At 40.7% G+C, this 257,992-nt stretch overlaps 6 protein-coding genes across 11 annotated transcripts; 3 read left to right on the top strand and 3 right to left on the bottom strand.

The window, feature by feature from the left end:
- The first annotated feature begins 14,821 nt into the window (after positions 1–14,821).
- Positions 14,822–51,157, top strand: CMTM8 (CKLF like MARVEL transmembrane domain containing 8). The gene is made up of 4 exons (XM_050327800.1): positions 14,822–15,066; positions 43,082–43,255; positions 47,218–47,334; positions 50,129–51,157. Exons 1-4 carry the CDS (start codon positions 14,899–14,901, stop codon positions 50,210–50,212), a joined length of 543 nt encoding a protein of 180 aa, XP_050183757.1. The 5' UTR covers positions 14,822–14,898; the 3' UTR covers positions 50,213–51,157.
- A 3,414-nt stretch (positions 51,158–54,571) lies between these two features.
- Positions 54,572–81,013, top strand: CMTM7 (CKLF like MARVEL transmembrane domain containing 7). Of its 2 annotated transcripts, none has more exons than XM_050327398.1 (5): positions 54,572–54,801; positions 73,851–74,024; positions 76,414–76,512; positions 77,538–77,619; positions 80,130–81,013. In XM_050327398.1, the coding sequence occupies exons 1-5, from the start codon at positions 54,640–54,642 to the stop codon at positions 80,165–80,167; spliced, it is 555 nt and encodes a 184-aa protein (XP_050183355.1). In that variant the 5' UTR covers positions 54,572–54,639; the 3' UTR covers positions 80,168–81,013. The 2 variants fall into 2 exon arrangements, with proteins under 2 accessions (XP_050183355.1, XP_050183429.1); XM_050327472.1 differs by having other exon boundaries at positions 77,956–81,013.
- A 7,761-nt stretch (positions 81,014–88,774) lies between these two features.
- On the bottom strand, positions 88,775–100,410 carry CMTM6 (CKLF like MARVEL transmembrane domain containing 6). 2 transcript variants are annotated; one of them, XM_050327684.1, is made up of 4 exons: positions 100,148–100,410; positions 95,275–95,451; positions 94,235–94,373; positions 88,775–92,830 (listed from the first exon to the last, which is right to left on the bottom strand). In XM_050327684.1, the coding sequence occupies exons 1-4, from the start codon at positions 100,271–100,273 to the stop codon at positions 92,739–92,741; spliced, it is 534 nt and encodes a 177-aa protein (XP_050183641.1). In that variant the 5' UTR covers positions 100,274–100,410; the 3' UTR covers positions 88,775–92,738. The 2 variants fall into 2 exon arrangements, with proteins under 2 accessions (XP_050183641.1, XP_050183549.1); XM_050327592.1 differs by having other exon boundaries at positions 94,275–94,373; positions 100,148–100,342.
- A 6,762-nt stretch (positions 100,411–107,172) lies between these two features.
- On the bottom strand, positions 107,173–133,498 carry DYNC1LI1 (dynein cytoplasmic 1 light intermediate chain 1). The gene is made up of 13 exons (XM_050326512.1): positions 133,292–133,498; positions 132,918–132,991; positions 121,765–121,881; positions 120,055–120,285; positions 116,613–116,782; positions 115,359–115,452; positions 113,619–113,754; positions 113,384–113,495; positions 111,909–111,968; positions 111,738–111,782; positions 110,704–110,824; positions 110,380–110,538; positions 107,173–108,116 (listed from the first exon to the last, which is right to left on the bottom strand). The coding sequence occupies exons 1-13, from the start codon at positions 133,459–133,461 to the stop codon at positions 108,004–108,006; spliced, it is 1,602 nt and encodes a 533-aa protein (XP_050182469.1). The 5' UTR covers positions 133,462–133,498; the 3' UTR covers positions 107,173–108,003.
- A 25,435-nt stretch (positions 133,499–158,933) lies between these two features.
- On the top strand, positions 158,934–192,120 carry CNOT10 (CCR4-NOT transcription complex subunit 10). Of its 4 annotated transcripts, XM_050324947.1 has the most exons (21): positions 158,934–159,157; positions 160,884–160,937; positions 163,083–163,136; positions 164,731–164,822; positions 167,484–167,645; positions 168,153–168,303; positions 169,286–169,431; positions 170,317–170,403; positions 171,073–171,156; positions 171,986–172,103; positions 173,644–173,793; positions 175,510–175,712; positions 177,958–178,079; positions 178,693–178,869; positions 181,536–181,616; positions 186,465–186,578; positions 187,955–188,085; positions 188,853–188,888; positions 188,982–189,109; positions 190,379–190,454; positions 191,829–192,120. In XM_050324947.1, exons 1-21 carry the CDS (start codon positions 159,136–159,138, stop codon positions 191,981–191,983), a joined length of 2,343 nt encoding a protein of 780 aa, XP_050180904.1. In that variant the 5' UTR covers positions 158,934–159,135; the 3' UTR covers positions 191,984–192,120. The 4 variants fall into 4 exon arrangements, with proteins under 4 accessions (XP_050180904.1, XP_050181069.1, XP_050180986.1 ...); XM_050325112.1 differs by lacking the exon at positions 160,884–160,937 and having other exon boundaries at positions 158,935–159,157; XM_050325029.1 differs by lacking the exon at positions 163,083–163,136 and having other exon boundaries at positions 158,935–159,157.
- An 8,917-nt stretch (positions 192,121–201,037) lies between these two features.
- Positions 201,038–256,020, bottom strand: TRIM71 (tripartite motif containing 71). The gene is given in 5 exon segments (XM_050324834.1): positions 201,038–202,825; positions 205,537–205,671; positions 214,956–215,123; positions 255,032–255,484; positions 255,487–256,020. Coding segments are annotated over 5 exon segments (2,643 nt in total). The 5' UTR covers positions 255,922–256,020; the 3' UTR covers positions 201,038–201,373.
- Positions 256,021–257,992: the final 1,972 nt, after the last annotated feature.

Raw genomic sequence — 257,992 nt, 5'->3', positions numbered from 1 at the left:
GGAAATAAGGAGAGCATATTGTGCTCAGTTTTGTCAGTTTGTATGTCGGTGAAAGGGGTGAGAGGTGTCACAAGTGTTTAACGAGAGATAGGAAGGTCTGCTACTTAGTGTGAGGCACCATACTGTAAAAGAAGTGTGGATTTTTTGGGGAACAGAATAATGCACTGTCTACTGAAAGCCTCAGAGCATTTCATAAAATGAGAGCAGTGTCCTAATTCCTCATTTATGCATACGGATACTGAGACAAGTGGTTGCCCATCAAATCTGTGAATGCATTTTATTCCTAATTTTAAGACAGAGTTTCAGCCATTAGGTCATTTCATGAAATCAACTATTAGAATAAATATGTAGGTATCTCAAACATACCATCCAAAAGGGATTTAATTTTAATTAGTCTCAGTCAACAGGAAAGTAAAAACCATCACAAGAGAATTAGGATGGATAACTTTGTTTCATATTATCTTCTGATGGGATGGTGTTTTCTCACTAAATCAGTGTGTACAGACTGGGTGCCTTTCATCCTCTGACTGTAAATAGCAGCCAGGCTCTACAAGAAGAATGACAGACAAGAAGTCCATTTCCAATGGCCTGTGCTGATGATTCGTCATGATGTTCCCAACCTGGACTTCGCTGTAAGGCTGAAGTCGTATGAATGAAGTACACAGATTTCACAGCGGCTGGTTGAGGCTGAAATAAAATGCTGTCCTGGGACACGTGGAACTTCATAGTATTGGAAAGTGTAAAACTATTTATCTTCTGCCTCTCTCCTGGCCACGTGGAGTTTTCTGCTGTGATTTACCATGAGCTGCTAGAAATCTGAGCACTAAAAGGTAACACTTCTATTTTGAATAATGGATGAGAAGATTATCTGCCTTCAATCCCAGCACGTGCAAAGGAGAGGTGTTTGGCATTCAGGCTGAATGAAACCTGGTTCTCTTCTCAGTCTCTTCTAACTTGACTTTAGATCCCTGCCAATATGCTTTGGGTAGGGAATTTCAGATACTCTTGATCTGTCAGTCTAGTTCTGCTCTTACTGAAAGCAATTGCAGAACTGGATTTTAAGAGAACAGTAGGGTGATGCCCAGCAGAATGGTATCGCTGTCTCAATTGGATTTACCTATTTGTTGTGTTTACCTGTTACCTACAGTATCTGTTTCAGAGAGATTTAGTGAAGGGCAGTTGTATGGACATTGGGAACAGTATGTTGATAATTTCTCTAAGTTACTAGAAACAGCATGAATTACTGATTTTAAATGTATGTTCTTCCTGTAACTTGTGCTGAAGGAATTAATGAATGATAAATAAAATAGTCCTCTGACTTGTGAGCAGTCTTGATTGTTTAGGTGGGGGTAGCTGCCAAAGCCTTCTCAGTGTAATTCACATTGCTCTCTTGTGATGTTAGTGCTGCTGCCTGTCGTTGCTACACTGTGTGTTTCCTTTTCTCAGGGTGTGTGTACATGCACACACATGCTTACCTATACAGGTAAGCCCCTACCTGCCTTTTCTGTTTTGAATGATTGTGTGCACGAATAAGCCTTGTAAGGGGCTGGGAATTTTGCACAGGATTTTAGCGAGGCCACCAAGAGGATTGATGTTCAGCTGCTTTTGTGCAAGCTGATGCCTGTCTGTCCATTTAAAGCTGTTTGGTCGTGAAGCTAGTGCATAGATTTCTTCCAGACCCTCTTCAGTGTGTGGGAAGGCAGTAAGTCAGCTTTGGATAATTGAAAACATTGCTACTATTTTAGGGGAACAGTATTATATTCATGCTGCCAGTTATTGAAACTCTGTAATGTCACATTTGTAAAAAGTAGTGCTTATTTCATGTTCAGTTAAGGTTAATGGTGACATTAATTGAACTAGTTTGCCATTTCTTTCTCCAAATTTAGATTCATTATAATCTCCATTCTTGTCATAGGAACACACTTCAGCTCTCAGTATGGTTTGTGTTTTTGAGGACTTAGTGAATACCTTTCAGTTTGATGATTATTGAGCACAGGCATGTGGTAGGCTCAGAAAGTACAGCGTTAAAGATTTTTAGCTTGCTTTTTAGCTTTTTGAAGGCTGGAGAGAACTGGAAAGCAAGCCAAATCTGTTAGCAAGCACTGGCTGGGTTCCCGATCTATGTCATTTTTAAATACTAGTATTTAAAATGCAAACGTCAAACACAAGCACTTGTGTCTCAGCTGCTCAGTAACTGAGCCTTTCTTATTTTTTTAACATGCTATTCTTTTTTTTTTTTTTGTGGTACCTACTCCCTGTATTGTTGGATCAAGAGATAAACCGACATGTATTGCGATACAAGATTTTGAAGTCTCTAAATACTTAAAAACAAAGTGCTTAAAAGCAAAGCAAGCTGCTCTGTACTGTGATAGCTGAGCAGAGCCAGCTGTGGCTGCTCTTGTGCTTTGGATCAAAGCCCAGGTTTTGTACAAGTGTTTTTAGTGGTGTATTTAAACCCAATTTAGAGATTTTTCTACTTTCCACTTACTGTGCAGATTTGCAATGGAATGTGACAGAGATGCTTTGGGTGTTTTTTTGTTACTGGTTTTGTTTTTTTTTTTTAATTTAATACAGACATAATTGTCATCGTTTTCTCCAAACTTCAAGTTAGGTGGTAATTGCAGTACCACTTAGTCAGGCCAGTCTTCCCTTGTCTGTGTTTAGTCTTTATCTGCATTTTTTTCAGGCTGTAGGCTACTGTAGATAAGGAATACCTTTCATTACTCCCAGAGCTTTAACCAGCATGGAAGAAAAGGCTCAGCACACTGCCATGTGCATTTAGCCTTGTCTTAGTTATGTTGGCCACTAGAGAGGTTAAGTGGAATAAAATCTTCCAAACTTTCATACTGTTGGGTTTAATCCTTATGCTACTCACATCTTTATTTCTATATTGACCGTTTTATAAAAGGAAAAGCTCAAGGTTTTTCTCAGTGGTGTTCCCTGGTGCAGTTGCTCAGGCTGCCTTAAGTCTCTAGAATACATGATCACACCAAGATCTCGGTAGTTAGCAATGATGTTCATTAAACTTTGTAACAAAAGCTGCTTATGTTGATTCTAATGTATTCCCGCTCTAGAGCTGTAGTATCCTACACTTAGGTGTAGTGTACTTAGTTCCTGCGCTCACTGAAATAATATTTTCTCCCTGAGAAATTTTGTCTCCATCTTATCCATGACTATACATTATTCCAAGATATATTCTAAAACTCATAATCCCGCTGCTTGCAACCATTTGGCAGAGGAATGTGCAGTTACCAGGTATCACAATTCCTAGGTGTGGCTTTTCTTCCAAAATACAGCGTAGTTTCCTTGACAATGCTGGGCAGCAGAGGTGCTCCCTAGCAGGCACAATTAGCTTTTTGAAAGCAATCAGATTGGAAATGAGAGAAGAGAGTGGAATGGGGTTGGACTGCAAACCATGCAGGTAAATTGTTTTAAGTGTAACTTGTATGTCCACTTTGTGTGGAGAAGAGAGGGAACAGAATGAAAAGTATTGCACTTGTTGGAATTTAAGGAGCGAGCCCAAGTCAGTTTTAACCAGTGCAAGAGCTGGTAATACAAGAACATGCACTAAAACACAGGAGGAGTGAAGACAAAGCTGTTGAGAGTTGATTGTAGCCCCTTTTGGCCTGTCATTCTCGAAGAACTTAGCAGTTACTCAAGTAGAGGAGAGATTTCACAAGCCCACTTGGTATTATCAAAATGCATCAAGATACAACAATTGCTGTTAAAATTCCCGTTCCATTCCATGTATTGCTTCTCCAAGCAAGAGATGGAAAACTCCCAAGATGAGAAAAATATGCTGTTCATGCATTCTAGACAGTTTATACAGAGGAAATATGCACTTTTACTCACTTTGCTGTGGGACCATGAGAGTTCAGAAAAATGCGATGATCATGAGAAAGGCTGGCCAGAGAAATTGCTGCAACGTCCTTGGGGTTGCATATACTGCACTTAACAAGTGAGAAATAGTCAGAAGTGTTGGTTACCTCTTCATCAGTTTGTCATTTTTCTCAGGGCTAAGATAAACAGGATCAGGTCTAAGTAACAAAAGAAGCACATCTCCTCAAAAAGTTCTTCCTGAAATTCCAAGGGAATTATCTTCCTTCTCTCTTGCAATTGCAGTTTCAGATCCAGAAGTGGGAACCCTGGGTAATAGCATGGTAGCCATAACTTTGACTATTAGGCTTTTTATGTGATCTTAAAACCAAATAATTATAATGCTGCCAGCAGCTGTGCCCTGGTGTTACCAAAGGTTGAGATTAAATGAAAGCAATTGAGCAAGAACACTCCAGAGACATCCCTGACTCCAGATGTGTTTTTATTTATCTAAAATAGGTCCTGACCAACAAGTGGGCTGAAAATCTTGCTGGTTGCTTCCATCCGAGAACTTGTGTTGTACACAAGATCTCCCCTAGCACAAAGCCAGCAACACTGTTTTTTTCATTGCTACTGTAATCAATCCTAAATTGAAGGTAGGGGACTTGGGAGCACAGGGAGCACTTGTGTGAAATGATTGTATTTAGGTAGAACCTGTCATGTCAGCGTTATGAGCTGAGTCAGGGGAGCATCCATGGAGAGTAAACAAGTATTGAGAGGTATGAACACCTCCGTTTGTCTAATGCTGGGACAGTAATTAGGCCCAGACTGGATGGCCAGAGAGATTTTAGGAAACAGAGTGGAAAGACATGACATGGGGAAATTTGAGAAGCCCAGCTCCAGGTACCTTGTGTTAATTACTGAATTGGACTAGACTGATTTAAAACTGTTTATAAATGTTAATAATGGCTGGGAACTCTGTACCAGGTAATCAGGCCTCAGACGAGTCCCCCTTGAATGCATCACTAAAAATGACAGTGTGGTTCATTGTCACAGAAGTTACATGGTGAATAAACAGGGAACCTGAACTATTCACAGCAACCTGCTTGAGTCAGGATGGAAGCATTTAAGCTGGACTGTTAGAAGGCAGTTCCTGAGATTGCTGACTGTACCTTAAGGAACCAGTGATGTCATTCCCTGGGACTGCTTGCTGTCTACTTGCCTTTGCGTGTTAAATTCACATTTTTAAAAAGGAATTGCACGTGCATACACAGATAACACAGGGAAAATGTTTAATTTTCAAGTCTGCTTTCAGTTCTGAAGTATTAGTCTATTCAATGCAGTTTTCTTGGGCTTATGTAGTCACAAGGCTTTGTGTAGCTAGACAGAGTTTTGGAAAGATTATTTTGCTTTCAAAAGCATTATCTGGTTTGAGACAATTAGCAAAATATATTGAAATCCAGTAGGCAGATCTCAAGAAGTAGCTGATCTTCATTTTAATGTACTTGTGCTATACGTATATCTGCCTTGAAGAAGAAAACATTATTTCACAGTATTTCATTAATGTGCTCAAAAATAACTTTTATAAATGAAAACAACTTTTATAAGATGGGTGACAAACAGAGGCATAGTCTCTCCATGAGCACTGCACAGAGAAACTTCCTTTACACTGTGTGTGTGGTAATGAATCCCCTGACATAAGTATAGAGCAAGTACATGGTGGATGTATTCCTTCATGTCCTGCCTCTTCTCCACTTAGCCAGATTTGGAGGTGAACTTGAACTGTATCACTTGCCCTGAGCTGAGGGACACTGGATCTGAAACCCCTCCATTCCCCTCTCCCAGAGAGGCAGTTTTCATGCCTCCTCACAGCTCCCTTTCTGTTCTCTTATAAAAACACGTGGCTGAATACTTGTCTTTGTCAGAGAGGTGCCTTCACCAGCATTTTTTTTCCTTTTCTGTGTACGTATGTTTTTTTCTTATTGCGGATTGCCTTACATGCAGTTGCTTTACAGATGTGAGTATTTTTGCAGGCTGGAGGATGTCACCTGTAACTCACCTTCTGGTCAGGTAGACACCTTGAAATAACCCTTGAGGGCATTTCCAACACTGGGATCAATGTTGTTCATTGCTGTTTATGAAGATAATTTATTAAAACCTACATTTCAGCACTGATGGACTCAAGTAATCCACTTACTCATGTTTTTCTTACTTGTGAATTACATCAAGAAAACCATCACTGGTAATTTCTGACAGCCCGTTAAAGTAGGATTCTAGCACAAGAAGGATGATTGTATGCAAGAAATCATAGAACCATTTGGGTTGGAAAAGACCTCTAAGATCATTGAGTCCAACTGTTAACCCAATACTGCCATATTGACCACTAAACCATGTCCCCAAGTGTCATATCCACATGTGTTTTGAACACTTCCAGGGGTAGTGATTCTGTCACTTCCCTGGGCAGCCAGTTCCAATGCCTGACCACCCTTTCAGTGAAAAAAATTTTCCTGATATGTAAACCTTCCTTGGAGCAATTGAGATTTCATCAAAATTATACCTGGTTTAAATATATCGGTTAGCAGCCTTGCTAACTTCGATATTTTTCCTTGTACTGCCTGCTGGAACAATGAATCATGAAAATATGTCCTCCCTGATTAGTCCTTCACTTTAATAGCAATCAGAGCGTCACTTAAAAAGAAAGCACAGCAATTTGGTGCATGGCCTTCATTTGCATACACTGAAACAGCTTGTTTCCTGGGCCTCTGATTGAATCCTTGTGAGGAGGGCAAGTGAGTAATTATTTGATTGGCATATTCAGAGAATCACACTGCTTTTGTAAGATCATATATTTGATATATTTAGAGACCTCTTTTTTTTTCTAATAATTGTCTGAATCTGTGAGATATTCTTTTAATTATATAGATATATCTGTCTCTGTGTGTGCATGTATATTTTTATATATATATAAAATTGAAATTGCTGATGTGCCGAGGAGATGAAAGTTAAGCTATCACTATCTGTCCTCATCTCCCTTCATAGTCTTTTAATTTATTGGTCAATACCAGGTGAGCATGACGAAGTGAAAGATTACCAGAAGAGACCACATTTTTCATAAATTCCAAGAAAATGTGCTGACTGAGGATACCATCTTAGTAGAAAAATCTACATGGAGTAAATTGGTCTTACAGATACCCCCACTGCAGCCAGCACATCCAATGGAGTGTGAACTGTCTTGAAGTGAAGGTGAGCCAACCTCGAAGTTCATAGGAAACAAAGCTTTTTCATTGTGGGGCATATGGGGTCATCTGTATAATTACAAATCTCATGTCATAATTGTGTCATAGTTAGCATTAAGCCAGACATTTGAAAACATATGATGCACTTCATTCACCTCAGTAATTAGAGCCACATCCATCACAGAGCATCCTCTACTTACTACGAATTTAATACTGCAAACCACAGGGCTGTGCCAATTCACATAATTTAAATACCTAGGTAATGAGGTTGCCCTCAGTGGAAAGACTGTATTTTAGCTGCACTATGAGCTGTTAGTAAAATCCTCCTTGGTATGTTTTTCTCATTGTTCAAAGAGCTTAGATAGTCTAGCTCCTATCAGCTCTTCTCCCAATCTCCTAAAATCCCCCAATGAAAACCTTCCTTTCTTCTGAAATTCTCTTTTCCCTCACTGATCTAGGAAAGAAGCATTATCCATGCTCAGTAGCTAGTTAGCAGGGTGATAAATGACTTGACAGGATAAGCTTTCTCAAGACATGGCATAAATGGAATAAGCCTTTGTTCTTAGGAAATCCCAATCCCTCCAAAAGGCAGCCCATCATCCACCTCCTGACTGTTCTGTAGTCTCATACCATGCATCATTCTCACATAGCCCAAAGCCTGTAATTTTCATAGCAGACTAAGTAAATTAAATTTATGAGAAATTTAAATAAGTGAGAAATTTAACAAAATTTGGCTTTCTGATTAATTTAAAAATCTGACCAGGTTCTACTAGACCAGGCAACACACTCTGTTCCCCATAAATACATGCAGCCCTAACAGAAACATCGTTCTCTCTCTCCTGATACTTCAAACTCCTGCTTCTCTTGCAGTAGATGTTTTTGGGAACTTAGAACTGGAGAATGCACTAATGCCTTGCATCACTGCAGCTGTTTTTTGATGCACTGACACAAGAGCTACCAGGTGTCAGCAGCTTTGCATAATGGTTCTTTGCATATCTGCAACACTAATGCTGTGAAAGCATACAGTGATTTATAGCCATGATTGGTATTCTGTATGTTCTAAAACAGTGGTGTCTGCACCTATGTGTCCTGCTTTGAGTTGAACTTGACTGTGTCTTGTGCTAGGGAGATTTGTTTCTTTGCTTTTGTTTTGTTTCAGGTCTAACGCTGCTCTATGAATACAAACATTGGGGTCATGTTGTTCTTTGTTTCACAGAAGACTTCTGGCACTTCTCTACCTGCCAAGAAAAGCTGCTGATTTGAAAATACCAATTCCAGACCATTACATGGTATACTGTAGTCCTAGGTTAACATTTTCCTTTCCTTCTGTTAGTGGATAGCTGTCCATATTCACACTAACAGAATGGCTGTGGCCAGCCAGTATGAAGAGCAGTAGAACATCTGCTTGCATTTCTCTGCCTTCTCCTTCCACTTCTGAATCCCCAAAGAAGTCAGTGCCCTTCCAGGCTTCCAGTTCTCTTCTCCTGCACTGTAGCCCCCTATGGCAGAGCACATACACTGTGACACCTCATCCGAGTCAGCTTCTACCTTTCTCAGCAGATCCTGCAGTCAGCCCACCGGCTTCTTTTCCTTTCTCTGCATGAGGATTTTTCCACCCTTAAACCTTGCAGCCCACCTGCACATAAAATTGATTGTCCCTATACCGCACTTTCGTTACCCAATCATTGGCCAGGCATAGTAAGATTCATGAGAACCTTTATTCTGCTGCTGCTTCAGGACAAGGAGGCGACGTGTTGGGCATTGGCACTGCATGTATACTGTACAGCTGGGTGACTAGAGTGTTAACAAGATTGTCACTTTATGGAATTAATTGGAATTAATTGGTATTCATTTCTGTGGTTTCTGAAATCACTCAGGTCACAAGGTCATTTGGTCTGTTCAGCCTGGAGAAGAGGAGACTGATGGGAGATCTCATTGCAGTTACAACTTCCTCGTGAGGGGAAGAACAGGGGCAGGCAATGATCTCTTCTCTGTGGTGACTAGTGACAGGACCCAAGAGAATGGTCTGAAGCTGTGTCAGGGGAGGTTTAGGTTGGATACTGAAAAGAGGTTCTTCACCCAGGGGGTGGTTGGGCACTGGAACTGGCTCCCCGGGGAAGTGGTCACAGCACCAAGCCTGACAGAGTTCAAGAAGCATTTGCGTGATACTCTCAGCCACATGGTGTGACTCTTGTGGATGGTCCTGTGCAGCATCAGGAGTTGGACTCAATGATCCTTGTGGGTCCCTTCCAACTCAGTATATTCTGTGATTCTGTATAATAACGACCACAAAATTTGTCAATGGAAGCTTGGTAAAGAGCATATTTAAAGTAAACCTATAGCTTTGAATTATAGATTTAAAAGGATGGAAAGTCTACTGTTTTGCTTAATAAATCATTCAAATAGCTAATTATGCTATTATTTTATTTTAAAAAAAATTTAAAAAATAAAAAAGATGGTTTGTTTTCAGTCTGAAATTGTCCAACTTCAGCTTCCAGCCGTAGTATCTGGTTAGGTTTTTGCCTACCAGGCACTGGATGTGTATATATGCACACAGCAAGCTCAAGTCACCTGCTCATAATTTAGCATATATAAGGTGCACTTTTTAAGTTGTACCAGCCACAGCAGAGCAAGATAGCTCTCTATTATTTTATTCAAGCCTGCAAGCAAGTTGAGGTGGCTGTAAACTGTCTCCTTCAACATGGATGGGGTTGTGATGAAACCACGGTGGAATTGTACAGTCTTTCATTAACTATTTAAAAACAAATACGGCACTGACAATTGTTGAAGGTGATATTTGCCTCCAGCTGTTTTGCACTGGGCTTGGGTGCTGTATAAACATTACCCGCTGTGATTTACATAAACACTTAGGCAAGCACCACCCTTAACGAGTAGAAAATATACACGTCTTCAGTGGAAATGTTTATATTCTCAAGTGTGTAATCACTAGTCTGTGTTTGTACCACAGGGATATTTAAATGTCTGTGGTGGACTGCTGACCCTAATAAAAGTATTTATGAGTGTGCCTCAGGGACAGCCCGCCTGGACACGCTCAGGGCAGAATAAGCTCCTTCCTCACGTAACATGATACTGGACACCCCTGAGTATGCAGGTGGCTCCTGATTTGCAGATGAGAGAAGGCACGGCCACCAGCTGTGCTTGGAGCTGTGCTTGCAGGCTCTCTGGAGAGCAGGACAGCCCAGGGCAGCTGAGAAGCAGCCACTGAAATACAATATGGGCAGGCTCCACAGGTGCATTACAGACCTCAGGTCCCTGGCCCCAAAATATGAAAATCAAAATTCTCATTCTGAGAAGATTTGTACATCAACTTCACACTTCTCATTATGAACTCTTTTTAATTTGAGTAGATGTGCTCTCTGCCCTGAAGTTAAGCGTATGTGTTCAGCGTGCAGGGACAATGTTCTAAGTACAGATCTACTCTGGAAGAAGCAAGCAATTTTTCCTCAGCACGGTATCTAAGACACAGTTGAGTTTCAGGGCTGGGAGGGATCTTTAGATTCCCAGAGCAGATAAAACAGCTGGTGAAAGGCTAATGCACAGAAAATACATGGCTTATGTACTCTGGGATTTCTTTTCTTAGCACAGTTTCTATCAACAAACAATTTACTTAGTGTCATGATAATGGGTTTCATAACTGAAAAAAAAATAAAAATCATAAAGTCAGTATATTACTGTTCACAGCATGAGGTTAATTATTTGTATGGCAGCATATGTTCTAAGACAGATTTTTTGGCAGGTAAAGTGACTGGTGTGTCTACACTCAGGACTTTTTCCATATAATTCAACTAAAGCTTCATGTAAAGAAAGAAACATTTGTGAGGAAATGAGTACAGAACATAAACAGCTAAATCCTACATTTTCCAGCATTAGGGTAGTAACATGCATCTGGTAATCAAATCCCATGCACTGTCGTTACTTCGACTGTAGTTTCAACTGGTATTGGTTTTATGTTCACTAATTTTGAGGTGCCCAAGCTGCAAAACCAAACAAACCTTGTGTTCAGTAGCCCCAAGAACAAACACGGCTCCTCCACAGATTTGCCAAATAATAGCCATTGTGGAAATACAGGCATCTCATCTATTCCCTCTCTGTGGCAGCAACGTTAGAAGATCCAAGTATCTCAATCATGAAAATCACCTTTACTTTGCAAAATACCAGTTCATACACAGAGACATTTGCCTTGATTGATCATTAGGCATACCTGTGGCACATGTCCCTACCAAAGTACAAATCAAGTATTTCTGGTTTGGGTTAGTATAAATCAGCTTTTCCATATGGTCCTAAGCTGCCAAAGAGTAATATATGTTATTAATTATTTACTTAAATACATTTGTAGCTCAAAGCCTACACTCTGCAGATTCTAAAAAGACATTAGGAAATATTCCAAATATGTCTTGATTTAATACTAACTAAAAATATCTTATCCTCAGATTACGCAGTGGGATGTCAAAGGTGAGAATATTTGTCCTGGACATCCGACATGAATCCCTGTTCCGTACATATGACCTGGGTTCCATGGAAAGTACAATTCCTTTCTTGCCCTCTTCAGAATAAATTCCCTTAGCTTTCTTAGATCACTTCTAGGTGGTCTAAATACCGTAAGTTTTTGGTTTTGACTAAAATCTGCTGATAACCAGTGAAAAACCTCAATCATCTTTTATATGTAATGTGCTTTACTTATCTAAAAAATAGTCTGAATAACTTTGACATTTGAAAATTCTAGGATTTGGAAGGGAGGAAGGGAAGCTGTATTTCAAAACCAGAAAAACAGTTCAGGAAATTCCAGTCAGCTCCACTCCTTGGGCCCGTGAGTCTACTTTAATTAGCACTTCCAGTTGGCCAGATTGTTGCTACGAAGGTAGTTCGAGAGAACTCGATGAGTAATGTCAAAAATGTTGATACCTCTGGATTTGAGAACAAAACCAGCTTAAATTGAAGAATATGTTAATTAGATATTGAGACATTCAAGAGTAATCCCTTTACTGAGAAACCTGATAATACTTGAACCAGCTATTTTGCTTTTACTAAAACATTTACATTGAAAGGCTTCACCAAATTACCTATTTTTTACTGATCACAGTTTACTTCATTATAATAGTTGACAAACAAGATGTTACAATCTTGACTGGTGTTTAAAACCTCACCAACCTTCCCTTGAAAGGTTAACTTAAAATACAGAAAATGGGCCACTTTATTCTCTCTTGGTAGTTCTGTAATAAAAGGTTGATTGTTCAAGCAGCAGCATTCAATTATTTTGTTTCTGATAGTATCTACATGTAAAAAAACCTAGCTAGGCTCAGCTGGTCCCTGTAGGCTTTCCAGTTCTAGCCTTCAGTACAAGGATGCAAAGTGAAAAAAAATCAGAGCCTCACAATTAACATTCAAAATGTCAAGTATTATGTTGTCAAGTTAAAGAATGAAATTTGCTTTCAGGAATATCAGATATAGAAAAGCTTCTGGAGTGTTTACCTGGTTTTTTTAGTGAAACTCATTCTTCAGATATGTTTACTGGAAAAAAATATGCTAACTGGGGGAAGTTAGAGCTGCAGCCAGTGTTCAGAGAAGTTGCCCACAAATGTAGCCCTCTGGTTCTTGTTGAATTAGTCATGATACTAGACCTCTATAACAGACACTGGAAACTTATACAATATTAACAGAGTTGAAGCAGAAAATAAATGGTTCCCTATCTGTGTTTTTGTTTTACTTTGTTTTTTTCCCCCACAGGACCTGGGATGCTTAAACAATAGATGTGTAGACCAAAAGCAAATAAATATATTGCTCTGACTGTGATGGTTGAAAGAAAAACAACACTGACCTTCAAAAGTTCAGGGAGCAAAATAAATACAGAGTTTTAGAATTAGGCATCAAAATGAGACCACTGAATAACATCCTGAAAACATGGTGAGAATATACATCCAGTGTAAAATAAATCAACTCTCAAAGGGAAAGTGATGTTAATGACTCAAACCATTTTGAAATCAGTGTTAGTTTTGGCAGTTGGCATGAATTTTAGCCCCACATTTACTCACTTTTGCTTAATGATCTTATAGGTGGGAAACTGAATGGACAGGAGTGTTTCAGAGGAGAAAATCAATGCTGTTACAATGGATCCTCAGAAACAGCAACAGGGGCATGACAAAGCAGCTCTGGCATTGGAAGGAAGCTTGGCAGCGCTGAACAATCAGATAAAGCACTTTTTACTTACAAGCCAGTTGAAGCAGGCCCCTAAACAGACCAGTACACAGATGTGTTCTGTTCCTTTAAAATCTCAGCTCTTATTTAAGAGAAAGGCATGAAATAGGAACACAACCAACACAGAAACGCTGGTAACTTTACAAAACACGATGGGTTTACGAGAAAGTGTAAAATTCTTTGTCCATCATTGAGAAGTTTGTTAAATGGTTTGTGTGTGTAGTTTGCTAAGGGTAATTTTTTTTCTTACAAAAAAATTATGCAATCTATATATCCTATCGTACTGAGTGTCTGTCATCTTGTACTGATGACCTGCAGTTCATATTTGCAAAACCCTGCCACATTTCTTCTGCCAAGACACACGTTCCAAGAAACCCATGGAGCCTGTGTTGTGACACACTTACACTGGGAGCAGAGGTACAATCATTGCACAAGAACCAGTTCCTTTGGGTAATTCACGTTTCCTGTCATTCTGAGAGAAGCTCTGCCATCCTCCTTCTCCGTCCCCATCTGATTCAATCCCTTGCTGAAAGGTAATACCGCAAAATCCATCCTTTGTTATCCAGTAGGAGAGCAGCAGTAAACAATTCAAGGACAATGGCCACCAGACATATGGAAAACATCTCATTTTTACTGAGCTGCCACATGCAGATCCTTTGCTAATGAGAATTCCTGAAGTTTGAAAACTACTCTAACCTGCTTGCTTGTTGTTGTTGAAAACCCCATACTTTTTGTGGAATGGAAGATCCCTCTAGAAGCTCTTAAATGACACAGAAAAGTTTGGGTTTGGTTTTTTAAAGATGACACTTTAGACTGGAGAAGTACTAAAAAATACAGGTTAAGGAACAGCTCAACAGTGACATGTAGTAGGCCAATAGCGACCTCGTACTTCACATTTCCAATGACTATCATGGCTTTTAAAAAGTCTTTTGTGCTGTGCAGCCTCTTGGTTATTTGGCAGAACCCAGTAAAATCCCCATTTCCAGATCTCAGAGGGCTGTGTTATCTCCTGGACTCTTGTTACATGCCCGCGGCACTTAGCGGGGGTTCCTCCCCCAAGGATGAGTGATAGCAGCCAGTGGGGACAACAACCCTCACGTCTCCACTGCACGTTTGCTGCCCGTGGAGCCAAGGGTGACAGTCTGAAGGGACGATGACGGCAGGCACACGGGGCTGGACCCCCCAAACCGTGCTCACCCGAGAGTCTTGTGGCACAGAGGGCGTCTGGTTCAGCTTGGCTTCTCGGCTGCACTGGAGGCAGACGGGATCCCAAGCAAGTCTGTAAAAGTCCTGGAGGTCAGGACACGGTTTCTTAGAGGGAACCTCGCTGAGCCTCCTTCCCTAGCGCTGGGGATCCCCCGCACCGCCAGACCCCAGCCGGGTCCCCACTCCGGGGGCAGCGGCGGGAGGGCTGGGCGGGCTCCTGGGCGGGCGGCACCGCACTGGACCCGCCTCTCCGCCCGGGGCCGGCCGCCGAGCACCCTCCTCCTCCTCCCCCGCGCCGAGGCGAGGGGCTGCCCGCGGCTCCGGGGCCACACAAAGCGGCGAGTGGCGGTGCTTTCCCCGCCGCCCGTCCGGCGGCAGCCGCGCCCGAGGCCGGCCGGAGGCGCGGGGCAGCCTCGCTGCGCCCACCATGGAGCCGCCCGTGCCTCCTCAGGAGCAGCCGCCGCGCCCTCGCTCGCACACGGTCACCACCACCAGCAGCTCCTTCACCGCCAACCTGTCGGCCAGCTCCAGCACCCTGGCCTACGACAGGGAGTTCCTGCGGACCGTGCCCGGGCTCCTCATGGTGACCGAGATCGTGAGTGACCCCGGGCAGGAGGCGGGAGTCGGGCCGGGGTGGGGGGCGCGGAGGGGCGGGGGAGCCTCGGCCCGGCATTGCTGTGGTGTGGAATTGGGGTGTTTCCCCCTCAGTGCATCACCCGGTGCGGGTGAGGTGAGTCCGTGCCCGCAGGTGAAGCGCCGGGAAAGGACGAGCCCATGGAAGCAAGAGCGGATCTGCGGCGGGGGCACAAACCTCCCGCCTGGAAACTATCGACAAATGGAAAAGTAACACAGGGCACACGCGGTCTGTTCAGCCTCCCGCAGCGTCTGCGGTATCATCACCTCCCGTAGCGGAAAGATGAGTTTTGACTGATTTTTGGAGACTTTTCTGTAACCACATTGGCTGTGTATGCTTCGTACTTCATAGCGCACAGATAGTCATGATGTGAGAGTTAAGTAGGCAACTTATTTGTCTTCTAGGTCAATAAAAACAATTTCCTTATACTCTTAGTGGTTAATTACACCTAAGCAGAGCAGGATATGAACTAACAGCTTTTGCGTTTGGTAGTGATTTTATTTTTTGCAGGTACTCCCACAGAAGGTGGAAACGAATGTACAGAGGGCCAGGCAGTGCAGGGTTCAGTCACTTGCCTTAGTGGTAGGTGGTGAACAGCACAATGCTGGGATCCCTCTGCAGGCCTGTGTGCCCTCAGTGTGTTAAGCAACAGATGCTCAGCATCTCCTCCTAAAAATAATGTGTTTAATGCTAGTCATCTACACTATTAATAATTAAGGAACTTACAGACCTGGTTGCCCCAAATAACTTTCTGAGTTTACTGTGTGATGTTTCTGGTGTGTTGATGTTGGAAGGATTAACTTATCTGACCACATTCGTTTTCAAGGCTTGAAAACATTGTGCTTTACCAGAGCAGTGGAATGGCTGTTGGTTTTGCTAACTTCAGAGTTAAAATAACCAAGCAGAGCTTCATGCTGATGTGTGGCATAAGACCTCCGGCAGGAACAATGCCATCGGTGAGGGGATGCACATTGAGATGCCAGCTTGCTGTGTGGGCAAGTATTGGTAAGGCTGTGAAGTCAGAACCTGCTACCAGCTGGTACCTTTTATGCTGGTGTCGTTGGGAATTTTATCAGTCTTCAGCAGATACATGATTGTTTTGGTTGTTAAATAGAGGAGATGCTTCACTGCCAAAGTTGTGGTAGATCTGTGAATAATGAAGTCTTAGTTTTTGAAAGAACAGCTGCTTTCTTTTCCACTCCTTTTCAGTTAGTAATTACAACACTTATGAACCTTTCTTGTACTTTATCTGAAGAGTGATCCCACTGTAGATTGTTAGAGAGGTGCCCAAGGCTTTTCCCAAGCCCTGATGGAATGTCATGTATTTATCCTGAATCAGCTACACCGACATTGAGCTACATGGCCACAGGGCATGGGCAGGTTCTTGCTTACTCTTTGCTGGAAGTGTGCTTTCTAGTTTGTGTTGACAGGTGTTGTTGTGCAGGTTACCTTTCTAAACAGTGATGATGGTTTTTAGGGGGATTTTGTTTCCTGTCAACCATTCCTAATTCCTGGAACAATTATAAAATTATTCTTTCTGCCACCATTTTGAGATACTTGAGTCCGTTGACATTTAGAGACAGATTTGATTTAAGTTTCATAAGTACTTGAGAACACATTTACCAACTTCGAAAGAATCAATGCTACCTGATTTGTAGGCTAGTGTAGAGTTTTGTCAGCCCTACAGGGTTACATGTATGTATTTTTGTTGATCAGCAGTGTGAAGGTCAGCAGTTCCTGGCCTCAGAGAGGGTGACAGGAGTCTCTAGATGTAGATTAACTTTTACTGGTTTGTGATGGTGTATTTGAGAGAATGGAGGACAATTCTAATATGAAGTTGAAAGCAGTAAGGCAGGTCCTACAGAAGTAGGGTATTAATAGATAGTGCCTTTGAGACAATATTTCTGGTTCTTAAATCTTAACTACTTATTTTAAAGCAGCTGGAGTATCTGTTCCGTGAAATTAAAGGAAAAGAGAAGCATTAGTGAATTTTCTGATACAGAACTAAGTGAAAAAATCCCACAGTTATTAAAATCAAACAGTGAGAATTTTCTGATACAGAACTAAGTGAAAAAATCCCACAGTTATTAAAATTAAACAGTGAGTTTATGTGTGTGTGTGTATATATATATATATTTGGCATTGATTTATGGTCAAATGTTTTCCACCAGTTCTGTGTACTCTTTTCTTTTTCTAACAGCAAATGTGTTCTAAAAGATCATTACACTAGTTCTCTATTTCAAAATTGGCTGTGCATATTCAGCAGTAATGGAATTTTGTACCCTGAGTCTACCTGTTCTGATGTTGCGCCGTGCCTACAGAGATTGGCCCTTCAGGGTGTTCCTGACCCTCAGTACTGATCCCTCAGCTCACAGCATGATCTTTCGGCTAAGGATTTACAAGGCTGCAAAAGACACCAACTCATATGTTGGAAAGAGGACTGGTTTTAGTAATATCTGTTATCACTGCAGCTACTCATCTGCGAGACCCCATGTTCACTGATACCGTGTTAAGCTAAGCTCAGGGTTTTAGACAACAGTGCTGAGTGTTCCGAGTATGTGCTGTGGGGCTGCGTAAGTACTTGATTATTGCCACTGTCAGTCAGCAACGTGCATGCAGCAAGAGAAGTGCAGTCTTTTGGTCTCCTGGCTCTGAGACTGGAACTCTTCTTCTCTGTGTAGGCAAAGGGCAAATCTGTGTTATTCTTTGACCAAAGAAAATGGAAAAGCAGAAAGTTACCACATAAATTAAATCTTCCAGTCCCTTACATGAAGGATCTTGATCAGGTTTTGTTTCCACATCCCTAATTTGGGTGCTGCGAAGATGAATTAACTGCTGCGTGGATTTCCACATGTGCTAGTAACCAGCCTACATCTGCACTGAGACTGTGGTTTAATGGTACAGTAAATTCAGCTTAACAGCTCCTACTCAGAGATTCTTTGTAGTGCTGCAAAGCTCTGGTCTGCTATTAACTCAGTCTGCTGTTTCCAATTTGTTCAAAACGAGTTAGCTTTATAAAGACAGGTTTTGTGACGGATCAGGTGTCATCTGTCCTTTATGTAGCTGCTTTAGAGCCGGCATAAATCTGGGATGAGGTTGACTGTGCATACTGAGCAGTAATAGAGTCGTGTAGCCAAACCTGGTTCAGCTTAATTCTGTAACGCCGTTTGGTCTAGCACTGCACACATCCAGTATGAATGCACACAGAAGCACAGCCTGAAGTGTAGGCTAAATTAGCTGGTGCTGACAGATTTCCATTGCCTTCTACATCTGCCTCCATGAGCAGGGTGGGTGCAAGGTTTCCTGCCACTCACTGGGAAAGGACCGGGGTTAGTTTATTTCAGTGCAAGGACAGAAATAGAAAATGCCATTGATTTCTGAGGGCGGCCTTTGGGAAGTGGCATAAAACGTAACTTGGTGCATGGAATCTTATCCAAAGTACTTACATACAGGAGCAGTGAAGCTTGCTGGACAAGGCAGGGGCTTCTGACTCTGGAGACTTGGATTCACTGGCCTTAGCTGACCAGTGACTACTGAAAATTTAGATCTATAACTTATCTGAATGCCTTATCCATTAATGGAATATGGATACAAGTCTTTGTAAGGCACGCTTTGATCTGTTGGTGGAAAGTAATACATAAGACATAAGCGATGTTACAGGAAGTCTTTAAATGAGATGTCAATCACCTGGGTTGACACTGCAGTAAAAACATATCATATAGAAGAATGGATACTTATTCCTGCAGTGTAGCACCACCACCACTTGCTTCCTTTCAAGAGAAGCAAGTGTAGCAATTTGCAGAGATGCCTTTTGAATGTCTCCTTTCTGTACAATGATGGCCCAGAGAAACTATGTTTATCTTCCTGAGGCTTTTATGGCCAAGATAAATGATGGCTAGTGATACTTTCTCAGAGCTTTGAATCAGTTTCTCAGGTCAAGCATTATGGATCACTTTGGGGAGGTGGAGAGTTTTGTGGTTGCTATGGATGTAGTTATAAAAATATTTACTTTCTAGCATGATGACACTGATTCCTTCAGATTGTTGCTTCACACCAGTGTTTTGCTAGATGCAGTCTCTCGTAAAACTTGCACTACTAATTTTAAGGCTTGTGATGGCTATTTGACCTTGACAATAACAAGTACTTATTTTGTGTGAAGGTTGTGTGAGTGAGGTCTTGTGACGGTGTAAATTTCAGTAAATTGTAATTACAGTTGCATTTCTTTATGCTGTTCTGCAGGTTATTCTTTGAGTGAAACGCCCAGAATAAGATAGGGACTTGAAATAGAAGCCTGATAGGATATTTACTTTATTAGCACCACATAAAATTGTGATTCAGATTTGTTTCTGGACAATAAAAATAATTTTGATCACTGTTTAATTATTCTTCAAACGCAAGACCTTTGAATGTTTAATTCATAAAGGAAGTCTTGTTGAATTTATTTCTTCTAATAGAGTGGTGAGCCTCAGAATATTAAAGACATATTGAAAGTTATGTCAGATTTAAGATATTGAGGTTACCAAAACCAGAACAACTGAACATTTCCAAGTGTTGTTCAGCAGGCTTTTCTTCCTTTTTTTTTTTCCTCTGAGAGATGCATCAGAATCACCTACAGATAATCAAGTTTTGAATTAAGTTAGCAATACAATTACATATATGTTAAGAAAAACAGAACTGATACAGGGGACCATCTACTGTAAAAAAAGCTAAAAGAAAAAAAATTATGCTTAAAGTTCACCTTATATTTAATCTCAGGTCCTCTCTGACTGCAGTTCAAAGTTTTGTGTATAGATCCCATCCTCCACCCTCACACCCAGTTCTTGAAATAGCCCTCAGAAACACAGAGGTTGTTCCATAAAGCCCCTTTCCTCACCTGAGTAGCAGCAAGGCTTTCCCTTCTTTCAGGAACAGTAGAGATTTTTTTTCTTCTTATAATGCAGTTTTTACTCCAGTTTTAGTGTGTCTGCTTGCAGGTTGTTGACAATACCAAGGCACCTTCTGACATGTTGAACAAGTGCATTGCCTAGAGGAGACACACACAAGCACGATCTTAGAATGATTCACTTTGAATTACTGAGTGGAAAAAAACCAAATCTTATACTACTCAGTCACTTCATCCAGTAGTTTCATCTTCCTGTGCATGAATAAGAAAACATACAATATAAAGTCTCAGCTTTCTCCTTTGCTCTTAATCAGAAAAAACTGTCACTAAATTCAGGTTTCGGTTCTACCTTGTTTAGGTGCTATTGTTCCACTGCTAATCCATAGTGTAACTGCCCTTAATATAGTGAATACGTGAATATGTGATTTCCGTCTTCCTCTAGGATCATATAGTTATTTAAAGTTCTGTTACCTTAAAGGTCTTTGGTTTCCTGGACAAGATCGGGGTGTTTCCTCGGGAAGAGAGAACTATCTAGAGTACACAAGAAAGTAGAACCTTTAGAATGTACTCCAAGTGATAATAAAAGCAGTGTTAGGTCTGGCATGGTAGGAGGGTGAAAATGGCTCTTAAGCTGAATGCAGAGATTTTACAAAAGGTAAAAAATGCAAAATATTCTATAAACGTCAAGGTTAAGGACAATATGTATGAAATGTCATTATCTCTTCATGAAAAGAATGCTTTAACATCATACTTAAACATCAACTTTGTTGTTGGGTGGATAGTGAATATAATATAAATTCTTCTCTCTCACCCCTCCCAAATTCTAGAAAACTTTTTGTGTGTGTGTGTGTGTACCTACAAAAATTCTTATGCACACAAAGCTGATTTAAAATAATTTTTCTGGGCTTCTGTAGCCTGTGTCTGTGTGATGGTGAAACATGCAGTCCTCCTATTATCCCTCATGGAATAGGCAGAGCTTCCTAGGTGGTTACTTTAGCATAATGCTGGGGCTAGGTGTGTGAGTCATGAGAGTAAATGCTGAGGCTAAAACCATCATGTTCTGAGAACAAAGTTCAATGATGTAGTTGCAAAGAAACTGTGACTGCATCCCTGGAAACTGCCTTTTTCCAGATATGCCCCAGGACTTCCACATGCCTGGGTAAATGTACTATGGGAACTGAATTGCTTGTGAATGCAGTGATATTGCCAGATATGCAAATGATGGAGATACCTGATGCTGTGTTTTGTCCTAAAATGAATTTAAATCCTGGACTTGTCTGTGTCCCTTTTCTTTGTGGTTGCAGGTTTGTTGTTTGGTTTGTTTGTTTTTTCTCCTATTGTGTTATATACTTTTTTTTTTCTTTCTGCACTGGTATTCCTGCTTTCTGTTTGGAGTGATTTATTACACGCTATTAAAACTTTGAATTAGAAGATCTTAAAGTAGTGTATCTCTATCTAAAAAAGCCCTGATTTCCATGCAATGCATGATGAAGAGGTATATTTGCTGGCAATGACAGAATGTGAACAGGGAAAGGATGCAGACAAAAATTGGCTATGGTCACACAGGATTCTTGCAAAATCATCAACAGCCCCAGGTTCCTGAGTCCATTAACAAAATGCTGCTTCTACAGCAGAAGCAGATGCTTTTCACTCCCTACCCTAGGATGCTGTGAACACTCCTGTGTACCTGGGGAGCCTGCTGATGTGTCTGCTCTGTGCTCTGTTCTGAACTAACTGTGTAGCAGCAAGAGGCAAGGTTAGAGCAGTGGTGGTTCAAGGGTTCTTCTTAAAAATTGAATCCTCAAAACCACAGAAAAATTCTCTTGAGGACTGTCCTAAACCCTTCAGAATGGAAAGTATAGAGTGTGTTGTTCTTGTTTGTTGAATGTCTTCTCATTCTTTCCTGTTCTTTTCTGTTCTCTGCTGGGAATAGTAGTTGCCATATATTTAGTTTCCAATGTTCATGTGCATATATATATGTAGATGTATGTATGTGTGAGTATATATATATGCACATACATTTTTATACATATATATATATTTATGGGGTTTTAGCTTAATTTTTATTTTGGATAAAGTACATATAGTAACAGGGTGATATTTCTGCACTTGTTCCTCTTTCAGTTCCAGGAAAAGAATACAAAGTGTATCCTAGCCCTCTTTTCTAGGGTCAAATAGCGAATAGATTTTAGCATCCATCAGACCTTCGGCAAGGTAGTTCTCTCCTTGTGACCTGAGCCAGTTCCCAGGGAAGCTGCTAGCACTGATTCACCTGCCTCTGAAAGGACTGGATCATGTATAAGACTGGTAAGACTTCAGTGAAGGAGGGACTGAGCAAGGAAAGAATCAAGTCACTGCTTCCAGTGGGAACTGGATTTGGACTAAGGAAAGCTTATGTTAATTAACTTAAAGGGACCAAGCTTTTGGTTCTACATGCATTAGTACTATATCCAGGCTTTACCAGATCTCTTCACTACACAGACTTGGATCAGTCCTGGCTGTGACTGCACTTTTGCCAGGTTAGAGCATAATACTGAGTGTTTACACTGACCCTTTTTGCAAGGTATGGGTGTGCAGATGATGCTGATGCAACAACTGGTTTGCTGAGACAAAGATCTTCGAAGCAAACTGAAAAAAGTTTCAACAAATTGGCATCATTAGAGGCATGCTGCCCTAGCAGTTTGTTCTGGACAACCACAATGTTTCTGGTCTGATATAAGATGCACTAAAATCAGATTTTTATAGAACCGAGACTAAGTAAGTAAGCAAGCATGGTAATCGTCAGTAAGATGTCAGTCTTTGGGTAGATCATAATCCAGTTACAAATATATTAAAAAAATCCTAGAAAGAGGCCATGTGGGGAAAGCAACATCTCTGATCATACTCTGGTAATTGCTTCTTGTATTTAGTTGGTAGCCTAATGTGCACAAATTGAAAAGAAATCTGTCAGGAACCTCTGCTTCATACCCAAAACCAAGACTGGTTTGAATCATCATCTTTAAATGTGACAGCTATGTCCGGGCCTAGATTTTTAAATATATTCAAGGTGACACTGTTCTGCACAGATCCATTTATTTAGCCTGGAAAGTCACTAACAGGCTTCCTTTTTTTTTTTTTTTTTCCTTTTTTTTTTTTTTTTCCCTTTTTCTTTATGTGTGTATAGCAATTACATGAAAGAGTCCTTTTCTATGTATTTTAGGATATGTTCTCTACATTCAACAGTAATGCTATTCCCAAGGCTACAACTCCTATGGCAGGCAGTATCTGAATGTGGCACTGCAGTTTGTGTAGATCTATGAGGAACAGTAGGTGAAACTTAAAAATAGAAACAGAGTGTTACAGGCAGGAATTAAGCACTGGGGGACAGGGAAACAGGCAAAAAAACCCTACCACAAAAAGAAAACCTCTATAACGTGTCTTTAAAATGACACTTCACCTGTTAATGTCGGCTTTGGCTGTGTCCAACTGGAGACAGCCATTGCAGGGCAGACTGACAAGGATCAGGTGAGGAGAGGGTAAATCCATGGTGGATGTCTGTACTACTGCTGCAGATTGGAAAGAATAAACAAATGCACAATTGTCCTTTACTGGCTCAGGGCCCAACTGTGATACCTGCTGGAGAGGGTTGTGTTATTATTCAACCCTTAGTGGGGAAAAAAAAAACCACCCAAAAAAGGCAGCATTTGCATTGATTTGGTTGTAGTTTAATTTTTAAAGCTTGATGTACCTTGCCACAGCAACCTTATGTGATGTTTCAAAGAGCTTGCGTGTGTACAGACACATCCAAAACCATTACAAAACATTGTTATGGCTGAAGGTCTTGAAAATAGAAAAGCATCAGAATTATGTTCACCCTGTCAGTGCTGGTTTGGTATTGAATTGTGTGCAGACAATGGAATGCAGTCAAAACCTGCGTGATCATGTTATTTTTATCAAGGAACTTCTGTCATGGTCATTGCACAGAAGAGTTCTTCTGGGAGTGACTGGGATATTGTGCATACAGCATTGGAGGAAGTCATGTTGTGAGTAAGGAAAGGGATTATTCAAAGAGAAAGGATGGTCTCCTGGCTAATTGCTTCCTTGGAAAATTTGATTTTTATCTTCTACTTGCACAACATTATTCCTGTGGGATCCTAAACAAGGCAAGTAAGCCTTTCATTTAATTGTTTTTGCTTTTACTCCTTGTTTTCTGAGTCCCCAGCTTCAGGTCTGAGATGCAGAAGAAACTATTATTTTGAGCTGTGTCTGAAAGTCAGTAGGAGCTATTTCACAAGAGGCAAAATGCAGTACCATATGAAGTGCTGTGGAAAGAAAGAGTTTTCTGATGAAATTTGACAAGAATTTACTTTTGACCTTGATTTTAGTGTACTATCTGTAAAATTGGGATACCATACTACTTTATCTCACAGAGATGTGTTTAGTACTTTATTAATTGACCTGTGAAATAATTCAGATAACACAATGCTTTTAAAGAGGCCAAGCAGATACAAAACTCTTAGCTGCACGTCTGCAGGCTGCATGAATAAACAAGGAGACAGCAAAACAGGGGAAGGCATTAGTTGTGAAGAAGGCTTTCCCTTCTGTTGCTGCATTCAGGTGGTGGTGTGGAGAAGGAGAAAGCGTGTGGAGGAGAAAGTATGTGGTCATGTAATTACAGACTATATCCTAATGTATACTTAACTAATGATAAAATTAAGATATGTGAAGAACTCATTTCCAGCAGTGTTGCATATTTAACTGCAAGTATTTCAACATATGTTTGTGTCTGTCTCTCTCTTGTCCACTCTTCTGCCTCTTTATCGCAAGTCCTAATTTTCCAGCTCTTTTCTGGGGTGTTTTTTTTTTTTTTTCCCCTGTCATTCCTCACCCATCCCCTCACCCCCATTCCTTCAAGCCTTCTTGCCCAGCAGCTCAGGGCAACTTGCCGAAGGCTTGCTTTGCATGACTTTCATCAAGTCTGCTCTTCTTTAGACTTGACAGAGAAAATCCACAATAGAAGATGCAACTCTGGCGATAAGATTTTGGCAAAACAGAGTCTGAAGAGAGGAGGTGTGAGGCAACTGAAAGAACAGGCTCTGCTCAGTATGAAACATCCATCTTTAATGATTTTGTAGAACTGTAGGTGCACAAAACTATAAATTGCTTTTTAGAAAAATATTAGAAATATTGATAGTGATGCAGTGATTTAGGTGAATATTGTGACAAGTTTCGTTCCTGCATTTCTGCAATAAGCTTCCTTAAAACGAAAGGCTGAGCCACAGGCATAAAGTAGGTTGGGCAGAGCTGGATATTGTGAGAGCTACAACAATCTTGTGATGACCTCAACGAAAGATTTTTAGAAAACGGCTGAAAAGCTCTTCAATATAAGAGATTCAGGATGCATGGAAAAGCAGGATCTCTGGTGGGGTTTCTGACGTGCTTTGAACCCTCACTGTATGCATAAGCCATGTACATTGGACTGGGCAATACAGTTACAACTGTTATTGTGGATTGCCAGTTGGCCTCCAAATGAAAATATTTCTCCTTCCCTGTGCTGCTACTAAGATATAGCACAGTACAAATGAATATATTGTTAGGGTTCTTTTTATTTCTCTTAATGCGTGGGAATGAGCTTGGGTGCCATATAAAATTTGTACTGGAGAGAAAGACAGTTGCCACTGGGGAAACTTCTGTATTTAGTTTTGGAAAATCACACTCCTTATTTTACTCTTTTGAGTACATTCTTAAGTTACTGGAACTTAACTTCAAAAGGCAGTGTGCAGAGGAAAGTAATGACCTACTTGAAGAGATGGCTTCTCTTGTGCTGCGTTTTCTGTTTGAAATATGAACATCCATCTGAAGATGCATAAAACTAATCCTGAACATAAGACACAGGCCTGTGGAACTATAATAGAACAATGAAACTTACCATGATACGATAAACAGCTTTTTTATGTTACAAGGTACAATTTCATTATTTCATTTGGTATATTTAAAGAATTTTCCCTGTTTAACTTCTCAGCAGAAATGGTAGGAATCTTAGCCAGGAGAATAAGGTTTCCAGTCATTTTTTTCAAACTGGGGATTTCTTTCTAGACTTTGGCAATCATGAAACGTGACCAGACACTTGTACAAAGAACTTGACGTTCTCTTTACGCAGTAACAGAGAACTATCTAGCAAATGTTTGTCTGAAGTCAAGATAATGTGTTAAAGGTGAGATGGGGTCTCTTGTAAAGTGTTTTACCAGCTCAAGTTAAAATTAAACTGAGTACACAGAAATAAATGAGAAGGAATTCTCTAAGCTTGGTTACATCTAATTTTCACTTTCTTATTAAGCTAAACAGTGGAATGTTAGTCTCGGAGGAGGGTGGGGGGGCAGGGTGGGGGAATTAAAAAAACAACCAACCAACCAAAAAATCCACCAAAAAAACCCACCCAGACCAATCCACCCCAAACTATGCCTGAAGTAATTTTCACTCTAAAAACTGAGCTTCATTTCAAAATCTGTCTTAAATTTAGGTCTCAGTTTAAATAAAAAAAAAATAAAATGATAGAGAAGTGCATTTAAAATGAACATTTAATCTTGACTTGTGTTGGTTGCTGCTTCTATGAGATTACACAGACAGTATACACACACAAGAAGATGACCCTGAGAACTGGTACAAATAAGAGTCCGGATGAGTTGACGGGAACAAAACCAGATTAAGATCTAATGTACACAAACAATATTGTTATGAAGAGAAGGTTATAATGAATCAGTTCTTGATGCTATTAAAACTTGTCGCGAATTTCCCATTGACTTCAGTCATCCCGACGTATCCGCACACGAAATGAGAGGAACATGAAAGCCTACTTACCGTGAAGGCCGTGTGCGCTAATCAGCGCTGATATTGTTTCACAGACTCCTAAAGATCGGCAGCTCCTTTCCGATGGTCGTTTCCTATCCACTTGTTAGTGTTTGGTAAAGGGCGGCTCTGCTGTTCCTTCCGCTCAGCGCTGAAGAGCAGTGTATGCCCAGAAACTTTCCCCACTTGTTTCTTTTGCCAACACCATGGATTAGTCTAATAAAAGATATCACCCTCCTTTAAGATCTTTCTTTTCCATTTCCCCTGTGTGGAGTGCTCGCAGTCAAATTAGATTCAGATTAGGAGGAACCTAATTAACGCTTTTTACCTTTTTTTTTTTTTTTTTTTTTTTTGGGTTGACCTGTAGTGCTAAAATTGACTTTGGGAAAATAAAAGGCACAGTTAACCCACTTGGTAACAAGATTCCCCCCAAAATTCCTATGAGCACTGTCATGCTATCAGGTTGTTTACCTGTTTCATGTGTACAGTTTCTTTGCCTTGAACAGAGTAGCTGATAGATGATGAAAGGGGAAGCATCAGACATGCCCTGTTATCACCCACATGTCTAATTTACATATTTCTTTAAAACTCCCTATAGTCTTGTACCTCACAGTACAGGACTGTCAAAACACAAGTCAAAACAGCTTAACATCAGAAATGTCAATCTAAATGACTGTGTCCCATAGCTGTCCTGCCTCATCACTGGATTATCAGACAGTATATACCTTCTCCTGTACTGAAGACAAATCCCTATGCATATTGTGTTCTTCCTTTTCTCTTTGTGTGAACTAGCAAAGCTCCCAGCTTGTGATGTCTTTCAGTGCCCTGATTCCTTTCTGGTTTCTTGGTTTCATGTGTTAAGACCTATAATATTGTTGGCAGTAGGAGATTACATTACGTGCCTTGGTGTTGGAGCACAGTTCATCACAGTGGGCTGAGTTTTCAATGTGTGTGGAGGAGGGTATTTTGATGTAGCAATACAGCTCGAAGAAAAGGGTACCTTCAAAGTACTTCTTTTTTAGTCATATTATATTGGGGGGGGTAGTTATTTAAAAAAATTTCACTTTTTGACTTGAAAGTAGTAATATCAGTCTTTGCAGGGCAAACATACTGAGTATCTCTGACTGCACACAGACATTGTGAACAAAAAGCTGCCATGTCATTACCCAGGCTGTACCTCCCCCCCTCAGTGGGAAAACAGGAACTTCTGAGGGGGCAGTAAATAGCTGAAATACTCAACAAAGAGTATTTGAACAAAAGGCTGGTAACACCTCCTCATTGTATCTGCACTATTGTTGTTTTAGGGAAGAAAATACTGGGCAGAAGAAAGCTGCGAGCTAAATCTGAGGAAATAGAAAGGGGAAAAGGTGTGGAAGTTAGCTAAGTAAATATAATTTAGTTGGTTGTACATATCGGGATGGTATAATATAAACAGAACTCCAGGAAGAGGCTTGGGTTTTTCATAAGAACCACTTGGGTGGGAAGGGAAAGCTGTAAGCTTGCACAGTGATATGGAGACTTGTTATTCAAAAAGTCTGTGTGCAGTCACAGATACTTAGTATGTTTTCCCCCAAAGCAAGTGCAGAGCATACCCTCACTCAGCCTGTAACCCCTCAGCAACTTGGCTTTTGTTACCTTAGCTATAGCCCTCCTCCTTATAGCTTTGGCGTATGTGCTGCATCACTTGCTGCTAATAAATTGCAGGTCAGATGCAGACAGCCTTCAACAAAGCCAGCTGCTGCATTTTTGGGTGTTAGTACTGCCAGCTGCCTGCCAGGTCAGGTCGTGGCCACCAGCACTGAACCGGCAGGTGCCCCAGTCACAGTTCTGTCACCTCAACCTGTGGTGAGCTGTGACCTGAGCGCTGCAGAGGCTGTTGACTGGTAAACAGTTGCAAATCTGGTGATGAAGTCTGATGAGGTGACTGCCCTCTATTTATCTGCCTTTCTCATCTGCTAGTGGCTGATGGTGTAGTAGCCTTGTCCTCCCTTCTCACGGCTCAGTTTATGCCTATGCATGAGACCATGCCCTGAGACAGGGCTGGTGTCCTAGTCTGCTGACTCAGTCTCTGTAACACAGGGATGGGCAGAGGTTGGATGGGATGGAGAAGAAGCAGTGCTATTTTAGTCCAGTATTTATACCTTGTGCTGAGGAGATTTGCCTGAATTTTAGGGTAAAATTCTAGCCTATGCTGGGACTGTGTATACCAGCTTTCAGTCTAACAGTATGCTTGTCTCCCAGAGGAAAGTGCTATTCCAGTAGAGGAGCTAGAAGTATGGGAAATACCTTTCCACTAAGAGGTGCAATTGCTCTAAACACTTTCTGGCATGCGAGATTCACTAATCCATAGTAATCCCTGCAGTTTGTAGCCATTCTGCCATCTGTGAACTGTTTTGGAAAATCAGATTTAGAGAGAGAAATGGAACCGAGTATGCTTGAAAACCCAAAATATATTAGCTGCATTGTGGGGACAGTGAAGCACGAGTGCATGCAGTGAGAGCAGCAGCTCTTAGGAATTCTGTGCTTATGTATTACAGGAGGCAAATACAGAAGTTCAGATTTCAGGCTGATAGCACATAAATGCAGACAGCTGAAGAAGTCTCCATGCCTTGCTGTTCACTGCAACTCACAGTCTAGCCTGTGGTGATACCCCAAACCAGTGATTTGTTTACCTCAAATACACTGGGCATCAGAGTGCAGTAACTGAGGAGCAGCTTTGTCTGCAGTCACCCTTGCAGGACAGCAACCTCTGGCAGAAAAGTAGAGCAAACATCTGAGGCACATTAAATTGTTTCTACTTGCTTATTTAAATCTGGATAAGCCAATGAGGTTTGTTGTGGTTTTGGGTTTTTTTTCCCCTTGATTGGAGACTTTTTTTTTTTTCTTGCATAAGTAAGCTGACATTAGTAGCCAGTTGTTCTGTTCTTTGTTTACACAAGGCCTATTGAAGCAGTTGGAGAACATTATACCCTGCCTCACACACAGGCATATATACTTAATTTATGACTTTGGTAGTTTGAATTTCAAGTGTCAGGTATCCCACAGAGCTTTTTACTTTGTTCTTTTATGCTGTGTGCACTGCTTGAGTATTTATTATGGAGAGCGGACAGGCTGTGGGAAGTCCTTCAGACTTGTGGACTTTTTTCTTCAGAATCTTAAAAATAAAGTTATGGAGAAGAGGAACAAGGAGTTCTGTAAAAGCATGACTGATCTGTAGAGTCATTTTACACGTTTGGCCAATTAATTTTTTAATTTGGCATTAATATTTTCACTTTCATATAATTCTTCATCTTAAAGTTGCTTTAGTACCCTAAACACCTCTGCAAACCATTAAGTGTGGAACAGTGATAACAAGTGTTAAATAGGCCTCTATTGAAAACTTAATTCTAGATTTTCCCTATTCTTGAGTCTTTCAAAGTAAACTCTTTCTACTACTATAATAAAAAGAAAAAAGAGGGAGATATAAACAAGTTAAAAACCCCAAGGTCAGAAACAATGTTAGTATTTGTGCTTGTTCAGTTGTGTCTTGTCAACAATTTTGAATATGGCTCTTAGTTCAAAGTTATCTTTGATATATTGGTGACAGATGGAGATTTTGGAAAAGGACATGAGTCAAAACTGACTTCAGAAAGATTCAGATGAGAAGTGAGGCTGAGGTTTTTCAGCAATGAGAGCAGTAGGCATTATGGCAGCTTATTTAGAGACAAGATGAATCTTATCATTGCAATGTCTATGCCAAGATGTCATCTCTTTCCAAAAAGCATGTTGTAGGTTGAAATCCTTATACTATTGGCCACATGGTCAAAATGGTCCTTTTTGACTGGGGAGTTTGTGAACACAAATGCCTCCAGAACAGCATATGCAAGTGTTGAATATTTATAGGCATGCTGTTCTTCTGTGTTTTTAATGCAAAATGTATTCAGAAAAGAAAACAAATTTGCTAGAAAAGGAAGATTTTTTCATTGAGGTACTTGTGGTTCAGTCTTTGAAAAATCCCTAATCTTTACCTAAAAATGGATAAGGTTTCTAGGGTTGGACTTTTTTAACTTTGAACTTAATATAGAAATAGGTACAATTAGCTTCTAAATAGACAGACACCAACAGATCTGAATGCAAATTATTTTCTTATGTCTTCTGTTGGTCAGGCAAGGAGACCTGTTTCAATTTTTGGTGACTGGAGGATTCTGGAGAAAATTTTGTACTGTTCAAAATCAATTTGTGGTTTTCAACTGGAAATTAAAAGATGCTTTCATTCTAATTTTTTTTGAATGAGTAGTTAACACTTTTCTTCACTGTAAATGGATGTGGAGTGCAGCAACAGGTTTTCATAGCAGATACTCTCTGTGAATTTTCCATTGCATCATATCTGGCTTTACAGCTGTGCATTTTAACTTTAGGGGAAAATAAAAGTTATTCCCAAAGAAGTAGTAAGCTTTCTATTTTAATGTAACAACTAAGATGTGTAAAACAATGCTGTGCGTCCGTTAATTATAGGCATCTCTATTTACATGGCCCAACAGGAAGATGGAGATGTAAAAATAGCAGCAAAGAGCCAGTGACATTATTAATAAAGCAGCTGTATGCAGCATTGTTCTCTTGAAGAACGCAGAAACCATTTAAACAAAGTGGACTACATAAATAATCAGTCATAATTCATAAGTAACCATTGTTAGAAATTCTCTTTGGAAAATGGTTCACCTTATTAGTATAGAAACTATGGCAAGAATTACTTTCTTTGCAGGTGTGTGTATTTCACAAGTGTATTCGTACATGCACCAAATGTTAAAGGTAACTTACACAAATCACTGCCATTTATTGAGAAGCTGGTATTTTTCTACCAGCAGGAACTATATCTTTTCAGGGAAGATGAAAGAAGATTGAGTACTACAAAACTTCTTTCAAAGGAAAAGTTTGTATGTAAATAGTAGAGGCAATATCAAGGTTGAAAAAGACTTTTCATGTATATGAGTTTATTAAAACGAAAGAACAAATCCTTCCTGCCTTCATGCTCCGTTAAGAAACAGTGGTAGTTGTAGTATAATAATAATAATAATAGTAATAATAATAATAGTAATAATAATAATAATAATGGGGAAGACACATTCGGATGGACACGAATGGCCCAGTGTCCTTTGAACTTGGAATCTACTTTTGACCTTTTCCAGTTTAAATAATAAAAGAAAAAGTGAAATGAGATTACTGACAGTTAGAAGTCACTATATTTTTTCTAAATTTTTCTGCATAAGGACAATGATTTCCTCACTATGCACCTCTCAGAAGCATGAAAACAAACATATATTCAGTGTACGCAGCAGGTTAAGCCTGTACATTCAACTGGTGTGTGTGCTTTATGAAGGAGAAATCTTATTCAGGGCTCAAGGGCTGTACCATGGTCTCCACCTCCAGAAATATGTCTCTACTACTGGACTTGAAAGCCTATGGTCCTTCTCAGAAAACCTCCCGTGTGTTTAAGAACCAGTTGCCACATTTGAGTAAATTAAAGGTCGTGTGTTAAGCTTGTCATCTGGGCCATCCAAGAAATGTCCCCCTCAAACCCCTAAACTGGAAGGGGGCAGACACTATCCCCCAGTTAAGCTGCAGCTCACTCCTGAATTCCTTTCTGTCTTGAGAAGAGAGACAAAATTCATCATCCGCTGACATTCTTGTTGAATGTGTGGAAAATTCTTCCTTTATCCCAGTCTCGGCTTCAGGTCTCAAAACAATAATTTCCAAAAGCCTGCCAATGTGTTTTTTCTTTATTATGTCCATTTAAATTGCCACAAAGAAGCACTGCAAGCTCTTTTAAGTCCTTTCACCAAGTAGCTGATGTTCCCTACTAATGTGACCTCTCAAATCTGTACATAATTTTATAGTATGAAGATCTTCTAAAATTGGAATCTATTAAATCATATGGCATCTGTTAAATCATATGGCATTGTATGACTTTGATGATAGGACTCCTTGAAAATCAACTCGGTAAATTGCTCCTGCGTCCCGTGAGCTTCTCTCTACTGCCCGTACAGTGACAGAACTGTTTAGAGTACAAACTTGTGAATGTTCATTCTCAAAGAAATCAGTTACAATTTTTAGTCAGAGCTCCAAAATACATTAACATTTGAACTTTAAATACCAAACCATTTATCCTTTTAGTTTCACCGATCTTGATTTATAGATAGGCTTTTGAAAATAAAAAATTATCAGAGGGTGGAATTTATTTGCTAGCTTTAAATCTGAAGGTATTTTTACTGAATCTCTACGTTTTTCCTTACAAAAGCCATGACCTCTAGAGGCTGCACAAAAACAACCCCTAGGAAACAAAGAAATATGTATCCTGTGCTGTGTATGTCTCTATGTGACTATTTTGCTTTGTAATTATCTGCTTCAAAAATTCACGCTTGAAAGCAGCATAAAGTGAAAATATCCTCAGAAAGCAACTGAAAAGGCAGATTATTTTGTGTTTGGTTTTAATACACTATTAAGTTTTCCTTTCTCTGCTGCTGAAGGGCAAAATGTAGCAGGAATTTGTGAGCAATTCCCAGCTCCGTGACACTGTGGTGTTTGATATAGCAGTACCGCCTCACGGTTTCCTGAGCAGGCTGGGAGGAGGCAGTGAATTTGAAATCAACAGCACTGGTGTACAATGTCAAGGTGTTTTCTCTTCTGGGAAATGCTGCGTGGTGGGAGTAATCTCTGCCGCAGCCAGGCCTTGCTGAAGTGGAAGGAAAAGGGAGCAGCAGCATTCCTTTTATTCGCATCCCTTATGATTGTTAGATAAGAGGCCAGGCTGTCTCCTCTCCTTGACGTTTAGATCCTCTCATTGACGTTCAGAGATTAAGCACTGTGGAGGTCAGTGCCTTCCAACTGTGTCACTCGGTGCCCTTCCGGAGAGGTGAGCAAGTACTTTTTAGGACAGGCTGTTTGTCTTCAGTAGCGTTTCGTACCACACCTCTTTATTTTTACATTACACTGTGGCCCTGATGGAGCTGCTGATAGTGTATTCCCAATAAGCTGCAGCGACTCTGAAGTTGTAGGTCTTTCTCCTGAGTGCCCATTGCATTGAATTCTGCGTGAAGGTACTTTTGTCAGACTGTGGAACATTATGGGCAAAGATGAAGCTGTGTCTTCTGCTGCCTCTGTGTAGATAAAATGATGGGCAGCACTGTGTTAGCAAGGGTGCATAAGTTAATGTATTATTCATGGTGTACAGTAACTTATATAAATGACTCTATGTATGCAGATCCCCAGGCAAAACACAAGCGTTGAGTTAGAATTTACGGGCATGGGTAAACAGTACTGGGCTCCTGAATGCAGCCCTCAAACTTTAAAGCATTTAATGTGGAAAGTGCCCTGGGACAAGGACCAATCTTTATGCTTTGTACACATTTTAATGACCTGTTAATGATCAACCACTAGTCTGCTGAGAAGATAGATTTTATGATGATATAATTCAAGCCAGTTTCTTCACCATTGCTTGACATTATTCCTTGTAATTCTACTTTAGAAACAAATGATATATTGATGTGGCATTTAATCATCTTATCCTAATCTATAAACACTTTTGCAGCTTCCAGTCCTTGGTTGCCACGGTCTTCTGCAGGAAAGTAAGGCAAGTTAAAACCAGAAGTTAGTAATGGTGGTTCTAGTGGCTCTGTTCAGTGGTCTGTTTAGTCTGGTATTCAGTCTCTAACAGTGACTGATACTGAAAACATAGGGAGGAGTGTAAGAAGGAGCAAACAGTGCGAGTTTCTCCTCTGCTATAGTTTTCTAGCAAACTGCACATTGGGGAATTTCCAGTGCTTGAAGCTTGCATCTTGACTATTGTATATGTACGTAATATATACAGATAGGGCTGACCTGGAGTGTGTCCGATATTTCCTATGGCATTGTGTAATTTCGTTATGTATTGTTTTTTACTTCTTCTTCTTGATTTTTTTTTGTTTTGTTTTAAAAGATAATTTCATTCTGTTTGTTTTTCAATTTTTTGTGTGATAATTTAGCAGGATACGTCTTGTGCTGCAAGTCCTAATCCAGTCTTTGTTCCCTTCTTTATGCCACCTGCCATTCTGCAGGCTTCTGTCATATCCTCTTTCAGTCCTCAACAGAAAATGGGACTCATCCTTTTTTCTAGCTTTAACTTTCTTTTCTTGTAGGAGCCATGCTCTGTGTTTTGCATAATGCAACTGAATCTTTTTGGAAATGGGAGAGAGGAATGGGCAGAACATACTTGATGTGAGGGTACACCACTGATTTATAAAGCACTGTTATATGTTCTGTTTGGTAGAGGTTTTTATTACTTTATTCCCTTCCTAAGAGTTTCTAATTTTCCATTGTGTCATTTTTCATCACATGGAACAAAATTTACAGCCCAAGCACAGTCTTATTCCTTGTTTACCTTCTGAATATCTACTATCCCACCTCTAGTTATTAATAGAACTTCCTGAGAAACTCTTAAGTGATTTCACATATTTGCTGTGAGATGTCTGTGTTAGTGATGTTAGCTCTGGTCTCACACATTCCACGCATATTTCTCAGGTGAAGCAACCTGGGGGTGCTGTAATGCACTGCTGGGATGGACAGTACGATTTCCTTACTGACTCTCACTCCTGAGTTATTTTTCTCGGCTTCCAGCTGCACCAGATCTCAGAAGACTCCTCATGCATGAGCTGCAGTGCATTCAGTGGAGTAAACAGTGGAGGTTAGAGAAGGAGTACCTTTGTGATTTATTAATTTTAATAGGAGGTAGACTTACTAAGATAACATGAAATCGGGTGAGCTACTGCATTTTGCTCAGGTGCTATTGTCTTTATGCCTAGACAGTGCTGCAGTGTTGCAGTGCCCATTCTGATCAGAAAAATAAGTTTCCTGATTGCCAGCCACTAACTGCCTCTGTCTCTCTGCTCTTCCAAATGAGAATTTATAGCACTTGGGCACTCCTGCAGGCTTGCTGTGCCTCTCAGTGTGAATCCTTTTGTAAGCGCAAGGCGATGCCGTGGCCAGTTCAGTACACCCTCACTGCATGGCTGACCCGGATAATGAACGTCACCATCTGAACATCAGGACTGGCCCTTCTTTGCTGGCTCACATGTCAGGAGGTCTGGTCCCCAGTTCTTTAGGGAAAGGTGCTCTGGGATCTTTTCCTATGGATTTGGGGTAGGTGTGGGAAGACTTTCCTGCTTTGTGGAGCTGTGGGAAAAGCACTAGAAGTCTGTCAGCTCTTAAAATTCACATTCCGGAATAGGTGTGTTCCCTATTGAATGAAATGTCTGCCAGCGGGCTTTGACCCATCTCAAGCCTGGGTCAGGAGGTTTTCTGGCATGTCATAGGATTAGGACTAGACTCTTGAGTGAGAGAGTTCAGTCTTTAGTGAAGCCATACTTCTGGAACATATTCTGGCACTTGTTGCTTCCAGTAGTTTTCTTTCTCAGGAAATCTATCCTAAAATACAATTCTGTGAGGGGAGTTCTCTGAAGTTATGGTCAGTATTGCCAGTCTTTTGAGGCCATTTAACCTGTAGTGAGGGGTATGTGCTGGTGCTGTCACAGAGCCAAGAGCATGACAGGCATTTTGAAGACTTGTGGGAAGATTTGACACTGAAACTGCTTGCTTGAAAGTAATTTAAAAGGTATTCAGACAACTTTTAGAAATTCTGAGAAAGTAGAAGAAACTGAATTTTGCAGTTTTATTAGAAACAGAAGTGTTTTCAAAGGTTGGAGAGACTTGAGACCTGTAGCTGCCACTTAAGTTTGGTGCTAAGAGTTGTACTGTATAAATGATAAAATTGCTATGTTCACTATGACCACTGGCGTGTTTCTGCGAGCACCGTGGGTTTTTAAAAATTATTCCTAGGAAGGCAAAGCCCTGAAAAGTCTCAACAAAAGCACAAGCCTTTTCCTTTATTTGGTGTACAACCTGCAAAACTCTGCAAAGGATTTTTTTTTCCTGCATGTATGCAAAGCCCGAGTTCTCTTCTGAGGAATTGTCTCATTAGAAGACATTCCGGCTGAATCACAAAGCTTTCCTCTGCTGTGGAGCTCTTGGCAAAATAAATGCTTCCAACTGGCGATGCCACAGAGTGCTTACAGAGGAAAAGTGGTGTGCAGTGTGGTTGATAGTGAGGAGGATTGGCTGAGGTCAGCTCGTTTTAAGGTTTTGTGTTAGAAAAAAAAAAAAAATATCTGAGACTGGCAGTAGGCTGAGTATTGATTAGATTATTGTGGAGTACATGAACACGGTCCTTGAAATTTCAAAGACACTTAAGCGAGGTTCTCGTATCTCAGAAAAAATGTAGCTGAAAAATGTTTTTGAATTTCCTCGTCTTCGCATCGTTACTCTTAATAGAAATATTTTAAGTTTCAACCTTTCTAGCTTTAAAATATGTTTATCACCTTGTCTCTGCAGCACGAATCAGATTTTTTATTTTACTCTGGATTGATATTTGATTTATCCAGTACTTGTAGACTTTCATGTTATATTTTTCTTATACCATTTTCTCTCTCTCTCTTTTTTTTTTAAAAAAAACCAAAATACATTAATTATTCTTATTTTGGCTACTTTGTGGGTAAACCTACATTTGATAGTGCTGTTGTACCTGGAATGGAAGTGAACCTGTTAAAATTGCTTTGTGCAGACACTTGAACTCAGAATTACCCTTGTGAAAGATTTCTATGTATGTATTGTTTATTTTGAGAATTTCCTTTTAATTTGCAGGGGATCAGCATTGCACGAAAATTGCCATGATGTTACTGCTGGGCATCTGAAGCCTGTGCAAGTGCCCTCTTCCAAAGTGGTGGTTTTTGTTGTTGTTATTGGTTTTTTTTAAAAAGGCAATGATTGTGCTCGCTCTAGTGGCAGAAGGCGGAATTGTTGCATGTCACTTCACAGACGGTGTACGAGAGCACAAAAATTCTGATTTTAAAGACAATATTTAAGTGCAGTACAAACAATGAGTCCATTTAACCATAGCTGAGAATAAATAAATTTTAAAAAGTGATTCTTTATTTGTAAAATACAATACAATTATATCTGCCTGTTCTTATGACTGACTGGCTGTCCTGGATATGTCTTACAGGAACAATAGATGGAGAATGCTCTTTTTCTCCCTCTTTTTTTCTCCTTAAAAACCAAACCACCACCACTCTGATATGTAGCCAAGGGGAGAAAAGGATGGAGGTTTAGACATTCATAGGCTGCTTGTGCTGCTGCTACGGTAGTTCCTAACTCGTGATTTAGTAGTGAAATAATGATGTGCAATAATTTAGAATGGTGTCTCTTTTTTCTACTCATAAATCTCCTTTCTTGGGAAGGAAAGGCAAGATGTCTTGCTTTCTACTTGCTGGATTCTGTCCGTGTGTTGGTGGCTTTGCATACAGGAGACAATCCATGCTGCAAGTGCTCAACTCGTCTGGTATCCTTCTGCCATCATTTCCATCTGTGCCAGTAGCAACTCCGTATGAATCCTACAGTGCTTATGGTTGCAGGAAGCATCTCTTGGATAAAGGATAGGAAAGGCTTCAGGCAAACATGCCAATTTATATTTTTTTATTATTTCATGAGCCTGTTTTTATAGATGAGCCCTGGGTTATTCTTCCTGGCAGTTCTGCTACAAGGAAACTTCTTTTTCCTCTGAAAAGGATGTATACACATTTTTAACCATATTGCTGAGTTAACCACTCAAGATAAATGCTGGAGGGTTCCTAACACTGGCATCACTGTGGAGGAGTTGTTACATTGTAGCCTTTTAAAATGCAGTTTGCAAGTACAAATTCTGTTCTGCAGTTTTTAAGCCTCTTCAAAAAGCCAAAATGGATACACAGATTAAAGCTCACACCTGCTTTTCATACCTGCTGACTTGTGCCAGTGACAAGAGACAAGATGCGTCTCATGTACCAGGCGACAAAGCCTTTTTATTTTTTTTAAAGTGACTAAATAATCTGATACTTTTGAAGTTCTCGACACTGAAGAAGAATTATGGCGCTTATTTAAGGGTTTGAATATGCAATTAAGCATCTAATTTTAAACCTGCACACTCAATAATATTGGACTTTGCTACAAAGTTACTTCCTTTTAATGGTATCTGCCAACTGCTGAAGTATGCATTAGTGCATTTGACATATTAATGCACTTTAGTAATGGAGGTACCTGATCAAGCAGCAGCCAAATGACCGCAAAATAGATGTCTGAGTTGAAATCAGAGACTGCCATAAACAAGGGAAAACTGCTTCTCTCTATCATGTACTGAAATCCCTGTCTCTCATCTGACTTGAAAAATTGGACCCAGTTGGTGGAGCCCTCACGGTCGTAGGACCCAGCATCCTCTCTCATCGATTACCACATGCATTATTTTCTTGGGTCATCTTCCTCCCCTTTCTCAGGCTCATTTTTTACAGGTTTGTAGTACATTCCTGTAATTCTAATTAAGGATATTCTGACTTGCTCATAAATTAAAACCAAATACTTAGCTATTACTAATACACTCTAGCCTACCTGGTTATGATGAGATTTAGGCCTTTTCTGGCTACAGAGTGGAGCTTTCTCCCTTGTTTTTGAGCTGATCTGAAGCAGTGAAGGTAGCTGTGTACTGTCTGTGCACACTGAATTACAGTGGGCACTCCCCAGGTAGTGCAGTTGCTGATCTTTGCTTTACGGCGTTGCGTACCTATCACTCACTCGCCAGATTCTGTACACTGGATGCTCACTGAGATGACATTTGAATATAGTCCATTTTTTCCCAGTGGGGAGGCTTGATATCAGATCACTAGGAAAAGCAGCATTCTCAGCTCCAACAGATACACAAGTGTCATCCAGTTTGTACTGATCTGTTGAACAGCAAAAGTGTAATGTAAGGGACAGTCAGAGTATTACGAGACAGGCTTTTAACACGGCAGAAGCAATCTTGGTATTTAACATGCTGAGAAGACAAGCTAATCATGAAAGGCTTGTCTAGATGTCTGTATTCCTTTGACTCCTTAGGTATTTTGCAGATGCTGACAGCCAGTGTGAACTTTAAATCAATTTATTGCGTGTGTTTACATATGCAGCGAAACCATTTGCCATATCATTTAACTACACACAGTGAATTGTTGACCATGAGCTGATCTGACCTTTTCAGGTCTAATCAAGAAATCTGAAATATTATTTTAGCCTGTCAGCTCCAGTAATATGCTGTAAGAGTATCTGGATCTAACTGAAAATGTCAAATGCACTCTAATATGCAACCCATCAAAGTTACGATGCAAGAACTGGTTAAGAATATCAATCTGGAACATCTGTGGTGCATCTCAATTGCCTGGGTGAATTGTTCTGCCATTGATACAAGCAAGCTAAAAGCATGCATTAAAAGCAATTCTTTGTTAAACATGTGAGATGTACAGCCATTTAAAAATATTTAAATGGTCTTGAAAGAGGGCTGATAACACCAGGTTAGAATATTACTGGAAAAAACAGTGACCAGTGTGAATACCAGTGCTCTAGTGAATGTCTTGCTTGCTTTGTTGTGTGGTAATGTAAGATTAGTGGTCTCACGTAACCTCAGAATCTTTCTTTTTAATTTTAATAATTTGCTGCTTGTGAAGACTTCACTCTTTTGAGAAATAATTCATTATACAAGCTGAGGTGTCCTTATCAATCTTATTTGTGTTGAATTTAGTATTAAAGATTTTTCATAGTCTTGGGATTTTTTTGAAAAAATCTACTTCTATTTTTAAAAGTGTTTTAAAATCCAACACTGTTGTCAGCAGAGTGTTTAATGATATTTAATTTCTTTGTTTGTCTCATCTGCCGAGTTTCTGTTCTTGAGGTATTTTACTGGATACTCAGATTTAGAATAAATGTGCTTTTAATAATTATTTATCAAGCAGAGACCAATTATTTATTGGTATCATTTCTGGATTATGAGTTTAAATCTAGATTAAAGTGGATGGGCATTATGAAAAACAACTTTGTATTCCAATAAAATGGTATTTTGTTAGCTAAACAGTCTATCGAAGTTGTTTACTCTTAAAACAGTTGTTACACTAAAATTAACTTGTTTTTTATCTGCTTGTGGGTAGTTCGTGCAATTTGAGGTCCTATTAACTGAATTGCTACTGTTAGTAAAATGTCGGAAGTAGAATTAAAATGAACTATTGGGAGCACTGCTGAACCGATAACTTCGCATGGAAAATAGTGTATATTTTAAAGAACCCAATAACGCTATTTGAACTGCTCTGATGAGGCAATGCTGCCCTCCCCTGGTATGCTGCGAAAAGTAGACATTTTTATCGCAGTCTGAGCAAGTTCTAGAGCTTCCTATTAAAGAGAAATTGCTGAATTGGTGAAAATGGTGGCAATAAAATAGGCTTTTAAACAGACCACTATATGCCTGCTCTATTAAAAGACAAAAAAAGTCTCAAACAAACCATGAAACAGACATTTGTGCAGTGCTTTTATGTATGCATGGTGCAGATGTGGATGAATACAAAAAATATATATGAATGTACTGTGAGCACTCAAGAAAACAAATTGAGGGCTGAGTTAAGTTTGGGTAGCAGTTTGGAGGATGAATTGAAGACAAAATAAACAGATGGAAGGTAGTAACTGGAGCAATTACAATATTTTTTTTTTACAGTATAGTTTTGTCTTGTAAGCATTAATGATAAACCTCTAAACATTATATACACGTTCAGTTCTGCAATAGAAAAACAAATGGGACCAGGGCCAGCAGCTTGCATGGGAATAGGGTTAGATCTTGTGTAAATGGAGCTGTAGCAAAACCATCCTCTTCTGTCAGGGGGCTGTTGATTACAAAGATATCACCATAGGATCAGGAAGTTCCTTCACTGCACATTCCTGAGAGCTGAGGAAGGTAGTCCTAAGAAAATATTAGTATTGCATGGTCTATTCTTTCCTATATATTTCCTCAGATATCTGTTACTAACCACTGCTAGAGATAGAATATTGGGGTAGAAGGTTCTTTAGATTGTCCAGCTAAGGCTGTTGTCTGTTAAATGTGTTGCTATTTGCTTTAATTTTGTAATCCTTGTATTTCTCATTGCTAGGCAATTTTGCCATAGTCCAGATAGCAGAAAGATATAAGCCTTGTTTCAAATACAGACATTCTAGTTTCCTCATCTGACTCCATTAAAGTGTGTGGAGTAGGGTTCATTTTTTGTGTTTGCCTGTTTTTAAGGTCTAAAATATTCCTTACTTTTTATAATTGAGATTTTTCTAATTGCTGGACAACTTGCAAAACACACACCTTTTTTTTCCTGAGACATACGGCTTGACTTTTGTTTGCTCCTTATTTCTCTTAATGCATTGGAGATCACCTAACAATAGAGAGAACTGGACAGAGCATGTTAAAACCCCTGGTTCATGCATTTCTTTATGTCTTAGGTGTGAACAGATTGCCAGGTTGGGGATCAGGAGGGAGGTTTTTTTCCCCAGACTGGTTTGCTAGAGGACTTTGCCTGAATCTGAGTTCTTGTCTACTACTTAGGGTCAGGTTGCCTGGGAGATGTTTTAAGAACTGTGGGATACAATGACATTCCCGACCTGACTTGTTCTGCCAGAGTTTCGGTTACATGTTACAGTGGTGTTGATATCTTACTTCTACCTTGTATAGTAATGTCCTAGGAGCTGGTTTGTGTGTGTGGCGCCTGCCACTCAACACTGCAGGTGTGGACCCTTTTGGAACTGGACTCCAACTAAGGAGTTACCTGTGTCTGTGGCAGATAGAACCTGAAGATCCCAGTGGACTTTAACAGGGTTTCTTTTGTTTCTACAGAGACTTTGCTGACAGTGAAATAATAGTGTTTACCTTCATGCACATCAGCTAGTAGGCTATAATAAGCAATTCTTTGGAGAGCTAGCTGTAAAACCACTGCAGATATGGTTCCATAATAGAGGGAGCTAAATCCCTGAGATTAGCTCAGTGGGTTAGAGCACGGTGCTAATAACACCAAGGTCATGGGTTTGATTCCCACATGGGCTGTTCACTTAAGAGCTGGATGCGATGATCCTTGTGGGTCTGTTCCAACTCAGAATACTATGTGATTTTTTTTCTGTAGATAAATAGATTAGATGTCTTTTCCTTTGTGACACCCTGCCACAATAAAGAAGTTTTATATGTTCTTCTTTGTTAGATTAGTATTCAGTCAGTGTAGCATCCCAACCCAGCTCATCAAACTGGGTGAAGGCAGTGAATTGCAGTGGTGTCGCTCCTTGACCTAGAACAAATGTATGATGTCTAAGATGCGTAACGGTTTTCTTTCTTCTCCATAACTTTTGCAGGTATTGGGGCTGCTGGTGTGGACCCTGATTGCTGGAACAGAATACTTTCTATATCCAGCCTTTGGCTGGGTGATGTTTGTAGCTGTGTTTTACTGGGTTCTCACTGTCTTCTTTCTGATCATCTACATGACAATGACCTACACCAGGATCCCCCAGGTGCCATGGACCATGGTGGTAAATATACTCATTCTTTGTTGTTTCAGATTTGCTGGGTTATGAATAGAATAAAATATTGGTGCATTCTATGGGTATAGTTAACCAACTGTACTTGTGCTCTTTGCAGATTTTTCCCTGATTACTGGGTGGCTGTTTACCTGAGATGTTTAACCTTCATTGTACCCAGATACTTTTAAAACCCTTTTTCTATGATGTTTCACCCTTTTGTTCAGTGGTTGATATAGTGACTTGATTTTTAATAATATGCATGTGGCTGATACTTATGCACAGTGACCTCTTTTTCTCTTTGTAGTGGTTACATCCCATGAAGAATAAGTCTGTTGCTGCCTCTGAGCTAACAGACCTAGCCATATGGCTTAAACAGCAGAAATCCCTACTGGAATCAACACTGTGAATTAGAGCTGGGACCTGAGCTCTCAAAACATGAGTCTTCCTCTGCTAAAGTAAAAGCAAAGGTGGTTCAGAGGTAGCAACACTCTGACAATCCATACGTAGTTGACTGTGAAAAGGGTACTGAAAATTAGAATTATATATATGTAAAATATGTAGCACATAATCCTTTGCTTTTAGCTCAAGACTTAAAGCAAATCAGATAAACAGCTAATGTAATTACAGAAAAATTTCACAGGCACTTAAAATTCAGATCCAGTTTTTATGGTTTGAACAAACCTGGCTAGCTCTAACTCTCAACAGTATATTTTTACATCATTTGCATAACAGGCTGATCTTCAGGATAATAGATCCTAAAAGTCATTGTCATCTCAGCCAGCTGGCCACTTGTTACCCATCCAAGAAATGCTATAAATCTTAGCTTTACAGTTGTCAGATATAGTGAGATACTGTTCTGTTTTTATTTATTTGTTTGTTTGTTTGTTTTTTGCTAGCTAGAGATTATTGACTACAATTCTGTTATTTTTATGATGAAATGTATTTGACTTCTGTGTTGCTAACAGCTTGTTATCAGCTATATTGTGTACGTGACTAAAATTGAATACTAGAATACTCTTAGTCTTCCCATTTGCTGCTGTAATAAATAGCCAGCTATAGCAATTACTAATAAGAACAACCAGGATTATGTTCAGATAGCTTTTCTGTTTTCAAGTTTCATGGCCAGCAATTACCATTAAGGCTGTAACACTGCTATAGAAATGTTGGATTATTTCAATTACAGCAGTAATGTGTCTGGGTACATTTAAAGGTGTGTGCGTGGGGGGGGGAGTTTCCCATTGCATTCGATGTAAGTAACATTCAAAGGGAAAACATCTTTGTATCCATTTGAATAAAGCTTTGGTCATTACCCCTCTTTCATCAGTTGGACCCTATTATTAGACAACTGCACATAAATGAGTTGACCCTGATCTGTGTGGAAGACAAGCTGGATTATTTGATTTGTTTCTGCTTCATATTGAGTGTATTTCTTGCTCCGAGTTATAAACATATTGTAGATAAGATCACATAACATCTGATACACACATAAAATGTAGGTGCAAAAGGTAGGCTCCTTTTATATTAAAGGGTAAAATAAAGAGGAAGTAAATGCAAAATAAATAAAAGATGCTTGCATTCCAACTTTTTTTACCTTAAGGTATTAAAAGAGTTGTTTGGAACAGCCTTTGAGTTGGTCCTCTGTTGTTCCTGCCTGACCAAGAGGAATGTTGAGTTTCTTTTCAGAGAGGTGTTGTTAATGCCTTCATTCAAAAAAGTATGACACACATCTTCTTGAGTGAGTGAGTTTACATCCATCTTCACTCTATTCTCTGAAGTATCCCGAATTTCAGTATCAGCTAGTTATTGCTGTGCCTCCTTAGGCGACCGTTAGCTCAAACTGTTCCTATTGTATGCAGTATCCAAAATTACATCTGGACTTCTCTGTCATAAATTCACTTTTTGCAGGTTAAGCACATTACCAAATTGCTTAAGATGCAGTTACTTTTACTGCAAATTAACCCAAAGGATGTACTTTAAGACTGACTCTCCTTAATAGTGCAACTTCTTTGCTAAAACAATCAATGGAAGCTTTTAAAATCTGGTAAATTTGAATTTAAGAAGCAGATGGTAATTTTGCATGAACCATTTGGTTTGAGTAATATATTGGCAGTAAAGGCCCAATCAGCTTGCATTGCATTCCATCTTCCCCAACCGTGTTATTTCCCAGAGCAGCACTTCTCAGAAATTATGTTCTTTTTTCTTTTCTACATGACAAGATATTGCAGGGATTTGTAGCTTTCCAGGGTAATTGAATCTTTTTGGAATGGGAAATCTGAAAATAACAACAACAAATACTCTAGGTAGTCAAATTGAGAGTTTCTAAATCAGTACTTTACAGAAGTTCACCTGAATCTGCCAGTTGCTGGCACCTTCTCCTAAAATTGACAGTTTGATATTTTATTGCTGTAATGCCCAGATAATACATGGGGTGAGATCTGTGGATAGAGATAATACCTTTTATTAGACTATCTGATATAGGTGAGATAAACCCCACCCATTTTTAAGTGCGTGAATCAAACCTCAGGTGCCAGCCCTTGGACTCCATCTGAGTTCTGAGGCACTGCCCACAGTTTCCTGCAGAAGGGTGTGTAAGGAGCTCTTTACCACTGTTCCTTCTCATCATGAGCTGCAGCTCTTTTTTAGGTTCTGCCAGAGTTGGTGACTAGTGAATTAAATGGAGAATAATTGGCGTATATTCCTAGCATCACCCCATGAAAATTAGTAAGTTGGAGATGACCAGTATGGCAACATTTAGACAACTGGAGTGACAAGAGTTAAGGGTTATATTTGTGTGACACTCTGGAGCGCAAACATGGGGCCAGAAGCTGAAGGGAGCTGATTATATACAAAATTAGGATTGGGTCTGTATTGAGCTTCCAGTTCCTGCAGCTGTAATTAGATGCAAAACATATCACAGGTATTTCACTTACACATGGCAACAGTGAAGTAAAAGTTTATTTTATGGTCAAATTCATATACCTTAGACAAAGTAACAGGGTGGGTTTTGGGGGGATTTTTTTTTAAATAAGAATGAACTTCCTATAACCATGACCAAGTAGGGAGTAAGTAAAGGACAAAGTATTAAAAATTATGTACTTTAAAAAAAACCCTCATACATTTTTCTCTTTCATCTTTTTAGACTTCTGTTCTCTCTTCCTTTCCTGTTCTCTCTCACATGTAAAAACCAAACAAACTTGTTGTTTGTTCTCTGAAGTGTTATGTGAGATGAATGTTATCTGCTTTATTTCTTTCTCAGTAATGAACATAAGTGCCTTGCGACATTAACTTTGCTCCTTGGGAGAGAAAATCCAACATCTGCCATGGAGGGGTCTCGATGATCCATGTAGTCCATTCAGACTGTTCTCCTCCTCAGTTTTACCTTTCTTTCTCCTCTCAAAAACAGGTAGAAGGGAAAGGTGAAAGAATACAACTAAGACAAAAAAATTTTTTTCACCTTCTTTATTGCTTTCAGAAGGGGAGAAAACAAAGCTTTGGAAGCTTAATAAATAGTCTTCATATGCCACCCCTTATTGATTCCTACAATATATCTTTGTGTAGATTAGAATTGTAAATAAAGTGCAGTTTTATTTTTGCTTGGGGTTTTTGTTTGTTTGGTTTTTGGTTTTTTTCATGTAATGTCATATTCTTACTGCCTAACCCTTAGTTTGTGATAGCCAAACTGTGTTCTTATTTTCACTTTTGGAAAATCACAGCACATCAGCTTTAAGGCTTTTCTGGATTTAGCGCGATGGAGATAACACTTTGTCCAAAATGTACTCTAATGTTTATGGTTCTTCAAAGCGGCTAAATTTTAATCTTTACAGATAGAAGCTTGGAAGAAGGTAAAAATAGCTAAGAATCACTTTTTTATTGTACATTGCGTATGTTCAGTGTATTTCAGAAGAGAGTTTTGTAATGTTGGAAGACAAATGCATGTGCATATTAATGACTTATGTTTGGTTTTTCCACAGGGTCTGTGTTTTAATGGAAGTGCCTTTGTTTTGTACCTCATTGCTGCCATTGTAGATGCATCTTCAGTTACCAAAGATCTGGACAGTCACAATTACAACAGCTGGGCAGCTTCTTCTGTGAGTTTGTTTTTTGTTTAAATCAGTTCTGTGTCCAATAAAGTTATATCAAATAAAGGCTCACTGGAAGTGTGGGTAGAAGTTGCATGTGTTCTGGATTTTGAGAAGCTGCAGAGTGATGTAGAAGGTCACAAATAAAACCTATAGGTAGCTGGAATTTAGTTCATGGTTTTTGAAGGTGACTAGAAATTCCGTCAGGAGATGACAGTCACATCAGAAAAGGTAGGAATGTTTTTAAGATCACACTGATTTTCCCCTCCCTGTCCCCATTTATTACTAACTCTCTGGCAGAGGTTAGAGCCTGCACGTCAGAGCAGACAAAGTTTGTGTGAGCACCAAGTCACCTCAATGCATTTGGACAACTTCAGAAGCAGTTTAAACTAATTCAGCTAACTTTGCACACATGTGGATAAGATGCATTCAGCTTTCCATGGGCTGAGCAATATACACAGCACCTTTGGGAAGGCCCTGAAGTGCCATTGCTGTTTCTGGAGTGATCTTCCTGTTACAGCCTCAGCTTTTGATTAGTCTTTCTTTTGAGTTGCATGGGCAATGCCTCAAAAGTCAGGCAACTTCCCAGTGTTTTAAAGTGGATGCAAATCATTACTTAGTCTGGCATTACTATATTACTACAGAGATTTAGAAATCCAAAACAGAGAGGCAAAATGGATGAAAAACAACTTAAAAAAACCCAAAAAAACAAAACCAAAAAAACCCACCAAAAAACCAACAAACAAACAAACAAAAAAAGAGCCTTGTCAGTTCTGAGCAGGTGAATGTATTAAGGGAATTGTAAAAGAACTTCCTGCATGTTGTGGCAACAGTAGTCAAATTCCGTTGTATACAGTAATTCCAAATTTTGGCTACTTTGCTGAGTGTTCATGCTTCTGTAGTTTTCCTCCAGACTATTCACAAATCCTGTCTGAAGATTATTGTATATGGTCATGAACACAGGAACTTGAACACCTGCTCTGTTTTTGTCTTGGGAATTGGGTGACTGTGTCCCTGTCATTTCAGTGGTGTTCAGGGCCTTCTCCCCTTGGCAGTTTGTAACTATTGATCTGTTACTCAGCCACTGCAGTTGACAGGAGCTTGCTTGCTGCTAGATAGGCTTCCATGCTGATTCAGGTTTTATGCAAAGTGCATGAATGCTCAGTGTCTCCTGGGATGTTTGGATTCTCTTCTAATACCTCCTAATAATGTTTATCTAATGCAGTGTCTAAATAAACTATTAAAAGTAGATTCTTCCTTTCCAAACCCATTAAGGATTTCATGGATAAAAAATTTAGCAAATCATCTATCCCCAACAGTCATTCTGTTAGGAAGATTTTAGACGGAGCTTTTATTTAATAAGAAACAAAATAACTGGAAAAGAAGAATGCTAAAGTTTTCTATTGTAATAAAATTTCACATCATCATTACCATTTTTCGTGCCACAGAATAAATTTCCATTAGACAAGACTCACCAAGAGCCCTGTGTTGAAAGGCCTAGATTTATTGCCTGGGTGCATGCTTAGTAGTGCCCTTCTCTTAGAGCTGCAGTGCCTACCCATGCCAATAATGGCATATAAGCAAGGAAAAATTATAGAATCATAAAATATTTTTAGTCTGGAAGGGAGTTCTGGATGTCATCTGCTCCAGTTCTTTCCCCTCCTAAAGAAGGAGGGTATCAGGCTACCAGGGCCCTGTCCAATCAAGCTTTGAGCATTTCCAAGGATGGCTATTCCACAGTGCCTCTGGGCCTCAGTTACCATGCTTGATTATTCACACTGTGATTTCTGTGAGGTTTTTTTCCCAGTTTCTAATTTAGATTTCCCGTCTTGGAACTTGCGTTTGTTCCTTCTTATCATGCCATTGCTCACCTCTCAGAAAAGTGGTGTTAATCCTATTTGCAGTGACAGCTTTATTTGGTTCAGTTACCAGCACAAAACATTCTGGTATTATCATTAGGACCATATTGAACATTGTCTATTTTGAACAACGTGCAGTGATTAACAGGAACTTAAGCACTGGCGCTGAATTGGACTTTTATCAGTACAACTGAAATAGTTCACAGCTGCGCTCTTTGGTTCCTGTGTGTCTGTGCTGGAAGGGCTGTAGAAGCAACACCACTGATAGTTTGTAGTTTTAATCTAGAAACACAAATCTAGCCTGCTATAGAAGGCTTATTCTGTTTCCAGTTTCCGACAAAGTAGTAATATGACAATGTGGTTGCTGTCACTGTTACTTGCACTGAGGAATACCTTTATTCATCAGTGGAGGACCTCTGGAATTGGCAACCTAAGCAGTAGTACTCTTTGAGAACACATCAGGGCCTGAACTTGAATCCAAGTGCCCTCTGCAAACAAACCTGTTCTGATGCATAGTGTGCCATACTGAGGTACAGGTGGTTGTAAGGAATTCCTGGAACATAGCAGCAGGACAGGAGTGTTAGCTTGAGCTTGCACTGTCCCATGAACTATCCCTCAGGTTTTAAAAGCAGCAAGTATAGGAGTGGTGGCAGTCCGGTCTATAAGTTCCATACTGAGGCAGTGTAATGTGGAGTTTATAGAAAAAGTTGAAATGTGCCATGTTTTATCTGCTTGTAGGCCCAAATTTCTATGCATAATATAAGCTTATTTACACAGTGCTGACTGTGATGGCCACACAAGTACAAGGAGGTGAGCATGTGCCATTTTAGTCAGCCTGCTATTTTCCTTGTTCCAAATGCCATAACTATTTTTTTTCCTTAGAAATGACAGTGCTCTCAATTTTATTTTTTTTTCCTGACATATTTTTCCTCCTTTCTCTACAGTTCTTTGCCTTCGTGGTTACCTCCTGCTATGCTGGAAATACGTACTTTAGCCTTATATCCTGGCGATCACGGACTTTGCAGTAAATATTTTGTGAGAATGAATTCTGTAATATAAAATACCTTGAGGATTATTCACTTTTGATAAAAGCTTGGAAGAGGGGTGAGGCATTTTTGAACATTTCTCTTAGAATTGACATAATAGAAACTGAGATCAAATGATTATTTATAATAATGCCATCTTTAGAGACATCTAACACTGACTTTGTACTGTATAACAAAATTTCGTACTGCTTCTTTTAAAATTAACATGGTATTTTTCTAGACATTGTATAGTTGTTATTACTAAACCTTTAATAAACCTTATTCAATGTGCCAAGTTCGTAAATGTAACTTTTTAAATGTTACAGGTATACTTTTGATACTGAGTGCTACAAATCAAAGCTTAAGACTGATATTGTCTCATTATTATGTATAAAAAGTGTAATTGTGCAGAAGAAACTCATTTGAAACTTTAAAAATAAATAAAAAAATGACCCAGCTGTGCATGTTTTGTAAACTGCGAGCAGAAGGTTGCTTTTTTTAATTTCTTTTTCAGAGTACAATACATACTACTAAGAAACTCAGGTGATCCTGTCAGTTTGCATATTCTAACAGCTGATAATCTAACATTATGAGGTTGCTTTTGGAACCTGCTACTGTAGGTCTGAAGCTCGCTGAATGAATATTGTGCCTGAAACACATTATCCTAATGGGTTTCTCAGATCCAACAGTCCCTTAGTGCTCAGTCCTTAAACAACTGAGAGTATCACAAACCACTGGTTAAATGCAGTACTTTTTGTTTTTTCTCCTCAGATTAGGCCATTAATCTGTCCTAATTTAAATCTGGGCTTCTAAATCATATTAAATGATATGAAGATTAAATCCTTAGAAGAATTGTCAAGACACCAGTGCCAGAAACAAAGAAATTCCTCCCTCTGTTGCTGTCTACTGGCATCATCTGCGACCTGTTAGTTTAACAAATGAAGTTGAGGCTCGTGTTTAAATATCTTTGAATCAAGCAGAAGTATGACAGGGGATTATGACTTTCAAAACAGATACCTTTGAAAATTACTTTCAAATACAAATTACCTAAGGGTTTTTTTCCCTGGAATTATGTGGAGAGTGTAAGGTTGTGTTTTTTTGTGATATTATTTAAAGTTATCCTCATTTAGAACTACTGGTGAATCTTTTATTCTTGGATTAAGAAGATTTGGGCTGTCTTCCAGTTTTCAAAAACTTACTTGGATGATTATATATGGTAGTAGAGAAACCTTACTGCCAAAAAAAATCTTCTCTATTTCCCTTGTAACTAAATGGGGTGTGGTTACTTGCATATGTGCCTTGCAGAAGATTTATCAGCAGCCAGCTAATGCTGTTCTCGATCACATGGTTTTGTTGTTGATTGTCTGTTGGAGTCATAGGATTTCAGTGTAAGGTAAGCCAAAATATTATTTAAAAATCTAGATTTGTCAGCAAATTGCATTTGGCCTGCACAACATAGGTCAGGCTGTCTGCTGCTTGCTAAAATTAACCAGTTGTGAGAAGGAAGAATGGCTACCGACTATGCATTTTATCTAGACAGATTAAATACGTCATTAAAATCCCATATTTTTTTTCCATTGCTGGAAAGAAGAAAATCAGAGGCATTGAATGTCAGCTGATAAAATGTGACTAGAAATATAGCCAGAATTAAAATCTCATCAGTGACTTCTCCTCAATAAAAATGCTTTAGTAGTAATAGAAATACTTTCTTAAATGATATTGGATGTACTTGTTTTAAGTTCAAAGGATGTGATTATGTTTGCACAAGCATTTCACGATTTTGTGGTATCTGTAATATTCTGGCCTGAAGTCGGAACCCAGACATCATTTGTGGACAGAATTAGCAAGAGAGCGTAGAGCTAAGAGGAAGATCTAAGTTTCATCCAGTTTATCTGAACCTGTCATGGAAACTGTGTGTTACATGTCAGAATAAACCCGTTAATGAAGGACAAAACCAGATAAGGAATGATTCTGGCAAAATACCTACCTGCTCTCTGAGTCTTCAGCAATGAACCTCAAGGGGAGATATGTGGAATGACTTCCAAAGACAAATCTGTGAGTTGAATCCTTAATTCTGCATTTAAAAAATACATACTAGACAAAAATTTGCTTTGTGCTTGGCCTTGCTTTTTTTTTTTCCCCCAAACCATAACTTACCTGCCTTTCTCTTTCCTTTTAGAAAGATAATTATCTCACTTGCCATGCTCTTTCTCGTCTGTCTCATTTCTCATCTGTTGCCCAGATACCAACCTGTTTTTCAAGTGTTTTGAATATCTAGTTAAAATTGAAGGAATCAATCAAACAAACTGAGCATTCCTTCTGAAGTTTGCTCCTCCTATTTCAGGCCTGAAGAAAGGCATAAGCATCCAAAAGGTTATCTTCCAGTGCATTAGTCCTAAGTATTGATTTGCAAACTATGACTTAATGCATTTGTATGTTCTAATATTGATAAAGAAGACAAGCTAGCTGTGGTTTATCATATAACAATTAAAACAACACTTGTATCTACGAGTATACGTTAGTACTCATAAGATTGAAAGAAACCTTAAAAGAACAACTGGTAAGTGATGAAGTGGTTAGTGAAATTCTTAACACAGATATTTAGAAGAATAAACAAAATGCTAATCAACTTGCAAAATGAAGGTATTTGACATTATAAATAACTTGTTTCAGACAGTCTCTCTGGAAACTCCTAAGTCACCTACATACATAAGGATACTCAATGTCAACTTACAGCCATTAATTTTCATTTGTTAAGGAGTTGTCAGTACCTTTTTTTCATCATCATGCACAATGCACTTAACAATACAAAGTAAATAGCATGAGAACTATAATAAAAACTTCAAATGTAATAGTGTTGTAGATTGATCTCATCCCAGTGGTTCACAGAAGATGCCTGTATTGCTGAGTAGAAACTATGACTGTTATTCTACTTGTATTAATTTAAAGGTATTTCTGTTTCACTGGGCTGAACTTGAATTATCAGGGCCCCAGTCACATACACGGTTTCAAAAGAAATAAAGAACTAAAGAAGCTGAAGAGCCTTTAAAAAACCCCTATTTCTTAATAGGAAGTGCAGAAGTTAAGAGAACCTTCCTCCACAGGGCTTATAGAAACCTATAACCATGCACACTTCTGAACAGGAACTGTAAAGGGGTGGGGGGGAGGGGAAAAGGCAGCTGTTTAAAAACAGAAAAAAATCTTTTTTTCTTGGCAGCTAGAATTTTACTCTTGTGGAGGTAGCCAGTTGTAGATTTGATATCTCATGACATGAGAGAAATTGTAGTGGGACAAGTAATATCTTTTATTGCAACTACTAGCTGGTTTAATAGAAGTCCAAATTTATGAACTACTTAGTCTACTCTGGACTATTGCCCTGGCAAACCCCTCCTGGTCATGGAAATTGCTTACACTAGCCCCTTATTTGCAGTGGGGATCATCTGAACTTGCCTGTCTTCCCTCCTAGAACAATTTTAGTTGCTGAAGGAGCTATTAAATACTAAATACGAACAGAATGTGCATCCTAACTCCAAAACAGAGCAGCAGAAAATGGCCTTACTACTCCAGTGAGTATAAAAGTGGCATATACCCAGCTCAGAGGCCCACTATTACCTCACTTGTCAGAAAGGAGAAGAAGTTATTTTTAAACTTGAGGAAATATTTAGCTTCCTTTTTTTCGTTTTGTTAGTATCTCTGCATGATTTAATTCAAACAGTGGGGTTGAGACACTTGGGCAGCAACAGGCAAAACTCTAATGACTGTCCATTTAACGCAAGTAGCTTTTATCTTCTATAAGATCGGGAATCAGGAGGTTTGGGTTGTTCGTTTGAAAGAATAAACGCTGTTTGCAGCTGCACCTCCACAGCGAAGAACCGGAGTAGCTCCCCTCCATCGCTGACAAACTTTAACATGCCGGAGGGGGGTCCTTTAGGTTCTCAGGCCGGTTCTTGGCGGAACCTCCCCCGGGACCCCGCGCTGTGCCGCGAGGCGTCCCCTTTCCTGCCTGGAAACCTTCCCTTGTTTCCATGTAACCCTCCTGCGCTGGGGGCCCGCCGGCAACCCCGCCGCGGCCGCCGCTCCGGAGCGGCGCGGGGGCAGCGTCCCTTCGTCTGCTCCCAGTCGTCGGGCTTCGTCCCGGACCCCGCTTCCCCTCGGGGAGGGATGCGGCAGCGTCTCCCCCGCGGCAAAGAAACCGCCGTGGGCACAAAGCCCCCGCGGCTCCCCCTCGCCCTCCCCCGCCCCGCGGCCGCCCCGGGCGGGGAGCGCGGGCAGGCGGGGACGCGCCGCCTCCGCCCGGCCCTGGCAGCAGCCCCGGGGGCGCCGCCGTCCCGCCCCGCCCTGCCCCGCCCCGCCCTGCCCTGTCCTGTCCCATCCCGTCCCGTTCCCCTGTCCCGGGACGGGCAGCGGCGAGAGGAGCAGGGGACGCAGCCATGTCTCACGGGGCACGGGTGATCCGCACCGGGGTGAGCAGCGGCGGCCCCGCGGCCCCGCCGGCCGCCACCGTCGCCTCCTCCTCGGCGGGCTCGGACGCGGAGCTCATGGACGGCGCCTATTTCCGCTCCTGCGCCGGCATGCTGAAGGTGGCCCAGATGGTAAGGGGCGAGCGGGGCGGGAGCGGCCCCCGGGGGCTGTCGGGGCTCCTGTGGGGGCCCTCGGAGCCCTCCGCGGGTACCGCGCTCTTCCCTGCGGGACAGTTCTTGTGGCGGCGAGTCTGGAGAGCGTCGTCAGGGGGTGCTGGGACCGCAGCTCGCTGCGGGTTTCATCTCTGCTGTGTTGCCCCTCAGCTCTCGCAGTTCGCAGCATGACGGAAAGTTCTTGTTCCTCGGTCTGTCAGAAGCTGCCTTTGCGTCTTCCTAAAGCAGCGACGAGCACTTCTGTTCGTTCAGACGAACGTGCAGGAGCCCAGAGTAGCCAGTATTAACTTTTTGCCACTAATAACCGTAACACCGTGATGCGACAGCACATCGTGCTGCAGTGCAACACCTCATTCCTTAGCATGGGTAAGTTTTTGGAAGGAAGCTGGGCCAAGTGCTTGTGCCCACAGGGATCTGGTAAGGGTGAGCACCACAGCTGGGACTGCTGGTCCAGCTGGCTCCGTGCCCTGTCTGTCAGAGATCTCCAGGCGGTGACCTAGTGACACGGGGAGGGATGTGGGAGATGTATGGCTGAAATTCAAAAGAAATCAAAGCAGAGTGCTGCCAGAATTTGAGCTGATGCCTTGACTTGACTTAGTACAGAAAATTTAGCTCCATGCAGATGTGGAGAGGATTAACAGATGGATAAGCTCTTTCTCGTTTCTATAGCTCACAATTATCTGTGGAGAGATTTGTCTGCTTAATTGCAGTAGTGGCAGTCAATAATGCCTAGGAAAGAGCATGGAAGACATCATGTGGCAATACCTCCACACATACATTTTCATCCTGCAAAAACTTGTACCTTGACAACATTTTGTGATGGAGTTGTTGCCTTCATCTTTTATAAGCCCCCAGCACCATTTTCCCCCCTGCCTTTATTTGTCCAGTCATTTTTTTAAAGTCGTGTAGGTTACTAGCATCCAGGTTCCTAAATTGACATTAGAAGGTACGAATCATTTTGTTCTAGGTTACCATGGAATAATATCAAATCCTGAAGTTTCTCTTTAAAAGCTGCCCAGTTTCTTCCAGTTCATTATTAGCCATCAGCTGCCCTTAGAAATGAGCCTTGGAAGCAAGAGGCAAGACTGGATGTGACTGGTCATGGCTACCTGCACCTGCTGAGCGCTTGTCCTGTGCTTGTGAGACCTCAGACTTGTCCCTCACTATGAGTTCTGCTTGGTAGGAACACAAACAGTTGCCTGCTGCCTTCTTGTCACTTGAGTTGTTCCCAAACCACTGAGAGCATCTGGAGAGTCTTTTCAGAAGTAACATCCTTTTGAGCATGTGTCTACATTGCAACTGAACCTGTAGCCATAAACCAATAAACTTGTGCTTTGCTGATGAGCTAAAATTCTTTTTGCTTTTACCGCTGTGGAGAGAACAGCTCCTTTTATGGACTAGAAGTAACTAGTCCTCTCTGCTCTCCGTCCTGCTGTGGTGTCACTACAGCTATGACAAGAGACTCTTGAAGCTAGCATGGCATGCTTATTTGTGCTGTAATGTCAGTTTTTGGTGCACATATTAAGTGTGTGCATACTTTACATGCTTTACATATTTTCGTGTACTGGATGTAAATCTATGTAATTTTATGTAATACTTCGTGTACTTTACATGAAGTCATATTTTATCAACGCCGTTCAATATAAAATTTATCAGAATTTAAGCAAGTGGCTTTCTGTGGTGAATTTAACAAAGGTTAAAATAATGTAAATTATTTTTCCTTTGCACTCTTTCAGCTTCACATTCTTATGTTCTTTCCGTTTTCCAGTTTGCCTGTAAATAGGAGTAACCTCAGGTATTCAAGGAACTTTTGGCAAATGAATTCTTTTAATATCACACATCACAATAGTGTCTCCTTCTCAAATAATTTCATAAGAAAAATAAATGTTTGTGCTGTAACATGTTGAAATAATCAGGATAGGTTAGTTCTAAATTAACTCCTGCACATGTGTATGTGCATTAAATAATTCTAATAGATGACAACAATATGCTATGACAACAATATGCTATGGAAATTATACGAAAGAAATAAAGGATAATTTTATGGCTGTTCTTCTGTGAAACAGAAGGACTAAAACTCAGGAATATTGAAGGGATGTGCAATGTGAATTGCTGCTGATTTCTGAATGTTACCAGTGCTTTCTCTTGAAATTCTGGGTGCTGTCGTGTCTAGCATAGAATGAAATTAGGAAGACAAAAAAGTGATTCTTGCTTGTAAACCTACACAAATTCCTTTACTTTTTTTGATAGAGAATTTCTTTAACCTTGCAGAATGATTATAGCTTTGAAAAGACAGTGTATTTTATGCATTGATTTCAGAGCTTAGGGAATAGTCTGTAAATATTTTGAAAATAAAATGGAAGAGAAAACATAGTTATGGGACTTGTGCATTTTGTGTGGTTTGACAGTTTGAAACCTACTTTTTCATGTGTGACTATTACTGATGTTAGCTGGGGCTCCATTTTCAAAATCCAGGCTGAATTGAAGCTCTGATTTTGACAGGAAGTTACAAAGCATCTGCAACATCTAACTTACTTCAGCTAGTTTAACTTGATGTTGTTAATATAGCTTTCACTTTTTCTTTCCTTTTTTTATTCTCTTTTTTCCTCCTCTTTTTTCCCCTCTGTTTTTGGTGTTCTTTTGGGTTTTTTGGGTTTTTTTGTTTGTTGATTTGGTTTGGGGTTTTTTTGGTATTTACCGTTGTGCCGAGATCTCTTAGATTCACAGGGATACATGCAGGATCCCGGATCCCAGTGTGGCCACCTTGGTTCTTTACCAGCAGTGTACCAAGAAAGTGTGTGTGTGTGAATGTGTATCAGTGTGCAGAGTACACTTAGACCAGAGAAACTAAATGACTTGAATTTTAGCCAGCCTGACACGTGGCAATCTTCAGCGTGTGCTGATTTGTTTGAGGCATGTTTGCTCTGTGTCCGTGCTACTGCTGGCCTGTTTTATTGTGAGACTTTCTAGGAACCTGTGTTGTTTAGCTTGGCACGTTCTCAGTAGACGGGTTCTTGGAAACTTCTTGAGGCATCCTGTGCCACTACAGACAGCAGTATGAGTGTGCATCTGTATTGTCACCAGAGTGGCTCAAGTGCCGGTGTTGATAGATATAAACAAGTCTGATTCAGCTGAATTTCTTGTAGACCCCTCATGTGCTTTTTATATTTTTACTGCTGAAGCCTGGAGGATGCCACTGATGCTGTATTGGACTAGGTCCTGCTTTCAGCACAGCCCGTGTTTGACACTGGAGCCTATATAGGTATCTCACCATCTGAGGCACTTGGCTGGTAGGAACAGCTGTGGTTGTATCACCTGAACAAAGTGTCTGATGCAGAGATTTGCAGGAGCGTGACCACTATAGGCTGAAGAGAGAAAAGGAGTGTTGAGAGCTCTCAGGTAGAAGAGCTAGCACAGCACAGCACGTGCTTGTGCAGTTCTTTCAGGCTTTTCAAACAGTTCTTGGACTGCTCCTTTTTTCTGGACTCTGAGAGGTGTGGAGTGGCCCGTGGCCTTCTTTGCCTCTCTTTCACCTCCTTCAGGATGGGCCAAGCTAACTTGGGTCACAGTTCAGACTGAAGGCGATTGTTCCCACAATAACACTGTTGTTACTGTTACAATAGTTCTGCCACAGTAAGCAGAGGCTCAAAATACAGGGTGTTTTAAGCTAAAAACAGTGCTTATTCTGTAAGCCCAACATAAGCCAGGAAAGAGCAGTTTCACCAGACAGAAGAAAATCAAAATTATCTTCTCAAGGCAGAAGAAAAGATTTACAAGCAATTGCAATGTAAAAAAAAAAAAAAGATAAACTCAATAAAAGTTGACTTAACAACATCATTTTAACTTGTTAAAAATGGTAAGGCAATTGTTAAAACTTTTCTAATGAGTATCTGTTTCATTTCCAAAGCATGTCTTGACAAAAGCAATGACATACTTGATAAGTGAATGGCCAACAAGACAGTCTGTAATTCTGAGTAACTTTGAAGTGTCCTGAAACCTCTCTGGGCTATTTGTATACTAACATATAGTTGAATAATAGTATTCAAGAGAATATTCATTCATCTAACACTGAAAACTAGTAAATACTGGTAGTTAGGTTGCTAGAGCCAAGTTCTGTTTCTCAATGTGCTGTATCATATCAGACAAATTTACTGGGGAGCTATATTCAGAAAAAGTTGAAATATAAAAAGAAAGCAAAATCTGCTTGTGAAAGAAAACGATTCCTAATCAAAACCATTGATACAAGAAAAGGAAATTCACAAACGCAAATGATGCTTGGAATGCTATAAGAGCTACTCAGTCTTCTGACTTGATCTTGAGACTGAAATATCTTTCTGTCCATGAAGGTGATTGATGTAAAACATCTAATTCTTTTCAGCAGTGTGTCAGTGACATGTGATTTTGCCTCTATGGTAATAAAGCTGCTCAGAAGAGAGGAATTCTGGTGATATGCAGAGATGCTGAAACTGTAAGCCTGTCTGTGAGTCCTGTGTAGACTATGCTTTCTGGTGGATTAAGGAAAACCACCCAAGAATGTGCAAGTGTCTTCAGTCTGCAACTATGTGATAAACTACTGGCTAAGAAATAAGACATGTTTTTAGAAGCACAGTTATTTTGAGACCAAGGTCAGAGCTATGTGTTGGAGCTGCTAATTATTTTTGATGTTCTGCTAGAAGCTGCAGTAAAACTGACCTTGCTGGGCATACAGAGCAAAGAGAGAGAAAAAAAAAACTATTTTAAGTCTTAGATAGCTCCAAAGAAACAGGAGCAGTAAGGAATGTCTAAGCCTAGTAATTAAACCCCATAGGACTGGGAAGTCCTGTTATTTCCACTCTAAGAACACCAAAACAGGCTGGCTTGGCCAGTTGTACTTTTTCCGTGCCTCTGCTCTGGATGGCCATTTTACAGTTTCTGTCCAGGTGTTTGCATAAGAGCTGGGAACACACAGTGTGTTCTCTGCATGTTAACCAAGGAGTGCTTGGTGGCAGGCTGACAGAGTTTTATTTGGTGAGGCAAGACTTCACAAGCAACACCAGTTTAAGGAATTTTCCCTTTTTTTTTTTTTTGTCTCCATGCAGCTGTTCTCAGCTGCAATGATGCAGATGTTCTCCAGGTTACACAGTACCAGGGAACTAACGGAGCTTTGCTTCAGCTCTCTGGTCGTCTTTTTTCCATGTGAGTTTTTAGGGAACAGTGCAGCCATAGAGGCTACTGTCAGCAGGAGCAAGTGTCTGGCACAGAAGGGCAGGAAATACATAAGCTTGAAGTGGTTCCATGTGTTTCAAACCACAAGCTGAGAATGTAGTCCCTTTTCTTTTTCTCTTGGGCAGGAGAAGGTTTTGTACCATCTGTTTTAAGTTCTATCTATTTCAGCAAAAAAGAAACTAGTAATTTTTCTGATGTAGAAACCTCTCTAGAAGGCTAAAAAAATCAGCTCCAGAACGTTTTGTAAAAATACAATTGTAGTCATTATTAAACACTAGTGTATCTTTGTTCTGAATGTGTCAGTGAATGTTTTATTTGTATCCTAAAAGAGGCTTCCTAAAAGCACAAAGTTGGAGCTATCTTTCATTGCTCATCTGAGTCATCCATTGGGATTTGTTTCAATACATTCATTAGCAACCTGTGTGCATGTAGTACTCTTTCTGTAGAGGTAGTTGAACAGGGCTTAACAAACATTTTCTGAAACAACAAAATAAAAAGGAAATGAAGCCCAGAAATTTACCACATCACCTGAGACATGTTTAATATGCCTGAAAGAAGAGCAGAGGGAATCATTGCCAATGGTTTCCTGGCGCATTTGTTTTATGGGAAGTTAAATTTGCAAATGCCATTTAAAAATCTTAATCAGATGCACATTATGTCCTTGGATAATAGGATGTGGTGAAAAGCATGAGTTCTTATATCTTCTAAGATGTGCAAGAGCAGTGTATTCCCTGTCTTCACCTTGTTTGGAGATGGTGTCTCTTTGAACATCCTCCTCTCCAGCCAGAGAGTAAAAGAAAACAGTGAATCACTTATTTACAAGTTCAGTCTCCACGTGCTCAGAACCTATAAATGATAAAGAGCATCTTGCCAAGTGTCCTTCACTGGATTCCAGGGCTGTATATGCTGGAACAATTTGTTGTTTCATCTTGATCCAGTAGAAACCGTGGCTGTACCTCAGTGAGAGGAACGTACCTGACCCTGAGGCTCTGGTGCCTGCTGTGCATTACTGGGGTATTATTCCCCAAAGCCAGCCTCTGTGAGTAAGTGTTTCCTCCTCTCCCCTCCCTGGGGAGTCCTTGTGAGGTATTCTCTCGGTCCTGGGGCTGAGTCGTCTCCTTTGTCACGTCGTGTGGGCTGTGGCCTTGTCCTGCTATTTTGTGGTGATATGTAAAGCATGCAGCAGACAGAAATTGCTACTTTCTGTACTCAGAGATCAAACCCTGAAACTGCTGTGATTTCCTTTCATCCACCTGCAAGCTTCCTCTTCTTTGCATAACTCAGATTCTTAAGGGTCATTTGATGAATGTGATGGCCGGGACAGATGTGCCTGGCTGGTCAAGGCTAGGTGTCTGCAGCTTTCAAAGCCAAAACAAACTTGGCTACCATTCTTGCAACAATAGCAGCAGCTGCGCTGCTTAGGGCTTCCTCTTCTGCTCACAGCTTCCCATAAGAGAAATGGAAGTGTGATGATGACAAGATTGAGAGACTGCCTTCGGGGGAATTTTCTTATAATGTTTTTGGTCGTTTGTTTTTTTGTGTTTGTTTTTTTTTTATGTACCACTAGTGCGTTCAAGAAACAAGTGCTGACTCCCGGGAAAGAAGTATGCTGTTAACATGAGATGACCAGCAGCAGCTGCAGAAGAGCAGAATGACTTAGCCTATTTTCCTCAAGTCTGTAATCATGCTCTGCAAGAGCTCTTTTCTCTGTTTGGGAAAAGCACAGTCCCCAGTTGCTGCTTCTCACCTGCTGGCTAGTTGAACCTTTTGGCAATTGCTTGAGTATACAAGGTCCTAGTAGACATAGGAGTGCTGTCCCAGTGTGTTTGAGAGGCCTGCCAGTCTCCAGGCAGTCACTGAAAGCTGTCAGCTGCGACAGTGCCACAGGGGAATCTCATCTATTCTCATTTTTCACCCCTCATTCACTGCTCTTTGCTTCCCTGGCGTCTTGCCAAGCATCAAGTGTCTGCGCTTAGAAAAGGTCATTCTTTTGTGTGCTAAAAGGCCCAGCCTGATCCAGCAGCCAGGTTGTGATGATGCCAGTTGATCAGGAAATTATTCCGATGTTTTCAGGAACTTACACCTGTTTCTTCCTGATAAAAATTACGTTATGCCAGCACGGCTAACAACGTGGACTTTGGTGATGTAAACAAGTCCTCCTCCTATTCGAGGAGACCTTGCTCAAGGCCCCATTGACATGGCTAGCAAAGCCTTTGCTGGAGATGATAGATGTGAGCTTTTTAACTGGTGCCTGTGCGACTGCCAGATGTCCGTGTGGTGTTCTCTGAGGCAGGGAGAGCTACAGCAGGTGTCAACTGACAATTTGAGTCAGTCAAGCACTAAATGCCTCAGATAGTGAGAGTGGGTTGTGCTGTGAGCAGCATCTGTAAGGGTGAGTGATGAACAGATTGCTTGCTGAGGGTTTCTGGGTGGAGGCACTGAGACTTCACTGTGTGGTTCACAAGTTATCCTTGATCTCAGTAAGAACTTCCTGGAAGATGGGATTGTTTTTTATTTTATTTGTGTGTGCGTGTGTGCATCTAGTTTGATAGGTTAACCAGAATGATTGTTGCCGTGAGGTACAGGTTTTATGTTATATGTTCCTATCTGAGTTTTAAGTAGGTGTTTGTTGCTAGATATGTATTGGATATCCAGGTCAAGGTGAAAACTTTGCAGCTTGCTCTGCAGAGTTTGTGGATGTTTATTAATAATAAATATTCTCTACCCTGGGCTTCAAGCAGCCAGTCAGTCTGAGCCAGGCTTGGCTGGTCAGCCAACGTGGGCACCTTCTCTGTAGGTGGTATTGCCATGCATGGTTGGTGAAACCATTTTTAAGACAGCCACGAAATTTTTTCTACAAGAGCTCTGTGGGTCACAAGGTGTGGCTTTATGTGGTTTATAAGCTCTTTCTGTATGGTTCATCACTGGCAATATGGGACTAGATTGACTTTTTAAAGGGGAAACAATACGAACAACCCAAACAATATACCTGAGAATGGGTCAGAGCCATGGACTCAGGGGTGCCTTGCTCCTGCAAGGAGCTCATCTTTCCAGCTGACTAAAGAATGGCAGGTGAGTCTCCTGCCCACGAGGAGGGCTTCCTCTCCAGACCCAGTGCTGGTGAGCTCTGTGCCGCTTTTGCAGCACCAGCCTCAAAGTACAAAGTTCTCCAGCAATGTCTACATACCCTAGGTGTGTTTGAACCTCCATGAGTATGTGTATTCCTGTACATCATTGTTGGATTCCGTTCTGCCATTGAGAGCCACTCTTCTACCATACCTTAAGACAGCTCAAAGCTCTTAATTTTTAAGTTCTACAAAACCCACTTATGCTGGCCTACAGTTCTCCTCCCAATTCTTTTCTTTCTGTTGCCTCAGAAACCCCTTCTATGCTTGAGGCGTTCTTTCTCTGTCCTCAGTGTGGACTGTCTTCTCCTGTCATTCTGTCTGAATCTTGTGTTTACCAGATCAAGAGAACAGTTAATATGGCTCTCCAGGAAGATCTAGATGTTGGAAGTGCTTGCCTTGCAGGAGAGAGAAGTAACAATCACAACTTGCTGTGCAATCTTTGAATCTGGAGAGATTTGGTAATGTTAACCCCTTCATTTTCGGTTGCTATCAGCAGATACTCCACTTTTTATTACTAGAGAACTCTGGAGATTCAAGTCACTTGCAATGTTTTTTTTTACTTCCTGTAATCCTCTGAGTTATGATATAGGGATTCTCCCTACCATGAAAGGTAGATGGTCTTTTACAGTGGAGTGAACTACAGCAGGAGCCATGTGCATGCATGCTTTTTGCAGCAGTCAGGTTGTCTTTTCTAAATGGGCTTGTAGGGCACAAATTCCCAACAAGCACCACAACGGAAGGAGGGCAAAGAGCACAGACTGAGCCAGGGATTGCGTTTTTGCATCTGCAGAAAAAAAAACCCCAGTTATATAGAGGATGTGTCTTTGCTCTTACCTGAAACAGCAAGTTCATCTATGATTTGGGCATTATGACTCGATGGGAGAGACCACTGGAGTGGGTGGCAGGCTGGCTGTTTCATGGGGGCTGTTTCCTGCATAGAGAATTAATTCCTTATTCATAGAGGAACAAACTACGTGCTCCCGAAGTATAGGGTTCTTCTGGCTTTGTCCAGAGTAGTCCTTGTAGTCTGGTAGCAGCAGGTGGCACCTCTTTGAAAGTCAGAGGGAAAGCATCTGTGATTCGCAGAATTAGAACCCTTCTGGGGCACTGTTAGTATTTAAAATTCTCTTCCTATCCTTTGCAGACATGCTAACAGTCAACTGTGCTATTAATACTGTTTTGCAATGAGTTTTATGTGTTTTGGGAATTGTTTGTAACTTGCATATGGCCCTTGTGCAATGTTACTTAGTTGCTGCATTATTTTGAGTGTAGTGTGTGCATCTTTTTTATAGATTGAAAAAGCTTACTGATAACGCTTCTAAAGTTGAAATGTTTTAAATTTAAGTTGATTTTTGAAACAGATCTGTTAAAATTGAATTGGCAAGAAGAAGATATTAAATTATGAGGTTGTTGTTGGTAACTAACTTTTTTTAATTAATTCACTACCTGACGAGAATATAGCCTATTATTTGCCATATAACTATGAAATCCTCAGCTTTTAGTTAATCATGTGTAGGATTATGTGATGCCTTTTGGCATGGTGCAGGCGGCTGCGGGGATTGAGGTAGGGAACTAGTTCAGCTGGAAGGGGTGGGATTGAAGTCCTGTGATCAGTGGTAGGCAGGACTTAATTGCAGCTAGTCATTACAAAGAATTGCCTTTTTAATGATCATAGCTAACACCCTGCAACAAGGGCTCTTTAATAATGTCCTTCATATGCTGGTTCTGGGATTACCCCTCACACTTTTCTACCACTGAGGCCTGTGCCTGAGCAGATAGATAACTTCTTATTAATAGATATAGAATTCTGCTTGCTTGTACTTAGGATTGTCCTCTTATCAGAGTTGTAGAGGGTCTAAGTAAGATTATTTTGTCTTTTTTCACCCTCCCAACCTTTTTTATCTTCAATAAATAGCCTGTGGATGGTGATGTACAAGAGAAGTCACTTATCAGAGGCCAGGCAGCCTCCTTATTTTAGCAAAGCAGCCAGACAAGAAGGAAATCTACCCAGACGCAGGGGCTGAAAGATTATTGTGCAACCAAAGACTGACTGCTTCACAGAACCATGCACTTGAAGGCAGCCGATTTCATCTGCCATTAATGAAGTTTCAAATGGACTGTGTTCTTTATCTTCTTTTTCTAGTAGGGGTTTGTCTGTTACAGCTCACATTTCCAACACTGCCCTGGAAGAAGGAAATCCTGATTACAGCAGCAGTCAACATTGCTGCTTAAATTAGCTGAGCCAGTCTTGCATGATCTACAACTGTAACCTTGGCCTACGCTTTGCTCATCTTTCTGTTTTGGGAAGCTGTTAAAAAAAATTATTTTACTCCACCAGAAGTATGTACTTAATAATATGTGGGTGTTGCTTCATTGTGTTGAGGTGTAACATTTGGAAATGTACAGCTGCAGTCAGTGACATTTCTCCGGGGCATGGTTATCCTGATTGGCTCGCATAGGGATGGAAAATTCCATGAACCATCTTGGCTGGTGCCATCAGCTGGAAACTTTTTTGTCATTCAAATAATAAAAAATTAGCTCTTGTTATATTGAGGTTTTTTTAAATGGCTGTGATGAAACAGGATGACAATCAGTGCTGTCCCTTGCCCCAGTTTTGTAGACACAGTTTCTGTACAACTGCTTGCGCTAGAACTTGGGTAAGAGAGTGGAAATCAAACAGGTTTTATCAATTTCATGGGTACTTCTCAGGGCCCTTTTTTTCAGATTCGGGAGGACTGACATTTAAAGCGGTACAAAGGTTCATCAGTCCTCCAGCAAGTACCATGGATGGGGAAAAAAAGCACTTTCAGGTATTGCCAACTACCATCTGAAGACTGGTAAAGCAGAGCTGCTGCCTACAGTCTTTGTGCAGATGTAGCACTGCTGAATCCTGTCCCCTGACATTTTTCCCCTGAATGGTGCTAATTTTTAGTTAGCTAATTGCAATACATGTCCTGATGCAAGAGACTGGGGAAGAGAGCTAGGAAACATTAAAAGAGGGAATTGTGGTGCATTGGCATGTATAGAGGGAAGTTTGAGTGGGAGAGAATGAGAGATACAAAGGAGAAGAAATACAGAGTGTAATGTAGGAAAGAATAGGGAAGGGGAATAAGCAGAAAAAAAGGAAAGGAAACAGTGGAGACAAAAAGTTATAGCATGACTTCTCATGTGGTTGTACATTTCCTGGCAAACTAATTAAATGAAGAGATAACACAGTGCTGGGTGGATTATATATGATGCTCTGTGTGTCATGGTATTATGATAAAACTTTGAGATAAGAGTTATAGTGTTTTTCTAGAACTAGGCACCTTGAGGCAGTTTTGCTTCTTGTTAACATTATCTTTCCTCTCTGCAATTTAGTTGGCATTTCACATCTTATTTCTATATAGAAAAAGAAAATTATTATCCATAGTTTAAAATTACATGGCAAGACAGCAGTCTATCAGTTCAGTGCATGATCTTGGGAATTGCAAAAACCGTATTCAGTGTCTTTCTGCAATGAAGATTTTAAATATCATTCTTTGTCCTACTGCAGCAGCTAGAAATCCAGACCAGGGGTAGGCCACATACAATGGGTTAATCCCAAGCAGCAGCCAAACACCAGCCTCTCACTCACTCCCCTCCCCTGTTGGATGGGGAGAAAATAGAAGGAAGGCAAAAAGACCTGTGGATCAAGATAGTGACAGTTTTGTAAGGAAAGCAAAAGCTGCACACACAAGCAAAGCAATAAATTCATTCACTACTCCCCATTGACAAATGTGTCCAAGGCCAGAAGCAACCTGGTCTACTGGAAGGAGTCCCTGTCTGTGATTGAGGAGTTGTAAATAGATGGTCTTTAAGATCCTTTCCAACCCAAACCATTCAGTGAGCCTGTGATTCTACGTGCAATGCTTGCTTCAGAAGAGAAACACCATCATCTAAAACGTCTTAAATCTCCTTTTCCTGAGTTTTTATCACTGAACACAACATCATGGTCTGAAAAATCCCATTGCTCAGTAGAGTCATCTGTGACTTGCCTACTTGTGAGCCTGCTCTGGGGTAAGGGAAGGGAGGAGAAAGCAAGCATTGCTGCTGTGCCAGCAGTGTTCAGCAGCAGCCGAAAGACTGATGCGTTATCAACACGTGTTAACCACAGAAAGCCCAGCTCCACACGAGCTGCTGTGAAGGCAGCTTATATCACACCCACACCCAGTACACCACCACTGTACGCAGGCACAGTGGGAAAGGGTAACCTCTACTTCACAGTCATTAACAGAATTGAGAAAGAACAGCTGGACACGGGTGAGTGATAATGTGCGGTGCAGAACACTCAGGGATGGTCAAGAGGATGAGTAGTGAAGTAGTCCAAGCTTTAAAGATTACACTTCCAGTTAGAAAACAATTCCTTTGCAATGTTTTGTTTGTGGTGGGGTTTTTTGCAAAGCTTGATCACAGTCTATTGTAAGTAAATAAATGAGAGTCAGGAAGAAAATACTAATTTCCATTTTACAGTGAGCTAGGACTCTCATTTTTGTTTATCTTTTGTGCTGTAGTAGCTACAGATTGACCACAAAGCAATTCTCAGAAGACCAACCTTTTCCTACTGTTTGCCTCTTCTGTGGCTTTCTCCTCAGATAACTTTCTCACATGCTTGTCTTTTACATCTGTGATTTGTTGATTGCTGGTTTGGGCTTTTGGAGGGGAGGACAGGGGAAAGAAGGGTGGGGGGTTTATTGTTTGGTTTTTCTTTTTGGTGGGCATCTGTTCTCATTCATACTGTAAAGGAAAACAGTCATCTTGCCCTAGATGTTTATTAGTCATGCTCAAAATTTTTGCCTTACTTTACATGTAAAAGTGTTTTGAGGGCAAAAACCTTTAGCAAATGCATATAAAGTCTTTATTAGTCCTAATTTGGAAAATGGGGGAACTGAAGCAGTGAAATACGTGATTTACTGAAATTCAGACTGGTTACAAAACAGGTCAGGATTCAAGAGCCAGTGACTTTTAATTCCTGCCTTGTTGTGTCAGTGTTTGCCTGTGGAAATGGGCCTCTCATGCTCAGAACATTAGGCTTTCCTTTAGAGTAGGTTCCTGTCAGTACTGGAGATCATGCTGGATTTATGTTTGTGCAGTTAGCTGCATCTGAGGAAAATTTAGTTCTCTCCAAACGTTACAAAAGAATTAAGTATTGGTAGTAAAGCCAGAGCTTTATTTATGACACCCATTAGAGCAGGACAGTAGAAAAAGATCATACAAAGCACTTGCACAGATTGATTCCCGGGTTATAAAATTATTCTGTGTTCAGATAAACTGCAGACTTCTACCACATGAGCAGAAAATTCTTAGTGGTGCCAGCTGGCCTGAAGGTAACATGGAGAGCAAAACAAATCCTTTTCTTTGTTACCCTCTGGGCACTAGCAAGGAAAATTGCAACCTGTAATCTCTTGACTGGTGGGCATGCACCTCTGCCCCTTCCTTGCAGCAGGTGATTCTCTGTTAAGCTTCTTTGAACTTGCAGGTTTGGCCCACCCAAACTTTTCCATCTTTGCTGTGCATTCCAGCAGGATCCAATGTTAGTGAAGGGGAGCACAGCCCGTTAGTCTGGAGATGAAGGCAGCTCTTGGGCACTTTCACTGTGGCCTCTGTGACTGATGACAGGCTTGGAAACTGCAGGAGGATCTAGCCACCAGAGAGGCTGAGGGTCATGTTTCTGGCTTGCTCTGAGTCCCAGCATTGTGCCCAGCCCACTCCTGGGAAGCCAGGATGTTTGGAGCCGAGCTTTCTCTGTAATCTAATAGCATGTGCAGGATGCCAGCAAAGAGTGAACACAGGGAGTTAGGTGGAATTCAAATCATCTGAAATCAGAAGTACAACTGCATCTGGGCCTAATACTATGGGTCTTCTTTCCAGTATGCATTTGCCTTAGGAGTCATTGGAAGTTGGATCTTCTTCCTATGTAGAATCTCTTGTTAATACAAAGGCATGATTCCTGTCTGTTGAATTTTCCTGAAGTGGAAGATTTACTTCCTTGAAGTCTTGATACACATTTTCCTGTAGACTTCCTGTAAATACACATTTCCTGTAAATTGTGTGTAATAGTGATCCTGTTACATTTTGAGTGTAATAGTGATCAGTGGACTTCAGATTGCTCATTCTTTGTCAGAACAAGAAGAAACAATCTGATTTTTTAAAAAGAAACAGCATTTCCAGGGAACACTTCAAGTAGTATTTTATGGCATAGGGAAAGAGAATTTATCACTCTTGTCCAGTCCTTCCCTATCCTCTCTAGCCTGAGAAGTGCAGAAGGAAAGCATACCATTCTGAACAAACTGATGTAATGTCTATGAAAAGGAAGGAAGATCCAGGGAATTACAGATTGGTCATCTTCACCTCAGCCCCTGGGAGATGATGAAGAAAATCCTCCTGGAAAGCATTTCTGAGCACATTGAAGGACAAGAAGGTGATCAGGAGTAGTCAGCATGGATTTACAAAGGGGAAATCATGCTTGACGAGCCTTACTGCCTTCTGTAGTGAGGCAACTAGCCTGGTGGACAAGGGAAGAGTGATGTTTACCTCAATCTTAATAATGGTATGGTCCCCCATAACATCCTCACAGACAAGCTGACAGGGTGTGGATTAGATGAGAGGGCAGTGAGATGTATTAAAAAGTGTCTCAACGGCAGAGTGTTGCAGAGGGTCATGGTACAAAGTCCTTTGAGGCCAGTCACTAGTGGTGCACCCCAGGGGTCAATACTGGAGCTGGTACTGCTTCACATCTTCCTTAATGACCTGGATGATGGGGCAGAGTGCACCCTTGGCAAGTTAGTAGGTGATAATATACCTGTGAGGAGTGGCTGATGAGCCAGAGGGTTGGGCTGCCATAAGAGGGACCCTGACAATCTGGACAGATAGGAATCTTGTCAAGTTCAGCACAGAGAAATGCCAAGTCCTGTATCTGGGGATATCTGAGGGTAAGCCCTCTGCACCAGTACAGAGTGCAGGTCATCTGACTGGAAAGCAGTTCTGCAGGGAGGAAGACCTTGGAATCTGGAAGACTAGAAGCTGACCATGAGCCAACAATGTGCTTTGGTGGCAAAGGCAGCCAGCAGCATCTTGGGCAGCTTTAGGAAGAAGACCATATCAAGAAAGAACAAATTATGTTTCATTCTTTGGTAGAGCTGAGTTAACTTCAAGTGTAGGCTTGGGAACATATGTCAGTACCATTCAAGAGGCAACATTTTCTACAGGCACGTTGCAGAGGATGTGGTTACCTCATCTCCAGCTCAAAATAGAGAAGAGAATGCAGATTTACTCTGTAAGAGTCTTGCAGATTTACTCTGTAAGTCTTGCAGATTTTCTTATGTCTTTTCTATCTGGTAAGGCATTGAGTGCCTCCTGGCAATTGCCTGACTGCCTTTAGCTGTGAGATAGTTCCTGATATATACCAGTGTCTCTAAACACACTTCATGACTTTTACTTCAAAAATCTGGTCCAAAGTAAAGTCAGGAAGTGGATTAATTTAAGCCAGTCAGCTCCTAGGAAACAGAGTAAATACAGAACTTTATTTAAATCCAAAAATCCCTCCTTGGAGTTGATTGATGTGTGTATTCTTTGTTTTGCTTCTCAGAAACCAGAAAGCACTGAAATAGTAGTGTCCTGCAATGTGTCCCTCACTCCTTTTGCAATGCAGGTCTGGAGCCTGGATATATATTGTGGAGCAGGTTGAAACCTTCTAATGAGACTGACCATAATTTGAGCTGTACTTCTGGTCACACTGGCTTACTGGCTGTTTGTTATAGGTGTGTTGCTCTCACGATCTGTGAAATGCTGTATTGAAATGGAAATAGCAGTGCCCTGGATTTTTTTTGTGCCCCCAGTTTTTATTTTCAGAGTGTATTAACCTGCTCCCCTGAGCACAGATGCATAAAGAGCAGTCACAACATTTGATCACTTTAGTGCTTTGCCATTTATTTCTCTCTCTCTCTCTCTGTGCCACAAACTGACTTCTAAGATCTATGTTGAACTGTATCCCAGGCAGTTACATATTAATCATTTTAGCACTCTAATCTCTGGAAACAGGAATCCCAGAGGAGGAAAAAAATACAGTCATCACCCGATATATATCACGGTGAACCAATATCTGGTGGAGGAACTTCGGTGTTTGTCACTCTTAAAGGACAAATGATATTATGTGGCTCTGTTTGCTACATTTGTTAGCATTCTTTTTCAACGTGTGAGTTTTAAACTCTGACTGTACCTGCCTGCCATGCAGGCAATATAGTGTGGCCGACAACTTTTATAAAGTTGTTTATAGGGTCCCCTTTGCATCTGTCCTGTGAAACAGAATTATGTGCCTCTGATCAGATGACTCTCTTTAGAAATTGCAGATAAATCTCATTGTTGCAAAAATTTATGCTGAGAAAGTAAATCTTTGAAAGAAATACCTGTTGCCATGCAGTGATTTCTTCCTACCTGTGTGCTGAGGCACATCTAAAATTAAAGAAGGGAGAATCTTTGCTAATTGGTTTTGGAGTTGTTTTAATAGTGAAGTAGTCTTGGAATCCACGGTTCTACTCCATCTTTAGGAGCTGAGCAGATTCTTCAGTGAGTGGTTGGTACCTTGTATTTTCCTTGTATTTCTGAGGAATATAACACCTCAGATGAACTTTCTGTTCTTGGATGGCTCACATTCTTCTTTATGCTTCTTCTCAGTTTTTTATACCCTTTAACTGAAAAGAAAAATATTTTTATGCTTCCATGAGATAGAGAGAACTGGGATAGTTTAAACTATGTGGGGTTTTTTTTCCAGTCGTTTTAATTATTTGGATGGTGGTTGTACTTCAGGGATCCAGCCCTCCTTATCCTTTGTGCACCATAAAAAAAGTTGCTAAAGTTGATTGTTCATGCATGAAATGAGCCACTAGGCAGATTTAATATTTCTGTGAATTAACGCTTCTTTCTTGATTTGTACAGTGTAATTGAAACTGGGAACTGAAGACGCCTCGATAGGGGAAACCCCTTCTAGCCTTTGGTGATTAGGGAATTATTGTCCTCAACTTACCTTTATCCAAGTGCAAGACTCAGTGCTTGCTGGGACTTCTTGTTGAGTCTTCCTGTAGAATGAAATTTCATTAAATTCAGTTTTAAATTATGAAAATAATAGCTGTGTCTTGCATCACTTCCAGTGTTCTCCTACATTATAGGGCAAATTATCTCCTTCTGATTGTTCAAGTTATTCAATGGCTAAGTCAGACAGCTCTTAACTAACATTAAGATTCAAAGGACTGGGATGGGTGGTCTGTGGCAGCCTGAGCCAGCACGGTACTGCCTGCTGCCATCCTGCCTGTTCAGTCCTTCCTGTCTTTTCTGATGGAGTTCTAACTTCTCCCTCACACTCCTGGTGTGATGGCTTTTCTCTCTGAAGCCAACTTTTGGAGGTGGTTCACTGTCAAGACATTGATGTGGCTGTTTGGATGGAGTTTGGTCAAAGTTCTTGTGAAGTTCTTTTGTGTGTATATAGCTTTTGGTTGCCCTCATGCATGCATATATTTAGCCTGTCCACTTAGAACTGAGCAGGTGAAACTTGGTTAACACTACAGCAGGGATAATCTAAGCTATGTTGTTTGGGCATTGGTTTATTGTTTTTGGTTTTTTTCTCTTTTAATCTTAAGAAAATTATTCTGATTATGAATGCAGTTGGTTAGGAGTTTGGAAGATGAGTGTGCAGGAAAGGATGGTGTAGTCTTAAGGTTCTGTCTTCCTCAGATAGTTTTTTAATGTCTAGGAGAAACACTTAAAATGTGTATTATTACTGCTTCTGATTGACTTTATGTTAAAAATGACAGTAGCTGAAAGAATACATTGACAAAGTCTGTAATAAGAAAATATTTTAGTATATTTATTTTTAGTAGATTTATTTTTATCCCCCAGGTTGGCCAGGCTGGTGGAAGCAGCAAGATTAGTAAACTAAACAAGTAGTTTCATATTTAAAAAAAAATGAGATAGCTTTTGTCCTTTGCAAGCCTACAGCTGACAGAAGTTGTACAATAATGCTTTTTTACTTTTATGTGGCAATGTTAACATATTAAAACTTTGGGGGTGGGGTGAATTAATGAATTCCCCCAGATGTTTTTATTATTTGCTATGATGCTGCCTTACAATACTCTAATACTCCTGCTCTGTGGGTGGTAGAAAAGGAAAACTGTTAGCTCAGTTGCAGCCAGGTCATCCGATTTGGCATGTGAGAAGTGTCACTAAATGAAAGTAAAGGTGCATCTGCTCATGGACACCTCAATTTTTACAGCTTTCAATTATTTCCTTCTGAAAGTCTGTGGGGTTTAGGTGCTTCAGTCGCTGGTGCATCTTTAGGCATTCAGTTCTTTTTCTCTGTTTGAGACCTCTTCTTTTGTACATAGAATACTTTCTTCAGATCAGGTTCTTCAGGCTGAAACTGTGGCATTCCTTCTGGCAGTTGGCCCTTTCCCCACTCTTAATGGTTGCTTCAGCTTACTTATCAGCAAATTATAAAACATTGTTATCATGCTTATTACTTAGTCCTCCATTTTGTTGGGACCATCCAATTTACATTAGATATTTGTCTTCTGTTTCTAAGTGCCATTTTATCCTGCTTAAAATCATCTCCACAACCCTCTGAGCACCACTGTAAAAACCTTTAATGCACATTTTGTCTTCCAGATCTCACTGCTGATCGGATTCATCAGTGTCAATAATTCTCCGTGGACAGATTACAGTGCATACAGCTTCTTTCAGATTGTCACCATGTGCGATTTGGTTATGATTTTGTTCTTCTACATTATCCACATCTTCAGGATCTACAGGAAGCTCACTTGTGTGAGCTGGCCACTTGCGGTAAGCCTGTTTACATGGCCTGGCTTCCTTGCCTCTCTTGGGGGTCCATGCCTCAATCTCTGAATCCATTTTCTTGTGCTGTCTCACAGTGATAGGCTGTCTTTCACTTAATTCTTTTTTTGCCTTGTATGCAAATCCTTCTGTTGTTAGCATTCAGTTCAGCAGATGCTGTAATTGTAAGGATTTTTAGCTGATTTGGATCTGATCCTGCCCTCCTTCAGACAGGTATGAATCCAGATTTACTCAGGGAAGTCAGTAGTGTTATTCTGAGACAACTGAAAAGAAGCTACTGATTATCAAGCCTTCAGCAGATGAGTCGTAGCTCAGGTCATTTAGAGCAGCTAAGGGATCACTGACGTACCAAATCATAGCATTAGAATTCATGTACTACATCCTGTCCCAAAATAAAGTCTGTGAGTGCTATTTAAGTCAAATGTGTCTCTTTTTGGTATGGTTTTAGGTAACTTAAACAATAGCAAGAAATAGGAGCCTCAGCCTGATTGCCATAGCATGGCCTTTTCTGGGATATCCTGCAGGATGTTCTGCCTCATTCCCACATTTCCTGTACACATCCATCTCTCATATCCTAGTGGAGAACTAACAAGCAGCACAGAAAATGTGGGACCTGAACTTTTTCAGTAGTTCTTGGTCAGGTCAACTAATAAAGAGTTCTGCATCCTAGTATGGAATTTTAATCCTAGAATGGATTTTAATAACCTCTTAGAACATGGCTTCCTTACACATTAGTGACATGTTAGTTACACAGAGGAAGGAAGAAAGAAATGGGGAAAGCAAACTGGAGAGATACAGAGGGATTTTGAAATCCAAGATTGGTTGGATGGCATTTAATGGAAAGTTATGTAAGTAGTGTACAGATCTAAGATAACAGTCTGTCCATCCATCCAATTCTAACCAGAGAGAAAAATATAACTTTCTTTTTCTTTTTAGCTGAAGAACAAGGTTAGACTTTTTTTTTTTTTTAATGTATGCTACCATTGTCTGTCTCTAAAGGTACTTATGTATCTAGAAATAATGCAGATGCAAGTATTAAAATAATGGAGTGAAGTAAGTCAATAAATGACGCTTTGTAAAGCAGTATTTAATGTGTGCATTGCTGTAACAGGACTATGCCATTTTGGGCTCTGCATAGGCTGCTTTTGTTGGGTTTTTTTTTGTTTGTTTTGTGTTTAATCATTCCTCAGTGTTCCAGAGCCACAGGTGAGTTTAAGGCACTGAAGTTTGCGGCCGCTCAGCTTCAGATGTCTTTATGGGATGTGCTGCTTGAACACTGCTGCTCTTTTACAAAACAAACAACCTCCTTATCAGTCACACATTTGGAACAGAACAGGAAGACACGTAAGAGTCTTTGGGAAACTACAGGTAGCACTCAGATGAGTTTCTTGGCAGTATTTCTACATTGCAATCAGGGGTGTGATTTGTAGTCAGTAAAGTTGCAGTGGTTCAAGAAGTGGTTCAGCGCTGACACCTTTTAAAGCTTGGAAGTATTTCTCCAGAGGGGCACTCTCCCAGCCCTGCCAGCTGTTGTTCTCCACCTAATTTAGCCTTTGATGATTCCATTGAACCACTGCCCATCCCTTGAATTCCTCTAAAGTAGTAGCCTGTGTACACTGCTTTATTTGCTGTCTCTAAGGAGGCAATGGCGTGTCTAATTTGCCTGCTGCAGCATGGACTAGCCAGAGAAATTCTCCTTATGGAAATAATTTATTCTAGAAAATGCAGGGGTTGGGATCTTGATTAACTGAAACAAGGTTAGGAATGAGGAAAACAAGTTGTGGTCTCAGAGCCTACTTTACGGCAAAAATCCTTCTCAGCTCTTTATAAAGTGTTGGTTGATCTAAGTCATTATTAAATCCAGTAGATCCACTGCTTACTTTTTAAGATTATCAAAAGTAGGAGCATTTGGTTTTCCAATTATGCCATCTCATGTAGGCTAGAGAAATATGTCTTTAGGCTTCTTCCTTCCTCCAGAACCATCTCTTTAAGTAAGGTACAATACCTGATGCAATAAAGAGACACGTTTCATCCTCAGTAATGTACCATGTTGAATTGAAAGGATTGCATCCATACCCAGTAAATAAACCTTATTCCAGTGACATTGGTAGAGATTGTCCCTCTCCCCCTTTTTGAACAGAAACTGAGGTTTGGCACAAAATCCACTCAAAAGGTGGGTTGTTCCTTTTTTCTTGGTTTTGTTGTTGTTGTTGTTTTTTAATATTGTTTGGCCTTTTTTTTTTCTTTTTCCTTTTTTTACTAGTATTTTGTCCTCTGGATTTGGGTCACTTTTGCCAACTTAATTTCTTTCTGAGGCATATTAAAATGCATTCCTGCTAAGTTCCCCTTCTGATGCAGGCTGTGCTTGTCTTTACAGGAGTTCCTTCATTACTTAATTGGTACAATTCTGCTTCTCATTGGATCGATTGTAGCAGCAGCCAAGAGTTACAATCTGACTGGACTTGTGGCTGGAGCGGTAAGACTGAGTTTATTAGTCTTGACATTTTTAAAATTGCAATATATATATATATATATAGTAGGGCCTTGGAAATCTGTTACTTGCACTTTTATTTTCTTACAGACTTGCCTTGCTTGTGTCTTGGTTGGGTGAACTACCTTCTAGCTCATTTCAGTGAATGTTCTGTAACACAGTGCCAACAAAAATATTTTGTTGTGAGACTCCAGACTCACCACTCAAGCGGGTATTTGTCCTGTCAGAGTGTTGAAACCAAAGGCTTCTGCTGTAACTCATAGGAACTAGTGTGTTTAGGGGAAGAATTCAGACAATTAAGTTTTGACAATAGGCTGTTGTAGCACCTGGAACTTACCTACAGAATTTCATCTCAGTCTTTGGGTTTTGATTGCCTCCTGTTTCTGAACAGAGCCCTCTTCAAGGTAATTTCTCCAGAGCTAAAACCCACTGAGGCTCTGCACTGACACTGGAAGATGCTTTCTGCCTCTGTTGGCTGGAGGGCTTTGTAGAGAGGCATGACTTATGAGTGTGGGTGACAGTATTTTCACAGCAGCAGGACCAGAAATGCAACTCCTCCAGAATAATGAATTGCTTTCAGAAACTTAGTCTGGATGATGCAAACAGCCTAGAAGACTTACCTGACTTGTTTATTTGGCAGGCAGCAGGGAAAGACTTGTTTGAATGGGGCAGTAAAAGAACAGTACTCAGAGGTGCTAGAAACAGTCTTTTCTTTGTTGCAGAATCCTAGTGAGAAGTTTAGAAGGTCTCCCTCCTTGTATATGCCTCTTAGTCTGTCTGTCAGTTGTTGTTTTCACAAGACATAACTCACTATTATACTACAGGAAATTCTATTTTTTTAGTATTTTGGCAGAACGGAGGAAAGAAATCACTTTTTGGGGTCTGTTAATCTCATAAAATGCTGTTAATCTCATAAAATAGCTGAATCTACAAAAGTGTCCATACATGCATGGAATATGTGTCATCTAATGCTCTGTAAATATTTGTGGTTTATTTGTTTTCCCATCCAGACTTTCGGGTTCCTAGCTACAATACTTTGTGTTTTAAGCATGTGGTCATCCTACAAGGTTTCATGCATCACACAGTCAACAAGTAAGTATCATGCTTAGTAACTGCCAGAATGCTTTCCAAAATGAATATTTATATTTTCTGCCACAGGGCTGTGTCTACCTGAAAGGATTTATTAATGTCTTGGTTGTTGTTACTCAAAATTACTCACAAAGCAGTAACTCCATATTTCCTGTCAACACAGACGTATCACAGCTACTGACAGCTGTAAACAAATAACTGCAAGAGCAAAATAACTTGCTTTTAGCAAATCCTGCATCTATCAACACTTTCCTTTCTCCCTCCCCTACTCCCTACCAAAAGAAGGTTTCCTGTGTGTTCCTTAATAAATTAGATGAATTTGTTTGTTCCTTTTCAAAGATGCATCTGTGTGACTCCACCATCTGTGCAAGATGTCTGCCTTACAAAATAGGATACCAAAGAGGAACGTCCACTACCGAGGAGGGGGCATGGGTGTTATGTTACTTGCCTGGACAGCTGGTAGCTTTGGAAGATCTATTTGAATGCCTACGCAAAACAATGTTGTGAACCAAAGTATTTTTGTTCCCCCCCTACACTTCTCCCCACCCAAAGAAGTTTATAATGGAGAACCTACTTGTTTTGGAGAAAGACAACTTGTGTCTCACAAGCTGGGCTGTGCTCATGTCCAGCTATTTGCAGTAAGTGCATTTAAAACTCACTTGGACAGTCATTTGGTTCTCCTTTCAGAGGGATGGAAAAATTGCTTCTGATTTCTTCCATCTGTTTACACGAGGGGAATCCTGCAAATTCCTACCTGATTCTTAGCTTCCAAGGATGATTTGTTTAACAAAGAAACTGTTACAAACTAATTTGTGCCTGGATACGCTGACCCAAGTCTTTGTTACCTCTTTCTATCAGAACTATGGACTTTTTCTAATATCAGCTCATCCAGCATAAAAAATTATGAACTGCAACTTGAATCCATCACTGCAAACACTCCCTCCTAGCCCCAACAGTACATAGTAAAATCAAGGATTTCCTCCATGAATTTTTATAGGATATTAGCAATCAAAGATTATTCTTAAAAATGTCCTCTTGCCAAATACAGGAAAACATGTCCCCAAGAATATATGTTTAATGTTTTGTGAGATATTTTTTTTTTCTTTTCACAGTAAGACCTGTTCTGTAGAAAAATTCTGTGCGTTTCCCTTAAATTATTCTCTTTGGAACCTAACAGTGTTTATGGAAAGCCCATTGTGCTTCTTTCTCTTCCATGTGGTGTGTCCCTTCCTCTGCCTCAGCTGGAATCCATGCTCCTGGAGACTCTGCCCAGAGCCTGGACAGACAGAACAGTTCAGTTTTGTCCAACCTGGTATGATCAGGAAGTTCTGTGTAGCTTCAGCGCTGAGACAATTCCTTCTTGGTACCTTGGTACCTCTGCCTCTCCTTTGGCAGCCCCATCTCGGGAGAGCTGGAAATTCTTTGCAGGAAAAAAGGAAGCACAGGCCCTTCCTCCTCCTTGGTGGTTCTCCTTTCATGTCTAGCTGTGAAGTAGAGCTTGTACTTATAAATTGCCTTCTGTAAAGACAACTGCATGATGGTGCAGCAGAAATAGTATTTATATAGTTTACCAGGGACAATCTGGAGGAAAAGGCATTTTCTGTCCTGCTTTGTATTTTTCTATTTATCTGAAATTCTGCATCAATACTGCTAAGTAATTTAGTGGTCCTCTTGGAAAATTCTTTTTGTGCCTTGTAGCAGGTCAACACACATTGCTATTTGTTGCCACCTTATTTTTTTCTCCTATCGTAACATATGTATCTTTACTTAGAATTTTTTTTTTTAGCTCTTAGGCAAGAGAAATTGGCCAACTGCTAAAGTGTCGAAAATTTTGAGTAAGTAAATGAAAATAACTGAGCAGATAAACTGGAGAGGTAAAAATCCCCCGTCTAAAGATACACAGTTTCTGTGATTCTTCTTGCTATTCCTTTTCATAAGTGCACTATTTACAGCAATACAGAGCAGCAAACAATTTGAAACTGCTTTAACATTAATATAGAGGATTATTCAAATAAAACTATATAGCAGGCAGTTATAATGTTACTGATTTCATATTGACTATTTTTTATTTCTTTACAATGTCCAACTCTGGCCTGCTTTTCTACCCCTCAGATGATATGTTTTGTATTTGGTCAGAAATGGGCTATTTTTTAATTTTAACAACCTGAATTGACTGTGCTTTCTCGCTTAAGAGAACAAACATTCTTCTGAGCTAGAAATCCCTGTTAGCAGTGTTCAGGCTTCCTTGCCTCCCAGCACAGGACCCATCAAATGGCCATATGGGACAAGGGACTTCCTTCTGGGCACTTTGAGTGAACATATCTGCAGAAGAAGGTACACACACACATATATATGTATGTGTAATTTTTTGCAACAGGGATACCTGTTGCAACAGGATACCAGTTGTCCTGCTGAGACTGACTTAACTACAGTTTTTGGAAACCAGCACTCTGACTGTAATTTGAACTGATGTGGTAGATATTTAAGGATACTCCCATCTTCTGTTTCCCCAGAGGAACGATATGCGCACTATTTCTCCTTCACCTCCTGAGATATCACCTCAGACAGACAGTAGAAACATTCCTAAAAGCTTTAACCCCACCTGGCAATCCTGTGGGAAACCAGTGTTCTGCTGCAGATGGTGTGGATGCAGCTGAGGCCTCAGTGCTGCAGTGGTAGTAGGGAGAAGCACCTGCTACAGATTGGGGCTGGCACCTGAGCTTGCTCTGAAGAAAAGGGTGTTTCCACTTTCTGCTGGAACGATGCTCCCTCTCCTGGCACTACACCAACATTTCTTTTCAGCCTCTCACATCACTCTGTCACTTGTCACCATACGGAGTCAAAAAAAAAAAATCCTAGCATTTCATGCAATCTAACAACCAAAGAATTTCGGAACTATGCTCTGTGATCATCCAAAGAGTATGTTTTGCTGCAAGTGCACTTGTTTATACTGCATCAAGAGAAATAAGCATGCCCTTTTGGTTTTTGTGCCTATCAACAGGGCTAAGGTATGCTTGCAGCTTTTGCTGCTATGACAGTGCTGGGTCTATAGACCCACCAGATGCTCTTAATGCTGGGTGCTTTCAGGCTGGAAAACTGACATCTCTGCTGCCAAAGTTTCCTTGCTTTCCCCAAATCCTCCTTGTGAAGCATGTCTACCAAGACAAGCACAGATTTTCTGGTATCACCAGCTCTACCGGGGGTCTTTGAATGACAGCTATGTCTGGCAGGGAATTCGGCACCGCTCTCCTATAGCTCTGCCAGCAAAAGTGTTTCAAGTTTCCTTCAGTGTCAACCTGGTTCTGAAAGCTCCATCTGTCTGCAACTTTGTCAAATATGGGATTCCAGCTGTTTTAGAAATAAACTCTGTTAGCTATTTGGGTGATGTAGAGAATCAGACTGTTGTCCTGTTCATTTTTTTCCATCCTCTACTACAGCAGTGACTTTCTCTATGGGGAGTGTCAGAACACATCCTGTAAATGGAGGACAATATGCAGGAGCCACAAAAAACCTCATCCTCTGCTGTTTTGTTTGGGTGTGCTGGTCTCCAACTCTTCCACACACAAGTTATCCATCCCCTTCAGCTCCAAGATGAGTGGAGTATATCCTTTGAGCTAACACAGGTAGATTTTGGTGTTCGGATTTTACTGGAAAATTGAAATGTAGATGTTGGGAGAAAAAAAAATTTGTTGTACAAACTGTTTCATACTCTGAAAGGAAAAACCTTCCTGTTTGAGCTCTGGGGGCTTGAGATAAGTTAGAAAGTGAATAGTGGTTTTGTCAGGGAGAAACTGGGAAAATGAAAAGGGGAAATGAAACTTTTTTAAAAAGAGGAAGGGTGGCTTTGAAAAGCTTGAGGACCATGGTGCTGGATGAAGACACTGCAGGTTATGTGGCAGCCTGCACACTTTTTCTGTTGCTGAGAAATGGTTGTGGTTTGCACTGTTTGGAAACAAATCCCTGTGAGGGGCTTGGAGGGGGTAGCAGGACACTAGGATAGTAACTTTTAATCAGTTATGTGTGTGTGTGTGTGGTGGGGAGCGTTAAATGATGCTCAGGGAAGAGGACTAGGAATTTAGGACAAAAAGGAGCAGGCAAGAAGGAAGATCAGGTGCAAACATTAGTAGAGAGCCCATGAGGGGAGGAACTAATGTGAGTGCATTATGCACTAATAGAAATGGTGTCAGATATCAACAGTTTCTGGCTGTTTCAGTAATTAAAGGGCAAACCTGCCTGGAGTGATAGAAAAGTTTCTTTACTGCTTGCCTGCACTGCATAGCCTGTGTCTGGGATTTTTGTGTTCTGCTAAAGCTGCAGGGGGATGCATAAGATCTGACACAGCGGCTGTGGAACATGGCATCGAGTTCCATGTGCTCTGCCTTGTTAACTTAAAATTGCTCGGGACTCCACTGTTCCTAGGGACAGCATGGAGCAAAATGCTGCTGCTGAGGCTGTGTGCTGGCCAGTGGTCTTGGCCATCCCTCCAGCCTGGGGCCAAGTACAGACCTGCTTTCAGACTGAGTGCCATCTGAAAGCTGAAGAAAGCTGCAGTTGCGTATGGCTGGGCCCTACTGATGCGCTTTGACTCTGAGGTGGCATCCTGAAGGTGCTGGTTGTGTGGGATGTGGGGAGGTGCATACCAGAGAAAGGGGCTGTGGGAGGCCCACATCCTGTTCTTTCTGCCTGCAGGGATCTACACCCGGGTGGCAAGAGAGAAGAACCCTCACCACAAACCCCTGTGGTATTCTTATGCAACCCTTCTGTTGGGGCTGTTTCAGGTTTCAGACTGGAGCACAAGTGCAAGTGCCGTGCCCTCGGCTTACCTTTTGCTCCTCTGCAGATGCACAGGGCTGCACACTTGTGAGGTCATCCTGTTGGGAACAGGTGGCCCTTGCTTTCAGTCCCTGGTCCCAGGGCTTGGTCAACCCCGCTACATGGAAGCAGGTCAGAAAGTCACTCTGGTGCTTGTCATCTTTCTCTCCTGGAGAAGGACGATTACTTTTTTCCAGCCCAACAGCAGCTGGAAAACAGGAAGAGCAGCAAGTGCTGTTGGCTGCTCCTGTCTGTCCCTTCTAGAGGTCACTGATTACCCACAGCTGGCTACTCCAGAGTTTATTTCTGTTCTGCCTGTCCCTGAGCCCAGAGTCCATGAGCCCCAGCTAGTCCCCTGGGTCAGCACTCTGGTTTCTCACGGCCAGTATGGCAAGTACACGCTGGACTTCATTACTAGGGACTGACCAGTATACTCTGGGTTCCCACCATCCTGGGGCTTGCATAAAAGTTTTTAAAAAGGCCATATTTCTAAATAACTGATGATTTATCCTCTTATTATCTCATATCTGCCCTGTTTTACTGTGTAAATGACTTGGTGATTTATTAAGTATCAAACAAGCTTGAACCACTTTATTAAGTATCACCTGCTTGAACCACTCCCTCTGCCTTGGGGCAGTTGGCAAAAAAAAAACTCTGCTTTTTTGCCCTCTACCTCTGTGTGAGCTGCTTTGACAGTAAAAGTGAAACTGGCCATGCCCAGAAGCAGCACTTGACACAAGTAGGAAGATTGACAGCTAGGAAAAATAAAGAAAAAAAAATTAAAGCAAGATTGCAGCACCACAGGAGTTTCCTGCCTCGAGGGTGGAGTGGCTGCCAACACGTGCTTTCAGTTTTACATGGAGGCAGAATTTAGATACCAAAATCTTTGCCATTTTTCTGGCTTAATGCTGTGAAAGCTTGGCTTTAAAATGGAGACTGAGGAGAACCCTGCCTTTTGGGGTGATGAGGAATGAGGGAAGAACTAGAAAAGAAAGTGCAGATGAAGAAGCTAAAAATCAAGGGGGCACTGCAGAGTAGCAGCACTACTGGACCTTTCCTGAGGGAGCAGCTCAGAATAATGCTGTTCCTTGGGTTAATATTTTTGTATCAATTCCTGAACATGACACCACCTCCAGCAGCACCAGGGCTTTGCATGTTGCTGAATACAACTTTACAGAAATGCACACAAGATAAATATTTTCAAAAGCAGTTTTGTCACTGCGTAAATGCTAACTGACTCTCAGGTGTGTTTGAGCAGAGTATGTCCTTCAGAGCATTAGCCAGCCATGAAGGCCAGAGCTTTTGAAGCAAAAGAAAGGATTAGGATATAGATAAATTTACTTCAATTAAAATGTGTTTTTGTTAATCCTGGCTTGGACTGAGTTGGATTCACAGTTCCCAAGATAATATAATATCACTTATTACTCTTTAGATGTTTACAGACCTAGAACAACAGCAATCCACAAAGCAACCATTTGAAAGGAATAAAATGCAACCTCTAAAGCATTAGCAAAAGAGCATCAGTCCTGCCCTCTTAACTGTGACAAGAAATTCTGCCAGCAGTGTCAAGTGACACAGGAATGCACAGGTGCCAACACTCGGTGCTACAAAGCCCCCAGGTTACTCTGACTGGCCCTGAAATGATTTCGGGCCTGCCAGGTATGCAGAGGCACTGCCACGTACATCACCTTCAGAGCCATTCTCGTGGGTGACTCCAGAGAGATGTGCCCACAGGCTGGGACCGTGCAAAGGTAGACAGACAAATGTGCAGCAAGCCAAGCACCTGGGGAAAACAGGGAACAGCACAGACCAAAAAAGAACAGGCCGAGTGCTCTGTGCTTTGTGTGTGGGGGTATGTGCAGAAAAAAGTAATCTGTGGTGGTGAAAGAAACACCTGCATGTTTTTGTGGCTGATGAAGTGGCTACCAAAAGGCCAAGAAGACTACATCAACTTTTGAAGTAGAGTTGGTATCTATGTCAATGATGTGGTAGGCCAAGCAGGGTGGTGGGGCATTCCTCCCCGCAGGGGTGGATATCCTCAACCCACTAATGCAGAGTCTTTGCTAAATTAAGTGTTTGAACCACTTGTTCTTTTCTTACATGTTTGCACTCGTGCAGAAAGAGCAACCGCAGACAGGCAGCCCTCTTGGCATAGGAGGAATTGCAGCAAGACTTGAGACACTTGGGGAAGAAAACTCCCCAGGCGAGGACTTGGAGGCACCTAATCCTTCAGCAATACAAGGTTAGATTAGGAAGTTGAAGGCAGCACTCATTCTGCACCTATTTTTACAGCTCAAACAGAGTAAACACCATTCTCCCAGGAAAAAGCAGTGTGTCTTGGGCCTATTTGCATGGGACTAGGCTTAATACCCAGCCACTCTCCCCTGCAAATTCCATGAAGAAAGAGACAGGCACGAGTGAACCACAGAAGCAGTGACTCAGAGTGCAGAAGTTACCCTTCGCCTCTGAATCATTCTCTAGGTGTGCCTCTTCCTCCATCATCTACCAGGAGTGCTTGGCTGCTCAGCTGGAACATCTCGGGGTATAGCTGAGGAGAGACCCCTTTCACTTTTCCGTGTGGAGCTGCAGCAACACCCACCTTTTAATTCCAGCACTTGTATTTCACTGTTGCTGGGTGGATGGGAAGGGACCAGGCTAGGAGTTTGTTGTCACCTCACAGCCTGTAGCTACCCCAAAGCATCCATTTGCAGCTTCCTTCTATTACATCTGCAGGCCAGCTGCGATGGTAGGGTATGATTCCCCCTCCTCCCCCAGTACAGCCCTGTCAGCACACACAATTACACTAATACAACTTTCTTTTACTAGGATTACTGGAGGTTATATGAGGTGGACTAGTGCTGGTGGCTTTGTCCCACCATGAGTATGAATCACAGTTCTGCTGGTACAATAGCTCCTTTTAAATCAGAAGTGCTTTGTCCATCTAGCACAGTCTACTGTTATTTCTACATCTGTAAATCACTTTTAACATAAAACTTAATGATCTGCATCCCCCTTTTTCATGAACCCCTGCCAAACAAGAGCACAATGCTGCAGCTGTAGCTGTTAAGCTATGTGGCAGCAAAGCACTCCATTAATACCTCATGCTCAGCAGTTTGTGATGCATGAGAGCTGAATAATTATGCCCTTGTTACCCTCCAGTGAGAGGCACAATTGCCAGAAACAAGTGTTTACAATTAGAAAAAAAACTGTATCAAGTCAAGGACAACATAGGTTCATTCATAAAATGAGCCTTTCTGAGCAAAGGACTGTGAGGCACAAAACAGGCTTACGTTAACGAGGCACTTGTTTCTAGAGCTGTATTGTACCCCCTCAGAGAGACCTCCATAGCCGCTTTATCCCAGCTGTTTTGAGAAACTAGCAGGCAGAGCTTGAGCCAAAGCTCTTGTTGTTACGGAATTGCACTGATAGGGAGGTTTAGTTCAGATTTGAGGTAGAGGAATGGGAAGCATCAAAGAGGATGTGAGCATCAAAACCCATTGATCTGAAGCACTTGAAACAGAGCAGACAGGCAAAAGAGACTGAAAACGGTTGTTAACAGTGACATTAGGAGTGGTGAGTCTGTTCTCCTTGCTGAGGATGCCTTGCTGCTCATACCAGGATAGCAGGTCCACACCTTTGGTTAGTGGAGTGCAGAGACGTGGTACAATTAAGTAACTCTCCCTTCCTTACCTACAGCTCAACATGAATAGGGATTGCAGAATTGTATCTGCACTGATATTTCTGGAAGAGCGACAGCTGGTGCAAAGGAAGTAGTTAAAAGGAGGGCTGCAGTGCAGACAGACTTGCATTATTTTGAGCAACATTGCATCATTCTCTAAGCAAGGGCAGAGCATATGGTAACAAAAAAGCTTGTCATGCTTTTTGTCTTACAACATTATGCTTTCAGTAAGTCCAAATGAGCACTAGAAAGAGAGCTCTGAAGTACACCCCAAGCTTAGCACTGCAGAATAGTACACGCTTTCCTGCGGCACATCTAGAGACACACACCTGACTGGGTATTTGCTGTCCTCCTCTGGCTGCACATGAGTCATGCTACTGAAGCATGTGCTTGTGCTGTCACCTCCTGTGAAGCCCTGATTCTCACCTCAGGACTTGCCAACTTCAAAACAGCCAAGTCTGGTTTGTTTTCCCAGCAATAATTGAGCCAAGAGATAATAGGTCATAAGAAACAAACTGAGTAAGTGATCAGGACACATGGGCTGGTCAAAGCAAGTTTCACTGGGATGCCTGAAGAGGACTGGAACTGCAAGAACTCCTGTCTGGCACGCTTTACAGCTACGTTTGCCAACACTTCTGGTTGTGGCCCTCATTTTTTTTTTTCAGCATGCATAATTCCCATTTTTGGATAATAAGCTTCTCTCATTTAACTTCCCAAGAGTCCAGGAAATGCTCAGGTACCCCCCACTCCTTTCTTCTCCTACAAATGATCCACAGGCCCTGCACTGAAAACCACAGCATAGTATGGACCACAAAAGTCTCCGATGCCACAGTGCTGTAGGTGGCAGGCATCATCACGCAGCTGAAGCATGAATTTTTAAAAACATCTATTGACTGCTTAAAAAACAAAAGCAATACAAGTAAAATCCTTTCACACTGCTCAGGTAAAGTATCCGTTTGAGACAATATTGACCTGATTGTATTACCAAAAACCTTCGAGCTACATTTTGAGAAATAAGGATATGACTGGAAACAGTATCCCTATAATGAACAGTTAATTTATAACCACGCTGACAAGAGAGGGCATGATGGGGGTTCAACTCCACTGAAAATATAATTGGAAGAGGGTGAAGTTCTCCAGGCCAAATAATTTCAATCAAGGATCATCTTTGCCCTCTTGTGGGCAAACCTCCCTCCTGCAGCTTCTCAGCAGGTTCCCGTGCAGACAGCGTGAACAATTCAGAATACATTGCTGGCCTTCCCTGTGCTTCCTTCCGCAGGCAAAGAATAGCTATACCGAATCCAGAGAGCAGTCACACCCAAAAACCAGCCAAGCAGTGAACCTTGCTTGGTTCCTGCATTACAGCAGCTCTGGGATAGAGCAGGTGGCCAGTTGTGCTCCTCACTGTAAGGAGAAGCCCATCCCAAAGCAAGGAAACACATGCCTCGAACAATGGATGGACAGACGGCAGCGACCAGGTGGTGCCTGTGCACTCACAAAGAAAAGGCACTGACTACCAGCCCATGTTCTGCCTTGCTGCACTATTCTGATAATTTACAGTAAACTAGTTTGGATTGCACGCCTGAGAAAGGAGTTGCCACGACTTAAACTGCGTGGTCACTATTGGAATTATTAAATCTAGGACTTCTGAGTTACTTTCTCACGGTGTGTAAATCCACCACTGACGTACCCTTTTAATACAACATTTTGCCTCAGTTGTTTTCTTGCATCTGGTTTTCAAATGTAATTAAGAAGCATAAGGGACCTTTTTCTCCTTATGAATCCTTACAGTTACACCCATCTCTGGCAATTTCATCGGAGGCAATGTCACCTTTAACATTACAATATAAAGGAAAATAGACTGTGGCATTCCAATTTCAGTGCCGACAATGAAGGAAATGTCATTCCACTCCTGTGTACCAGATGACCACCAGGTAATAAACAATCTGTAAGATTATGAGACAAAAAAAGTACTACCTTGCCAGAAAGCATACAGGTTTATTTCCTTTTCTTCACCTCCTATAACTGATAATCAGCCAAACAATATTTAAAGGATCCAGCAGCTCTCCCTCAACCAAGTCACTTGGTCACCTGCGTTTTTCTACACTAGAATAAATTGCACTCATCACCTCTTGCTAGGTCATGCTCCTTCCTTTAGTAAGTCTGCCACTTTTTTCAGATCCATGTAATCAATAGGAGAGAGCAGCACTTGGATTGTACTCATCACAGTAACCTCAAGAGCAGGATATGTAAAAGCTACTGCAAACTAGTTTGGCTGGACCCTGTGGTCAGAGGCAATACTGACCTTATCAGACCTTTTCTCCTGGGAACTTTCCATGAGAACATCCAGCTTTGCAAGTTAGACCCTCTTCCCCAGTTAACTGGCAAACACAATGCAAGGTCTTTCCTCTGAACCAGGAACAAAGAATGATGTTATTTCCTGTGGTTGGCTCCAGGAGAACTACATAGCAACACCAAATCATAGAAGCCAAAACAAGAAATGCTTAAGTTATTTACTAATATTTTATTTTAAAAATTATTACAAAATATTTTATAAAGTTCTTTAGAACAAGAAAGCATAATACATTAAAGATCACAGGTTTAAAAGGGAAAAAAAATTAAGCATTTCAAAATTATTTAGATAGAAATTCAAGGCAACACTGGGAACAAAACTGTATAAAATTTTTATTATACATAAAATCATTGCATCATCATTCTGATTTAATAAACATTAAAAATCACTTAAGTTCTGACCAGCATAAAATTTAATATCAAGCAAACTGCTTATGTTTACAGCAATAGACTAAAACAGAGATGAATTTCCATCTTAAAGGCACCACCAGCATCTTGATTCATTAGAATTTTACAGAACCATTCAAAAATTTCATAAAATATTTCCTTCAGTGTAGAAAGCTTGGTATTTTTATTGCACAAATTTGAATGAGGATTACCATGACAGCCATTATGCAAAAACATCTTGTGCTGAGCTCTGAGACTTGCGTGAGATCCCTCACTGCTCTTCCAGGTTGGAAGGTGCAAAGGTAGAACTCAGCTGTAACACACCACAACCCTTCCCTGCTGTTGTGAAGCACAGAGTGCAGGCAGTAAGGCACAATTCCTTCCTGTACTCAGAACCACAAGGCACTGGTAGCACTGTGATTTTAATGCAGGCTAAATGCCAAACACAAAAATTAACGTTCACAATCTATACAATGCCCGATGGACATTTTCAGAGCAGTAACTCACAGTCCAGTCACTGAACAAGTCCTCATGCGTCCTGGAGAATCCTCTCCACTGATTCTCAAGGCACTGTAAACAAAGCCTGAAAGTGGGTGCAGAACCTTTAAATATTTTTGGATGGGCTCAGCTGGAAAACACTGAAGCTTTTATGTGTCTGAGCAGGCTTGCAACACCACTGCCAAGCAGTGTGGTGAAGAATGGAGAAGACAATCCCCAGACAGATGTACTGGGCCAGTTGCTTCTTTCCACAGGTTTTACTACCAGTTATGATGTACAGAGATGGTTACTTTGCAGAATGAAGAAGAAATTTGAGACAGTTGCCTCTAACAGCACTTCTGCCAGCGTTCCCACCACTCTCCTTAAGAATCCCTAAACCACTTAAGTCAAAATCAGCCACCTTAATGGAGACAATTTAAATAGCTGGTTTAAATAAGGTAGACAGATTTCATCAGAAGCAGGCTGGGAAACAAGCAAACCACTTTGCTGACAGAGCATGGGAGGGGTAAGAGACATCCAGCCACATGCAGAGCTCCTGCAGAACCAGACATTTAATGTGGCTCCAACAGCATTCTCTAGATCAGTCTAATTAAAAGGCAGACGTATAAAGCCAGCATCTGACACCAGCAGCATCAATGGGGGCATGTCCAGACTGCAGAAGACCAGGCTGCTCAGCCACTGCAGCAAGAAAGCCTGGAAGGGCAAAGGAGCAAGGAGCAATAAGGAAAGCTAAGAAGATATAGGAATCTGATAAAGCATTTAAGAAAATGACTTAACAGAAGCAGGGAACAGCATACACACTAGCAAACCTGCTTCTCAACTACTTAAAAAAAAAAAAAAAAAAACCAAAACCAAAAAGAGCCCTTTATGAGGTGTTAGGATTAAGAAAAGAACACCTGATGAGGAGCCTAGGATTAACAGTACCAGCATGCATGTTAGCCAACAACTGGTTTGAAAGCAACAGTTTAGCAACTGCCTTATACCTATAACCAGTATGTGACTTGCTTGTAGTATTTAACTACTATGTGACAGATTACTGCCAGGTAAACTGCCAAGGCAGAGAGATTACTATACAGATCGCTTTTGGTAACAGTATCTCCAGGTCAGGAGTAACACAGCACTTTAGGTGGGGAAAAGTCTATAGAAAAAGCAAGCAAATCTCACACAGCTACTAACGTATTTTCGAGCTGAGAAAAATTACAGAAAAAATTAACTCAGGATAAAAGTCATGCCATAGTGCTGCATTGCTTAATAAATATCAGCAGCACAGTGTTGCTCTTACACTATATTTACAGCTATTAATTACAGATGAAGATTTAGAGACTATAATTTTGATGTGAAAGCAAATTCAGTAGAATCCTAGGCAATAACAAAGCAAACCAGACACACTCCCCTTCAAATGTTAATCACACAGGCATGATCCCCAAAGACAGACATTGCAGATCATAGCAGAGATATTCCTCACTATGGATGTTTTGTATCATCTGTAACACCACTTGTAAACAGACCAGACCTAAGCTACACAGTTATCAGAGATAGCTACAGTTCTGTACACCTATGCTGAGATCAGGTTTTAGTGCAAATGAAGACTAATAAATACAAGGGGACAAAAGCCAGTCTGAAGAGCATTTCTTCTTTACAATACAGGAAATTCTATGAAGGAAATGTCTCTTTCATCCATAGGTCTGAAACCAAACTACAGGTTTAACTTGGTGCTTCACACCACCCATCAAAATTTTACATCTTCCAAGCAAAGAGTAGTGTCAGGCTTAAGTCTCAGGCCATAGAGGGAGAACATCACAAACTCACATTCATCAGAAAGTGTCAGCAATGGAAAAAATCTTTGACCTGCTATTACAGTCCTTTGTCTTACAACGGCTTCTTCTTCGTTTCCCAAATACAGCTTGCTCAACCAATTTCTGGGGGGCTTAGTTTCAGTGCTGCCACAAGAGGTTACAGGACTATGAACATGTCAGACTAGGGTAGTGATGAAATGGACTTAATGCCTGGAAGACATGGCAAATGTCATGAGCACTCAAACAAGAATTGTTTTTGCATAATCAGCTTTTTCTCATTTGCTTTGGTATTTGGGAACATCTCCTGGCTTACAGCAGTTTGCTCTGCTTTTGAAGGCTTTCCTCTTAGGAGAGGTGTAGCAACTTGCTTCTACCTCAGACATCTGAAAAATGCTTTTGCACCACTTAATTTCTTTTAGAGCCATCGACATCTGGTCTGACACATCCATCACTTGTCTGATACTTGTCACATCAGTAGTGTTTCTTGCAGACCTACAGACTGTCACTTCCAAAACAAATCGAGGATAAAAGTGCTTATTTACCTGTTTACCAACTGAGCTAGTCAGTAGCAAGAACTCTCAAGGTACTGCCACATATTTATAAACACAGAAAATAGTGAGGTACATAACCATTCTGGCAGAAGTCAGCATTATCTGTGCATAGACAAGCTGCATATGTATTAACCTTGCAAGCAACATTCACCAGGATAGTACCAATGGGCTGTAAAGTTTTTCCCACTGATATTCTAACTTCTACTTTTGGGGTTGATTCATGAAAATATTTAATTTTTTATCTTATTCTTCTCCCAGCTGGCTTTTCAAGTTTCTTCCTGCAACTTTTATAGCTTTTCAAACCATCTCAAAGAAGATTCTGGCATACAAGTCCAAACTTTGACAATCATGGGGTGCAAAACTGTCTCCTTAATATACCATTTACATTACCCTCCCCATAAAACCCCTACAGTCACTATTCCATTAAACTGATCTCCACAGACAGAACTGAGACACAGGAATAGTAAAAAAACCCAACCCCCCCTTAAGTAAGGATAAGCATTTCTGTAAGGTTCCAACTAGGTATCCCTTTCACATTCAGTTTGACTAAGTACAGAAGTGAATTTTGCTGTTCTAATTTATAACTCACACCAGAGGCATCTGGTCCATTTATACAGAAAATATCTTTAGGCTATATCTCAGAATTTATGCCTCAGGCATTAACCTTTTTTAGTTACCTCTGCCAAAATCAAATCAGCACATTGACTGGGTGTTGTCCTTAAGTTATTTTAGTTAGACCCAAGGTTGTTTAGTGCATGTCACCTGGGCAGGTGACAAGACTAGTCATTGAGCAGGACCAGTTACCTCAGAACATCATGCTCAAGATGCCATTACTTGACCTAAGGATCTATCAAAATTTGTGATGAGCGACGTGTACAAAATCGACTAGAATTAAGAGACAGAAGTTGTTACCTACAGTGCACTGAAAGTTCATTTAAGTTTGCTCCATTTGAAAAAAAAAAAAAAAAAAAAAAACCAGTTTCTTGAAGTTAGGTTTTTTTATTCAGTGGCTGGTTTTCTGTGGCACTCGGAGTGTTACGAGGATTTTCAGACTGTCCAGCGACGTTTTGTTTTCGCCTGTGAATGTACTGTATAACAAATTCTACTACAAATGCAATACTTGCAAGAAATCCAAATATCTGTGAAAGTAAAAGAAATATGGGATTTTAAAATGCATAAAATCAGTAACAGTATCCTAACACTATCTGGAGAGATTTGCTGGACCACTTGCATACATTAATAACACTTACATATTAAGATTACAGTCCTCCTTAAATTGATAGTTCCATTTAAATTAGAAACAGATCAGCATTCATAATTCTAGTACACTTAATGCAGAAGTTTTTCCAGTTTTCATTCTTTTAATCATATTTTTAATAATAAAATATATTAATTTTATTGCCAAAAATCAGTTATTAAAGCACCACAGCATTGATGATATAGCAGAGTATTTATCCAAGAGATGGCTGCTGATTGAAGAAAGTAAATAAAGACGAGCAACACATGGAAGGTGAAGGGAGATGAGGTCTGTAGACCCTAAGCAAGTCCTTACTGGGTCAGCAAGGGAGAACAAAAAGACATTTTGTGAATGACATTTTGTTCCTAGTCTTGGCAAGATAGTGGTAAGGAGAAAGCTGTTATTAGTTGCTTCTTTCAAACAAGGAAACAAACATATGCACTATTCTAACTCTACCTAAATTTTACACAACTAGTTTGGCCCAAAGCAATTTGATGCCAGTAAGTATTAAATCACAATAGTTTTTAATTTTTCGTGCACAAGGAAAAAAAAAAAGCAAACCTGAAAGACTTTACTCTGAAACTATGACATCTAAATATATGAACATCACAGAAGAGAACTATACAAAAATGTGCATCTCTAGTAGCTCATCCTGCCTGTGGAACAGGATTATCATACTTTCTTTTCTAACTCCTTTTTTCTCGTTCAAGAATAAAATCAAAATGTGATGTTTTAAACTAAAATATTCACAATTCCAAGATTATTCAAAAGAAGTGCCAAATGACTAAGGAATTATGACATCCACAGCATCCCAAAGCCTCTTCAATACCTTGCATGCCCTAACTATTTCTGTCACTGAAGAAAATGCTGCTTTTATTGCAGCCTTTGCAAGTCAGCATTGTCCACATATGCTTTGTAACACCTGGCAAAAGACAGGGTTTCTTGCTGACTTCATGAGCAGCATTACGACGGGGCAACTGAGGGGGGAAAAAAGGAGTTTCAGAAGCAGGGTATCAGAAAATTGAGGAAGCTGCAAAAGATAACAACACTGAAACAGCAACAGATGACAGAAAATAAAATAAGTCCAAGAGAGCTTCCCAGCAGGAAAATACTGGGGAGCTGCAAGTACACACAGACCTTTCCAGCAATCCTTAGGAATGCCTGCTCTTAGGATTTCCTATGTTAAGTTTCTGGAAGTTCTGAAATAGTTAATTCCCCCTGAAACATAATGCACTGAGTTCTATTCCTTGCCTGGTTTCTTCCCTGCAAATCAAGTGAAGTTTAGAGGGCAGAGAAATTAACATACCAGATAAATACAAAGTAAATCCTGCTATTTTAAGACTTACACATGCAGCATGTTCAATAGCAGAGCCAGAGCTGGTCACAGCAAACACTATTGATGCTATCAAAAACCAGGCAGCTATGACTGGCATGGCCCAAAAATTCTGCAAATACAAAAAAAAAAATGTTATTGAATTGTAGACAGGTTACCTGAAGAGAACAAACATCATAACAGCAGCTGAGTTAATCTGCCAGTGAATTTATGTTTTGAAACTTCATGCTAATGGAATCTTCAGAAAATATATTTTACAACTACATTCCAAACCACATTCAACATTATCAGCTATTTAGACAACATTTTCAGATATTTAAGTCTCGCCCGTTTTTTTCTTTTTTAAGTATTTAATTAATCTAACCTAACTTTTTTCACAATCAAATTCAACCTCGGGACAACCATACTAGCATTATTCCCTATGTGAAACATTTGGGAATTTAGAAACCTCTAAGTAAATGTGCTCATTCAAATCTTTTACTACACTCCCTTAACTTTACCTTCACATAAAAACCCTACTGTTCTCTCTGAAGGCAAGGAGGAAGGGGCACTTGTAAGATAGTATAATGTTCTTACTGACTTTACAGAGCAACATTCTCCCACTGCTGGATCTTCTGACATATAAAACCATAAACCGTAACAAATATGATCATTACCAAAAAGGAGATAGGCTACACCCAGTAGGAAAACAGATAGGGTAAACTGATAAATTACAAGCATCATGCTGGCAGTGAACTTTATTCTGTATACATACATATATGTGATGGCTAGACAGCAGTATTAGTCTGTGTGAAAGACTTTCACACAAATCCTAAAATCCTGCAGGTAGCCAACATGACAGTTTTGGAAAAGTTGTCAATATAAGAGGGAGTCTCAAAGTTTGGTCATTTTTTAAACTACTTTAATCTACCCTTTAAATGGAGAAGAAAAGGAGATTCATTCTGCATAGCCTTTTTACTCCACAGCAGTCTTTATGCACTTTGTTTTAAAAAAAAACCAACAAATTTCCTTACCAGTTTCTCTACTTTATCTTCCCCCAGTGTTTCATATACATCAGTGCAATACACACACAGAACCAGGAGGCTTAAAAGAAAGGCACTGCAGCTAGTGAATTCAAAGAAGTAAAGTCCACCACAGTTGCTGCAATCCTCCACAATTTCTTCACAAATAACAGCCGCAAAGGAGAAAAGCTGCAAACAAATAACATGCTTGAGTTGGGGCAAGTCTCTAATATGTTCAGCAAACAGACATCTCTGATATGAACATCAATAAAGACAGCCATGAGGAAAATCGTCAATCTACAAAAAGTCTGGTAAAATGCTGCACTATTTTCTTACAGGCAGAAATAATTATATAATGACACAGCTTACACTTGCCGCTAAAGGTGGTTGATAAACTGCACTCAGGTAAGCTGAGCACACTGCCAAACACAAGTTTCTGGATTAGACAGTCAAGATTCCCGTTTTGTGGTTTTGTGCAACTGCCAGTTGGAAGCAGACAAGGAAGGCAGCCACGGGGAGCACACATCCTGCTCAGAACAAGTAAAAATGCTATTGCTTACTACTTACAGCTGCACTCAGTTTTAAATGCACTTGGGTTCAGGGAAGTGGGGGAAACTGGGCAGCACTAACACACTCAGCTACCTCCCTAATAGTTTACAGCTGATGTTCCCTTGCTCGATAAAACTTCAGTGAAGGTACATGGAGCCAACATGTTTATGACCCACTAACAGCAGAAGTTCAACTATTCCTGTATGAACCAAAACTTCAAACTATGTTTAAGCTACACTGGACAATGTTTAATCTATGCAGAAGCTTATCTTCACCTTCCTGCCACAGTAGGTTTTGAGGAAAGAATATGAGTTAATTACTAACTGCTGGATTTTCTACTATGTTATTGTACAAGAAAGAATATTGCTTTATTTAACTGTGCTCTTATTTTGGCCACTTCTTGCTAATTCCCTTCATCCCATAAAGTTGATGCAGCTTTATAGATCCTTTTAGTAAGGAGTTCACCAAATTGTAACAAAACCATTAACAGGAATCAGACTTGGTCATAAAACTGAGACTGATATAAGGATGATGATCATACTTTTAATATAAGTACATGAACAATAATGAAGTTGACAGTTCTTTAAAACAAAAAATCAAATTCTAAAATTCAGAATTCTTGGAAAATAATCATTGGTCTTAGGTTTCAGTTTTCTAACAGTAAAAACAAGAACAACCATTCAGCAGCAGGATCTGTAAATTCCCCCTGCTAAGCCAGACCTCAGAAGGGCACTTCAAAGAATGATGTTTTGAAAATGCTACAATCATATAATGTAAACAGGAGCTCTGAAAGGGAAATAAGCTGAGCTGGGAAACTGCAGAATTACTATTGGGCCGCTACTTTCTTCCCTTTTCTCCTGCAGTGGCTGGCAACACAAACTTCTCAGCAGCCCTCACACCTAAAACAGTGACTACAATGGCTGTCCCAGGAATGTTTTGAATTCTGAATTTCCAATTTTTATGAGGTTTTTTTTTGCATTTAAAAAGATCTGCGTCCAATGACTTTCAATTGCACATTTTTCACAAGGTCAGTTATGAGAAATGTTTTCATGTGCAGTGCTATCTCTTTTTAGGAGCACTGAAAACTGAATGCCATTGCTTTCACCTGGGCTGAAACAGAACAGACAGCAAATAAACCCATCCTTAAATGGAAGTGTAAGTCCAGATAACCATAATATGACTTAAATAACTGAAAAAAGCCTCACCACTGAGTGTACAAACAAGCTGAAAAAAATCCCACTCAAAGAACAGTTTTAATGTTAAATACATGAGATTTATCAAGTGGAATCCTGTGTGGGGTTTGTCCAAGTCAATGTTCAATTTTTTATTAATAAGCTGAATAATAAAATAGAGCATATCAATAAAAAAAAACTTTGACTGGAAGAACTTTAATTAAGTTCTTTGATTAAGTTGGTGTACCAATAGCACATTTATAAGATGCCAGAGAGTTCTGCTTGGGTTTCTTAATTTCCTTCTTGATACCACTATCAGAAACAAAAGGAATTATTCTGTTGTCCTACTTAAAAAAAAAAAAAAAAAAAAAAAAAGCTTTAAATACCAAAAGCATTGTTAGAGAAGCAGTTGTTTTGTTTTGTTGTTGTTTTTTTAAATTTTATTATTAGTCCTATCTGTCTGTAGGTACACCAGAAATTAAACAGCTTTATCTGTCCCTTACCAGCAAGAAGTTATTCATAGATACTGACATTAATGTTGGAGTTTTCTAAACAAGTGTCAGGTTTGTAAAGGAGATTTAATAAGTGAAAAGCTACAAAAGAATACTACAAAAATAGAGCAGATCAATGCATGTGCTATCAGGCCTGTGAAGATGCTCAGCAGTGGTGTTCCCAGCACAAAATCTTCTAGTTCAGATGGGTGGACATGCTAATACCCCATAGTCGGGGCTACTATAGCAAGTGAACAGCTCAGAAAAAGAGCAGATATTTAGGGCTGAATTACAATTTTCCTTTCCAGTTAGGGTATTTTGGTTAAAGTCAACCAATAGCTGATAACAACTATTTCTCTTTTAGATAAGAATTTGTTTCTACCTCAGTCTTGGCACAATACACAATGTGCCATTTACCTTTGTGCAGAATTTGAACCAGCCAGGGACTAACAAAAACATTCCACCTATTTAAAAACAAAACAACAACAATCTAGAAACCCATGCAATAATGTGCCTCTCAGCATCCTTTTGGCATTCACATTTTCCTTATTTCATCTGCCCAAAAGAACAGGCTAAGGTTACAACATATGCCATTTTTAATCTGAAAAAAAGTATTTCTTAGGTCTAGAAACCAGTTTTCTGCAGGTGATTTCACAGTATTTCATCAAACACTTGATGACTATAAGGAGGAGAGCTCATTTTCTGATTGCAATACCCAGTTTGGCAGAGTGATTACCCCAGTAAAACCACTATTGCAACATAGAGCTAATAGATGTTAAAGACCATCACTGGGATTTCCAAAAATCAACGCTTTCCCAAAACTGGAACCTTTTTCTTACCACAGAGACTGAGGCTTCCTTCTACCTTCTGGAATTTCTGGGGTTTGTTTAAAGTGTTTTAACCAAGAACATCAAGATCTGTGCATTTTGATAAAGGGTTACAAAAAGGGAGTGGAAAATTGTTGGAAATTATGAGGGTGAACAACTATAACACCATCTTCTTTTTCCTCTCACTGACAGATGGGTGCAGGCCATAAACTGCTAATTATTTAGGAGCATATCGAACACCTATTCCTCCTGTTTAGAATGATAATTTTTCTTCTTCCTATCTAGAAAGTTTTATAAATAATTAAACAGTTTAAGACTTTGGTACACTAGTAAATTTGCATATGTAATCACTTATTTTATTTTAGTCAATGAACCCACCTATTTAAATGATCTGTTTATCAGGGAGCAACAGCCAGCAGATCTTACTTTATTAATCTCCAGTAGATGAAGTAAAAGTTTATGTCCTGTTACGTTTATTGAAAGCATTCTTAGGTGTGATTTTTTTTACACACTCTTAGAAAACTTCATTTTTGGCAGCATTACCATTACCTTTACCGGCATTGAAGCATATTATGCCTTTGGTTGAGGGTTTTGACTGTGCATGAGAAGTTTAAAAACCAAATGTCCTCTTTTCTGCAACGGTAAAATAACAAGAAAGGGTTGGAAATCACCTACAATTCCCGTGAGCATGACACATCTGACTGAAAAGCCACTGTGCTGGCTGCAAAATGTACAGTGACACACATTTACAGTCAGCTGCCCTTTTCCACTACTGGTTTCACTACCTCCCTGCCAGTACTTGAGAATGATGCTCCTCACGTCCTTATCAGCAGCCACACTGGAACATTCTGGAAGAGCCCGTCGTCAGGTACAGAACAAACAGGAGTTTGAACCGCGAGCCCAACTTCTTAATGTGTTCAGGAAAAACATTACATGAACCAAAACAAGCAGAACATAAGCCTTTTATTTCCTGTTGGGCCCCGGACTGCCTGACATGAAGTGATGCCACCATCTACACTAGACTTTTCTGGTGGAATTTTCTATCACAAATTATGGGAGAAATGAGCACCCTGGTTTTAGCACAGACAGCGCAGAGTAACAGGCTTATAAATGGGCTGCAGGAGCAGCAGGAGAGGGAGGTGCGGATATCATGATCCAGTAAACCCTTCCCGCTTATACTGCCCTATGGTGAGGTTCAACCAAAGGCTTCTACCTCCTGTTTTCATCCAACGTGACCGTCAGAAGAAAATACTAAGTTTCCTGTGAGATTTTCCTCAGATTTTAAGCCAGAGGAGGTGGTTTTTAAAGCCAACAGGCAGCTGAACCAGCACCGCGCCTCGGCCGCACGACGCCGAGGGCCATCAGACGTCAGCACCTACTCCTGTAGCTCGGACATGGAAAAGGAACACTCCCGCCATTTCCCCACCATGAAAGACTCTGAGCCTGCATTACAGGGCATCACGCCGGCTTTTCACCTGAGTTACAAGTCTGCACAGCTTCAGTGACGGCATGCCACGTCCCAAGCCAGGACATCTTCCCGGCGGAGCCCGTGCTTTCCTAACCGACAGGAGCCCTTCCCACGAAGGCTGTGCACGGCCACCTCCCCAGCCTGCGCTCGGCCACTGACTTTAATTTTTAAGCGGCGGGGGACTACCCTAAAGCCGAAGGTCATCCCAACACGTTCGTTTCCATCCCAGCGCGGGGCACCACGGTGGTCCCCGCCCGCTGCTCGCCCCCGCCCCGCCGCCCGCGGGGCTCAGCCCGCAGCCCCGGGCAGCCATTCTGCCAAGGGGATGCTGCCTCCCCGCCAGCCCGGCACGCCCCGCAGGACGAGGAGGGCACTCACCGCCTGGACCGCCTTGGCCGGCAGCCGCCACCCCGGCAGGTGCCGCAGGGTGCAGCCGAAGGAGCGCCGGCGGGACGGCTTCGCCTCCGGCTCAGTGGTCTCGTTGTAAACGGCACCGTTCTCCATGGCCGGGACGGGCTGCCGGCTGTCAGCTGGGAAAAAGCGAAAGCAAAAGGGCGGTGTTGGCGGCGGCGGGGGCGGTGGGAGGGACAGGGAGGGAGAAGGGGAAGGCGGCGGGAGGGGCTCCCGGCGAGGCGGCGGTTGGAGCCGGCCGTTGGTCCCGGCGGGACAAAGGCGCTTCCTGCGGCGCGCGCCATGGCTCCCCCTGGCGGCGGCGGCCGCGGCCGGCGTGTGAGGGGCGGGCGGCGGCGAGGGCCGGGACCGCGGGGCATCCCTCAGGCCCAGGTCTGTGCACAGTTCTGTAAAGTTTACGATATTGTCCACTCTTCAGTTGTTACACGAAATTACAATATCAGAGGGGCTTTTTAAACCAAAGCTTTCCCATGTCAACTAGACCATGGCACTAAGTCCCATGTCTCCAAGTCTTCCCTCAAACACATCCAGGGATGTGATTCCACCACCTCGCTGGGCAGCCCATTCCAATGGCTGATCAATCTTTCTGTGAAGAAATTCCTACTAATGTCCAACCTAAACCTCCCTTGGTGCAGTTTAAGACTACAACCTCTTGTCCTATTGCTGATTGCCTGGGGGAAGAGGCCGATCACCACTTGGCTACAACCTCCTTTCAGATAGTTGCAGGGAGCAATAAGGTCCTCCCTGAGCTCCCTCTTCTCCAGGCTAAACAGCCCTGGCTCCCTCAGCTGCTCTTCATAGGCCCTGTGCTCCAGACCCTTCACCAGCTCTATTGTCCTTCTCTGGACTCGCTCCAGCTCCTCAATGTTCTTCCTGAATTGAGAGGCCCAGAGCTGGTCTCAGTAATCGAGGTGTGGCCTCACCAGTGCTGAGTGCAGGGGAAGAATCATTCTCATTGAAGGCATTTTTTGTTGTCAATGAGAGAAAACACACACATCCCCAAGCCTATCCTAATATACTCCCTTACCTTTGCCCAAATCAACTTTTAAAAGAAGCTGAAGCTCTTGGTGCCTACTAAGAGTAGATTAGGCCTGTTGCGTGTAAGTGCAAGTGTGTTACATTCACTTGTATATTATTATCCACATAATCTATTATGGTCCTTCATAGTCAAGTTTAGTTATACTTCACTTACCTAAATTCAGTAAAATTTAATCTACTAATTAGATCTACTGGTAAGAAATCTGAGAGAAATCTACTCATAGAAAATATGGTTTACTTTCTTAACATTAGCTGTGTAGGAACAGATTCCCCCCCTTAGGGAGATCAGGCTGCTCAGACGGTTCTTTTGGAACCACGCGGTGCAGTGGGAGTGTGTGTGCTACACGAGGTAGGGGTCTCTGTAACTCTGTCAAAGCCCCCATTAACTGGACAGATGCAGTAGAATGGGCCAGATGAAAACAGCTGGGCCACGCTCCATGCTGAGTGCATACCAGCAGTCTGTTTGCCTGACTTCTCACGGTAAGACAACACAAGCCCGGGGAACATATGGTGTCCCCAGGCAGATGGTACAGACTTGTCTGTGCCATAAACAATGCTTGGCTGCGGGAATTGGCTTGAGAGGCAAATGACTAGGGCAAGTCCTGTAATTCCCAAGGCATGGGAGTTTCCGCTAAAGTAAGTGAGGTATCACCATGGGTGTGCCCTAGCTTCTGCCTGGAGTTGGAATGAATCTAACATAGCTCTGCTGGCAGCATCCCAGGCTACAGGACTGAGCAAGTAGGTGTAGTCAGACACATTTACTGTTACTGCTTATAAGTCCTCAGTGCCTTCATTACCTTTTTTTTACACTATATAAGTGTACACATTATAAGTAAGATTATGTGACAGAGGCCGGCATCTCTCTTCTGAGGGAAATTCCCATTTAGTTTTGTTTTATTCCTTGATAATATTTCAAAACTGGTTGAATAACTCCAAAGCCACAAAGCACATGTCAAGGCTACGCTGTGGTCTGAGTGGGACAGGACTTAACCAAGATAGAAGCAATTGTCAGCTCTCTTAAGATGTTTGGTAGCATTAAAGGCTATTTTGTAATTGTTCCCTTTTGAATCTTTATGAATGCTTTCATGCAGCATTGCTAGGTTACTGTCAGAGATGTTAGTACTGAAGACAACTGTCTTGAGGACAACCTGCTTTCCAGGAGCCACAGAAACACGAGACAAGCCTACAAAAGATAATATAGATGACAACCTCTTTCAAGTTACTTCTGTCTTTAGAAAGAGTTGGTTTCCTGTTTAGGCCTTCTGCAGGAAATTTGTATCAATGATGCATGAATGATAAAGGTTAGCGTGCCATTTAAAGACTAACTTATTGAGGCCACTTTATTTATTTATGTATAAGGAGACACGGGAAAAGCAAAATAACAGCAAGGCCACGGGAACTGTATGTTCTTATGACAGAGAAGAAATGAAAACTGGACAACAGCATAGGATCTGACAGCTTAAAAATACTTAAAGCATGATGTTAAATCATACCAATGCTGCTCTTCACAGAGGTGCAGCAGGTGTTCCTCACCCTTTTCATCAGCACTATCTTTCAAGTGCAGTTTCTTTCCCTTAAATAGGGAATCAAAATAACGGTTACAATACATAACAATTATGTTTAATGCAAATAATAGTAACTGGCTGGCTGTGATGTGGTGGAAATCCCATTCCAGATATGCATCCATTAGTTTCATTTATGTGCTACATCTGACAGTTTTCCACATAGAGAAGTCTTTCTTACCCCACCACAGCCTCTGCTGGAATGGCAGGACCAGAGCTAAAGGCAGGATTTGGTGGCAGAGAAGCAGCCTTGCAGTTATATGCTGAACTGTGGTAACATCTCCAGTCAGCCAGGCAAAGTGGGAGATCGGTGGAAGCAGATTAGTGATGAGTGACCTAGTTTTCTCCCTCATTACATCTTCTCCAAGATACCCTCCATAGTGACCAAAAAGCAATAGCAATTAAGTTGAGAAAGCCACCTCATTAGGAGAGACTGCAGTGTATACAGTATAGCTGCATGACAGTTGCTACTTCTTGCCCCCAGTGTTGAAATAATTTACAAAAAAGTGTGAGAGAAGCACCTTTAAACAGTTGCGTAAATGCCAGACACCACACTAAGGTGGATTCAGGCCATGCTGCATCACTGTTTTCATCAAGTGAACCCTGGTGGCTCTTTGGCACTATCTGTGTGCTGTGTTACAGCGTGATGCTAAAGCCTGAGTCCCTCACACTCAGAATTGGCAGCAGGGCTCCACTGACCTCATGAATGAATGTTCTCCTTTCCCCATGTTCATAAATGCAGTTGTGGGACTTTTTGTTTTACTTCTCAGAGGGCGAGGGAGAAGGAAGTAGAGAAATGGGAAGGCAGCTTAAAAGCCCAAACCACCAAAGGAGACAGACTTGGTTTCATTGTAAGAGCAGTGAGGTTTATTGCTGCTGCACAGTCTGGGGAACTTCACTGCAAAGAGCCTGTCAGAGGAATGTCTCTCTCCTTGATTTTGATGTTCTCACATAGGCCTCTCAACAGCTTTTGTTCATGGCTACCACTGTGTATTACATGAAGCAGAATATTCCAAGCACTGCAACAAATTGCTCAGACAAGACTTGAATGTGTTGCATCCACTGAAGCTTCTTCAGCTCTTAAGACTCTATTTTGGGGCTCAGTATTGCAACTGAACTTCACAAACCCCAATCACCATACTAACATGCTAGAATGTGTGATGTTTAAACAGCTGAAGAATTAACCTTTTAAACAGCTATTTCTAAGTATCCCTTATGGCACAAGAGATGAAAACCCCCCAGATTCCCACATTTCCCAAATGCAGGACTAGGCCAACTCATGTCAGTGGTTTTCTATGTGCATCTGCATGGCACAGAGAGGAATTAAGCCATGAGGTATTCGATAGGCAACAGTTCTGCAGCTGCAGGTGTCCCACTCCAAACTTTTTGCTCCCCAAGAGAAGAAAACAGCTTGCTGCTTGCATTTCAGATGTATCACTAGAAATGTAAAGTTAATATAGTAGCTACTCCATATAACCTAAGGTCACGTACATATTTCAGAGACTGCCATTTTCAGCTGAAAAATATGACCTGTCTGGAAATATAGTGGCCATTTACTCAAAAATTTCAAGCTTAAAATCTGCAGAACAGCTATATTATAAATAGTGTACTAAAAAGAACTGATGTAGGAACAGGGTAAAGAGAAGGAGGAAGAGGCAATTTATGAAATTCCCCTGAAACAGTTTAGTTTGAAGCTAATCGGCTCCTTGCCTACACAGAACTAGCCCTGAAAGTCTAAAGGAATTTACTTATCATAGCATTTTTTCCAGTGTTCATACTGCAAAGCATTTAAAAAGTATTGTTATTAAAATTGTCCGCTGTAGTTCTTGTATTACCTCTTTGCTTTTTGCATCTGATGTGCTAGTCTGAAACTTTGTACTTTGCACTAAAGTATTACAGGCACACAAGAGTGATTAGAAGCAAAATTAAGGTTATTCATGCTGTTACTCTTCTAAAAATGGGGTAATCGTAGCCCCTCTCAACCTAGAGCAAGAAGGCACAGTGACGGATTATGCGGAAGTATCCTTGCCAAACTAGCTTCACTTTTACCCAGTTTATTTAGTTTGGTGCCCAACTTGATGGGGAACGAGGGATAACAGGAAGTAGGATTTATTTGCACCACATTTTGCAAAAAGGGCCTTTTGCCAGAGACTAGTTTTGCACGATAGTTTTGGTAAATCCCACCTTAATTTCCTACTCTCATGACAGTGGTAGTTGGGGGAATTGCAGCTCAAGAGGACAATTCACCACGGAAATCTTGGTCCCATCAGGGGGAAACAAGAAGCCAAAGCCAAAGCCATCAGGTTACACGGAAACATTCTCAGATGTTTTCCTTTCGCAGTAAAGAGACCTTATTTTTTTTTCCTGCAAACAGCATGAGCAGGCTGTAAGAAGATAGTGATGGTGGTATTAAAAGAATTAGAACTTTAAAGAGAGAAGCAGGCTGCTTTAGTCTTATGGACTGAAAAGGCATGGTAGGGAGACAGCCTTTTTCAAAAAATAGTAAAAGAAAATTAACCAAAAAAACTCAGAGCTATTGGTGCTTGGGGAAGAAATAAATTTAGAAGCTTTAAATGCACAGAAGTGACATTTGTTTAAAGAAGTGAATTTATAATGAGTCATTAGTAAGGTTTTCCCCTGTTCCAGCCTCCCCCAAAAAAGGGCACCTGGTGCAATAGATCTTAATGCATTATAAGGCTAATTTTCCAGCTACAGAAAAGGTGTTTTGTTCTGTCAGATGCTCAAATGAACTAAATTAAAGATTGTGGGGGCTAAAGTTTCAAAAACCTGGACAGTACCAACTAGTTTAAGATGGTGCCCTAAAATCCAAAGTTTCACCCCACCAACACACAACACTGCAGTTGTGCAAGGAAGAGTTGCGGTAATGATACAGGCAGGACCCATTCTCCCAAGCACATTTCAAATTCTGTTTCAAGTTTACGTACAGAATCTACAGAACTGTTCTGATACTGATGCATGCCGTGCATCTATGATTCAAATTTTTTATTTTTTTTTAAGACATAATTTATTCTACACAACTGTTAGTCTGCAGGTCGTGCATTTCCCCATACGCCACCTTTATTGAATTGCTGCCGTAAGCAACATTTTAAGTTATAGCTGAGAATCTCTACTGAAACTTGTCAGTCCACAATTCAATCTTCTGAGTCAATTTTAACAAGTGTGCTTAACTTCAGGGAGTTCAATGTACAACAAAATGTATGTTGTTCTTAAATAAATTCAGGTATTTTGAAAATATGGATGCAATTTAGGTAGAGGGAGGTGATCCTGCCCTTTTATATTTTGCCCTAGTAAGGCCACACATAGAGTACTGTGTCCAGTTCTGAGCTCTTAAGTAAAGACATACATGGATATCCTGGAGCAGGTCCAGCAGAAGGCAACAGTGATTAAGGGACTGGAGCACCTCTCTTAGAAGGAAAGGCTGAGGGTGCTGGGCCTGTTCAATCTTGAGAAGAGATGACTTAGAGGGGTCCTCATCAATGTCTCCAAGTATCTGAAGGGAGAGCACCAAGTGGCAGTGGGCAGAAACTCATGAACAGGAAGTTCCACCTGAATATGAGGGAAGAAACTCTTTACTGTGCACGTGACCATGCACTGGAACAGACTGCCCAGAGAGGTTGTGGAGTTTCCCTCACTGTTTTTGAATATCCAGATATTCAAAAACCATCTGGATACAATCCTGTGCAATGTGTTCGAGGATGACCCTGCCTGAGCAGGGAGGTTGGACCAGATGACCCACTGTGGTCCCTTTCCAACCTGACCCATCCTGTGATTCTGTGAATTTGCTAGAACCAGTACAGAATGCAGGAACCGGAGGAGAAGAGTACTACCATGTTCAAAATAAAGAGGTACCTAAATAATCAGGGAAATTAATGTAAGATTTGTGGATTTAAAAAAAAAAACAAAACAGAAACCTGAACTCATTAAAGAAGTGTATTGGCAATCACTGTATCAGCATATACCTTTTACACTTCTTATTCTGAGGCTGTAAGTAGAAAGTGACTACAAATTTCATAGAGTAAAATAGTGACACAACATTTGTGTACTGAAAGCTTACATAAAGCCTCAACCTTGGTCAACTACTTCTTAGACAACACACTGAAGTCATCAGCAGGATCCTTAGTGTAATTAGTGAGGTTTTAAAACACGTTGCAGCAGAAAGCACCCAAGTAGGATAAGTTAGTTTTACTTCTAGGAGCAAACAGTGCAGACTTATCCCCTTCCTTCTGAAACAATGTTTTAAGGAAGTTTAAATATCTGCCAGTGATATTATTCACTGAGATATAAAAATATAAATGTATGTTTTAAGATGTTTTATACCACATCCTTAGATTTAACTGTAAACAAACAAGAACACCATGGCTTCAATGAAAGTTATTTAAATTTGAATGCAGAGAATACTTTATTAACTGATTACAGTTTTGATGACCAATTTTTAAACCATAAGTAGTGTGGGAAACATAGTCGGGGACATTAAGGCCAAGCCATATATATATAGACAAATCTGGATACTGATAATCTGTACATTTAACCTCTGCTTTTTCTTTATACATCTTTTATTCAGTGTCTGAAATTAATCAAGGAAGAAAAATCCAAAAGAACTGGCCACTAATTTAGTCTTATATCTGGAGTTTTTGCATGGGTTTTTGAATGCAGTGTAAATCTCAGTGGAGATCAAACAAATTTTTTTTAACCATACTCCCGATGAAGTGTTCAAGTATGCCTGGAGTTTGTTGTTGTTACAGACTTGTGCAATTACTTTTTTTCTTTCAAAAACTAGCAATAGATCTCTTGTGTAGAGGTTAATCTACTTAAGATACCATTAAACTTAGCTAACAGATTGGGAAATCAATATAAATTAAGTGCCTGTGGTGTGTATCAGTTTTCCTGCTCTAAGCAACCCCTATCACTTAAGTGGACATACTTGCAATTGTACAGAATTACACTGACTTTTCAACAAAACCCAGAAAAAATTAATTTACTATTCTTGCACCGTGAGCAGTGCTCCTACACAATGTGATAACCGTTTCCCATTTGTACAACTCCCTTTTGTAAAGTTGGGCAACACATATGAAAGGAAGACAGACATCAAATGTTTGTGTTCTGAAAGAGATTTCAGTTCTTTAGTTCCAGTCACTGAAGGAAGAGGCAGAGGCAAGTTTGAATTATCCCAGAAAACTGAACAGTTGGTTTTATTTGGTGTCTTCAAGATGCTTCACCTTCTGTGGGAGATGTAGATGATGTAGGAGAGACCATTTCGGGTTTTCGTGAAATTCTGTCCAGTTCTGCCTGAACATCTGTTAAAACTGGCTTCTGACCTACAAAAGAAATGTGTAATATTCAAGTCATGTTTATGGAAGTCATATAGTATCTTTAATTCTCAAATCAGAAGAATCCTAAAAATTGTTACCACATGCTTTGGGTGCAGAGTAAAGGCACAAGGCCAAAACCCAAAAGAAACAGAAAGGAAACAGTAGAGAGAAAGTCACATCCTTTAATATTCCCTATTTCTCAAAGGAACTTCCATAGTTATATATTGCCAGTATAAGAAGAGTTAAAGTACAAAATACAAAAAAAGTTTATTAAGGCTAGCAGTTGTGACTACTTCTATGCAATTTTCTGTATAGGTATTTTAAATAATTCTGAATGTAAATCAGGGCTTCCACCAAGCCCAGTAAAGCCAGTTCTGCGTACTTTGTCAGCATAAACATGACACCACTGCTGATAGGTGCACAGACCTGCAGATGGCAAATCCCTTTCTCTCCTCACCCACGTGCCTCCTCCCTATCTTGGAATGGCACAAACATTTGTGCAGTCACTCTCAGACCTAATTCAAGCTTAAAATACACAATTTTCCCCCCACTTTTACTTCCCACTCTAGGTTTCTATCCTGCTATGTTGTATCACAAGAATGGAGGAGACAATATGGGAAAACAGAATATTAGAGTCTAATGCCATGACAAGTGTCCATAGTTATCTTGGGCTGTAAGGGAATGTTCTGATACAGATGTAGTTTTTTTAGCAGTGTCCCAGCACCCTTTCTCAGGATGCAAATTAACAGAATTACCCGCAAAGGTAATTTTAGCCAGATATACTATGCTGCTCTTCAAATCATTTAACAAAAGCTAATGCTGTATCAGAATCAAAGCAGCTTATATTCCAATTATTAAGCAGAGAAATTTCCCACAACTGCTGAGTGAAAGTAATTGTCAAATCCCAAACTGCTCTTTTAACAGCCAAGTTTCAGATTTGAAGAGAGTGCCACAGATATCACTAAATACAAGACAGCAAATACTGAGGAAGGTGAAGAGGCCACATCTAAGCCAAATGTATACGTTGTATTTATGGTAATTGCTTAAAAGCATAGACCTGTGCAACATTAAACTGGCTACACCCTAACTCTAATTTTGTTGCATATTAGGAAATTTCTGAGAACAGTTTTGCTCCTTAATATTTCAATTTTGTTCTTGAAGTTTCTGCCGTGGCCCCGGACACAACACTTTTCTGGAGCGCCTATCTCCGTTTGCCTGATCACCCAAACCTACTGCCCAGCCACTCCTCACAGGATTCTTTAGTGGGTGCTCTCTGCACCTCATATTGCATCAGCTGCATTTGTTTGAATAATCTCCACATGCTGTTCAAACTGGCACTGCTGACTTCACCTACAGCAGATTAGGAAGTACTCAAACTTCGCTTTGCCAGCCAAGCTTTGCATTTAAAAAAGGGAAGTGCACACATGTAGGAAAAAAACCCAAACAGGGTCAATCTACGCAAAATGTTTGTGGGAAATGTTTTCTTCTCTTTTACTGCATAAAAGTAAACACTAATGTCAGGTATCAATGAAACACAAGCATTCTCCCCTAAGAGCTGCATTACTAACCTCTGTGGGAGCAGGGAGGGAAGGTGCCTGTGTATGTATATTCTCAAGTAACACAGAAACATTTTAAATTGGAATAGCAAGAAGCACCAGAGTAGTCCTGTATCTAGCTTTAGCACAGTCACTATTAAACATTTCTAGATTAATAATTTAGGCAACATACTAATTGTTAATCACATCATGTAATGTTAAAATAAAGTATGTAATTATTTTACAGGCTGTCACCAAACTCAATCAAAGCATTCATCGCATCAGAGCTAGAAGAACAGTAGAAGACAAAAATTTAAAGCTATTTTAACACTGACAGTATTGTTAAAAAAATCAACTTGAAATTTAGTCCCCATCTACCTGAATAATATTACAAGTGGCTTATAGCATAAGCCATTTTACTGGGATGGTGGGAACAAGAGAAAAAACTAAGAACTCCTGTAGACACAATTTATGCTTAAAAAGCTACATGAAAAAAAAAAGTTTCTTTGCTCTTCTGAGAGCCATAAAAAGGCAATGCTAAACTGCTGTGAAAACAGAAGCAAAAAGCCATACAAACATAAAAGCATATATATAAAGCATTTTTATATATACACACACACATATATAAAGCATTCAGTTAAATATAGAAGTGTTCATACTTCTGATAAACTATACTAACAGGAATGATCCACCACTTAATTTGGATTGAGTAGATCTTTTGTCATTAATCATACCTGACTTTTTTGCTGATGGTGCTAAGTTGCTGCCAGCACCTCCAGTGCCACCTCCTCCTGGACTGCCACCAACACCACCAGGGCCACCAGGAGAACCAGTTTTCTTGCTCAGGAGACTGTTGAAGAAGTTAGCCAGGACTCCTTCAGATGTAGCTCCAGCTACAAAGAAAAAGGGAAAAAAAACACAACACAAAACCAACTCAGATTTTTTAAGTAAATACTGATTCAGTGTGTTCATCAATCTAAATAAGCATATTAAAGAAAGCAGGCAAAGCAGCTATTTTACTTCCCCAGATGTATTTGTACCCTCTTAAGAAAAGGTACCTTTCATATTGGGATCAATTTTCTTTGACCCAGTAGGGATAGGTGTAACACTGGCAACGTTTGATGTTACAGATCTATTTGGTGTCCTAGGAGATCCACCAGGAACTCTTGGAGAGGCATCCTATTAAAAAACAAACAAACAAACAAACAAAAACAACCAAAAAGCAAAATGTAAGCATTTATGAAATGAAGTGTTTTGTTATTTCTCACAGCTCCTGAGCTTTTCTTTTAAATGTAGTACCTCACATAACCGAAATGACACAGGATTAGATTTTGCTGATTGTGTGTTTTTTCATGTTCATATAACATTCCTAAAACTGCTAATTTTACTGCAACTAAAGCACTAGTGAAACTTTTCATTTTACCCCAATGAGAAACTTGAAAATCCATCTGTTATTCAGCACCCTAATGAAAACTGCACTGATTAGATCACTCAGGAGCTACACCAAATTTCACAAAAAGACAACACGCAGCACCAACGCTCCAGAAAGGACTAAATGCAGCCCAGGAGAAAGAGCATTATTCATTACTTCAAGATAGTAAATCATATTTCTAGTTCATCTAAAGAGGTAAAGCTACCTTTGTAAGATCACAGGCTCCCCATTTAAACTTGTGTTGCCTTTCAGTTATTTTATTTGTATTTTAAATGTAGATGATAGTTTTCACTTGTCCTTAATTTTATGCCAATCTTAATATTCCTAGAATGATGGTGCCAAATTTAGGATATGAAACTCACCAAGGCAATTCAGCAAACATAATTTGCTCCTTGGCACATTCTTGAGACATAAAGGAGAGTAAACTAACTGCTTAGATGCCTTTTAACATATGGAAAGGAAAGCCACGTCATTTAGCCCTTGCTGTCAATACAAGTTGTCGTGAAGTGTCAGAATTTTAGGGCACTATACGATGAGACATGAAATATTATGTGGTTTAAGACAATTAGATCAAAGAATATTTGATAGTGCAGTTAAAAGCAACCCCCTAAATATATGAATAATTTTCACCTGATGATATTTAAAATTTTTATTACTAACCACTGGCCTTCCTGCAGCAGTAGGTGGTTGTTTCGCCAACTGTGACTGCAAAAAAACAAACATACACATGAAGTGTTAGATATTACAGTGACTAAGAACACAACCCAAAATCTGTATTGGGAATGTTGTTAAATGAAACGCTGGCATCTTGTTTCACAGACAGAAAGTTACCTGCTGCTTCATAAGAAACACTTGGTCATCTTCTGCTACGATTTCTTTTTCATGAACAAACTGCAATACAAAAACATGAACATAATTTTGACTGAGAGAAGGAAAGGTATTTCCTTTTATATCTCCTGGTGAATATGACCAAAGCATTCAATAATGAAGTACATGTATAAAATACTATGATGACTGCATATCACATTTTCCATATTTAAGACTGCTGCCTCATGATTCCATTTAAACTAAGTTAATTATAAGTGAAATAGAGGTATCATTAACTCCTTTGACCTGGCAGGCATAAATCTCTAGACGGATTCGTAGAAAGACCCATTAAAAAGTTCATTAAAGTGTTCAATAAAAGAGGAATGAGGTAAATTGTAGCAGGGCACATTCAGGGCTCTGAAGATGAGTAAAAAACATTCATGGATGCACAGACTCTGCATCATTCTCATGTCTCCGTTAATCTATTGAGGCCTCCCTTTAGAATTACTTTATAGGTAATTATGGCAAACATGACCCTTCACTTGCGTTGTGCTAGACTGGTATATTAAGTGGACACAGACATCTCCCTGGACACAGATCCCAGTCCTATGCATCAAATTGCAAGCACTCTTCCTTCCAAACAAGCTCATCAAAAAGTTTGCCCAAATAAGCATGGCAAATATCAATATCAAAGTTTACAATCCAGGCCTGAAGTTTACGAGTAGGCAAAAGGAAATATTGTCAGTTTTACTTTCCTTGGACACCTGTTTAACACATATGCCTTGACCTTTTCCCTAAAGATTGCAGAAATGACATAGCATTAGTTTTCTCAGCTAAAATAATTCCCACTTGGAAATACGATCAGTCACAAAAATCCTAGTTATGTCAGAAAAAAAGCCATAGAAATATTTGCCTACAATAACTTCTGTATGCATAGGGTCCACTGTTGCTGGCATTTTGCTCAAGAACCTCATTTATGTTTACAGGTAGTTCTGTCATAGCCTTTTGTTAAATAGTATGAGAGAGAAAACATACTGAACATATTGGAGAACCTGTTTTCACATGTTTATTTTCAATTTTACACTGTCTCAGGCTTTCTGATTTTAAATACTGCAATAGAAACAGACGGCATTACAAAGTTATAAGCGACACAGAACAAAATGGAATGTTCTTAAAAAACAGTAACTCAATCTGACAAACAGGCAAATGACATTCAAGCTTTTCAATACCAAATACATATTAAAAGCAAAACAATATATTTGTAGTCTTGAACAATGTAATAGTGGCAGAAAAGGTGCAAGCTCAAGAAAAGCTATAAAATACATAATGATTTTTTTTTGATAACTGAAGAACTTTAAGAACAAAACAAGAAAACCCCCCACAGGGTTTACCACACTTACTATAAGCTGGAAGCACAGTCTCAGTGAAAGAGAAACAGTCAGAAAACTGACAGGCAAATAAACAGCAAAGAAGTTGAATGCCAAAACATATCAATTTACCTTTCTGACTGGTGGTTTTGTTATGATATCTTCAAAACTGTCGTCTGCTTTTAGTGTCTGAAAATTCTCGTGCAATATTCCTATCTTCTTGTCATTATCCCAACCTGCAGGACTAGAGAAAGGATTATTTGGCTTAAAATTCTATTGTTACTCCAGGCTATTCAGGTATGCTGCCTTACAGTATTGCACAGATACATTTTGTAGTCATGGACACATAATAATGCCAGTAACTTACATAAATACTGCATCCTTTTCCACAACAACAGCTGGAATATTGAAAGGAAATCCATACAACTTCTGGACTATATATTTATACACTAAGTCAATGTTTTTGTTTTCTTTTACTGAAGTGTAAATAAGTGCTGCCCCATCTGAATAAACTTGTTAAAGAAAACTTCGTTTAGTGGCTAGTAAGAGACACTAAAGTAACCCGTAAACTATGAAAAAGGGTCATCTACTTTGTAGGATTTAGAGCAGAAATACAAAAACAAGTAGGTCAACCAACTTCCAACACTTAATTTTTGAAATAAGCTTGAAGTAATTTAAATACTTCTTTCTGTCTGCATTTGTTTTAGGCCAATTCGGCTACGGATTTTTAAGTTAAGTACGGGCTCTTCTCACTTTCAAAGCCCACAATGGTCTCACTACGATGCCTTTAAAACAGTCTTCTGCTTTTAGTGAAATTTTTAGTGAAATTTTCATGCCATATCCTTATACCTTATCATTATCCCACCCTGCAACGCAGTCACGGCAATATTAACATTAGTAGCTTCAAAAATGCCAACGATCTTCCCCTTTCCCACTTGGGTTTTTTAATTAGGGGAGCAAGTTCTTACATTATACAGTGGTCTCTTTTGAATGAAATGAAGGCAAACGAGTTGTACTGTATACAAGTTACTAAAAGACCAAAAGAGTGCTTAGTATTCTGGCATGGCTCAGTATCAAATTAACACATCTTAGCACAGGATTAATAAAAGAGCAATTTTTACTTTAAGATTATAAAAATACCAACCTAATTTATTTCTACATGCTTGCAATTCAGATTCTACAAGGAAGTTACACAATGGGGGTCTGATTCCCATTCAGTGAAGTTTAGAACAGAATTTCAAGTTGTACATGGCATATACACTCATGAGGCTAATCCCTACCATATTTTGCATTTTTCTTCCACCCACTAGAGTTATTACAATTACCCATAATCTCATTTTCAAAAATTAGGTCTTGCAAGCCATTTGAAGGAAGCACCATTTCAACTGAGGTCTCTGGTTCTTGGACTAATTTTTCCATCTGTCTCTCCTGTCTCTGCTGTCTCTCCAATAGCATTTGAACTTCCCTTTACCACAGCACAAAGGACGACACAATGTAGACATATTACTGGCATCTAAAATCTAGATCTCAGCATGTCTAGCTGACTAAACAACACTAAACAGTATTTCTCTTTATTATTTCTGTTTCTACACTTCTTTAAAAATATGAAATTTAAAAGTAATAAAAGCACAGCAACAGCTTCTGTGCATTGTCTGTGGACCTTGACCACAGCAATTCACACACTTCTTTCCTTCCCTCAGAACCTCATCCTGTGAAATTACAGAACACAGAGGAGACTGCATATTTGGGAAAATAACATGCCTTATGTACATCTGGAGCAATATCATACTTAAATGAATTATCTTTTTATTTTAGGGAGCTCGTCAGTTAAAACGTGCTGTTTTGTGAACTGACTTCTAAACGTGGAAATGGAGGCAAGTAAAGAAGTTCATGGTAAGGGGACGTTCTAGAGACTCCTGCAGATCTGTAATAAAACTGAAAGGTTTAATTCAACACTGGCTGTAGGTGCAGCTGAAGCAGACTGCCAGCTACAGTAAAGGAGTTGCATCCTACTTTGGTACAGATGAAGAGACTCTTTTAAGTTTGTCATAATTAATATGAAGATTTAATTGAGTCATAATCATATACGTGATGTGTTAAAGGATACATTGTAAGCAAAACCGTCTGATATGTGACTGAATGAAGTCGAAGTGTTCATCTCTGTAGTCATGCTCTTTTTCCAGAACACTGATGGCATCACACTGTCAAAATAAACACAAAATTAATATACCACTTCCAGGCACCTTCTGAAATAGCAGTGCTGCTACACATCCAGTTTACAAGGGGAAAGGGAGATGGAGTGGGGAGGGGTAGTGCAGAGGAAAACAAAAACCTGCTAAGATATTTTAGAAGCATAATTAAATGTTCTTGTTTTTAATAATATATAACTTGATGTACATAAACTGTGGTCAGAATTAACTAGGGAGTTAAAGTGATTGGTATTTTTCATTCACTCCCCCTCCCCAATCCATTGCAATAACTCAAAGTCTCTGTTGAAAACTTACCCACTAAATGACATCATCATTTTTTACCCAAAGTTTTTTTCACACGCTGTAGTACTATAAGATAGTGTTTTTAATCCAGTTACTAACTAGCCCTTTGCAAAGGGAGGCAAAAGCAAGGAATGTGGAAGCAGAAAGAGAAAACAAGGTGTGGGGAGAAGAATAACAGAGCTGGTGAGAAAGAAGGTGCTGCTCAAATGAGAGGGTCAGACTTCCAGTGAATGAACAGCACATGCATCAGAAGGTTTATGCCTTCACTGTGGGCTGGCAGAAGCTGCAGATGCAGGATGCTTACTGCCAGTGAGAACCGAAGAGTCAGGGGGAGAAAAAACAACAGAAACAGCCACAGGAGAACCACGCCATTGTTTTCTTTAGATGAAGAATATGGTTACATAATTAACAGACATGAAAACAGATCACAAACACCCTAAGAACTGAGGGAAGTTAATAGAGCAGCACTTTACTAACTGTAACTCTCAAATATGTTCATCTTCAGAAAAAAAGAAATATTAAAAAAAAACTTATCAAAACACTATGTTCAGACTAAGGAGGACTGTGGAAATCAAGTTGCTTATTGACTAGCTCACTTCTGTGAGCAAAACCAGATCTGAGGGTTTTGATCTACTTGAAAACCTCATAGTAGAACTTTAGGAAAAGATAATTAGTAGAACTAAAGGAAAAGATAATTCCAAAATAACATGCAACGAGAGGTTCCAGAAAATAACCAATCTTCAACATTAAACAAAGAATTTTTCAACAAGCTATTCAGAATAACTTAACCACATGCTTCCCTCCCCAATTCCACAACTGACAGAGTTGCTTAAATTAAATATGCAAAAAACCTAAAACATGAAACAAACCTTTGTACAAACTACTACTACTGGAATGCCTAAGTTACATGTTAGTGTATCTGCACCCAGGGGTAAAATCACACTGTCATCTTTGTCTTCCTGTAATGAAGTATTTCTTCTCTGTGGAGAAGCTGGAAAATCCTCGCCTGGTTCTATATATTCCTGGAAGTCTCTTACCACTGAAAGTAAAAAAAGTTATATTAAAACATCAGCTCCTTCATTATTTCAACAATGATTTCCACTGCCATTGATCTCTAGCACTGCTGACTGCATAGTACCTCTGCATCTTTATGCTAAAAAAATGGAGCACGCACCTAGTGCTGACTAGTTGTTTGCTCTGTGCAGTGCAGGAGAGAACTAGCAAGTCTGAGATCTGCTGGACTGGCACCCAGAAGAACATGATTTGATAAAACTGTCCATAAGGACAACATGAAATCATGTTTATCTTATCGCCGTGGAACCAATAGGCAGGTGCTATTAATGACTACTGTTTCACCTGTTTCCGGAAGGACATACGTTTCCTTCCATTCTTCTTGGCAAAATTAATGGAACAGTTTGTCAGAATAAACAGAATTAAGCCTTACACATACTGCTTAGCTGCTACCATATACCAGGTTTTATCTACAAACCCTTTGTCCATTCTTCGCTCTTTAAACAGCGAATCTACAGTAGTAATAACCGAAAAAGAACAGAACACACAAACACTATTTATTAACTAGCTTTATAATTAGTTAATGGCATATTAAATATTTGGTATGCTTTTTAAAATAGATCAGATATTACTTTAAATTTTAGCAGGGAGGGTAAGTCAGAATGTAAGTTTCTATTTTCTCATTCTTGTCGCAACTGTCTGGTCATGTTCCACTGCACACACCCAAGCCTCTCATTACACAGCCACTTACTATTCCCACAGTCAGGGAGGCAATCTTAGGCATAAAATGTCTGTATCTTTCACATCACGTCCTGTTTCACGCAGCAGACACAGGGTTCTACCAAACCAAACCACTGATTACTATTCCATCCTCATTCAGCAAAAGAAGTCAGGCAGCAAGGCAGTTCAGCTGCATCACGCACAGAGGGGCAGTTTACCTACCCCTGTAAATTCTCACTTCTTTGTCCTGATTTATGCTAACCCACTGCTACCTTCACTAGACTGACTAAAGCCCTTCAAATTAATACCTAGAAAAGCATTTGTGGAATTAACAGAGCAAGACTTACCTCAACACCCTAGAGAAAAAAGTATATTAGGTCAATATTATTCAATTTTTATGCAGCTGAGTTCATCATAACAAAAAGCACGTGCACTGATTATAATCTCTCCTTGAACAGTCAACTTGGGCTCTTATTCAGGGACTGCTGCTACTTCAGTCTGGTCTGAGAGCCTCCCAAATCAACTGAATGTGTTTTAAACCCAGAGTCCTCACCAAGACATGCCAGTCACTAAATGTCTTTTCTGCACAGTATCCTGTCTGTTCTGGGATAATTACATAAAATAAAAATCTCACTACTCCAGTGGTAATACCAGTCCTCCAGTGAATTCCTAAAATTCTCACTGTATGATCATAACATACTAATCTTTATATAAGTACAGAAAACAGTAAAAAGGAGGATTGATTTAGTGTATCACACCTCAAAGACTGTGAAATACAATCTCAGGTCTTGAGCCTTTAGAGACACAATTTCATTAGTCACAGATTAATTCAGTAAAAAGAGAGAGGGCTATTGCAACCCTTCCCACACAGCTGCTACATATCCCCTAATATCTTTCCATGTGAGTTCTAGTCTTCCCAGGGTCTGCCTTTGAGAGAAGCTAAGCTGCTAGAATGGGAAGACAAACACAGCAGCATACCTCCAGAAAACTACACACACAAACCCTCAGCAGATTTCAGCCTTGTTAGCAAGTTAAACCAGCTCTCAGGAGCACTGAGCCTGACACAAGAATAAAGTAGGATCATGTAGCCAAAAGTCAGGCAGGCAAGACTCCTCCCTGCTCCTTTTGGCAGTGTCAAGCTCCTGCCTGCCTAGCAACCCATGAAGCCACATCACAAGAGGATCAAAACAAAAACAGCTTCCAGTCACATCTGGATTGTGTCCAGGGCTTCTGTTATACCCAGTGTGCAGACTATCAGTATCTGTAAGAATTAGACCAGATGATAAAAGAACAAAACAACAGAAAAAACTAAATGAGTAGCATTTTTTTTCTTGACTTGCCTCATGGCTTACAGTTTCTGGATTTTGCAGAGTTTTGCTTTTCTGTTCACTCAGTCAGTAAGGAAGCAAAACTACCAGCTACACATTTTTGGTAGCAGAGATATTGCATCCTTACTACTTTCATCCAGCAAAATCCTATCCTCAAACTGTGTGTTAGGATGTTTAATACACATACACACACTTCACTCCCAAAAACCAAAACAAAACCCACATCCGAATGAGCTCAGTTCCTATCTCCTAAAAAAATTCTTTTTGAGGAAGATATGATTCTCAAGGATACTTCCCTTAAAAGAGTTTCTCTGTTAAAAGGATGAACAAAACAACCAACCCTCCCCTTTCCTCCCCATTCCAAAGTATCTACAACCATCGCCTTACAGTTTATCACAGCACAGCTACTACCTGCATTTCTAAAACAGCTATTCAGCATATCTGGCACTCAGATGTTTAAGAACATACCAGTTACAGAGTGACTTCAGACTTAAGAGTTTAATCATCCTATTTGATCTTAACACACAGCTTTCTCAAATGCTTTTCCTTGTAGTAATTCACCAGGAGATGAATGGGACTCCTATTTTATTACCCCAAGGGAAACACACTTGTGTAATATGGAGCCATAACGTTAGCAAGTTCAGGCAGATAGTTTAAGGAATCCTGACATATTTTTGTGTTTTGCACATTTAAAACTAAAAAGACACTGACAGAGCTATATCCTATCCATGCCAAAATAAACATACAGCTGTGTTAATGTCAATAACAACTATGATAAAAAACTTCAAGTAGAAAGGGCCCAGGCATAGCCATGTTGTCATGAACTCTCTCAACATTAACACTTTTGGCAGGCACAGAATAAGTTCCAGATTCTCTGAGTAATTACAGGAACCATTATGAAGCGAATGTAGTGACCTATCTTTTAAATAAATTAATAAATTGAAAAACTGAAAGCTAAGGATTTTTTTTCCTTGGAGAATCTCATCTAGAAAAATATGTCAAATGCAAGATTGTCATTTCAGCTGTGTTCATTCTGAAAGCTTTTCCCCCCTAAATTGTTATTCTGTTAGAAAGAAGTACTAGTATTGTTCATATAGCTACCTGAGACTTATCTGAAGCTCGACTGGCTTGATAACTCCTAATTTTAAGTAACATTTCCAAAGAATGAAAAAGACTGCAGTGGAGAGATTACATGGTGCAGAAAGCATTAAGCATATTTAAATGGATTCCTACGTATTTGCAGAATACTCACACTTTTGCTCCATTTCTTTCATTTCTTCAGGAGGAATTTTTAACTTGTCAATATGTTCTCTTACAACACTTGCCCATTTTTGTAAGGAATCCAGTGCAGTCCAAGGTCTAGACATGTCTACTACCAACATAATTAGAGTGTCCTTTAGAGAGCTCGCCTCCATTGCAAATTTAAGAAGACCTTTGTGATACAGGTCACCATCCAAAATCCATACATTACACCTTGTTTGGTCTACAAAAAAAAGGAAAAACATTTTATGAGATTTACTTGAAACACACCACTACAAAATGGCTATTAAATCTTCTTCATACATGTAAAATACAAGGAAGAAAGTAGATGACATATTTTTATCAGTCAATTGAACATATATAACATCACAAACTGCAGCTTGTGGAGACAAGCTCCTCCTCTTCCAAACCCTGATGTTTAATGGCTGATAACCGAAGATCTTAAATACATCATGTGAAAGGGAGAGATAGCATTCAACATTTCAAAAATAGTTCTTCACCTTTTTAGAGAGGGAAAAGGTTTTCTTCAAGATGCAGCTTAGAAGAGCAGAACTGGGTGAACTCAGTCATCCCTTTTCAGCCCTCGGTCTGCTCAGCTCTCAAGGGCTGCCATCTCCCCTTCAAAACTCCAACGTGATATGCCTACATAACTCTTAAGCTACAGAATGTACCTTGGCCATTCAAAAAACTGAATAACTGCAAGTTTTTAATGATTGAGATGGACTTGAAGTTATTCTTCCAATTTGTGAAAATGCAATCACCATACATACAGAACATCCCACTGCTTTCTTCCTCCCTCATCCCCCAAAAAGCCACCATACTCCAAATTTCACAGACACTTCTGCAGTTAATGAGGAGCTGTTGATTCAAAATTAAGGACTTAACAGAATTACATTTTGCCTTCAGGTAAGATTTTATCACTTGTTACAGAAGTTTGATTTAGATCAAATTCCCAATACTCTTAACCCTAGTTTCAAGTCACCTTTGAGATCAATAGCCAGGTATGAAAGTCAGGAAAGTAGATGGTTTCATATCCACCCCCCCAAAAAAAAAAAAAGAGGCCAACTTCTTCTGGTTCTTCTTCTTCTACACATATTTGTTCTTATAGTATTGACAAGAATTCCCATTTTTCCCTAAAGCTTCCAGTATGTCCTTATTCACACCCTGTAACTCCAGGTAATTGGATCTTGAACAGGATCTTAAACATAGTTTTTACTTTCTAGCCATGCCTTCACCCAAACTTTTGGGTTTTCTTGTTGTTTGTTTTTTACATCTCCCTTAGCATTGTGCACATTTTCCCACCCACCAATCCATGGCAGTAATCCTGCAGATTCCATGCCACCAAGACAAAGGTTTCTCGGCAGGTTCATGGTAACTACTTGCTATAGTAATTGAAATGGAAGATAGGAGCCTGTGCATCTTTTCCTCTAGGCCTGAGGAATGTACATCCATTCAGAATGTTGCAGTTAAGTCTGCTTCTCTGGTGTTTTCTTTTCAGCCTTCTCTTTTGGCAAGTTTTTCTCCTCCTCTGCCACTTAAGTGGTCATTCATGGTATCTACTAAGGGAATTACACCGACAAACTTCCTCACGATACAAATCCCTTCTGGCCTAACCTGGACTCCTTCAAATGATAAAGAAAGAAAATCATCCCACTATATTAGCACTATGTTTTACTTGGATATATCACAAATACAAACTTACCATCTCGGTCTTCATCATGCACATTTAAATACAAGTATTCCATTCCTCTTCCTTTTTTGTATTCCTCTATTCCTTGAATTTTTCCTATTAAGCTAGTTTTACCTGCTCCATCTTCACCTGCAGAGACAGAAGTAAGATAGCACTCAATCTTTAATCACTGTTACATATTAAAACCCACCTGGGGCAATAAGGAAACCATATCCTAACAGGGTGACTGACCTCACTGAAGTTTTGAAATACAGCAGATTTTGCCCAACTCACCCATCTGTCCTAAGTGCATGTCTCAGCTTCAAATCTTATTTCTAGTTATTAATAAATGCAATTACACCACTAACTATCCTGTCTGAAATAGGCTCTTACACCCATCTTTAAAAGGCTCTGTTAAGGAGCAGTTAAACACCTCAGCCAATTTCAGTCTTTCAACTACAGCCAAAGCAGTAGCAAAGTTTTTCTAAAGTAGTTTCTAAGCTCCTCTTACAGTCAGAAGAACATGATTTAGAACTCCCTCATATCAAACAGCACACAACACCAGGCTGAGTCAGGCAAATCTGTTTCCTTAGCTTTTATGGGTTGGGGTCTTTGAATATTTTCTCTGTTACAGGTCTCAAGAAACCTGAAGAAGAAATGACAAACAATAAGCCACACTGCCTTACACTACACCTGTGTGTATTTGGGTAGCATAGAGGAACAAGCCTGCAATCCAGATCCATTCACTCCTATTCGCTTCCCTCCAAAAGGAGCTCAGTGAACCTTAGAGGACATGCATAGTGTAAACATCTCAACTACTACGAGAGACTCTTCTTGAAAAACCTTATTTCTGGTCACATGTCCCAGAGCTGGAAAACTTCACATGCAGTTTTTCCAGTTTGAAGGAATAATTAAGCTGAATTTGGACACAAAGCAGAGGTTTGCCACTCTAATTTGCAGTATGATGAGTATGTAACAATTAGATATTAGAAAATTCTTGAAACTCACTCACAGGCTACAAAATTAGGATTAATCCCAGGTCCCTAAGAGGCACCTTATGAGTTTTATGTCAAACACAACATTTTTTTCCCAAGTGTCTCCTGTACAGGGAGAGTATAAACAAGTATAAACACTTGCTTTCAACCACATAACAAAGAGGAAAGTTCAAGGGCAGTAATTTTCACTGCTAAACATAATGATGTTATTTCCCTTTAGGGGGAACTGACCATGACCTTATAGACAACGCCATGGCTACATTAAAAACACTATAGAAAAAAACACTGGGAAGAGCAGAAGAATTATACTTCGATAGACTTATTTTGAATTTGCCTAAGGTTACCACATGAAGTCTTCAATTTAGAGGTATGCTTTATTTTCATATTTCACTAACAGTCTAGAAAACTTAAGACTGCTGACTTTAGAGAGTCCAGGGGATTTTACTCAATTGAATGAAAAGGCTATTTAAAATAAAATAATTTTTAAAAATAGAAAAAAGAGAGAAAAATAAGACCAGAACTGAAGTTTAAAGTCTAGTTTAGACAAGTTAAGTGGACAATTAAATTGTATCAATTTAACTTTTCATAATTGAGAGTTCATTTGTGAGTTTCTTAACCATATTATATATATCATGACATACAATCACAGCTATAATTAAATAGTTTTAAATAACTATTGAAAAGCACCGCTATTTTCTGTTCAAACATCAAGCTTTTCCCCTTCTTGTAAAAACATTCTATAAAATGAAAATTCTGACGAAGAAGTGAAGAGTTTAACCTTCATCACCAGAGATGAATTACAATTCCTCCTCTGCCCTCACCAAGTACTTATCCAAGCTTCTTAAAATTGTCATCTAAAAACAACTGGAAAGAGTTTATTAGCTGCTACTCTGACATGTTATGAAGCTACTTCAACTTCTGTATGATTCATTGTGCTATTTTACCTTTTTGAACAGGCAGCTTCAATTAATTTGTGCCAGCAAAAGGCTCAGCAGGTAAGACAAACCAAAATTATTCCTTTTAATGAGGGGTTGCACTTAACACTATTCTTAGTTTCTCAGAACAGCTGACTCCCAGCTAAGTTCTCTTGTTTGTTTCACACAGGTGGCAATAAAGATTTCAGCTTGCTTGCACTGGGAAAGTTTAATGCCTTCTGCAAAGCATATCTGCCAGTTTGTGGCAAAAGCAGCTGCAACAAGTCTGCATAACTGCAGGTGTTTTTTAAAGTTCTACACCTGACAAAAGACACACTTAAGCAGTCTAAAACATGCTTATACAGATGCTAATAGCTATGCAACTATTGTTTGAAAGTGCTCATGCTAAACAATATAGGGAAACTCAAAATATACATCCCCCAAGCCTCATACTTATCACAGCTCTGTGATAGGTCATTTTCTCTCCAGCCTCATATTTCCAAATGCCTAATGTAAACTGGAGTTCAATATTCTTAAAATTACTTCCTCCCCTAGACTGGAAGACATTTTATCAGTACAGTGTAAGACAAGTTGAGTCGATGTAAAGTTCATACCTCTGGACATGTATGCACACACAGCAGAGTCATTTCAGTATTCCATCACAGAATTACCTAAATTTAATCTGTTCCATGAAGAGGACTGTCTACTCCCTTCTCATTAGCAAATATCCACCCATTTCAGAACCCCGAGGTCAGGTAGGTGGATCACTGACACACATAACGGTATTTGTACAAGTCACTGCATGCAGAGAGCAGTGCTAGAAAGCCGGAATGATGCATTAGTGAAGTTTGAAGGGATTGGTACTACTTTCATTATTTACTCAGGTAAAGGAAGAGAATAGTACAGCTTGCAGAGGATGTAAGAGAAACCAGAAGATCTGTGGAGAAAAACGTTAGAAGCAACACTGACAAGTGGTCCAAAACAAGTTAGCAATGCATAAACTAACAAGTTTACAAACCGGATGACCCACTTGCAAGGGTACAAGACAGCTGCCTAGCCAAACGTGCTCAGTTCCATAGGAGATCCAAAGTTCTTGATGTATTTAAGCCAAATTAGAGCCCAAACCTTTTCAGCATTACTGAAAAAGCTGTCAGAAGGTAAAACCAGAACCATTGTAAATGACATAAGGACTTCTTCCTTTTTGCCCAAACAATTGATCATAAAAAGTGAGGAAAAGATAACTGTCTTGGCCAAGAGAATCATAATTGAATAGTTTGGGTTAGAAAGGACCTCTAAAGTCATCAAGTCCAACTCCCACACTAATCTAACCCAACATGCTAAGACTTGAGGTTTCACCTGCCTCTACTTTCCCTACATTTAATATGTTGAATATACCTTTTAACACTGTGGACACTCCAAATGTATTTGCATTGTTGTTACTTTTTTCCAATCTGAGACTTCAATATAAAACACTTGAACAGTCACCACACTTTGAATATACCAAGTTAGGCTAGTAAAGAGCAGCAGTAGGATTTTGCTTTGCAGCTACTCTTCAGCAAGAATATCAAAATACAAATCAATCCTAAACCAGTGCTTATCTAAAACTCCTAAGTAGTTACCAGAGATCCAATTATCAAATTACTTCTAAGTTCATGAAATGCTAACTCTTAAGACTTCTCAAAACTCAAAAATTTTACTGTAATGTCTTTAGTGTGCACAGAAGGTTCCCTCCCTAAGGAGGGAGAAATATTTGTAAGGAAATTAAAGTCTGTTAGCCATTCAAGGTTTGATGGATAATGTGCAGCATAATAATGCAATTAGCTTTAAATCCTACCAGGGACATATATAAAAGTATATATGCTTTGAAAAAAAACCCAAGAAGAACACATATATACACATATACTATATGGCATTTGATATTACAAACTTTAACACATTTAAGCATGTTTATCCTTGTTTGTTGTCTCTGGATATCTCTAAAATATCTAAAAAATAATGCTGTTTAGTTTCAGACAAAAATATATTCCCTAGGCTTAAACATCAACACATACTAACATCATGAAGCAGAAGGGTTTTTTTTAAAGTGCTACTGAAGGAATACATAAAACAGAGCCTTATGTACCCTCAAAAAGAGTTATCATCATCCTCCACTTCCTTTCAAGATTCTAAGATAGAAAATCCTCTAGCTTCTTTATTTCTAACTGTGGGATTATTAAATTAATGATTTACTTCCCTACACAAACTCACTGAGCAAAACATTTCTGACACAATTTTCAATAAGGAATTTCAAGGTAGGATAAAAATCAGGTAAATTTTGCGAACAACACAAAAGGTCTTCCTTTTGCAGAGTAAATACCAAAGAACTAAAATGCCCCATTACATCAAACTGGACTCACACACTAATATTACAGTGAGGAAACAGAAGTGATGCTTCTACCAAGCAATGCTATGCAGCAAAGCTGAGCACAAGTAAAAGCAAGTCAACGGATTTAATTTTGCAGAAAAGTCAGGATAGGAAGCAGCTGAAACAAAGCCAACCCAATCTGCTTACGCATTGTATTTCACCATCTTGTTAACAAAATGGGAAGTCTTATACTCAACTAAATGAAAGCTGTTGCGTTTTTATGCCCACACTTCTACTTCCCTCAGAGTTCGGGGTTGTAGAAGCTCCTCTGTCCAAGGTACTACTCTGTCCACAAAACAGTTTGACAACATCCTTGTTGCTGCCCTCAAACATATACGAAACTGTAGTAATACAAACCCTTTCCAGCCTCCTCCGTGCTCACTACTCCAGGCAAAATGCATGTTTACTGAGCAGAAAATCAAGTTTCACTAAATGTTCTTCTACAATACAGAATTTAGCAGAATGGTCCCCCCCCAGACAGGAAGGATGGGCAATGAGGTGAATTAACTGCCTTCTGCCAGTGCAGGCAAGCAGGCACTTACCTACGTACTGCTACACAAACTGTTCAGCCATAAGCTATCACATTAGAGGTTCTAGTACAGAACTTCTTCAAACTTCCCAGTAAACATATTAAAATATTCAAAATATTTACTACTTCTGCTATTTCCACATTTCTTTTTTCCTTTTAGAAAATTAAAATAGAAGTAGATTTTCACTTGTTGTAAAACAAGACATTTCTTACTTCTCACAGAAGTCTGTACATGAAAGAGCAATCAGTGTGTTATCTCCAGGACAGATATGAGTTTTGACTTTTTATTTCAGTTGTTTTCCTACTGAGACTAAAATATGTTACAGCAAAGGAGCATAAAGTGAACATTTCTTTTGTGTCACCAGTATTGATGGTCTGTCCCTCTTTGATCTAGGGTTTTGATTATTTTTTTTTCAACAGCTCTTGGAAAAACCCTGGATGCACTTAATTTTTTGTAATCTATAATCCTACTAGGAGCCCCTGGTGGTCTAGTGGTAAGGGTGCAGTGCTGTCACCGCCGAGGCCCGGGTTCGATTCCCGGTCAGGGACACTCCCGGGCAGATGGAGCTCGTTAGCCCTTAAAAAGGCAACCCATCTACGTCCTGAGGACCTCGCTGCCACCGTCCAAGCTCGCTTGGCCCCGGCAGATGAACCTTAGGATTAAAGGGTGGGCTCAGTTCCGCGCACACTGTGTCTCACCTAAAAAATCCAATGCGCAGGCTGGAAGGTGGAAAGACCTTCCCCGGATCTTCGCTCGCGAAGACTGGCCATTATAATCCTACTGGTGCCTCGATGGGAGTTGGTTTGTTTGCATTCAAACCAATCAATTTGAATTCAGCTTGATATGAGAATTATACAACTCATCTCAAAAAAAACCAAAAAAACAAAAAAGAAAACCACAAAACAAACCAACAACCAAAAAAACATGCTCAAGGCCAAACAAAACTAGAAATGGTCCTAATTAACACCTTCTGCACATCCCACACCCCTAAGCATATTTTTGTGAATTAGCTTCACACTTCTTACAATGCAAAAGACACCTTCTGGGTAGAATGATTTAGAACATTTAATACCTGTAACATAAAATATTGAATATTTTTATTAATAGAAAAACATCCACTTTGCTTAAATATGATAGAACAAAGCCATCAAGTCTAAACATGAGTTATTGAACAGGCCCAAGATGCCATCCCAGAATACCAGAGCAATCACTACTCTACACCATGTGGAATGACTGAATCCTGATACAGTGGTGTAGAGACGTAACCGTCTTCTTCCTACTAGAACCAATCACGTGGGTACTACAGCTATTTTCAAGATAAAGTACTTCTCACAAGCTAATAACTGCTTTTTCTACAGCTGCATATCAGTGAAAGAGGCTTGTTCATACATTCTGTACTAATTGAAGAATGCCTTTTGCAGAACAAGACCAAAATAATTAGGGAAAGCCAAATTTAGTTTGCTTTCAAAGAACCAAAGAACAAAATAAACTATGAGATGATGAAATCCTTCTCTCAATCCCTCATAGCAACATGGAAGTTCACAATAAATAAGTCATATTAAGCCTTCACATAACTTGCCACTAAATTATCATTTACTTATTGGATAAAAAGTTTCTCCTCCTCCAAGTTTGTTTTGCACTGCCAGGTCAAGTCTTTCTCCTCACATATGATTTTTTTTTTGGTATCTTTGTGGCATCAAAAAATTACATAACTTCCCTGAGGAGCACCTTAATTGCACTTCTGCATTTCAACATGATAGAGAGCAGATTGTAGACAGCTTTTCCAACACGTCTTTTGCCAAGTCCTGCACCACAAGAACCCAGGGCCTGACTGTGGAAACACGCACAGCAGAAACAGTGTTACTTATGCTTGGAGAGACCCACAGTCAGAAAGCCAAATGTTGCAGAGAATTCCACAGTGAATATGAACAGCATCCACCTCTAAAACAAGCCTTCTCCTTTAACGTAGCAGGAAGTCATCTAGTGTATTTTACCCAGGTTCACTGCTAAAATAGAATAATCCCATCTTACTATCCAAGGGAGACCTTTATTGGTACTGCTGCCACTAACCTGCCTGGAAAAACAGAAGCACAATTGCTGGAAGGACATTACGAAGAAGTACTACTTAATTCTAAAAAAATCTAGCTACAAAACAAGCAACTAGAATTTTATCTAGGTCAGTGCCCCATCAAAATAATTGACACTTTAGGAGTATAACTGCTGACTGACACAAACCTTGACTACATTTGGAAGGCTTTCATTGCCAGCAGAAGGTGAAGAAGTTGCAATAAGAGAAGGAAAACAAGCTCTCTGACTCAACTTCTGCAATACTATGGAAATAAGAAACGTTTGAGATTAACAACATGGACAGTTATGAACAAGCCCATCAGTTATACTGATGAACTGATCACAACGAAAATCTCAGGTGTTTGAATAGGAAAAAATAAAATGGAAAACTAATTTTTTTAGCATTGAGTATAAATTTAAGTAAGAATATTTTACATACTCTCATGACAGTTTGCTGTATTAGAACTTCAGAAGTTCACTATATTTTACGGGTCCGCTAAAAGAAAGAGCTCAAAGATTCAAACAGGCCTGGTCCTGAGAAGTCAGATGTCTGGGGTAAAGAGAAAATGTGGACACAAACCAGCTGAACACTCAGTGCCCACTAAAATCAAAGCCTTTATCATCAAGTGGAGTAAAATGCATAAAGAAAACCAAAATGCTAGTGATTCTATAAATTCTAAAAAAAAAATTCTATAAATCTCTCTCTCTATATATATATATATGACTCTATAAAGAAAACCAAAATGTTAGTAGAAGCATAAGTGTGCAATACAAGACGCAGAGTCAGGTGTACACGTGTCACTGGATGGTTTGAAATGGCTAGAACTGCAGGCAAGGAATATACTGTGCCCCAGAGACAGAGGAATGTATGAAATACAAAGCCAGACAGAAAACAACTACTCCATTCACTTGCCCAGCTGTAAGCCTGTTCTCTGGTGCATCCTGCAATGACTTGGAACATTACTGCTCGAATGCATGCTGTAGTTTATTGGATAAATGATTGGTTCGGGTCTCTGAATCCAAGTCTCCACAAATTTTATAGCACTATGGATTCCATCTGTGATCTGCAATGGTGACTTGTCAGCTACTCCCTCTACTCCACTTGCTGGTTAAAATATATCAGAAAGGGAACGAACAAGAGAGCTCCCAGTTATAAGCATCAGCCTTCTCATCACACTCAACGAAAAGCATCTCCTGCAACCAACTACCTTTATTACACAAGGGAGCAGAAGAGACAGTCCAGGAGGAAAAAAAAAAGAAAAGAAGCAAGAACAACAAAAACGCTCTTTCGGTTATCTGAAAAAAGTAGCTAAAAATGCCAAAGAAAGCAGCCAATTTCCTTACAAAGGCAGGGACATCTTATATTTTCTGCTGGTATAGTTTGCTAAATGAGGTAGCTATGGTCACTATGACAGAACTGCCTAGGAATGAGAGCATAAGTGACTTACATAAAGTTTATGAAAGCTTGTGTTTTCATTATTTGTTCATACAAGAAGAGAAAAATGCTTTCAAGCTACATGTGGTGCCAATCAGAGTGTAAAGTCTTCACAGAAAAAGTTATTGAAAAACTGTCTGCAAGTGAAACAATTTTGGAGGAGTAAAACTGTGAGTTAATTAATATTTGGCTGATACTGAGCAAGGGATTATCAATATTATATGTTAACCTTCACTTCATGAAACTATGTGCCATATCTAGAGATTAACATTTAGTATTCCAGTTTCCTTTAGTTATTGCTGTGATATGTCAAACTGCTTTCCAGGTTCTTACAAATTAGATGTTAACATAGCTAAAAACAAATACTGAAACAGCAGAATTAGCATGCCAGGTTCCCAGAACAACTAGGCATACAAATGTATGCACTGTTTAAAAATATAAATGCTATAGGCAAATTAGAAAACCTGTCCTAGCAAACAAAAGAACACTACATGGTGGGTTTTTCCGGTTGGCTTTTCGGGGTGGGGGAGCAGGATGTTGGAAGCTTAGGGAATTCTTTTTAAATGCAGATTGTAATGAAAATAAGCACTAATTTGCTACTATGTATCATGTTTCAGCTGGTAAGTTTTGACCAATATGACTGTTTATACAGCAAATATTTGTCCGCCACAAAATGCATGAAAAGCATCAAGACTTTGGTCAGCTTTACAACTTCTGCTTAAAACTACTGAAAGCATAATGAAACTGAAAACAATCAGGGCAAGAACATAATCAGGCAAGAAGCGATCTGTATTAATAATAAGTGAGTAAAAAACTTTCCAATGGAACAAAGCTTGAACACAGAGGAAATGTGAGATAACAGAAAAATTGCAAACACACAGCTCAAGAACCCAAATAGACAGAACTTCACACACTGAATCTGCCCAATACAGAACATTTAAGTTCTCTCCTTTTTCTCTGCCAGTGTGCTTCAGGCACAGCATCATGACTTGCAAGTGAATTACAGGTACTCTCACAAAGAACATGGCCGTGGTCCTCACTGGCTGGTCCTCAGATCTGATGTTCTTTTACCTAAATACATGACAAGCTTCCCCCCCCACCCTGACCCTTTGGACCAAGGCCTCCTAGAAAACACAATTTCTAAACAGGAATCAGAATTTCTTCTACAAACTTGCACATCTTTTAAAAAATGCACGTCGAAAATAGAAAAAAAAAAGTATTACATTAAGTCATTCTATAAACTCTACATAAATGGTAAAAAAGACATTTTGAATATCACAAATAAATGAGCTTTTGGAAACATTCTATGGTGCCTTCTCTAGCTCTGAAGGAAGCAGTCTCCAGTCATTGAGTACTAAGGATTACCTGACTACGAAGAGAGAAAAAACAGTGTAATCTTCCTGACAAGGATCGCAGCTTGAAGAAGAATCTTTCAACTTCAACAAGGACAATCATCCGTTTTAGGTTCAAAGTATCACATGAAAAGCTTTGAATCATTATGAAATCTTTCCTTTCTTTACTACTACTAGAACTTCCAATCTCAGTATCTTAATTACATAACATAAAAAGAAACAAATTAAAGGGGAGTGAGTCTTGTAATAGCTTCACTAGACCATCCTGTAGTCCCTGCACAGTCTTCTCAGTCAGTTTTAAGTCACCACTCAGCTTATCAAAACAGGAAGAAAAGGATCACAGTGATTGCTTTAGGATTAGGGAGGGGAAAAAAACCCTTAACTTGAAAAACCTCAAAAGACTATAAACCACAAGACTGTGCAGAATTATAGTGTGCATAGAGTCTGCATGAAAATCTTACTGAGTTTTAACCGTGTTTCCAAATAGTAACACAGAGTTCTTTCAGGGGACAGGGAGGTTGGCAAAGGAGTGGAAGAACCAGCTAGTTATAAATTGGATTCCTTATGTTGTCTACCGGTAATAGTATTTAATAGTCTTTCAGGAAAGAAAACCAACAACAAAGCAACAAAACCCAAAAAACCATCCCACTAATAATAACAGCAATAATATATTCATACACACATGAATATGATGCTGGGAGCATCCATTTCTTCTCCCCCGCCCCAACATTTTTAATTTTGACGTATCATTTTTCTTCTTTCTCTCAACAGTGAATGGCAGCTGGGTCTCTCATTATTGCCTTATCAAAGTCCCCTTCCCTAACTCCTCGCCCCGGCCAGGTTGGACTAAGGCACTGGGTGGAGATAAGCGGGCAGCAGCCGGCGATGCCGCCGCGCCGCTCGCCGATGCTGCCGCTGCCACGCCGGGTGCGAGTGGGCAGGGCAGAGCCGGCACAGCCCACGCCCATACGGCCTCCCCGCCCTCCGGCCCACGGCAGCACCGTCACTGACACCGCCGGGGCCACGGAAGCAGTTTTTGTGTCCGCATGACACACCACCAGGACCGGCAAAGCAGCACCGCTGGCTCGAGCGGGGGAGGTTTCAGGGCCCGCACGCCCCCCGAAACCAGCACTCGTGGGGAAAAAAAACAATAAAAGCTCCCCATCTAAGCCATCTAAACCTAAGGAATCAGGGTGGGGGATGGACAGCGAGGGTATTATGGCGGGGTACCTACGATGAGGGGCGTATCTAAAGCATCTCTGGATATTGCATATCCAAAATGAAGCCAAGTCATGCAAAGGAAGAAGCGAGAGGGTTAAGACAGCACCTTGCCACCCACCAAATCCCCCCTCCCCTTGGGGCGCTAAACAAGGGAAGCTCCAGAGAGGGCTCAGGAGCCTGCGTGCGGCGCGGATAGGAGAGGGATCGGGATGCTTTTCTCAGCCTGTGTGCGCCGGGGATGGGAGAGGAATCAGGATGCTTTCCTCACCCAGCAGGAGGACGTTCTTCCCCGAAGGCAGCTTAGAGCGGGAGCGCGTGGACACCTCGCTGAGGATGCAGGACCTGCCGTGGAGAGACGACACCGCTTAGGACGGGGCTCCCGCTTCCTCCCGGTCCCCACCCTCGCCATCTCCCAGGGAGGGGTGGATAACGCGCGGGGGGCAGGGCAGGAGTTGCCACTGCCAAGGGGAGGTGCCCCCCGCCCCCCCCAGCTCAGTGACCGAGCGGGACTGAGCGCCAGCGGGAGGGGAGGATTATCCAGCCCCCCTTCCCTCGCCGCCCGCAGGGCACGGAGCCGCTGAGGGCGGCGGCGCCCAGCGCGCCCGGGTCCGCGGTCGCGGGGCGGGGCGGGAGGGCGCTCACCAGAGGTTCTGCCCATCGTCCTCATCGGCCCCCGCCCGCAGCTCCGCGTTGTTGTTGTTGGTCGTGGCCGCAGAGGCGGCGGACGAAGCCGAAGGAAAGCCGGCAACCGAGGCGAGCCCGGAAGAAGCGGAGGAGCCGAAGGAGCCGGCTCTCCCCACCGCCGCCGCCATCTTCGCTGCTGCCTCCTCCTCCCTGCCCGGCCCCACCGCCTCCCCGGGACGCGGAGCGGGCGGCGGCGCCGCGCCGGCGGGAACCCGGATGTTGGGAGGCCGGGGGCGGGGACGGGGCGGGGGGACTGGCGCTCCATCGGCAGGCCGGGGAGGGCAGCGAGTGCCTTGGGGTCACAATGTCTCCAGTGCTGCTCCTGGTCCAGCGCGCCGCTCCCCCTGCGAGGTGTTGCCTTGGGCAGGGAGCTGCGCTGGGTTGTTTGCTCCCCGGCAGCCCCAGCCCTGAAGGAAGCACCTCGCGTCCAAGAGAAGTAAGTGCGGCTGGGGGTGAGACGTGCTTTTTGGGGAGGACAGAGAGGGCATCCTCTTCAACAGGCCTCGTTACTTCATCTTCCCTCACGAGTATTGCAGGAGACTTGGAAAAAGATGGGTCGCATCAGCACCATTTTAACATCTCGACCCTTGCTGGAAGTCCCAGAAGAGGCAAGGAAGCAAGTCAACCCTTTTCCCTCTCTTCGCTTTGGTAGCGTATTTGTGAGAGTAACATGTGAATGGCTTTGAATTCTATAAAAGTTTAATGGGTGAGTTTTGTCCCTTCGGGGGCATTCAGGGAAAACCCAATGCAGAGGACGTGCCCTTGTGTACTTCTCTTTCGGACAAAGCGTACACATTCCCAGAGCTTCTGGATATACAGAAAGGTATTGGCTAGATTAGCGATTTAGGTATGCCAGCAGTTTGTACTTAAGTTTTTTCTTGCTGCTGTGTTAATTTTATTTTTTCCCGAAGACACTGCTTTTTGTGTAGTATTTCGAAACAGGAAAGAAATTATCCCTTTTTCTTAGCCATGCATTTCTCTCAATCCCTTTCTGTTTGCTTTGCAACCCAAAATACAAACATTCCTCTCATGCGTTTGTTGTTTTAGTAGAGATCAGATGTTGCAACTCGTAGGTCCCTATTCATGTAAGTATATTTCTTTCTTCAGACGTAAAATAGGTGAAATGACAGTAGCCATGTGCTGAATTACAGGTACTTTTCATGACAGATGCACAGTTATTGATCAGAAGTATTTTGCTGTGGATAGAACACAGGTGTGGGAAACTGGCAAAATTCTGGTGAAGATGCCTCATCTGGTTAACGGTGACCACTAAACAGAGAAATGCTGCTGAAAATCACCAAGAAAAAAACACTTGCTGCATGACCCCACAAGGCCTCCTTATGGCCTGCTATGAACTGCCTTCCTCTATTATCTCTGTTTTTTGTCACCGTTGGGTCAACTGATTTAAATCACTAAAATAGCAGAAAACAGATTACTAAAATGGCTGAAAAACACTTCCAGTTTAGTGAGTTGAATCATCTTGTGGAAAGTGTTTGACAAGTGGCAGCGCCAGAACAAAGGGTGAGGAAGAGAACTGACCAGAGATTAAGCAGAGAAGGGTTTTGAATTTGGAAACCAGTGGGATGGGAATGCCTTTCCATTGACAGTAAACAGATAAATCAGCTCAGCTGCAGGTCAAGTTGTGGTTCTAAGAAAAAGGGAAAAACAAACAACCCCAACAGATTCTAGAATACATTTCCTAACAGAAACAACTTCTAAGAGTCCAAACTTTAGCAACCTACTTCAATCAAAAGGGATAACACTGGTTTTAACATAATTTGAGAAATTGGTTGCTGTTTATTCTGGTGTGTGGTCTTCAGATTTTTGTGAAAAATTACTAAAAAGTGGAAAATCACTAAAATTCGATGGATTACCTTTTAACACCTCACTTGCAGAGTCACTGAAAATAACAAGAGTTTTAAACTACTTCATGTTGCTTGTTATTTTGAATTATGTTCCTTATCATATTGTTCATGTGTGAAGTATATTCAATCGAGATATGTAAATGATATTCCCCTAGGACTTTTTTGGAACTATAATGTGTATGATGGAATTAATATTCAAATATGTGAAAGTAGTACAAAATAAAAGGCTACAAGGATGAATGATGATAAGAGGTGTTGCTTTGTGCTTAGTAAGGAAGATATTGATGTTGAGAAAAGATGATGGAATTTTCCTGCACTTCTGCTTTTATAGAAGCTAATGTTGCTTGCTGGAAAAAAACAAAACCTTGTGGTTATAAATCTACCAAAGATTGTTCACAGTGAAAGAGAGACCACCTCTTTTCTTTCTCCCCTCCTCCTTCCCCTGACGTCCAGTCAGTCTGGAGTCTTTTTAAGGTGGCTTTCACTGCCTCATCCTCTTGTGATGGAGGATTTTGCTGTGTACCTGTGAAAGAGATGTGTACAGTTAAAATTCTCTGAGGATTCACTTACCAGATTATCACATCTGACAGTTTTGATGATGGTTGTGTGGTGTGTTTTCTACCATTAGCAGAAGCCATCCCTCCCTCCTATTCTGTGTCCTCTCCATTTTATTTCTGTCTCGGGAGCTGCAGAGGAGAAAGTGAAAATGAAAATGCTTGGTCATCATACTCTTAGGTTAGGTTACAAAAAAATAAGGATGGAAGAAAAAGTGTTGAGAGAATCAAGCCCTCATCCACTGCAATGTGCTGATACAGTATCTCAAATTATTCACAGAGGTAGCTGTACAGCATGATAGGAAGAAGAAATTTATGAAGAGGTGTAATGAAACAACCATGGAAAAGGGGTGCGGGGTGGTCAGTAAGACATTCTTTCCTACCCTGTGAAATAAATTTCTCTCTGGCAAAACGATCCTGTGAATGTATGGGAACAGTCATTCCATGCAGTGTTTTCCAAAATGTAACTGTGAATAGGAGCTGATGTTAATGATGCTCAGAAAACTTAAAAGCCTCATTTTCTCCTACCTCACGCAACCTGTAGATGTTTATTCAAGCACCTTAAATATAAGGTCTTCCCTAACTATCAAATTGTAAGTTTTAAAGTTAAAAGTATGTTCTCTTATCTAAAACTACCATTCTGATTTGATAGCATCTTATATCCGGTGGCTGTTACGCTTTCAGAGGTAGGTATGACTATACAAGACAAAGACAATGAAGACTCAGGTCCATCAACTATGATGAGAAATAACATTGTTTCAGCTGTTTGTTAAAACAGTTCTAACTTGAAAAAGCCTTGCCAACAGCTTAACTACAGGCACGCATAAGGGCAAAGTAAGACAACATCTCATTGGCAAAATAATGTGATTTCCTAATACAGGCAAGATCTACATCCCTCTACTGCCCTGGGGTGATGCCAAAGTGCAGACCCTGAGAGGGAGTCAGCTGTTTAGCTTTGAGCCAGCTGTGCTGTGCTGTCCAAGGAGGCACCAACAGGGAAAGAACCCTCCTCGGCACAGCTGGTTGGAGTCTTGGTTTCTCTCACATTCTGTGCCTCTTCACTTTCTGATTGCTTTGATTATTCTGTACTCCCCTGCTTGTTCTTAACATAGGGCTCCTTGTTGCCTGTCTGCACATAAAAACTTTTTTCTGAGTTAGCATTGTATGAAATCCGAAAAGTGATGGTCCATCTTCTCTGTCTGCACCTATTGTCAGTGGCCAAATACTATAAAATTGGTTGCAAATTCAGAAGGCTTTCTTTTTTCTTAAGCCTATGGAAATGAATTGTTGTAGTTCAATTACATTTAAAAGATTGGGTTTGGGTTCTTTGAGAGATTTTGCCTTTAAGGCAAAACCAGCTTCCTAGCAATGTTGACCCTGTTGAAATCAAAATTATAAAGGTCATGGTGCTTAATACATACTTGGAGTTCACTGTGCAGAAAGCATCTCTTTGAAAAGGCAGTAATGCAGAAGCAATACACAAAATTTTCAACAAGATGTTTTGTTGCCTTTGGCTGTAGTGTATTCAAAACTAAACTTTTAGAAGAGAAAGATAAGGTTATTTGTCATTATTTGTGGGTCTGAATTTGTGTGAAGTTAATATTTAGAAAGCATTCATGAAGATGGTAATGATTGTTGAAAGTGCCTTTTTTGTAATATTAACAGTCATCTGAAATTTAATCTTGAAAGTGAGTTACTGATTATTTTCTTGTTTACAACATTCAAGTTACTCTGTCGGGAAATGAGAAAATCCTGGATGCTTTAGCTGAATAGGTGCAATAAAACAAATTTCAAATGGGTAACTTCAGCACAGAATTAATATTTCGATCTATATACTGAAATATGTTAATATAAACTGTATAGATGATAACAAATATGTCTCAGGAGTCTTAATGGGAAGAATCCATAAGTTATTATTAGACTATGACCAGTTTTGGGGATCACATTTCTGTTTCTCATTTGATCATGTATAAATCTTGTAATTCATCCAGTTATGGTTTGTGCTGGTGGGTGCTATAAGCTCTGCACCATGCAGCAATGTACCATTCTGCATACTGCACTGTAAATTTTTAAGAATGTGCATGGCTAACTAACTTTATGAAACAGTGCACTACGGCCTGCTACAAAGGAGACAGAGACTGTTCTATTTCACAGAGACAGTGTTTTATTTATTTAATCTAAATTGGTTACCCTTCTGCAGCAGATGCAGCAGAGTGCCTTAAACATATGTTTAAGTACACCCTTACTTGGAATCCATGGGATTTAAAATGTGCTCTACATGTCTGGTTGATTAAAAAGACGTGCTTGCTATGTATTATTATGATTTAAATCCATTGGAAGTCCAGGTATATTCCCTCTCAAGGCACATTGAGTTCTTTCAGGGCCACGTGGTATAAAACTGTTCCATTGGTTTTAGCAGGACCATTTCTTCAAAGAGAGAAATGTTCATTGGTTCTGTTTGTTCGTTTTTAATACAATACTGGTCATTCAGAAAAAATATATATGAATGAATATTTCTCAAATTACTGTAGAGGCAGTCAGCAGCAGGCACTTTTCTTGTGCATTATTTACAATTCTACTCCTTTAGGCAGTTCTTTACCTCAGGGAGCTGAGTGACTGCTTCTCAAGTAGCTGGCTTGCTTTATACTGGCTTTTTGTTTGTCAGATGGCGTGGCTACTTGGATAGGCTACCATAAAACAAGGATGTGTGTTTGTGGTGTGGTAGCTGCTTCACGCACGTTGTCCCAAGGTATCTGTGAAAGTTTGTGTTTGCTCTGTCTTCAGCAGGAATAAAGTAAGACATTTACTGCAAAATAAAAGTGTTCACAGAGGCAATTACTGCAGAGAAGCTAAAGAAGTGTAAACCTGTACTCAGGCTACCTTGCAATGATTTATGTAAACATGCTGTTCCAAGCAGGGTCTGCCAAACAGTCACCCAACTGCACCCAACTCGTTGTGTGAGTCTCATCTACTGGACTTGGTTTCTAATTGTTCATTTCCCTCTGGGCCAGTCCTCAGGTGGTATTTCCAAAACTACGTATAAAAACTGTGAAAGGGGCTAATGTTACAAAATCTGGAGTCCTTTGAAGACACTGAGCATTTTTAGCTGCCACCTAAGTAAGATTTCTAGAGTACTTTGCTTGGAAAGAAATGTTGTGGTTATGTGAGTATTAAATATATTAGGTTTAGGTTTTCATCATCTCAGTGGCTTAATGATCTCGAGACACACTCCTGTTTTATCCTGCCTCTGCACAGGAAAGTTTACTTTTTATGTTACAGATTTTGTTCTCTCTCTTCAGTTTGCTATCTGTTAAAAAGCAAAAACTTTGGAATGAGTTTTATTTAGTTACACAAACCAATGTGAGCATCTCCATTTTTCACTTTCAAAGTCTAGTCATTGAAGGCCTACAGAGTTCATATATATATATATATATATATATATATATACTTCCTTAAACTACTGGGTTAGAAATTGCTGTTTTAACTGAGTAGTATATTGTTTCTTGTGTTGTTTCATATGTTGGAGGAGGATATTCTTTTCCTTATTACTCTTTCTGTGAATTGTGCATAATATCTCTGGTAAGGATGATGTCCTTTTAAATAAAATGGCATGCTAAAATCATCCTGACCCTCACAACTCCATAAATGGATGACTTTGGTTAGTATAATCAAGTTATGAATGCAAGACCAAACTCCACTCTCTGTGAATTGATAGGGATAATGTAGCCCAAACAAAATATAAACAAAAATTGGCAATATGCAGAATTGCCCTAGAATAACCTCACAATGTCTTAGAATGATTAATGGAAAAACCAAAAAGTTATTAATGGGATGAGAGGGGAAACACTGGCAGTAAGAGTTCTCACTTGAAAGCCAAACTAAAAGAAATTATATATTCAGTGAAGAGAATTAAAAAGGTTCTTTAGAGTGGAAGGAGGCCTGACTGTTTTGGGGATTTTGGGTATTTATTTAAGTCCTGGTAAAACCTATCCATGTGTTGTATTAAGAGAGGTGATGCACAAAAACAATTAGCAGAACTGCACCCAGAATGCCAAGAATATGTATTGCTGAGACACATTTTTAACATATAAGGCAACAGTTAAAAAGTAGGGATGGGATATCATGTCAAGAGTGGAGTACATCAGATCTTGGTACGAGGCATTTGTAGCTGTCCTTGAGATAAACAGAGTAATGGGACAGGGCCATCATGGCCCTTTGCCTGACTGGTTAAAAATAAACACTGCACACATTTCATATGCATCTCTCCCTTCAGTGTGTGGGAGGAGAGAAAAATCCACACAGGAACAGATGCTCTGTTCTTGTCCCTTTTATGGCACCCTCCCAGGTTCTTATCCCTGCCCTTGTCTCAGTGATGCTGCAGTCAAGGGAAAGGCCTCTGTTTAATTCTTAATCCTTGTGTGATGGGAACAGGTCTATGGATGTAGCTGAGGATTAATTGATTATTTTATATATTTATTTACTCATAATAAAGGAATAAATCTTGCATCTTGTGGATAATAAAAACAATTTCTCATTACTTTGGTAAGAATCTTGACAGAATAAAGAAAAAGGATCAAATCTTAATTCAGGGAAGTACTGTCCTATGAAACTGATTCACAGCAAGAATACCGAAGTGAGAAAAAGTACCAAAGAAAACAAAGAAAAATTCTAGGTTTATTCAATGTGACACACTTTATAAGAAAATCAGAATTTTTTCCTGTCAAAAACAAATATATAGTTGTCCAACATTCTGGTTTGCATTACAGGTTGCTGGATTTGGTTTAATTTTTTTTCTCCAAATTATTTGCAAACTGCCAATGCAACATCTGTCTTTAAGATGATGATTTATGGTGAAAATTTGCTGACCCTCTACTGTAGGGCTAAAGTGAAAGTATTCTAGCCAGGTACTCTGAAGGTTTTGAAATGAGTATTGATATTTATTAATGCAATGTTCCATGTTTTGCAAAGAGATTAACGGTGGCGCTTCAGTTGAAGGATTTGTCTGGCTCCCATCACATTACACTCAGATTGCATCTGGAATCTCTGATGGCTTTGCTTTGCCTTTGGACAGGCATTCAGAATGCCGGTCAGGAACGATAGGGCCACGTTGGCACAGGTATATGGGCTCAGTGGTGGTGAGGCTGATTCTTCTCTTGACTTGAACTAAATCAAGTGAAACCTCTATTAAACCAGAGGTATTGCTGCAACGCAAAACGAGTGTGAAAGGATAGCGCAGCACAGAGACTTCCTGCAGGCTTTCCTTCTTATTCATTCATTTCTTCAACGTGTGAGGAACACAGAAGCCACGTACAGTGGCAATGGGACACTGTGATGGCAGAACAGGAATGACGAAGTGCCACCGTCCTGCTTCCTCTGCTAAGCAAATACAGATCTTTCTAATCACATAGTCTGATTTCAGATATGTGTTACATATTTCCAAAATATATGTTAAGGTATAAATTGCATCAAACATTTTGTGGTTTCATATTGGGGTAAATACATATGGTCTTCAGTAATATTTTGCTTGCTTTCATAAGATTAAATATGTGTACACAGCTGTTATTGTTATGTGGTGATATTCAATAACTAAATTTAAATCTGTGCAGAAGGCCACACATTGTAAAAAAAATTAAAATCTCCATTTTGAATGTTTTTCAGTATGTCCTTTCTCTTAAGCCACTTTGTTTTTCACAGCCCGTTTCTAATTAATCTCTAAAATATGAATGCCTCTCATACTCCCATCTACCAAGTGGTTCTAGGCCGTGAGGGTCCTGGTGCTTCACTTGTTGTGGTGCTTAGGGACATGGTTTAGTGGTGGACGTGTCAGTATTAGGGCTCAGTGATCTTAGAGGTCTTTTCCAGCCTAAATGATTATATGATACTATGTTTCATTTGCTTTGTGATAAAGCTTTTTTTTATGGTATCCCTGCATTTTGGAGCCCTTTTATACCTTCAACTCCCTTTTTAAGACTTTAACTGCTCTTTGTGCTGCTCTTCCCTTCGTGCTTGTGTCAGGATAGAATCCATTGCCTAAGCAATCGCTCTCATTCCCACTCCTAGTCCCTGCCCTTCCTGAATTCATAAAAAGTGCTGATATGACAGTGAAGCATTCCGTCAGATAAGTGGTAGACTTCCTGAAACTGTGTTCTCTGTGCAGTGTCTGTTAGTAGGAGTGACTTGCAGCAACAAATCTGCAGTGTGGAACAGAGCCAGAGAAACCATGAGGAATGAAAGATGTCCAGGTTAACTAAGCAAATTGGCTTGTACAGGGGGAAGATTGGAAGGTGTGAGAAATTAAGATAGAACTGCTCTTAAAAAATGCAGAACCATGGTTGAGGGTTCTGTCAATCTTAATTTCCTACTGTTTTAACATCATTTCCTCCTTTCTCAGGCATCTGTTAGGAACTCAGTGGTGGTGATACCAGTTATCTGCCACTACTATATTAAGGAGAGGTTTCTTCCAAAATGATAAGAAGTGATGTCATTCTCATAATAGAGTTGTCACTAAGCTTCAGAATCATTGTAGTGACTCGTAGGGCTCAGCATTCCAGCAAAGCCATCAGTGCAAACTCTGAAAATCTTTTCAGTTTGCATGCCAAAGACTTGGAGATGTATGAAAAAAATTGAGTCTGTTCCATGGAAATTCTGCATTCCAAAAAGGCAAATCAGTACAGAGTCGGTGAGGAGAAAGAGCATGGGGATCCATGGGATTAGAAGTGTACAGTGTGAGTCTGGGAGCGTAATTACACTACACAGTGAATTATGGTATAGAAATAATTGATCTAACCACCCCTAAACTATTTCCAGAAGTGAATTAGTACAGCCAGTTAGTACGGCTTGGAATACATGTTGAAGAAGACTGGCTGTCTTGGTGACAGGGCACATTGGTTCGAAAGGAATGTGCTAACATATCTGTACTGCTCTTAGAACAAGGGGCATGTGGGTATAGAATGTCCACAGTGTCTGCACTGACTGGTGTGGTGTCCCAGTCAGCTTGGACCTCTTCACATTGCATACTACGTTGTAAGAGAGCTGTGCTGTAACAGAGCTTGACTTGATGAGCCAAGCAAAGTGAGTATTAACAGATGATACGATTTCTTTCTCTGAATGTACCACCAGAGAGGTAAAGCTCTGTTTAAATTAGGGGACTGTGTTAGAAAAGAGCGTAAGTCGTTGACTGACTAGGAATACATTGAGTCTAAAAATCAAAATGAATTTTCTGCCAGGGCAGAGACACTTTGAGACTGCCATCTGATCAAGTTATGAAGGAGGCTTTGGTCAGTTTCTGAAAGGGATTGAGTGATATGACTGCAAGTGTAAGAGTTGATTATTTGCAGTGATTCAGGAGTTCTCTTCTAGTCCTATGTTCTGATGTCTCACAATTCTGTTCGAATGGCACAGTCAACAATATATTCCACTATTGAACCATCTGAGAAGAGCAGGGTCCTAATTATACCCTTGTGGAGTAGTATTCTTCTTTTAACTTTCATATATTTATTATCTGCATATGTTTCAACTATTTTCAACTATTGTATATGTATATATATTGATATATTTCATAGTGATTCATCTGGTAGTCAGAACATATAACCCTAAAAAATGTGTAGGGAATTAGGCTTCTTCAGTTATATGTTTAATGAAACAATTTTGTGTCATCTTGGTTCTTTTTAAATAACAATGATAGAACCAGGAAGGTCCTGGTCAAACTTCTTGTAAAAATACGCCACACAATATACATCCTGATTTCAGTCATTTTAGTAATTAGGTTTTGAGAACTGCTGAATTCAGCCAGATGACAAGTCTCCCTAATCTAGTAACTAGACACTTATGGAAAAACATGTCCGGAAGCAGTCATGCTTACAGTGATTGTTCCATCATGCTCTTCTAGCCTTCAGTGACTAGGAGACTCTTTTGTTTAATAGTTACTGCTGACCTACTGAATAGAACTGCTGAATCAATGAAGTCATGATTTTTTTTGATCCATGTACAGTTTGTGCCTCACAATATCTAATGAAAATGAGTTTAATTTATTACTACCAAAAAAATACATGCCTTCCAATATTTATATTATGAAAACCAGTCAATAACAATTCTCAGCTTACCTTTTTACTAAAATCCATGACTTAATACATTGCTGTCATATTTTTCTTTACATGTTTTTCTAATTCTATGATAATAACCTTTTTGATAATGGAATGACTAAAACTCCATATAATACTCATAATGTTCTGTGGCCTGAGTGTTTACAAGGCAGATTTTTCATGTTTTTCTCTAGTAATTTCTAAATAATTTCTGAGTTTGTTTGCTTCTTTAAGCATCAGATGTTTTCAGATGTTTTTCCTGGTGATATTAGCACCTTATGTATATACATATATGTGTACTTTCTTTTCCTCTCTGGATGTGCATTGCACTTAATGGCACCAAATAGCCTCTGGCATTTTATCACCCATTCAGTATTGAACCAAACTCTAAAGCTTTTCATAGCCAGCCCTAGATTTTTTCAGTCTAATAGTTCTGTGTCATCGTATTTTTTTTCTTTGTCTTATTATGGGTGTACTTTTCCACATTGTTTATGAATATATTGAAGGGGCTGCATCTCCCAGTCGAGCCTGTGTCAGTGAATCCAGAGAAGGAATACAACCAATATTAAATCTACCCTATAAAAATCACTCAGCTTTTTTTCTTCTTCCTAAAATGAATCTTACAGTTTGAGTTTTATTATTTATTTATTACATAAGTAGATGTATTTTTAGTTAATTTTTGGGGTGCAGTTCTGCTTTTCAAAGCATTTATAGGATAATGGGAAAAGAAGACAACAGAAATTTACTACTTTCTGATTATTTAAATATCACACATGTTGACTTCAATGACTCTAACATTTTTATTTCATCACTGTATGGGATTCTGGCACATACTGACAATTGACAGAGATTGTCAGGGAAAAAAAATTATACAAAAGAAACTGTTCTTTTTGTTTTTTGAATGTTAGCATGTAAAGGTTGTCTTTGACTGTCTACAATCTTCTATTGGTTTAATCCACTATGCTTACTTATTAAGCTATGAATACCTGCAAATCCTTTAAAGGATTAACTGTATCTGCCTGCTAAGCTTTCCAAGGCAGTTAAAAATAACTGCAGGCTGATTCTACTGACACACTAAAAATGGGACCTACTCTACATTTTCTGTTGTATTTGCTACTGCTTTGACAGATGTAATACAGTCTGGAGGTACTTAAACCTACGGAGTTTGGTTGACCAAGTGCTCTCAAAACCCCCATTATAACTGGCAGCTGTTTTGCCTCGCAGCCCATAGAGAATCAGCTTTTGCTTTATCACATGAAAAATGCCAATGACTGAGGACATGCAAGGTGGAAAAAGAAATTCAGTTTAATATCAGTTCATGAAATAAAGGTATTCTTCTTTGAAGAAAAGGCCTTGACTTGCACAAGTGATCTGCAGTGCAGTTCTTTCTGTATGAGCTTTTGCTAACTGCAGTCACTGACTTCAAAAAATGTGTCTCTTTTCCATATTTTCAAAATTGTTATAATCTAATACAATATGAGCATGTATGCTGGGTGCTGGTTGGTATTACTAGGAGGAAAGCCAAACAGATGAGATCCACTAGATTGGAAGCCTTACAAGTAACACAGGTTTTGTTTCAATGGTCCAGAGTGCATGAGACAGCAGCACATTAAAATGTGTATTGTCTACCTCTATGCTCTGCTATTCCTGCTGGCTCTCAGGGAAGTCACCACCTTCCTTGGTCAGAGAAGTTAAATTGTGTAATATATAAAATGGAAGCTTTGAGACAAGGTTTTCACTTTTCCTTTTGCCAGGTATTTTCTCTCTGAAGTCTTGTACTGGTACAACAGAAACTCCAAACTGCAAAAGGGATGCTGGTATTTTCATCTGTGTGGATTCAACCTTCAATCCCCAAATATTATTTTACACCACTAAAGGCTGCTAAAATTCTTTAGTTTAGCTACTGCAAGAGCTAAGTTGTTGCTACTTAATTATTATTCTGTTCAGTAATGCGAGGTCTGTAGATTTTCCTTCTCCTCTAAATAGGTAAGCAAACTGCACAATCCAAGCTGAAGGTCCTAGCTCAGACACAATATTCAGTGTAACTCTGTTAACATTCATATGTGCTACTTTATGTCTAAAATACTGATTAAAAGAACTATTTGCAGAATTTCTACAGTTCACTGTGTTGCACTACTCAGGCAATAGATGACACAGACTTACCAGGTATATTGTACAGTTCTACTTATTTCAATATTCATTTTTCTAATTAGGTATATATTGCTTAATGTTTGTTTTTATCTGACCTTCATGGCAAACTGTCAAGTTAAATTTTACTCACCATGCATCTTGGAGGGGGGAATAGACTTTTACAAGGTGCACTTCCTAACATAAACTACTTAGAACCTCGGTATGAATAGATACTAGCATTCTTATGTTTTAAAAATTAATTTAAAAAAAAAATTTGTGGAACCCAAGCTTGTCAGATTTTTGCCAGAAACTTGCTGGTTGCCTGCCAGCTTATCTACCCATCCACTTAGCAGGTGGCCCAGCCTTCCAAGAGCTGCAGCTGCCTCTGCGTCAGGGATGGCAGCACTTCCAGGGCTGCCGGCTCCGGAGTGGGTGGCCAGATGGACTTCCTCTCAGGTACCACCCAGAGGGTCCCTGGCATCATGGGGTAATGTGCTGGGTATGCAGCTTGTCTCCTGGCAGCGTGGAAAGCTAAGGAACTTTCAGGTTAGAAAATGTTTTCTCTTGTGCCAGCTTTTGGTAGTTGTCTAATGAACCGTTTTAAAGTGGACATCCTATTCCTGTCACCAAGGAAGGCCTTGTGTCTGAAAAGAGGGAATGTATGCCTTTAACATGTCATTTTGTGGCAGTCCTGCTTCCAAGGTTCATGTAGAAATGACACAAAATCTAACAGCATGGCTAGAGGAATGTGGCTTTTTAAGTTGGAATTTGGCTTCAGACAGAGCGGTGGGTTTCGTTGAGGTTTTGTGCTTTCCTTTTTTCTTAAATGACATTCTTGGTTCTCCTACAAATATCTAATCTTATTTTAGATTCAATCGGACCTCAGCGGTATCTTGTGGACTTACATGCAAGTTTTTAATCAGTTAGATATTCATGGTAGTTGATACAACCTTGGTATTAATAATGTATTGTGAAAGAACTGTAAGAATAAATAAAAGCTGATAAGCTTTATGTTGGTGTGTACATGGTTGTTGACCTTAATAGTTTTTCTCCTATCTTTTGGGGGCTGAGAACAGCACGGTTTAATAGCACAGAGTATTCTGGGGCGTGTAACTCTTCCTGTTTGTATAAAAGTAAGTGCTAACTCAAACAGGTTAATAAATAATAAAAGCACAAAGCAATTTTTCTTTCTTTTCCCGATTGTTCTTTAATATTATACTGCATTTTGAATAGCTTGCTAAAAAACTTATCTTTCCTAATGGAGCTCTACTGCAGAAATAAATCAATCACAATAATAGGCATAGTTGGAGAAGAACCATTTTTTCTGCTCCAGCTATTGCTTGTAGATTGCTGCTAGATGCCATATAAATAAATAAATCTCAACTTTATTGAAGCTAAATAATGATATTGAAAGACACATGTTAATGTAATAAAGCAACTGTAATACACAAAATATTTTATAGACTGTTGTCTGGAGATGATACCTTTTTTTACTATTGCTCTCAATGAAATTTAATGAAGAATTTTTAATTAACATAATACACTACAGCATAAGATAATGCTTCTTATAATTAATTTGTCAAATAGAAACATGATACTGTAGAAGATGGTATTCTGATAAAATTTCTCCAGCTTGGTAACTTTTTCAGAAACTTAGTGATTTAACTTCATGCCTTGCCCCACTGAAGTTAGTAAGTTTATTCCTGAAGTTCCTAGTGGGGTAGAATAACAGTTTCAGAATCAAGGTGGATAGTCTTTTTGCTTGTATCTACAATGCAAGAAGTGAAGGATCAAACATTGTCTTCTTTAATGGGTCCAATAGCCTGTCAAAATGAACAGAAAAGATGGAAGCACTGTAATTTAAAAAAAAAAAAAAAAGTCCTCTCCTGTCTCTCATCTATTCTGATATGTTGGGGTGGAGAAAGTTGGTCTTGTGTATTTAGCAGATGCTTCCAATGCTGTCCAGAATGAAACCAAGCTCAGCTGATTTGCCTCTGTGCTGTGCTGGCTTTATGTGTATTGAAAGCATTGGAGCTCTGTTAATAATAAAATCAGAATGAAATAGAAATAAATCTGTTTCTTGCTGATGTGATGACAAGTAGTTTCTCTTTGATTTTATTATTCTTTTGCACTAGCCAATATAAAAATTTTGCTAATATGTTTTTCACAACACTTAAAGATTACAAATAATTGCCTAACTCCATGTCTGCTTATGAACTTAATAAAAACATGCTTACATGAAGTAAACTATGATAGTCACATCTTCAGCTACACACTGGCATAGCTCCAACAGCATAGCTGTTGACTTCATAAGTATTTAGATACAGACTTAAAGTTAAGCCCATGCTTAAGTGTTTTGTCAGTCTGTCTCTCTCTTCCTGTCTCATGGCTCTTACTATCAAATAACATCTGTGAAATTTAGCTCATGCTGACATATGAATGAATGTTCAGGTATTCCTGTATGCTCTTTGTACCCAAGTGGTTGATTTATTTACTCTTGTTTCAAGCCTGAAGACTGTATCCACTGTGACTTCCAGGGTGGTGTGACCCATGTGGGCTCTGGGTGTGAGCAGGGGTGTGTGTATCTCTCATCTAACCAAAACTTCTGTAAGCAGGTAGACTGTATTTCAGAATAAAACCTTATCTAGGAATCTGCTCTAAAACTTGTGCTTTTTGCATCAGTTCTGAATTAAGTCCCCTTCTTTTGTGTGTTTTTGGTTTTTTTTAAATCACAGGTATCAATAACTTGATAAACATTATTTAATTGTATTTAAAAACATTTACAGCACAGTACTACATCAGTAATAGTAGCAAAGATTTAGAAAGTGAATTGCATAAGAACTGTTTTATAGCCTGAGATTGTAATCTCATATACAAACCAAAAGTTATTACACAAAGGAAAGTATAATCAAATTATGACTGTATGCAGTGGCTTTCATTAAGGTGTAAGTTTTTCTAATACTTAATAAACTAAGAGATTTTTCCAGAAGTGTAACCTCATATTTCTGTGCTTTATGTGCATTCTTCCCCAAAATAGCATTCAGATACAATAAGGTTTAGTTGGGCATTTATGCCTGACAGAATGAATGAGTGTGATATTTGACTATCTGGAGAGCTGTGAATATTTTTAAACAACAAGTTTTATAACTGCTTTAATTACCTTGATAAATCAGGAGCTAAGTGTTATTGGCATATATTAGAGTAAAAAAAAATACTTTAAGCACACATTTCCTTAAATTTTAGTTCCTAAAAAGGATGTTCACGTATCTCTTCATATTTTAGTATTTGCTACATGTACTGCAGTTTCCGCTGGCATGTGTGTGCTGTAAGGCAAGGGACAACAGAATCAAGAAATAAACATCTGACCGTGTCACAAATCCAATTAACTCTGACAAGGGCTAGTAAAGTCAAATGAATAACAAAGCACTGCTGTCTGGAAGCAGCTTTGCAGATGGTAGGACACCAGCTGGACAGAGCAAAAGTACTTCAGGCAGCTGAATTTTCTGCATCCGCTAAGACCATCTTATACCCTGGTGAGGTCACAGCACTATAGCATTTTCAAGTGTCAGATCTCATCTCTTCAATGTTTCTAAGCGGCAGAGAGGAGGAGGGAAGCATTTCCCTCACAGAATGTAAAATATTTGCTAATGTCATTACAAGGTAATGCAGTGAAGCAGAAACTGCCGTTCACATCACGCGGCCTCTCTTCAACCACCACTGTGGTGGGTTATGATAAACCTTCAGTAGATTTCAGTGCAACAATCCTCAGGCAGAAATTCTGGTGGTTGTCTAATCCCAGGACCTGGGCATGTTAAAAGTAGCTCTCCTTTCCCTAGCTCTTAACACACGTGGTTATCTTATGTCCCGTTTAATAGAACCAGACGATTAAACGACTGCTTTGCTGCGTTCATTCATGCTTGACACTCAAAAATGTGGGTGAATTTCTCATCCTGAGTATAGCAGGGTCAATCTAGTGACATTCCTCTGGCAAAGCTATTTTGCATTTATCTTGAGAGGGGAATCCGATCCCTGACCTTCTGACTGGAAATTGAAGTTTTTCCCTGCTTGTTTCCAGATAGAAAGGAAATATGTCCTCGGTTTCCTTTATCTGTGTAACTCAGACAACACTGTATTACGCTTGGAAGTTCTACATCTTGGTTTCTTTTCTTGTTCTGGCCTATTTCACAGTCATGCAGTATCCCTAAGTAAAATGCTCGCTTGCCATTTACACTGGAGTAATGGAAGAAATTTTAGACCCCTCAAGTATTATACAATATTCAGTGTTATTACTGTAAAGTGTCAGAATTATTTGCAACTCCTAATAAGCTACTTTTCTAGTTGCCAGAACAGTCAAATGTGTAGTTTCTCAGTTTTAACATGAGCACTAAAACTGAAACAAACAGCTATCCTCAGCTTTGGGATGGAGGAAAGAATGTTTCTTTGGGAAACAACATGAGAATTTGGGTTGGCTCATATCTCACAGCTAGTTTGCACTGACTAGCACTGGAAATTTCCCAGCACTTTCCTAATATTTCTATTTAATTGAATCTAACATTATATTAACTTCAGCAAAATTTTCCATAGGGAGAGTTCTCAGGTTTAGAATGGAACCTCTGTTCTAGAAACCAGAGGCAGATACACACAGTGACTCAGTGGTTAGGTTATTAAATTATTAGATTTAGAGCAGGAAGCTGAAACTGTTTCCCCTCTCCTAATTCTACATGCTTGTATTCACTGCACCTTTTGAATCTTGCAGAGGAGCAAGAAGTCTGTGTTTTTTTCTAGTTAATCTTAGTGTTGGTCCCATCTTTCCTGACACTGAGAAATTAACATGGGGTGAGATGGGTAAATTTAAGCACCAGGATGGTTTCCGAAGTCAGGAAAATGAGCAAGGAGATAATAATGTGCAAGATTGCTTCTACAGAAAATTAAAAATTAAACATATCATGATGCTTCTACATTTTTCTAACTGCACTGAAACTTGATCTTCTTGCTACAGCTTTGGACTCAAATAGAATTTAGCAAATGGATATATGCAGTAGATGCAGCACAGGCATATGCTGACATACGATTACCATATGTCAGTCAGTCCACAGTGATTCTCGAGCTCCTGAGACATGTTTTGTTCTTTAAATAGCTCTCCGTCTTTTTAACATTTTGGTACACGTTGACTATTTTCATTATGCTTTTTTCTCTTTCCTTTGAAGCCACATGCATTTACGACTGACTTGGTTTAGGCAGAAAGGACTGATAGAAGGAAGATAAATTAGCTTTTGGAAATTACTACTACAGTCAAATATATTTGGAACTCTAAGAGTCAACATGACTCTTCAACTGTTGAAATAAAATGAAGTTTACATTAACCTTTATGAATAAAGAAAACATATGGATTGGGATTTTTGCCCTGAGTTCATCCAGGGTCACATACAGTATTTTATTCCTGGTGTGTAACACGGCAAGTTAAAATTTAATTACAAAAACCCACAAACCAAAAACCTTTGTATTTAATTATGTATCATTAAAACCTGAGAGTTTGACTTGAACTGGAGACCATCTGAGTCAGAAGCTCACAGGCTCCCAGAGAGAACAATGGTAGCTGTCAACAGCTGGTTTTCACTACAAACAAATAAATTTGATATTTTCATAAGATCTGCAGATGTGCCGCATGAAGGCATTTAGATGCAAGTTTTACAGAGGCCTACAATTTTAGGCAAATAATAGGTAAACAAACCTCCTATCTCCTAAAAAAAACAACTCTATCACAATAGTGTTAACATCTTTCAACATGTGTGACAGTCTTACGTTCACAAGATCCTACAAGTTTTGAAGGAAAAAATACTTTAAATTTACTTAAATGCCTGTGAGAACTGTAAAAAAGTAAAGAAGAGAAATGAGAACATACACAAAGATTCTAATGCGCTGTGTGAAGGTAGAAGAATTGTACTGAACACATTCTTTGACTTTTGCAATACCTTATATAGGCTTTATCGGCAACATAATTTGTAACTTCAGCGAAAAAAGAATTGCCTTATAGTTCTCAAGAGAGAAGTCATCTCTTTCTGCATGTCTGAAAAAATGCTGAGAATAATAACTACCATAAACAAGTCATTAGTAAGAATTTACTTTTCCAATTTAAAGATTATTCCTGCCTGGAGACATAACATAATTTCTCAATAAACTCCAGCCTCCTAGGAGCTGCAAACCAAAGACATCAAGTGTTAGACTTTCCTACAAAATGTCCATAGCAGCTGAGGCTTGCACAGGAAGAATTCTTAAGACTGTGCTGAAAGAAGGAACGTTTCCTCAAAGCCTCTGATTTGGCACAGGTACTTTTGCTTTCTATCTCAGCATCTCAGAAAGGGTCAAAGCTCTGCAGTGGGGAAGGGCATAAAGTAGTGCTTGACACATTGGACATAAACACATATGTCATGCAGACATCCTCCTATTATGAATAAATCGATTCCTGCTTGCATTAAAAGGCACTGATGTAATCACAAAATGCTTTAGAGACCTTTTACTCCTAACTGTGTAACACTGGAAGTTTTGCCCCTCTGCAACTTATTAATTGGACCTTAGTATCCTTCTGTTGAAATAAAGACACTTCTGTCAATTTGAGTAAGTGGAAACCAAAGGCCCCTAAGCTTTGGGCTAGCCTTCTCTACAGGAAAGTAAACAACCCAAAATGTATGGTAATACGGGGATAGTTCTCCTCCCACAAACTCTTTGGTTTCCAGATTAATTGTAACTGGGTGCACCGATTTCTTCAGGATGACACTGGAAGTGAAAAAATGACAAAGATGATATGAAACCATATGTTGTTTCTTATCCTAGGAAAGCCTTGGCACAATTTGGGTGTTCTCTGGACTTAAACTCATTAGCAGAAAAATATAATGATTCTATTACGAGACCAAATGGAGGGACAACACATAACAATACGATATGCAAGCAAAATCAGAGCAGAGCTAGAACGAGGGAAGGGAGAGGTAGATGATGGCACGAAGGAGTTCTTTATCAGGTACTATAATGTGAGGAAAAGAAGAGCACCTATTTTCAAAAGGGAATCATAGAAATTTATTGAGGATATTGTGATATCATTCCTCTAAATCCCTTATGTTCCACTGTTCTCTGTGTTTCTCAGTGGTAAACCCTTGCTCTCAGGAGTTTTGCACCTGCTTGTTCTATTTCTGCATCCCAATATTGGCAAGGTCCTTTCTGTCTAAGCTTGTCTCTCAGGCTCAGCATCTCTATTTGACTGTGAGCAAAACTGTCACAGTGGTAAACACTGTCAGAAAAATATTATCTTTTTTTTTCCTTCCTGAAAGCAAGAGGTAAGAAGGCCTTACTCATTATTTTCCTGGCACTGTGGCTGCAAGGCAAAGGCTTTTTTTCCTCCCCTGCACCACCAGCAATGCATGTTCCAGCATCAGAATAAAGAGCAGGATCTGAAACAAGTAAAACACTGTCACTCAGAAACTGCAGGAGTGAGAAAAATTAGAGGGCCTCGTTCTGCCTGTGAAGCTTTTGTGTAGACAGTGGAGGCTGGTGTGAAACATATCTACATGAGACAGGTGAAAGGGGAACTTGATGCTTCTTAGAAGTCCCGTGGTTGAGGTTTTGTGACATAGCTTTGTTTCAGGTGGTTTCAAAATGGGTGATAGAGATGTGTGGTACTGGGCCAGTTCCCACCTGATGCAAAATAATTTCTGTATAAGGATATAGTGGAGATGTGAGGAACCGCAGCTCCTGCTGTTTACAGCTATCAGTCTACTCCTGCCGCTCTGAGTGACTTGCTAAAGTAAACATAGCCTATGCTGGTTTATTCACTGCACACAGACAGAACAAAAACTAATAGCTTGCAACGCACCTTAATTTTCCAGGAAAATATGGTACCCTTAAAGCAAAAATACTGAATTTAAATGAGATACACATCAGTCTGTTTTATTGACTTTGAGAGACAGATTCAGAAAAAGAGGATTACCAAGCTGAGACTAATAGCTACGTTCAGCATACTTACACTATTTTACATTTTAAATAAGAATTCCATCGGCCCATCAGAAAAGGACCTGGGAGTGCTGGCTGACAGCTGATTGAACGTGAGCCAGCAGTGTGCCCAGGTGGCCAAGAAGGTCAGGGGCATCCTGGCCTATATTAGGAATAGTGTGGCCAACAGGAGCAGGAAGTGACTGTCCCCCCGTACTTGGCACTGGTGAGGCCACACCTTGGGTGCTGTGTTCAGTTCTGGGCCGGTCACTACAAGGACATTGAGGTGCTGGAGTGAGTCCAGGAAGGGCAATGGAACTGGTGAAGGGTCTATAGAGCACATCCTAGAGGAGCAGCTGAGGGAGCTGGGGTTGTTTAGCTTGGAGAAAAGGAGGCTTAGGGGTGACTTTATCACTCTCTCCAACTACTTGAAAAGGATATTCTAGCCAGGTGGGAGTCAGACTCTTCCCCCGGGCAACTAGCGACAGGACAAGAGGAAATGGCCTCAAACTGTGCCAGGGGAGGTTCAGGTGGGACACAGAAGAATTTTTTCACTGAAAGGGTGATTAAGCATTGGAACAAACTGCTGATCCAGGGGGTGGAGCCACTATCCCTGGAAGTATTCAGGAAACGACTGGATGTGACACCTAGTGCTATGGTTTAGTTGGAATGGTAGGGTTCTGTCAAAGGTTGGATTCGATGAACTTGGAGGTCTTTTCCAACCTTAGTGACTATGATTCTGTCACCTGTAGGGGGAAAATAGTATTTAAACATGCCTTGCTTTATTGTATAGTGCCACCTAGGGGGTAAAGGATTTTAAACTTTACAGTGGCAAAGGAGAGGAACCTCTATTAATAACAGAGAAACTATTTCTTACATTAAATCATTTGTCTTTTGGAATATGGGCAAACAAATTGCTGTTGAGATTTCCGTACTGTGGAATCTGGCAAAAGAATTGTAACTTTCACAGTTCCCTCTGGAGCTGGCCATACTGTCTTCCATAGTCTGACAGTGATTGAAGGTGTCACAAATCCTGATTTTCTCCTCTACTAGCCAGGTCTTGCTCATATGATCAGTGGAGAGGTTATCTATCTCTCATCTACTGCTGCAAAGCTGGGTAGGAGATTGCTGTATTGCTGCTTTTGAGTCTCCAAGAACTTAAAGTAGAGCCTTGAAAAGTTTGCTGTGAGAGGCCAAAAGCAGAGAGGAAACCCTGGCCTACTTTTACTTAATCTAGTCTGCTGAAGGAAGGTACTGTACAAGGCAGGAATGAGATGCTGGGACTACTCTCTGTCTGGGAGCAGCTTTGTTTTATTCCCCCTGAAAACTTCCCCCCTCCCCCCACACATTCCAGATTACATTTGGCTCCTTTGTGCTTCTTATGATTCAGCCTAGGAATGGGCAAAAGAAACTTAGAAAAATCTACCTGTCTCTGTACCATATTTGTTTTCTTCAAAATGAGTTTTGGGTTAAAAGCCTGAATTGTGGTAATTTCTTTTCTAAAAGAACAAAACTCCGGGAGAGATAATATTTTAGAAGTGGGGTTCCCCCCCCCTTCCACACACACTTTTTTATTCTCTCAAATGGTATTTGATTTTATTCTGTACCTTCCATAGCAGATGGCGTGCCTGCCTCCCTGAGTCCAGAGACCCCGAGCAGAATCCAAATTATACATTCATGTAGGCAAGAAACCCACTCCCCTGTCCTTAGAGGAAGGTACTGATGCTACCACAATATTTTTGAAGGAAAAAAGTCAAAATTTTTGATTGCATGACTGTATGTTTGAACGGCAATAAAGGGCAGGTGTCTCTTCCCTTCCTTTAGTACCCTCCACAACATAAACAATTAAGATTTGATTATTAGTAAGAAGGGAGGAAATACCTGATTTTATTTGTGTTAAGTTCCTTTTTAAAATCTTACGTGCTAAAAAAAAGAAAAAAAGGCCAGCTGACACAAATGCTTTGTCTGTCCCTTAGAAATGGAAAAAAAAAAAAAGAAATTATTTTGAAACTACAAGCCACAAACATGGCAAAATGATGCGGGAAGATTTACCAAAGCTTGCTGTAAGTACCCCTCAGGTAAACAAGTCCTGTGGTAAAATCATGGCAAGATGGATAAAGCAAACTCTTACAACTGTCCTCTAGATGTCATGATGTAGACTAGAGAAGCAGCTGGGTACCAGAGCTGCCCCACTTGAAGCTAAATGAGTTTTGACAGGATTATTAGAGAAAAGCAACAGTAGGGAATCGTAAATTCACAGTGGTGCCCATCCTGATGCGGAATGCTCCAGAACAAGCAGGCTACTGCTCAGGTACTGGCAGTAAACACTGTACCAAGCCTAAGGGACCAAGCCTAAGGAGAGGGACATGTACATCCACATCAGGTCCACGTGGGGCATTCTGGCTCTGTCACTCAGGGCGAATTTTTGGTGACTTTCTTGTTTTGATAAAAGTCAGAGAGAATATGCAGCTACACTCATAACACAGTGCTTTTGCCTCCTTAGGTTCCATTTCTTTCTACAACAGCATGGTTTTTACATATATGTGTGCCTATAAATAAAATGACAACATAATAGCGGTGATAATAGAAGTTATTAAACGCAATTTGGAATATTCAGAACTTCAGTTACAAAATAGAAAGAATCATACTGCTCTTCAAATTCTTGAAATAACCTTTTCAGAATCTTTCATTTTACGGGGCCTGGCTCATTAAAAGATGTGGCTTAAAGGTGTTCAGACCTGGTGTGCTTTAAAGTGTGTTTCTTTCTTTCCAACAGTATCCATCTGTTAAAGGAAGCGTCACCTACCCTTGCCTACAAACCTTACTTCTCTGAAGAAAACCTTTCAAGGTGCAGTCTGCCTGAGATAGTCTGGTCTTTCTTGACAAACATTGCCTTCTGGCAGCAAGGTCAGAATCATATAATGTAAAACCTGTAAATCAGAACTGGGTATTATCTACACTTGTTGTCACAAGTAGAAAAACAAGTCAGTGTTTAACAGGAGTGAATGAAGAAGAGGCGGAGGAAGTCTTGGAGAACCACATCTGGAGAAATAATACAAGAAAGTGTTCCTATATTAAGAGGTGACAACATTGTGGAAGCAGTGTCCACACTGTGACACAGAGCAAGCACACAGAGGCTGGTGGCAATTAAGGGTGATTGTCCCCGTGTCTCAGGAGCTTGACTCCAGGGGACAGAGGCACAGGAAGCCTTTTGGTGCCCAACAGCGGACACCCCTGGGGCCCTTTCTAACCTCATCCCTCCTCCCATTGTATATAGATGGGGGTTGAAAAGAGAACCCCCTGTCTGGCTCCTCTGTACTCATCCAGAGAGACCCTACCCAAAAATCTGAACAACAGGTGGTTGCTGAGCCCACAAAGATACATCTTAGCACAGGTGAATACTTAACTGCTGTAGACAGTATATCCAAGTCATCTCAGGATCAATTAGGTTGGAAAAGACCTCTGAGATCATCGAGTCCAACCTGTGACTGAACACCACCACGTCAACTAGACCAAGGCACCAAGTGCCACGTCCAGTCATTTCTTGAACACCTCCAGGGATGGTGACTCCACCACCTGGAGCAGCAGCCTGCACCAGTGTTTAACCACGCCTTCAGTGAAGAAATTCTTCCTAATATCCAGCTTAAAGCTCCCCTGATGCAGCGTAAGACTATGTCCTCTTGTCCTATTGCTGGTTGTCAGGGAGAAGAGGCTGATCCCCGCCTGGCTACAAACTCCTTTCAAGTAGTTGTAGAGAGCAATAAGGTCCTCCCTGAGCCTCCTTTTCTGCAGTCTAAACAACCCCAGCTCCCTCAGCTGCTCCTCACAGGACTTGTGCTCCAGACCCTTCACCAACTTTATTGCTGTTCTCAGGACCCGCTCCAGCACCTCAATGTGCTTCCTGAACTGAGGGACCCAGAACTGAACACAGTACTAGAGATGTGGCCTCACCAGTGCCACAGAGGTACAATAATTTCACAATCATTTAAAAAGTCTTTAACATTCATGACTCTGCCAATGGCATTTATCCCATGCCTGGTACTTTATTGGCAAAGATAATGACAACCACAATAAACGCTATTTGGAAGTGACAAAGGAGGTGCTTTGCCTGCCCCCCCTCCCTCCCCGCCCAGCACTGAATTCCAGGGACACTTCAACCTCCTGGTGTGAACCTGGCCTTCTTCAGGTCTCTGGTGCCCAAACAGCCATGTAGGAAGGAATACAGGATGCAGACACCGGGCCACCTTGTCACTTTAAACTATTATGGTGATGAGTATCTTTACAACACTTTAGATAGTCAGGCTGATAATCCACATAAACTAGTGAATATGTTGAAGGTTTCCTCATCACTACCTGGTGACACCTGACGGAAGCCCTCAGGTCACCACTACCAGCACAGGCTGCTCTGGAGGGAATCACGAAATCAAAGAATGGGCAGGGCTGAATGGGACCACAGTGGGTCACCTGGTCCAACTCCTCTGCTTGAGCAGGGCCATCCTAGAGCACATTGCACAGGACTGCATCCAGACAGTCCTTGAGTATCTCCAGTGAGGGAGGCTCCACAACCTCTCTGGGAAACCTGTTCCAGTGCTCGGTCACCCACGCAGTAAAGAAGTTCCTCCTTTTTAGGTGGAAGTTCTCGTGCATCAGTTTCTGCCCGTTCCTATTGTCCTATTGCTGGGCACCATAGAGAACAGCCTGGCTCCACCCTACGGGCACCCCCTTTTTAGATATTTATACACATTGATGAGGGTCCGGCACGCCCACGCAGCAAGGTCAAAGCCCGTCCGAGACAGCAGCACAGGACGCTCCGTGCCGCCGCAGTTCTGCCCAGCGCCCCCCGGCCGCTCCTGGACCCCATGAGCCAACATGGCGGGCCCGCCCTCCCCGCTCCCCCTCGGCGTCCTGACGTCACGTCCGCGCTGCCCCGGTAACGGCCGGACGTCGCGGGCGCGCCGGGAACCCGGAAGCGGCGGCGAATCGGTGCAGGCGGTGCATTGGCGGGGCGGGCCGGCGAGCGCAGGGCGGCGGCGGCGGCGGCAGCAGCGGCAAAGTAGTCCCGGGGGGGCAGCGGCCGGCTGCCGGCGGCGGTGATTGGAGGTCGGTCAGCGCCTGTGGCGCAGCGCGGAGGGGACTCTCGGCAACTCCCGGCGCGCTCGGGCTGCGCGGTGGCGCACGGAGTGGCAGCGGAGATGGCGGCGGACAAGTCTGCGGGTGAGCGCGGGGGGAGCGGCGTGGCCCCACCGGGCCCGCCCCGGGCCCGGGCCGCCCGCGCGGAGGGATACGCGCCCGCGCGGGGGGCGGTGAGCGGCGCGAGGAACGGCCGCTGGCTCTGCCGTATGCTGTGCCCTTCCGCCGAGGAAGTAGTGCCTCGCTGCCCGGGGCCGCGGTGGCCGCCGCGAGGGGCCCGTGTGACACCGGCCGGGTCACCCGCCGGGCCCTCGGCAAGCGGCGCTCGGCGCTTGTCCTCTCCTGGCCTGGAAGGGCTCGGTGGCGAGCGTCCTATGGACGTACTGACGGGGAGGGGGTGTTTTCGGGGTCTTAATAACCCCTGCAGAAGTCGAGCTTCTGGGTTAATTTGTTAAACTGGGGCATGCGGAAGGTGCGAGAGAGATTATAACTCCTGGTGGTGCTGCTGGAGTTCAGGCAGATTCCCCCAGGGATGCTGCTTTGGTTCCAGGGCTTGAGTGGGTTCTCACTGAACTCGGGCCTGAAAGGACCCTGTAGAGAGAAATCACCGAGATCACTAAAAAATAAGTCGTCATCTGGTAAACGGGCAAAATGAATTTCAAATGCAGTTGCTGTGTAACTCGCTAACACTGATAAGCTCCTGCTTGTCCCTCCCCCATAAGATTCCCCATCATGCACGAAGTCTTCCTTGCAGGAATGGTCCCTCCCTCAGATGGCAGCTCGGGGCGGGTTGGAGAAGGGGGCGATGTGGAAGAAAGCCTTACTTACAGAATTGCACAATTCTACTTAACAGAATTGTAGAATATCCTGAGTTGGAAGGGACAAGTTGGAAGGGAACCACAAGTCCAACTCCTGGTCCTACACAGGACCATCCCCAAGAGTCACACTATTTGTCTGAGAGTATTGTCCAAACATTTGTTGAACTCTGTCAGGCTTATATGAACTCTGACAGGTGCTGTGACCACTTCCCTGGGGACCCTGTTCTAGTGCCCGAACACCCTCTGGGTAAAAAAATCTTTTCCTGATATCCAACCTAAACCTCCCCTTACGCAGCTTCATGCTGTTCCCTTGGGTCCTGTCAGTGGTCACCTGTGTTCTTTGGGGCTTTTTCAGTTGGTTTTATGTGATGGGAGCATTATTTAAAATCACCTTAAGCGTTTTTTTCTCTGGATGCCAAATATGAAATGCCTCAGTATCTGGAAAATAATTATGGGAACGATTAGTATATTGTACTGAGTGATGTTTACTAAACTGTCGTGTATTTTGTAAGAACTGTGACTCCTAAACTACAAGAAAAAAAATTGGCATTAATTTTTCAATATTTTTTGTTGCTGTTCTTTGAAGTGTTGAAGGAACTTTTCAGTTCCTTCAGAGACGTGAGCTAGGCAAGATATTCTACATGCTGTACTTGTTCATAACAGCAAGCTACAATTAGCTTTCCACTGAGATGTGCTTCGCTTTTTATTGCATAGCACAAAAGAAGCCTATTATACCTATACTGGTAGTGAAGGGCTTCATACAAGAAGTCTTGTATAACTGTTATCTTGATAACAAACTGTTATCTTATAAAGGCTGGACACTGGTTCGTCTTCATACCTTTCAAAATGTTTTTGGAGCAAGAGTCATGTGGTAGATTCCTTACTTTTCAAGAAAGAGATTATCCCCCTGCCTGTAGAGTTTGGAAATAAAAAATAATTCCAGAGATACTCTGGTGTTCAACAGCACAGTTCATGCAAGATGTAATTTACAGGGCGTAGGAACAAGAGAGCTCAGGAACAGCAGTCCTTGGAGAAACGGAGAGCAGGTATGAGAAGGATAATGATTGCAGTCACTCTCAGGTGTCTTCAGGTATGTGTATGTGGGAGATGTGACTTCTTGTTGCTTTTATGATCTTGTGGCAGCAAGCCCATGAGGAGAGCAATCTCCCGTGTCAGGTGGCAGTCTCATGCTTTTCCTTGTTCTCCTCTCATAGAGCCAGTTTTCCCGAAGTTCTGCTGTCCACCATGATGTAACTTCTCCAGTAGGAGCAGCTACCTCCTCGTGCAAAGCAAACCAGCCTCCATGACATAGTGTTTCTGCTTCTCAGCCCCAGGATCAATAGCTAGGAAGATAATTCCCTGGCTTGATTCTTTGACTTCCAGCTCAGTGCAGCAGCTTCCTCCAGATCAAAATCCAAGTGGTTGATTTTTACATACTTTTCCAGGTTACCCTTTTTTGCCCCTCATCACGAGCCTGACAGGTTTTAGTTTTGAAGTTGTTCTGCACTCATGAAGGTTGGACAAATGCAAACGGGTCCGTCTGTTAATACAGTTTACAGAGAGAAATCAAGTCCTGTCATTTGTGAAGCGGAGACTCTGCACAGTTCTGGATATTTCAGCTGATAGTTGTAGCTGCTGTGCGGATGGGAGCGTGTCAGAGGTGCCTGGTGTGCCAAGTGTTACCCACACCAGGTGCCTCCGCGAGGACACCAGATGTGTCTAGATCAGAGCAAGCAAGTGGCATGCTGTATGTTTTGCCAGGGAACAATTTTCCTGCCTGTTCCACATTGAAATGCCTCAAGGAATATGGAAGTAATAGGTTTTTTTGCAAGCACTGGGGTAGCCATTTGCAACCAAGAGGAGTACTTCCCCACCCCCCATCTAGGTGGAATTGGTGGATTCTGTTCAGTATCTTGTGCGGGCTTTCAGGTGACTCCTGTTGGAAGGACCTCATGCTAATAAAGATGAGCTGAAGCAGTAGATCCCAGGCTAAACAAGAATGTCAGTATTACATTAGACTGGAATGACTTTTAAGTCTTTAACAGGTTTCAAATGTGTTTGGACAAAAAGGGCAGAGAGTATCCAAAGCATTTTTTTCCAAAGGGCAAAACTATGCTGTGAACTAAGTCAGCTGGACTTTAGTTTTATTTTCTTGATAAGCTTCCAGTTCAGGTTTCACAAACCTGCTTTGTTTACTGAGTGGTAGTAGGCGCGATTGATAGGATTATAGCCATACAACTGACTTTATAGGAGAAGGGACAGCTCTGGTTTTGCTTAAAGGTGGGTTTTTTTTAGTGTACCGGCAGGCTAACAGACACAGTGAAATCTGAAGACCTGCCCTGATTTTTCCCTAAGAAATACATAAAACAGCTGTGTAAGTGATGCTTTTATTACAGGCCTTAGACAAGTGTCTCTTAGTTTACCTGTCACTTAACTGAAGACATTTCACTTCAGGATTCAGACTTCATTTGAGATGCTGGTTTTACGAACCTGCATACCATGGCAGTAATCAGTAATGCGCTTGGTAGTTGATGGCTCTCTGCTAGGTAAACTTGTATGTGAGGAACCTATTGGTCAAACTGAGTGTTATCAGCTTCCAAAGTTTTGGAGTCCCAAGGCTCTGCACTGTGTTTACCTTTACTAGCACAATGTCGAAGTCATACTGAGCAAGTAAAGCAGATATTGCCACTGTTAGTGTGAAGGTTTGAGGGAAGTTGCATTTGCTTATTTGCTGCTCTTCTAGAGATCCTTGGAGGAAGATAGCTTTCTGTTCATCTCTATAACCATAAGGTTTAGAACGGGAATTAAATCTATGCTATGTTTAGCTTGAAGGAGAGGTTCTTCTTGTTCCTTTCCTTTTTTGCTGCAGAAAGCCTTTGGCACATCAGAAATTTTGTGAGCTTTTTTGTGTTTTAAATTTCTCTTCTGCCTTTCCCTTTCAAGGAGAAGGCAGAGCAAGTGGTGTTGATCAATGCCTTACGCAGTCAGATTTTGTAGCAAGTGTAGGCCCCTGGGGGTCCATCCCTCCAGAGTACTGAAGTTGCTGAATCCTGAATTTTGTCTGAATCACAATGGGTCATGCTTGCAGGTGTAAGGTAGCTGAGATTTTAAAATCTCAGCTTTGTTGATGTCATGATGAAGGATGAAAGTCACAACCAATTTACGATTCTCACTCAAATATGTTATTGCAGAGGGCAGTGGAAGGGATACCACCATCTTCCCAGCAACAGGCACAAACTTGATAGGTTAGTAAGTCTGTTTTATGCTCACTGTGGATTTTAATTGATGAATCTTTTGAGTTTTGGCTACCCTTTACTGTTGTTGTTTCTCCTATATTTGTACATTTTTCTAGTTGCTAGTAGGCGATACAGATATATTGGTGATGATGGGGAATGGATTTTACAGGGGAGCTCAAAGCTAAGTGTTTTCATTTGTTCAAAGTCAAAACAAAATTAGCAGAGTTTGCACTATGTCTCTGAATTCTAGGGAAGAGAAAGAAGGCTTTCAGTTTACAAAGCATACCTAGACTGTTAAGATAGCAAAAGGTAGGTTAGAGCGAATCTTCCACTGTGAAATTCAAGAAATAATTTTCTGCAGAAGTGGAAATCATTGCTAGTTTATAAAGTCTTTGTTTCAAAAACATTAAATGATTTTTGTATGTTCTGGCACATTAGTAAACGCTTTTAGAAATAATCTGTCTGGTGGTTGTGTGGTTGAGTTTTTTTCCTCCAGTAGTTTGTGTTCAGCACAAGGAAGTGATTTGGGTTTTTTTTTCAGCTTTTTTGACATGGAATGTCCTTACTGTGCTTTTTAATGCAACTTCACTGAATTCTTAATTACATGATGATAAAAGGATTTATTTGACTTCTTTCTGAAAAATATCCTCAATGGGGACTGAGACAAACTATTAGGAATTCTATTAAAAGAAATTGAAGACAGTTATAACCTTATTACATTGCTATAATAATGCATAAAGGGTCCACCATTATAACTGCTGGAGGTTGTTCTTGTTGTCTTAATCCAGAAAAGGATATAGTAGAACTGGAAGAGATTCTGAGAAAAAGAAAATGTGAGGAAGATGCAGAATAAACTGCTCCTGCTCACCTTGAAAGAGAGGTGATTCAAAGAAAGTTCTTTAAGATTTGGAGTGAGGCTGAAAGAGTGAATAGGCAGCATTTGCTTGTGCCTTGCAATATAATTGCCAGACAGCATTGGATGGAATAAATATATTGAAGAGTACAAAAGCATAGAGAGTTTTCTTAAATAATGAATAGGTCTGTCAATGACCATTAACAATGATGGTTCTATTGCAGCATCTTCTTTAGGGAGATACTTTTCCAAAGCAGGGAGCTGTGTGGAAGTTCCAGTGTTTACTCTGGTTTTTGTTGATCCCTAGAGCATCCCTTGCTTGCTGTTTAGGAAGCAGCGTACAGGATGCATGGGTTTTTCATCTTGCCCAGCGTGGTACCTATTTTATGATGCTTGGCCTTTACTGCTGGTTTTTGAGCAAAATAAGACAATCCTAGTGTATGGTTGCAGCTTTAAAGAGAAATCTAAGATGTATGGGTTGTCAGTTAACTTGCAGGAGTTTGGTTATTGATTAAGCACAGTAATTTCCATTTTATGGAGAGGAATTCACTAGTATATAGTAATGTGGGATACTGTAGTGGGAGTTGTAACTTGGGCTATAGATAGTGTAGTAGGGAGACTGCTGCTGTTATCTGGAAAATTACTTGTAGTGGCAGGAGGGTCTTGAGAACTGGAAGAAGCAAAATGTTTAAGCTGCATAGCTGTCATCAGACTTGCAAACTTTCTTGTAATCTTCTGTCCACTTTACAGATCAAGGTACTGAGAAACATGAAGGAGCGGGTACTTCTGGGATTACTGATCAGGAGAAGGAATTGTCAAGCAGTGCATTGCAAGCTTTTCAGGTGAGACAAAGCCAAACTCTGAGACTTCTAATTTACCACATAACTGCTAAATGGGCTTAAATAATTGTTTTTGCTGTTTTCTTAATACAGTTGCAAATGCATCAAGAGAATATTATATCAAAAGTAGCACTAGTTGTGTTGTAAAACCAGCACATGCATTTTCTGTGTGATGTGATGTATGTGATAAGACTGAACGGGATACCTGAACAAGAGCATATTTAATCTTGATTCTAAAAACTCAGTAACCTTAAAAGCTATATGATGATTTAATTAGACGAAGCAGGCTGCTATTCTGTGTCAGCATTGGAAATGCATGATCTCTCTGAAGCATTAATCATTTCAAGCTAAAAATGTCGTGTTAAAGGATCTAAAGGAACCACGTGTATTTAAAAAACAGCAAGGAAGCAAACCTTTTTGTGTTTTAGCATCATTCTTCCACAAAAAGCATTATATACTGCTCTGTCACTTGGCATTAAAACATATTCTTCAATGCATAACACCTACAGGCAGTATTTACTGCCTGTTTTGTGTTTCTCAGAAGATTTTCTGGTGTGTGTTAAAATTCAGGTACCAGGACTTTATTTCTTTCCTTGTATTGCCTCCTAATTTTATTTAGTGTGACAGAAAGTATCGTTGCTTTTCCTTTCAGTTGTTATATCTCTGTCTCTAAAATGCCTTGTGTTCATTCAGTTTTGGATGTGTGAAATAAACTGGGGGGGCAGAATTTAAATGCTCTCTTTTGAGATTCCTGCTCATATGTGTCACTCAGTACTTTAATTTTGTCTGGAATGTTGTTATGTGAAATGCACGCAGTTGGTCCTTAAACTGACTAAGGCTGATGTTGTTCACCAGTGTCTTCTTGAATGCTGTCTAGCTCAATTATTCTTTTTCAATAATGTTTTTATCCCTACCATTTGATCCTAAGAACTGAAGGCACATGAAAGAGTAGTTTGTTTTCCACCTTGCCCAAAAATCTACATGCCTGAAATACTTTTGGTCTACTAACAACTTCATCTTTACTGGTCCAGTGTACCTGGTCTATCTCATGATGTTTTTCTTGCTTTAAGAACTCCCTAAATTCATGGAGTTCTGAGGTAGCAACCGATGAGAGCAGAATTAATCTGATGCCTTGTTTGGCAATTTTCTTGCTACTGAGTAGCTGTAAATAGCATTGTGGACCGTCTTGCATGCTGCTTTATCGTATTACACCTCCAATTTCAGTCTTGATAGAATTCCCATAAAATTGGTTATTATATTCTAGATCTTGTGTAGTAGAGGAGCATAAAGGACTCTTAGCTGATAAAAAAACATCACAAAATAAGCTGAGCATTCAGAGGTTCAAGGTTTGTAGTCCCGCCATGATTCGAAGCCTCATTGCTGTGATCTGAAAGCTACTCCTGGTGAAGAGAAGCTTGGAGTGTGAGCACGGGAAGAGAATCACTGGGAGATGAACTGCCTCAATTTAAGAACACACCAGCAGTTGAGTTCCAAGTCCCCATGTTTGTGCACATGGTCATTAGGCAGTCCATGCTGTTGGTGCTTAGAGCTGTGAGAATGCATGTCAAGGTCCTGCTGCATCTCTCTGTGAGTTGTATGACTGTGCTTTCATGGGAGACTGGAGGAACTGCAATGGTTCCATTTAGAGTAACTGCAGAATGGCAACTTCCTTGGGAAGAGAAGGACCCCAGAGCCATTCTCTGTTGTATTCTTTCCTTAATAGAGGAAGCTAGTCAGGAGCCCAGGAGAACTTCTATGGAACAGAAGTTAAAAAGGAGGAGGAAATGGCGGGTGGTTATGGTACTTAAGAGATTAGCTTTTGGTTATGAACCACTGACAGAGAATGGAAATGAATCTGCTTATCTGTCTGACCAGATTGGAGGTAACCCTGATATGGAATGTGATTATTACTGTGTAGGAATTGAGCAGTTCAGAGTGAAGTGTCATTTAGGCTTAATGTAGTTGAAAGAGTCAGGAATTCTCTTTCCTTCCTTGATGCCACTAAATTCCTCCTGTACCAACACAGAGAAGACCAAAACTGAAAGCAGGCAGAGGTGAGCCTTTCTGAAGTCTTTGTTTATTCCTGAGGTCAAAGAAAGGGATTTTTCAATTAAATCACACATCAGCAGAGCATCATGCTTGGCTCCTAGTTTCTGTTTAGGCATGCCTGGGTGATTGAATGCTTCATCCAACAGCTAAAGCTTGTAAAAATGTTTTTTAAACCTGTACTGGGAAAGTGACACCCTCTTTTTCCAACCTGTCTTAAGCTGACTTACATCGATTAAATTGTAACTCGCTGTATATCCGGATTAAGTGAAGGATGAACATAAAATGTTGGGCTAGGACTTGTGTAAGCAACTGCAACCACTCAGTGTTCACGTAATGGGGAAAGATTTATGAAAACTGAGGAAATAAGAGTATTGAAACAACAATTTTCATGGAAACATCTTTTTATAATAACCAACTACATAATTTGTCCTTCCTCCACAAAATTATTTTTGAAGTTTGGATATGGCTTCAATGTTTAGATTTAGTTCTCATGCATGTTAATCTGCATAAATAATGAAGTGTGTGTTTAGACATTTAGTTGACTTCACTTGCTGTTGTTAAGGGAAACACTTTGTATCTTCTAATGCATGTTTCTGATATGTGTGCAATTTCCAGGCTGGAAACTATGATGCTTGCTTACAACACCTAAATACCCTTCAAGACATCAACAAAGATGACTACAAAATAACTTTGAATACTGCTGTTGCAGAATTCTGTAAAAGTAACCAGACTACAACGGACAATTTGAGACAAACCCTTAACCAGCTGAAAAACCAGGTAATGCAAACGTATTGACATGGTATTTGATTTTGAGTACCACTAATGCTGGTGAAATCTTTCATGAAATAGGAGTAAAACTTTTGCTCCCTTGTGCCTTGGATTTAATAAAAGAATAAGAAAGTAACATTGCTTTTAAACATCTGAGTCAGTTTAATCTTTTATAACGTGTTTCGAAGTTATGTTTTTAGTTGTTGTTGCAATTGATATGAGATGATAATCATAGAAAGACCTGCTGTGTTCTTTCAGTAGAAAGTTCCTTAGCCTGTAATAGTTTGTGAAATAATTAAAAAGTAAAAATATTATTTTACTACTCAGTTGACAGCTTTCTGTCTGATTGTATATTTTTTTGCCGTATTTATGTGCAACAACAATAAAGTTTATTACATTATAACTCTTACATATATTTGGAGAAATTCACAGCTTTGGGTTTTTTTTTTAAATATCTGATGCTTTAAAATCACAGGTACTGAAAATTTTTAGTGAAACGAGTAGGATTTTTTTCAGGTTCACTCTGTTGTTGAAGAAATGGATGGTTTGGATGATGTTGAAAACAGTATGCTGTACTACAATCAAGCTGTTATTCTGTATCATCTGCGTCAGTATACTGAAGCTATATCAGTTGGGGAGAAGCTGTACCAGTTTATAGAGCCTTTTGGTATGTAGACAGAAGAGTTTTGTTCATGCAATAACTACAGAAACATCATTCAAACTTTCTTGCTATTAGACAAGTGATTTCTTTTTTTACTTGCCTAATAAGGTTTCAAAAATGTAGATAGGGTTTGGAATGACGAATGTTTTACTTATATCAAAGGCAACAACTAAATCTGGGGGGAAGGTACTTCAGAGGCATTTAACAGACAAGTATAAGGGAACCGAAATGGATTTTTTGCAACTTGAAAAGGTATTTATGTAAACGACATGTACAAACTAATGAAATTATTTTGAGTCATCATGGGTTGGTGCCTATTTTTCAGGGGGCTCACATTTTTAAATACCTGCACTAGGTCATACATAATTGTATGTGTTCATATGAATATATATATAAAGTCTGCAGCTTTTATGAGCTATGATGCCTTGTGTAGTAGAATTGCCATACTTGTATGAAATAACTTCATAATCCCTGTTGAATTTTAGAAGCAAGAAGGCTGAAGGATGTGTGTGTGTATCAATAAATTAAGTAAATGCTATTGTGTTTCTCCTTCAGTTCCTCACAGTTTTCAATATACATAATTGGGACTTACTCTGTGAAGTCAGATGTATTTGTACAGAGTCTTTTCAAGTTCTGTGGGATTCTGCACTTGCAGAATCTCTCTATTCAGATGCTGCATCTTTGGTGCTGATCTGCTTAGATCAATTCTCAGAGTCTAAGAACATGAAATACTTAAGCTGTCTTTAGTCTATGCTTCTATGCTGATGCCATTTGAATAAAAGAGCTTTCTTTTCAGTATACATACCTATCTATGTGTTTCACTATATATATTTATCTAGATGGCTACATTTTTTTTTCTTATCTAATATATTGATTTTTCTCATAATGTTGCATAAATGCACCTTATAGTAAATTTTTTTTCTTAGTCATGTTTGGAAGCATTAGTATTAGAACTGTAAAATCATTTTTACTTCTTTGCTTTATACAGAAGAGAAGTTTGCCCAGGCTGTGTGCTTCTTGCTTGTAGACTTATACCTGTTAACTTACCAAGCTGAGAAAGCCTTGCATCTGCTTGCTGTTCTGGAAAAAATGATTTCACAGGGCAACAATAACAGCAAGAATGGAAAAAATGAGGTAAGCTTAAAATCATATGAATGCCACTAAAATTTTACCAGAAGTATGCTTTAACTCAATCCAAAGTTAGTCTTTTAAAATACTTTTGAATTTTAAAACTCTGGTAGATCACCTGTAGCTTTAGACACGAACTTAAGACATGTTAATAACTGAGTTAATTGTGTACAGCAATTGTTTATTCCTTCTCTTTCACTCTTTTACACTGAGGGTGCTAAGATGTCTTTGAGTCAGAGACTGGCACTGGAAAGCCAGTTGTCTTCAGGGTCAAATATACATAGTTTTCCTTGTTTGTCTTGGATTATGACCATATGAGACCCTAAATTTGAGAGGGAAGGGTCAGTGTCAGAGAGGCTTTGCAACTGTGTAGCATGGGATGGGAAATCAAGTATCTCTCTTACATAGTATCTGAAAGTCTGAGGCATACTTTCAAGTGAAATCTTTTATGTGTCTTTTGGAAAAATCAGTAGGATCAGTAGTGGCTTGGAAGTGAAAAGGGGACACGTCAGTCTTTTCCTGTTGATGGAATGCCACAGTTAAGATAAAATATTTTATCTTTAGGTATATAGTAATTCTGCTGAAGGAAATATTAAAGAGGTACTCTAAAATGTGCAAATCATCCTTCTGGGTAAAAGAATTCTCAACTGCAGAGCAATGTCATGTAACACTAATGTTAATATAGAATTCTGCTCTTCATAGGCTGGTGTGGTTGTTTGTGGATTTTGATTGTTTAAGCTCAAGTTACAATTTTTGGTGGTATGTGTATATTTTGGTGTTAAATACCTTGAAATACTATTCAATACATATTTTTCTTCGTGTGAATTGAATCTGTCAACTGAACTCAAAAGGTGACTAACAGTAACAGTTCCATTTTTTTTTCTTCGACAGCCAGGTAATAATACAAATAAAGATTCCTCGAATCAGAAAGCTGAAAGTGGAGCTTTAATAGAAGTTGCTAAATCTAAGATACATCAGGTTAGTGTCTGCATGTTATTTATACAAGAACATTATTTCAAGGGTTTTTTTTCAAACCAAGTCCCATCTCCTTCAAATCTAGTTCAGCATGAATTGTGATACCCTGTCTATCCTTGTTGTAAAACAAAGGAATGAATTTATCTAACTCTTCCATTTTTGTAAGATCCATGTACAGGAAAAACTGACCTAACGCACAACCCCTTCCCCCATTTCAGTCCCTGCAGTTTATAAAAATTTCTTTAAACTGCAGTTGGCTGCACTGACTTTATATCTGTTAGACCTTCAACAGTCTAAATCAGCTGATGTTTTATTTCATTGTACTGTTCTGTTGAAAAATGTGAAGAAACAGAATGCTTCTCTATCAGCACTCATTTACTGGTACTTTCAGTTTAGTAGGTAAATGTAAATTTTAAATGCTAGTATCTGTTTGAATACAGAGTAGCTGTTAACCATTGAACAAAATGTTCACCTGCTTATTGTAAATACAAGGCCTATAAATGTGTTGTCTAAAGTCTGAATAGAATTTCTTTTTTATGAAGACTTTTTGAACAGCTTTTTACTACCCAAAGTTGTATGTAAAACATTCCATAGTAAATCCCTACATACAGGTCATCTTGCAAACCTGCACAAGTTATTGTATATTATTTAACAAATTTAATTTTTTAATAGTATAAGGTGAGAGCCTATATCCAAATGAAGTCACTAAAAGCATGCAAAAGAGAGATCAAGTCTGTTATGAATACAGCTGGGAATGTAAGTATTCTTAAGACTATTGTTTTTCAAATCTAGATCTGTTCTTTATCTTAAAACTGAATTTGCTAATGTTCTTTACCAAAAAAAGATCTTTTTGAGGGTAGGTGTCTGAAGCAATTCATTATGCGGTGAGTTAGGTTTGTAATCTCTTTTTGCAGGGGTAATTAATGTAGAATTTTCTTATTTGAGCTGTTTTCAGTTGCTAAAAAATGCCCTGTGTTGTTTACGATACAAAAATAACAGTGAAACAGTGTATAATGAACAGGTTCAGCTTGCTTTTTAGTTGAAACAGCACAAAACAGGTTTTAGTTTACTGTAGGTGTTTTGGTTATTACAAACTTTGGTGTCTTGGTGGTTTAAACCAGTTCATAAAAGATACACAGATACACAGAAAGCACTTCCCTTTTGTTGCCAGTTTCAATAACTGCTAGTTTAACAGAAATCCTTCTGGATCATGAGGTCTCTGCTGGCAGACCGGAAAGATTACAGTCCAGGAGTAACTGCAGGGAGGGAAGCGTGGGGAGGAATGTACTAGAAGACAGGTTGAAGAAAGTTTGGAGATCCTCTGCATTTAGCCATTGCCATGACGGAGTTCTCTAGAATAACACTGAGTTTGAGAGCAGGCATAAAGTGTATATGTAGTTTTGTAATTCAGAGGTGACTGTTAATCATGTGCTCAACAAAGAAATGCTACTTCTTGAAAGTAATTGGGCCTAAGCCCATTTATTTTTAAAGCAGCAGCAGAGGCAAGCTGTTTGTGAAGTGATTTAACACTAGCAATAGAAACCATAAACCAAAAGAGAACTAACTGTTGTTTTCTCCTTCACAGTCAGCTCCTTCTCTCTTTCTTAAGAGCAATTTTGAATATTTGAGAGGCAATTATCGCAAAGCTGTCAAACTTTTGAACAGTGCAAACATTGCTGAACATCCAGGCTTCATGAAAACAGGTAAAATAGAAACCCTTCATCCTACAAGTACTTAAACGTGTAGTATAATAGGACTACTTGTTGATATTGAATTCAAGCATATTAATGATTACTTAATTGAGTAGACCCTGAATGTCATGGGTTTATATGCTGGATATGTTTTCAACACTGTAGTGTTCTTCACTGAATGTTCTTATAGACAATGCTGTGATTGTCTATGAAAATGGATTTGTGAAGGTGTAATATTTTCAAGGCTCATAATTGAGTTTTTAAAGCAAGAAATGAAACAAAAGGCAACTTAGTAGATCTAAAATTGAGATCTCAGGTTGTACTTGGAGAGGTGACTGTAGCAGTTGTAATGATGACTGTGGGGGAAATGTAGTTGTTTCATGAAGTGTTAAAGTTTGGATTCTATTGTATGTGATTTAAAATTACTTTTATCTCTAGGAAGTATATATGTGTGGACATGCTCAGAAACAGAACAGCATGTAAACGTGTAATTTTTTGGATGTAAAAGTTATTTGTATACTATAGGTATATCCTTTGTAGATATACACTCGCTGTATACAATACTTAAATATATTTGAGAATTATTGACAGTTTAAAATTTCAGTAAAAGTTTTACTGCTGTAAAACTAACTGAATTTCTTTGCTACTTTTTTCAATGCTGGTTTTGTGATAGTACTCTTAATTTCTTGTCCTGTAAGACTTTTTTTTACCTAGTAGATATTGCTGCATAAATTACTGTTAGATGATAGAAGTTTGAGTTGACCCTCTCAGTAAATTGTTTAAACTTCTGTATTTTACAGATAAGTTTCATAGAAAACATTCAAAAAATTTGCCATAATGCCTATTTGTACAGTAGAACGTTCACTTAATAATCTTCCTATGTTTTGACAAAAATAACATCTGTTGAATTTGTTAATGATCTGTTTCTTGATTATTTGGATTTTTAGAGTGAGTTTTTTTCTTTATTTCTTTATTACCAATGGTAACCCTTTAAAGACTCAGTTACCAGCAGATAAGTTTAAAGTTTAAATTTTTGTCCTTTATTATTTAGAAGGAACCTTTTACAGTGTTACCTGAATGTGATATATTTAGAAAGAGTATATTTATGTGGTTGGGTTGGCTTATTTGTTTATTTTATAAAACTTAGGCAGGTAACATTTCTTGAGAATTTTGCTTTTACAAGAGTCATCTATTAGAAAACTTGAAGTGCTTGCTTGCTAATTCCTATGGAAACCTCCAGGTGAATTCGCTTCAACTTGGAGTCTGTCAAATTGGCTTTATGTCTGGCTCTCCTGGAATATGGTGCACAAGATCTGGAAAGCTGTGATTGCCTACATATAGGTCAGCTGTCCAAGAGAACTAGAATGGTGTGCAAAATGTATGTTATTAAAGCAGAAGTGAGGCAGGGATGTAATTCCTTACCCCAGAAACATCTCACTGAAGGATATGTTTAATAATAATATGCTGACCCACGAGAGGGTGGTTGGAGCATTTCATGGGCTCAGCGACAGTTTTCAGTTTTTGGAAATGGTCTTTGCTTGTTCTCTCTCAGGTGAATGCCTAAGGTGTATGTTCTGGAACAATCTTGGCTGCATCCACTTTGCAATGGGAAAGCACAATTTAGGAATTTTTTACTTTAAAAAAGCCTTGCAAGAAAATGATAATGCATGTGCACAACTGGGAACGGGCAGCTCAGATCCAGGTAAGGAAGAGATTATAATAAGTGGTGGAAGAGGGGTGGGTGAATCAAGAAAAAAGAGGGTAGAAGGTTTCAGTAGTTATCAGCAAAATTTGTGTTCCATCTCTTTGTGGAGGACAGTAGGGTGAGAACTTTGATGATAACATGATTTCAGGATATAGCTGCTGTTTCCAGAAATACAGGATGATGATGATAGTGAAATATGTTCTTTTTTTTTCCTGCGTTTTCCTTGGTGTACCTTGGAGGGGCTGGGACAAACTACATCTCTCTCATTTATAGACTTTGACAATAAGTTAGGGAGGAATTACAAAATAAAATTTTTGTGACGTATTTTGTATAGGTTGTAGTCCTGCTGACTGGGTAGAATCATTAGGGCATGAAAGATGTGTGGGGTTTTGGTGCTTTGTTGTTTTGTTTTTTTTTTTAAACAGGGAAGATACAGAAAATGTGGAGTAAAATACTGTCGAATTAGCATTTGGAAGATGATGTTTTTCTCAAACTTTCCTACTGAATAATTCCTAGACTTGTATGAGAAATGTTTATTGTTTAGTTTTATGGGTACTTTTGTCCATCAGCTTTTGCTGTAAGGATATAAAGGCAAGAAAATAAACATAATAAGTTTTCTTGCTTTGATTAATAATACTAAAGTTTGTTTTTCTTTTCCAAGTAAATGATTTCATAAAATTGTAGAATGGTTTGTGTTGAAAGGTACCTTAAAGAACATGTTTTTCCAACCTCCCTGCCGTGGGCAGGGATACCTTCCACTAGACCAGGTTGGTCAAAGCTCCATCCAACCTGGCCTTGAGCACCTCCAAAGATGGGGCACCCACAGCTGCTCTGAGCAACCTGTTACAGTGTTTCACCACTCTCACAATAAAGAATTTCTACTTAATATCTAATCTAAACCTACCCTCTTGTCAGTTTAAAGGCATTCCCCCTTGTCCTATCAGTCCATGCCATTGTAAAAAGTCCCTCTCAAGCTCTCTTGAAGCCTCTTTCAGGTACTGGAGGATCTTGCCACAGCCTTCTTTTCCCCAGACTGAACAACCCCAGCTCTCCCACCCTGTCTCATAGGAGAGGTGCTCCAGCTCTCTGATCATCTTCATGGTCCACCAGTTCATGCCCTACTGTGTTGTCCCTTCATCAGGTAGCAGAACCACGGCCTGTGAATGTGAGGCTGCTCCTGTCTGACTATAGAGGGCCTCATCACTCAGTCTTCATCATTTCATGATCAAGTTATAACTTTTTTCATTTCTTGCTTTCTTTAAAATCTGCTTACTATCATGCATTTCATTATTTTTCCTGTTCCTCCCCTGAACCTAAGTGCAGCCTTAGGTATCAGTGTGAAAACAGAAAATGTTTCATGCTTGTTAACAGCAAAGTCTTCTTCTGGAATTTCTATGAGTTACAGAGATGTGTATTCTCACATATCTGGGATTCAGTGTTATTGTATAACATTTAGCTTGAGGGATAAGGAACATTCATGGTTAGCATTTAATGTACTTCAATCTTCAGTAACAATAAATTAATTTATCTTTGATACCAGTTTTGATGTGAAAGGATTTTATTTAGGGAGAGAGCCTAGGGAATTTCTGCGATGAAAGGGGTTTTCGGTAGTGTTTTTTTGGGGTGTTTCCCACTGCTTCCCTCTTCCTCTTAGAGTTACATTTACTGCTCTCCTGAGCTGCACATCCAATATGATGTAATCCTTTTCTACAGGTAAAAAATTTTCAGGGAGACCCATGTGTACACTGCTGACTAACAAACGGTATGAGTTGCTCTACAATTGCGGAATTCAGCTCTTGCATATTGGGAGGCCCTTAGCTGCCTTTGAGTGCCTGATTGAGGCAGTCCAGGTGTATCACTCGAACCCTCGTCTGTGGCTGAGAATAGCAGAATGCTGCATTGCTGCCAATAAAGGGGTAAGTGGCTTTGCAAACTTCTTCTGCAGGCAAAGTTGGTGGAAACCTGCTGATGGCAGCGTATTGTGTGTCCTCTGAGGCATCTCAGTTTCAAGTCTGTTTAGGATAAACCCATATGTTAAAATTCAGAGAAGTAGGGACAGGATTATTTGCTCTAAGAAGAGAAAACTGCACTAAAATAGCGTGTCTGTGAAATTAAGATATACTGTACTTGATTCCCTGCGAAACTGTAATTCACCCCTTATGTGTGTGGAATTGAGGTTGTAATCTGTAATTGCATGATCCTGTGAAGTTATTTCCACAATATGCTCATTTCACTCACTGCACAGGATGTGTGGGATTAATTGAACAAATACCTAAATTGAATAAATACCTATTGAATAAATATCACTCTATTTTCCCCCCACCCCCTGAATTCTGTTTTCTTTCTCTGGGTGGTCTCTTTGCATTTATTTACTGCACACTATCAAAATCCTTCCAAGTACAAAAGTCGTAACTCTTCCCTCTGAAATTTCAAGGGTACTCATTATTTTGGTATCTCTATTTCAGAAAATTTGGGAAAGATACAACTTTATAGCTTGATAATAGAGATTTGCTTATACCCCTATTTCACAGGCATGGCACTGAAGTTTCAAGAGTGTTGGGTCAAAAAGGGGCTAACTTTGATTGTATATGTGCTGACTGTAGTCAGATTGCTCCAGTTTTATAAAGCACAACAAATGCAGGAAGAACAGCTTTCTTCCTGCTCATTTTGCAGTTTTCTGGGTCTGTCCTACTGGCTACAGGTCACACATAGATAAAGAAGACACATGTGATCATCTCTAGTGAAGAGCTGAGTATGAAAGAGTGGATTAGCCTAGGTTTTGTGGCAAAAAAACAATGCTAGGATTCTGTTCACAAGGATAGTGTTTAGCAGTCTGGAAAAGGGAAATACAGATCTTTATGGAGCACTCCTCTGTTTACTGCAGAGTAGCCAAAACATTGATTATGCCAGGCTCCTGAGGCTTTCTTCCTGCTACGGTCATGATCTTGTGTGGTGTATCAGAGAGCCTTAAATTCATGTCACAAAACCAACTGGTTGTTTCCTAAATGCATAATCTTAGAAGAAGAAAATTAACTTTGGATACTCTTAATATTATAGGCAATGAGGAAGTGTCTTTAAATTATAAATTAGATTTGTAACATGACAAGTGAATCTCTAAAGTCAATACTGTACTTAATTTGACCTTGTAACTCAATTTGCAATAATACTTCTTGCAATAATATTCCTTTATGTATGTGTGGATTCATATTTATGCTCTGAATACCATGCAGAAAAGTAATTTCACTGAAGCTAGTTTTCACCCACTTTAGTATTTTAGTTTATAAAATACAGATGGAAGAATATTCCCTCTTAAATGCCTGCATTTTAAACACCTTTTTTGAAATACATGCTTTGTATCCAAACTCGTTGTATGTATTTTTTATTTGACATCAAATCCCATTGTTCCAATATTCTTTTTCACTATAGATTCTGATAAATTTTCTGAAAAGTGATAGCTATTTAAATTGCAGACTTAGCATAAGTTTTTCCTTACAGCTGTGACTTTTCATCACTGGTTCTGCTTACCAGTGAAGTTAAGATGGCTCATCCTAAAACAACCAAACAAACCCCAGTAAACATGGTGTAGAGATAATTCTTGGGACTGACAATTAGGGTGCTTTAAGTTCATTTGACCCCCAGAATATCTACCTACTCAAAAATCTGTTAAACCAGTTAATTTAATGTATCTTTGCGTATGTTGTTGTTCAGCTTCTTGCTCCCCATGGAACTGTTTGAGAGCAGCTTTTTCAGAGAGCGTTTTCAATGCTGTGTAAGCAGGGGGAGAAGATGGCAAGCATTGCAGTGCCAATTCTGAATATTATTTGGCAGATCACATTATTTCTTTTTAGATATCCTGTCAGTTCTTTTAATGCGACTTGGTTCATTGTTTTTTTGCTTTCAAAACAGAGGAGAAACTAGGTCAGTAGGCTATCAGACAAGCTGTCAGAACTAATCTGTGCTTACACTGTGTGCAGTAAAACCCCTCTGCAACACAAAGACAATATAAGGTGCTTGATCCTTCATTGTACTTAAGATTTAAAACTGTGCCCATTATTAATTCTTACATTTTAACAGGGTTCAAGGTCTTCTAGCTTTCACTTATTTGTCAAGCTCTCATTGAACAGCCTTGATATTTTAGTTCATTTTCATTTTTCCTTTTAGACATCGGAGCAAGAGACTAAAGGTCTTCCCAGCAAAAAGGGTATTGTGCAATCTATAGTGGGTCAAGGCTACCACCGTAAGATAGTCCTAGCGTCCCAGTCCATACAGAATGTTGTTTATAAGTAAGTATGTTTTCCATGGGTTATTTCTTTTGTTGTTATAGCTTGGATGTGTATCTTGTTTATCAGAGGTTTTAAAACTGTTGTGGAATAACTGTTCATTCGTGTAGTGAATGTGCTGAAATGCATTGCGAGTCCTACTTAAACATCATTTTGTGCCTCCTCTGTGATGGCCAGCAGAGGGCTTAACTGTGTGTTCCTTGTAACTAAGAAGAGCATTAAAGCTTGAAATTGATTTATCTGAAATTTATATTTCCAGCTTACTAAATCTGACCTCTTTTTCTCACTGAAGTCTTTCTTTTCAGTAATCCACTTTACAGAAGTGCAGGAAGAATCTAGTTGTTCTGCCATAAAACTTCAGGAAGTGAAATCGAGGAAAACAAGAGAACTTCTTGTAATTACATGGTTGAATCTATTTGGGCGTCGTGATGTGCTTTCAATGTGTAAAAATACCAAGATACATACATGCTCATAAGTTAATTTTGTTATATTAAAACATTATTTGACGTTTTTAGGATAAAGTTTTCCCTGCATTCAGATATTTCCAGAGCTTTGCTTTTGTTTTTAATTTAGTAGGATTGTTACTTACTGGTTAAAACTTCTGTGTCTCTTTAAGTGATGGGCAGTCCTCAGCAATACCTGTAGCCAGTATGGAGTTTGCAGCAATTTGTCTAAGAAATGCCTTGCTGCTACTGCCAGAAGATCAACAGGAACCAAAGCAGGAAAATGGATCTAAAACTACGAGTCAACTGGGGGGAAATGCAGAAAACACTGAAAGCAGTGAAGCATGCAGGTAAACAGAATTGGATATAAACCTTTTTTTTTTTTTGTCCAAAGTAACTCTGGGCTGACAGTCTGTGTCTGCTACTTATACTGTTTGGCTAGCAGAAAAAAATAGATTCTCTTAGCAGTGTTGGCCTCTCCAAGGAAATTGTTTAGCTGCTCATTGTTCAATTGCTGGTATGCTAGTTTAAGAATAAAACACTGAGTTGATTCCTGCTATTCCTAACAACTTTATTAAATTAGACAGTGACATTATTTTTCACTGACCATCTTTTTTTCTGTGCTGCAAATGTTATGTTTTCCCACACCCTCCCGCTGTGCATATTGGTATTTCTCTAATTGTAAGTGAAGTTTCACATGTTACAGTGATTTAGTGTGTGTGCGCACGTGCACCATGTACTTGATTCAATATATATATATAAATGTCTAGCAACTCAGTTGTAAACATTTTCCCATGATCAGATTTGACATTCATCAACCCTAGTATGCTTTGTTGTGTTTGTTTTAGACAAGAAATGGGAAACGAGATTTAGAAGGTAAGAAGGAAAGCAACATGGAGCTGTTGCTTAATTTTTTGCATCAGTCCTGATACATTCTGGCCTTCCTTTTGAAGAGTAACTTTGAGCACAGTCTGCACTTTCATTAAAGACCATTTTGAAAGGGAAAGTGTTACAATAATTAATCTGGAAAGTGTGTTAGAACTTGAACTACTTAGAGAGTAATGAAAAAACAAAATGTTTTTGTCAGACCCAAGTACAGATAAATTTTAAGAAGTTTAAATCCATTTGTCACATGGCAGGATTTACTGCACACATGCTGTATGGCATAGGCACAAAGTGCATCCTTATATATTCAGAAGTTGCCTGGCCATAGACTATGGCTGGGGATCAGTGGCTGGTACTGCTACAACAGTATTTGAAAGCTATTCTCTGTAACCCTTTATTTTCCCAGTTACAGTTTATCTTGTAAAGTGACCAATGATTTATGAAAGTCTGGGGGGGTTGTGGTTTGTTGTTGTTGTTTTGGTTTTCATTGGGTTTGGTTTTTTGAGACTTTTTTTTTTGGTTGGTTGGCTTTGGTTTTTCATGGGGGAGGGGTGTTATATTTTTTTGGTTGTTTTTTTTGGTGGGGTTTCTTTTGGTTGGTTGGTTGGTTGGGTTTGTGTGTTTGTGGTGGGTTTTGTTTTTTCTTTCTTTGCTGAGGTTGGAGGTTGTGAACTAACTTCCCCTGGCAAGTATGTATGCAGCCTATTGAGATGAAGCTTCTCTTGTTTAAATGTGACTTCAATTTTAAGCTTATTGGGCTCACTAAGAAGCAGTGATGAAAACAAAATGGTGGCCCTTATTCAGACAAAACCTCCTTTTTTGTTTTTTGTTGGGGTGGGTTTTGTTTATTTTTGTAGGAGTGAAGAAAGGAAAACATGCCTTGTATAGGAAGATCCTTTACTACCTTCTGTTTTCAAAACCAGATGCTTCTTCAACTGAAAAAAAACTAAAGAAAGGACTCCCTCATATCTCCCAGTGGTCACTGCCAATTGCAAAATATCCACAACAAAGGAGGCTGTTCTTGAATTTGTGTGTCACATTCTGAAAGGTTCTCTAAGGATTTGTTTCTTCTGACAAGGGAACCTCTGTGAGAGAACAGCAAAACATATAAGGCATTTGAAGAAAATCACACTAATTGAACAGGATGGTTTTGAAGCAAATCCCACTAATTGAGCAGGCCGACTCTTAAGGCAAATTCTTCTCTTATTCACAAGAAAACAGTGAATACTTTTAGTGGTTAAGGGAATTTTTTTAATCTATTTTTTTGCAAAGGCATGAAGTGTATACTCTACAGCAGTTTTGAGTATAGATTTCCTTGGAGTTTTTTTGCTATCTGGTTTGAATGCCTAAGTTGGCGTTATCTTACCTGTTTGCAATAGACAGATACAAAACTCATCAATTAAAAAGTTCTTGTTAAGTGGATGGATTTCAATTCTGATTTTTTTTATCAGTTTCCAAACCTTGTGTCTCTCTCTATCAAGGTACAGCTATTATCCATCTCTTCAATTCTCATTCCAGGAAGCTCTTTCAGCTTACTGGAGAGTGAAGTTTCATACTTTTAAAATAGAATGATAATGTGGTCCCCCAAAAAAGCCAAGCCTAATTTTTAAGACAGTGGAATTTTATTTCTTAGAAAAGACATTTTGAAATAAAAATAAAGGGAGCTAGAAGTCTAAAAAAAGCTGTAGTAGTTTGTGGGTTATCTTTCTAGAATATTTATGTAACTAGTTTTTGAGATGTCTAGAGAGAGAACTAGTTTACTGCTTTTCTTCCAGGCTGAAAGAAAAGAGGCTACAAATGCAGCAAATTCTGTGTCCCTCCAGTTAAAAATGCTTATCCTACACTAAACTTCAAAAATAGCTCAAGGCTGTGGAGAATGGTGTGGGTTGTTTGGTCTGTCAGTCAAATCCTTTCCAGCAAATGTCTCACTTCTTCCTTCTCAAATAGAACGGTTAGAATAAGAGCACAAACCTCAGTCTCTGCATAGCCTCAATTCCCTGTATTTTAGGCTGCAGAATTTATGTCCTTTTAAATGGAGTGAATAAATACCAATGCTTTTTACACTGAGAATTTTTTAATTAACTACTATAATAAGTCATTCATTATAATTAATACACTGTTTTTATTCTAGCAATAAAAGTCATGAAGGGGATAAATTCATTGCAGCTCCTCCTTCTTCGCCTTTGAAGAAACAAGAATTAGAGAATTTAAGGCAAGTAAATAATATAAAATACTCACCACTAAATGAGCCTCTTCCTAAACTGTGATTTCCAACTTTTTTTGTAGGCACTCGACACCTTGAATTGTAGCTGTTTAGGCATAATCTCTTTACAAATATGTGTCTTCCTTTCTTCTAGGCTTTGAGTCTAAACAAGTAGAAGCCATCCAGAATTTTCAATTTAGGAGGTAGATAAGTCTGTTTGATCCCACTGTTGGAAGTTTGGCACTATATATTGGGCAAAACTAGTATCAAGTTCCATAAACAACAAAGCTAAAACCCTGACAATGGCTGTCATCATTGGTGGAAGGGGATGGGAATTACCGTATGGTACCTTGTCCCTTTGAAGCATGATAAGGCTAGTTTGGAATTCATTCCCCACATTATATGCTTGTTGGGTGGGGAAAAAAAAGAAAGTGGAAAGCAGCACAGCTGCTTTTACCAATGAGAAAGGTGTTCCTTTCACCAGTTTGCACAAAAATGTCTCTGTCCCGGCATTTGACTTCCTTACCATGGAACAACATTGGTAAAATTTGACTGTAGATTTTTTTTTGTGTTCCCAAAGATCCTTAAACTACTTTTTCAGCAGTTAGAGTGTTCTCCAAACAGAGTATCTTGCATGTCTCTAAATAAGTATCACATTATCTGGAGCCTCTTTCCTTTTCCACAGAAAGATTATAATTTGCTGGCAATGTTAGTTATTCCAGGTGGCTGCCAGCCCGTTGAAAATCTCTCTTACTATAAAGCTTGCACCTGTTAAGAAAAAAGAAATCTGTTTTAAGTTTCTATATACTGTTTTTCATACAGTAATTTCCCACTTGAACTCTTGAGTAAACACTCTGTTCCAGCCTAGCTCCAGGTAACCTGTTTCGTAATGACCAGCTTAACCTTTACTTTGCTCCCTGTGTGTAGCAAATCTGCTCGTATTCACTTAGAAGCACTTCAGAAGGAATCTGCGAGGAGATGCTACTGGGACCTTGATTATTTATTCTGAAGTGGTGCAAGAGTGGGCTACCTGAAATAGAAAGCGCTGGATTAGAAAAACGTTGATGTGGGTTGGTTGTGGTTTTGTGGGTTGTCTGGTGTTTTTTTTTCTCCTCCTGACTGTTGAAAATGTAGCTGCCATGTGTCAAAATTACGTGGTGTCACTTTGTGATTTTTTTTTTTAAATACATAGTCTTTTCTTTCACAATCAGCTTTTGTTATCTCCTGATGAAGTCTGACAACATCAGAAAAAGCCTATCAGTTTAGCAAGAAATACACTGCTTGATGCAAGAACATCATATCATATAAGGGAAGGAAAAGCATTGATTTATTTTTTTGCACTACTTGCTTTGGTTTAATTTCAAGGACTCGGCATCCCTTGGAAGTGATTCTGCTGAAACTATTTCTAAATTTCTGAAGATAGTTTTGAAAAGCAAAGTATGTTACACTCAAATAGTAGTCTTATATGTATATAATGTATATAGTTAGAGTGTTCCTGTAGTCTTGCTCACTAAGGAGCTAAATGAGAAAATTAGGAAAAAAAATTCTGGATATTGTCAAGGACTATCCTAAGGAATAAGTGTCTTTGAATTCAGTTTTTCCCTCTTAAGTCACTGGACTGAGAAACCTCTATTGCTTCTAGAACTGAAACAGGCAACTTAAGTGCCTTTTTTTCATGATTTTGTGCAGTTGCACATCCTGGTAAGAGTTCAAAATGACTGACTTAACTTTACTCCTGAACAGTTCTTAAAAAATTAAAAATATCGTCTAGAAAAGGTTTACATGTCATATGCATTGTTTGGTACTTATGCACAAATTCATTGAACAGAGTGTTCTCATAATAAGCAGCAATTCAATTGCAGGGTTTTAAAAGCAACAAGCAGACGTCTGAGTACACCAAACATTGGTGAGAATTTATGTGTTCAAAGTAGAAACTGCAGATTTTCCTTCTGAGTTTCTTCTAAACCATTCTTCTCCTTGCTGCCTCTCATCCTCTGAGAATCCAGTTCCCGGTTCTGCTCTCAGCCTGTGTATGTTTCAGCACACCAGAACAACCCAACACTGTTAGGGTGCTTCAAGAGTAAAGATTGTTTCTTACCTCCCTAAATTGAAGGTCTTTGTGTGAGAACGTTAAATTTACCCTTCAAAGCAGCTAGAAATAAAGGAATGATCTGGTCACCCACTTCGTGCTGAATAGATTTGATCTGTAAGCCCTTGCTATAAGGCATGTGATCCAATTTTACCCCTTTTTTTTCCTTTCTTTGACTCTTCCATTGGCCATTTCAAGTCCATCATTATCTTTTATTTATTTTATTTACTTACTTACATTTTTCAAGCATATACCTAGTATTGTATGTGGTATTCCAGGGACATCACTGACATTGCTAATAAATTTACACCTAAGTTTGTAAGAATTATCACTGCCCACCAGTATGTTTTACCTCTTCTCCATACTTACCCATTTTTACCTCATTTCTCCATTGCAGTGGTCTGTTTGGCCCTTTCACAATACTGGAAGCCTACAATGATCATCACCTGTAGCTGTTTCACACTCTTCTTCCTCACTCAGACACTGTAGTTCTTCCCCATCTCCCCTTTGCTGGTGCTGAATTTCCCCGTTGAGTAAGCACAAGTGTGCATCCTGTATTTCCTAATATTTTATATTGTTTGCTTGTGTTGAAACATAAAAAGTAGATAGTTTGTACCCACTCTTGTGCTTAGTTAGCTATTTGAAATTATTTCAGGTTAGTGATGTTCTCAAATGGTTTAGAATTGTCATTTTTGGTAAGTTTTGAAGAACTAGATTGGCTCTGGCTCACCCTCTCCCTGAGAAATAAGGCAAGTCAGATGTGGAGTTCAGGTTCCATAAACTTGCAGTCTGTGTGGGCTGACAAATCTTGTTGCCTAGACCTACACAAGAGGCTGTTTGACATAATCTGGCAGTTTAAAAAAAACATTTTTCTTTTTCCTACTGCAAAGGCAGTTTTATTTAGGGCATGCAGAGGCTCGGTGATGCTGGAAGTCTGCCGTGCTCAAAGGCGACCTGTGGAGTTTTGTCAGAATCCTGACCGGGGTGAAAAACTAGTTTGTCTTTTCCCTTGTGGTGCAATTCTTCTGCTCCGGTTAGCTGTCAGCTCTCCTGAGCATTTGGTTCAGCCAACTCAACAATGGATCCAAGTGTGCAGGAACACTACTGCAGGGAGAAAACCTGGATATTTCCCCCTTTAGATGGCTGTTACTGAAGAGTCTTGCCAACTCTTACGTAGCTTTAACAATGACGAGTCCTTAGAGCAGAGGAGTAGGTTTCAGTTTTGCTGGACTTGCCTATTGTGTGATGGGAACATGTCTTGTGATTGAATTTACACTTTCAGAAATAAAAATAGGCTTTAAAAAAGTCGTGGGAAATATAAAACACATTGATGTAAAGGGCAGTAGCAACTAACTCTGTGGGGCCTGACTTATCTAAGAGCATTTTGCTGGTGACACTCAGCATCTCTGCTGATTTGCACTGTGCTTCCTTGAGGCAGAGACAAAAAGAGGCTAGTTAGAAGCAGGCTGTTATTACAAAGATTTTGTTTCCCAGTTCCATCCCCCTCCCCAGTCACAACCTTTCAGAAATATTTTAGGTTTGGGACTTGAGCGGGGGAAGCTTTCCTCTCCCTCTCTCAAGCTTTGTATGTGTTCACATTTGATGTGACATCTGGGCACAGCGGAGAGGAAGTGGGGGGTAGGGAGAAACACTGGAGAAGTTTCTTATCCTGCTTGTGCATAATTAAGGAGCATGCCTCCTGGGAAAGGGGAATAAAGGCACCCCAGGTCCTGCCACGAATTACATGACTTACTGCTGGACCAAAAGTGGGCTTGACAGTTGCCAGAAGGTTGGCATAATAATAGCCCGCCTACCAGCGGGAGAGGCGAAGGCTCTCCTCCCACCGCTCCCAACGTGAGACCCCAGTCAGAGGATCCACTTGTTCTCCCTGGAGAAGAACAGAGTCCTGCTCACAGCAGGGTGTTGTGGACAGAGGCTTGTGCCCTGAGGACAAGGCAGCCTGCACTGAATGATGTTTTCCCAAGTGGAAAATATCCCCAAGTGCTGTGTTTGGGGAGGGGGGGAGTTATTACCAAGATAGAAGCTTGGCCTAATGATTGCATCCTGACGTTGGGTTATTGTTTGAAGGTGGAAAATGTGAGTAGTTCAGATTTGTTACAGGAACTGCCAGCGATTTTGTGGGTTTGGAAAGACAAGAAAGTCTGTGACAGCACCAAATGCCACAGATCAATCAGAATCTTGGCACCAGGTTATGGGTCTCAGTTGAACACAAAACTGGAAACACCAAATTCTCCAGTGTTTATTGTCTCCCTCTGTGAAGACATTGTACAACAGAAGAGTGAAATCTGTTACAGCTTAACTGATTGCTACTGTGTCTGTAGGCTGTGCCTTACAGGCATCTAAAAACCTGCTACCCTTTGCTGCAGGAGAAGGTGAGGGCAGGGAAGTACAAATGAGAGTCGAAGGCAAAACAGTAATAAGAGTGTAAGAAAGGGAAACTGTCCATGAGAAAAATGACACATGGTGAAGTCCCATCTTTTTTTAATCTGATATTTATGATCAAAACTGCAAAATCTTACTTAGCACACCATGGTGATCCTTGGTTTATACTGTAGAACAATTGAGCCCTAGATAATGAACACCAACTCTTTAAGTGATTATTGAATGTTTATAATTTATTTCTTTAGCACTTAACAAGAAAGAAAATTTAAAAGCTGCATTTGGAATTGCAGAATTCTTCATTTAAATATTGACTTTCTCCCCTTGCCTTTTTTTTTCTTTTTTTTTTTTCCTCTGTTTCCCTCCAGGTGCTCAATACTTGCATGTAGTGCTTACGTGGCGCTGGCTTTGGGGGATAACCTGATGGCATTGAATCACGCAGATAAACTTCTTCAGCAACCAAAGCTGTCAGGGTCTCTTAAGTAAGTCTGATGGGGTAATTTCTTCTTTCTCAGCCCTTCTTTTTGCTGGAGAGTTCTGAGTTGAAGCTTCAAATGTCTGTAGTTGCTTGCCAATTCTGTATCTGATGCAAATAATTGCTTGGCCTGCTTGCTGAAGCCCTGACTAAATGTCCATTGACACACAGGAACATGAATCCCCTTCTTTGTGTATGAATTCCATGTAATTCGGAATCTATTGGTGCTTTTGTTGCTGTTTTTCCAGCTCTGGGTCCCATGCCACAGCAGGACCATCAGGTCTCTGTCGTGATTCACTGTGGGATTGCACGTGCTTGTGTTGGCACTGCACAAGGGGCAGGAACGTGCAGCTGGGAGTAGGCAAACCAGCCCAAACCAGCATGCTGCTGAAAGATCACTATGAAACTACAGCCTTGGAGGGCAAGATTTGCTCGGTCTCTTGGGTTCCAGATCTTGTGTGTGCAGGACTGTCACTTCACCTGCTACCATTGCTTATATAGGTTCCATTCTTCTGTTTCTCCCCTTCAGCTCTCATTTGGCACTGTATTTTTTGAAGGATGTTCAAAGCTCATTCTGTTTCTACCCACCAGTTCTCATACAGCTCTACAAATTCAAAAAAGGCAGCTTTAGCCCCATCCTTCTGACCTCGTTTGTCCGTTTAATACCTATGTCATACACAGGGTAAAATATAGCAGGGGTTTTAAGGTAGTCAATATTTTTCAAAACTGGTTATGTACTTGTAGAAGGCAAGGTAACTTTTGCTTATTTTTGTATGCTGGCAGTATACTTTGATAATGGTCCATGCCAGTTAAATTCTTTGGCTCCTGCACTTCAGACTACTGCAGGAGCTCATCTTTTTGCACAGTCATTGTACAAGCAAGATTTTTGAGGAGTTTGCAAGGTAACACATAATTTTATGTTACCATTATGTAATGCAAAAAATGCTAAATGACAGGTTTTTCGCAAAGACAAAGAGCCATATGTCTTGGTCCCAGGAAAATAGGCTCTTTTATTGAATCTGAAGTAATTTAACAATTTTAATTATAGATATGTCTGTATTCTGGGATGGCTTTTTTTAATTTTCTGACATAAAGCCATACCAAGGTACTTCCTTTGTGGAATGGCAAGTCCTGTGCATGGATTAATTGTCTTTACTGACGTGCAGTTTTGTTTTGTTTTTTTTTTACAGCTTTAGTGCCTAAAAGCAGTAAATGGTAGAACTGGGTATTATGACAATACTTTATGAGCAAGTTAACTTCATGCAAGTGTTTCAAGTAATAGTTCCCATGTGCTCATGTTAAAAACTGTGTTCAGTTTGTCTTACATAACAAACTGTGGGGATTACTGTGCTGATATTTGTACCTGACCCTTTGCTGTTGTAGGTTTCTCGGGCATTTGTATGCGGCAGAAGCTCTCATCTCTCTAGACAGAATATCTGATGCCATCACTCACTTGAACCCTGAGAATGTCACTGATGTTTCCCTCGGGATCTCTTCAAATGAGCAGGATCAAGGTTAATGCACCCACACTTCATTACAGCTGGTTATGCTTTCAGCTGCCTTACTGCTCTAACTTTCTAGACACAAATATCATGATGATTAAGACACTTTAAGACCATAGGTTGTTCGGGGTTGGAGGGTTGTTTGTGTTTCTGTTGTTGAGTTTTCAGTTTCCTGGCTTTAGTTTCTACTTCATGTTTGGTGTGTTTTTTCCCCTGCTCTTACGAGATGCTTAATTCTGTAGTGTAAATAGAACTGTATATTGTAGCATTGTGGCTTGTTTGAAGGCAACTTCAGAAAGCTGTTTTTGAGAAACGTGCAGTTATGGTTAAGTTTGGGCTTCATACTGTCTCTTCCAGCTTTTTAGTCTCTAAACCAGGCTTTGGAGTACCAGTGAGGTCTACTTTAGTAAGAGATAGAAGTGGGGAGAATTTAGTTAATCTGTATCTTAATTTTCTTGATGGGAGTGTGTATTCTGTAAGAGAAAAATACTTCAGAGTCCATCTGTATAATGAAGTCTACAGCAGCTCTGATTTCATTGACATGTCTACAGTATAAACTTCACTGTACTCACCTGCAAATCTAAAACCGAAACATTGAGGATAGGAAGTCTTAAGAGACATAAACTCTTGAGCAAATTGATATATTTTCCCTCTTCAATGTCAGACTGTGAAGAGAGAAGCAAATTTGTATCTTTGTACTATTTTTGTAATGAGCTTTAAAAAAGCTCACAGAATATGATGGTTTTTGTGGTTTGTGTTTTTTTTCTATTCCATTGCAGGGTCTGACAAAGGAGAGAATGAGGCAATGGAATCTTGTAAGTACCAGCCACTGCATTCAGCAGAGTACAAGAATTTACTTGGCCAGTTCGGAATAAAAGTGTAAGAAAAAAAAATCTTTTTTATTGCAGCTGGCAAGCAGACCCCACAGTGCTACCCCAGTTCGGTCACGTCTGCACGAACAATGATGTTATTTAACCTTGGAAGTGCTTACTGTTTGAGGAGTGAATATGACAAAGCTCGAAAGTGTCTTCATCAGGTAGGACAAACAAATCTCAAGGCAGCATTAAATGGGACAAATGTACTTCCTTCAAAGTGCCATTTAGATCACAGTAAATACTGGTGATTTCGTAGCCCAGGTTTATTTGTGGACTTTGCTGAGGTGGTAGCTCTCTTCTGTCTTTATGAACCAGTCTCTGTTAGTTACACACAATGAAGGATTCCAAATTTCTTACTTGTGTAAAAAGTTCAGCACTATCATAGGAAGTTTTTTTTTCTCCTTAGGTCATATTAAAACAGTGGAATATGACTAGGAAACCTTTTCACTTTTTCTAAGTTTGCTTGTATGGATTTTTTTGTGGATTTTTTAATAGTCCAATGGTAATTGTTATATTTCAGAGGCGATTTTCTCCCTAATTAGTTAATAACTCACCATCAGAGCTATTATCTTTAGGGTTGTGAGAATAAACTGCAATTCTACTAGAAGAATGTTCCTTGTCTGCCTCTTGTCCCAAGAATTTCCAAGTACTGCTTTTGAAATGCTATCTTCACTTAGCCTGTGTCATGTCACTTGGTCTTTCTCATGGCTGGGACTCATCTAGACTCATCACTCTCTCAGTGATGATGTTTGTCCCTTTCTGCAGCCATTCCTGTCTGTCAGGAAGACTATTTGGGTGCATTGTTGAGCCACCAACTGCAACAGCAGTCTTCCAAATTACTTCACATGAGTTGTGTAGGTGAACAGATTGAAATTCTGTGAGGCTCTCAATTACTTAAGGCAGTTGTCCAGCCCTTTTTCCTCCTGAGGCTTCTTATGATGGGGCAGGTATCTGTGCTCGGGCTCTGTAGCACCTGTGTAAAGCCCAAAGGAGTGCAAGGCCCCCCATGGATGTAAAGTATAGGTCTCTGCATCTACAACAAATTCACTGACTTCACAGCTGAAAAATAGTTGTATCTGGAAAGCTACCAAATGATCCTTATTATTATATTCTGAGCTTTGGAGCAGTGGAGGTTACCTCTTTCACCTGTCATCTCACCAAGAAACCACAGTAGGCCGGCCCAAGAATTACAGATGTACAGGAACATAAGCACACAGCAGATGGTCCTGCTAATTAGCGTGAAACAATCTTGCTGTGCAGATAATCTTGTGGTCTCTCCTTGCGTGCTTAAACTTGATAGCGTGCAATGAATTGTTTTCCTTGGTTTTGTTACCTAAGATGGTGGTAGTAATCTTGTCAAGGGACACTTTCTTTGTGCTGGATCTCTCTCTCAAACACTTTTTCTCCCCACCTTCTTCTTTTTCAATAAGGCTGCTTCGCTGATCCACCCCAAAGAGATCCCTCCAGAAGCTATCCTGCTGGCTGTATATCTGGAATTACAGAATGGTAAGTTTGGATACGTTCTGTCAACCTAAATTTTGGATACAAAGGGGAGAGGGCAGTAGTCATCATTCCTAGAGAAATGTGCCAGTATTTTGAATGTGCCTCCATTTTAGACAGCTATGGATCCATGTATCCACACCTTCATTTCCATAGTTTATTGCTATCTCATTCTTACCTACTCCAGATTTCCTAAACATTCACTGCCCAAACTGAAATCTTCTATACTTTGTGCAGTTTTGGACAGGCTAGTAAAACCCTTGCTGAGGTTTATACTATGAAGAGGGTTTGAAAGGCTTTCCATTAAAAGACAACCACAATCCAGTTTCCCAAAGAAGCCATGTCAAGGCCTTATGTAGCAAGTATGGCAGCAAAGCTTGTCATATTGACAACTCACTCTTCCAAAATGCTTCCTTTTGAAGGTTCACTGTGTTTGTATGGGGGAAAAACTCGATGTAATGGGAAACTGGAAAGGTTACATCTGAATCTTGCAGTGAGCAGACTGGTGCAGCTGCTGATTGAAGCTGGTTGCAGATCTGTGCTCCTTGGGGCTTAATATCCAAGTGTTATAAAATGTTCTGTTCCCCTTCAGTTGTCTTGCATTGCAGGCAGGCAGAGGATTTGAGTATTTGCATTTGGAATTGAGACTTCTGCAAAGCTTTTCTTACAAAGACATTTCTAAGTTGGAATTTTGGAAACCTTTCTTTCTGCAAAAAGATGTACAGAGCAGAAGAGAGTAGAAAGTGGGATTTACATCTCCCACTCCCTTTTAAGTATATAGCAAAAAAAGGCCAAAGACATTTTTTGTTCTGTAAATGACAACAAAATGGTGCATCTCTTCTGAAACTAAAACTTTAGTGAAAGAAAAGTATTTGTGAGAGGGAGAAATATTCCTTCAAAACTCAGCATCTTTTCTCCTGAATTGTGCAGGTTTAATTTTTAACAAAGAATAGGTTTTCCATTTATGTTGCTGTTTATTTGATGGGCCATGCATACAGTTGAAAATCAGATTTCTTCTTTTAAAAATGTTTTATATATACTCTCAACATTTGCATCACTGTCTGCAATGTCAAAATGTGAGGGCATTTTGTGTGAGATCTAGAGTCAGCTAGGAGAGGGAAGAGGTACCCTTCAGGAATATAGAAGGTGCTCTGGCATCTTGCAGCTCTGAGGTAAAAACTTGATGTCTTCAGCTCAGAATAGGTAGACTCAAGCAGAAGTATTTTTTTCAAGTTAACTGTTGTCTGATGCTTTTCATGACCATGTCAGCATTTCACTGACTAGGGAGACTGCTGGTGCCTGTGTGCTCTGTCCCTGGAACAGCGATTCATATGTCATAAAATGTTGGTTTGGTTTTTTTTAATTGAATTTGTCTTGTAGGTAACACGCAGCTGGCACTGCAGATCATCAAGAGGAACCAGCTGCTCCCTTCCGTGAAAACACTCTCTGACATGCGGAAAAAGCCTGTTTTCCAGCCAGTCCACTCAATCCAGCCCATTCAGATGCCAGCTTTCACCACTGTTCAAAGGAAGTGAGGTTGTTCTTCAACCTGCTGCTGCTGTGCCCATGAGGGCTTGGGATTTTGTATATTTTTTTAACCTAGGACACCAGAATACCCCAATTGCTGGAGTGTGTTTATGTAAATTTTTAATAAAACGTGTAAACAAAAACACTTGTTTGTAAAGGTTATTTCATGAACAATGGAGAGAGGGATATCTATTTTGAATGGGAGTGGCATTTTACTTACTACCAAGAAGAATTGGTTAACCCAGTGTGTAATTCAGCTCTTTTTGAAGAGAACAGGGGGAGGGAAGTAACTGGAAGGAGAAAATCATTTATTTAAACTAAAGTTCTTGAAAGAGCAGTTGAGCTGCTGTGTTGCAACACCTATGAGCCATGATATTCCTCAAAGAGGCCTTTGCCCTACTTGTTGATGTAGCTACAGTTCTCTGCCCTGCAGCAGCTGGGAGTTGGGGCCTTGCTGTCGATGAAGCTGCCTCTTCAGCTGTGGGGGTGGATGATGCCTGAGAGAGAGAGTACTTGTGTGATGCCGGGAGGGTGTTTTGGGTGGGACTGTGCTGGTAGGTGAATGCCCCTTCAACAGTGCTTCCCTCACACTGTAGGGACTCAGATTGCTCCTCCTGTCTCTGCAGCAACACAGGGGTAAGAACTAAAGGCTCTTTGCCGAAATAATAGATCAGCAAGGGCAGAACCAGTGCTGGGCAACAGTAGCACTTTAGCTGGCTGGGGGCCTCTTTGTGTTGGCTTTTTTTGGTTAGTTTTCTTCTCCCTGGTTTTCTTTGCCCAAAAGAAAGATGTAATTGTGCAGGTACAGTGGAAAAGTGCCTGGCTGTAAGAAAAAGGTGTTCTGTTTTCTGGTTGGGTTTGTTATGTGGTTTTGTGTTTTTTTCAAATGCAGTGTTCACTGTAGAGGAATACCTCCCAAGAAAAAAAAATAACTATCTGCCTTTTACTCAAACCAAGAGGTTGCATGTAAGATGGCAGCATAATCAAGGACTCTCGGGTTAGTCACTGCAAGCATAGGCAAAGCAGTGAGCTGTCCTGCCTTGGGACTTAATGTGGGCATGAGATAATTGGCCCAGCATGGAGCCCAGCTCCTCTCCTCACATTCCCTCCTGGGCTGTTTTGTGCCATTTCAGCTATTTGAGCCTTTGCCCTGATAATCTCCAAGATAGAGCTGAGCTAACACCTTATCTCCCCGCGCTGCTGGCATTGTACTTTGCCTCCAGCCACCGCCAAGAAAATCACTTTTCCAAGCAGCACCTGGGATGTGAGGCCTGCAAGTTCTGCACTCAGATGTGTGCAGCAGAGGAAGGCAGCAGGACAGTCTTGGGTTTGTATCCTCGACCTTGAAGAAACAAGCCACAAGTGACAGAAGCAGAACAGTGAGTATTGAACAATGTACAAGTTGTGGAATGAGCACAGTGAGGTGTGTCTCCAGCAGGAAGCAGCACAGCAGCAAGCTTGAGACCTGCAACTCACCCTCCTGTTAGGTAACGGGCATCTCTGTTTTTTGTGCCTTTCAGAGCAACGACCAAGTAGCTGCCTCTTTCAGTAACTTGGTATCACCGCAGGAGGTGGCACACACCTTGTCCTCGGGTAGGGCCAAGCAGTTTAGAAATAGTAGGAATTTTAAAAACTAATTAAAAAGAAAATCAGTAAAAAAGAGGTAGAGATCACTTTTCTGAAAGAAGGAAGAAAGGGACCTGATACATCCCTCAAGTCACAGTAGATTGACTGATGAAATAAAAAAAAAAAAAAGGTTAAGGATGCTCCCTGTGTGGTCCCGGGCCCTGAATAGAGAATATTCTTCTTCACTGCCCTTCCCCACCCCCCCAGGAATGCGGGGCATTCACATGCAAAAGATGCTCAAGCCTTGCTCCAGCAGGGGCCAGCTCGGCCCAGAGGCACCCAGCGCTCCCCCCGGGCTCGGGCTCGGTGAAGGATGCAGTTGTTCCCCAGATAACGCAGCCGTATTTACATGTGAGCCGCAGCCTTCAGCCCCAGCTCTCCCCTACACCGCCTGCTCCGCTGCCCTAGGGCGGCTGCAGTCACCACAGCACCTTCGCACTCTTTTTCCCCCCCCTCCCGCTGCGACTCGAAGACAGGGATGGATGATTGCAGATGATAGCTTTCAGCTTTCATAGTTTTAACAGAGAGGAAAAAACTAAGTGTAAAAACACAGCTCGGGAGGGAGCAGTCAAGGACTTGGCCATAGAGTCACAGTCCACTTTCTCTTCCCTCTATTTCTTTGAGGCTCTGGTAGTAAAGAAGTGAAGGCCAAGTAAAACTGCAAGCTGGCCTGTGATAGTAGCACAGGCTCAGCTATGAGTTCAGTTAGTAAACTCAACAATGCACAGTGCTGAGGGTCCTACAGTTGCTCAGGGCCAGAAAGCACCTCGGCTTTGAGAAGCTAAAGCAGTCAGCACTTTCAGAGCCTGGATTACACCTCCAGTGCTACCTATGCAGGGAATTCAGGCATTGGCCTTAATTCTCACCTTACTTGAACAGCATCTATCCATGCTCACCATTTCTTTTTAAATGTTTTCCAAAGCAGTAAAGGAAAAGGGCACCTTTCCTCTTACCCAATTTGTGGTGGCAGTCTGCCCTACAAAGTCCTAGAGACACCTACTGAATGTTGGGGGGGGCTTTGCTTTATTTACACTGCCACTCAGATGGAGCATTCCTTCCTGGTTGCAAAGGTGAAGAAATGGAAGCCTAGAAATGGACCTCAGAAAGTTAAACCAGGAACCTTCTGGCAAAAAAAAAAAAAAAAAAAAAAAATGCATGGAGTTACAGGCAGTGAGTTCAGTATCACAACTCTTTCCTCCAGTCATGACAGTGAGGATTTTTTTTCTAATAGCACAGACAACTAAGAGTTTTTAACACTGTATCACCCCTTTTTTTTTTTAAACATACTTCAATCTTTTTCTTCCTCTCCCCTTTCAAAGCAGATGCTTCTGGTTAAAGTTTTCAACAGTCACTATCTGGAGACAGCCAGGTTCAAATTCAGGCAGGGGCTTCTCTTTTTTGCATTCTGACAGAAAGAGAAGGCTTTGTCTGGGTAATACAGAAACACACATACACCGATTTGCCATGGAAAAAAACCCTCACATTTATTTGATTAAACAAAAATAAAATAAACTGCATAGGAACATTTTAAAGTCCAGAGAGACACTGACTTTGTTTTAAGGCTGCCAGTAGCTGATACATCGTCTCCTTGCTACATCCTTCAGCCTTCCCTATGGACCACAAAGATACATTCAGAAACCTCCATTAACACAAGGGTTCTAACATTTTGCTCACTTATACTACGTAAAAGTTTGCACATAACCTGTCATGCTTTCTTTTCTGCAGTACTCAACATCTGTCAGCTAAAAATGATGTCACTTTTTGCCCCCAAGTGGAAATGTGATGCCCTGTTTGGAGCATGGCAGTTCTTGTCACAGCCTGTCTCATTTTCAATTAGATACAAAAAGCTCTGAGAAGGTCATTATAAAAGCAGAGCACTGTCTGTCCTCCTGAGATATTTGATTATTATTAGGAGAGCAGCATGATTAATCTACTAAAGCAGAAAAAACCCAACTGCAACCAAGGAGGAAACTACAAAACCAAATCAAGACATTCAACATCCAAGGACTGACAAAATCATCCTGGATTCCAATGCAATCCTGCACCAAGGCAACCCTTCTCATAAATGAGTAGTGAAAATTTTGTAAGATGGGGCCACACATCTACAGTCAATTAAATAAGGGGAGAAAAATGCATGTTTGACATTGCTTTCGTGTGGATGAGCTTTATTTTGTTCAAGGCTTCCAATTTCTATTTGAGTTAAATCACAGGCATGTGTTCAACACCCTCAACTACTGCAACAAACTGTGCAGGAACCAAGGAGTGCATGACAGGTAATGCACAGTAAAACAAGAGTCACATACATAAGAAACCCCCACCAACTCAGGTGACTATGCAAACCTTACAAACTAGTTAAAAACTTCTTAGTCATTTTAGAAAGAAAACCTAAAAACAAAACCCAGAAACAGACATCTCTCCCTCTGAAGGAAAAACTACTACATTGTCTGAAAAGTAGTCTACAAACCTATAAAAGGACTTTTTTTTTTTTTTTAAACTAGTCTGGTAGTTCAAAAGGAAGTTACTTAACTACATCAGTACACAGACACTTAACATTCAGTCAGTAAGGCTCTACAAAAAGAGCTTAACAAATTATCTACCTGAGTTTGTAAGTTGATACAATCATTAATAGAAGGTCTAAGACCATGCAGGTACACAAAGCATTTTTAGAACCATTACTGGTTGAACAATGATGGAAAAAGATGCCAGTCTGGCTTGTTAACCCGTAAGATCACTTAGAGACATCAATGTATATTTTCCACCACAACATTTACCAAACCCAGCACAGCCTATTGTTATTAGGGGTCTCCTGCACCCACTTTGCCACCCCTTAATATGAACTGGGGAGGAAACAGAATTATTCTCCCCCCACCCCCCTCAGCTGAGTAGTCTGAAAATGTGCTTCTGCAACTCAACTCCACAGGTAAAACATGGGGTATGTTGCACATCACTACTAAAGTTGCATAAACCCCCAAGACAGTGGTTTTAAACTGCCTCTCCTGAGTATGTTTGAACCTAAACTGCCCTCCAGGAATAGGAACTTGGTTGCTTTGTCATGGTGGAAAAAATCCCATTGAGTCAAGAAAGCTACTAATACAATCACCAAAGTCAATTTAAAAAAAAAAAAATTACAAAAAATCAGGATCTTATTCCCTTCAAGCATTTGGTATAGCATTGTGTTTACAGCAATCATAACACCAGTCTTTCCAAACAGGACACATCGGTAGGCATGCATGAGTTTTTCTCTTGTAGAGAGAAGAAGACCTAAAGGTCTTACGGGCATAGGAACACTGCAAATGAACATGAAGTATGTCACGTCAGCTAGTAGTGTCATAATACTGAACAAAAGTTTACACTTCCATGCCTCACAGTGAAACCAGAACCAACTTGGAAGTGTTTCAGATCTCAGTCCAGTTTGCCTGAACGTTTGGTTTTATTTACAGATTTTCTAGCAAGGGCAGCTTAATATCTCCATAGGCAGGCAGCAAAAACAAAAGCAAACAAAAGCAAGCAGTCACCACATAGTACACACTTAGCATCTCCGTTTTAATTGAAATGCTTCTCCAATAGGCAGGATGAATCCCTCCCCCAGGCAGATTATCAACTCAAACCTGTCAGATGCTAAATTGAGGTAGATGATTTACTTCCGCTAAGTGAGGTAGAACTTCAAACAAAAGATAGTGGCATCTCTAGTTGTGCATTTTGTACCACAGCAAACTGGGTTTCAAACTCTCAAGGACTCAAAGACCAAAGGTACAATATTTGTCTAACTCAAGTACCAGTGTTCCTTTTTTATACAGTTCCAAACTGTTTGTTAAATATCTCTACTTTTAAATACCCTATTACCTTTTGGCACCATTTGGCTTACACTCCTTTAAAAAATAAACAAAACTTTGGCACAGTATTTTATTAACCTAGAACTGAACAAAGAAATCTTATGATTAAAGTTATGGCAAGATAAGCCTATAAACCTTCTCTCTTCAGAAATTAATTTTGGTTTAACTGTAACATAACAAACTGGGCCCGCTTTCCTGCAATTCCAAGGGAATGCCACATCCAAGTGCCTCATTCTTTCTCCTAGCTTGATTATTGTCTGGCCCCAACATGCATTAGTTTTCAGGTGTTGTCTTCCTTCCCTTGCTTTCTTAAAAAGTTTAAGGTTCATGGGCTTCCTTAAATAAGTTATATTTAAAAGGTACTAAAGGAAAAGGAGTGAGTAATCTGAAGGACCTGCATTATCAAGTACTGAATCAGCTTCAGTTTGCTACTAAAGTTCCTGCTTACATAATTCTGAGAAAGGACAAGATTGCTCATAGGCTGAACACTCCAAACCAGCCATACTGCTGATAACATTTTGTCAAAAAAAAGGTTTACCTAGAGCCACTGGTTTAACCTGGCATAGTGAAAATCCTTTGGGAGTTCCAGTAGACAGCTCTGTCACCCGCATTTGCTGTTCCCCAGTGGAGAGGCACACGCTTACTTCAACCTCTCTCCAGGTTATTTCCCCTAGCTAAGAAGGTTACTCTGAATGCTTGTTTGGTTTGCAATCCAGCTTCCAAGCCTTGCTTTTCCTTTCTGCATGTATGTTATGATACTTGGGCATTAACCTGAGAACATGCATGGAAAAAGCACAGCAAGATTCAAATCTCATTTAAGTCTATTACTTTTTAAAGGCCCCTATGGGGCATGTGATGTTGGCATTGTATATTAGCACTACTTCTTTTCATTGCATATAAACCACTCCATTTTATAAGCTACACTACCACTTTTTCAATGAGACCAAGTGTGCTTAGCACTATCTATGACAAAGATAAGAAATTCTTTTTGGGTAGCTAAATAGTAGCGTTTTTAAAACAAAAAAGCTCCTCAATACACGAGGTCAAACACTTGAGGTTCAGTTTGCAAGCAAATCCCACTGAGTTAAATAGACAGTAACTTACAAAGAGTTCAAGTCATTTCGCTTCCTGACTGAGCTGGACTGGGGGTTTGTGCGATGGCTCCATACAAAACAGCAAAGGGCAACTTCAGTGTCTGCCACCTTCTACGCTGTGCAGGTTGGAGAGGGGCAAAGGGTTCCTCCAGTCCAACACAATCCCGACTGCACACTTCTTTTTTTAATGTCTGGGAAAACAACTCCCTTCTAGCCCCAGAAAAGGGTGAACCTGACAAGCATTAAAGCACAAGAGAACATTTCTAGGACACTCCAACACTGTCAGCCACTCTGGTCAAAGTATTAAGAACCTGGCATTTTCATTAAGACGTGATAGGATAAATGTGAGGACACTGTAAACTATACATTAAAGCTTTCTAAACCAGTTTTCTTTGGTATCTAGATCTTGTGGGCTATTAGTTTTCACTGCCCATGTTGCTGAATTCTTGGGCTGAATAATACAAGACAAACATGGACATCTGTCACAGCTGTAGGCCACCCCCAAGAAGGGAGGCACGTTCACAAGTAGAACTTGCAAAAGTTGATGGTAAACTAGCTCTCTCTCATACACATACTTTGAGTGGCCACAGAAATTCAATGACAGACATCCGTATAAAACATCATCCTTTAAAGACTGTTTTTAAAACCATGCCATGGTAAGATTAAGCCTAACTGAAACACACTGCTTTGAAGAGTTTGCTTCCCTGAGGCTTTGGCTGAAAGGCAGCACAGTTGTTTTATCTCATTTAATTTAAGCGTTTTTCCTCACTCTTCTTTTGAAAGAGGTTTTGCCATCTCATTAATCTTTGTCTCCTTCTGGTCCTTTAGTTTAAACCTCCTCTAAAGTGGCAGCTATCTCTGTCTGCACACATCATCAGTATTTCTACAAAACCCAGAAAGTTAATGCTCCTTGGAGGGAAAAGCAGCAAGAAGGAAAGTGCACCTTGTGATTTCTCACAAACTTGCAAAGAGCCTTTCAATCTCAGGTCACTTTTGTGCATGGTGGCTGGCAGAGAGATGAACTCTTTCCTTGGAGGATTTTTCAAAATTTTTCAGACTTTTTCAAAATGACCATGTCTAGGTTTCAGAGATCTCTTGCAAACAGTAAGGTAAATCCCATGGCATTTCCAAGCCTTAAGAGTACTAATACAAGAGTTTTTCCATTGCAGAGAGAAAGAAGAGCCCTCTGTTCCCTACTTTAACCATTCTTGTTTGCCAACAACAGAAGGTGAAGCTACACATCTGTAGAGGTCGTGTCTGCATTAACAGCCAGACTGGAATGCAAGAAATTGAAGAATAAAACCAAATCCTTCCAGGGACTCAAAGTCACACTTTGCTGAAGAGATCTCTGTTTTCCCCAAAGGTTTCTGCTTTTCACAAAACTTGTTTTTATATCCCCAAAAGGGCAAACTTCCCCCTGCCTCCAAGCTTTTAAGGATCGTATAAATGTATTTTACACGGAATTCTTTGGTACTGCCCTGGAAAAAAAGCAGCAAAGTTTCACCTTGATGCAGTTTGCCTTACGCTGGTACTGGTAACTCTTCACTTGGATCTGTAGCAAGAGATCCTGTAGCAGGGAGCTACAGGCCCACCCTAAAAGCTACAGTAGACATTCCCAACTTCTTCAGTCCAGCTCTTTGGGGAAGCCAGAAAATGAAAAAAAAATATATTTTTGTCACTGATAGAGTTATTGCAATGCTCTTTAAAGCAACAACAACAAAAAACCTCAATCAGTTGACTTCTCCAAAACACACCCTGAATCTCCAAAGCTGTGCTTATTTCTTACTTTTGGAAAAAGGTACCACTTCTGTTCTAACAAATTCAAAAACGTTATTTCCCTTAAAGTCTCTCTATGGGGAGGGGCAAAAAAAGCTAGTAATTTCAAAGAAAGTAAATCAAAAGGGATTTGATTTTCCCTGTTTCAATGCTCCTTGTAACCTCCTCTGTTATCCAGATTAGGTGCACTGATAAGAAACACTAACTTTTTAAAAACTAATTTAGCTTTCAGGTGAAAAGGGATAAAAAGAAATACTCAACAACAGAATACATTAAAGGAAGCCTTGCTTTTTATCTAAACTTTACAAGAACAGCACTAAGTCACTAAAATGAACAATTTGGTTTAAACTTAAAGAATATTTGTGCATTTTCATCATCTTCACTTTGTGCTGTTAGATTACTGTCTTTCAGAAAAAAAAAATATACAGAAATGCCAAAAAGATGCAAACTTGCTCTTCCTGGCGAGTGAATCGCACTCACTTTCACAAAACGTTCAAAGTCATCTGGGAACAAGATGCTGTGCTCACCAGTAAATCAAACACACTGAGGTATAAAAAGGAGAACAGGAAAAAGTTCTCTGCTGCAGCAGCAATTCAAAAAAAAAAAAAAAAAACCAACAAAACCAAAGTCCCGCCCTCCCATATCCCCACCCACAGAACTGCAGTATGGTGAAGAAAAACAAATTCTCTACAAACACCTACTACCATTTTCTCCACTTAAAAAGTTACATAGCGCCTTTTTTTGGCTTAGTCTAACAGAACTCACCACACAAACCACCTAATGTGCACAGCAACACTTGTTTGTGCATGAAACCCCATTGCAGGGGAAAGAGGTAAAATGTTCTGAACTATGAGTGTGTGGGGATGGGGAGAGGGCGAGAAACTGGGAGGGAAAGGAGGACAATGAGGTAGATAGAATTTATTTTTACAGGCTCACTCCCTGCAGAAAAGATAAGTACATTCATCTGTAAAAAAATTAAAGATGAGGTAGGTTTGAATTAACGTTGTATTTTTTCATTTTCTCTTAGAAGAATTTCCCTGAGACAGTTTCTTCCTAATTCAAACACAGATTAGAAGACGAGAATTCGATTGTTTCCGAAGTCGACCACAACAATCATGCCATCAGGGGTGACAGCTATACCTGAAGGACGGTCCATCTGACCAAAGCCGCTTCCCTGAGTGCCAAACTTGCATAAAAAGCTGCCATTTGACTCGAATATCTGCACCCGGTGGTTTCTGGAGTCAGCCACGATGATGCGCCCTTCCTGATCCACCGCCACTCCCTGCGGGCGCAGGAACTGGCCATTCCCGGTGCCCTCCGAGCCCAGAAAGCGTGCTGACTGGCAATCTGGATGGATGACCAGAAGGCGATGGTTGTTGAAGTCTGTCACTACCAAGTGGCCCTCATGATTGAAAGTCACACCTCTGGGGGAATCAAAGTGCTTCCAGAGCGCCCCTTCGAAGCCATACTTGTTCAGGAACACGCCATCGGGCCCAAACAGCTGAACACGATGGTTCCTCGTGTCAGAGACCAGAATCTTGCCCTCTGCGTTGACGGCCACATCCCATGGGTAATTGAATTGCCCGTTCTTCGTTCCTTTCTCCCCAAACTTCAGAATGAACTGCCCCTCAAACGTGAAGATCTGGATGCGATGATTGTCCTTGTCAGCCACAACGATCCTACGCGAAGTGTCACAGGCCACGCCGGCAGGGCGGTCGAACTGTCCTGGTCGGCAGCCCAGCGTGCCAAACTTGTGATGGAAGGTCCCACATGGCTTGAACACCTGGATGCGGTTATTACTGCGGTCGGCAACAATGATGTAGCCTTCTTTGTCGACGCTGACGCCCCAGGGGCGGCAAAGCTTGCCGTCGCTGTCTCCCTCGCTACCGAAGGAGAGCCCTGGCAGCCCAATGCCGATGTAGCTGCGCCCAGACTTCACCACCACTTTGAAGGGGCTGTTCTCAATGTGTTGGTTGCACATCATCACGGACACCAGGTGCTCTCCCTCAAGCTGTGGACGGTAGCTGACCAGGTAGGTCCCGTTTTGCTGATCATTGACATCTGCCCCAAAAAGGTTTCCATCTGGGCCCATCACCACTGCAGAGATCATGTCGCCTCCTGACAGGCGAGGCTCACCATCGTGGTCGTAGCCGATCACGGTGAAAGAGGCCACTTTGCCCTGCAGCGCACGCTTGAGACCTTCCCCGGTGGCTTTGGTCAGAGGAGCAAAAGCCCCACTGCTGACAAAGCCCATTGATTTAATGGCCATATACAACGCCTGGTCAGGGGGAGTGAACATGATCCTGTCGTCTTCCTGTGGCTGGAGAAGGCCTCTCACATTCTTCAGCTCCTGCACCTGAGCCAGCATGCGGTCCCGAGCCAGAAGAATATCCATGGTACGACCCTCCTCCAGGACCTGCTGAACAGCACTAATGGTGTTGTCCAGCTTGTTTAGGTTCTGACGTAACTTTTCAACTTGCAAGTAGAGTGACTTAGCCTTGACTTGACGAATCTTTTCCACCTTGCAGGGGACAGGGGGGAGAGAAAAGCACACTTACATCAGGAAAGACAGCCCACACCACAGGCATTACCTAGTGTCACCTTTCCACGTAAAAAACAGCTGACTAGTTGTTAAAGCATGTTAACACACAGCTACAGAACAAACCTCCAAAAGCCACAATGTAGACAAGAAGAAATGAGGAAAAGTAATTAATTATCCAAATTCAGGATTATTAATATTTCCTACCCTCCATGCAAACCCATACATTCTTATCCTGCCGATCCTGCTGCAAAATGCCATTAGAAAGGGACAGTCACTTGCTTACTAATAAATATTTGCTTCCTCAAATGCTATTCTGTTTTCTAGTTTTAAGGTACTTGTCAGATCAACTGAAAGCACATCTCATTTAGCCCCCAGGGAGAACAGAGGTTATTGCAGGCTCTTGAGAAGGAGCAGGGGCTGAGGCTTCACTAACCAGAATTGAGACTAACCTCAGAAGGTGGGCTGTTATCACACAGAGCTGAGGCTGGGAGTCAGTATCAGCTAATGCATGTGGGCTCCTGTCATTGCCCTGCCTGCTGGCACCATTTTCATCTGACTAGCAATACCAGACATCTATCTCCAGGGATTTTCGGGGTCCTATTATTTTAACATTTTCTTGTAAATACTAGCAGTTGTGCTGAGCTCATGCTCTACAACGGGATGCTTTGCAAATGTCACTTCAAATGACACAGAAGGTTGCTGCCAGTCCCTGCTTGGGGGACTGAAGTTTGTGCAAAAACGATTGGCTTGTAACTCATTTATATAAGCCTCTGTTTATCTTTACTTGTGAAAAACCACTTTGGACCATCTGGCAAAGACACCTGCTTTGTGAAACTAATGAAATGTATTTGCTTTTTTGTTGCAAAAATACATTTCCTGATGTCTGAATACCTGCTTGGCTGCAGAACAATACCTGCAACATATTTTAATGAAGGAAGACTCAATGTCTGAAGACTCCTTGGCTATTATGCACTGCCTAGATAACATATGTATAAACATACTATTTCAAACTCTTAAAAAAAGGTTAGAGATGCTTCCTTCAATAGATTTCCAAGACAAATTACTAATCTTAGGTCTCAGCTTAATCCTTAGACTCAAGCTTTGGTATCTGAAACTGTTCATTAACACACTTGATACAAGGGCTTGATACACTCAGCTTGTTTTGCTAGAATCATTTACCACCACCACCAATTTTCCATCTTAAAATAATGTTTTATAACCTGAAGAGAGCTTGCTGTCAGTGCAGATATTACAATGAAGTGCATTTATACAACCTCTTGGGATAAAAATAGCTTAGGGGCAGCTCTTGCTCCTCCTGTACTAGGAATGCCTCAAAGAAGAAAGCTGCCAAGCTTCGTGGGGAAGGTTAACAGTGGAAAGTGAACTCATCTCCCTCAATACAAAGCCTCAGAAAAAGAAGCATTAGAAGTACAGTAACTCTATAAAATGTATTTTTAATCTTCCCACTGACGCTTATAAAAAGAACTGCAGAAAGACAAAACTTCTCTTGTATAGTCTCACTGTGGCTAGAGTAGTTCCACACAATAAATTCTTACCAGATTAGCCATTTTGCTGACAACAGATATTAAACCAGAAAATTACTGTTTCAGTTAAAGTTGGTGGAGAAGAGGGGAAAAATGCTTTAGCAGAGTGGCACTGCTTCTGGGCAGCATGTGCCTCATCAACAAGCACAAGCCATCCGGCCTGGCCCTGCTAGCACAGGCAGCAGACACACAGCACCTGGTTTCCAGCCACACTATCTGATGACTGATTATTATAGGAGCATTCTCAGTTTACTCATAAACCTCTCCCATCTTGACTACAGATTTTTTGCTCCCCTTTAATACTCCTACAGCAATCATGTGGTCACAGGACAAGTCAGCTTGACTCATATTTATTTAAGGGTCCTAATCCTACAGCAGAGTGTGTTTCTGTTCAATTCTACAAGTGGGACCCAGAGGGCCTATCCAAGCTAATCTGTGCTAAACAAGCAGAGGAGAGCCATCACCACTAAGCTGCCTTTCTGGAATAAGGAACTTGGCTGTTACTTCTTTTCCTCCTCTCAAAATACCACACATGCATCATGGCTGAAATGAGGCCATGAGTTGAGGATTGTGTAGATACTCTTGCTGGAAAGTATTCTTTTGGTATTCTAGTTTAAAAAAAAAAATAATCAGAGGGAAGACAGTAGCTTGATTAGGAGTAAAGGTTTTTAGGTGTGGGGACAATGAAGGTTAGTCTCAGAATTTCTACTAGTCTTTTTTTAAAAAAAGGACAGCATACACAGCTTTGCTCCTGTCCTTCATGAGAAGTGGACTGGAAAACCCAAACACTATATACCTCACTCTACAGCAACATATGAAAGATGTTTTGACAAGTTTCTTTAAACAGGGTGTTTAAAGGGGATCTCTTCCCTGGCCAGCTGCTGAGCCAGCAGGGGGAGTGCCCACCTCATGTGTGGGGCTGTGTGCTGTTCTGAGGATACAGCAGCCCCTACAAAAACCTCCAGCACAGTATCAACCAGGGCCAGAACACTGCTACCTACAGAAAAAAATAATTCATGGTAAACTGTAGTGTTTCCGTTCAGTTTTCCTTGGATATCAGATTTTCACCATGTACTAGTTTAAGTACTTACTCAGCTTGAAAAGGCACTTGTCAGCAGTACAAACCACAAATGTAAGGGTGCATACCTTCCAGAGCAGCTCACATTCCCGCTCTTCCAAGGCCTTCTTATGTCTAGTAGTCACAACTTTGACTTCAGACTGTACCACCTTCGCTTTCATCTCAACCTGCTCTGCCACAGCCTGGGCCTGTTCGATACTCAGCTGTGGACAAAAAGAGACAAACACACTTAAGGCTCAACCAAACCAATTAAAAATGCATCAGAAGACTGCTGCTTACATTTCACTACACCTTTAAGTGAAGGCATAAAGTGACAACTCTTAGTTTCTTATCAGGCCTTCACCCATTTCATACATTGGAACATAAAGACTGACATGATTTTTTAAATACAACTATTACATGGAGCTTACACCTTCACTGTACCATGCACCAACACCCTAGGACTAAATTCCTTGTGCAATTCCAGCATGCAGCTACTATGGTAAACAACAGACTGGCACAGAAATTCACACTAATGTTTTACTACATATAGAGAACCCAGTTTGTCTACTCCCTCCAAGTAGTTCAGACTCTTACTGTGTGATGAGTCTGCTTCTAGTAAGAAATTACACTGTAGGGAACAGACTATGTTGTCTATGCATCTGAAATACCCCTAACAGAATGTGAAGTTAATCAATTTTAAAAGAAAAATCAAAGATCAGATGGTTGTCATTAAAAAGCAGTCATATAGTTATTTACAACTCAGATAGAGACCAAATTCTATTATAACCTTGCAATACCAGTATTTTAAAAACGTTCTGTAGGAGAATTTTGCAGATACGCATAATGCACTTGAAAAGAACATGTCTCTCTTCTCCTCTCAAATTAAGAACTGTTTTCCTTGAAAAATCCTTCCCAAACTACTCCCAGTTTCATAAAATATTACAGAAAGTGACATAATATCAAATCAAAAAAAAAAGGCAAATCTTAACATCATTTTCTTCTCAATTATTTGAGGAACTAGTCAGTCCATTTCAGAAATTGAGCATTTCAGACTAGGTAGCCAAGGAATGCTCTGGCAAAAATATAATTTTCAGAAATGTAGGCTTAGTAAAATGAGTTAAAAAGTAATTTAAAGGCTTTACTGTACCTTCAGGGCCTTATGGAAAACATCCTCATTTTAAATCTACATATGAGGATGTACCAATCTAAGAATCATCTGATGCAACAAGCTATGAACCACCCAATGTGATCCAGCATCAGACAGCACCTTTGTTATCTTTCACAGAATAGTTAGTATTTTTGAAGTCTGAGTTCAACAGCATCAAGTTTATGCCAACAAACTAAAACTTGGGAAAGCTAAACCATAAAAACTGTAAGTGTAACGCTATTTGGACAGTTTTATTTCAGGTATTTATTTTCAGACAACTAGTTTAAATTAGATGTATTCTTACAAGTCATGTAGAAGATCCTGTACTGAAAGAAAAATACTAACTTGGCCAGGTGACTGGTCACTGGAGACAAGTTGAAGACAACCCTGAGAAAATCAGACAAGACAACACTTCTGATCTTTACTTCAGATAATTCTCTTGTAAACTGGCTGAGGAAAACAGGAGTGCTACTTGACAGCTACCTTCTCTTACTGAGCCATGGGCTGCAGGGTCTTTCAGCTCTTCCTCCTTCATGCAATTCTGAGTCACCTTCCCTACAGTTTTATCAGGGAAGGTCTTCAGATTCATGGACAGCCTATATATCCCAGTCCCACTAGAGGCAGACCTGAACCTGCCTTCTGACTGTTTCTGGCAGGCAAATTTGACTTAAAGTTGACAAAAAATAAAAATCTCATTACACATTTGGCAAATGAAGTCACAAATGGCCACAGATTAAGGCTTTATAAGAGCCAGTAAGTCTCAGACCTAGCTGGAAGAGTCCACATGTAAGAATACTGTGCCACCTCTACTTTGCCATTCAAATACAGAACCTGCTTCTACTGCAGGGAGAAGATGCATTTCTTCCAAAACCGACCTGGATTACCATCAAGTAGAGCAAAATCCCCTCATTCACTTACAAAGAAAAAGATGCATCACCCTGAGAAGTGTTAGGGAAACTATGCTATCCACTCATATTCCAATTCTAACAAGGATGCCTGTGAAAGCATGGAAGTCTGGGTTAGTTATTTGTGCTTTGTGTACAGCAGTACCCATTAGGACCATGATCTGTGTATATGCTTCCCTCATACCTTACAGATTAAGAGCAATCCCAGCTTCCCTCGTGATTCCCCACTAAAACCAGAATCCACCTTTCAAGAACTCCACCACAGCAGGAGAGGTAGCAATTCTCCGTGGATGTTGCAATCTTTCAAATGTATGAACCAGCTATGGGTAGGGCAAGTAGCTAAACTCAATAGCACAAGGTTGTCCAGCAACAATTCATGTCATCATCTGAATTTATTTTTAGTTGCCCAAGTATGAACAGCTCAGATCAGTGAGAGATGCCTAAAAGACTAAGGTTCTAATACTGTCCAGGATATTAGTAAAGCTTTGGTAAAATTCAGATGATCCTGGACTCTGCCCAAATAGTCTAAAACAGCCTATGAAGGCTGACCAGCACCAAATCTGCAGAGGTACAGTGGGAGGGAACAGCAATAGGCAAGTTATCTATATTTGAAGCAAAAGCCAAGAGCATTAAGTATAACTTTTGGGAGCCTTCTTTACATGGAAATCCCTTGTTTGCTTTGATTCCTGTAAGGTGCCAGAGTTCTACCATGAAAACTCACTCCTGCTGTTCTGCAGGCATTTCCTGTGCGGAACTTGTCTGAGAGAGGTCAGCTTTTTAGGAAACATGTTAAGTAGCAGCGTTTCTTGTTCTGGTCAGACACCACAGAATCTTTTTAATAACTTCTTGTAAAGAAAAACACGGCTTTTATGATGCACTCTCCTCATGGTATGTCATGATTTTTCCAGTGCTCGTGAATAAGATGGCCAAGCAGTTCACATGCTTGGGAGATAGAAGACAAGGTCTGTGTTTAGCCAAGAGTTGTGCTGGGTTATTGAATTTGAGATGGAGAACAACTGCTTTGTTTATTGCTGTTGGTCAATACAGTAAATGGCCTATTTGCAGCTGTGCCTATTCACTTGTGGCTCCTCAGGGTTCCAAAGACAGCCAATACCACTCCTCATTTTATTAGAGATGTCACCAGTGCCTTGTGTTTGTTAAAAACAAGTGAAAGACTTTGCTATGTACCTTGTAAACTTTAGGGTTGAAAATGGTACTTCTAATTCCTCAGAGTAAAATTTAAGTAGTGACAGTGCTTATACAGGTGATATGTTCCAGAGGGCCACAACACAAGGAAACTTTGCACACAGAGCTTCCAGTGGAGCAGATAGATATGTTCTCATGAAGGAAAGCAGTGCAGATATCCATCACCAGCTACTGCTATCAGCACATTTCAGTTTTGAGTAAAAGGTGAAAGGCAAAGTTCTATTGGAACCCAGGTGTCCTCTGCAAGCTCCCTTTAGGTGGGCACCTCTGTGAGATCCCCTTCATCCACATTTTACTGCCTGAGCAAAAAGTAGTAGTGACCTTACTACAGTGACTCTGGCACACCTACTGATGCTACAACACAAACCTATGAAGAAACCAACTGCAATATTCAGAAGAAGCAAAGGAGCAACGTAAAACTTGCCTGCACTTCTGGATATTTGTCTGGGCTGACCACCACAGAGGGGTCCAAATCAGGATTTGCCATCTTGTAGAATGGCAGTTTTCAGTCAGTTTCACACTTCCTGTCTGCTGTTGGACATTAGGAAATGGACCCTCAAGTTACAAAAAACTTCCTACAATTTCATGTTAACTTAAACATTCCCATGGAATATTTAGTGTTCTAGAAATATCACTGCTCCAAGTTTTCACTAGTGATTCTTTAAATTAAAAGCTGTGATCAGAAACATACAACACTTCAGGAGAAAGAAAAACTATTACAAAGCTTGTGTTCTGACAGACTACAAACAAGAACCACAGGGTGACTGTAAGGGTGCTGATGCTCTCACTGGACAGTTTCCACTGTCCAATACCCAAATTAAATCAGTACATCCACGGTTATGTCCATACAGCACACAGTTATTTGAAGAGGATAGATAACTCAGGTCTCTGAAACAGCAGAGTCTGTTAATCCAGATGTTGAGCCATGATGATACATTACATCAATTCAGTTCTGAAATTTATCCAATTGAACAAACTGCAGCACAACTTGCCACTGTGCCAGCACCATGAGACATGCAAAGGCTGTTTATGGTAACCCTTGCAATGTTGGCTTGCATGAGCATTGTTGAAGAGGTCCCTAGGATTTTTTTATTCCATCCATCTGGAGATGAGAAGGATGCATAATTCCTCAGGCATTAATTCCTATATTTAAGGTTCCCAATTTTAAGTTTTCCAATGAAGGTGCCCTGGAGAGAAAATTCAAACTTAAAAGCAAATTTTGTTTTCTTCTGAGCAATTCTTCAGTATTTCAGGGGTGAATGGACCACAGGTATTGGCTAAAGAATCTTAACTAAAGAAACGTCACTACATCAGTAGGGAGGATTTACACTTTAAACACTAAGGAATTTAATACTAAGTTATCCCTGCTTAAGGGGGGGGAAAAAAGATGAGATGCCTATTAATTAACAAACTCCTCTCTGGCTTTTAAAAGCACATTAAATAATAGTAAATATGAAAATAAAACCAAAACAGAAAACCAAACGACTCAAGGAAACCTTTTGGTATGTCTCAAGTTATCCCTCTTCCACCAAATGGAAGATGTTCCAGCCACAAACGGTTTGTTTTCAGTTCCTTATGGTAACAAAAAGACACAGTGAGCTTGTTTCACTAAGTTTCCCCCTTACTTATCACAGTTTCAGAGCAGGATAAAACAACCAGGACATAACAACAGCAGTCTTTCCCCAGCATCAAGAACTGGATATAAATTTCCTAATGCTCTTATCCTAGAAAAAAAAAAAACTGGAAGACCCTGTAGAGTATAGTTACAGTAAAGACACTAGTATTAACAAGCTTAGCAGGGAATTTGTAGTAATATTGGTGCAGATATAGCACAAATCACAGTAGTTGGACCAATTTAGATGTTTCAGCCTAATAAATACAAAGCGCTAAAACATTCTTAAAGTTCCCCACAATTTTAAAAGAAGCTTTGATGGAGGGAGGGAGGGCTAGAGGCCAGGCTAACTCACGTCAAGTACCACTAAACAATCATTTTGGTTTGTACTGCAAGAACAGACTTTTTGCCCACACAGTTTTAGGCAGAACAGTAGTTTGGACAGTGTAACACGTCAAATCCACCTTCCCCAATAACCATCTGCTCATACGCTGCACTAAAGGAACTCATTGAAATACAACACAAAACAATAACTAGAAGTACAAAGAAATTCAGCCCCTGTTGACAAAAATCCCAGATTTAGAAGAGCACAATTGACTCCATTTTGTTTACAAAGCTTCATTTCAGATTCTCAAACCCGCAAGCCTCACTTCAAAGCCACACACAAGGGGGCCTGAGCTAACTCAAAGTGACAACCCAAAAACGATCCCTTGCAGCACAGCGGTGCCATCCTTCTCAGGTATCGACCTCCCAGCAGCACAAATCCATATGGCAACCCACAGGGTTGCTTCCACTGAAGGGCAGAGGCTCAAGGCAACAGATCAGCTTCCTCCTCTGGCTGGCTAAGTTCTTACAGTGTCTCCTCGCCCCCTATAAAGGCGTTAATCTATTTCATACCACCTCCTCCACAGTTTGGGAGGGAAGAGGCATTGCCTTAATGTCTGACCTGCCTTACCACCCGCTCCTGAGCTTTTCATGACGGTAGATAAGAGAGTAGCTCCCACTATGTTCTGCACATGACCAGTCTCAGTGGACAGTCAGAAGCTTGCACTGTCAAACATCCCAGCAAAACCAATTACGGGCTCAGCTATAAAGGAATTCTTTTGTTTTCCAACGAAACCACTTTTAAGACAACTGAGACGAATGAATCAAGTTGTATTTTATTATGTTCACCTGGAAAATTAACCCTAAACGGGAGCGAGCACTCAGTGCTTTACTGTTACGCAAGTGCATTAGATTACACACATACATACATACATATATACAGTTACACACGTATAGATGTATTTTAAGAACGTGACATTTTGAAGAAGCCATCTATCTTTCATCATAACAGATTTACGTTCAGTTTGTGACCTAGTCCTCGGAAAAAAATCTGAAAGAAGACAGCTAAGTGTGCACTTTCATGAGGTAAAACAAGGCAGCAGGACATGCTCCTCATATAGAAAGGCAGCAAGCAGTCCTGATTCCTTCCACCTCATTAATCCAGTGTCAGCTTTGGCTTTCATATCATCCTATGAATCCATCTGAGTCTCTGAAAAGGCTGGAAAAGTATCCCAGCAAGGAGGATAGCTTTCCACTGAGATAAGAAAGAGGTCCTACAGGCAACTGAGTTGGGTGTTTCTGCTTCATTCCCTGGCACCATCAACAGTCCTGGCAGCACTGCAGTGAACCAGCCAGGGGGCTGACCCAGCCAAAAATTAATCCCACGGAAAGGTTACCCATTCAGCTGGATCAACTCACCACACAGGCACACAACCACAAGTTCTTGTGTTAGGGACAGGCTCAGAAATGCATGATTCTGACCATTGTGGCACAGGGAAGCAGGAAAAGCTTTCCATTGCTACAGAATTTCACTGAGAAAAAAAAAGCAAGGTTGCTGTCAAGCCTTACCATTTCTTACAGAGGGTTTCAACTCCTTTGAAAAGTGCGGTTTGGACTTTTCTGGAGTGACAGACTACATCAGGCTTCAGTGGATCAAGAGGCTGAAACATATCCTAACTCATAGCAATTTTTTAAGTCTGAAAAACAATCTTTCCTCCAAAGCCACAGGAAGAGTTTAAATAAACATTTCTTCCTAAAAGCCTTCAACTTTGGTTAACCAGATACTCTCCAGCCAGTTGACTCATGGCTTGATTTCCTCTCTCCTGCAACGCCCTTCAAATTCCACCTTTTCCCCTTTACTCTCAACTACCCCTCCTCATCCATCCTCCACATCTCATGTCAGGGGAGCTATCACTTTCAGAGCCTATTAAGAGTTTCTAGTACAGCATTATGAATCAGTCAAACTAAGAAGTGTTACTACAACGTATTACTTTTCAAGCCTCTTAGAGCTCCAGTCTATGTTCCTCATATTACAGCCTGTACTGGCATTTAATTCTCTGTTGACTATTTCCATACTTTAAGAAAACCACACAAGCCAATTTCTTTTAATTTAGAGTCTAGTTAACTTTAGAGTTTGTTTCAAATTCATGTTGACATGCTGCCTTCCTCCCTAGGATAAACTTATAGCTTCACAACCCTATTGTCCCAACAAGGAAAGCTCTGCTTCATATAAACTTGATGCAATTTCATTGCATCAACCCTTTGAATCGGGCACCTCTGATTTTAAATCACATGCTCTTCTAGTTGCTGCTGATGCTGCTTTAGCAGTAGTTGTCTAGAACTGAGCAATCTTACCGTTTGTGCATATGCACACACAGATTACCACCCCTCAAATTTATAGTGATCTGTTTGCTGACCACCCTATAGTGATCCAAATTAAAAAGCCCACTAAACTAACAAAACAACTCACCTCTAGAAAACATGGTTCATTTTACAGATCTTTACACAAGCTGACCACTTTAACACTTCCAAGATAGCCTCTTTACCTGGATGGGCTGTAGTGAGATTGGGGCAAAACTGTACAAACTTAAGTTCAGTAGAACTGCTTGTTTGAGTTACACAAACATAACCAGCACCACCCACCTTTTATCTGCTCCATGATATAATAATCAGCTCACCACAATAGTGGGAGCCTCCACCATAAAAGCCAGAAGAAAATGGGGAAGGACTGAGCAAAGTAAACTCAGTAGGAAAGAAATCAGGCACAAGAGCATGCATGCAATACTAGCAGAGTGGTACTCAATGCTATGCCTGCTGGTTTTTACTCCAAGGCGCAGTCCCTTCTTCAATGATTTAGCCACACCCATTAGATGATTAAGAGCCCTGGAGGTCAAAAGCAATAATTTAATTACTAACAGACAATCCCTTGTCTAGGACAGCCTGGAGAAATTCAGAACACTGCACCACTGCACTGAGCACTGATGGTCTTTAAACTAGCATAACCCCTTCCTTCTGGCTCATTTTGGGGACATGTGAAATGGTTCAGTATGGATACTGCTGGCGAGCCTTATGATTCAGATTAAGACAAATCTTGGAAGAAACTAAGTTTTGCAGGACTCTGCCTTAAGGTAGAGTTTTAAATTAACCACCCACCTGCAAAAACTTGGTGTTTACTGTTCTGTTGTAATAAGTTTACATTGCAAGCTAAAGGGAGACACCAGCAACTGTTTATTATCTATACCATCAAGTATTATTTCATTCCACAGAGCTAAAGTTTAATGAGCTGCTCCTGTCCCATGGAACAAGTTTACTTCCCTCATCTACTAGAAAGCAGCAATGGGTAGAGAGTGAGCTTTGGCCTATTTTAATTGTTTACACCCTGCATGTGCCAGGAAAGCACACCTAATTCAGAAAGCTAGTTTACTTCCTATCCATGACATTCTGCAAACGTTTACTCAAAAAAAATATTATTAGTTAAATCACATAGAACTATTGAGTTTTGTCATACCCAGCTCAAGTTTAGAACATGAGGTTCACAAAACTACAAGGCAGTAGGTATGGAGTGAAGTTTCCCACTACGTTTTCCAGATCCAAAGTCTATCTGTACAAACTAAATTACTGCTAATATCATAGTACTTACTGCTAGGCATTACCCAGCAAAAGTAAGTATGTACATGCCACCGCACTTTAATTCCCTGTGTAATTTCTTTTCTAGTTTGAAGCACTGTACTACCTTCATTCCAGATATTTATATTTGCATTATTAAACATAGCTGAGGTAGAACAGAATAATAGGCATAGTATGCAGGGTAATCCTTGAACGGAGACAGCTCTAGATGCTCTCTGCACATGCAAGTTAGAAATTTCACACTAATTCAACAGCTGATTATTATTTTGTATTTGGTGACAACACTGAAGAAATAACCAGAGTAGGTAGAGTGCTGATGCTGTACAGGCAGGAAAGATGCTGAAGTCTTAGTGATAAAAACAAAACCGGGTTTGGCACCGCTATACAAGATCAGAGCTCTTCAAAATGCTTCAAGCCCAAGAGCATTTGTACAGAGCTTCATATATATTGTGATTTACATGACAGGATTATGCTGCAAGAATGCAAAACTCATAACAGCACTTTATTTTCAGCTCCACCACCACTTCTGTCAGAGATCTGAGAAAACAGAAGGGGTGAGAAGACTGACAGCAGAAGCAGAGAGCTTTTTGCCTTGACACCTTGCCCTGTAACAGACAAGTGGGGGTGGGGGGGTTCGGGGAAGGAGGAGGGGGAAAGAAAGTACTCAAGTTGGGAGTATCTTACTTGAATAGCCTGTCGTCCTTGCTGAGCATCTGCCAGGAGCTGAATGGTGAGAGTCCTGGAATCCTGTAGGGCATCTTGGAGGTAGATAAAGCTGTGACCCACATGTCGTCCCATTGTACATTCACGACATATGGGGACAGAACAGGTATCACAGTAGAAATGCAGTACCTGTAAGGAGGAAAAAACAAATCTGTATCATTATTTAATGAAGAATTAATATGAAAACAGAGCCAGAATGTAAAAAAAAAAAAAAAATCCAAAAAGCTCAACTATAAAGGAGATGGTTAGAGACAGTAGCAATAGGCAAAGACCTCACAATAGTTTCTCCACAGAGGAAGAGCTATAATTCCCAGTAAACTCCAAATCATACCCCAACAGTTAGATGGAAGTATCCTTGTTTTCTTTGCAATACAATAGTAGGAAGAGTGTCCACAACAGCTCCTCTTAAGAGCGGAAGCCATCTGCCAACACTTGCAGATTGGAGATGCCATCTAAGGCAAGTTTCAGGTGAAGACTTTTCCTGCATAAACAAACACCACATTCTCTTCAGTGGGTCATTCAATAATCAATACACTGGAGAACCACAGCACTCCCACTCCCCAAGAAAGAGAAAACAAAATCATGCATGAGGAGAACCGCCCTCTATGTTTTCAAAATACGCAAATCCCTTACAGCCAGGGCAGTGACAGTGTTAGGCAAAACTGTCCCGTCCCCCACCCTCCTCCCAACAGCAAAGCACAAAACCTTTGCTATGATAGTGTTTCAATGCTAGTGATGCTTCAAGATGCTCGAGTTGGAAGATACTGGCATGCCCATCATTTGAATGCTACAGTGAACTGTGGGTAACCACTAACACCCCATTCTATTCACAAAGCACTTACAAACCCTACAGTCAAATCCCAGTCAAAGTCTTACACCACGATGTTAGCCTAGAAAGAAGGATTGATTCATCAGCTGTAACTGTTTCCATTCCATCCAGCAGAGGGAAGTAGCACACAGAATTAGCATCTTCCACGGACGTGTATTTTCTTACAGGGAGCAGAAGCCAGCTGTATTGTTTTTTTGTTTTCAAAGATGCAAATGAAGGAGTACAACACTTCAACATAAGAAAGTTCTGTATTGAAGTCTTACCCTTAACTACATACACTACTTTTCTTAACAGTGTAACATTAGAAAATCTAGATTACCACAGAAGACTACAATGGTACAAGGTTTTGTTCTACGAACAACTTTTCCATCACCAGATATTTCAAGTCTACCTCACAGAAAGAAGCAAGGGCAGAACAAAGATTGGACATGTGTTTGACATGCCTGTCTTCTCCCAGCTGTCACCCAGCCACTCCCAATTCCAGCTAGCAGTGATACAGTGCATAACATCCCCCTTTCCCTTCTCCCTCAAGAGGAAGGGGAAGGACAGGACAGGTGATTCCCTTGGACTGCCTGTGCTGCATAAAGTGACATTTTAAGCTCCTATAAGTGCAACAGCTGAAGTGGTATGTGGATTAATTACTCAAAGGGTTATGTGTGCATTTGTGCACGTCAGATTTTACTAAAACCTCTTGTTTTTCTTAAAGTTAAGTTTCACTGTAGGGAAACTGTACAGACTTATGTTTTGCTTCTGTTCAAATAATAAATCCTCAAGCAGTAAGTATCTCAGAATCTCTGACTTTACTGAGTAGAAAGCTGCCTTGGCTCCAAAATACACTGTTCAAATGCATCATCTTCCTCAACTAGAGACCTCCTTGTCTTTATGCTGCAGTTGTCTAAATCTGTATACGATGTTCACTTGCACATGCAGTTCTGTAATTTTTCTGTTGAAATTACAGGGAATGTTTATTACATATTCCTGAATAACACCACTTAAGACAACTGAGAAGTTGAGGGAGAATGAAAACCAAGACAGGGTATCAAGTTAAGTCATATAAATCTGATATACTTTAAAAACATACAGCAGGGATTTGGGGCCTCAGTCAAGCAGAGCAGCTGAAAGGAAAATGGTGACCATATGAACAGAAGACCAGAAGCAAGTCAAATTTGTTATTAGTCCTCCACAACAGTCAATACCAGAAGCAAAAGCTTGGTCACTCCTGCTGCAAGGAGTCACCTCAGGCACTCCTGCTGAAAGCTAACAGCATCCACAGGGACAAGGAAAAACCACGTTTAAGCTGTTCATTTGCCTCTTGCCACCCACCAAAATGTGGTGGGAAACATCACTCTTAAATTTGGAATGAAGAGTGACAAGAGCCATAATCTCATTTCAGAAATATGTAGATTACATAGGACATGGCAGGGGAACGTCTTGGGCAAATACTACAGAGCCGTTGATAAAGCCTCATATTTGTTTCTTAGTAAAACAAAACCAGCAAAAACAGCCTAGATCTAATCTAAGAGCAAAAGAGTTAACAGGTTTGGGCAAAAAGAAGCATACGGTGATGAACAGACCTCCATGATTACACTGTTACCTTAAACATACACAGGAGAAAGCACAAATGCATTACACCTACTGCTCTCAGTGGGGTAGGGAGCTAGCCACCAGAAGAGAACTGAAAGAGTCAGCCAGCTTCAAGAGGAACTAGCAACTCCCCAGAAACTCCTTTGTTCACACAAAGACTACAACTTGGCAAGAGGTACAAGGGGTAACTCTCCTCTTGTGGTCAGTCTCACATACTTGTCAGGAGCATCCAACAGACTGTACACATCAGCTCGACCCAGCAAAGGGAGCACACACTCAAAGAATAAAACTGGCAAGTCCTCAGATGTGCAGGGCACAACAGGGAGGGGGATTTGTGCCAGCTGGGCTAAGGGGCTTGGGCACAGCATCCAGCTTGCCTGCGCTTCCAACCACAACCAGGCATTTATTGTTAAGCTCGAGCCTGCTCACATCCCAGTCCCTAGGTCATGGCCACAAAGGTCACATACTGCTAGATTAAGTTTCTGTGCCTGTTTCTAAATGAGGGGGGGGAAGGGAAGAGGGAGGAGAGGAAGCCAGATCTCCCCCTTTGCCCCCACCCACCAAACAAGCAACTCCCTGTAAAAAATCATACCAACAATATATGTAGGGCAATCCACAAATGTGTTCTCAGCTCAGATCTGATGCACGTACAGCGTACCTAAAATGTTGGCAGAGTTTCCCCTTCTTCCAATTTCAGCAATGTGAGAAGGCCACCCCACATTTCATTTGCACTGTTACTGTAGCATCATACTGCTCTTCCTATGCTCATTGTAAGACAAATAACAGGACTCATATTTAAGTGTGGATGGGCAGGAATAGTAGGAGGAAATGAAAAAGTAATTTTAAGCCTTCCTTAGCAGACATCAACTTGTAATACTCAGCTTTAAATAGAAAAAAAAAATCCTCAAACACCCTAAAAAAACCCCAAACCCCAAACAAACCAAACAAAAACCACAACACCCCCAAAAATACTCGGAAAAGACAAACAAACAAACCCCACATAACAGTACTTCAGAGGAAAGTCCTGTAAGTTTCCCCCTCCACATCTGAAGAGGTAAAGATGATACAAACCAAGAAGATCCATCAAGCTGTAAATTTACTACTGTCCTGGTAGTTTCACTATTTACCCAAACGAATGGAAAACTGGTTTATAAGCAAACACTTTCAAACATGCTTGTTCTTCCAAACCACACAAACGTTCTGATGGGCAGCAAGGAAAGAAAGGAGAAAGCAGAGACAGATTTCTCCTTTCAAAGAAATGAACAACAGTGTAAATTGCATTTCATGAATTCTTTCTTTCTGTATTATTATTAAGTAATTAAGTAAAAATACAATTAAGATAAAAACTGTTGCCTTTCCAACATCCATTTTGTTAACTATCCAGTAAGGGGAAGAAGATTAATAAGTAAGCTTAGTAGTTTTTTTTTTAAACTGCTCCACTACATTAATTAGTATTTTAGAATTTCCAACAGAATTAAATGAAGATAGAAGTCAGAAGGAAGAGGGGACTAGTTTCAGAGATAGTTAAAAGTGATTTATTTTAAAATAAATCAGCTATGGGTTGATTACTTCCCAAACAGGAAATATTTCCTGAATTGGTGGCATACAATTTTAGGCACAAAACAATAAAGGGAGCCTACTTCAATTTAAACAGAATCAGTGAACCATGTTACAGGGCTATTCATCTTTTACAGCCACAGCAGCCCAAGAAATACAACAGCAAGGCCATAAATGTGATTGCTTCAGGAAAGGCTGTACAGTGTACCGTAAAAACATTTTACAACAGCAGGAATTCCTGGGTGTCGCTCTCCCCATTTTTTGGTCCATCTGCTTTCAAAGGGGGCAGGGGGATGGGCGGAGATGTTGTTAAACGTCCCCCGGGACTGCACAGCAATCAATCATCATCTGATGAATGGCCACTAAAGTTAAACCCTGACCCCACTCCACAATTCCCACACCAGCCCTTCTCTCCTTACTGCTGATCAGCTTCCAGCATGCCCCCCCACCTTCCAGCCCTCACCAAAATTTCCCAAATACCAAGCCCAGACAAAAGCAATGGATCGTAGTAGGCACCATGACAGAGGAGAATTCAGTAGAAACAGCATCTCCTGAGGAGGCTTATCCTTAACCTGTGTTTAAATAAGTGTTCTTTCAGCAATACTCACAGTGCCCTTCTCCTCCCAGCTTGAAAACACTTAATTTCTCTCATTTTCAGAGCATGCATGCAAGTAATTCACAGCAAAGCATGGGGAATCTAGTCACGTTTAAAAACATTTGTTTCTGTCATGACTTTTCAGTGTCTTGCAAGGATTTCATTTAAGCCTACAGTGTTAAGAATTTGTGTAAGGCAACAACACATAAAAGGTCGTATTGCTTTTAAAATGCAAGTCTGATGCTCTAAAAAGCTACCCTGTAATCTTAATCAACAATAAAAAAAGCCTACAGACAAAACAGTGGCCTCTTGGTTTCTACTTTTGGAAAAGTTTCAGTACAGTCTCCCCTCCAAAAAAAGAAGTCATACTTACCACAGTTAGTTTAAAGTTTTCCATTACTAAAGGTGTTTTATTATCAAGTTCCCTTGACAGTAACTCAAACACCAGTGGCTTTGTTAGGTAGCATGTATGGCTTAGATGACTGAGTTTAGTATTAAGTAGTTTCCCAGTGAATTTTGGTCCTACTTCCTCAACACTATTGGGTGGTTTTTTGCTTCCCTCCCTGAAAAAAAAAATTGTTTCCCTGCCTTTTTTTTTTTTTTTCTTAACAGCATATAAATGAACCAGTCATCCTTGGTGGTGTAGAGTTTGGTACAGATAATTGTTGCAGGATTAACTGAAAATAGGTAATATTTTTACTCCGTAGGAAGCTGGTCCTTAGTTTTCGCTTTAAATGGCAATTTGTGACAATTAACTCGCTTCGCACCACAGTGAGAGTAGTATTTAAGGAACCTGAACTTCTGCACTAATATAACTCTTGAAATTTGAGTGCTAAATATAAAGACTAAAGATATGAACAAGTAATGTGATACACATCACAGCTACAGGCTGTTTCCCACTATACCTGAAACATGTGGCATCCAGTGATACCTAAAACCCTCATGTTTCTGTGTATCAGTCAATGATCAAATTGCTCTTAGAACTTGTATTTTATCATGATGCTCTGGTGTGGAAGAGACTGGCTTAATACCAAACTTCCTCACTGCATCCAGTGGTAATGGGAAATGCTATGCCATCTCCAGAAGATCTCCACAGCAGACAAGAGAGTTACTCCTCAAATTCAGCTCAACATTCTAAAAAAATTTCTACAAAAATACGGGCACCTCGAAGCATTACAGCCCTACACTACACAGGGCGTGCAGCATGCACAGCAAGTTGCACCACGTGGGAAGAGTGAAACTAGTTTAGTATTACCTTCCTTTGCTACTTGGATGAAGAGAGATGGGTTTTGGCCCATTTAGAAGTTCAAGTGCAAGAGGATCATTCAGCCCTTCTGTTAAATTCACCTTGATTTTCTTACCCCACCCAATAAAACAATAAAAGCCCAGGTAACAGATAACTCTTTGTAAGAAATAAAGCTGTAATTCCACATGCTTTTTTTCCTCACACAACCCTTTCTTCCCCACATGCTCCAGTGGGTTCTGTTCCTTGTTTCTCAGCCACACAGGTATTTCTTGGCCCAGCACATGAAGGGGAAGCTAGCTCACAAATAAAACCCCAAATGTGAAACCACACACAGCTCAGTTGAGGCTGTCCTTTCACTTCAGTTAAACTGACAGCTGCTCTACAAGGAAGCCCTATAGTTTTCCTGCCTTGCTCCTCACCTCCCCTTTACTGCTCCTCCAGTCTCAGTGAATAGACTTGAGTATTTTTATAAACACCAGAAAATTGATTTTTGAATAAACTATTTTTAATCAGCCGAGCCTGGGATTAGAAGATCAGTAGGACCAGTACAAGGAAGGAGGAAGAACCCATAATTAAGGCCATAGAGACATTTGATGACAACTATCTGGTACCTGGCCAGCCTCACAGCTGGAAATCAGTGTAAATCTTTCACTGATAGCATTGGTCTCAAGTTCTAACTGGAAGAACAGTATCTAACTGGAGCTGAGTTAAACAGGCTGATAAATCAAACAGACTACTGTGCTCTTAAAATTCTTAATTTTTACCTTCTTTTTATCCTGCTGTGAGATCATGAATCCAGAAAAAACAGCTTCTTATTTTAGAGTGGTGACAAGATTGGGTCAGTCCAGGTTAAGAGCAAAGTTTTTGAAAGAACACCTAGTCCTATTAATCAGGTTTAGAAGACCCAATAGGTATTAAGTCAGCTGGGCATGGAGCAAAGATGGTTTGGTTTAAGTTGCCTTTGCCAATGCAAATAGCATTTGCAAATTCAAATGGATTTGAGTTAGAAGTGACAATCGAGATCCACTTCACTCTGAAAGCCAAAACATCACTGGAATGGTGTGATAACAGGCTGCTAACTAGGGCTAGGAGACAGGAAGTCACACCACTGGCAAAGCTGTTTTAAAGACCTGCTGGCTTCAGCCCACTGGAGAACTGCATCCTGTGTTTTAAGTTAAAAATCTTATAAATAAAGCTTCAGGTGATGACTGTAGCTCCTGGTTATAGGCACCCACCTGGAATTGGAGCATCCCAAGTATTTATTTCTCTCAGCAGCACCTCTGCTAGCTGCACGACCCCCGCCCGTGCAAGGCGCCTTGTTCATCCACTCTGAAGGGGAGGGACCACCACAGCACTTGCCTGGACTTTGCCCATTCCATCAGCTAACTTTCTAAAAGCTCTTGGATACAAGGTAACTTGGTCCGCTGATTTACTGCACTACCTCAGAGATTCCAGTTACTGATGGACTGGAAAGGACATCTCAAATACAATTTAACTCATTGGTCCGATCTTGCTAAACAGGGATAAGTAAGGCTTAATTTTCTTCTAATGTCAATACTGAAGTGATGCAGGTATAATTATCCCACCATGGGCTATCATTAAATTACTACATAACAGTAGGTCTACATTTAGCAATTTTCTTTTAAATAGGTTGCTTGGGGTAAGAAAATCTATATTTTATTTTTAAAAACTCACAGCATCTTTTCCATCACTGAAGTAGGTAAAGTAGTCAGCCTACAGAAAGATGCAATGGTATCAGTAGCTAATAGATTACTCAGCCCAAGATAAGTCACAGCTCTTTTATGGGATTTCAATAGGGGAGACCAGCCTGTGCTTCAACATGCAACTCATTAGCTGTTTAAATGCAGCTTCTGTGCCAAATCTGCATGACACGAGTAGCAGCAGGGTGGTCTTGGCACAGGGGACAGTGGGTGGATCTAAATATTCAACAGTTCAAGCATGCAAGCTAATAGCCTGCTGTGGAAGCAGACAGTGTGTCAGGACCCAGTTCTACTTTCAAGCCCATCTGTCCGAGTCACTGCTGTAAGTCCCTGAAAATCCTTCCCTGAGCTTTCCTAACTCTTCAGCTTTCTGAAAGCCAGTGTTTTGAAGTTCTCAGCCAAAGTTTGGCCATGATTTCAGTGATGCTGTAAATCAAAAAGGGTTGATAATTTCTTTGCTATTGCACAAGGTGTTTTGTATTTTACAGAGAATCAAACTTTACTATGTATACAAACTCCTTATGTTACGTGTTCTCCCTTTTCCTGCACAGCTCAGCCTAAGAGCTGTTGAAATTTTTCCTTCTATGCACAGGAAGGGTTAAGTTTAGGAGTCAGGGTACACTCAAGGCTCTTACATCCTCTCTGTGACTACAGGCCTCACTTCTCAAAATCCATATTCCTCAACTCCATGCTGTTCCTTCACCACTGCAGAGAACACTACATCCATTCAGGTCCTTGGCAATTGTTGAATTTTGCATGGAAATCTGATGTCAAGGATGCCATTATATACCTTGGATGCAAATAGCTAGAAAACATTTTTATCTCTGAAAATACTGGAGACAAACCTTACTCTTTTTGGATTTGATAGGGAAAGGGAGTGGGAAGAGAAATAAACAACCTTAAAAAGTTCCCAGTTTTCACACAAGGGCAGCTCGGCCTAAGACAAGCCAATTGTGAAACATCTTAAGCAGATGGGGTGTGTGCAGTTTGCCAGAGAGGTTGCCTGATCCCAACACAAACAGGTCTTTTGTAGGATTCATTTTCTTATACAGCTAGTCTATAGTCAAACTACCACCATCTATGAAAATTCACTTTGGTGCAACAGATTCCCACTAATATTGTTAGAAGGCTTCTCTGTATTTGAAAACTCCCACAATTGAACCACCACATGAATAACCTGTAACTCAAACTTCAATAGCTAGAGAATACTGAAAAACTAAGTACTAGAAAACTAAGCAAGCATGAATTCTGAGTCCACTTTGCAGCTTGGTTGTCTAATTGTTCCCACTTACTTATGTGGCCAATAACAGGGGAAAACCACAAGAATCCAGAGTCAAAACAACTAGCATAGAATAGAGCTCAAAAAGTAAGGACTTTCAGATATTTTTATTTTTACATGGAAGTAGCATGGACGTAAAAACAGCAGCAAAAGGTAGATCAACATGCTTCATTTATATCTTCAACGCATATGTTATTTGGGGAGGGTTGTCTCTGTACTGACTTTGTTTAAAATAATTTTAATAACAGTACATAATCTCCACATAATTAAAAAAGCATCTCTTTATACATGTTAAAGGAATATTTCTGTTAGGGTGAAAGAAAAAATATCAATTTTTAGACTAACAAAATCTCAAAGCCCTATTACCAAAGAGGTTGTTAGCACACATTTAGCAAAACGAAGCAATGCAGATATCTAACACCACCACTACCAGACCCTGCTAATTCCAGTCTGAGTAACTACCTGGTAAGCAAAAATCAGTCCACATAACTTGTACAAGACACTGTCCCTCCCCCTCTTTCCAGTATCAGCTCTTCCAAGAGTTACCTAGTATTATGCAAGTTAATATCACTACAGAGATAGCATAGCAATTTCTCAAGAGGGATTGGGCTGCTTGCAGTGAGACTTGGACTTTTACATATACAAAACATTAAATACCTCTCTCAGCTTTAAACTTAAAACTATAGCAATCCTACAGCAGTTTCTATGTGGAGTAAAAGCAAAAAAACAGGAAAAGAAATTCACCCATTAGGGCATAAGCTGATCACCTGGGACACTTTAGGACATAATTCCTCCGCCCCAACTTGCATTTTCTCAGTGGGAAACTGCCCAGTGTGTGAGGCAGACCCAGGAGATGGGAGAAGTGCCATTCTCTTCTCTTCTCTTCTCCCCACACCACCCCAGTATTAGGCATTGGATACTGCTGCAGCCCAGATATGTAATGGGAGCAGCACAGTTCTGCTGTTCCTCCCACTTCTGCCTTGAATCTCTGTCTTCAGAGAAAAGCTGTAACAGGAACAGCCATGGTACTGAGCCTCCCACAGCAGGAACCATTAATTTTTCCTTCTTTAATTGTGAAACAATCCGCTCCTATTAAACAAGTCCAGTTACTACCAGTACCATATGCACATCAAACTCAGGTCAAAGCAAGTATGACCAACTATAGCCTTTTATTAGGAAATACAGGCAAGTCTGCTGTCTGGGAGAACTGACATATAAACCCACTGCAAGTGTTTTATACTGCAATTTTTTTAGTTACTGTTTATGTGGAACAGCTTTTGTGGAAAAGCACAAAGGCAGCAGCACTGAACTGACCCACCCTGTTCTTTGCCTTCCCTCGTCTTGCCTGACCCTGTCCCAAACACAATTTTTATAACAACTATATACTCACACACGAAGTCCTTACAGAATAAAGCCTTTGAGGGTATTTCTCTTCACTGAACCCCAAAAGTGTCTAAAATGAACATTTGGAAGGTATCTTTTCAAAAAGCATTCAAGTTCTACCCCTTTAGCATCATTCTCTTAGACGCTCACACACCAAAAATATGCAAGTGTAAAATTTTTACTAGCTTAACTGCACATGTTTCAGAGCAGGAAGAAAAGTTACAACAGGTTGAGGTTTCATTTGGGATTCCCCATAAATGAGGAATCTTAATTAAGCAAAACCAAATTTGGGTGGCATTAAAATCAAAAACAAAATTGGTTTGCTCCAGACCCAGGCAGTGGTTTCTAAAAGTGTATTATATGCATACTGTATCAGGCTTCCTCAGCTAACATGATCAAATTGTGCTATCCACGTCAAAAATAATCATTAGCTGCTCCCAGCACTGGACTTGGCACATACACTCCTGGAGTATCTTATTCAGAGAAACAATGTTGTCCTCGAGGAGCAAAGCTTTGCTGCTTGTAGTAGAATGTCAGACTACACTTGTCAGATTAATATGGTTGTTACAATTCCTCTTAATTTTGAGAAGGATTATACAATCACATTTTATGAAAGATTCCTCATTAAAGTGTTATCCTATGGGTGCTAGAGCACTATTACTTCCAACTGAACTCTAGTATTTAATGTTTGTTTTGGAAGACCTAGCTGTCTTAACAGCCACAGGGCATTTCAATAATCATATAACAAACACTACTGCAGGTTACTCTTTAATCCCTTGCGAGTGAATGAGTAAATTCTTGTCCATCTATCATATAATTACACAGCTCTGTAGTTACTGCCAGAAAGACACTGTAAATCATAAAGGAAAGACATCTAAGAATAAGAAGAGCTGTTCCAGGAAGTCGAAAATGTTTACTCAAAATAATTTTGTTCTCCATTACCATTAAAAAAAAAGGAAGAAAAGACACTTTTTGTTTACAGACAGTCATTAACAAAAAATGAGACATTTTTATTTACGTGTGAATATTTAAGACAAGTCCTGATGGACAATTTAAGTGTGCCTCCATTCATATCTCTCTCTTTTCCTTTCTGTATGTTTCAGAACTCTAAATTAATCACCTACCTGCCTCATACTTATTTCCATATGGGTAAAATACAGGTACAAGCAAGTTTAAAAGCCTGTGGTTCCTCCCCGCCCCCACCTTCCCGGAGTGGTCTGTGTTGTTTGTGGTTTTGGTTTTTTTATTTTAACCTCTCAAAACATTCTTTCTGCCTTTCCGCTGTAGATTTAAGAGTTGCACAGTGTCCTACCCTAATAAACCCTGTTCTTCACAGAGAGTACTTAAGATTGCTTTCTGAATTTGGGAGAGGTGGGAGAGATAAGCATTCCAGGATGAATATTCAATTAAGTGGAAACTGACAGTACAATTACTACTCCTTCAAACTGCAGGATGGATTTGAAATGCTTACAGATAATAAGAAACACTAATAACTACACTTTGTCATTGTGCCACAGATGCTGCTGTTATGGAGTAGTAGGTTCAGTTTTGGTAGAATGAGGATAATCTTCTATCCCAGTCAAGGTTTTTAAGTTATGATTGATATACACTACTTTTAATCCATTCCATGGTGCTCCCACAGGTCAAGCACATAGCATACACATTCATTCAGCCACCAAAAAGATCCTGTTGTAGAGCATTATGGCTTTGGTCTAACCAAACTATAGTGGTTTGATGCCACCCAGTCACAGTTCAGCAATATATTTCAAGGACCTTTTAAGAACTTAAAGGCATTCTGAATTTTTAGAATGTTTAAATGATTTGAATCCTTCAGTGAAAGCACCAGCATTTTCCAGATAGCAGCATCCACCACTCTACATTACACTAGCTTTAGATTGCTTTTGCATTGTGCAGTCAAGTTAGCATCACCTGAAACTTTAACTGTAGCCTAGTTTAAGCTTTAAATCAGGATAAATGTAAATACAGAAGGTTTGCTCCATCATCAGTGAAGGGAAGAAAAGCAATCGAGGCTAAATTAGAGGGGAAGATTTGAATGTGACTCACTTTATCAAAGGAAGAAAAAAACAGAGATGGCTAAGAAGGTTAAACCCTTGCCCAGTTCTTGAGAAAAATAACCATTAGTCTTACTACAAAACAAGCAGCCCACCCTCCCATCTGCACTGTCTTGTTATATATAATTCTAAGGATGAGATCATTCCTAAATAGCTTTCACCATGACTATCTAAATTAGAAATAAGTCCTTTCTGACAAGGATCAGCAGGAGTTTGACTGCAGTGTAGGTACGCAAAGTAGCCAAAAGGCCAGATTTACACAAGGTACGGTCTCACACACCACACACACATCCTGAGAGAGGAAGCAGATAGGCAAAGCAGAAGAAATTTTATTATCTCTGCACAATCAGTAGGTTGTTTTCGTGAATACTCTTGTGTACACAAGTCTTGCATGTTATCCTATGATCATTAATTTTTTATGTATTGCCAAACAAGTCCTACGTGTCTCCTGACAGCTAAGAAGAAAGTCTGAGGAGGTTATAGATTAGATTTATTCTCTCTAAAAAGGAAAAAACTACTTTCTGCAACCCAAGCAGAAGAACAACACATGCTTAACCAGATTTCCAAGCACAAGACAGTTAACCTATTGAGTCAAGTCTGCTTGGTCAAACAACTTTCATTGAAACTGCCTGCCTGCCTCTAAAAGATTCTTTTACTGTAGCGTTTTCTCCCAAAGACAGTTATGCTGAATTAAAAAAAGAGGAAGGCCAGGCTCTTGGACAGTGTTATCATGCAATTCTTTCAGCAACGCTGTGCACGGCACTAAGCTGGTGTCCTACATAAGTTATGAGGTTAATTTACTTTAAGACAGAAACGAGTACTGGGACAGTACAATGGGCACGTGTGATCAAGAGTGCAAGGGAGAATTTAAACACCCTAAATTAACAGAATAAGGAGTCCAGGCAATGCTACATTGTTACCTTTCTTCTCTACCAGAAGGTTAACTTGTTGCACCCGTATACCACCTTTGCTATCAAAGTAAGGGAGCAGCTTCAAGAGCCACACACAGACAAGTACCTCTGGTAGCTTTCTGCCAGGGCAGACCTACTGCATCAGGAACATCACTTCCTGTAACACTGCTTTCAAGTAATAACCAGACCCACTGATTCACTTAAGATTTAATGAGATTACAGCTTGAGGTGATTTGACTGGAAACCATAAAAGTTTTAGGAGCCCATCTGCTCTGCAAAACTAATCTCACACACAAGCCCGGGTACGAGCTGACCTTTGAGAGCAGCAGTGTAGTTAAGGCAGGAATCAAGTCCAATCGGTACTTGTGATGGGTGCACAGACCAGGCAAAACAAGAGATTTGCACTTTCAGGCAAGGAGGAGTTTTCATATGCGTCAGTACCCAAGGGGGAGCTTCCCAAACAATCAACAGTCTTTTCATTATGAAAAGGAGAGCCACCTCAGGGTTCTTTCCCCACCATTATCACACCATTAACATCAAATGCAAACTTTTTTGACAATGCTTGCAAAATTACCGGTGTTGCAAAAACCTAATGTAATATTCACCTGGTGTATACACAAGAAATCCAAGACAAAGTACTCTGGAGCAGTACTTAAGAAAAAAAAAAAGGAACTTCCTAATCTCACTAAAGAGTGAGTCACCGCTGCTTTCCACTTCACTTTACACTTCTTCCAATTCTTCCTTACCCATGCATTTTCAAGAACCAACTGATTATTTTTCTGATACTTCCCAGAATCAGAGCAAACACTTTCTTCCGGGGGTGGGGGGGGGGAAATACTTACTTTGAGAGACTGAGGGCAGAAGAGGGGGAAAGAGCTACTGTTTTAACTCTGTTACTTTTTACAGACCCATAAAAAAGCAGCATTTCAGCGAGACTTCTGTTAACACACTTTAAGTTTAGACGTGAATATTTGTCTCAACAGTCACATTTTGTTATTCTAAACTTGCCCTTGCTAGCTGTAGAAGAGTCAGTATCATTGGACAGCTGTATTTTGTTGAATAAAAAGTAGGTGCTGTTATTTTTCCTTCCCCTTGTAGGCTGAGATGTTTTGTTGTTTTGTTCTCACTTGAGTAACAGGCCTCAATATGCAAGTTACATCTGGAAACAGACAAAAGCCAACTGCCCAGCAGTATTGGAAAATTAAAACATTGGGTCAGACTCAAACGGACTAGGAAGCCAAAGGTCAAAGCAGCATTAAATCATTAGTTTCCCAGCTGCCACCAAGGCATAGAGTTGACCTTTGATTTTGTAAGAAGTGGTCCAAGCAATTTTCTGGTGGCAATATGGGCAATCTGGCACAGTGGAATATTATCCTTGAAAGGGGTGCGTGGGAAGGAAAGAGTTTACGGTCCTGCAGACAAAGATTAAACTAACTTTAATCTCTCTAAAACAAATTTACACTGTGAATTTGTAAGTGCAAATAATTAAGTTATCAAGCTTTAAAGAAAAGACACTCTAGCATTTGAATAATCCAAGTATCTTTCACTCATCCAGCAGGGAGAGCAAGAAGAATTTAAGAACACAATGAAGTCACTTAAAAGAATACTAGAATATTGTATTTCTTTCCTGGAATGAGTTACGTTTTCAGAAATTACACTTGAAAGCAGCTCACTCGGTTCTGTTTTTAAAACAATATATCTGAGATAGAGCTCATGCTTCTTCAGATGAAAGACCAGAACACTGCTTAGTCTACCTGTATCCCCATTAATGATGACTTTTTTACATAGCTGAGGTAGCAAAGGCAGACAAAATAATAAATTGGCCTTTGCTTGCTTTCTTTCGCCTCCATGATCTTAAATTTCATCTGCTACTACCCTCTGGTAATAGTTCCCAACTGGTCCTTATAAACTGTTCTGCTGAATGTTTGTGTTGTGCGTGCAGAGTTCTGGTCTGGCTGCTTCCAAGTTCCTAGAAAGGGTTTGGTTTTACTGCTTGGCAAAGAGTAGCACAGGTATCAAAGGGGGTTCCGACACGACCAAGGTACATCTGAAGAGCATGTTTGATCCTCTATTAGCAGCTGAGCACATGCACACCCACTGAAAACCAGCTTGCATGCAATCAGCTGTTAAGATATTTCTGTGTGGATTTAAGAACATTTCTGTGCATATTTTTAAAGCAACTTCAAGTAATTTCTTTAGTCTAAAAGGGTTACACAAGCCAGGCTTTAATGCAAGGGCGATAAAATTATAAGCTACTGCTTTCCTTTGTGACAACAGCACAAGTTGTCCAAACAGAACACAAAGAGCTTCCCTCCCCATCCTATGCCAGCGTGCCAGGATTAGTCATACCAGATCTTCATGTGATAAACCAACCTGCAACAGCAACTTTAGGCATGGACTAAGTCATATATCCAATACCTCTGATAGGGAGGGGGGAAGAAGAGAAATATTTTCAGAGAACTGCAATTAGGCATTAACGACTTCAGTAAAATACATCCCTGTGCCTCTAGCCACACGGATGTGTTGACCAGAGGATTTTTTTATATACAATCACTATTTTCACTGGCAGGGTGAAAAGCACACTACCCTTAACACACACCTTAGTGAATAAGGATGAGCAGAAGAACCTCTTTTCCCAGATCCTTTCTTTCTAGGAAAGGTTCATGATCACACAGCCAACACAAACATAACACATTCTGAACATATAGACTGTTGTATACAGGTCACAGAGCTAACCACAAGAAATAAGACTTTCAAAGAACCTAACGTTTATAATGTTCTAACCAGTGAAAGAATATTCTGCTTTAATAACAAATATACGAACAACAGAACACAAAGACTACACTGGCAATTGCCTGGAAGAAGCAACTTCAAACTTTACATACTTGGCAAATCAAAGAAATACAGATGGCACCAATCTCAATCCTTTCTGCAGGTACCCAATTCAGATAGGAGCAAAATAAGTAACCAGAAACCTTCTATTACAGTGACTTAAGAGACACATACTTTCTCATCAAGACCGTTCCAAGAAAAATAACTGATTTTTTTTTTTCTAGGTTAGACTTCTGGTTTACTCACATTAAGCCAAGCTAAAATTCACTACTGATACACTATGGAAGTATTACACACTCATTTCATGCAGCCTGCACATGCTCACTATTTCTTTCCTAGAGAGAGGATAGGTTCTACCACTGCACATTTCCCTCCAACAAAGATCAAAGCTTGCATCAGGTTTGCAAGCTACAACTTAACTCTTGTGGTTGGTGCTGCACTACGGTCCCAAGAGGGGTATAAGACATCACAGAACCATAAAATGGTTTGGGTTAGAAGGGACCTTAAAAATTCCTTAAACCTTAAAAGTTCCAGCCCCCACGCCATGAGCAGGGACACCTTCCACTAGGTCAGGTTGTTTAGAGCCCCAGCCAACCCAGGCCTTGAACAGCTTTCAGGGACAGGGTATCCACAACTTCTCTGGGAAACTTGTCCCACTGCCTCACCACCCTCTGAGTAAAGATGCACAAAGCTAAAAAGAGGCCTCTCTAAAAATAGCTTTTCCTCACATTTCTAGTTTTAAAATATAGTTCTCATAAAAACATGCCAGACATCAAGTTACATTTGTTTTGTACTGGATAATAAGGCTATTTCTGGAATTGCACACTGCACTGACACAGCTCCTGCCACAGAAACTTTTTATGAAATCAAGCTACCTGGATACCTTCTTTCCTGAAAAGATAGTTCTGCTTTTTGTTTGAGCTAGAAATAAGAGAGGACTATGCTCTAGAGTTCTTTGGGGGTTCATGTGTACTCTCGGTACTAGCAAAGTGCTGGGCTGGCACTGCAGGTAGTCACGTGCTCTTCAAGAGTGATGCCCCCTGATGGCACCGGAATGGAACAAGATGCGAATCACACAACTGACTGACTGGCCCTGATCTTGCCTCAGCCTTCTGAGGCATGGCAGCATTCTGACTGCCATGTGAAACTGAAAAATCTCTTCTCTGCTTATACTACAAAAAATATTTTCCATTAGATCTCAATACTCATATCTGTAAATGGACTAGAGCCAGAACTTTAAGTTCACAGTGGAAAGACATGCTAAATCTTGAAACCATTCACAAGAAACTCTTGGAGAATTACCAGGGTAATGGGGTTTTTTTGCAAGCATCTAGTCTCAACGATGAAAATAAATTTATGTATGCCCACACAGCTAAAGCTTGAACAAGTCAATAGACTTTTTTTTTTTTTTCTGATTGAGCAGGCTAGTAACTGCCAACACAGTCCACTAAGATAACACACAAAAAGGGTAGAGAGTATTATGCAACTGCCCCTTTCCACACCCCAACTGATGGGGCCCATTTGATATCAACCAATGACAGTAAGCGACCCCGTAGCCTTCTCCAGGGAAGCCTAGGGAAGAGGAAGACAGACCTTTGGGGGCTGGACCACGGGCAAATAAGAGGCCCCCTTCTGTGACTGCACAGTCCTCCTCATCTTCTCTACTGTGTCCCTTATCACTGGAGCCAGATGCTAGGGGAGACCGTGGAGAGCGCAACAGCCAGCAGCAGCAGCCAGGGACAACAGCCTAGACGTTCGGGTGTGGTGGCCAACAGCAGCTAAAACCAACTACTTAATGCAAAGGCTTGGGCATGGCTGAAAGCACCCCACCCCACAGAGAGAAGCAGGAAAGATGTGTGCTCCCTGCATCTATCCCCAGACCTCCCATGCAGAGTGCCAGAATTGTCAGCCTGAACCCTCCTTCAGTGCAGGTGGTTTGTTTTACTTTGTCCCTTACCAAGCAGACAACAGGCCCACTTCCACCTCCATAGAGGTGTTCTCGTGAAAGACCTTGCCTCAACAACATAAAAATTAAATTGTTGGGAGCTGTATCTACTAGGAGGTATCCTGTATTATCTCAGACTTCTTGCCTCCATATTCTTTGTGATGCACACAACACAACAAAATGGTGTTTGGTGATGTGGGTTTTTTTGCCAGGTCCTAACATGCAGTTCTGGGAAGTGAGGAGACATTACCAGCCATCACAGTTTTTTTTACTGGGAGGACAATCCCACAACACTACTTCAGGACAGGAAATGATGGAATTTGAAGATTCCTCCAAAATCAAAAAGCTAATAATTATTAACAAAAGCTAATAATTCCCACAGCTTCAGGAACAAAGGGCTATTATGTCTTATGCTCAGATTCCATGGGCTTAGTGGATGGGGTTTCTAAATCAGAGATCTCACTCCACAGGACTATGAATTTATCACTAGGTAAATAGAGTTTCCAATCTGTTTGCTTTTGATAGGACAATCATATCCAGTTTTACTTTTCAGCTCATGGTCTACTTCTAGCTTTGTCAGTTCTGCTATTCAGTAATCTGTGCTCAGGTCTGTTCATTGTCAGTCACATGGTTCAGTGCCCTTTGGAGCCATTCTGAGTCTCAACTGGGGTACAAAGATGAATCCCCAGGTAGTCCAGAACAGCACCAAAGTACTCCTGGGAATGGGTACAGCCATTTAGCATTCCTCTGATCTGAGCAAGGCCATACACCTATAACAGTTTATCAGCCAGCATCATTGCGCAGAGATACAAGGCAGGCTAACTGATGTTAAGTCTTAGACGTGGTCAAGTGTGGAAGACATGCAGCCTCACAGAAACAGGAAACAGACCTCTGCTCTTATCCCATTGGCTTTCTTCAGCCTAACTCTCTCCCTTAGAGCTGCTGTTAACACCTTAAAAAAGGAAGTACAAGCCACAGCAGGCTTCTAAAAAGGCAGATCACACTTGCACGTGCTGGGTCAGAACAAACTAGGTCGGGCAGAAGTGAAATTTGAAGTCTAGAGAGGTCTGCTCCTGGGAAGTTTGGTTCAGCTGCCAGCAACAGGTAGTTGAGGAACACAGGGACCCATGGGTGATTCGAACAGAACAAGTATTCCTTTCTGCTACTGATATAATCTGGGACTGGCTGGCAGCAGACCCTTGTACCTTAAAGTCAACAACTCCCAAAGATGTTGTCAGTAAAGACAAACACAGAGCTTTCTCTACTAGGAGGTACTCCATATGATCCCATAAATACCTTCCTCTGCTAGCATTAAAAAAACTAGAGGGAAATCAAGAGTCACATGCAGTATTCTTGACACTGCCTTACTTACGATTTAAATACTGCAGTTTAAGATTAATATAGTGCTCTAATCCAGTAGATCAGTAGCTGAAAACCTCAGCTAGGTAAAGCTTTAAATGTGACCTTTATAAGCAAAGCTGATCTTGCAGGAAGTCGCATGCCCCAAAAAATGTAATTCCATTGAAACAGGCACTCAAGATGCTTGAGATCTGGAGCTAATACATACCAGGAAGGGATTTCTTTTCTTGGGAGAGGGGAGGAGCCAAGCAGGAAAAAAAGAATAAAGCTTACTAAGAATGTTAACAGCAGACATTATATCTAATTTCTTTGCATTCCTTCCCCCCTCCTTTTCCTCCCATTTTTAAAAAACAGGAGCAAACTTGTGAGTTAAGGATTCTGATCAATGCAACATGTTAGGAAAAGAGAGCAGGAGGTCAAGAGGAAATGATTAATCCTGTGCAGAAGACTGGCAGGATGGGTCCTGGAATGGCTTACCAGAACAATGCCCCCACTAATAAGCAGGTCAAAAGACCCTTACAGTGAACAGAAGCCCCAGTTACACTGTACATTAATATTCTTCCCTTAACACTAAGTTACATTTGTTCATTAAAACCAGATTCAAAAAAACCCAAGTATTGAATTAGAAGACAGGTGAAAAGTTGTGGTACCAGACACAAACAGCAAATCTGGTAGGTAAAGGATTACAACTTAACAACTCCAAAAGTGTTACGAGCCCCATTCTAAAATGCTATTTGCAGAAGGTTTTTATAAACTGAGGGACAAGGCAAGATTTTACACTGAATTTGTGCTCAGCTCATGCAGGAGGCCAGTGCCTCTATTTGATAAAGACTGCTCTTCTGTTAGTGGCATAGCTTAATGTGTTGAAAAAAAAAAGAGCAACTTGATTTTGCAGGCAATACTTTGGACTTGAAGGCGCATGTGGTTCAAGGCTTACTGCAAGAGATAGCTGTTAGTAGTGTGGTTACATGGTATCAAACAGAAGATATGCAATCATGCGAGATTCTACGTTTCAGGTAATTATCCAATGCCACAGCATTTCTCCCCTCTAGTTCAGTCAGCATTACAGTCTCAGGACTGCACTGTGGATGCAGTAAGGGGAAGCCAGCACTACTTCCAAAGTGTTTATCTACTCCATGATGCAGCTCCCCCATACAACCTCACCGATTTGTGTTCGCAGATACACAGTGGAGGTTTCACAACTGCTTGAAGTTGTTCGCTCAGCTGGCCCAAGCAAACCCACCTCTTCCAGAACCACCACCCTATCAGCATCCCTCCAGTTTAGACAACTCCCTCATGGAAGCATCAGCACCTTGTCTTCAACAGCCACCAGAGAACTCATGTGAAGACTATAAAGAATGAAGTCAGCTCAGTTCCCTAACACAGCTTGTTGTACTGATGCTGGCGAAGTGACAGGAATACCACTACAGGTGTAAAAGCTGGTGATGATGCACAAGCGTTGGGAAGAGCCAGGCCGAGAGGACGAGGGCTGACCCGACGCGCCCCTCCTCCCCCGACACAGCAGCAGCAGCAGCAGCATCGCCCTTCGCTCGCCGGGGCCACTGCAGAAACACCGCCTGGAGGAGCCAAGTGGTGGGGAGGGAACGCCCTCCGGCAGCAGCAGCAGCATCGCTGATTGCCTTTGTATCAGCAAACAGCCTCCATTTTGAGGAGCTGGAGGCGTTCAGGGCAGGCTGGAGAGGCCAAACTTCAGCTGCCAACGAGGAGGAATAAAAATGGCAGATTCTCGTATGAGCGCTTTCTGGCACAGGGTATGGTTAATGCCCAGTGTTCCCCCCAGCTGTACACTACTCCTGCGTTTATCCTCCCACTCCACGCCAGAGGAACAGGTCTGCACACAGAGCTCAGGTACAGGGTTTTGGCAGTGAGACCAATTCTCACAAGCATGATAAGACAAACTCAAAATCCATCAGCTTTTACCGAATGAAAATTGAAGCAAGGGCAAATCATTAATACATTCATCTCCACCACTACCCTCCAGCACCCCATTTTTTTGGAAGGGGAACGACACAGGCTGTCAAACAGGACACAGGTTTCAAAACAGGGAGGCTTTTGGCATTAGCAGGTCGTTTCAGACAGGAAAACCCACACCTCTCAGGAGCAGCCTAAGCACAAAGCTACAGATTATTCACAAGAGTGTTAGGAATCAGGTCTCTTGGTTAAGACAAAATCTTGACAGTGTACATGTCAGCTCGTGGCAGCACTCTTAACCCCACCAGGAGAGGCACAGTTAAGCAGGCATAGCCCAATTCAGTTTGTGACCTCTCCCAAGTCTGCTGTGAACCAACAAATGCTAGGCCACTATTTTTTATTAAATCAGTGAATTAAATTGAAATTTACTCCTTTTAAGTCCAGAGGAAATTGAGTCAGTTATTAAATTCACTCTTTGCAAATCAGTTTCACTATTTAATCCACTTTTTCACAGGGAAACACATTTTAAAATCACTTGTTTAGTTTTAGGCCTAAGCTACCCCTTCTACAACAAATCCTGCAGCAGTATTAAGAGACTGCCCTGAAGTACATACAGACTGTCCCTGCAATGCATCCTAGACTCACACTTCAGAATCTTTGTTCCCCAACATAGATTGAAGCCATCTCAGGGCTGGGTATGGTTATACATCTCTGCACAGAATCATAAGTCAGTTTGTAGCAACACAAGGTTAATGGAAATTAAAGTTCCAGCAAGCCGACTATGTTACCCCCTGCACCTTGTGCAGAAATACATAGGACAACCCCAGGTGGCTGGTTCAACATGCCAAGTACAAGGATGTTAAAAAGCCAAATAATTGTTATCTGAAGCTCAGTGCACGTGCTGAGTTCAGCGCAAACATCCATTTTGCTCTGCCTCCCCACACAAAAGCCGGGAAAGTGGATTCCAAAGTTCAAGCACTGTAACTACAGAGGAAACACTGAAATGAAACCCAGGGGTCTCATTCTAGCAACATTTACACAAAATTTAAAGGGCAGAGTTCTTGGACACCCAAGTCACACCAATAACATGACAACTATCCAGGTTGCACCTCCTACATACTTATTTTTTCCTTATTCCATGGCACTTTAAAATCATCACAGCAAACAATAAAATAAAGGTCATACATCCATAACTATTTACTGCCATACAGGCCTATTAAAAACGAAATGGCCAATAAGTTCTTGAACAATTAAAGTAGTAGTAACCATTACTTAATCAAGGGGTAAAGTGAACTCATAAAAGAACAATTTCTGCTGCTGCTATTTGTTTCTCCTCTGTTCCCTGCAGTTCATTATAAGAAGCATTTTCACGGGTGGGGGGTGGTAAAGGGACTACTAAAAGTTAGCACCTCCACCTTAGACACAGAGGCTGTGATGCAAAAACATCAGCTTGTTCTCATGCATTAAGACAGTCTCCTCCTATTTTGTGTGTAAGAAGATATTGTCACAAGGGCAAATCTATTTCAACTGTGGATGAATTTTATGTACAGGATCAAGTTGCATGGCTTCCCCCCACCCAGCTGATGAACCTTCAAAAAAAGAGAACCACCACCCCACAAGTTTATAACACAGTTCTTGAGTGGCATTGTTCCAGTCTTCATCCTGCACTTCAAAAGTATTAGAAAATTTCCCCCAAAATAGGAACTACTCTGTCCTCCATCTGCCCCACATAATTACTCTTTCCTTGACAGTCACCATCTTTTTCACCCAATCCTCACAAAACATCAAGCAGTGCTCAGGCCCAAAATCAGTTTTTAATGCTGTCCCTTTTAATGCAAGCACAAAAGCCCAGTCTGCTGTCAGTGCAAGCATTTTATGGAGTTGCAAACCTCCAAATTCCACCCAGAGTCCCGATATCCTCTTTGAAACCTTTCCCAATAGCTGTCTCAAAGCAAGAGCCCATAAAGAGTTTATTTCATCAAACTAGAAGCTGTATGAGGGAAAACAGTCAGTGAACATCACCATGTTTAACTCGTTAAGACTTTTCAAATGTTTTGGATTTTGACTATTTCAGGGAGAGAGGGAAGAGACGGTATTTACCAGCACTAGCCATGATTGATTTAAAAACAGTTTGGAGAAACAGGCAGAAGCAAGTGCAGGGCTTCCTTTCAAATTTGAAAAGAAACATATCTTGTTGTTGGCCCTCCGGTCACATTCAGTGCTGTTTTTCCTTAGGACCATCTAAACAAGACAGATGTAGCCAGTATCCAGGCAGCAGCTGAAGCCTGAGCACTAGAAAGGCACTCTGGGGTGGGGGATGGAAGGGAAAAGAGAGAGAAGAGAAGGAGGAAGCCATTTGGCTATAAAAAGGATCTTTCTTTCCTGTTGAAATGCAATGGTAAAGAGTGTTAAAATGGCTTAAGGGTGGGGAGGTCAAACATGTTTTGAGATGTTAAAAACTCTTAAGCTTTGTCAAAAAGACTGAAAAAAATCCTTAAGGTAGAGGTTTTTGTTCTTCTATTCAAAATACTTAGCCATTATAATAGCTGCAAGCAATTCTGAAATTTCCATTATCTGTTTACTTTTATCACAAATGAGCTAAAACTATTAACATTTTATCCTAATTAATCTGCCACTACAGAAACACTTCAGAAAATTACTTGTTTTCCACTAATTTTTAGATACACCGTATTTGCCAGTCCTTCCACCCTCCAGCAAGCCTCCATTTTAAAAATTACTACTGCTTATACAGGGTGACTGACTCTGGAATAATAAGGATGCTGAAAAATAGACACTAAATAGAGCCTATTAATGCCACAGCACCAGCACAATACACCTTTAATCTGTGTGCCATCAAAATTAAACACAACACAGGGGATTTTTTTTCTGCTGAACAAAAATATTTTAGTAACTTCTGGACTACTACTTGCCATTGAAATCCAAGAATGAAATTTCAGCTGTTCTAAACCTTGATTCACAAAACTAAACAACTAATGGTGTTTACTACATGCCAAGAAGGGAGAAGAGGCTTAAAGCTTGTATAGTAACTTTCACCTTTTTCTATTTCCTCACTCTAAAATCCGCAAAAAGGAAGCATATACCTTGCACAGTGAAGTCTTGTTTGCTATGGCTGCAGAAGCTCTTAAAACAACTGCAGCTTATTTTCTAGGTTATACTGTGGTAATACAAGAGTCTAGGGCCTCTTTTTTTTTTTTTTTTTTTTAAAAAAAAAAAAACCCTCATGATAAAGGAATTTACTTATATGAAATAAGAGCCACTGGAACACAGACTGGCACCCCAAACCTCCCTCCTCTCCTACAAGCCTTGCTCTCTCTCTCAGGCCAGTCACTCAGGTTTTGTTCTATAAAAGGTTGAACAGCTCCCACAAATGACTTCAAACCACTACCTCAGAAGTTAGATTTAAAAGTTCATTCACAGGAAACTGGATTTACACCTGCCTCAGTTTTGAGGCATGCATACAACAGGAGAACAAAAGTGCAAAGCTCCACCATGACCTCCCACCCCCACACCTGAAGGGGCTGGGGTAGGGGGTGTAAGAAGGGGACTACCTTTGGGAAAGGGTTTTGAGCTGCAACTTATAAACAGACGCTGGAAACCCAGATCCTCTATCCCCATTACGGAGCTCAAGTTACACATCAAGAAATTAATTCCAGTTGCTAATACAGAAGTCAGGATGTTGTTAGCATCCTGACAATCCCACTCAAACACTGAAGTCCTCTCATGTTCTGTACACACCTTTGCCAAGTTTCTACATTCCACTAAAACTTGCTGCTTGAGGTGGGGATTACCCTAGTTGCTATACAGCCCTCTGGGATATGAGTGTCACTGCTTTGCACCAGAACTCTTCTATGGGAAAAGTCCTCTGAGAAGTGGCACATCAGACTTCTCTCTCACTTGGGCAGGTTAAAGTAGGAGTTCTTCCCAGCACTCATTGGATTGGTTTGTTAGAGTAAAAGCCAACATCACGGGTCTTCTTCAAGGCTCACCTCATATCTGGCAGGTTAACTGGGCTGAAGAAGTCACCCTTCTGTACATATTATCAAGAATACAGTTCACTGCACAACCAGAAACATGTGACCAGCAAACCACTGCATGGTTATAGAAAGAGACAAAGCTTCTTACAGCAAGAAAAGGCTTTTTAGTGGAAGCATAACTTCCCTCTTAACTGGGAAGTGTTCTGGAATTAAGGGTTAATTACTATAACCCCATACAATAAAGGCAATCCTTAAGCTGCAATATTTTAAACTACTCCTCGAGCCAACTTCACTAAAACTGTTGTCAGTAACATAGTCAGATCCCAGCCTTCTTTCCCCAACTCCGCAGAACTCAGCATTTGATCACTTAATTTTGATCAAAATCAAATAAACAAAGATCAGTAGAAAATACTTGGTCAATCCCTTTTAAGGACATAAAAGCTGAATCCCTTTGTGCCAGACATTACTTTCAGATGCCAATAGTGCTGCCAAATTGTCTGGTCAGCTAATCTAGTAAGGGCAGAAGCCCAGCTCAGTATATTTTTAAGGAAGGAATACTCAAATGGGTCCGAGTTGAGAGTCACTCAATGAAGTAGTACTCCATCTTCCTTTTGTTCCAGGCTAGAATCAGTAAATAATTAGGATCTCCATACATTCTTAAGTCTAACGTATGTTATATTAAGACTTTCACTACACAACCACCTGTATTATTCAAAAAACACGGTATCAGAAAACATCAAGAAATTACAAAATTGTTTAGAAAGGTCAGGACAGTGAGTAGCCAAGAGGTGGCAGTGTTTCTATCTGGTAAACAAGAAAAGGACTAATTGTTTATAGCATTCTAGTAGGGTAGGAAGTCCAGAGACATCAAACAGTGATATCCTGCAAGAGACACAGTTTTTAGACTGCTTCTCTCCCGCTTTCAGCTGCAGCCCAGTTAAACTCGACAGCCTTTTCAGGCACTACATTCAGCTCCTGGTTAAAGTAATTGCCTTAAAAAGCAGTAGTAGTACATTACTACAAATATTCAAATGAGGAGTTGCTGATGCTTCTAGACAAGAAGGTGACAAGAAGGTGGCAGTATTTCAGTACCTTACTAGGCTTTCATAAAATGACAGCATTATACAAGTCTGTCTAAGCAATTGTTGAGGGCTTTTTAATTCATAAAGAATTTTCAGATTTACAATATAAATTGTAGCTTAGACTTACAAAAAAAAAAAAAAGAGGAGAGTAACTGCATAAATCACTACTTAAATTTCAACTGGCATTTAAGCTAGCCTAAGGAAATCCCAAGACTGCCTCACCTCTGAATTTTTAACATGGTTATTGAACACTGGAAGATGAAGTTTCAGTTCACATGTTCAGTGCAAAGGTCACAAGCTCTGCAAGACCATGATCAGAAACATTCCAGGGCAGCGTTGCTTAATTCATGGCAACAGTTTTATTTAACAAAAGCACTCGAGGAATGGTTTCCCTCCATAACTCCATATGGGATCAAACATGAAATAAGTCAGCTTACTCCAAGAAGTGGCTTCTCTGACCACATGAGAGCTGGGTGTTCTGAGAATTTGTTTTGGCTGGTTTTGTTTCTTTTTGTTTGTTTAAACTTCGAATTAGGAAGATCTTTCATTCTGAAAGCATTTCCACCTAATTGTAGCAGAATAAGAGCCATGGCATACATGTTTGGCAGGAACGTCTCCCATGCTTGGAGAAAAACAGATACATGAAATGGGGAAAAACAACCCACACACCACGATATTCGGACTGTCACTGATCTAGGAAAGTATCTTCACAGGACAGCCATTTGCTCCTACTGGGCAGCAGTTTGCTTGGGTCAGACAGGGGTTTCTGAAGACGAGTTTCCTTTCTCAGATAATTAGTATTTATCATTTCCCATCATGCTGCTCAAAAGCTTTTGCTATTTCATATGTGCATCTAAAACAACTTACTAGATTTGGAGCTGTGGAAGTCACCTTGGATTATTTCCCTTCACCTCCTCCCTCCTTAAGCAAGGGACCTCAGAGGTGTCTGTCAAAGTATCTCTGCCACAGAAGCCAAATGGAAAAAACTGCCCATCTATATCCAAGATGAGAATCCACTAAATACAAGTGCTAAAATATTTCTTTACACACAGCTTAGGAAAATTCATACGAGGAAGCTTCGGAGTAAAATCATAAGCCACAACATAGAATAATTGTTCTCAAAGGGAGGAATAAACCGAATTCTGGTCAATTTCTCAAGAACTGACAACTAAAATACAGTTATAGTGAGGATATACTCATCCTGAGTATTTTGTCTGATTTCCATCCCAAAGTAAGCCATATACAAATGCACCTGAATTCTGCAAGGAGGTTAATACTGTGTTCTCATATACCTGGAAAAAAACAAACAAGACTTCCAAGACAGCATTCCATTTCAGTGAGTCTCATCTGCTGACAGCACACCAGGATAGCACACAGTAATTTCAGCTGGGAAGTATCACTCCTTTTTTATTTTGGTCTTTGTGTTAACGTGTAACACTTCCTCTTTCCAATCCATGCCTTAACTAATAAAGAGTGTTTCCTTTTATGTTTTCTCCCTGGATGACATAAAAATGAATTTAAAATTCAAACAATAAAGATATTGATGAAAATACTGTTTTCTCCTCTGGACAAGATGATATTAAATGTCATGCATTATATGGTACTTTAAGTTGAGACCATGATCTTTTTCTGTTACTTATATTAGTAAGCTAATATTAAAATAGCATAAGACAGGACATCTTCAAGGTTTTCCCATGATAATTTTTAAATTAAAATGGAAAGATACCCTGGGGACCAGTTACTTTAGAAATATATACTAAACAGCTTTCTTTTTTTTTTAATGAAACAGCTGTATTGAACATTGGTAAAGACAAAACAGCAGTTCTGACAGGAAACTGATTCAATACATTATTCCTAGATTGATTAGCTGTCAAGATTTATCTTTCATTTAGGAAAAAAATAAGTCAGTCTTACTATGCTAGCCAAACCCTCATAAATACTATATAAAAGTGATGTTTACATACATATACTGACAATATATAACGAAGACAAATGAATAGCAACAGACAGAAAAGCACATTACTGAACAGCTGAGGGGCATGAACACTTTCCATGTTTACACAGTGACTTGCACTAGATGTTTAGTCACAAGAATGCTTTCTAATGAAAAGCACAGTTATGGCTTTAACCAAAAATTCATTCGAAATACACATGTTGTTTAATTTCCTTTTCAAAGTTTTGGTTGCTCGGTGTAAGGCAGAGCTGGGAAAGGAAAAGAGATGAACAGGTTCGGAAGAGAGAAAGGGAATTTCAGTATTTTCTCCTTCCCTACAGCCTCTTCAGCTGCAGGATTTTGCTACCTCCATTGTGCCATGACTTCAGTGAACCTGGCACTGGCTTCTTTTCTCTTAGATTTGAGCCAGTTCACCCTGCTATTTGTTGATCAGCACAGAGGAATCAAATACAGAACACAAGACTCCCTGAAGAAGGTTGAAGCCAAAAGAAAAAAATGTACATTTAGATAATAACTGACACCTGTGCCAAAGCTAGTGAGGCAACTAGCTGGGTTTTGTGCAACCACCTTGCTTTGCCTGCATAGCAAACACTGTCACTTCTCTACAACTATAGTGAATACAGTTTTCTGTTCTTGTACCCCACTTGGGAGAGTTCACACCACTGATGGGTTTCATCAACTTAAGCTCCTTAGCAGCCCTGTTCTTTGCTGGATGGCATAACCTAGCATTAAGAACAAGTTTCAGAAGTGATATCATCTACAGAATAAAAATGCTAACCTTGAATTGAATTTACAAGGATATTAATTCAGAGGCATGACTTCACTTTAAGAATCTTGTTGCCAAACGAGCCAGCTGAGTAAGTCTTCCACACTAAGTTTTTTAGCTAGGCAAGCAAATTGGAAACCAATTAAAAAGGCTGTAAGTAGTTTAACACCTTAAATTACTTCTATAATCACAAAAATTATGGTACTCTCTGAAGATAAGTACAATTCAATCCCTTGCAGCATCTAAAGACTGAGGTATGAAAATGAAACTTAACTAAAAAAATGGCTCAAGGTGATTCATGTTGCAGTTTGTACAAGTAAGTTTCATATTAACACCTGCACTTTTAAATTAAGGTTCTCCTGTTTGTTTTCTCAGTGTATAAGTTTTTTGCATTTTGCCAAAAGACCAAGATAGGAGCACTAGTAAGAACTGTCAGTAATCATGTACTACTTGAACTCACTTCACTGACTCCGAGGCATAGGAAAAGTAATGAAAGGACTGACAAGGAAGTGTTCAGTGAAAGAAGAGCCTTTGGATCTAAGCCAAGCCCGAGCGTATAGTATGCCACTACAAGCTTAAGTGGCCAGCCACAGAACCCAACTACTCCAGTCTTTACAAAGACATGCTGACCTAACCTATATCCAAGTCAACGTTGAAGTCTCCTACAAGGGGAAATGAAGTGTACACATTGTAATAATTTTAACTGTGGTGCTTCAGAACTTCTAGCAATATGTCTTCAGTAGTTCTCTAGACGACCCACCTTCCTACAGCATAAAGAATTTTAATTCTAAAAACAATGGAAAAGTACATAACTTCAGCGTAACAATATGTAACAACACATGCAATCAAAGCATACAATTGCTCCCTGAAAATATTACTTCAAGGATAAGCCACTTGGAATGAAAGGCCCACATGCACCCCTTCAGGTTCAGGTGAACATTGCCTTAAGAGGTTTTCCACTTATCTTTGTACAGAGACAAAGAAATTAGACTGGTGTAACACAGCTGCTACTGTTTAGCATAATAGTTCAGATTCAGAGGTTCTTACTGAAGTACTTTTTGACAAGATGCAAAGATAGGATAAACATTCCCTTTGCCAGAAAGGCAATAACATGCAGATTAAGTCTTTTGTTTTGACAAATCACAATCGTCTAAAACTTGTGAAGTTTATCAGATATGTATACGTTTGCATGCACTGGGAAAATGCATACAAATGGGAAAAGCACCTCTCAGGAGTGGCTGGAGGTTTGGAGTGGACAGCTCTCCAGCTGCATGCCAGCTATGCAGTGAAAGTCATCTCAAGATCCTCCAAGCCTTGCTTCCACTAACAGCAAGTCTGCTTAGACTGCCCATTAACCCCCCTATGAACCATCCCACCAACAACCCTGCAGGGTAATTCCAGTAAAGGAGCTGTGCTTCAGCAACAGGAAGCTCAAGGGTCATATGTTAGTTATCTAGTAAGAGGCTCAGAGCCCTTCAAAAAAAAAAATTAGCAATGCTAGAAGAGAGGAAGAACTACCATAAAATAATATTGTCACTTTAAATATATGTTGTCTAGAATAGAGAAGGCACATAGCACCCAAGAAAGGGCATGTTGTTACCTTTTGGGACACTGTCAACAGCTACCATTCTGTCCCTCCTTTGGGAAGCCAAAATATCTGGCCATCCATTTAAAAGCCTTTAACAGGAGTTGACACCAAATACATTGTTTTGGGACACCACTGCAGGACCGTAGCTGCTTCTACAGTAACTAGATGGGGGAAGTTATTTGCCATTTTTTCAGACTAGTGTTTAGTCTATTCAACTAAATTGTCTGTTGTATCATTATCTGCACGACAGTCCTCTACGACATGCATGCACTTCAGTGGGAGAATCACAATTTTCATTTTCCTCTACAAATAACCACTCCTCTGAAGGGACACAGTTCTCATCTTAGCTGGCTTGCTTATCAGTCAGTCATCAGCTTAAGAAAATCTGGTTTCCAATTCACTCATCTAGCCACAAAAGCTGTGTTTGGGACACTCAGTCGGTTCATTTGGCAACCAGTTTCTTACAGAGAAGCTATGCCTTTCTCAAGTAACATCCTTGTATGGATCAAGTATTCTTGAAATTTGAGTGACTTTGTCTAGCAGCCTGCAGACCCCCTTCACGCTCCAACTTCAATGTATTAAATCTCCAGTGCCTTTGGGCACACCATATATAGCGGTGGGGGCGGGGTGTGCTGCAGGGGGAGTGGAATTTAACCCTTTACCAGCATTGCTTTTAAACGGAAAAAAAAAAAAAAGGCGGCTTGGAGGCATGGTGCTCCTTCTCGTTCTGTAACAAAGTTTTTCCTCAGAGTAACAGACCCACTCTGCCTTACATATACATGCACTTAATAAAGTATTTTAGAACTATATAGTTGACCTCCAAACCACAGAAAGACATAGCAGCAGCAAGACCCCAGGAGCTGCCTGATCACTATCTCTTACACCCTCCACCACCTGACATGGCATTATTCAAGGTTAGAGGATCAGGAATAGTAACCTTGTCAGGCAACCAGTATCGGCTCGCTCACTGGCGATTCACAAACCATGGTACCAACCCTCACACGGGACAGCAGCATTTCTCTAGTCCTTGATGCAGCACTAAGCTGGATTACTAAACTTAAAGGGGCACAGCTTTCAAGCTTTGCTTGCACCCAATATTTAAGGTTAGGTCTTTTTATTTTGCATTAAGTGACACTGAAGTGAAGGGGGAGTGAAAAGGGGAGGATTTGAAGTTTGGTAGCTGACATTTCCCCATAAATAATAGTTTGCCTTTTGTTAACCAAGAGCAGCTGAACAAAAGGCTGTATAAAATTAGTCTTGAAGCATATGCTGCCACTCTGGACAGCAAGTATATAGACATTTAGACTGAACCCACAAAACCCAAAACAACATGGCACATGGTGAAGATACAGCAAGAAACTCCAACATTACTATTGAGAATCCCATTGAGGTTTGATTCCTGAATTTCAGGCCCCTGCCAGCCTTTTAATCCAGCCAAACACAGCATTTGGTAGTTCTGTACATTTACAATACCTTAATTAGCAAAAAGTAGCTTATAACAAAAAGGTAGATGGTAGTTTATAACAACATTGGCTATGCACAGAAATATATGGGATGAGCATGTAATAAAAGCAAACAAAGAAAAGATTTAGCAAACTTGACAAAACACCTTTAAATATTTTGGTAATGCATGGAGACCAACCAACGTTAAAGGGAAAATGATGCCACAAGAGTTCAACTATTATCTTCAGCTCACTAAAGGACCCTTCTCCCCTCCCAGCACTGAGATACAAACGCAAGCAGTTGCTATTGTGGCAACTCTGGAAAGCAGTGGTATGAGAGCAGCCTAGGTTTGCTTATGTGATCTTAGCAGAGATTACAGTGTAGTAACAAACAGGAGTAAAACATAGGAGGTGACAACAGCAGCCTCTGGTTGGATTAATCTATTTCAGAAGTGAGTTTAAGACATTCCACATGTTTGTTTGTTCAGTAGAGTTCATTTCCACCACAGCATTCAAGACTTACTTCACAGTCCCCAAAATTTTAAGTATTCAACTCTGAAAAGTGACCTGCATCCTTTGCTAGTCCAACAAGTTTTGAAATTGCCTTAAGTTGTCTCCCTAGTGCTGGGAGGTAACTTGTTTTCTCCAACTCAGCACCAGTGCAGAGGCATATAGCACAAAGCATGCAGAACTATAAACCAAAAAGTATTTGAAGTTCCCAGTTCAAGTCTTACTCACTTCAAAAATATTTCAACTATATACGTAGGAAAACTCCTGACTAGGTATCATCCTATCCAACAAGTTCACCATCTGAGGTTTTAAAAATGCATGTTATACACACAAATGAAGTAACAGTTATGGAGCTCTTGTTTCTTAGAGCTGAACATAAAAGTACTAATTTATTCTTGTTAATAAATGTTAGTATTGCACACATGGGTACCAAGTCTTACTCCTTTTCATATTATACTATAAAGCTGGAGCATTCAAAGCTGGCCAACATCTTTGGTTGCTAAATAAGATTATTAGCTATGGACTCCATAGCTGAAAAATTATTTTGTTGAGGATTGACAGAGAGAGGAAGAAAGAAGTAGCTTAGCTTTAGGAACGAAGTACTACTCCTGCCTTAGCTACGTACACTTTCTTTTCTTCCAGATGGGAAGGCGAAGGTGAAAGAGAAAGAAAAAGTTGTCCAAGGTGACACTGCATAGTAAAAAAGTTTTTGAACTCAAGTTAGAAAACAGCAGATAGAACAGCTCCAATTCCTTAGCACATTTTTGATCCGTTCCTGTGACTTTCAAAATTGATTTGGATGCACAAGCCTAATTTGTTAGGAGGACCAAACCCATCTCACCCACATAGCCCTTCTTCAAGCACAGCCAGGGAAAACAGAAAATCCATGGAAGGAGCTGCAGCTGAGCCCATGAGAACAGCTAAAACAAGGACATGCTTAACGTATTTTAGGAACAGGGACATCCATTCATTACATTAACCAATACTTGCATTGCCAAGCAGTAGTCCCATTCCCATCCAGTATTTCTACACTTTAATTAAGACTTAGAATTATAGGGTAAAAGCATTAGTAAAAATTATGTACTACATAATTATGATCCAAGATTATACATGTAACTGCTCTATTGAAATTGGATTACAGCTGAAGACAATAAACCCCTTCTGTGAAATCTTATCTTTGGTAACATTAGTCTTGCATTCAGTGCATTGTTCGTGCAGCTTAAGATCTGCGCTCTCAACACATCGTGATTCTTTGTCTGATGGAAAGACACCAACAACTTTGCAGGAAGGAAGGGAGTAGGGGAGGAAAACTAGGAAGAGACGGGGTCAAGACAGTATTGAAAGAGGAATGATACCTCCTTAACTTGAAAACAGAGGAACTAGGTAGTTTTCCTCTAAGGAAGCATGGTCTAGCAAGCATGTTTACATGCTCTGAAGATTTAGCTGAAAGGAGAAACTGCTACACATGATGCAAGACTTCACTAAATTGAGGCAAAAATTCAGCCAGATCTTCTCTCCCAGCCATGAGATACACTTCAAGACTTTGGTTTTAATGGAACTGTAGTTAAAAAGTCCCTAAATTATGGGTATAGTCGACTAGTTTCATGCCTATTTATTGTATGCACATCTCCAGTCACATTTTCTCAAGAAAGTTACTGTAACCTCAGAAGTCTATGCTGCAGCCTGCAAGCATTAACACTCTTACATGCAGTAATGTTCTTGGGTTTTCAGAGACATGCTCTAAGTAAAACCAGTCCACAATAGTTGCCTGAACAGCCATGGCATTTCTGCTTCTTCCAATTTTTATTCACTGGAAACTGTCTGAAGTCATGTTTAATTAAGCCAGTAGTGTAACATATCAGATTATCACCAGCAGCAAAACCTGACAACTTTATTGTATTTACCCTAAAATTTTGAGTGTATTTCAACATTAATACCACACTGGACAGAATCAAAACCTCACCTGCTCTGCTCTGACTAAAGCCAAAAGTTTATTCTTTTACTAAAGAGAATCAGTTAAATAAAAAAAGACTTCTACATGCAGGGAAGAGCCAGGAGCTGAAGAGGTGACTCAGCTAAAAGGAAGGTAAGGCAGAGTAATCCAAGAGGTAACTGTTTAGCACCGAATACCTGAACATTATTTTTAAGTTAATAGTGTGAAATTAATTATTAAGGCCCCTTATCATTCTGAAGGTGTTAAATTCACATTACGTAGATCACATATGAACAAAATAACTTACTGCCTTGCTTTCTTCACCAGGAAAAAAATAAAAGGAAAATACAAGTCTTAGTAACTTAATCTGAAGCACTGTCTTCAGATGGGCACCTGTGTGTGCATTTGATATCAGAAGTAAAGACACGGCAAGTATGATAAATGACAGGTGCATCAGTACAAAGAAGAATATAGGATTTCTCACATATACTAGAAGTATGAATTCCTCTAGTTCATGCACATTCTCCTCTAAGGCTGAAGCTCTAGCAGTCACAGCACCAGCAACACAGTAAAGTATTGCATATTAAGACCAAGATACACAGGAGGCAAACCCCAAAATCGTTAGAAAAAGGAATAGTAAGAGCCTGCATCACATTTGTATCACATGCTGCAGCTTCATATAAATAGCCCTCGAGCAAGAGACACGGAACTGCGAACACAGGCATATATATTCCCTTTGCATTAGCCAACTGCTTTGGTGAGACATGGGTGACTGGCATTAAGAGTACCTGGAGTAAAGCTCAGCATTTCGCAGCGACTGCAAGACATTACACAAAAACAACCAGGTTTAACCTACCATTCCTGCCTAACCACACTATTCCTTCTTTTCCTCATATCAGTTTAGCTTGGGCCAGATTCCTCCGCAGTTAAAATAAGTTTATACCAATACTAGAAGAAGGGAGAAAATTTTTCTGGTTTCTGTCATGTTAATGAGTTAAATTGGCTCAGAGAATCATCTCCTGAGTGCACACAGCCAAGCCTGTGAGAGAAGGAAGTGAGATACCCTTTTCTCTGAGTAGCTGTGAGATGTTAAGAGAGTTTGCTCCCTCCTGTTGTGAAACCAGAGCTTCACCCTACATTAGAGCATCTTAGACATAAATTTAATCAGCAAACTTATCCAAAGTACCAGATAAGTAGCTTTCAGTTCAGCTGACAGTTATTCATTTGAACACCTTCCCCCAGACATGCACATGCATATTCCCCTGAAAGTCGAATCTTTTACAGCCAGTAGGACAATAAGAAGGAATGCATTTTATTTGTAACCTAAAAAGACAAGAAATCCAAGAATATATGCAATTACAGAATTCAATCAAGCAATCTAATTTTATCAAGTCTTGTCTACATGCACTGATAGCCCTATGAACCACTGACACATGTGGATCTGGCAAGAAACTTAGGAGTTTGTGAATTAATCTGATCAGTTAAGAACCTAACCAAAGACAGAACTGATGCAAGCAGAAGGAAGGAACAGAGTGGCTCAGGGCAAGCAGAGAAAGACCTTTAAAATCCTTTCTTGCAGTGGAGGGAGCCATGGTGCGACAGGGTTATGCCTCTGTAGAGCAATATGAGAAGTAGAGGGTCACACACCATTAAGCTGACTGAATTTGGCAACTCCATGCTTTCCCTACAAAGTGTTAGAAGTCAGCTATTGAAGTGTTTTGACCATCCACCACTGTTATCACCAAATGATACTAAAGCACACATCAGCTGAGCCTTGCCATAACGCAGGCATTACTTAACCTGCAACTTGTGGCATTTTCCACTGGCTGTAAATTCACTTGAACCCAGGTAGTTCATCTACACAAGCCAAGTGTCCTACAGTTGTTCCAACATTTTCTGAGATTATGGTTTAGTTTGTAGCCTATTGATGTTTCTAAGAAAAGAAAAACAGAGGTGGTCTTTCAGCCTGAGAGATGAAACAATTAAACACATTTTGCATTTTGACGTATCAGTCAGCATATTCTGTTTAAATACGGGTAAGACTACAGTCAAATCTTTTTCTAGTTTAAAGTCCTATTCTAGTTGGGTTTATTACAGTAACATCTAGTTACTACTATAACATTGATAGTTATGTCCATACAACAAACATGGTCAGACAAAGGAAAATTTTCAGAGTTGCAACATTGTTACTTTTGTAGAATGCTTTGAAACAGAGCTGAAGCATTTCCCCTGCTGCCGTGGTAGGATTTTACCTCAGACAGTGAGGTTTCAACAGCAGGTCTATGACAAAAAATTGCCTTTTGCTTCCTTCCCCCCTGCCAGGAATAGTTTATTCACTTATTTTCATGCATCACTGTAGTGTTTGCAGCCACTGCCACCCTGAAAGCAGTGTTCAGGGTTCCACTTTCTTTAATGTTTGCCACCACTGTAACAGTCAATATTCTCTGTTTTAGAGACTGTATGTACTCATAACACATGAGTCAACAGCTCAACTGAGACCAGAACCAACTCGACTAAAAAGAGACAACTCCAGACATCCCAGTTAAGAGCTTGAAGTCTGCATTTCTCAGCATTCAAAGGATGACCAGCTATGTTGATCTCTTCTGGCAAATGTGTATGTGTAGTCTTGTTCTGAGACTTGGAACACCCAGTAAGTAACCACCCACAGTGTTATTTCCCTTCTCACTTGAGGGAGTCTCAAAACAGGAGTTGAATGAGGAAAAATGATGGGGAATGGACAGTGACTCCCAGGTGGAGAGGTGGAAAGACCAGAGAGAAACAGAACCAAAGGTAACAAATGAGTAGCGATGTTCAGACAGGAATATGACTTTCTAGGCAAAAAAAAAAAAAAAAAGGGAGCCAGCAACTTTTGTTGATAAAAAACCTCAGGGACAGGGTCAAACTCCTTATAACTGATTCAAACAGGGGAAGGAGAAATCGCATCCAAGAAAATTACTCTTTCAGCAGCTCACATATGATATTTGCCTGTGCTCAAACCTTACCTGCATGACATTAGTCTGAAGGAATAGCCTGCCCAACAGCTTTTCTCACTTACCTACTGAGCAGAACCAGAGTATTTAACCACTACTAAGCTTTCAGGCTACCATTCCTGTCTAGCATTTTAGGTTTGTTTTTACACTATTAGCCAAACAAAGTACTTAAGTGATGCACTAAGTACTCTTCTGGAAGGCTGCCTTTCTATTATCGTTGTTTTTATGAGGCTATAAATAGCATTCTTAGAATTAATCAAGCAATAACCCTCGCAGCTTTGCAGCCACCCTTTCTCAAAAAAAGTTGTTCACATTGCCCTTATTTTTAGCCGAAGCGAGAAGGTTTTTTAGTATAAACTGTTCCCAACAGTTAGTCTCTCCCAAACAATTCCCCTTGAGTGAATAATAAATACTTGCAAATACTCATCAGGCACACCCGCATTTAGGAACCACCAAAACCCACTAATCAAGAACAGTAGATCATTAATTTGCAGAATAAAAGCCTTTCTCAACAGGAGCCGAAGGCTTGAAAATGCTTACTTGTTTTAACACAGTTTCTAGATCTACAGGACACAAGAACACCCAAAACCAATTCTGTGAGACATGCACTCTTTTCAAAGCACACAGTTGAAAATAAAATTAGCTAGGTAAAATAAATTAAGCTTCTTTAGAAGTTACTTCTAGAAAAGCTGTAGGGTTTAAGCAAGGCTAGAGTATCTTTGTTCCCTTAGCAATTTAAGATTTTAAGTTTACAAAGTACCTTGGAGTTCCTGTCCCAAGTATTCTTCACTAAGTAATGGAGAATACATCCCTTTAGAAGATGGATGTTTTATGCTATGGCCAAAAGCCCTCAATTATTTCATTTTACACACTTTGACAAGAACTTTCATACTACTGAGAACATAAAAACTAGAAGCTTTTCAGCCTGTACCACTAGTCCAGAGTTATACTCCCAAATGAATGCAAAAAGGTAGCTTTTTTACTGTCTCAAGAACATCATGACTCATTTCATTCTGCTTTTCAGTATTAGGTGTGTGTTCTAGGAAGCCCACTAGCAGGAAGATACTTAGATACTACAAAAAGCTGTAAGCAGCCCAAATACAATAAACATTGCTGGGGTGGATTTGTTTTTTTTTTAAACTTCACTGTCCATCAAGTACGCTCCACATTCTCCACATCATTTTAAGGTTTTTCTTTTTCCACAAAATCTGTACTTTGTCCTCTGACACTAGCGAATTTAAGAAACAAAAAATGCTCTTCCAGACCTTCCTAGAAAAATTTTTTCTGAAGCACAGTAATATTAGATAATATAGAAAAAGTGCCCCTGCAAACTGAAGACAAAGACATCGCCACATTTCCCTAGGCTAAACATCTTCATCTATCAGTAAAGCCAGCATCCCACAGCAAACTCTTGTACTACCGGTCCTCAGGCAGATTTCCCCCTGAAGCCCCTTGTGCTGTCCGATTTCATACTGGGAGGAAACTACATCCAACACTGAATTTACCAGAAAATTCCAGCAAAATCCCCCTCGTTGACGCCCAGAGTAGAAGGGGGAAGACAGCAGATCACCATTTTCCAGCTTCAAATGAAAAATCAAGTTTCAAACTATCACAGCAAGAAACTGTCCCAATGAAACTTAAGACACTTTCAGTACATTTTGAAGAAACCGCTGACTCTTTTAAGATCTATGAAACAACAGTCAGGGTCACCAGAAACAAAATTTAAATCGCTTTGCAAGTTAAGACCACATAGAGCAAGTTCCCGTTTTTGTATCAGTAGATGTAGATGGTATTCACATGGGTGAATAACTCTGCTAAGTTTTTGACTACTTTTTATCTATTTATAAATAAATAAGCAAAAAGAAGTCCTTTCCTCGATACAGTTAAATTCCTTCCCTATTTATTCGTTTTTTCTTTTTCCGATGGGTCACACGCCGAACACAGTGGCACAAAGCAGACTCCACTTAGCATCAGAAGCATTAGGGGCTCGGGCGGGGGGGTGGAGAGGCGGGTTCTAAACTTCTCTCTTGCATCTCCACGGCCCCGCCACCCCTCGATTCGCGCCCGACGAGCTCCCTCTGAGGGGCAGCGACCGCAGCAGCCCGATGCCCCCTCCGCAAACCGCGCACAGGCAGCCCGGGGCTCCGGCGCCTGCCTCCGGGGACAGCGTCTCCCGCACCTCGCAGAGAGCCCCTCCGGCTCACCTTCACCACCTCCTCCTCTTCCCGGACAGCGGTGCGGAGCGACGGCCGGTGGAGCAGGGCGCGGCCGGGACGCCGCACGCCCTCCCCCGGTGTCTCAGCGGCTCCCGCACCCCGCAACGCTGCCCTCAAGCCCGAGCCCATCCCCGGCCCCCGAGTCCAGCGGTAGGAGCCCAGCGCCTCCGCGGGCTGCGGGAGCTCCGCGGCCGGTCCCCACCGCCGCCCGCCCCCCGGGAGGCAGAGATGCGGGCGGGGGCCCTCTGGCGCCGGCCAGGGGCAGGAGCGCGGCCGCCCCCTCCCTCCCTCCCTCCCGCGCCGTGCACCGGCTCACCTCGTCGTCGTGGTGCTGGCAGTAGCTGGCCCGGTCGGGGAAGACGGAGAGGATATTGTATGGCGAGGCAGGGTAGGGCGGGCTGAGAGCGAGCGGCGCGGCGGGGCCGCCGGCGGCGGGGCCGGCGGCGAAGCGCTCGATGAAGTGGTCCTTGGTGAGGCGGACTCGCTGGTGCGCCCGCACGCAGTTGTCACACAGGTGCTCCTGGCAGTCGAGGCAGCGGGAGCTGGCGGCGTTGCCCTCATCGCAGGAGCTGCAGCGAGGCTCGCCCTGCCGGCTGTGGGGCCGCCGCAGCAGGAGCGCCGCCGAGCCGCCGCCGCCGCCCGAGGAGGAGGAGGACGAAGACGTCGAGGAGGGCGCGGCCGAGGCGGCGGCGGCGGGAGAGGAGCCGGCGGCGCGGGGTGGCCCCGGCGGCGGGCGGCCGTGGTGCCGGTTGTTGCCGCCGCCGCCGCCCCTCCAGCGCCGGAGCCCCCGGTCGGACCGGCCCCGGCGGCGCGGCCGTTCTTCTGCTCGTCGGCGGCCGCGGCCACGACGACGACGTCCAGCAGGTTGCTGAGAAGGAAGTTGGAGGAGGGCAGCGCGTCCATGCCCGAGGGCTCCGAGATCACCACCTTCTGGTCGCAAATGGGGCAGCGCAGCTTGAGCGCGTCCCCCGCGCCGGGGTGCCGCTGCGCCTCCAGGCACTGGCGGCAGAAGGCGTGCAGGCAGGGCAGGACGTGGAGCCGCCGCGGCGGGCCTCCGCAGGAGGAGCCGCCGCCGCCCCCGGAGGAGCTGGAGGTCTGCGAGGAGGACGAGGAGGTGGAGGAGTTGGAGGAGAGGGGAGCCGGCGACCCACACATCTCCTTGCACAGCGGGCAGATCTGGAAGTCGGACTCGGGAAACGAAGCCATTTGCGACAGGCCTGACTCCCCGATGGGGGGCAAAAACGTGTCTTTCCTCACTCACAAAAAAAAAAAAAAAAAAAAAAAAAAGGCAGCGTGGGCGGAAAAAAAAAAGAGGCGCGGGGAGAAGGTAGTTCTGCAAGCAGCTTACGAGCAAGCTGGCATCGATCAGTCGTTTTGCCAAGTGGGATCGATTGGCCGGTTTTGCAAATACTGTGTCATCGATTCGGCGGTCTGCAGGGAGCTGGGTCCTCGCCTCGTACCTCGCTGCTGCCGGGCTGGCTGCTGCGGGAGGGTGGGGGGGCGGGGGTATTTTTGGTATCAAGGTGTAGTAGCTGTCCCGTTCTCCCTCAGAAAATGGATCCTCTCTTCCTTCACATGTACTTAACCCCCGATCCCCCGTTGCATTAGACAAATTGTATCGATTCCCGGATCGGTCAATACCTCACACAGTCTTCTCATCTCCCCCTCGGGTCAGCAGTTTGACAACGTGGTTTGGTTACTTGTCTTCTTCCTAAACGGAAAGTGCATGGGCGCCGATCGCCCGATCCCCGCCGCATCCAGCGGGGACCGGACCTCTGTCCGCCGGGGCTCGGCTCCGGTTCCCACGGCCGCAGAACCGGGTCGGGGCGGCAGTGCAAGTCCCTCTCGGCCGCGCGGGGAGGAGGCGGATGGGGGGCAGCAAGGGCTTAACTCAAGTTTCGCTCTTTCTTCTTGGGGCGTTGGGTTTTTTCCTCTTTTCCTTTAAACCTGTGCTTGTCGGGGGGGAAGGGGAAATTTCGTTTCAGTTCCCCCCTCCACTTTTGCAATCCAGAGCAGCTCTAGGAGAGAGAGAGGCACTGAAACACAGTGGCCAGGCAGACTTCTCCGGCTCCAGTCCTCCCCCGCCGACGCCTGCTCCACCACCGCATGACTGGGGGGTGGGGATGGAGGGCGGCGTTGATGCCCACCCCACCGGCAGAGACTCACGCTGGCGGGACGTGGAGGAGAAGGAGGAGATGGGAAGAAAAGGGCTCCGAGGGCGGCCAAGAAAAGCAGTCCCCTCTCTCGCCTCTCTGAGTCTCGGCTCTTGCCGGACGCCTTCCTTTACGCGGGGCTCCCCTCGGAGGGCAGCGCCGAGCCCGCAGCCCCCCCGCCACACGCGGTGTCGGGCGGCTCTCCCGGCCGGTCAGTGCCGCGGGCTCGGCGCGGCTCGCACAGGCTGCGGCGGCCGCAGCCGGGCAGAGGAGCAGCGGCAGGTCCCCGCCGGCCGCCCTGAATTATTCATGGGGGGTGTATTATATTCGCTCGCACAAATTGGAGCCGCTGTGCAATGCTATCCGAGAGCGCTACGCTCGCCCCCTCCTCCTCCTCTCCGGTTCTCGCTCGCTCTGAGCCCCTGCAGCGCCTAGGATCACATTTCCTTTGTCATCTCGCCTCTTCGCGTGGTGTTTTATTGAGAAAACAAAAATAATATAAAACCCGAAGAGGGGGAGGAAGGAGGGGCGGGGGGGTGGTAAAAAGCTGCGAAAACCAAAACGCCCGCCTCCCCCGCGATCTGCCGAGCCGGAGCCCACCGGCCCCGGGGGGTGAATTAGCAGGAATTACTCACTGATGCGGCAGCACCGTCCCGGGCGGCGTGGGATCCGGGGAGAGCCATCGCGCCGGGCGCCTTCCCCGCCTGGCGGGGTGCGGAGGGCGGCCCCGGGGGCGCGGGGGGCGCGGGGCTGGCGGCGGCGCTGGCTCCGGCCCCGCTGCGGCCGCCGGCACTGGGGCGGCGCGGCGTGCGGGAGCCTTTTAAGCTCCGACGGCGCGGGCTGACTTCCGCCCGGCTGCGGGGGGCGGCCGGGGGGCGGCGGCGGCGGGCAGGAAACATTCGCCCTCCTCCGGCCCGACCTGCCCCCATCCGCCCGCATCCAGCCCCGCCGCCCACCCCCGTATTTTAATACCGCCGCTTTCGGCGCCGCGGACCCCCCCTCCCACCGTGGGTCTGACGCGCTGCGGCTCGGGCGGTCGCCAGACCCTCGCGCCCCTTTTGGCGTTGGGATGCGAGCGGGGAAGGAGCGGGGCTTCGGGGCCCTCCTTTGAAAGCATCGGGGCG

The sequence above is a fragment of the Myiozetetes cayanensis genome, unplaced genomic scaffold, assembly GCF_022539395.1.
Source record: "Myiozetetes cayanensis isolate MyiCay16 unplaced genomic scaffold, myiCay2020 scf1, whole genome shotgun sequence".
Taxonomy (NCBI): Eukaryota; Metazoa; Chordata; class Aves; order Passeriformes; family Tyrannidae; genus Myiozetetes; species Myiozetetes cayanensis.
The sequence above is the reverse complement of the archived record's forward strand: the minus strand, read 5'-3'. Positions and strand labels throughout refer to the sequence as shown.

Excerpts from the sequence above, each read along its gene's own strand:
- CMTM8 (XM_050327800.1), top strand. The coding sequence starts at position 14,899 with ATGGAGCCGCCCGTGCCTCCTCAGGAGCAGCCGCCGCGCCCTCGCTCG. Across the intron at positions 15,067-43,081 it reads TCCTCATGGTGACCGAGATC|GTATTGGGGCTGCTGGTGTG; the intron begins GTGAGTGACCCC and ends TAACTTTTGCAG. Across the intron at positions 47,335-50,128 it reads ACAGCTGGGCAGCTTCTTCT|TTCTTTGCCTTCGTGGTTAC; the intron begins GTGAGTTTGTTT and ends CTTTCTCTACAG.
- CMTM7 (XM_050327398.1), top strand. The coding sequence starts at position 54,640 with ATGTCTCACGGGGCACGGGTGATCCGCACCGGGGTGAGCAGCGGCGGC. Across the intron at positions 74,025-76,413 it reads GTGTGAGCTGGCCACTTGCG|GAGTTCCTTCATTACTTAAT; the intron begins GTAAGCCTGTTT and ends TTGTCTTTACAG. Across the intron at positions 76,513-77,537 it reads CTGGACTTGTGGCTGGAGCG|ACTTTCGGGTTCCTAGCTAC; the intron begins GTAAGACTGAGT and ends TTTCCCATCCAG.
- CMTM6 (XM_050327592.1), bottom strand. The coding sequence starts at position 100,273 with ATGGAGAACGGTGCCGTTTACAACGAGACCACTGAGCCGGAGGCGAAG. Across the intron at positions 94,374-95,274 it reads AAGATAAAGTAGAGAAACTG|AATTTTTGGGCCATGCCAGT; the intron begins GTAAGGAAATTT and ends TTGTATTTGCAG. Across the intron at positions 92,831-94,274 it reads CTATTGAACATGCTGCATGT|ATATTTGGATTTCTTGCAAG; the intron begins GTAAGTCTTAAA and ends TTACTTTCACAG.
- DYNC1LI1 (XM_050326512.1), bottom strand. The coding sequence starts at position 133,461 with ATGGCGGCGGCGGTGGGGAGAGCCGGCTCCTTCGGCTCCTCCGCTTCT. Across the intron at positions 111,969-113,383 it reads CAAAACCACCAGTCAGAAAG|TTTGTTCATGAAAAAGAAAT; the intron begins GTAAATTGATAT and ends TTTGTATTGCAG. Across the intron at positions 110,539-110,703 it reads AATTGATCCCAATATGAAAG|CTGGAGCTACATCTGAAGGA; the intron begins GTACCTTTTCTT and ends TTTTCTTTGTAG.
- CNOT10 (XM_050324947.1), top strand. The coding sequence starts at position 159,136 with ATGGCGGCGGACAAGTCTGCGG. Across the intron at positions 168,304-169,285 it reads CCAGTTTATAGAGCCTTTTG|AAGAGAAGTTTGCCCAGGCT; the intron begins GTATGTAGACAG and ends TGCTTTATACAG. Across the intron at positions 186,579-187,954 it reads AAGCTGTCAGGGTCTCTTAA|GTTTCTCGGGCATTTGTATG; the intron begins GTAAGTCTGATG and ends TTGCTGTTGTAG.